At 51.2% G+C, this 226,094-nt stretch overlaps 3 protein-coding genes across 16 annotated transcripts; 2 read left to right on the top strand and 1 right to left on the bottom strand.

The window, feature by feature from the left end:
• The first annotated feature begins 413 nt into the window (after positions 1-413).
• Positions 414-58,070, top strand: wdr54 (WD repeat domain 54). Of its 7 annotated transcripts, none has more exons than XM_038793089.1 (10): positions 414-545; positions 8,869-9,094; positions 14,355-14,417; positions 16,483-16,549; positions 23,536-23,592; positions 34,290-34,417; positions 35,607-35,707; positions 45,026-45,188; positions 45,321-45,395; positions 56,600-58,070. In XM_038793089.1, exons 2-10 carry the CDS (start codon positions 8,870-8,872, stop codon positions 56,729-56,731), a joined length of 1,011 nt encoding a protein of 336 aa, XP_038649017.1. In that variant the 5' UTR covers positions 414-545; position 8,869; the 3' UTR covers positions 56,732-58,070. The 7 variants fall into 7 exon arrangements, with proteins under 7 accessions (XP_038649017.1, XP_038649018.1, XP_038649023.1 ...); XM_038793090.1 differs by having other exon boundaries at positions 23,539-23,592; XM_038793095.1 differs by having other exon boundaries at positions 8,869-9,001.
• A 19,649-nt stretch (positions 58,071-77,719) lies between these two features.
• LOC119963800 (interferon-induced very large GTPase 1-like) lies at positions 77,720-150,059 on the bottom strand. 2 transcript variants are annotated; one of them, XM_038793098.1, is made up of 2 exons: positions 149,905-150,059; positions 77,720-85,910 (listed from the first exon to the last, which is right to left on the bottom strand). In XM_038793098.1, exon 2 carries the CDS (start codon positions 84,775-84,777, stop codon positions 77,908-77,910), a length of 6,870 nt encoding a protein of 2,289 aa, XP_038649026.1. In that variant the 5' UTR covers positions 84,778-85,910; positions 149,905-150,059; the 3' UTR covers positions 77,720-77,907. The 2 variants fall into 2 exon arrangements, with proteins under 2 accessions (XP_038649026.1, XP_038649025.1); XM_038793097.1 differs by lacking the exon at positions 149,905-150,059 and adding an exon at positions 106,385-106,435.
• A 107-nt stretch (positions 150,060-150,166) lies between these two features.
• LOC119963801 (apolipoprotein L2-like) lies at positions 150,167-216,699 on the top strand. Of its 7 annotated transcripts, none has more exons than XR_005460173.1 (4): positions 150,175-150,408; positions 151,931-152,000; positions 154,591-154,618; positions 169,447-171,079. XR_005460173.1 is itself a non-coding variant. In XM_038793099.1 (4 exons), the coding sequence occupies exons 2-4, from the start codon at positions 151,970-151,972 to the stop codon at positions 169,718-169,720; spliced, it is 333 nt and encodes a 110-aa protein (XP_038649027.1). In that variant the 5' UTR covers positions 150,177-150,202; positions 151,931-151,969; the 3' UTR covers positions 169,721-171,079. The 7 variants fall into 7 exon arrangements, 2 of the variants coding, with proteins under 2 accessions (XP_038649027.1, XP_038649028.1); XM_038793099.1 differs by having other exon boundaries at positions 150,177-150,202; XM_038793100.1 differs by lacking the exon at positions 150,175-150,408 and adding an exon at positions 150,790-150,824.
• Positions 216,700-226,094: the final 9,395 nt, after the last annotated feature.

Raw genomic sequence — 226,094 nt, forward strand, 5'->3', positions numbered from 1 at the left:
TTTTCCCCTGCCCCTCTTTCCCCCTCCCCCTGCCCCTCTTTCCCCCTCCCCCCCTGCCCCTCTTTCCCCCTCCCCCCCATGCCCCTCTTTCCCCCTCCCCCCCCATGCCCCTCTTTCCCCCTCCCCCCCATGCCCCTCTTTCCCCCTCCCCCCTGCCCCTCTTTCCCCCTCCCCTCCCCTCCCCCCCTGCCCGTCTTTCCCCCTCCCTCCCCCCTGCCCCTCTTTCCCCCTCCTGCTGCTCTTGCCCGCTCCCCGGATTTACCCTCGATCCGGGTCTTCTCCTCCGGCGTCTCTCCCGTATCCCAGCAACAGGCCCCGCCCCCTGTCCGCCCCGCCCACAGCCACAGCCCCGCCTCCCCAGCCCCTCCCCGGACCCGACCCTGCTCCTGCGCCGCCCCCTTCCCGCCCCCAGCCCCGCCCCCGCTCCATGTGACCGCACACTGGTTGTGCGGTGTCTCCATGGTTACCGCGGCCTAGAACTCACAGAGAAGCCTGAGAGAGAAGCCGGCCCGGAGCGGAGAGAGAGAGAGACAGCACCGCAACAGGTCAGAGAGACGGAGAGAGAGTCAGTCAGGGACAGGCAGAGAGATGGCAGGAAATCCACAATCACACCCCAACCGAAATGGCGGCTGTATATTTTATTTAACTCTTCAATGCACCCAAACCCAGCAGGTGGTGTCTGGGATTGAAACCAATGGAAGGTGCCCCTGAGGCCAGCCCATGGCTGCTGTATTACACCTGCGGGAACAGCTCTGCCCAATACAGACCCAGGCACAAAAGCAGATTCTGGCTGGAAGAGATTTACCAGGATGTTGCCTGGTATGGAGGGCATTAGCTATGAGGAGCGGTTGAATAAACTCGGTTTGTTCTCACTGGGACGGAGGTTGAGGGGCGACCTGATAGAGGTCTACAAAATTATGAGGGGTGTAGACAGAGTGGATAGTCAGAGACTGTTTCCCAGGGTAGAGGGGTCAATTACTAGGGGGCGAGGGGCAAGGTTTAGAGTAGATACGAGGCAAGTTTTTTTTACACCCACTATGGGTGCCTGGAACTCGCTGCCGGAGGAGGTGGAGGAAGCAGGGACGATAGTGACATTTAATGTGAGGTTATCCATTTTGGTAGGAATAACAGCAAACGGGATTATTATTTAAACGATAAAATATTAAAGCATGCCGCTGTTCAGAGTGACCTGGGTGTGCTAGTGCATGAGTCACAGAAGGTTGGTTTACAAGTGCAACAGGTGATTAAGAAGGCAAATGGAATTTTGTCCTTCATTGCTAGAGGGATGGAGTTTAAGACTAGGGAGGTTATGTTGCAATTGTATAAGGTGTTAGTGCGGCCACACCTGGAGTATTGTGTTCAGTTGTGGTCTCCTTACTTGAGAAAGGACGTACTGGCGCTGGAGGGTGTGCAGAGGAGATTCACTAGGTTAATCCCAGAGCTGAAGGGTTGGATTATGAGGAGAGGTTGAGTAGACTGGGACTGTACTCGTTGGAGTTTAGAAGGATGAGGGGGGATCTTATAGAAACATTTAAAATTATGAAGGGAATAGATAGGATAGATGCGGGCAGGTTGTTTCCTCTGGCGGGTGACAGCAGAACTAGGGGACATAGCCTCAAAATAAGGGGAAGTAGATTTAGGACTGAGTTTAGGAGGAACTTCTTCACCCAAAGGGTTGTGAATCTATGGAATTCCTTGCCCAGTGAAGCAGTTGAGGCTCCTTCATTACATGTTTTTAAGGTAAAGATAGATAGTTTTTTGAAGAATAAAGGGATTAAGGGTTATGGTGTTCGGGCCAGAAAGTGGAGCTGAGTCCACAAAAGATCAGCCATGATCTAATTGAATGGCGGAGCAGGCTCGAGGGGCCAGATGACCTACTCCTGCTCCTAGTTCTTATGTTCTTGTGTTCTTAAGGGGCATCTTGACAAATACATGAATAGGATGGGAATAGAGGGATTCGGACCCCGGAAGTGGAGAAGATTTTAGTTTAGACGGGCAGCATGGTCGGCGAGGGCTGAAGGGCCTGATCCTGTGCTGTACGTTTCTTTGTTCTTTATAAAACTCAATTCAAAGCCTTTCCTGCATTAAAGTCAAGCCTCAAGTTATCTGCAGTTTCTCACAACTGAGCTGGGTTGGGCATTTAAAAAAATCTGTCAAGCAGTTACACAGAGACACAGACAGATAGAGAGACACACACACCCACAGATAGAGACACACACACAGATAGAGACGCACACAGATAGAGACGCACACAGATAGAGACGCACACAGATAGAGACGCACACAGATAGAGACGCACACGCACAGCTAGAGACATACACACGCACACAGATAGAGACACACATGCACACAGATAGAGAGACACACACAGATAGAGAGACACACACAGATAGAGAGACACACACAGATAGAGAGACACACACAGATAGAGAGACACACACACATAGAGACACACACAGATAGAGACGCAGACAGATAGAGACACACGCAGAGAGATAGAGACACACACACACAGATAGAGACGCACACACAGATAGAGACACACACACACAGATAGAGACACACGCACACAGAGACACGCACACAGATAGAGACACACAGACAGATAGACACACATGCACACAGATAGACACACACACAGACACGCACACAGATAGAGACACACACACACACAGATAGAGACACACAGATAGACACACACACACAGGTAGACACACACACAGACAGATAGACACACACATACACAGATAGAGACACACAGATAAACACACACACACAGATAGACACAGACACACACACACACAGACAGATACACACACAGATACACACACGCAGACAGATACACACACACACACAGACAGATAGGCACACACACAGACAAATACACACACAGACAGATAGACACACAGACAGATAGACACACAGACAGATAGACACACACACACAGAGATACACACACACAGATACACACACACAGACAAATACACACACACAGACATATACAAACACACACACAGACAGATACACACACACACACAGACAGATACACACACACACACAGACAGATAGGCACACACACAGATAGACACAGACACACAGACAGATAGACACACACACACAGACAGATAGACACACGCACACAGACAGACACACACACACACAGACAGATAGACACACACACACAGACAGACACACACACAGACAGATAGACACACACAGACAGATAGACACACACACAGATAGACACACGCACACAGTGATAGAGACACACACTCACACAGAGATAGTGACACACACTCACACAGAGATAGAGACACACACACAGATAGAGATACACACACACAGGCACACCGAGATAGAGACACACACAAAGACACAGATAGAGACACACACAAAGACACAGATAGACACACACACAGATAGACACACACACAGATAGAGACACACACACACAGATAGAAACACACACACACAGATAGAGAGAGACACACACACACAGGCACACAGATAGATAGACACACACAGACAGATAGAGACACACACACAGATAGAGACACACACACGCACACAGATAGAGACACACACAGATAGAGACACACACGCAGACACAGACAGATACACACACAGACAAATACACACAGACAAATACACACACACACACACACACACACAGACACACACATAGACACACACACAGATAAACACACACACAGACAGATACACACACAGACAGATACACACATACACAGACAGACACACACACACACATAGACATACACACAGACAGATACACACACAGACAGATAGACACACACACAGACAGATAGACACACACAGATAGACACACACACAGACACAGACACACACAGGCACACACTAGGACAGATACACACACACACAGTCATATACACACACACAAACAGATACACACACACACAGACAGATACACACACACACACACACACAGATAGATACACACACAGACATACACACACACACACAGACAGATAGACACACACACAGACATATACACACACAGACAGATAGACACACACAGATAGACACACACACAGACACAGACACACACTAGGACAGATACACACACACAAATAGACACACACACAGACAGATAGACACACACACAGATAGACACACACACACAGACAGATAGACACACATACACAGATAGAGACACACACACAGACACACACAGACACACATAGACACACACAGATACACACACACACACAGATACACACACAGACAAATACACACACACAGACAGATACGCACACACACAGACAGACAGATAGACACACACAGACAGATAGACACGCACACAGTGATAGAGACACACACTCTCACACAGAGATAGTGACACACTCACACAGAGATAGAGACACACACACAGATAGACACACACACAGATAGAGATACACACACAGGCACACCGAGATAGAGACACACATACAGATAGACACAGACACAAAGACACAGAGACACACACACGCAGATAGACACACACACAGATAGAGACACACACACACGGATAGAAACACACACACAGATAGGGAGAGACACACACACACAGGCACACAGATAGATAGAGACACACACACACACACACAGATAGACACGCACACACACAGATAGACACACACACACACAGATAGAGACACACACACGCACACAGATAGAGACACACACACAGATAGAGACACACACACAGATAGAGACACACACACAGACAGATACACACACACACAGACAGATACACACACACACACAGACAGATAGACACACACACAGACAGACGCACACACACAGATAAACACACACGCACACAGACAGATACACACACACACAGACAGATACACACACACACACAGACAGATAGACACACACACAGACAGATAGACACACACATACACAGATAGAGACACACACACAGACACACACACACACACACAGATACACACACAGACAAATACACACACACAGACAGATACACACACACACACAGACAGATAGACACACACACAGATAGACACACACACAGACAGATAGACACACACACAGACAGATAGACACACACACAGAGATAGACACACACACAGACAGATAGACACACGCACAGACAGATTGACACACGCACACAGACAGATAGACACACACACAGACACAGATAGAGACACACACACGCAGATTGATAGACACACAGATAGAGACACACACACAGATAGAAACACACACACAGATAGAGAGAGACACACACACACAGGCACACAGATAGATAGAGACACACACACACACAGATAGACACACACAGATATAGAGACACACACACACACAGATAGAGACACACAGACAGACAGATAGACACACACATGCACACGGATAGAGACACACACAGATAGAGACACACACACACACACAGATAGGCACACACACACAGATAGAGACACACACACAGATAGAGACGCACACACACAGATAGAGACACACACACAAATAGAGACACACACACTCACACAGAGACACACACACACAGACACACACACACAGATGGAGACACACACACACAGATAGACACACACACAGACAGACACACACACAGACACACACACAGACAGATAGACACACAGACATATAAACACACACACACACACACACAGATACGCACACAGACAAATACACACACACAGACAGATACACACAGACAGATACACACAAACACAGACAGATAGACACACACACACAGATAGACACACACACAGACAGATAGACACACACACAGACAGATTGACACACGCACACAGGCAGATAGACACACGCACACAGACAGACACACACGCAGACACAGAGACACACACACGCAGATTGATAGACACACAGATAGAGACACACACACAGATAGAAACACACACACAGATAGAGAGAGACACACACACACAGGCACACAGATAGATAGAGACACACACACACACAGATAGACACACACAGATATAGAGACACACACACACACAGATAGAGACACACAGACAGGCAGATAGACACACACATGCACACGGATAGAGACACACACAGATAGACACACACACACACACAGATAGGCACACACACACAGATAGAGACACACACACAGATAGAGACGCACACACACAGATAGAGACACACACACAAATAGAGACACACACACTCACACAGAGACACACACACACAGATAGACACACACACACAGATGGAGACACACACACACAGATAGACACACACACAGACAGACACACACACAGACAGACACACACAGACAGATAGACACACAGACATATAAACACACACACACACACACACAGATACGCACACAGACAAATACACACACACAGACAGATACACACAGACAGATACACACAAACACAGACAGATAGACACACACACACACACACACAGATAGACACACACACAGACAGATAGACACACACACAGACAGATTGACACACGCACACAGACAGATAGACACACGCACACAGACAGATAGACACACGCACACAGACAGACACGCACACAGACAGATAGACGCACACACACACACAGACAGACAGATAGACACACACAGACAGATAGACACACACACGCAGATAGAGATACACACACACAGGCACACCGAGATAGAGAGACACACACAGATAGAGACACAGACACAGATAGAGGCACACACACGCAGATTGATAGACACACAGATAGAGACACACACACAGATAGAAACACACACACAGATAGAGAGAGAGACACACACACAGGCACACAGATAGATAGAGACACACACACACACAGATAGACACACACAGATAGAGAGACAGACACACACAGATAGAGAGACACACACACACACAGATAGAGACACACGCACACAGATAGAGACACACAGACAGACAGATAGACACACACATGCACACGGATAGAGATACACACAGATAGAGACACACACACACAGATAGGCACACACACACAGATAGAGACACGCACACAGATAGAGACGCACACACACAGATAGAGACACACACACAAATAGAGACACACACACTCACACAGATAGAGACACACACACACAGATAGACACACACACACAGATGGAGACACTCACACATATAGACACACACACAGATAGACACACACACAGACAGACACACACACAGACACGCACACAGACAGATAGACACACAGACATATAAACACATACACACACACAGATACACACACACACAGATACACACACACACACACACACACACAGATACACACACACACACACACACACAGACAGATACACACACAGACAGATAGTCACACACACACACAGATAGACACACACACACAGACAGATAGACACACACACACAGATAAACACACACACAGACAGATACACACACACACACACACACACACAGACAGATAGATACAGACAGATAGACGCACACACACACACACACAGACAGACAGATAGACACACACACACAGACAGATAGACACACACACAGACAGAGAGACACACACACACACACACACACAGATAGGGACACACACACCGATAGAGACACACACACACACACACACACACAGATAGAGACACACACACCGATAGAGACACACACACCGATAGAGACACACACACACAGATAGAGACACACACACAGATAGAGACACACACACACACGGATAGAGACACACACACACACACACACACGGATAGAGACACACACACACACACGGATAGAGACACACACACACACACGGATAGAGACACACACACACACACCGATAGAGACACACACACACACACCGATAGAGACACACACACACACCGATAGAGACACACACACACACACAGAGACACACACACAGATAGAGACACAGACACACACACACAGATAGAGACACACACACAGATAGAGACACACACACAGATAGAGACACACACACACACACACACACACACAGATAGAGACACACACACACACACACACACAGATAGAGACACACACACAGATAGAGACACACACACAGATAGAGACACACACACACACACACACACACACAGATAGAGACACACACACACACACAGATAGAGACACACACACAGATAGAGACACACACACAGATAGAGACACACACACAGATAGAGACACACACACACAAGTCATCGTGAAGGGCAAGAGCAGCAAAATGCATATTTTTCTCAGCACTGAATATTCCTGGGAGATGTTATTCCCGAATGCTGACAGCCTCCACACCGGGTAGGATGACCCCACACAGCCTCATTTATTTTCATTTCAAATACGGGAGTGGTCGAGATTCTCAGACTAAAGTCGGTAACAGCCGTTGGGCATGTCTCCCATGATTGGGACCACCACAAGAATGGTGTGACTGATTGCTCTGCGACTGTCCCGACACCTGTCCACGACCTATCCACAGGTCGCGGCCCGTACTTTGAAAAACATTGGGCTTGCTCACTGGGACATCATCTCAAAATCCATGCCTGGCTGCTCGGGACAGACCAGTTGCACCATAGAATGTGTGCAGAAGGGGCCATTTGGCCTGTCGTCCAGGATTGAGCAAGCTATCTATCTCTACACATGTATACTCATTAAAAGCAGTAGGTGCTAACTTAAATTGATGACTACAAATATTTTCCAAGGGTAATTATGGATATGGAAGGATATGGATCATAGAACAGCATATTGTTACTTCATAGACCGACAGGTTCAAGGTGGCGAAATGGTTTTTATGAGAAGTTGAACCTATCGGCCTCCTTGTCTAATTTAAACCTCTGCAAGTATATTTTTCCTGAAGGAAGATTGTTTGTTGTTGCAGGATGTACAAGAGGGAGAAGAGCATTCAGATTAAGAGCAGTGCTTCTGCCTTCTACAACAACCTGAGCACCCTGCCCATCACTGATAAAAACCTCACATACTTTGCTGTCATCCATGGCAGTTTGGTGAACATGGTTAGTGCTTCCACCGATGGCCTTAACCTCTCTCATCGGCAGCTGCAGTCCAAGGAGGGAGGCATGGTGCATGGCACTTCCTTAATCATGCAGGTATTGACAGGCTCCTTACATCCTCTCTCCTCCCAGCCGTTCACTGGGCTGTGGGTTAATGAAGGTTCTCACAGGGGCAGCCTGATGATGTGAACTCCTTCCACGCATCTCAGCACCAGCCTAGATGGGGCACAGTGCGTCCTTCACCCTTGGTCTTGACACTTTTGTCATTTAAAAAGGAAGCCAAAATACAAAGCCAAAATATTCCCCTTAAAGTGAAGGGTGGTACCAGCAAGTCCAGAGAACCCTGGATTTCAAGCGATATACAGCATTGGATAAGGAAAAAACAGGGGGCTTATAGCAGATTCGGAGGGGGGGGGGGGGGGGGGGCTCAAAACATGGATGCCCTGGAGGAGTATAGAAAGCGTGTGTGTGTGCGGGGTGGGGGGGGGGGGGGGGGGGGGGGGATTTCAAAATAAGCCAGTCGAGCAAAGAGGAGGCATGAGAAAAAACCAGCGGGCAAAATGAAGGAAAACCCCAAGGTATTGTACTAGTATATTATGGGCAAGAGGCTAACCAGGGAAAGAATAATAATTGCTTATTGTCACAAGTAGGCTTCAATGAAGTTATTGTGAAAAGCCCCTGGTCGCCACATTCCGGCGCCTGTTCGGGGAGGCCAGTACGGGAATTGAACCGTGCTGCTGGCCTTCTTCTGCATTACAAGCCAGCTGTTTAGCCCACTGTGCTAAACCAGCATCATTGGAACCATTGGGGGGCCACAGTGACAACCTTTGTGTGGCCACGTAGGTGAGGTATCAAATGAGTATTTAGCATCTGTGTTCACTATGGAGAAGGACGATGTAGATATGGAAAACAGTGAGGGGGGCTGTGATATAATTGTGCAGATTAGCATTGAGAGGGAAGAGGTGTTAGCAGTTCTACCGGGATGTATGAATCCCCCAGGCTCAGATGAGATGAATCTCTGGCTGCTGTGTCAAACCATGGAGGAGATTGCAGGAGCTCAATGGCTAATTTTCAAATCCTCTCTGGGAGATGCTGGAGGACAGCTAACGTGGTTTCAATATTCAAGAACGAAAGTAAGGAAAAAAGCAGGTAATTATAGAACAGTGAGTCTAACATCAGTGGTAGGGAAGTGATTGAAAAAAATTCCTAGAAACAGAATTAGTCTGGACTTGGAGAGGCAAAGATTATTCAAGAATAGTCAGCATGGCTTTGTTTGACGAGATCATGTCTTACAAATTTGGTTGAATTTTTCGAACAGGTCACTAGGTGTGGAGATGAGGGCAGTGCAGTTACATAGAACATAGAACGGTACAGCACAGAACAGGCCCTTCGATCCTCGATGTTGTGCCGAGCATTGTCCGAAACCAAGATCAAGCTATCCCACTCCCTGTCATTCTGGTGTGCTCCATGTGCCTGTCCAATAACCGCTTGAAAGTTCCTAAAGTGTCCGACTCCACTATCACTGCAGGCAGTCCATTCCACACCCTAACCACTCTCTGAGTAAAGAACCTACCTCGGATATCCCTCCTATGTCTCCCACCTTGAATCTTATTGTTATGTTCCCTTGTAACAGCTACATCCACCCGAAGAAATAGTCTCTGAACGTCCACTCTATCTATCCCCCTCGTCATCTTATAAACCTCTATTAAGTCGCCTCTCATCCTCCTCCGCTCCAAAGAGAAAAGCCCTAGCTCCCTCAACCTTTCCTCATAAGACCTATCCTGCAAACCAGGCAGCACCCTGGTAAATCTCCTTTGCACCCTTTCCAATGCTTCCACATCCTTCCTGTAATGAGGTGACCAGAACTGCACACAATACTCCAAATGTGGTCTCACCAGGGTCATGTACAGTTGCAGCATAACCTCGCGGCTCTTAAACACAGGCCCCCTGTTAATAAACGCTAACACACTATTAGCCTTCTTCACAGCTCTATCCACTTGAGTGGCAACCTTCAGAGATCTGTGGACATGAACCCCAAGATCTCTCTGTTCCTCCACATTCCTGCCGTTGACCCTGTAAACCGCATTCAAATGTTTTCTACCAAAATGAATCACCTCGCACTTGTCAGGGTTAAACTCCAGAAATTATGGGAGTATGCATGGACTTCAGTAAGACTTTTGACGAGGCCCTGCACAGGAGATTAACCAAGAAGGTTAGAGCTCGTAGGATTCAGGGAAATTTGGCAAATTGGATCCAAAATTTGCTTCGTAGCAGGAAGAAGAGCGTGATGGCTGTTGGTTGGTTTTGTGACTGTCCAATTATGTTCCACAGGTATCGGTGCTGGGTCCATTATTGTTTGAAGTGTGCATTAATGATCTAGATGTGAATGTAGGGGGGTATGATCAGTAAGTTCACAGATGACACAAAAATTGAGCGTGTGGTAAATAGTGAGGAGGAAAGCCTTAGATTATAGGATGATATAGACGGGCTGGACAGATGGGCAGAACAGTGGCAAATTTAACCCTGAAAAGTGTGAGTTGTTGCACTTAGGGAGGACTAACAAGGCAAAGGAATGCACAATGAATGGCTGTACCGAGGACCAGAGAGACCTTGATGTGCTTGTCCACAGATCCCTGAGGGCAGCATGATAGGTAGATATGGTGTTTTTTAAAAAAAAATCATTATTACAGGATGTGGGCATCGCTGGTTAGGCCAGCATTTATTTCCCATCCCTAGTTGCCCTTCCAAAGGCGCTGGTGAGCTGCCATCTTGAACCGCTGCAGTCCTTGAGGTGTAAAAGCAAATTACTGCGGATGCTGGAATCTGAAACGAAAGAGAAAATGCTGGAAAATCTCAGCAAGTCTGGCAGCATCTGTAGGGAGAGAAAAGATCTAACGTCACAAGTCCGACAACTGTTTGTCAAAGCTAACAGACAGAGAAAGTGGGAAATATTTATACTGTGGAGTGAGAATGAAAGATGAGTCATAGCCACAGAAACCCAGGGAAACTGAGGTAGCTACACACACAGTGCTGTTAGGGAGGGAGTTCCAGGATGTTGCCCCAGCGACAGTGAAGGAACGGCCAATATATTTCCAAGTCAGGATGGTGAGTGTCTTGGAGGGGAACCTCCAGGTGGTGGGGTTCCCAGGTATCTGCTGCTCTTGTCCTTCTAGATGGCAGTGGTCGTGGATTTGGAAGGTGTTAAGAAGGTACATGGGATACTTGCTTTTATTAGCCGAGGCACAGAATATAAGAGCAGAGAGGTCATGATGGGGCTGTACAAAACGCTCATTAAGCCACAGCTATACTATGTGCAGTTCTGGTCACCACACTATAGAGGACCTGATTGAGGTAATAAAATTGTCAGAAAGAGACTTTCCCCCTCAATAGAGGGGCCAATAACTGGGGGCATAGGGTTAAGGTAAGGAGGTTTAGAGGGGATTTGAGGGAAAACCTTTTCACCCAGAGGATGTTGGAAATCTGGTACTCACTGCCTGGTGGAGGCAGGAACCCTCACAATGTTTAAGAAGCATTTAGAAGAGCACTTAACACCACAGCATTCGAGCTGCAGACCAAATGTGGAAAATGGGATTAGAATTGGTAAGTGCTTGATGGCTGGTACTGACACGATGGGCCGAAGGGCCTCTTTCTGTGCTGTAAAATTCTCTGACTCTGTTACTTTATATTAGCATGCTTCTACCACTTGTAATAATGTCTGATGATTGTAATGCCACATGAATCAGGTGGTTCTTGATAATACCAGAAACTAATTTCGTGAAGAATGGTATGAAAGTCAATCTTCATGCACTTTTAGATGCATTTATTTATTGGAGGACACAGTAGAGGGAGTTTTACTCTGTGTCTAACCCTGTGCTGTACCTGTCGTGGGAGTGTTTGATGGTGACAGCATAGAGGGAGCTTTACTATGTATCTAACTTCATGCTGTACCTGCCCTGGGAGTGTTTGATGGGGACAGCATAGAGGGAGCTTTACTATGTATCTAACTTCATGCTGTACCTGTCCTGGGAGTGTTTGATGGGGACAGGAGAGAGGGAGATTTACTCTGTATCTAACCCCGTGCTGTACCTGTCCTGGGAGTGTTTGATGGGACCGCTAGAGGGAGCTTTACTCTGTATCTGTCCTGGGAGTGTTTGATGGGGACAGTGTAGAGTGAGCGTTACTCTGTATCTAACCCCGTGCTGTACCTGTCCCGGGAGTGTTTGATGGGACAGTGTAGAGGGAGCTTTACTCTGTATCTAACCCCGTGCTGTACCTGTCCTGGGAGTGTTTGATGGGGGCAGTGTAGAGGGAGCTTTACTCTGTATCTAACCCTGTTCTGTACCTGCCCTGGGAGTGTTTGATGGGACAGTGTAGAGGGAGCTTTACTCTGTATCTAACCCAGTGCTGTACCTGTTCTGGGAGTGTTTGATGGGGACAGTGTAGAGGGAGCTTTACTCTGCATCTAACCCTGTTCTGTACCTGCCCTGGGAGTGTTTGATGGGGACAGTGTAGAGGGAGCTTTACTCTGTATCTAACCCCGTGCTGTACCTGTCCTGGGAGTGTTTGATGGGGATAGTGTAGAGGGAGCTTTACTCTGTATCTAACCCCATGCTGTACCTGTCCTGGGAGTGTTTGATGGGGACAGTGTAGAGGGAGCTTTACTCTGTATCTAACCCCGTGCTGTCCCTGTCCTGGGAGTGTTTGATGGGGACAGTGTAGAGGGAGCTTTACTCTGTATCTAACCCCGTGCTGTACCTGTCCTGGGAGTGTTTGATGGGGACAGTGTAGAGGGAGCTTTACTCTGTATCTAACCCCGTGCTGTCCCTGTCCTGGGAGTGTTTGATGGGGACAGTGTAGAGGGAGCTTTACTCTGTATCTAACCCCGTGCTGTACCTGTCCTGGGAGTGTTTGATAGGGACAGTGTAGAGGGAGCTTTACTCTGTATCTAACCCCATGCTGTACCTGTCCTGGGAGTGTTTGATGGGGACAGTGTAGAGGGAGCTTTACTCTGTATCTAACCCCGTGCTGTCCCTGTCCTGGGAGTGTTTGATGGGGACAGTGTAGAGGGAGCTTTACTCTGTATCTAACCCCGTGCTGTACCTGTCCTGGGAGTGTTTGATGGGGACAGTGTAGAGGGAGCTTTACTCTGTATCTAACCCCATGCTGTACCTGTCCTGGGAGTGTTTGATGTGGACAGTGTAGAGGGAGCATTACTCGCTATCTAATGAGTGTTGCACCTAAGCAGGGCTGTTTGAGGCAAAAAAACATTTACGCAGCTGTGAAATCTCTCATATTGTAAGAACATTTGCAGAGCTGTGAGCCATTGCTGAACATTTTCCTTTCTGTCTTTGTCCAGGCCTCATGGTGTGTGTTGCCTTCTCGAATTCTCCTGGTACTGGCGTCACAGAAAGGTATTCAGGTAATGGAGGCACAGAACTGGAGTTAGAGTAAACCTGAATGTACGGCCTAGTATCTGTGCAATATATTCTCATTTTAAAATGTTGGCCTTGGGTGACTCTGTGTGGAGTTTGCACGTTCTCCCTGTGTCTGTGTGGGTTTCCTCCCACAGTCAAAAGATGCGCAGGCTAGTTGAGTTAGGCGGATAGGGTGGGTAGTGGACCTTGGGTAGGGTACTCTTTTGGAGGGTCGAAGCAGACCCGATAGGCCGAAGAGCCCCATTCTGCACTGTAGGGATTGTGAGAAATTCTGTGGGTAACCTGTTTAATGTTTCTCCATAAGACAAACTTTTCATCCCAGAAACGAGTCGTGCCAACCTCCTCTGAATGGCTCCTAAAGTGATGATATAGTTTTTAAATATGGAGACCGGAATTGCACAGATCACTCTAGATGTGGTATCACCAAGGTCCTGTACAGCTACAGTGTAACCTCCCCCCTTTTATATTCCAATCGCCTGCAATAAATGCTTCAATGATCTTAAAGTTGCCATCCTGTGTAATGGGTTACTGTTAGTAGCATTATTTTAATCACCGCTGTTATTCCATTTTAAAAATTGGATTCACCTGTCATAATCTACTAGTTAATGAAGTGGATCTGTATGAGATCAGGTTGGGTGGGAGGGTGAGCTGTGAGGAGGATGCAAAGATGCTCAGTGTGATTTGGACAAGTTGAGCGAGTGGGTAAATGAATGGCAGATGCAGTATAATGTGGATAAATGTGAGGTTATCCACTTTGGTTGCAAAAACAAGAAGACAGATTATTATCTGAATCGCTATAGATGGAGAGAATGGGAATGTGTAACGAGACCTGGGTGTCCTTGTACACCAGTCACTGAAGGTAAGCATGCAGGTGCAGCAGGCGGCAAAGAAGGCAAATGGTATGCTGGCCGTCATTGCGAGAGGATTGGAGTACAGGAGCAGGGATGTCTTGCTGCAGTAATGCAGGGCCTTGATGAGGCCACACTTGGAATATTGTGTGCAGTTTTGGTCTCCTTATCTGAGGAAGGATGTCCTTGAGGGAGTGCACAGGTGGGCGGCACAGTAGCACAGTGGTTAGCACTGTTGCTTCACAGCTCCAGGGTCCCAGGTTCGATTCCCGGCTTGAGTCACTGTCTGTGTGGAGTCTGCGTGGATTTCCTCCGGGTGCCCCAGTTTTCCTCCCACAAGTCCTGAAAGATTTGCTGTTAGATAATTTGGACATTCTGAATTCTCCCTCGTTTTGGTGGTGAGTGCCTGGAACGTGTTGCCAGGGGAGGTTGTGGAAGCAGATACATTAATGGCATTCAAAAGGCATCTTAACAAACACATGGATAGGATGGGTATAGAGGGATACGTCACAGGGAAGTGCTGAGGGTTTTGGCCAAAGGTTAGTATCATCACCGGTACAGGCTTGGAGGGCCGAAGGGCCTGTTCCAGTGCTGTATTGTTCTTTGTTTGTACCCAAACAGGCGCCAGAATGTGGCGACTAGGGGCTTTTCACAGTAACTTCATTGCAATGTTAATGTAAGCCTCCTTGTGACAATAAAGATTATTAAAAAAAGGTTTACCAGAGTGATTCCTGGGATGGCGGGACTGACGTAAAGGCGAGATTGAGTCGATTAGGATTATATTTGCTGGAGTTCAGAAGAATAAGGGGGGGATCTCTCCGAAACCTATAAAATTCTAACAGGACTGGACAGGGTAGATGTCCAGAACCGGGGTGTCACAGTCTGAGGATACGGGGTACACCATTTAGAACAGTGATAAGAAGAAATTTCTTCACTCAGAGTGGTGAGCCTGTGGAATTGGTTACCACAGGATGTTGTTGAGGCTAAAACATTACATGTTTAAAGAAGCAGTTAGATTTAGCACTTGGGATAAAGGGATTAAAGCATAAGGGGGGGAAAGTGAGAACAGGTTACTGAGCTAGATGATCAGCGATGATAATATGTGGTGGAGCAGGCTTGAAGGGCCGAATGGCCTCCTGCTCCTGTGTTTCTATGTTCAATGTAATTGTTTCCTGCACACTCACTGTTTGTGTCCTTACAGATGTATGAATCTGATGGTTCTATCATGGTGTACTGGCACGCTTTGGATACCCCAGAAGCATCAACAGGTATCAATGAAAATGTTCTGGTGAAACACTCTGCAAGGTTTTATTGAAAGTTGGTTTACAGGTGCAACAGGTGATTAAGAAGGCAAATGGAGTTTTGTCCTTCATTGCTGGAGGGATGGAGTTTAAGACTAGGGAGGTTATGCTGCAATTGTATAAGGTGTTAGTGAGGCCACACCTGGAGTATTGTGTTCAGTTTTGGTCTCCTTACCTGAGAAAGGATGTACTGGCACTGGAGGGTGTGCAGAGGAGATTCACTAGGTTAATCCCAGAGCTGAAGGGGTTGGATTACGAGGAGAGGTTGAGTAGACTGGGACTGTACGCGTTGGAATTTAGAAGAATGAGGGGGGATCTTATATAAACATAAAATTATGAAGGGAATAGATAGGATAGATGCGGGCAGGTTGTTTCCACTGGCGGGTGAAAGCAGAACTAGGGGGCATAGCCTCAAAATAAGGGGAAGTAGATTTAGGACTGAGTTTAGGAGGAACTTCTTCACCCAAAGGGTTGTGAATCTATGGAATTCCTTGCCCAGTGAAGCAGTTGAGGCTCCTTCATTAAATGTTTTCAAGATAAAGATAGATAGTTTTTTGAAGAATAAAGGGATTAAGGGTTATGGTGTTCGGCGCCGGAAAGTGGAGCTGATCAGCCATGATCTCATTGAATGGCAGAGCAGACTCGAGGGGCCAAATGGGCTACTCCTGCTCCTAGTTCTTATGTTCTTATGACAGTATTGCTGATGCAGGATTGCACTTCTCACAGAGCAATGGAGAAAGCCTTTTGGCCACAACACTCCTTATTTGGGCTATACATAGGACTAGGAGTATGCCATTCAGCCCCTCCAGCCTGTCCCATCATTCAATGTATTTGTATCTCAATGGACTCTCTGGCTTATTTCGTTATGACCCCCTTAAAGCTCTATGACGAAGGGTGGTGCGGGACTGTCAGAATGTGTTTCTCTCCATTCACCTGCAAGAACTTCGAGAATGCTTTACTGATGAAAGGTTTATCGTTATCAGTAACAAGCACCTCCGGGAGACACTACATTAGGGTTAGTTTCTCAATGTTGTTTGGTTAGGTGGTGGATGGCGTCCAGTAAACGTCCATCCATTTTGAGTGGGCATCGACGAGTAGTAAAAGTATTGACCCTAAGAAAGGCCCTGCAAAGTCTGCGTATAACAGCACCTAAGGACTGCCTGGCGACTCCTCGGCTGAAGTGAACACACAGGAAGAGGAGTTGGCCGTTCAGCCCCTCGAGCCTGTCCCACTATTCAGTGGGATCACGGCTGATCTGTGACCTAACCCCATATACCTGCCTTCGGCCCGTATCCCTCAATATCTTTGCTCAACAAAAATCTTATCTCAGATTTAAAATTAATACCTATTTAGCTTCAACTGCTGTTTGTGGGAGAGTGTTCCAAATCTCTACCCCCCCCCCCCCTTTGAGTGAAGAGGTTCTTCCCAGCATCTCTCCTGAACGGCTTAACCCTAATTTTTAGACTGTGAATACTAGTTTTAGAATCTCCAACCAGTGGAAATGGTTGACCTTTATCTACCTGTCTTTTCCTGATATCCAGCGGAGCGTTGACACAAATTAAAACATTCTCCTGTCATTTGAAGGAGTTCTCGTCCTGACAACAGCCATGCTGAAATTGGCGACCCTCTCAATGTGTCAGCTGTAGCCTGGGTGGAACTTTCAACTCGGAGACAGAAGGTTCTGGGTTCAACCCCGGCTGCAGAAACTTGAGCAAATAAACTAGGCTCCAGGTACAGAGCTGAGGGAGAGCTGCCCTGATGGAGGGGGAGTATTGAGGGAGAGCTGTCCTGATGGAGGGGGAGTATTGAGGGAGAGCTGCCCTGATGGAGGGGGAGTATTGAGGGAGAGCTGCCCTGATGGAGGGGGAGTATTGAGGGAGAGCTGCTCTGAGGGAGGGGGGAGTATTGAGGGAGAGCTGCCCTGATGGAGGGGGAGTATTGAGGGAGAGCTGCCCTGATGGAGGGGGAGTATTGAGGGAGAGCTGCCCTGATGCAGGGGAGGTATTGAGGGAGGGCTGCCCTGATGGAGGGGGAGTATTGAGGGAGAGCTGCCCTGATGGGGGAGTATTGAGGGAGAGCTGCCCTGATGGAGGGGGAGTATTGAGGGAGAGCTGCACTGAGGGAGGGAGAGTATTGAGGGAGAGCTGCCCTGATGGAGGGGGAGTATTGAGGGAGAGCTGCCCTGATGGAGGGGGAGTATTGAGGGAGAGCTGCCCTGATGGAGGGGGAGTATTGAGGGAGAGCTGCCCTGATGCAGGGGGAGTATTGAGGGAGAGCTGCCCTGATGGAGGGGGAGTATTGAGGGAGAGCTGCCCTGATGGAGGGGGAGTATTGAGGGAGAGCTGCCCTGATGGAGGGGAGTATTGAGGGAGAGCTGCCCTGAGGGAGGGGGAGTATTGAGGGAGAGCTGCCCTGATGCAGGGGGAGTGTTGAGGGAGAACTGCCCTGATGGAGGGGGGGTATTGAGGGAGAGCGCTCCTGATGGAGGGGAGTATTGAGGGAGAGCTGCCCTGATGGAGGGGGAGTATTGAGGGAGAGCTGCCCTGATGGAGGGGGAGTATTGAGGGAGAGCTGCCCTGATGCAGGGGGAGTATTGAGGGAGAGCTGCCCTGAGGGAGGGGGAGTATTGAGGGAGAGCTGCCCTGAGGGAGGGGGAGTATTGAGGGAGAGCTGCCCTGATGGAGGGGGAGTATTGAGGGAGAGCTGCCCTGATGCAGGGGGAGTATTGAGGGAGAGCTGCCCTGATGCAGGGGGAGTATTGAGGGAGAGCTGCCCTGATGGAGGGAGGGTATTGAGGGAGGGCTGCCCTGATGGAGGTGGAGTATTGAGGGAGAGCTGCCCTGATGGAGGTGGAGTATTGAGGGAGGGCTGCCCTGATGGAGGGGGAGTATTGAGGGAGAGCTGCCCCGATGGAGGAGAGTATTGAGGGAGAGCTGCCCCGATGGAGGGGAGTATTGAGGGAGAGCTGTCCTGATGGAGGGGGAGTATTGAGGGAGAGCTGCCCTGAGGGAGGGGGAGTATTGAGGGAGAGCTGCCCTGATGGAGGGGAGTATTGAGGGAGGGCTGCCCTGATGGAGGGGGAGTATTGAGGGAGAGCTGCCCCGATGGAGGAGAGTATTGAGGGAGAGCTGCCCTGATGGAGGGGGAGTATTGAGGGAGAGCTGTCCTGATGGAGGGGGAGTATTGAGGGAGAGCTGCCCTGAGGGAGGGGGAGTATTGAGGGAAAGCTGCCCTGATGGAGGGGGAGTATTGAGGGAGAACTGCCCTGAGGGAGGGGAGTATTGAAGGAGAGCTGCCCTGATGGAGGGGGAGTATTGAGGGAGAGCTGCCCTGATGCAGGGGGAGTATTGAGGGAGGGCTGCCCTGATGGAGGGGGAGTATTGAGGGAGAGCTGCCCTGATGGAGGGGGAGTATTGAGGGAGAGCTGCCCTGATGGAGGGGGAGTATTGAGGGAGAGCTGCCCTGATGGAGGGGGAGTATTGAGGGAGAGCTGCCCTGATGGAGGGGGAGTATTGAGGGAGAGCTGCCCTGATGGAGGGGGAGTATTGAGGGAGAGCTGCCCTGAGGGAGGGGGAGTATTGAGGGAGAGCTGCCCTGATGGAGGGGGAGTATTGAGGGAGAGCTGCCCTGATGGAGGGGAGTATTGAGGGAGAGCTGCCCTGATGGAGGAGGAGTATTGAGGGAGAGCTGCCCTGATGCAGGGGGAGTATTGAGGGAGAGCTGCCCTGATGGAGGGGGAGTATTGAGGGAGAGCTGCCCTGATGGAGGAGGAGTATTGAGGGAGAGCTGCCCTGATGGAGGAGGAGTATTGAGGGAGAGCTGCCCTGATGGAGGAGGAGTATTGAGGGAGAGCTGCTCTGATGGAGGGGGAGTATTGCATGAAGACTGCACTGTGAATGTGTTGACTCTCAGCTAGATATAAAACATCCTATATTTGAAGAAGTGTGCTGGCTAATGTTTACCCTCAGCCAGGGTCAGAAAAGCAGAAGTTGTCTGTGCCTGAATGTAGCAGGACCTGGGAAACATTCAGGTTTGGGCTATGGAACACAAGTGCCAGGTGATGATTATCTCCAACAATGGAAGATTTAACCAATCCCCTTGACATTCAACATCATTGCCATTGCTGATTCCTCCCTCCCACTATTAACATCCTGGCAGGGGATGAGGTTCCCACAACACTGCCTTCCTGACAGTATACTGCTGCCTCAATAATGCCACTCCAACAGTGCCGCATTGCCTCAATGCTGCCCTTCTGACAGTGCAGCAATCCCTAATACCTCCTTCTGACAGTGCAGTTCTCCCTCAGTGCTGCGCTCTGACAGTGCAGTGCCCCCTCAACACTGCCTCTCTGACAGTGCAGCAATCCCTAATACCTCCCTCTGACAGTGCAGTTCTCCCTCAGTACTGACTCTCTGACAGTGCAGTTCTCCCTCAGTGCTGCGCTCTGACAGTGCGGTGCTCCCTCAATACTGCCTCTCTGACAGTGCAGTGCCCCTCAACACTGCCTCTCTGACAGTGCAGCACTCCCTCAGTACTGACCCTCTGACAGTGCAGCACTCCCTCAGTACTGACCCTCTGACAGTGCAGCACCTCTCCAGTACTAACCCTCTGACAGTGCAGCGTTCCCTCAGTACTGACCCGCTGACAGTGCAGCACTCCCTCAGTACTGACCCGCTGACAGTGCAGCACTCCCTCAGTACTGACCCTCTGACAATGCAGCACTCCCTCAGTACTGACCCGCTGACAGTGCAGCACTCCCTCAGTACTGACCCTCTGACAGTGCAGCACTCCCTCAGTACTGACCCTCTGACAGTGCGGCACTCCCTCAGTACTGACCCGCTGACAGTGCAGCACTCACTCAGTACTGGCCCTCTGACAGTGCAGTGTTCCCTCAACACTGCCTCTCTGACAGTGCAGTGCTACCTCATCACTGCCTCTCTGACAGTGCAGTGCTCCTACACCACTGCATCTGACAGTGCAGTGCTCCCTCATCACTGCATCTGACAGTGCAGTGTTCCCTCAATACTGCCCGTTTGACAGTGCAGTGTTCCCTCAATACTGCCCGTTTGACAGTGCAGTGTTCCCTCGATGCTGCCTCTCTGACAGTGCAGTGTTCCCTCAATACTGCCCGTTTGACAGTGCAGTGTTCCCTTGATGCTGCCTCTCTGACAGTGCAGTGTTCCCTCGATGCTGCCTCTCTGACAGTGCAGTGTTCCCTCAATACTGCCCGTTTGACAGTGCAGTGTTCCCTTGAAGCTGCCTCTCTGACAGTGCAGTGTTCCCTCAATACTACCCGTTTGACAGTGCAGTGTTCCCTCAACACTGCCTCTCTGACAGTGCAGTGTTCCCTCAATACTGCCTCTCTGACAGTGCAGTGTTCCCTTGATGCTGCCTCTCTGACAGTGCAGTGTTCCCTTGATGCTGCCTCTCTGACAGTGCAGTGCTCCCTCAATACTGCCCGTTTGACAGTGCAGTGTTCCCTCGATACTGCCCGTTTGACAGTGCAGTGTTCCCTCAATACTGCCCGTTTGACAGTGCAGTGTTCCCTCAATACTGCCCGTTTGACAGTGCAGTGTTCCCTTGATGCTGCCTCTCTGACAGTGCAGTGTTCCCTCGATGCTGCCTCTCTGACAGTGCAGTGTTCCCTCGATGCTGCCTCTCTGACAGTGCAGTGTTCTCTCAATACTGCCCGTTTGACAGTGCAGTGTTCCCTCGATGCTGCCTCTCTGACAGTGCAGTGTTCCCTCAATACTGCCCGTTTGACAGTGCAGTGTTCCCTCGATGCTGCCTCTCTGACAGTGCAGTGTTCCCTCAATACTGCCCGTTTGACAGTGCAGTGTTCCCTCAATACTGCCCGTTTGACAGTGCAGTGTTCCCTTGATGCTGCCCGTTTGACAGTGCAGTGTTCCCTCGATGCTGCCTCTCTGACAGTGCAGTGTTCCCTCAATACTGCCCGTTTGACAGTGCAGTGTTCCCTCAATACTGCCTCTCTGACAGTGCAGTGTTCCCTCAATACTTCCCGTTTGACAGTGCAGTCAGTGCAGTGTTCCCTCTATACTGCCCGTTTGACAGTGCAGTGTTCCCTCTATACTGCCCGTTTGACAGTGCAGTGTTCCCTCAATACTGCCCGTTTGACAGTGCAGTGTTCCCTCGATGCTGCCTCTCTGACAGTGCAGTGTTCCCTCAACACTGCCTCTCTGACAGTGCAGTGTTCCCTCAATACTGCCTCTCTGACAGTGCAGTGCTCCCTCAACACTGCCTCTCTGACAGTGCAGTGCTCCCTCAACACTGCCTCTCTGACAGTGCAGTGTTCCCTCAATACTGCCCGTTTGACAGTGCAGTGTTCCCTCGATGCTGCCTCTCTGACAGTGCAGTGTTCCCTCAATACTGCCCGTTTGACAGTGCAGTGTTCACTTGATGCTGCCTCTCTGACAGTGCAGTGTTCCCTCAATACTGCCCGTTTGACAGTGCAGTGTTCCCTCGATGCTGCCTCTCTGACAGTGCAGTGTTCCCTCAATACTGCCCGTTTGACAGTGCAGTGTTCCCTCGATGCTGCCTCTCTGACAGTGCAGTGTTCCCTCGATGCTGCCTCTCTGACAGTGCAGTGTTCCCTCAATACTGCCCGTTTGACAGTGCAGTGCTCCCTCAATACTGCCCGTTTGACAGTGCAGTGTTCCCTCAATACTGCCCGTTTGACAGTGCAGTGTTCCCTCGATGCTGCCTCTCTGACGGTGCAGTGTTCCCTCAATACTGCCCCATATCCAGTGAGTGGTGATGTTTGAAGTTCGGGTGAAAAGGTCTTGACCTAGATGAAATGTTTGTATTCATTGAGTAGGTTGGAGATGCAGTGATCCAAATTTGTCAGTTTTGTCAGTCACAGTGACTCATTCGTGCCCCTAGACACTGGTGGGGAAGAATTCCAAACTTTCCCTTTTTTCCCCCTCTCTTCCCAGCAGATGCTGTGTTTGCCCGAGGAATTGGAGCAACCAGGAGTCACTACATCTGTGTGGGTGAGTACTGTTCCCTGATTCCCACCAACATTACAACAATGGAAATGCCGCCAGTGTTCACACAGTAATCCTAATCGGCATGTGTGTGCAGTGGTTGCACTTAACCTCTAACTATGAACCCTTGTTCTAGACCCTCAATCACTGGAAATGGTTTGTTGGCCTTAGTTTCATAGTTTGCCAGTCCCAGGTGTATACCCTGTCACAGTATTGATGAAAATGGAGCACATTAATCTAGCAAATGTCGACAGGTAATTAGTAAATCAGCTCGAACGTTTCTAGTGGGCTCTGCTTCCTCCTTGACCAACTGCATTCTCTCTACCAACCTGTGCAAAATGTTTTATAACCTTTTCCCATCAAACGTTAAGCACCGTTGCTGTTCATTCCTGCAGTATTAGTACCATGAATTGTGTGATTTGTAGTTTTTGCTCAGGAACAGAACCAATTTCCCCACCTCAACCCTGATCTTTGAGAGCTGTTGCCAAATAGGCCAGGTTATATCTGCCTGGGTTTCCAAGCAAGTGCTCAGTTTAAAAACTCTGACTTGACCATCAGTGTTCCGTTCGCTAATATTGTCAGCTGGCATCTTTGAGCTCAGTCAGCTCAACAACCTGTGATTTTTCTAACAAATGAGTTTCCCCCTGCCTGCTTGTTTCATTAGTTACTGTGTCTCATTTATATCTCCGCTATCTTTACCTCTGCTATCTGCTGCATCAATCTTCTTTGACCTTTGCTCTTTGTACTGTCACAATCTCCTGGGCCAATGCACGGTCAATTCCAGCCCCCCCACTTGCCCCGGAGTCACAACACAATTGAAAGGAACTATTCATTTACAAATACCCAAAGTCTTTGGCCAATCCCCTCAGGTTTGTAAATTTAAACACAATCAACTTCTATTGTTAACAATAACTATAATACACAGCAAACAAAACTATTATCTAATTTCTAACCCCCTACCCTCTTTAACTCCCCCCACCCTCCTTTGCAGAGAGATCTGGGGCTCCTTGTTCATGAGTCCCAGAAAACTAGCACGCAGGTACAGCAGTTCTTAGAAGATGTAACAAACAAAGTGGATAATGGAGATCCTAGAGATGTAGTATATCTGGACTTTGAAAGCATTTAATAAGATGCCGCACAGAAGGTTAATTCACAAGGTTACATCACTTGGGGTTTGGGGTAATTTAATAGCTCAGATAGAAGACTGACTGACGGACAGGAGACAGAGAGTGGGGATAAATGGGTCTTTTTCTGGATGGCAAGATGTAACTAGTGGGGTGCCACAAGATTCGATCCTTGGGTCCCAGCTATTTACAATCTACATAAACGACTTGAAATGAAATGAAAATGAAATTTGGATACAGGGATAGGAATTTCTATCGCCAAATTTGCACAAAATAGGTGGGACAGTAAGTTGCAATGAGGAAATAAGAATCTTACAAATGGATATAGAGAGGTTAGGAGAGTTGAGGTCATGCATTTTTGTCGGAAAAATGGGAAGGCAACTTGTCATCTTAATGGGGAAAGACTCTGGGATGCTCCGGTGCAGAGATCTGGGTGTCTGCGTGCATGATTCACAGAAAACTAACAGGCAGGTACAGCAGATAATAAATAAAGCAAATGGATAGTTGTCATTTCTAGCTAAAGGAATAGAATATAAAGGTAAGGAAGTGTTGTTGCAACTGTACGAGGCATTGGTAAGTCCGCACCTGGAGTATTGTGCACAGTTTTGTCCCCTTATTTGAGGTAAGATGTAGTGGGATTGGAGGCAGTTCAGAGGAGGTTCACTCGATTGATTCCAGAGATGAAGGGTTTGTTGTACGAGGACAGATTGAACAGTTTAGGCCGATACTCTCTAGAGTTTAGAAGAATGAGGGGAGATCAAATCGAGGTGTACAAGATGCTAAAAGGTCTGGATAAAGTAGAGTTGGAGCGGATGCTTCCTCTTGTGGGGCAGAGGTCATAGTCTTAGGAGTAACATTTAAAATGGAGTTGAGGAGAAACTACTCGCGAAAGGTTGTGAATCTGTGGAATTCGCTACCTCAGAGTGCGGTACCCCAGGATGCTGGAACAGTGAGTTGATTTACGGAGGAGTTAAACAGATTTTTAATTGGTAATGGGATGAAGGGTTATTGTTCCAACACCCTGGCCAAGTGCGTGGTCATTTCCAGCCCACAGAGCCCAGAGTCCCATCATAATTGAACTAACCAATAATTCATACTTTCTGAAAATCTTTAACCCGTGACTGCTCCAATGGGTTACAGACACCAGATTTGTAATTAAAACATTATCATACTTTATTAATGAAAAGAGGAAAAGGTGAAAATGTAAAGAAATAACAGAACAACAACCTATCAGTCTCGCTAATCTCAAAACCCTGTCCCACCCTCTACCCAAACACACACAAGGCAGACTCAATGTAAGGGTTGTGAGGAATTTAAAAAAAAACAGGGATTAAAGAATAGGTTTGAGATGAGTTCACTGCTGTGGTTGCGGAAAATAAATTTCTCCGAGGCTCAGGTTGACGCAGCTCCGCCCTTCAACCACCAGATGGCGTTTCACCCAGGAATTCCAAATCGGTGCAATTCTGCTCTTTGGCCACTAGGTACGGAATGTTCAGATCTGTAATTCTGGTTGCCGGCCGCCAGATGGTGCTGTCCACAGGATGCTCAGATCAGTGCACGTCTGCCTTTCTGCCACCACTTGGAGCTTTCGCCTCCCTGTGAGGTTAATACCGCTCTGACTCTGGAATTAGCGGTTTATACTTGCCTGATTCCTGTGCAAGACTCTGGCGCTTTTATCACAAATGCTCCCACCTTAAGCTTCAATTGTGAGCTCTTCCCAGCCCCTAGCGCACACAGTTCGAAGGTTACTGACCTTTGGGAAAACGGCTGGCGCTTTCACATTCACGATCTCCAGTTCTGATGGCTTTAAACAAGAAAGTCTTCATAGATTTGGCTAGAATACCTCTTAAAATCATCTGGCAGAGAGAGAGAGAGCCTTTAGGGTCCTTGTTCACTGTCTTGCTTCGCAGAACTAAACAAAAGATGGGATCCTCCAGAAGACCCGCCGCCTTTCCTGAAAGTTTCTGACTGGCTTCACCAATCTCAGGCCACGATAAGAGAAGGCTGAAAATTCCACATCTACCCATTGGCTGCTTGCCAAGCCTATCATATGACATCACAGATTCCGCCACAGAACCTAGATGGGACGTCTGGGTCCGGTCCATTAGGGCAGAGGTGTTCCAGCTCTGCCTAAAATCTGTAGTTTAAACATAAATTCCAAAGGGTGCAGTAATATTGTAGCAGCTAACCAGAAGACTGTAGATCAAAGCAGGTCGCAGGACAGGGATGAAAAGAGGGACACAGGGCAGACAGAAGGTTTTACAGCAATATCTTAACATTACGGAGAATGGGCAGGACGGTGGCGTTAAGGCCAGGATGAGATCAGCCATGATCGAATGGCGGAGCAGACTTGATTGGCCAAATGGCCTAATTCTGCTCCTATATCTTGAAATGAAATGAAATGAAAATCGCTTATTGTCACGAGTAGGCTTCAATGAAGTTACTGTGAAAAGCCCCTAGTCGCCACATTCCGGCGCCTGTCCGGGGAGGCTGGTACGGGAATCGAACCGTGCTGCTGGCCTGCTTGGTCTGCTGTAAAAGCCAGCGATTTAGCCGAGTGTGCTAAACCAGCTAAACCAGTATCTTATGAACTTATGAATACCCTCTATACACACACACAAGATAGACAAATACATAGGGGAAAGAGGGGTGTAAAATAATGCTGAAAGTAAAAGGATAAAAGTCTCTGTTTCAGATTTATGTTTTCCAGTTAGATTGTTCTTCAGTCTCGGCCTCCTTGGATGATGTCTTGACTTTCAGTCTGTAATGGTTCTCATCGTAGACTCATCAGGGTCTCAAGACTTCTCTGCAGACTGCGAACCAGCAGGCAGGAAACATTTAGAGAGAGAGAGAGAGATCAACACAACCTCTTCTCTCAGTGTCCAGGACCTTCCTCTCCTGGGTTCTCTGAAAACACCACCTGACAGGAACCAATTGCTGTCTGTTGCTGGGCAACATCCGGTCCTTTGCCAATCCATTAGCCGCCAGGCAATCAATCAAACTGAACTCCTCCAATCTCTCGTGTGCCAGAAAGACTTGAGTGATTCTGTTCAAAATCGAAATCTTCAAAGCACAGTGAACTATTTTGCAACTTTTAAGTTCCTCAATTCCCTGCTCACCTTAAAGTTATAAGTCCAGTAAAGACCCATGAACTAAAACGATAATGACAAAGTAAAAATAATAGGAAATACGGGAATCAACAGAAAGGGCCCTTCCGCTGCCCTTGGTTTCCTTGTGACTAATGAAAATATTAATAGTCGGCCAATGCTGTTGGGTAAGTAGTTTTTGTTCTTTCATGGACTGTAGATGTTGCAGGCTAGACCAGCATAATTGCCCATTCCTAATTGCCCTTCCAAAGGTGGTGGTGAGTTACCCTATTGAACTGCTACAGTCCATGTGTACACCCACAGTGCTGTTAGGGAGGGAGTTCAACATTTTGACCCAGTGACAGTGAAGAAATGATACAGTACGGTTGGTGTGTGGCTTGGAGGGGAGCTTACAGGTGGTAGTTTTCCATGCATCTCTTGCCCTTGACCTCCTGGGTGGATTTTTCATCGTGGCTGGAGACTTCAACAAGGCCAATCTCAAGAGTGTACTGCCAAATTTCCATCAGCACAGCTGCTGTCCCACCAGGGGGAACAACACTCTTGGCCACTGCTACTCAAAATTCAAGGGCGCCTACCGTTCCATCCCCCCGACTATTAGATGTGCTCCTTCTCCCAGCATACAAGCAGAAACTCAATTGGGAGAATCCAGCTAAGAAGGTCGTGCAGTGCTGGCCCAAGGCAATGGAAGAGCTCCTACGTGACTGCTTGGAGACAGTGGACAGGTCCATATTTAAGAACTCAGCGACCAACTTAAATGAGTATGCCACCACCGTCACAGACTTCATCAGCAAATGTGTGGACGACTGCAGCCACAGAAAGCAGTACATACGTTCCCAACCGGAAATCATGGCTCAATCGCGAGATTGACTCCCTACTGAAGGACAGGCCTGAGGCGGTCAAGTCAGGCAACCCTGACCTGCACAAGAGATTCAGGTACGACCTCTGCAAAGCCATCAGAGATGCCAAGAGAGAATATCAGACCAAGCTACAGTTATAGACTAGCGTTACAGAATCTGAGTGATTGTGGCAAGGCGTAAACAACAAAATGGGCTACAAAGCAAAGACGAGCAGTATCTTCAGCAGAAGTGCATCCCTCCCCGATGAACTCAATGCATTCTATGCTCGGTTCGAGCAGGAAACCATTGATCCACTGTCGAGTGCGCCAGCAGCCCGTAACACACCCATACCCACCATCACAGCTTCCAAAGTCAGATCGACCTTCCTGAAAGTGAAAACTCAGAAGGCGACGGGTCCGGACGGGATCCCTGGTCCTGCACTCAGAGCCTGCGCATACCAGCTAGCAGAGGTGTTCGCGGACATCTTTAACCTGTCCCTACTCCACTCCGAGGTCCCCACCTGCTTCAAGAAAACCACCATCATACCGGTACCAAAGAAGAACCAGGCAATGTGCCTGAACGACTATCGTCCGGTGGCCCTGACATCAGTCGTAATGAAGTGCTTGGAGAGGCTGATCATGAAGCGCATCAACTCCATACTCCCAGAATGCCTTGATCCACAGCAATTCGCATACCGCCACAACTGGTCCACAACAGTCACCATCTCCCTGGCCCTACACTCATCCCTAGAGCATCTTGACAACAAGGACTCCTACATCAGACTCCTATTTATTGACTACAGCTCCGCCTTCAACACCATAATCCCAGCCAAGCTCATATCAAAGCTCCAAAACCTAGGACTTGGCTCCTCACCCTGCAACTGGATCCTCGACTTTCTGACCCACAGACCACAATCAGTAAGAATAAACAACACCTCCTCCACAATAGTCCTCAATACCGGTGCCCCGCAAGGCTGCATACTTAGCCCCCTACTCTACTCCCTGTACACACACGACTGTGTGGCAAAACTTGGTTCCAGCTCCATCTACAAGTTTACTGACGACACAACCATAGTGGGCTGGATCTCGAATAACGATGAGTCAGAATACAGGAGGAGATAGAGAACCTAGCAGAGTGGTGTAATGACAACAATCTATCCCTCAATGCCAGCAAAACTAAAGAGCTGGTCATTGACTTCAGGAAGCAAAATACTGTACACACCCCTGTCAGCATCAACAGGGCCGAGGTGGAGATGGTTAGCAGTTTCAAATTCCTACGGGTACACATCACTAAACTGTCCTGGTCCACCCACATCGACACTACCACCAAGAAAGCACAACAGCGCCTATATTTCCTCAGGAAACTAAGGAAATTCGGTATGTCCACATTAACCCTTACCAACTTTTACAGATGCACTATAGAAAGCATCCTGTCGGGCTGCATCACAGCCTGGTATGGCAACTGCTCAGCCCAGGACCGCAAGGAACTTCAGAGAGTCGTGAATACCGCCCAGTCCATCACACGAACCTGCCTCCCATCCATGGACTCCATCTACACCTCCCACTGCCGGGGGAAAGCGGGCAGCATAATCAAGGATCCCTCCCACCCGGCTTACTCACTTTTCCAACTTCTTCCATCGGGTAGGAGATACAAAAGTCTGAGAACATGCACGAACAGACTCAAAAACAGCTTCTTCCCCACTGTTACCAGACTTCGAAACAACCCTCTTATGGACTGACCTCATTAATACTACACTCCTGCATGCTTTACCCAATGCCGGTGTTATGTATTTACATTGTTTGTGTACCTTGTGTTGCCTTATTATGTATTTTCTTTTTTCTTTTCATGGACTTAATGATCTGTTGAGCTGCTCGCAGAAATATACTTTTCACTGCACTTCGGTACACATGGCACTAAACAAATCCAATCCAATTTGGAAGATGGTGTCGAAGGAGCCTTGGTGAGTTGCTGCAGTGCATCTTGTAGATGGTACCCACGGCTGCCACTGTCCATCGGTTGGGATGGAATGAATATTTAAGGTGGTGGATGTGCTGCCTTTCAAGCCTTCTGCTTTGTTCTGTATGATGTTGAGATCCTTGCAGTGTTGTTGGAGCTGCACTTCTCCAGACAAGTGGACAACATTCGTTAGCACCCCCCAAACCCATAACCGCTTGATGGAAAGAGCAGCAGATACCTGGAAACACCACCACATGGGAAGTTCCCCTCACCATCCTGACTGGAAATATATCATGTCCTGGAATTCCCTCCCTAACAGCACTGTGGGTGTATCTACACCACATGGACTACAGTGGTTCAAGGAGCAGCTGACCGCCACCTTCTCGAGGACGATTAGCGATGGGCGATAAATACAGGAATCGCCTGCGGTTCCCACATCTCCTGAATTATACAGGAATCGCCTGCGGTTCCCACATCTCCTGAATTATACAGGAATCGCCTGCGGTTCCCACATCTCCTGAATTAAATGATTAAAATTACGTACCTGACCTGTGCCTTGTACAAAGAACAAAGAAAAGTACAGCACAAGCCTGAACAGAACATGCTGCCCGTCTAAACTAAAATCTTCTACACTTCCGGCGTCCGTATCCCTCTATTCCCATCCTATTCATGTGTTTGTCAAGATGCCCCTTAAATGTCACTATCGTCCCTGCTTCCACCACCTCCTCCAGCAGCGAGTTCCAGGCACCCACTACCCTCTGTGTGAAAAACTTGCCTCGTACATCTCCTCTAAACCTTGCCCCTCGCACCTTAAACCTATGCCCCCTAGTAATTGACCCCTCCACCCTGGGAAAAAGCCTCGGGCTATCTATTCTGTCTATGCCCCTCACAATTTTGTAGACCTCTCAGGTCGCCCCTCAACCTCCGTTGTTCCAGTGAGAAAAACCAAGTTTATTCAACTGCTCCTCATAGCTAATGCCCTCCATACCAGGCAACATCCTGGCAAATCTCTTCTACATCCCCTCTAAAGCCTCCACATCCTTCTGGTAGTGTGGCGACCAGAATTGAACACTATACTCCAAGTGTGGCCTAACTAAGGTTCTATACAGCTGCAACATGACTTGCCAATTCTTGTACTCAATGCCCCGGCCAATGAAGGCAAGCATGCCGTATGCCTTCTTGACTACCTTCTCCACAAACCTTCTCCACCTGTGTTGCCCCTTTCAGTGATCTGTGGATCTGTACACCAAGATCTCTCTGACTGTCAATACTCTTGAGTGTTCTACCATTCACTGTATATTCCCTACCTGCATTAGACCTTCCAAAATGCATTACCTCACATTTGTCTGGATTAAACTCCATCTGCCATCTCTCCGCCCAAGTCTCCAAATGATCTAAATCCTGCTGTAACCTCTGACAGTCCTCATCGCTATCCGCAATTCCACCAACCTTTGTGTAGTCTGCAAACTTACTAATCAGACCAGTTACATTTTCCTCCAAATCATTTATATATACTACGAACAGCAAAGGTCCCAGCACTGATCCCTGCGGAACACCACTAGTCACAGCCCTCCAATCAGAAAAGCACCCTTCCATTGCTACTCTCTGCCTTCTATGACTTAGCCAGTTCTGTATCCATCTTGCCGGCTCACCCCTGATCCCGTGTGACTTCACGTTTTGTACCAGTCTGCCATGAGGGACCTTGTCAAAGGCCTTACTGAAGTCCATATAGACAACATCCACTGCCCTACCTGCATCAATCATCTTTGTGACCTCCTCGAAAAACTATCAAGTTAGTGAGACACGACCTCCCCTTCACAAGACCATAGATTGTAGACAGGCTTTGTGAAGTCAGGGAGTGAGGTTTTAGCCCCCAAATTCCCAGCCTCCTTCCTGTATAATCATGCTATTTATATGGCTGGTTATGTGCAGTTTCAATGGTAACCCCCAGGATGTTGATGGTGGAGGATTCAGTGACGGTAATGCCATTGACTGTCAGCGGGAGATAGTTAGATCCGCTCTTGTTGGTGCTGGTCATTGCCTGGCACTTGTGTGGTGTGAATGTAACTTGCCACTTGTCAGCCCCAAGCCTGGATATTGTCCAGGTCTTGCTGCATATTGACACAAGCTGCTTCAGTATCTGAGGAATCCCAAATGCTGCTAAACGTTGTGGTATTACAGTTAGGAATTTGTCAGAACCTTCTGCAGTATCCAGTGCCTTTAGCTGATTCTCGATATTGCATGGAGTGAATCAAATTGGCTGAAGACTGACATCTGTGACGATCGGGTGCTCTGGCAAACACCAAAAATGAATCACCTGTGTGGCACTTTAGTTGTCCACCACCATTCAAGACTGGACGGGGGGACTGCATTGCTTTGATCTGATGTGCTGGTTGTTGGATCACTGGGTTCTGTCAATCATGTGCTGCTTCACCATTTCCCACGCACGTAGTTCTTTGTTGTACCTTCACCAGGTATGCCTAGTGTTTCACCTGGCATGCTCTCCTGCCCGCTTCATTGAAGCAGGGTTGATTCCCCGGCTCTGTGGTAATGATAGAGTGGGGAATATGCCAGGCCATGAGGTTACAGATTATGATTGAGTATAATTCTGCTGCTGATTGAGCAGAGTGGCTCACGGGTGCCCAGTTTTGAGCTGCAAAATCTGTTTAAAATCTTTCCCACTTAGCACAGTGATAGTACATAAGAATATAAGAACTAGGAGCAGGAGTAGGCCATCTGGCCCCTCGAGCCTGATCCACCATTCAATGAGATCATGGCTGATCTTTTGTGGACTCAGCTCCACTTTCCGGCCCGAACACCATAACCCTTAATCCCTTTATTCTTCAAAAAAACTATCTATCTTTACCTTAAAAACATTTAATGAAGTACAGCACTGAGATTTTGTCTTCACAAAGACTGTGTGGTGGTCACTCCTACTTTTATTGCTATGGACAGAGAGATCGGTAACAGGTTGATTGGTGGGGAAAAGGTGAAGTAGGTTTCCCTCTTGTTGGTTTCTGAGCTGCTTTTGACGATGGACATTGAAGTTCTCCACCAGAATCTGCTTTGTTCCATAAAACCATAGAATTTACATTGAGAAGGAGGCCATTCGGTCCATTCAGTCTGCACCAGCCCTTGAAAGAGCACCCTACCCAAGCCCACGCCCCCACCCTATCCCCATATCCCAGTCACCCGACCTCAACTTTTTGGACACTAAGGGCAATTTAGCATGGCCAATCCATCTAACCTGCACATCTTTGGACTGTGGGAGGAAACCGGAGCACCCGGAGGAAACCCACGCACACACGGGGAGAATGTTGAAACTCCACGCACAGCCCAGGTCCCTGAGCTGTGAGGCAGCAGTGCTAACCACGGTGCCACCGTGCCGTCCCACCTTACCACCCTCTGTGTTTCTTCCAACTTCTTTCACTGTACTGTGCTCTCTAACCTGAGTCAGATAATGTTGGAATCACTCCAGACAGCATCTGTGGAGAGAAAACAAGTTAATGCTTTGAATGTACAAACTCTGTAGCTAATCTCTCCCCAAACACTGCCTTACCTACTGGTGTGACCTGCATTACTTCAATTTTGCCTCAGTCTGCAACCTGCAGTATTTTGTGCTGTGTTCCCAAACTCCTCCTCTCCCGACGCATCCTGAGTGTGTGTTTCTCTCATTACAGGCTCCTCGACGGGATCCATCCTCGTCTTCAATATCCCCCCAAAAGGGACAAACATCACCCTTTCTGAAATTCTGGAGCAGCACAGGGACCCGATCACTGATATTGCGTGTGACTGTTCTGAGGATAAGGTGACAGGACAATCATCGATGTGAAGTCTTTCGGAACCTTTGGTTTTTGAAGGAAGTTAGGCTGCCCATAGTTTCTGATCCTCCTTCTATACAGGGGTGGTACCAGACGACTGTAAATGGTACATCCTGTTCAGAAAAGGGGGTAAAGATAAAATCACAAACGATCTGTTTAACCTTTGGTGGTAGGCAAGCTTTAAGAAATGATAATTTAGGGTAAAATTAACAGTCACTGCATCAAAATTGTGGAATGTCCTCCCTAACAGCATGATGGATGTACCTGCACCAGATTAATTGTAGAGGTCTTAGAAGGTGGCTAACGACCACCGCCTTCTGAAGGGCAATTAGGGATGGACAACAAATGCTGGTCTTGCTCAAGATGCCAAAGACCTATGAGGGAAGGAATTTAAGAAACACCAAATCTCAATCATTTTGAACACCTCTTACATCTCTCCTCGGCTCGCTAAAATTTAAGGAAAACATGTTCTATCAATGTAACCTATCCTAATATAACCTTCACTCCAATATAATTCTGGCCAATTAGCAGTGCATCCCGTACAAAACCGATATGTGCTTTCTTTTTTAAAAATAAATTTAGAGTACCCAATTCATTTTTTCCAATTAAGGGGCAATTTAGCGTGGCCAATCCACTTACCCTGCACATCTTTGGGTTGTGGGGGTGAAACCCACGCAGACACAGGGAGAATGTGCAAATTGACACGGACAGTGACCCAGAGCCGGGATCGAACCTGGGACCTCAGTGCCGTGAGTCAGCAGGGCTAACCCACTGTGCCGCCCTGCTGCCCCTGATATGTGTTTTCTGAGGTGCATTACCCGGACTGACTGCATGGGGTCTGACCAAAGCTGTGTAAACCTGACGCATAATCTCACTTTTGTTTGTATTCCAATGCTTGTTGAGATAAAGGCCAGCATTCGATTAACCTCGCCAGAAGAGGGAGTAAGTATAGATCCTTGGATGGGTTTTGTGGTAATCTCATGTGTGTTTGTTTTCTGCGGATGTTAAAGGTGCTCCGGTTGCAATTGGTTCTATACATTTCCCATCTGGGAGGTTCAGCAGGGTCCTCTAAGCAGGCCTCATGCTGTATAAGTTCCCATTCAGTGCTCTGCCATATCCCAGCTATTCCTGTACAATGTCGTATTGGGATTGACTGATGCTGGTTTGAATCTATAGGAATGTGTTGCGGATCTGGTCTCAGCTGATGACTCCGGGGTCCTGTGTATCTGGAAATCGGGGGATGATTTTAAATTAATGTACAAGATTGCAGCTTATGGGTAAGTGATTTTCTATTCTTTCTCTCACTCCAATAGTCCGTGTAAAGATAATTATTGATTGTGCTATTACAGAGAGAGACTGTCAATGGTGTTTAGCTAGTAAGCCAGAGTTTGAGAGTTTAATTCCAGTTCAGCAGACTGATAGGGGCTGGTTTAGCACACTGGGCTAAATCGCTGGCTTTGAAAGCAGACCAAGGCAGGCCAGCAGCACGGTTCGATTCCCATACCAGCCTCCCCGAACAGGCGCCGGAATGTGGCAACTAGGGGCTTTTCACAGTAACTTCATTTGAAGCCTACTTGTGACAATAAGCAATTTTCATTTCATTTTCATTCCTGGGATGGTGGGACTGATGTATGAGGGAGATTGAGTTGATTAGGATTTGCTGGAGTTCAATAGAATGAGGGAGGAATCGCATAGGAACCTATGAAATTCTAACAGGACTGGACAGGGTAGATGCAGGAAAGACGTTCCGATGGTGTGGGGGGTGTCCAGAACCACGGCCACAGTCTTGAGGATACGGGGTAAACCATTTAGGAATGAACAAAGAGAAATTTCTTCACCCAGAGAGTGGCCAACCTGTGGAATTCGTTACCACAGAAAAGTGTTGAGGGTGAAAACGTTGCATGTGGGAGGGAGTTCCAGAATTTCAACCCAGCGACAGTGAAGGAACGGCGATGTATTTCCAAGCCGGGCTGGTGAGTGACCTGGAGGGGAACATCCAGGTGGTAGGGGTTCCCAGGTATCTGCTGCTCTTGTCCTGCTTCAGAAGCCTTGAAGAGAGTCAATGCATCCTTGGCGTGTGCCAGACTTAGCTTGATCCAGTTCAAGGTGGTCCACAGGGCCAACATGACGGTAGCCCTGATGAGCAGGTTCTTGAGGAGGTGGAGGACAGAGGTGGGCAGTGTGGGGGTAGCCCAGCCAACCATGTACATATGTTTTGGCATGTCCGAAATTGAGGAGATTCTGGCAGGGATTTGCGGACGTTATGCCAGAGGTCCTGGAAGGGAGGGTAACTCCGAGTCCAGAACTGGCAATATTTGGGGTATTGGAAGATCCGGGGGCCAAGGTGGCGGGGGGGGGAGGGTGGTTGATGCCCTGATCTTCTCCTCCCTGGTGGCCCAGAGACAGATTTTGCCGGGATGGAGGCAGATTTTGCTGGGATGGAGGCAGATTTTTCCGGGATGGAGGCAGATTTTGCCGGGATGGAGGCAGATTTTGCTGGGATGGAGGGACTCGGAGCCCCCAAAGTCAGGTCTGTGGGTCAGCGATATAGCAGGATTCCTCAGCCTGGAAAAAAATCAAGTTCGCCTTGAGAGGATCAACTCAGGGGTTTGCCCGGCAATGGCAGCCATTCACTGACTTCTTCAAAGAAAACTGAAAGTCAGCAGTAAGAGAGGAAGGGGAAAAGTGGGGGAGGAAACCAGGAGGCATGGCAATGTTAGATAAGGACAGGGGACTTCCTGTTGGGGTGATGCGGAGCTAAGCCGCACGTTCGGCAGCTCCCACTATCAAAGGACTTTCGGGGCTGTTTTAGGGCCCCAAACGGCGCTGTTTCGACGACTGTTTGGAGGAACATTCCCTGAAATTTATGGTGCGTACCCGGAGTGGGGCAAAGGAAAAGGCTGCAGCAGCTCCCCAGGAAAAGCGGGGGATGGAGGACAAAATGGCTGCCGGCAGAGCACCCGAGGATTGGTGGAAGTGGGCGCAGGAGCAGCAAGCTGCTCTTCTGCGCTGTTTTGCGGAGCTGAAGGCTGAGTTGCTGGACTCCTTGAATGCGACTACCAACAGGCTGCTTGAGACCCAGGCGGCCCAGGGGGTGGCCATTCAGGAGTTGCAGCAGCAGGCCGCTGATCGGGAGGAGGAGGCCGTGGTCCTCGTGGGGAAGGCGGAGATGCACGAGGCACTTCACAAAAAGTGGCAAAACCGCTTGGAGGAGCTGGACTTTCGCACGAGGCGAAATAATTTGAGGATCCTGGGCCTGGCGGAGGGGCTGGAGGGGTCGGATCTCCCGTCCTATGTGGCCACGATGCTGAATTCGTTGATGGGAGCGGGGTCCTTCCATTTGCCCCTGGAGCTTGAGGGGGCCCACAGAATGCTGGCCAGGAGACCCAAGACGAATGAACCCCCGCGGGCGGTGCTGGTGCGGTTCCATCGATTCAGTGACCGGGAGTGTGTGCTGCGCTGGGCCAAGGAGAGGAGCAGCAAGTGGGAGAACTCGGTAGTGCGAATCTACCAGGACTGGAGTGCGGAGGTGGCTAAGCGGCGGCCGGGTTTAACCGGACGAAGGCGGTGCTGCATGCCAAGCAGGTCAAATTTGGAATGCTGCAGCCTGCGCGTCTGTGGGTGACATATAAGGACCGGCACCATTACTTCGAGTCCCCGGAGGAGGTGTGGGCCTTTGTACAAGTGGAGAAGCTGGACTCGAACTAGGGTCTGGGGGCTGCGGGGTCCTGTGTACTACGGTCGTTGCTGTTTTTGCTGTTGCTGTTTTTGTAATTTTGACATGTGTTTTTTATGCTGGTTCTTTCACTGTTTCCGGGTGGTTCTGTTGGGTATGGTTTTGTGTTATGTGGGGAATGTTGGGGGTTTGTTTTTTCTTCTGTACAGGGCTAGGGGATAGGGTGGAGCTGGAATTTGGGAGCTGCGGCAGAAAGGTGGGGTGGGGCAGCATGAAAGCGCGGGCTTTCCTCTGGTTTCCCACGCTGCGGGGCAGGAGGGATGGAGCTGGCGGTGGGGGAGTGGCCTCTACTGGTTTTTTCCCGCGCTGAAGCGGTGCCAAGGAGGGGGATGACCCCATGTCGGGAGGGGCCGCTCATTGGGCGGCCAATATGTCGATGGTGCGCAAGTGGGTGGTGGATGGGGAGGGGGCAGAATGGAAACAGTTGGAGATGGCGTCCTGTGGAGGCACAAGCCTGGGGGCCCTGGTAACGGCGCCGTTGCCGCTCCCTCCTACGAGGTATACCACGAGTCCGGTGGTGGTGGCTACCCTCAAGATTTGGGGGCAGTGGAGGCGATATAGGGGGGGAAGTGGGGGGCTCGATGGAGGCTCCGCTAAGGGGGAACCATCGGTTCATCCCGGGAAACATTGAGGGGGGGTTCCAGGGTTGGCACAGAGCGGGCATCAGACAGCTGAGGGACCTGTTCATTGATGGGAGGTTTGCGAGCCTGGGGGAGTTGGAGGAGAAATTTGAGCTCCCCTCGGGGAACATGTTCAGGTACCTGTAGGTAAAGGCATTTGCCAGGCGGCAGGTGGAGGGATTCCCTTTGCTTCCCGCGAGGGGGGTGAGTGATAGGGTGCTTTCGGGGGTCTGGGTCGGGGATGGGAAGATATCTGATATCTACAAGGTAATGCAGGAGGTGGAGGAGGCGTCAGTAGAGGAGCTAAAGGCTAAGTGGGAGGGGGAACTGGGGGAACAGATCGAAGATGGGACATGGGCTGATTCCCTGGAAAGGGTTAACTCTTCCTCATGTGCGCGGCTTAGCCTCATCCAATTCAAGGTGCTGCACCGGGCCCACATGTCCGGGTCTAGGATGAGTAGGTTCTTTGGGGGCGAAGACAGGTTTGTCAGGTGCTCGGGGAGTCCAGCGAACCATGCCCATATGTTCTGGGCATGCCCGGCACTGGAGGAGTTCTGGAAGGGGGTGGCGAGGACGGTGTTGAGGGTGGTAGGATCCAGGGTCTAAGCCAGGCTGGGGACTCGTGGTTTTTGGGGTTGCGTTGGAGCCGGGAGTGCAGGAGGCGAAAGAGGCCGGGGTGCTGGCCTTTGCGTCCCTAGTAGCCCGGCGGAGGATCTTGCTACAGTGGAAGGATGCGAGGCCCGCAAGCGTGGAGACCTGGATCAATGACATGGCGGGTTTCATTAAGCTAGAGAAGGTCAAATTCACCCTGAGAGGATCGGTACAAGGGTTCTTTAGGCGGTGGCAACCTTTCCTCGACTTTCTGGCTCAGCGATAGGGTACTGGGACAGTAGCAGCAGCAACCCGGGGGGGGGGGGGGGGGGGGGGTTGACTATGTTTATTTAATTTTAATTTATTTTTAAATTATCTTGTTGTTTACTGGGTTTGGGGGGTTGGTGGGGTGTGATACATGCGTTGCTACGGTCTTGGGGGTGTTTTTTTGTTGCTTACTATTGTTTGTTATATTTTCTGTAAAAAATTTCAATAAAAATTATTTTTTAAAAAAAAGATAAGGACAGAGAATTTAGTATACAGGTAATTAAGGAATAGGGTGGGGCTAGTAAGAGATGTTGTTTTCTGTTTTTTGTTCTTTTAGGTGTTTTGCGTATGTCGGCCCGCGCGGTTGTTTAAGAAATGTTAATGTGTTAAACTGTGAAAATTACAAATGCTTCACTAAAATATTTTCTAAAAATAGAATCATAGAAACCCTGCAGTGCAGAAGGAGGCCATTCGGCCCATCGGGTCTGCACCAGACTTCCAAAAGAGCACCCAACCCAGACCCAAACCCCACACTCACCCCAACCCCACACAGAGACAATTGATCATGGCCAATCCACCTAACCTGCATATCTTTGGACTGTGGGAGGAAACCAGAGCCCCCGGAGGAAAGCCACGCACACACGGGGAGAACGTGCAGACTCTGCACAGTCACCCAAGGCTGGAATTGAACCCGGGTCTCAGAAGCTGTGAGGCAGCAGTGCTAACACCAAACTGTTTCAAAGTGCTTAGCTTGTGATTTATTTGGAGTGCTCTGAATATTGTCGACAGTCATTTTACGAACATGCGAATTAGAAACAGGGGGCGCAATTCTCCCAAAGGGAGACAAACAGCCAACGCCTCGCTCCCTATTCCACCCCCCCCCCCCCCCCAGGGGGCTAGGATCGGCGGCGCGTGAATTTCGCGCGACGGGCCTTGACGCTTGCGTCAAAGCGGCGCGTCCGGAATGATGCGTTCGGCAGCGCCTAAGTGACGTCAGCTGCGCATGCGCGGTTGCCGTCTTCCCCTCCGCTGCCCCGCAAGACATGGTGGCTTGATCTTGCGGGGCGGTGGAGGGAAAAGAGTGCATCTTTTAGAGACGTCGGCCCGACGATCGGTGAGCACCGATCGCGGGCCAGACACCTCCTGAGCACGCCCCTAGTGCTCGATCCTCCCTCCGCCCCCCACATGCCCCACATGCAGCTGTTGCGCGATATTCACGCTGGCAACGACCAGCTGTGGTTGGCACCGGCGTGAACCGGTCGGGTTCGGCAGGCCGCTTGGCCCATCCAGGCTGGAGAATCACCGGTTGCCATTAGAAACGGCGAGCGGCGATTCTCCGAGCGGCCTGTCGCAAGATGCGACACGCCATTTTGGGGGGGTGGGAGAATCATGTGGGGGTGCCAGGGCGGCGTGGCGTGATTCGCCCGACACTCCCGCGATTCTCCCACCCGGTGTGGAGGTCGGAGAATCGCGCCCAGGAGTAGGCCTAGCGGCGTGCAGGGGGGGGGGGGGGGGGGCGACGGTGCGTTGGCCCCGGGCATCCATTGGATGGGGGCATCAGCAGATCTTCCTCAAGGCTCCCCTTCCTCCCGTTCGCTTCTACCCGCAGCGTGTGTGTATGCATGGGGATGACGTCAGCAGCCGCTGATGCTCCCGCGCATACGCGGACTTCCGCCGGCCGGCGAAGTCCCTTCCGCCCCGGCTGGCGTGGCCCCAAAGTCCTTCCACGCTAGCCGGCTTTGTCCTGGATGGTGTCAAGCTACAGACAACGTAACCCGTGCAGAAATGGGCAACATCCCACGTCTTCCTGTGGACGGCTCAGCTTGATTAAAGTAGCACATAGGGCTCACCTGACCAAGGGTAGAATGAATGGTTTCTTTCTGGGAGTATTCCTGGGAACTGGCCATCCACATCCATATCTTCTGGTCGTGTCCCAAACTGGTAAGCTTTTCAGTCTCCTTCTTTCGCACCTTGTCAGCAATTCCTAACGTTGATTTCGAACCTTAACCATTGGTGGCCATTTGCAGGATGGCGTAGTTGCTGGGGCTGCAATTAGGGTGAAGGCAGATGTCCTCACCATTGCCTCGTTCGTGCCTGGAGGCGAGTTCTCCTGGGCTGGAGATCTCCTACTCTGCCCAGCATCTTGGTCTGGTTGGGTGACCTAATGGATTTTTTTTCATCTGAAGAAGGTCTAGTACATGGTTCGGGGGTGGGTTCTACCTTCTTTAAGGAGTGAGTCAGCGCTAGGTTCTGTGAGGGGGGGGGGGGGGGGGGGGGGGGGGGGGGTTGTAGTTTATGGGTAGGGATAGCGTTTTTTTCTTTTTGTGTGAGTTTTATATTATTTTGTGTTTTACCCATGATAGTTTTGGTTTAAATTTATTATAAATAAAAAATCGTCAATAAAAATATTTTTAAAAATATCAAAATGCGGACCTCCTAAAACTACAGGTTATCTTCCAAAACATATGAATTAGATAGTCACAGCAGTAGGATAGCAAGTTGTGAGGGGGACACAGCACAGAGTCTATAAAGGGATATAGACAGATTAAATGAATAGGCAAAAATGTCAGGTGGAGTATAATGTAGGAAATTGTCCACTTTGGGAATAATAAGGAAGCAGATTATTATTTAAATGAACAGGCAGCTCAGTGGCGCAGTGGGTTAGCCCTGCTGCCTCACAGTGCCGAGGTCCCAGGTTCGATCCCGGCTCTGGGTCACTGTCTGTGTGGAGTTTGCACATTCTCACTGTGTTTGCGTGTGTTTCGCCCTCATAACCCAAAGATGTGCAGGGTAGGTAGATCGGCCACGCTAAATTGCCCCTTAATTGAAAAAATGAATTGGGTACTCTAAATTTATAAAAAGACTACTGTGTACAGTTTTGCTCTCTTTTCGAGGGAGGATATACTTGCATTGGAGGTTCACACGGGTTGATTTCTGGGATGAGGGGTTTGTCTTGAGAGGAAAGGTTGTGCAAGTTGAGCCTGTACGTATTGGAGTGTAACGGAAAGAGAAGTGATATTATTATAACAGGTTTCTGAGGGGGCTTGACAGGGTAGATGTTGAGAGGATGTTTCCCCTGGATCGGGAATTTAGAAATCGGTGGGCACAGTTTCAAAATGAGGGGGCCTCTCATTTAAGATCGAAATGAGGATAATATTTTTGTTGCAGGTTGTTTATCTTTGAAATTCTTTTACACAGAGACCAGTGGAGGCTTGGTCCTTGAGTAGGTTCAAGGCTGACTCAGACAACTTTTTGACAGACATTGGAGTCGAGGGTTATGGAGAGCACAGCAGCATAGTGAATTTAAGGCCACAATCAGATTAACCATCAATTTCTAGAACAACGAAGATGGCTGGATTGGGAAAATAGCCTACTCCTATTTCTTACATATGTTATGTGTTGGGTGGCACGGTAGCATGGTGGTTAACACTGTTGCTTCACAGCACCAGGGACACGGGTTTGATTCCCGGCTTGGGTCAGTGTCTGTGCGGAGCTTGCACATTCTCCCCGTGTCGGTGTGGGTTTCCTCCCACAAGTTCCAAAAGATGTGTTTGTTGGTGAATTGGACATTCTGAATCCTCCCTCTGTGTACCCGAACAGGTGCCAGAGTGTGGAAACTAGGGGATTTTCACAGTAACTTCATTGCAGTGTTAAATGTAAGCCTACTTGTGACAGTAATAAAGATTTTTATTATTATATTTTCACTGAAACTGACACAAATTTGTACTGGATAATAGTGATACCCAGAAATTGCTCTCATTTGGTTCTATGCACCTCTGAGGGTGCATTGTTGAGGTTCCCCAGAATACACTCCCAAAGCAATCAGTGGATCGTTGTCAGCATCCACTTTTATGCTGTTAGTCTTGTGTTGGGTGTAATCCACTCAGGCTCTAATTGCCATACTAAGTTGATAATTACTTCCAAATGTTCTCTCTGGCCCTGAAGGCTAATTTATATTTGTGAAATATCAAATTTCTGATCAAAATTTTGTCAAGCTTACAATAATGTAGGTCCTTTCTTCACCTGATCAATCATTTATTAAAATTGAAAGTGAAGTTTACACAGTGCCAAGTTTGACGTTATGAGAGGCTTTCTGATTATCATTCATGGGATATGGGCATGGCTGGCAAGACCACTGCTGCCTCACAGCATCAGGGACCTGGGTTCGATTTTGGCCTTGGGTCACTGTCTTTGTGAAGTTTGCACATCCTCCCTGTGTCTGCGTGGATTTCCTCTGAGTGCTCCAGTTTCCTCCCACAGTCCAAAGATCTGCAAATTTGGTGGATTGGCAACGCTAAATTGCCCCTTAATGTCCAAAGGTTAGGTGGGGTTATGGGGATGGGGTGAGGGAGTGTGCCTGGATAGGGTGCTCTTTCAGAGTGTTGGTGCAGATGGCAAATTGATTTTGTGCAGTTATCCATGTCACAAGGAAACACGTTTGCTGGTGTAACTGCCTGAAGGATTTTGCTGTCCCTTGGCCCCACTGAGTAGGCCACTCGGCCCCTCGAGTCTGCTCCACCAGTCAATAAGATCACGGCTGATGTGATTGTGACCTCAACCCCACATTCCTGCTTAACCCCCAATTAACCTTTTAACCCACCTTGTTAATCAAGAATCTATCGAGGTCTGCCTTAGAAATAGTCAAAGATTCTGCTTCCACTGCCGTTTTGGGAAGAGAGTTCCAGAGACTCCTGACTCTCTGAGAGAAATCATTTCCATTCATCTCCGTCCTAAATGAGTGACCCTTATTTTTAAACAGTGACCCCTAGTTCTCGATTCTCCCACAAGAGGAAACATCCTCTCCACATAGAATCATAGAATTTACAGTGCAGAAGGAGGCTATTTGGCCCATCGAGTCTGCACCGGCCCTTGGAAAGAGCACCCCATTTAAGCCCACACCTCCAACTTATTCCTGTACCCCAGTAACTCCACCTAACCTTTTTGGATCCACCCTGTCAATACCCCTCAGGATCTTAAAAGGGTTCAATCAAGTCACCTCTTATTCTTCTAAATTCGAGTGGATGTAAGCCTAACCACTCCAATCTTCCCTCATGCGAAATTAGAACTATCCCTGGTATTAATCCAGTAAACCATCTGTGAACTGCTAACTCATTTACATCTTTCCTTAAATAATCTACATTATACTCCAGATGTGCTCTTACCAATGAACCGTACAACTGAAGCAGAACTTCCCTATTTTTGTACTTTACACCAGCAGAGTTGTACAAACAGTTGATTACTCAGTTATGCTGCTTTTTGGGGCTGTTTAGAGGGGAGGATATTGGTCCAAACACTGGCGTAGTTGCCTGATTCCCTTCTAGTACCAGGGGCCTGCAACCCACTGTTGAACCATCAGAACTAACCAGCTGACTGTTCCCCAGCGGCACTTGCTCATCTGTGAAGATGTGGAGTGGGATCATCGCAGCCGGATACGGGAGTGGCCAGATCCTGATTTATGATGCAGCAGCCGGGACAGTGAACGTGGTTGTGAACGCTCACGCACGCTGGATCTGCACACTCGACGTCGCATCAATAAGCGGCAAGGTATACTCGAGCTGCTTTCTATTGCTGCCTTTCCTCTCTGACACTGACGGTCTGCCTTCTCTGTCTCATTGCTCTGTGGCTTCTTTAAGCAGTTGTATTATTCACATCATTGACACTCCTGTCTCCACACAGCTGCTGTCGGGGGGTGAGGATTCTTTTCTCAGGATCTGGAGAATCTATCGCAACCCAGAGACTAACAGCATAGAGGTGAGTACGGCTTAGTGTTGCTCAGTGCCCCAAGAATCATTTCCACTGTACTCAGTGCTCAAGTTATAATTTGACATCAGAAGCTCCAATTTAAAATGAATTTGACATTAAATTTGATAGCGTTTTCAAAGCTGTAATGTGCACCCCGACCTGTCTCCCACGTGCTCCGCCCCGCCCTCCGACCCACCCGGCCCGCCCTCCGACCCACCCGGCCCGCCCTCCGACCCACCCGCCCGCCCTCCGACGCACCCGCACCCCCCTCCGACCCACCCGCCCCGCCCTCCGACCCACCCGGCCTGCCCTCCGACCCACCCGCCCCGCCCTCCGACCCACCCGCCCCGCCCTCCGACCCACCCGGCCCGCCCTCCGACCCACCCGCCCTGCCCTCTGAGCCACCCGACCTGCCCTCCGACCGACCCGCTCTGCCCTCTGACCCAGCTGCCCCGCCCTCCGGCCCACCCTCCGACCCACCCGGCCCACCCTCCGACCCACCCGGCCCACACTCCGACCCACCCGACCCACTTGCCCCGCCCTCCGACCCACCCGGCCCGCCCTCCGACCCACCTGCCCCACCCTCTGACCCACCCGCTCTGCCCTCTGACCCACCCGGCCTGCTCTCTGACCCACCCGGCCTGTCCTCCGACCCACCCGGCCCGCCCTCTGACCCACCCGCCCCACCCACCGACCCACCTTCCCCAACCCACCCGGCCCGCCCTCCGACCCACCCGGCCTGCCCTCCGACCCACCCGCCCCATCCTCTGACCCACCCGGCCCGCCCTCCGACCCACCCGGCCTGCCCTCCGACCCACCCGCCCCGCCCTCCGACCCACCCGGCCCGCCCTCCGACCCACCCGCCCCGCCCTCCGACCCACCCGCCCCGCCCTCCGACCCACCTGCCCCGCCCTCCGACCCACCCGGCCCGCCCTCCGACCCACCCGCCCTGCCCTCCGACCCACCCGGCCCGCCCTCCGACCCACCTGCCCCGCCCTCCGACCCACCCGGCCTGCCCTCCGACCCACCCGGCCCGCCCTCCGACCCACCCGCCCCACCCTCCGACCCACCCGGCCTGCCCTCCGACCCACCTGCCCCGCCCTCCGACCCACCCGGCCTGCCCTCCGACCCACCTGCCCCGCCCTCCGACCCACCCGGCCTGCCCTCCGACCTACCCGCCCCGCCCTCCGTCCCACCCGCCCTGCCCTCCGACCCACCCGCCCCGCCCTCCGACCCACCCGGCCCACCCTCCGACCCACCCGCCCCGCCCTCCGACCCACCCGGCCCGCCCTCCGACCCACCCGGCCCCGCCCTCCGACCCACCCGCCCTGCTCTCCGACCCACCCGCCCCGCCCTCCGACCCACCCGGCCCGCCCTCCGACCCACCCGCCCTGCTCTCCGACCCACCCGCCCCGCCCTCCGACCCACCCGGCCCGCCCTCCGACCCACCCGGCCCGCCCTCCGACCCACCCGCCCTGCTCTCCGACCCACCCGCCCGCCCTCCGACCCACCCGCCCCGCCCTCCGACCCACCCCGCCCTGCCCTCCGACCCACCCGGCCCGCCCTCCGACCCACCCGCCCCCCCCCTCCGACCCACCCGCCCCGCCCGCCCACCACCCGGCTGCCCTCCGACCCACCCCCCTGCCCTCCGACCCACCCGCCCTGCTCTCCGACCCACCCGGCCCGCCCTCCGACCCACCCGCCCTGCCCTCTGAGCCACCCGACCTGCCCTCCGACCGACCCGCTCTGCCCTCTGACCCACCTGCCCCGCCCTCCGACCCACCTGCCCCACCCTCTGACCCACCCGGCCCGCCCTCCGACCCCCCGGCCCGCCCTCCGACCCACCCGCCTCCCCCTCCGACCCACCCGCCTCCCCCTCCGACCCACCCGGCCTGCCCTCCGACCCACCCGCCCCGCCCTCCGACCCACCCGGCCTGCCCTCCGACCCACCCGCCCCGCCCTCCGACCCACCCGGCCCGCCCTCCGACCCACCCGCCCTGCCCTCCCACCCACCTGCCCTGCCCTCCGACCCACCCGGCCTGCCCTCCGACCCACCCTCCCTGCTCTCCGACCCACCCGGCCCGCCCACTGACCCACCTGCCCTGCCCCCGACCCACCTTCCCCGCCCTCCGACCCACCTGCCCTGCCCTCTGAGCCACCCGGCCTGCTCTCTGACCCACCCGGCCTGTCCTCCGACCCACCCGGCCCGCCCTCCGACCCTCCTGCCCCACCCTCTGACCCACCCGGCCCGCCCTCCGACCCACCCGGCCCGCCCTCAGCCCCACCCGTCCCGCCCTCAGCCACCTGCCCCGCCCTCCGACCCACCTGCCCGCCCTCCGACCCACCCGGCCCGCCCTCCGACCCACCTGCCCCACCCTCTGACCCACCCGCTCTGCCCTCTGACCCACCGGCCTGCTCTGACCACCCGGCCTGTCCTCCGACCCACCCGGCCCGCCCTCTGACCCACCCGGCCTGCCCACTGACCCACCTTCCCCAACCCACCCGGCCCGCCCCGACCCACCCGGCCTGCCCTCCGACCCACCCGCCCCATCCTCTGACCCACCCGGCCCGCCCTCCGACCCACCGGCCGCCCTCCGACCCACCCGGCCCGCCCTCGACCACCCGGCCAGCCTCCGACCCACCCGGCCCGCCCTCCGACCCACCCGGCCCGCCCCCCGACCCACCCGGCCCGCCCTCCGACCCACCGGCCCTGCCCTCCGACCCACCTGCCCTGCCCTCCGACCCACCTGCCCTGCCCTCCGACCACCCGGCCTGCCTACGACCCACCCGGCCGCCCTCCGACCACCTGCCCTGCCCCGACCCACCTGCCTGCCCTCCGACCCACCTGCCTGCTCTCTGACCCACCCGGCCCGCCCCGACCACCCGGCCCGCCCTCCGACCCACCCGCCCGCCCTCCGACCCACCCGCCCACCCTCCGACCCACCCGGCCTGCCCTCCGACCCACCCCCCGCCCGCCCTCGACCACCGGCCTGCCCTCCGACCCACCCGGCCGCCCTCGACCCACCGGCCCGACCTCCGACCCACCCGGCCCGACCTCCGACCCACCCGGCCTGCCTACGACCCATCCGGCCTTCCCTCCGACCACCCGCCCCGCCCTCCGACCCACCTGCCACGCCCTCCGACCCACTGCCCCCCCTCCGACCCACCCGCCCTGCTCTCCGACCCACCTGCCCTGCCCTCCGACCCACCGGCCTGCCCTCGACCCACTGCCTGCCCTCCGACCCACCTGCCCGCCCTCCGACCCACCTGCCCCGCCCTCCGACCCACCCGGCCTGCCCTCCGACCCACCTGCCCCGCCCTCCGACCCACCCGGCCCGCCCTCCGACCCACCTTCCCCGCCCTCCGACCCACCGGCCTGCCCTCCGACCACCCGGCCGCCCTCCGACCCACCCGCCCTGCCCTCAGACCCACCCGGCCCACCCTCCGACCCACCCTCCGACCCACCGGCCCACCCTCCGACCCACCCGCCCTGCCCTCTGACCCACCCGGCCTGCCCTCCGACCCACCCGCCCCGCCCTCCAACCCACCCGCCCTGCCCTCCGACCAACCCGGCCCGCCCTCCGACCCACCCGGCCCGCCCTCCGACCCACCCGGCCTGCCCTCCGACCCACCCGGCCCGCCCTCCGACCCCACCCGCCCTGCCCTCCGACCCACCCGCCCCGCCCTCCGACCCACCCGCCCCACCCTCCGACCCACCCGGCCTGCCCTCCGACCCACCCGCCCCGCCCGCCCTCCGACCCACCCGGCCTGCCCTCCGACCCACCCGGCCCGCCCTCCGACCCACCCGGCCCGACCTCCGACCCACCCGGCCCGCCCTCCGACCCACCCGGCCTGCCCTACGACCCATCCGGCCTTCCCTCCGACCCACCCGCCCCGCCCTCCGACCCACCTGCCCCGCCCTCCGACCCACCTGCCCCGCCCTCCGACCCACCCGCCCTGCTCTCCGACCCACCTGCCCTGCCCTCCGACCCACCCGGCCTGCCCTCCGACCCACCTGCCCTGCCCTCCGACCCACCTGCCCCGCCCTCCGACCCACCTGCCCCGCCCTCCGACCCACCCGGCCTGCCTTCCGACCCACCTGCCCCGCCCTCCGACCCACCCGGCCCGCCCTCCGACCCACCTTCCCCGCCCTCCGACCCACCCGGCCTGCCCTCCGACCCACCCGGCCCGCTCTCCGACCCACCCGCCCTGCCCTCAGACCCACCCGGCCCGCCCTCCGACCCACCCTCCGACCCACCCGGCCCACCCTCCGACCCACCCGCCCTGCCTCTGACCCACCCGGCCTCTCGACCCACCGCCCCGCCCTCCAACCCACCCGCCTGCCCTCCGACCAACCCGGCCCGCCCTCCGACCCACCGGCCCGCCCTCCGACCCACCCGGCCTGCCCTCCGACCCACCCGGCCCGCCCTCCGACCCACCCGCCCTGCCCTCCGACCCACCCGGCCCGCCCTCCGACCCACCCGGCCAGCCCTCTGACCCACCTGCCCGCCCTCCGACCCACCCGGCCTGCCCTCCGACCCACCCGGCCCGCCCTCCGACCACCCGGCCCGCCCTCCGACCCACCCGGCCCGCCCTCCGACCCACCCGCCCCCCCCCCCGACCCACCCGCCCCGCCCTCCGACCCACCCGGCCTGCCCTCCGACCCACCCGGCCCGCCCTCCGACCCACCCGGCCCGCCCTCCGACCCACCCGCCCTGCCCTCCGACCCACCCGCCCTGCTCTCCGACCCACCGGCCCGCCCTCCGACCCACCGCCCCCCCTCGACCACCGCCCAGCCCTCCGACCCACCCGGCCTGCCCTCCGACCCACCACCCCGCCCTCCGACCCACCCGGCCCGCCCTCCGACCCACCCGGCCCGCCCTCCGACCCACCACCCTGCCCTCTGAGCCACCCGACCTGCCCTCCGACCGACCCGCTCTGCCCTCTGACCCAGCTGCCCGCCCTCCGACCCACCCGACCCACCCGGCCCACCCTCCGACCCACCCGGCCCACCCTCCGACCCACCCGCCCCACCTGCCCTGCCCTCTGACCCACCCGGCCTGCCCTCCGACCCACCCGCCCCGCCCTCCAACCCACCCGCCCTGCCCTCCGACCCACCCGGCCCGCCCTCCGACCCACCCGCCCTGCCCTCCGACCCACCCGCCCCACCCTCCGACCCACCCGGCCTGCCCTCCGACCCACCCGGCCTGCTCTCTGACCCACCCGGCCCGCCCTCCGACCCACCCTCCGACCCACCCGGCCCACCCTCCGACCCACCCGGCCCACCCTCCGACCCACCCGCCGGCCCTCGACCACCCGGCCCGCCCTCCGACCCACCGGCCTGCCTCCGACCCACCCGGCCCGCCCTCCGACCCCCGCCCTGCCTCGACCCACCCGGCCCGCCCTCCGACCCACCCGGCCAGCCCTCTGACCCACCTGCCCCGCCCTCCTACCCACCCGGCCTGCCCTCCGACCCACCCGGCCTGCCCTCCGACCCACCCGGCCCGCCCTCCGACCCACCCGCCCCCCCCTCCGACCCACCCACCCCCCCTCCGACACCCCCCCCCGCCCTCCGACCCACCCTGCCGCCCTCCGACCCACCCGCTCCGACCCACCGGCCCGCCCTCCGACCCACCCCGCCCTGCCCCCTCCGACCCACCCGCCCTGTCTCTCCGGACCCACCCGGGCCCGCCCTCCTGACCCACCCGCCCCCCCCTCCGACCCACCCGCCCCCGCCCTCCGACCCACCCGGCCTGCCCTCCGAAACCCACCAGTTACCCCACCCTTCCGACCACACCACCTGCCCTCTGAGCCACCCGACTGCCCTCCGACCGACCAGTCTGCCTCTGACCCAGCGCCCCGCCATCCGACCAACCTCCGAACCACCCAGGCCACCCTCCGACCCCCCCGACCCACCCAGGCACCACCCTCCGACCCACCAGCCCACTGCCCTGCCCTCTGACCCACCCGGCCTGTCCTCCGACCCACCCGCCCCCGCCCTCAACCCACCCGCCCTTGCCCTCCGACCCACCCGGCCCGCCCTCCGACCCACTCCGGCCCGCCTCCGACCCAACCGGCCCGCCCTCCGGACCCCCCGCCCTGCCCTCCGACCACCGGCCTCGCACTCGACCCACCCGGCCCGCCCTCCGACCCACCGCCCCTGCCCTCCCCACCGGCCCGCCCTCCGACCCACCCGGCCAGCCCTCTGACCCACCTGCCCCGCCCTCCGACCCACCCGGCCTGCCCTAGACCCACCCGGCCCGCCCTCCGACCCACGCGCCCCGCCTCCGACCCACCGGCCTGCCCTCCGACCCACCGCCCGCCCTCCGACCCCCCGGCCGCCCCTCCGACCCACCCGCCCTGCCCTCCGACCCACCCGCCCTGCTCTCCGACCCACCCGACCCGCCCTCCGACCCACCCTCCCCCCCCTCCGACCCACCCGCCCCGCCCTCCGACCCACCCGGCCTGCCCTCCGACCCACCCGGCCTGCCCTCCGACCACCCGCCCCGCCCTCCGACCCACCCGGCCCGCCCTCCGACCCACCCGCCCTGCCCTCTGAGCCACCCGACCTGCCCTCTGAGCCACCCGACCTGCCCTCCGACCGACCCGCTCTGCCCTCTGACCCAGCTGCCCCGCCTCCGACCCACCCTCCGACCCACCCGGCCCGCCCTCCGACCCACCCGCCCTGCCCTCTGAGCCACCACGACCCTGCCTCCGCCCCTGACCGAACCCCGCTCTGCCCATCTGACCCCGCTTGCCCCGCCCTCGCTCCCACCCTCCGACCCACCCGGCCTGCCCTCCGACCCACCCGCGCCGCCCTCCGACCCACCCGCCCCGCCTCTCCGACCCACCCGGGCCCGGCCATCGACCCCAACCCGCCCTGCCCTCTGAGCCACCCGACCTGCCCTCCGACCGACCCGCTCTGCCCTCTGACCCAGCTGTCCCGCCCTCTGACCCACCTTCCCCGCCCTCTGACCCACCTTCCCCGCCGTCCGCCCCACCTGCCCTGCCCTCCGACCCACCCGGCCTGCTCTCTGACCCACCCGGCCTGCCCTCCGACCCACCCGGCCTGCCCTCCGACCCACCCGCCCCCACACCTACGACCCACCCGGCCTGCCCTCCGACCCCCCCGGCCTGCCCTCCGACCCACTCCGGGCCTGCTCTCTGACCCACCCGGCCCCGCCCTCCGACCCACCCGGCCCACCCTCCGACCCACCCGGCCCGCCCTCTGACCCACCCGGCCCGCCCTCCGACCCACCCGCCCCACCTGCCCTGCCCTCTGACCCACCCGGCCTGCCGTCCGACCCACCCGCCCCGCCCTCCAACCACCCGCCTGCCCTCCGACCACCCGCCTGCCCCCCGACCCACCGCCCTGCCCTCAGACCCACCGTCCCGCCCTCGACCCACCTGCCCCGCCCTCCGACCCACCCGGCCTGCCCTCCGACCCACCCGGCCCCCCCTCCGACCCACCCGGCCCGCCCTCCCCACCCGCCCCCCCTCCGCCGACCCACCGCCCCCCCTCCGACCCACCCGCCCTGCCCTCCGACCCACCTGCCCTGCCCTCCGACCCACCGGCCTGCCCTCCGACCCACCCTCCCTGCTCTCCGACCCACCCGGCCTGCCCACTGACCCACCTGCCCTGCCCCCGACCCACCTTACCCGCCCTCCGACCCACCTTCCCCGTCCTCCGACCCACCTGCCCTGCCCTCTGAGCCACCCGACCTGCCCTCCGACCGACCCGCTCTGCCCTCCGACCCATCCGCTCTGCCCTCTGACCCACCCGGCCTGCTCCCTGACCCACCGGCCTGTCCTCCGACCCACCCGCCCCGCCCTCCGACCCACCTGCCCCACCCTCTGACCCACCCGGCCCGCCCTCCGACCCACCCGGCCCGCCCTCTGACCCACCTGTCCCGCCCTCAGCCCACCTGCCCCGCCCTCCGACCCACCTGCCCTGCCCTCCGACCCACCCGGCCCGCCCTCCGACCCACCGGCCCGCCCTCCGACCCACCTGCCCCACCCTCTGACCCACCCGCTCTGCCCTCTGACCCACCCGGCCTGTTCTCTGACCCACCCGGCCTGTCCTCCGACCCACCCGGCCCGTCCTCCGACCCACCCGGCCTGCTCTCTGACCCACCTGTCCCGCCCTCGGCCCCACCTGTCCCGCCCTCCGCCCCACCTGTCCCGCCCTCCGCCCCACCTGCCCCGCCCTCTGAACCACCCGCCATGCCCTCTGACCCACCCTCCCCGCCCTCGGGCCCACCTTCCCTACCCACCCCCACCCACCTGCCGCGCCCTCCGTCCACCTGTCCCGCCCTCCGACCCACCTGCCCCGCCCTCCATCCCACCTCCCCCGCCCTCCGTCCCACCTGCCCCGCCCTCTGACCCACCCTCCCGCCCTCTTACCCACATCCTCCCTCCGACCCACGTCCGCCCTCCGTCCCACCTGCCCCGCCCTCCGTCCCACCTGCCCCGCCCTCCGACCCACCTGCCCCGCCCTCCGTCCCACCCTCCCGCCCTCTGACCCACATCCTCCCTCCGACCCAAGTCCGCCCTCCGACCCACCTTCCCCGCCCCCCACCCACCTTTGCCGCCGTCCTACCTACGCCTCCCGCCCTCTGCCTTACCCCCGCCCTCCGACCTGCCCCCTTCCCCCGACCCACCTTCCCCGCTCACCTGCCCCCAACCCACCTTCCCCGCCCCCTGACCCACCTTCCCCTCCTCCGACCCACCCTCCCCAAACTCCGACTCACCCCCGCCCTCTGACCCACCCCAGCCCTCCGACCCTCTTCCTCGCCATCCGACCCCACCCTCCCGCCTTCTGACCCATCTCCACCCTCCGCCCCACCCTCTTCGCCCTCTGACCCTCCTCCGCCGTCCGACCCACCTTGCCCGCACTTCGACCCATCTTCCAGGCCTCTGATCCACCCCCGCCCTCTGGCCCACCCCCGCCCTCTGGCCCACCCCCGCCCCTCTGGCCCACCCCCGCCCTCTGGCCCACCCCCCGCCCTCTGGCCCACCCCCGCCCTTGGACACACCCCGCCCCCTCTGACCCACCCCCCGCCCTCTGGCCACACCCGCCCTCTGGCCCACCCCCGCCCTCTGGCCCACCCCCGCCCCTCTGACCCACCTCCGCCCTCTGGCCCTCCCCCGCCCTCGTCCTCGCCGTCCGACCTACCCTCCCCGCCCTCTGACCCACCTCCGCCCTCTGGCCCACCCCTGCCCTCCTCCTCGCCGTCCGACCTACCCTCCCCGCCCTCTGACCCACCTCCGCCCTCCGCCCCACCCTCCTCGCCCTCTGACCCTCCTCCGCCGTCCGACCTTCCTTCCTCGCCCTCCGACCCATCCACCCTGTCCTCGGCCCTGTCCTCCGGCCCGCCCACCCCGCCCTCCGACCCCCCCCCCCTGCCTGAGGGGTTTTGTGACGGGATGAGTGATGTGGTGTGAGGGAGGGAGAGTAAATTTTGGGTGGAAGCGTGGAGTAGGGTGAAATGAGACCCGACATACTGCATACATCATTCGCTGTACAGGTAGCCACGTATTGTTGGGATCACTTCAGGGCGGCAATTAATGATAATGATGTGAGTTGATCAGTATCATTTGACATCTGAAGTATGGTTCTGAGTGGAAATAAAATAGAATGATAGCTTCTGAATCGAAGTGGTATCAAATAGTACCAGAAAGATTGCTATTGAGTGTAGTTGATGTCAAATTAAAACTGTTAAAAGCAAATCAAGTCAAATGATCTGAGACATTTGGTGCAAGGATCAACGACATACAACAGATTCATCAATGTTTAAAACAAGTTTACATTCAGTAACTCATCCCTACCGTATAGACTCCATGTTGCAAAGTGTTCCACCGGTCAGGGCTAGATAAACCACTCACATAATCCCAGAAGTGTGAAAAGAAGGGCTCTGAAGATGCCTGAGCTGGGCTACAGTCTGTCATTGAGAGGCCTGAAAGGAGAGGCCTGAGTTCTGATTAATTCAGAATGGAGAGGCCCGGGCTCCGCTTGAGGCCCAGAATGGAGAGGCCCAGGCTCCGTTTGAGGCCCACACTGGAGAGGCCCGGGCTCTGGTTGAAGCCCAGAATGGAGAGGCCCGGGCTCTGGTTGAGGCCCGGGCTCTGGTTGAGGCCCGGGCTCTGGTTGAGGCCCGGAATGGGGAGGCCTGGGCTCTGGTTGAGGCCAGGCTCTGGTTGAGGCCCGGAATGGAAAGGCCCGGGCTCTGGTTGAGGCCCAGCCTGCCAGGACGGTGAGGCCCGGGCTCTGGTTGAGGCCAGGTCTGCCAGGACATTGAAGCCAGGTCTGCCAGAACATTGAAGCCAGGTCTGCCAGGACGGCAAGGCCCGGTCTCCCAGGACAGCGAGGCCCGGCCTCCCAGGACAGCGAGGCCCGGTCTCCCAGGACAGCGAGGCCCGGTCTGCCAGGACGCTGAGGGCCGGTCGCCCAGGACGACGAGGCCCGGTCGCCCAGGACGACGAGGCCCGGTCGCCCAGGACGACGAGGCCCGGTCTGCCAGGACGGCGAGGCCCGGTCTGCCAGGACGGCGAGGCCCGGTCTGCCAGGACGCTGAGGGCCAGTCGCCCAGGACAGCGAGGCCCGGTCTGCCAGGACAGCGAGGCCCGGCCTTCCAGGACGGCAAGGCCCGGTCTGCCAGGACGCCGGGGCCCGGTCGCCCAGGACAGCGAGGCCCGGCCTCCCAGGACGGCGAGGCCCGGTCTGCCAGGACGCTGAGGGCCGGTCGCCCAGGACAGCGAGGCCCGGTCTGCCAGGACAGCGAGGCCCGGCCTTCCAGGACGGCAAGGCCCGGTCTGCCAGGACGCCGGGGCCCGGTCGCCCAGGACAGCGAGGCCCGGTCTCCCAGGACAGCGAGGCCCGGTCTGCCAGGACGCTGAGGGCCGGTCGCCCAGGACGACGAGGCCCGGCCTGCCAGCTTGACGAGGCCCGGTCTCCCAGGACGGCGAGGCCCGGTCTCCCAGGACGGCGAGGCCCGGTCTGCCAGGACGCCGGGGCCCAGTCGCCCAGGACGGCGAGGCCCGGTCTCCCAGGACGGCGAGGCCCGGTCTGCCAGGACGCCGGGGCCCGGTCGCCCAGGACAGCGAGGCCTAACTATAACAAGATGTTGTAGATGTGAACTGAGGGCCATGAAATATGAAGTCAAAAGCTGAGCAGAATTATTCAAAGGATATAATGGGATATCTTTTCTTGTCAGGTGGAGCACGAGCACACAGAATGTGTAACCGATGTTCAGATCTGTGGAGCCAAGTTCTGTGACCCCGAAGGAACTGCCTTTGCTGTGACAGGATATGACCTGAGTGAGATTATTCGTTATGTCCAGGTGTAAGTGCAAAGTCCAGGTGCTGAGAGACACTACAGGAGAACACACTCAGAGGCTGGGGAAGGGCACCAGCTTCCTCTGAACAGAATTACACGCAAGGCACCCGTTTCCACCTGTGTCATTTGGTTCCTGGTCGCAGGTTTTGTTAACTGTGAAATTATTTGTTTTCTTTCCTTATTTGTTGCTTCCGCACTGTGGAAATACATATTTATTACAGTCTCCCTAATAGAAACCGATTCTCACCGTGAATTACCATTGATCCTCGTGTTAGCCAAATGGTAATATAGTGGTTGTGTTATTGAGCGAGTAACAGGTGAGTTGAAATCCCACCACAATGTCCCGGGACTGAGATGGTTGAACTCCAATAACCACAGCCATCTTCCTTGGTGCTCAATATGACTCCAACCAGTGGAGAGTTTGAAGCCAGAACCCATTGATTTCAATTTTACTAAACTTCCTGATGCCACACTCAGCCAAACGCTGCCTTGATATCCAGGGCACCCACTCTCAGCACGTTTATCCACGTTTGAGCCAAGACTGTAATGAAACCTGGAGCCAAGTGGCCCTGACAGAAACCAAACTTAGTATCTGTGAGGAGGTTATTGCTCTGTAAGTGCTGCTTGATAGCACTGTTGTCAATGCTTTCCATCCCTTTGCTGATGATCTCGAGTAGACTGATGGGTGATTAGACTGCGTTGTCCTGATATACCTGTGCAATTTTCCACTTTATCAGGTAGATGTTAGTGTTGTTGCAGTTTGGATTGTAAATAAAAAGCTAGTCTCACTAAAGTGATCGTGAAACTGTCCAGTTGTTATTTAAAAATAAGGCTTCTCGAAATGTCCTTTGGGATCTTGCTGCTCTTACTCGCTCTGGCCGACAGTCACTCCTGACCCCACCAACGTGACTCTTAACTGCCCTCAGAAGTAACCTAAAGTTTCTCCAAACTGTTAACAATGATTCAAAACGCAGGTGCCACCACCTTGGCAACTGGGCATGAGCAAATACTACCAACCTTGCCAGTAACACCCACATCAGAATAGAAAAAAGGAAGGTCCCATCAAAAGCTCTGTTTAAAATTGTAAAAATGTTCTCCAGTTTTCATATTTGTTGTAGATATTCAGTTTGATTTTATTATTATATTTCCTTGGTCGTTATTAAAGAAAATATTTGCTCATTTATTTTTGATTGCTGTTGTGGACAAGAATAAGTAGGTGATCTTGTTGATCTGACAATGTAAAATCAGCATATAGAAGTTATCTGATTTTAATATTTATAACCTGTCTTGGCCTGAGGAAATTGCCAATCATATGGATGTTGCAAAATTGTTTTAAAATATGAAATATATCCCAAACAGTGTATCAGTGAGAGGGTTTATTTACGTCCTTTAGGATGTACCATCTCAGATTGTTGGGTTTAAAAGCAACTGTTTTGGAAAACTGCAGCCAAAATAAAATGAGTTGCTGGGTCATTACACAAATAGACTTCGGAATTAATCATCTACAGCCAGTCGTCATGAGTGGATCATCCATCTCTGCATCTTCCTGAGCTCCCCAGAATCACAGATTCCAATCTTCAGCTATTTGATTTATCACACACAATATCAAGAACTGTGAATATGGGCCACATGTTGTAACATGTTGCTTCAGCAAAGGTACTGTCATTGAATGTAAATGGAGAGCTTGTTGCAGATGGACACTGTCTGACACTACTTTGGCATCAATATTACTTACCACTTATCAGCAACATTGACTCTGGGCCCCATGAAATTTCATCGCATCAGGTCAGACATGGGATTACTATTTACCACCCACCTTTAGCTGATGAATCAGTACTCCATGTTGCAACTTGGAGGAAGCACGGAGGTTGGTATGGCCACAAAATGAACTCTGGGGAGGGGGATTTCAATATCCACCACCGAGGGTGGCTCAGTAAGGCCACCACCCACCAAGCTGTCAGGGTCCTAAAGGATATAGCTGCTCGACTGGATCTGTGGCAGGTGCTGAGCGAACCAACAAGAGGGGAAAGGCTGCTTGACCTTGTTTCGCCAATGCACCTGTTCTTGACATCAGGGAAATGGTGCCATTGTGGCAATGTTGCTGGACTAGTAATCCAGCCAAACCATATAAATACTGTGACTACAAAAACAGGTCAGAGACTGAGAATTCTGGGGCAAGTAACTCCCTTTGTGACACCAAAGGTCTGTCCACTATCTACAAGATACAAGTCAGTAGTGTAATGGAATACTCAGTGCAGCTCCAACAACACTCAATAAACTCAACACCATCCAGGACAAAGCAGCCCCGCTTGATTGACTGCCGCATCCGCCACCTCCAACATTCACTCCCTCCACAACTGACCAACAGTGGCAGAAGTGTGTACGGTAAAGTTGCTATAGTCCCAGATGACCATAGGGGGTTTAACCTCAGGCGAGGGGCAAGGTTGAGAATGCAGGCCTTCATATATAAGATACACTGCATCAACCCACCAAGGCTCCTCAGGCAGCACCTTCAAAACCACAACCATCTCGAAGGACAAGGGCAGCAGACACCTGGGAACCCCACCACCTGGAGATTGCCCTTCAAGTCACTCACCCCCCTGACTTGGAAATATATTGGTCGTTCCTTCACTCGCTGGGGCAAAATCCTGGAACTCCCTCCCTAACTGCACTGTGGGTGTACCTGCATGAGAGGGACTGCAGCGGTTCAAGAAGAAAGCTCATCACCACCAACTTCTCAAGGGAAATGAAATGAAATGAAAATCGCTTATTGTCACGAGTAGGCTTCAATGAAGTTACTGTGAAAAGCCCCTAGCAATGGGCAAAAAATGCTAGTCAAACCAGCAACACCTAAATCTAATGTATGAATTAATCGAAAAGAAAAAGCCTATTGTAACTTGACAAGATAGACGTACCGGTTTTGAATACTTAATAGCCTTTACTTCAAAAATATAAAGGATGGTACAGCATGTACACCCAAGTTGGCAGCAGTGTTGAAATAGTCATTCAACTCCACCCTTGCACTACAACAGCAACATAAATGCTCTTGATTGATGTATTTAGTTGACATATTTAGTGTACACGCTAATTTCACTCCTTTAATTTCAATCACCATTTTAATTTGGTTTTCCATTCAAGCATTAACGCACAATGACACGTATCAACTGTACTGCGATCACCATAGACACTGGTGAGCCTTGTGTCAATGGAGCCTGGCTTGTGGGCGCAGGAGTGGGTCAAGTATCTGCGAATGATTGTCTCTCACCCATTCCTGGAGCAGAGACCACTGGATGTCCCTGTTTTCAGGCAGCATTTCCTGCTGGATTTCCACAATAGAATTCCCTTCTGCTGTGTGGTCTGGAAACCTGGTTGTTTCCGAGTCTTGCTGCTGACGAGCCTGATCCTGGTGCTTGCGGAGGACTCTTCCATCAGTTAGTTTCCCCGCGAAGGAGACTGGACCACTTTGGTTGAGAATGACTGGAGAGGGCAGCACGGCGGCGCAGTGGTTAGCACTGCAGCCTCACGGCGCCAAGGTCCCAGGTTCAATCCCGGCTCTGGGCCACTGTCTGGGTGGACTTTGCACATTCTCCCTGTGTCTGCGTGGGTTTCGCCCCCATAACCCAAAGATGTGCAGGGTAGATGGATTGGCCACACTAAATTGCCCCTTAATTGGAAAAAATGAATTGGGTCCTCTAAATTTAAAAAAAAAGAGAATGACTGGAGGCAGGCAGCATTGGTCACTGCCGAAATCTCTCACACGGACAGTCATTTGGATTAAATGGTGGTCATGTCTCTCCATTTGGCTGGTTTAGCTCAGTGGGCTAGATAGCTGGTTTGTGATGCAGAACAAGGCGGGTTCAATTCCCGTACCAGCTTACCCGAACAGGTGCCGGAATGTGGCGACTAGGGGCTTTTCACAGTAACTGCATACTTGTGACAATAAAAAAAGTTATAGGTCCTGCACTTCCTGACGAATTGCCACTCTCGCTTTGACAACTGGATGCAGCAGATCCAGGTGAGATTTTGGCTTCCTGCCCATCAGCATTTCAGCCAGTGAGAGCCCCGTCATTGTTTGTGGTGTTATAAGACCATAAGACATGGGAGCAGTGTTCACACCAAAGAGTTGAGTCAATTCAATTTATTGGCAAAAGCTTTTGGGAGAAAGCCAGGCACTCGGCAGTGCTCGTGGGCACCTTGTCAACTGTACAATGGCAGTTAGCCTCTTTTAGACATGTACATGGGTTAGTTCCTAATTAGCTTGGGGAGTTACATACACGACCAATTAGGCTCCCCTAGCAACAATTAGCTTCCAATCACATTCCTCTGAAACCATTCGTTATCTAATGCTCGCAGCTCCTTGTCCTCAATTACAAGGATAACAGGTGTCTCAATAGTTAACGGTCAGTTTGTCAGCGACAGAATGACTCAGCAATTAATCGGAACGTGGCAGATGTCAGTGGGTGACTGAGAGAATGACTCGCCAGTAACCGCATTCTTATCAGGTCAGTGCAGAATTAGATTGTTATGGTAAGTAAGCTAGTATAGAATGACACCGCAGTCCACACTGTTGCAGACATAAGCTAATAAACAAAATAAAATGATTCCTAATGAATAATTTCCCTTAACAGCAGAATTAGGCCACTCGGCCCATCGAGTCTGCTCTGACATTCAATCATGGCTGATATTTTTCTCATCCCCATTTTCCTGCCTTTATCCATAACCCCTGATCCCCTTATTAATCAAGAACCTATCTATCTCTGTCTTAAAGTTACTCAGTGATTTGGCCTCCACAGACTTTTGGGCAAAGAGATTCACCACCCTCTGGCTGAAGAAATTCCTCCTCATCTCTGATTTAAAGAATTGTCCCTTTAGTCTGAGATGGTGTCCTCTGGTTCTCGTTTTTCCTGCAAGTGGAAACATCCTCTCCGCATCCACTCTATCCAGGCCTCACTCTATCCAGGCCTCGCAGTATCCTGTAAGTTTCAATAAGATCCCCTCCTCAACCTTCTAAACTCCAATGAGTACAGACCCAGAGTCCTCAAACGTTCCTCATACGACAAGTTCTTCATTCCAGGGATCATTCTTGTGAACCTCCTCTGGACCCTTTCCAAGGCCAGCACATCCTTCCTTAGATACGGAGCCCAAAACTGCTCACAATACTCCAAATGGGGTCTGACCAGAGCCTTACACAGACTCAGAAGTACATCCCTGCTCTTGTATTCCAGCCCTCTCAACATGAATGCTAACACTGCATTTGCCTTCCTAACTGTCGACTGAACCTGTACGTTAACCTTAAGAGAATCGTGAGCAAGGACTCCCAAGTCCCTTTGTGCTCCTGCTTTCCGAAGCATTTCCCCATTTAGAAAATAGTCAATGCCTAGATTCCTCCTTCCTAAGTGCATAATCTCACACTGTTCCACATTGTATTCCATCTGCCACTTCATTGCCCACTCTCCTAGCTTGTCCAAATCCTTCTGCAGCCCCCCTGCTTCCTCAATACTACCTGCCCCTCTACGGATCTTTGTATCATCTGCAAACTTAGCAACAGTGCCTTCAGTTACTCCAGATCATTAATGTATATCAGGTTTGACGCCAGTTTAGCGCCGATTTTGGATTTTCCGGACCCCTCCCAACTTGATGAAATCGTGGCACCCGCCGTGCGGCCCGGAAGTGCAGTACACATCTCACTAACTGCCCTGGCCACCGATTCTCTGGGGCGTCAGCCATTCTGCGTCCCGGATGGGCTGATTTCCCGACGGCGTGGTTCTAACCACCGATTAAAAACCGTGGTACCGGCGTGTTGGCTCAGGCGGCTGTGAGAGGTAGCGTGGGGGGGGGACTGCGGGCTCCCGTAACAGACACCGGCCGTGCTTTCTGCAGGGGGGGGGGAAACAGGCCGAGCAGCCGGGAAGCCCCCGACATGACAGGGTGGCGCCCATGCACTAAGCCCCATTTGAGGGCAGGTCATCCTATTGGCAACCCACCCCGGCCCCTGGGCGAACGCAATGTTACCGGCTGTATGGGTGGGTGTTGCCCCACTTCCCTGGCCGTCCGACGACACCCACCGGGGGGGAACACCCACGGCCACACTGACGGCAGACCCCAGTGACGGCAGTGCCATGAAACGGTGGCTCTGGCAGCAGAGATAGGCGCCAGGAGTGGTGGCATTGACGGGGTGGGGAGCATGCATGGCGGGGCGCTCGGTGCCAAACATGGTACCTGGTTGTGCACGGATGTATGCCCATGATAACATTTTCTCCCCTCACCCCCTGCAGATGTTGGCCGCTGTGATGCGGGCCGCTGCCCTGCATGCAGCCCTGTGGCAGCGTTAGCGGGGGGCCTCAGAGAGGAGGTGGCAGCCGCTCAGGCTGCAGGGCCGCCCGCCCGACAGGACAAGGGGGAGGAACAAGGCTAGGAGGAGGAGGAGGAGGAACAGGACGAAGAGGAGGTGGTGGTGCCAAGGAGGTGCCGAATGAGGCCCTGCATGTACCGGTGCCAGATGTCCCTTGAGGAACTCCCAGACCGGGCATGCAGGAGGAGACTGCGGATGAGCCGGGAGACTGTCCAACACATCTGCCATATGATGGCACACCTGGCACCACGTGGGAGTGGGGTAGGACACCCGCTACCAGTGGCCGTCAAGGTGATGGTCGTGCTGAACCTTTATGCGACGGGGTCGTTCCAATTGCCGAGTGGGGACCGGTCCGGCTTCTCCCAGGCATTGGTGCACAGGTGCAATCGCGCCGTGACTGACACCCTGTTTGCCCAGGCGGAACGGTACATCCAGTTCCCCGTGGTCCACTCCCACCAGGATGCCCGGGCAGTGGGGCTTGCTGCCATGGCCGGGATTACTCGGGTCGAGGGCGTAATCGATGGGGTGCTCGTTGCCCTACGGCCACCGGTGGATAACAGGCCGCTGTTCACCAACAGGACGGGGTACCACTCCATGAACTGTGTGGTCTGTGACCATCAGATACGGATCCTGCACATCTGCGCCCAATTCCCGGGCAGTGTGTGTGACCCGTTCATACTGGCACAATCTCTGATCCCCAGCATGTTCGAGGGACGCCACCCTATCTGCGGGGCTGGTTACTGGGCAACAGGGGGTACCCGTTGCGGTCGTGGCTGATGACGCTTATACACCACATACATCGATGACATTTTTTTCCTTTGGACCCACGGCGAAGAATCACTGAAACGACAACATGATGACATCAGTAAGTTCCATCCCACCATCAGACTCACCATGGACTACTCTCCAAATTCAGTTGCATTCTTGGACACACTCATCTCCATCAAGGACAGTCACCTCAGCACTTCGCTTTACCGCAAGCCCACGGATAACCTCACGATGCTCCACTTCTCCGGCTTCCACCCTAAACACATTAAAGAAGCCATCCCCCATGGACAAGCCCCCCATATACACAGGATCTGCTCAGATGAGGAGGAGCTTAACAGATGCTGAAAGATGCCCTCGTATGAATGGGTTATGGCACTCGACCCATCGATCGACACTTCCAAAGCGCCACAGCAAAACAACGCACCAACCTCCTCCTTCGTCGTTCAGTACTTCCACGGAGCGGAAAAGCTATGACATCTTCTTCGCAGCCTTCAACACGTCATCGATGAAGATGAACATCTTGCCAAGGTCATCTCCACACACCCACTACTTGTCTTCAAACAACCGCGCAACCTCAAATGAAATGAAAATTGCTTATTGTCACGAGTAGGGTCCCCAACTATGCGGACAAAGCCCGCCCACTAATCAAAGCCACCATCTTCCCACTGGCAACTGAGGCCCGCCAGGCCTTCGGCTGCGTCAAGGCGGACATCGCCAAAGCCGCAATGCGCGCGGTGGACGAGTCCGTCCCCTTCCAGGTGGAGAGCGACGCATCAGAGGCCGTTCTCGCCGCTACCCTCAAGCCGGCAGACCGGTAGCGGTTTTTTCGCGCACCCTCACCACCTCCGAAATTCGGCACTCCTCAGTCGAAAAGGAGGCCCAAGCCATCATGGAAGCCGTATGGCACTGGAGGCACTACCTCGCTGGTAGGAGGTTTACCCTCGGCACCGACCAACGATCGGTAGCCTTCAGGTTCGACAATACGCAGCAGGGAAAGGTCAAGAAGAATAAGATCTTGAGGTATCAGCCTCCCCGAACAGGCGCCGGAATGTGGCGACTAGGGGCTTTTCACAGTAACTTCATTTGAAGCCTACTTGTGATAAAAAGCGATTTTCATTTGCATGTCATTATTTTCAGTCAGGTGGAGGATCGAACTCTCCACCTTTTAATTATGATATAGTTTATCGTCCTGGGAAGCTCAACGAGCTCCCAGATGCCCTATCCCGCGGCACACGTCAGCGCGCAAGATGCCCTACTACGGGCTATCCACGATGACCTCTGCCACCCGGGGGTCACCCGGCTTATCCACTATATCAAGGCCCACAACCTGCCCTACTCCACCGAGGAGGTCAGAGCCATGACCAGGGACTGCCAGATCTGTGCGAAGTGTAAACCGCACTTCTATCGACCAGATAAGGCCCACCTGGTAAAGGCACCCAGCCCTTTGAGCGCCTCAGTATCGATTTCAAAGGGCCTCTCCCCTCCAATAACCACAATACATATTTCCTCAATATTATTGATGAGTTCTCCTGCTTCACCTTTGCAATCCCTTGCCCCGACATGACCACGTCCTCCGTCATTAAAGCCCTACATTGTGTCTTCACCCTGTTTGGTTTCCCCAATTATGTCCACAGTGACCATGGCTCGTTGTTCATGAGCGACGAACAGCGTCAGTACCTGCTCAGTAAGGGCATTGCCTCGAGCAGGACTACCAGTTATAACCCCAGGGGAAACGGGCAGGTGGAGAGGGAGAATACGACGGTCTGGAAGACCGTCCTACTGACACTGCGATCATGGAATCTCCCAGTTTCTCACTGGCAGGAGGTTACAGCTGGGCACTGGCTTCAGTCCTGGCTGAAGACATCGTGGCCAGTCCTACTCAGAAAACACGTCAGGAGCCATAAGTCCGATCCTCTGGTCGAGAGGGTCCAGCTCCCACACTCCAACCTACGCTTGTATCGAACACCCTGATGGCCGACAGGAGACGGTCTCCCTCCAGGACCTGGCGCCCGCCGGCTCCACCACCACCAACGCCCCTCCACCATATCCCGCCCAACCTACCATGACCAGCGCCCCCGCCCCTATATGGCTCCCGGGCCCCCTCCCGCCATCCCCCTTCACCGATCCACAGGAATGAAGCTCCAGAAGAGACACTCCCGGAGTCCACGTCTGTACCCGCACCGGCGCCCTCACTACCGATGCCAGCACGGACAAGCTCGACACCCGGGCCAGCAACAACGCCAGAGCTTCGGCGATCACAGCGCAAAATCCGTGCGCCGGACTGGCTGAACCCGTCACTCCTGCCGGACTTCATTTTTTTAACATGGGATGAATGTGGTGAATGTATTATACCAATAAACCACCATTGTATTTGTTTCTGTGCTGTTGTGCTTGTATTTGTATCTGTGCTGTGATGTTGCACCTGTGGGCTCCTCCTATGGGCCATTGTATGGCATTATCCATAGGGGAACATGTTGGGGCCCGTATGGGCTCCGCCCATGGCTCCTCCCCTTGAAGGGAAGTATAAAGAGCTGTCGACATGTAGGCGGTTCTCAGTATTAGTTCAGTCGCAGGCAGGCACTGTTCTAGTTGATTAAAGCTACAGTTTATTTCTACTCTTGTCTCGAGTGAATTGATGGTCGCATCAATTTTATCAACTACAATGCAACTATGGAATCGGCCCTCAAACCTGACCGACTGGAACCCGATCTGCAGGCCGCGGAGGCAAAATACATTTTTTTACACTGGCTCGAACGCTTCAAGGCCTATCTCGCAGCCGCCTCCGAAGAACAGAAGCTGAGCCTCCTCCACGCACGGGTGGATCATCGAATCTCTGTTCACCTCAACGAGCCCACCACCTACGCAGACGCCCTCGCGATGCTCGAACGCCTCTATGTACGGCCCGTGAACGAGGTCTACGCGCGACACATCCTCACCACTCACCGTCTGCGTCCCGGGGAATCGCTAGAAGACTACCTACGTGACCTCAAAGTCTTCGCACGTAGCTGCAACTACCAGGCCGTTATGGCCACTCAACATATGGAACTCGCCGTCCGAGACGTCTACGTGGCGAGAGTCCGGTCCAACAATGTGAGGCAGCGCCTACTCGAAAAGGGAGCCCTGGACCTGGATCAGACGGTAAAGTTAGCCTCCTCTCTGGAAGTAGGGTTCCAGAGCCTGAACGCGTTCCCGGCTGACCACGCGACCCCCTCGTGGACCCCCGATCAAAGACTACCCCAGGCCTGTGCCGCGCAGCCGCCCGCCCATCATGGGGGGCTACTCTGCTATTTCTGCGGCCAGTCCCAACACCGGCAGCACTGCCCACCTGTAACGCGAACTGCAGCAGCTGCGGGAGGAAAAGACATTTAGCTAAAGTTTGCCTGGCCAGGTCCAAGAACTCTAACTCACAGGCCCGATCCTCAGATTCACAGGCCCGCAGACCCCGCAGTGTGGCAGCGTGTCTGCCGACTCAGCCCCCTGCAGACACGTCATCAGCCTCGTGCTATCCGTGGGGGCAGCCATCTTCCAGCCCTCACAGCACGTGCGACTCACGGGAGCCACCACCTTGGCTATCCCCCCCCCCCACGCGGCCGGCCACGTGCGATCCATGGGGGCCGCCATCTTGGACGCCATCTTCCTCACCGGCCGCCACTTTCGAACAACGAGGGCCACCATCTTGACCACCATCTGCTAAGCTGCTCGACGCGTACGATCAACAAGGGCAGCCATCGCGGAACCACCCAGCACCTCCGACCACGCCGGCTACCCGCAACTCAGCGCGGTCACCCTGGACCTACCCAAGCACCTCCGGAGCTCCACGATGACCGTCTGGGTAAACGGGCACGAGACGCCTTGCCTTTTCGACTCCGGGAGCACAGAGAGCTTCTTTCACCCGGACATGGTAAGACGCTGCTTGCTTCCAATTTTCCCAGCGCATCAAACCATTTCCCTCGCCTCCGGGTCACACTCGGTGCAAATCCGAGGGTGCACTACATGTTCCCCAACATGTTCCCCTATGGATAATGCCATACAATGGCCCATAGGAGGAGCCCACAGGTGCAACAGCATAGCACAGATACAAATACAATGGTGGATTATTGGCATAATACATTCACCACATTCACGCAACCCTAGCAATACAGGGCACCGAGTACGCAAATTTTAAATCATATGTGCTCCCAGGCCTCTGCGCTCCTCCTATTCGGACTAGATTTCCAATGCAACCTCAGGAGCCTAACCCTGAAGTTCGGGGGGGGCCCTACCCCCACTCACCATATGCAGCCGGTTCCACCACCACCAATGCCCCTCCACCATACCCCGTTCAACCTAACATGACCAGCGGCCCCGCCCTTATGTGGCTCCCGCGCTCCCTCCCGCCATCCCCGTCCACCGATCCACAGGAATGAAGCTCCAGAAGAGACACTCCCAGAGTCAACGTCTGTACCCGCACCGGCGTCCTCACTACCGATGCCAGCATGGACAAGCTCGACACCCGGGCCAGCAACAACGCCAGAGCTTCGGCGATCACAGCGCAAAATCCGTGCGCCGGACCGGATGAACTTATGAACCCGTCACCCCTGCCGGACTTCATTTTTTTAACAGGGGGTGAATGTGGTGAATGTATTATGCCAATAATCCACCATTGTATTTGTTTCTGTGCTGTTGCCCTTGTATTTGTATCTGTGCTATGCTGTTGCACCTGTGGGCTCCTCCTATGGGCCATTGTAAGGCATTATCCATAGGGGAACATGTTGGGGCTCGTATGGGCTCCGCCCATGGCTCCTCCCCTTGAAGGGAGGTATAAAGAGCTGTCGATCTGTAGGCGGTTCTCAGTATTGGATCAGTCGCAGGCAGGCACTGTTCTAGTTGATCAAAGCCACAGTTTATTTCTACTCTTGTCTCGAGTGAATTGATGGTCGCATCAGCTAGGCAATAAACCCACATGCTACATGGGACGCCTAACCCCGGCGATCCACTTGGGATGTGTGAAGTGATCACAAAGTTACGATTGCCAATTCCCTGTTATCAATAGCCTTCAGCCGCACGGCCAGAGGCCTCTGCAGTCATTGGAGGTCATGCGTGGTCGGTGAGGCAGAGATGCAGGGTTTCGCCCAGGTACATACGATCCAGGGGCGGCATGGAGGACTCACGCATGGTGTCCCCCCCCCCCCCCCCCCCAGCAGAGGGACTGCCCACCTCCCCTCCCTAGGTCCAATACTCCTGGACACCCCCGCTTGCCCTCCACACCCTCCGAGCACATGGACAGCAAGACCTGTGCCCTTGGGCTTTCCGTCTGTGAGCGAACATGGCTACTCACCTCCTCGGGTCCCTGAAGCAGCCCTTCCGTCAGGTTCACATTTTTCAAAAGGAGTACTAATTGGCGCCCACATCATCACTCGAAATGGGAAATGGGGTGGCCCCCGTTAATTGTATGGAAATCGGTCTTAAGTGGTGAATATTGGTTTCTCGCCACGCTACGGTGGGATCCCAATATCGCCAATGGGGGCGAGCCGGTTAGATCACCAACAGTTTGCCGGCTGGCCTGGATCTCATTGTTGGCCTCTCCCGCTATTCACCATCCTCGTCTCACTCGATCGAGCGAGAGCGCAACAAGGCCATTGAATCTCGCCCTACACTTTTGGGTTTCTTTCTTAAACAACATGTCAGAGATACTTAGCGTCGAACTGAAACCTTGTCCGTTGGTGGCCATTTTCAGGGGGGCAGACAGGCCATTGCTCTAGACGGGCATGATGGTGAATGTCCTCACCTTTGCCCTGTTAATAGCCCAGAGGCGAGTCCTGCTGAGGTAGAGGTCTTCTACTTCCAGTGTCTCGACCTGATTGGATGACCTCATGGAATTGTTACATCTGGAGGTCAGGTCCACCATTAGGGGCTCGGTCGAGGGGCTGTACCTGAGAGGGCAGCCATTCATTTCCTTTTTCAAAGAGTTAGTCACCGTCAGTTGTTAGGGGAATTTAGATTATTTTTGGTGGTTAGGTTTTGATGTGTTCTTTACTGTTGACTGTGTTCCTCTTATGTTGCAGTTTGAAGCATCCAATTTATATTATATTGCTATAAATGAAAAAGTTTTCAATTAAAACATTCTTTAAAAAGTTAGAATTCCATTAACTACAGAAATGCATGTATAAATGTTTATCCAATTTACCCCCCCCCCCCCCCCCCCCCCCGCCCCGCTCCCTCCTTTTCTCTACATGGTTCTTGAAATGTGTCTTTAGATATGACATGTTCTCACTGAGCTATTCCAAGATGGGGAGTTCTTGCATTCAGTAATTAGCAGAGGACACAAAATAGAGCTGGATCTTGAACTAAACACTTGTGGCAGCACGGTCCATGGTGGTTAGCACAATTGCTTCACAGCTCCAGGGTCCCACGTTCGATTCCTGGCTTGGTTCACTGTGTGCGGGGTCTGCACGTTCTCCCAGTGTGTGCGTGGGTTTCCTCCGGGTGCTCCGGTTTCTTCCCACAGTCCAAAGATGCGCAGGTTAGATGGATTGGACATGATAAATTGCCCTTAGTGTCCAAAATTGCCCTTCGTGTTGGGTCAGGTTATTGGGTTGTGGGGATCGGGTGGAGGTGTGGAATTGGGTAGGGTGTTCTTTCAAAAAGCCGGTGCAGACTCGATGAGCCGAATGGCCTCCTTCTCCACTGTAAATTCTATGAACCACACAAAATTATAATTATAGGGATTGCTCTTTCATAATTTGAATTAATAAATGGACTGGCCACATTTTCCCCGTCTGCATTGGTTTCGCCCCCACAACCCAAAAATGTGCAGAGTAGGTTGATTGGCCACACTAAATTGCCCCTTAATTGGAAAAAATAATTGGGTGATCTAAATTTATAAAAGATAAATAAAAATAAATGGACTGGCTGGATATGTGACCTGCCAATTTCTAGAGTTTCTGATAGGGGAATCAGTAATTGCCTGGTTCAGATCTCTTGTTCACCAGTTAACACTATGTTGATTGTAGTATATATTCTTCTATATGAAGGTAAAAACTCAAATGGCCTTCGACAAGGGAAACTGTGTTTAACTAATTTATTAGAGTTCCTTGAACATGTGATAGGTAATGTGGATGAAGGGGAATCTGACAATGTGCTGCTGTAGTTGCATTTCCAAAAAGCATTTGCTGAGGTGCCACATCAAAGGCTACTACAAAATAAGAGCTCATGGTGTAAGGGATAATATATGAACATTGTAGAAGGCTTGTTATCAAACAGGAAGCAGTGGGTAAGGATAAATGATTATTTTTCCGGTTGGCAAGCTGAAATGAAATGAAATGAAAATTGCTTATTGTCACGAGTAGGCTTCAAATGAAGTTACTGTGAAAAGCCCCTAGTCGCCACATTCCGGCACCTGTTTGGGAGGCTGGTACGGGAATTTAACCCGCGTTGATGGCCTGCCTTGGTCTGCTTTAAAAGCCAGCTATTTAGCCCTGTGCTAAACCAGCCCCTAGTTATAACTAGTGGAATGACACAAGAATCAGTGCTGGGTCTCAACGATCTACAATCGAGATCAATGATGTGGATGAAGATGACCCAATGAATGGTAGCTAAATTTGCCAATGATACCAAGGTGAGTAAGTTGGCAAGAGGTAGTAAAGACTCTACAAAGGGATATGAACAGGTTATGTGAGTGGGAAACAATTAGCAGGCGGATATAATGTGGGAAAATATGAACTTGTCCACTTTGGCAACGAGAATTGAAAAACAGAATTTAATTTAAATGGGGTAAGTTTACATAAGAACTAGGAGTAGGCGATCTGGCTCCTCGAGCCTGCTCCGCCATTCAATGAGATCATGGCTGATCTTTTGTGGACTCAGCTCCACTTTCTGGCCCGAATTACTGATTCCCCTATCAGAAACCCGAGAAATTGCTAGGTCACATATCCAGCAAGTCCATTTATTTTTATTTATTTTTTATAAATTTAGATCACCCAATTATTTTTTACCATAACCCTTAATCCCTTTATTCTTCAAAAAACTATCTATCTTTATCTTAAAAATATTTCATGAAGGAGCCTCAACTGCTTCACTGGGCAAGGAATTCCATAGATTCACAAGCTTTTGGGTGAAAAAGTTCCTCCTAAACTCAGTCCTAAATCTACTTCCCCTTATTCTGAGGCTATGCCCCCTAGTTCTGCTTTCATCCGCCAGTGGAAACAACCTGCCCGCATCGATCCTATCTATTCCCTTCATAATTTTATATGTTTCTATAAGATACTCCTTCATCCTTCTGAATTCCAATGAGTACAGTCCCAGTCTACTCAACCTCTCCTCATAATCCAACCTCTTCTGCTCTGGGATTAACCTCGTGAATCTCCTCTGCACACCCTCCAGTGCCAGTACGTCCTTTCTCAGGTAAGGAGACCAAAACTGAACACAATACTCCAGGTGTGGCCGCACTAACACCTTATACAATTGCAGCATAACCTCCCTAGTCTTAAACTCCATCCCTCTAGCAATGAAGGACAAAATTCCATTTGCCTTCTTAATCACCTGTTGCACCTGTAAACCAATGTTCTGCGACTCATGCACTAGCACACCAAGGTCTCTCTGCACAGCAGCAATTTTAAATATTTTATCATTTAAATAATAATCCCTTTTGCTGTTATTCCTCCCAAAATGGATAACCTCACATTTGTCAACATTGTATTCCATCTGCCAGACTTCTGGTATCCTCTGCACTTTTCGCTTTACCACTCATCTTGGTGTCATCTGCAAACTTGGACACATTGCCCTTGGTCCCCAACTCCAAATCATCTATGTAAGTTGTGAACAATTGTGGGCCCAACACTGATCCACGAGGGACACACCTAGCTACTGATTGCCAACCAGAGAAACACCCATTAATTCCCACTCTGCTTTCTATTAATTAACCAATCCTCTATCCATGCTACTACTTTACCCTTAATGCCATGCATCTTTATCTTATGCAGCAACCTTTTGTGTGGCACCTTGTCAAAGGCTTTCTGGAAATCGAGATATACCACATCCATTGGCTCCCCATTATCTACCGCACTGGTAATGGCCTCAAAAGATTCCACTAGTTAGGCACGACCTGCCCTTTATGAACCCATGCTGCGTCTGGCTAATGGGACAATTTCCATCCAGTTGCCTCGCTATTTCTTCCTTGATGATGGATTCCAGCATCTTCCCTGCTTCCGAAGTTAAGCTAACTGGCCTATAATTACCCGCTTTCTGCCTACCTCCTTTTTTAAACAGTGGTGTCACGTTTGCTAATTTCCAATCCACCGGGTCAATTTTGGTAAATTATCACAAGTGCATTTGCAATTTCCCTAGCCATCTCTTTTAGCACTCTGGGATGCATTCCATCAGGGCCAGGAGACTTGTCTACCTTTAGCCCCATTAGCTTGCCCATCACTATCTCCTTAGTGATAACAATCCTCTCAAAGTCCTCACCTGTCATAGCCTCATTTCCATCACTGGCATGTTATTTGTGTCTTCCACTGTGAAGACCGACCCAAAAAACCTGTTCAGTTCCTCAGCCATTTCCTCAGTTTGTTGATCTCGGTGGCACAGAGAGGTCTAGGTGTCCTAGTACATTGATCTCAGAAAGCTGGTGTGTCGGTACAGCAAGTAATTAGGGTGGCAAATGGATGTTGGTGTTTATTGCAGGAGGAATGGAATATAAAAGTAGGGATGTTTTCCTGTATCTGTGCAGGGTCTTGGTGAGACCACATCTGAATTATTGTGTCTGGTTTCGGTCTCTTTATTGTTACTCCACCCTGGGCTAGTGCACGGTCAATTCCAGCCCTACAGACCCCGGAGTCACAACGCAAGTGAATTAACCAATAATTCTGATAAAAATAACAAAAGTCTTTGGCCTTTGGCTACCCAATAATTACAGTCACTAGGTTTGTAAATTTAAACACAATTACTTTTTATTAATAACAAGAACTACAATGAAAATGCAGCAAATACAACTGGTTTACTATTACCTATTTCCTAATTCCCCACTTTAACTTGCCCCCACCCTCTATATACACACACAAGGCAAGGCAAAACAGAAAGGAAGGGGTAAAAAATCATAAGTAAAAGGGAAAAAGATTATTTCATAGAATCCCTATTGTACAGAAAGAGGCCATTCAGCCCACCCTCTCAATGAGCACCCTACATCGACCCACTCCCCAGCCCTATCCCTGTAACCCCACCTTACCATGTGACACTAAGGGACAAGCTAGAATGACCAATCACCCAACCGGCACATCTTTGGACTGTGGGAGGAAACCGGAGCACCCGGATTGAACCCACATAGACACGGGGAGAACGTGTAAACTCCACACACAGAGTCACCCAATGTTGGAATTGAACCCGGGTCTCTGGTGCTATGAAGCAACAGTGCTAACCACTATGCCACAAGTTTCAGATGGTGGATTTTGTCATTGTGAGGGGCAGGGCCTGAAGATGCCGGCATTGTTTAAAGGGATGACTGGCATCTACCCCCACTGAAGGATCCCTGGCATCGAGGCTGTCCCATTCGGTTTTGCTCAGGCACCGTCCCATTCAGACACCGCCCCCTTCAGGCTCTGCCAGTTGGCAGTGGCAGGGTGCCGTAGCACTGCCCTGCCCTGCCCCGACCAGCTGGGGGCTACACTGGCCTCCGAGCCTCCGGAATGGTCTCTGTTTTTGGAGACCAGTTGTGATTCCTGCTGGCGTGGGAATATCTGACTTTCTCGGTAGATTCGGTGTTAAGCCGATTTTGAATGTTTGAATATATTAAAATGTATGGAGGGTGTGAACCTGATTACGTTGCCAGTGGGAGGGCAGAAAAGGCCTCATTCTGAGATCTTCCCATTACACATCCTGTTATAGCACTCTCTCTCCCGAGCGTTTCCGGCCATTCGGGATTTGTGCCGGGGGCGTAACAAGGCCAGAAAATTACCCCCGTCACCTGTTTCACAACAGATGCTGCCAGACCCGTTGATATTATCCAGCATTTTCTGGTTTTATTTCCAATGTGCATTGATGTCTTTCTAATTGTCATTTCCATTCTCAACAGATTTTGATTTGGTTCTTTTGGAAAGTAACCCTGAATAACTCACTAGCTCTGGAGTTATCCATGATCGTCTGATAAAACTATGGAAAGGTTTGGAATTGTCTTAAATTATTTCATCAACCTTAAAAGTTTTCCAGTGATTTTTGCTGAACTCTGCGAGACCCACATTTGCCCCTTTATTGTGTTGTTTGGTCTTTGGTGATTTACTGCTTGCAAACTCATCCAGCTTTAATTCAGGTCGACATTCCCACAACATCGGACCACACAGGAAGAATTGATACACAATTACAGCAGAGGAGAAGGCTATCGAGCATTTCTAACTGGCACAGGTTCTTTATCTGAAATGATCTACTCTGATAGTGTGGTGTGTGAGAGGCCAGCCCACATTGCATTGTGTTACTGAGAGGCCATCCCACATTGCACTGTGTTACTGAGAGGCCAGCCCACATTGCACTGTGTTACTGAGAGGCCATCCCACATTGTACTGTGTTACTGAGAGGCCAGCCCACATTGCACTGTGTTACTGAGACCCCAGCCCACATTGCACTGTGTTACTGAGACCCCAGCCCACATTGCACTGTGTTACTGAGACCCCAGCCCACATTGCACTGTCACAGTGTTACTGAGAGGCCAGCCCACATTGCACTGTCAGTGTTACTGAGAGACCAACCCACATTGCACTGTCAGTGTTACTGAGAGGCCAGCCCACATTGCACTGTCAGTGTTACTGAGAGGCCAGCCCACATTGCACTGTGTTACTGAGAGGCGAGCCCACATTGAACTGTCAGGGTTACTGAGACCCCAGCCCACATTGCACTGTCACAGTGTTACTGAGAGGCCAGCCCACATTGCACTGTCAGTGTTACTGAGAGGCCAGCCCACATTGCACTGTCACAGTGTTACTGAGAGGCCAGCCCACATTGCACTGACACAGTGTTACTGAGAGGCCAGCCCACATTGCACTGTCAGTGTTACTGAGAGGCCAGCCCACATTGCACTGTCAGTGTTACTGAGAGGCCAGCCCACATTGCACTGTCAGTGTTACTGAGAGGCCAGCCCACATTGCACTCAGTGTTACTGAGAGGCCAGCCCACATTGCACTGACACAGTGTTACTGAGAGGCCAGCCCACATTGCACTGTCAGTGTTACTGAGACCCCAGCCCACATTGCACTGTCAGTGTTACTGAGAGGCCAGCCCACATTGCACTGTCACAGTGTTACTGAGAGGCCAGCCCACATTGCACTGTCAGTGTTACTGAGAGGCCAGCCCACATTGCACTGACACAGTGTTACTGAGAGGCCAGCCCACATTGCACTGTCAGTGTTACTGAGAAGCCAGCCCACATTGCACTGTCAGTGTTACTGAGAGGCCAGCCCACATTGCACTGTCAGTGTTACTGAGAGGCCAGCCCACATTGCACTGTCAGTGTTACTGAGACCCCAGCCCACATTGCACTGACACAGTGTTACTGAGAGGCCAGCCCACATTGCACTGACACAGTGTTACTGAGACCCCAGCCCACATTGCACTGACACAGTGTTACTGAGAGGCCAGCCCACATTGCACTGTCAGTGTTACTGAGAGGCCAGCCCACATTGCACTGACACAGTGTTACTGAGAGGCCAGCCCACATTGCACTGTCAGTGTTACTGAGAGGCCAGCCCACATTGCACTGACACAGTGTTACTGAGAGGCCAGCCCACGTTTCACTGTCACAGTGTTACTGCATCAGTTGTTGGGCCACAGGTTGAATATTGATGAGCCTTCCAAATATAAAATTATTAAACGGCTTGTGAACCACAGTGAACATTTCTGTCCCTCAGAGTCTGGAACTAATAACATCAACAAATATTTTATTTAAGGATATTACTACAGGCAGCAAAGCCTATATGGACTTTCTTTGATAGGGATCCTTATGCATCTGCAGGCTAGTTAATTCAGCGTCAGTCAATGTGAAACTGAAAAGTGAAAGAATGGGAAGTTGATCAGGAGTCAGATTCACTGCCCTCCGCCTAAGAATACAGATAAGATTATTGGGCATCAAAATCGAACCTTTCAAATAATCCAACCAACCCACACTCTTACCATAACGCTCAGTCCCTCTCACTCTATCCCTCAATCTCTCCTCACTATATCTTTCAATCTTTCACCATATCCCTCAATCTCTCCTCACTATATCCCTCAATCCGTTTTCTCCATATCCCTCAATCTCTCCTCACTATGTCCCTCAATCCGTTTTCTCCATATCCCTCAATCTGTTTTCTCCATATCCCTCAATCTCTCCTCACCATATCCCTCAATCTCTCCTCACTATATCCCTCAATCCGTTTTCTCCATATCCCTCAATCTCTCCTCATGAAACTCTCTCACCAGGTACATGCCTGACCCTTTCTTGGTCTAATTTATCATGGGCTGGATTCCCCGCTGTCGGGATTCCCCGCTGTCGGGATTCTCCGCTGTCGGGATTCTCCGCTGTCGGGATTCTCCGCTGTTGGGATTCTCCGCTGTCGGGATTCTCCGCTGTCGGGATTCTCCGCTGTCGGGATTCTCCGCTGTCGGGATTCCCCGCTGTCGGGATTCCCCGCTGTCGGGATTCTCCGCTGTCGGGATTCCCCGCTGTCGGGATTCCCCGCTGTCGGGATTCTCCGCTGTCGGGATTCTCCACTGTTGGGATTCTCCGTTGCGCCGGCAGCCTGGGGATTTCCTGATGGTGTGGGGCTGCCCGCAATGGGAAACCCCATTGGCGGCTGGCGAGACGGAGAATCCCAGGGGCGTGCCGCACCGGAAATCTGGTGCAGTGGGACGGAGATTCCCGCCCAATGTCTCTTCTCTTTCTTTCCCCAGTAACATTCCTCAATTTAATTATTTCTGAGTTAAAACATTTCTCCTAATCTTTAATTTAGCATCATGGTATTTGACGTTTTACTCTAATAAAATCTTTGCTCGGTTTGCACATACACCATGTAGTTTCCAATTGGTTGAAGATGTTTGTATTTTCTCACTTGGCGTCATTGAAAAAGATCCTACAGAGACTGAATGTTTAAGTTATATGTTTTGTTCAAATCTTCCTTCACTTTATCCCATCCAATGTCCCAGGCATTGCCAATCTCTGCGGGTTTCGCTCCGAATCTGTCAGCAAACTCCTTATTGAAAGTGTGGAAAACCTTTTTCCAATAGGATGCTGCCTCTGCAGATGGATCCCGTTGGATATTCCAGGATTTGTAGTAATCATTGACTGTTTGGTAATCCTTGTAGGATATCCACGTCTGATTTGTGTCACTATTTTGGAATCTTGCATTGCCCGCTACTAAAGCTGTACAGATATCCATTGCAAGACGCTGAGTCTCACTCCATCGATACCTGTTGAGTCCTTCGGGCCTGTGCTGTTTGCTGAAATGTTGCTCGTGCACAATGGTCTCTGATTCACAATAAGTTCCACAGAAAGGACATTTCTTTGTGCAACAGAATAGCCCTTTAAATAGTTCCTCATTCGGTTTCACAGATAAATCTTTAATCTTTGTTTCAACATTCCAGCCTGTTATCTCATTGAGGAGAAGCTTCTCTATCTCTGCAATGGACGGTAGAACTGCTTCTGCAAATTTCTTGGCATCGCTGTCAGCCAGGGTCAGACCGATTTTCAACTCATCTTTGGACATTGTGATTCTTGTTGTTAACTTTTCAACAAACAAATCAAGGAAACTTTTAGCATTTCCAGAAATATTCTGGGTCACTGCATCTCGAACAACCTTCTTAGCTTCACCAGTGATCTCTGTGAGGATTTCTTTAGCTAGATGTGTAAACTTGATCTTGCCTCCAGATTGTTCTTTGCAATGTGCAATGACCTGATCATGGAGCCAGTCCTTTGAAAAACTCTCAAAGTCAGTGAGAAATCTGTAATATTCTTCAAAGCTGTTCTTCTGTTTTAAATGAACCAAAAGTTCCACAATGAAGTTATTGCGAAGTTTGTACTTTCCCTTAGGGTCGGTCTTTCTCATATCATCCACAATTTTATCGCTGAGACTCTTCAGCACGGCATCTCTGACAGCTGGCTCGAAGCAAGATTCTGCAAATCGCTCTGCTTGTCTCTGATTCTGATCCTGCTCTTTGTAAATATCCATGAAAAGTCCAAAGTATTGATCTTTTTTGCTTTCCAGTCTCTTCCGTGGATTGTGTTTGTTGATAAATTTGGTCTGCATTTCCCTGAACCTTGGTGCAGCAAATCCACACATGTGAAGTTTAAACTCAGCCCTAAAAATCTCACTCATTTTAAACTTTGAATCGGAAATCTTGTTGATTTCTTCCTCCGTACAGTTCAAAATTTCAATGCAATATTTATTATCATAATCCATGTCCATTTTTGTAATGTTATCAATATGCTGCCTACATTCAGCCTCGAGTGACTTTGATATTAGAAATGCTCGATCAAGATCGGATTGTTTGACAGACCAGGCAAATCTCCTCATCTGGGTTGTTATAAATAGATCAATGTGTCTCTCCACAACCCGAAACCACTTGGTCCCGAGCTTCGAGAGGCTTTTACTTTTCAGGCTTTCATTAATCACTCTCCCTTGTGCTTTTGTGTCCTCTCTCAGAAGATTTTCAATCTCCACTTCAATGTTTCTTTCTGTGCAAGGCTGATAGTTCAGTTTGAAGAGGGTATCACGCCACATCCCTTCAAAGGCAGTTTTCAGTTCCTCGTCATCTAACACTTGCTGAACTTCTTTACAGTTTTGTAAAAGTTTCTTGACTTGTTCTTCAACCTGCTTATTAAACTCATCCCAAATAGCATCCACTCTCTGTAATCCCGCACGTCTATTGAGAGTATCCCGACATTTCTGTATTGAATTATCCTGAAGCTGGATACACAATGTGGAAATGCTGAGTTTAAATTGCTCCTTGTATCTCTCCATCAGCTGCACATTATCAGCCCCACTTTCAAACAGCACTTTTAGCTTGTCAAGAGTCTCAAGCCTTTTATCCTCTATCTCTTTCCTGATTTCCAATTGCAGTTCTGAGAGCAGTGTGTTTACTTCACTTGCATTGTTTATTCTGTTCTCAGCTCCAGTTGCCCAGGTGTGTGCAAATTTGCGGAGTTCCCATTCCCAATCTTTGTACTTCATGGAGAGTTGGTTGTAGGCCTCAGCAACCAGACTATTCTGAAAACTGAAAATGAAATTCTCATTTTTCACCTGCTCCCAAAGTCCAGACATCCATTTGATGAAGTCTGGAATTGTTAAAGCTCTTTCAGATTTGCTCCTTTCTAATAAAGAATGAATTAGACATTTCTTCAGATCAAAGACATGTTCACTGTAACCAGTATTGACTGCAGCCATAGGGGGGGTGCCATGCCACAGACCCGGGATGTACCAATTGCTCTTATCAGGGTCATACTCCATCACATCAGAGAATTTAACTTGGTCTAATTTCTCCAGTTTCGCTGCCGCCTCTGTCATCTGATCCAATTGTTCCAGCAGTTTCTGACGACCCCTCAGGTTCTGATCATGAGCACACACATCTCCAACATTCTGGTGGACAAACTGGCAGATTGGCCCTTTTCCTGTCTGCTTCATGCGGATTAAGGAATGAACGACAATCTGCAAAACATCTTTCATCTCGGTGGGATTTTCCATCCCCATATTTACTAAAGTTAAATTGCTTAACCCAATTACAAACGTTGCCAGTTCATTATCGTGCTCATAACTGTCTGTAAGAGTTGCAAGTTCTGGAGCTTTCAGCCCCTCAGTGTCAATTATCAGGATGAAATCACAGCCCAGATCTTCAGCCATGCTCCCGCTGACTTTGATAAACTGCATGAAGGCTCCTCGTGTACATCTGCCACTACTCACAGCAAACTGCAAACCAAACATTGTATTTAGTAGGGTGGACTTCCCTGTACTTTGGACCCCAATCACTGTCACCACAAACAACCGGGACCTAGTTCGCACCTTCTTGGCCACTTTATTCATTACAGCAGTGACCCACTGAACAGGAATATTGGAAACATCTCCGTCAATAAGTTCCAGAGGGAACCCATCCAGCAATAGTTCAGCCGCAACATCCGGTAACCTCAAGATATTTGAGTCTACTTCTCTCTTTCCTCTGGTATTATGTGTCGTCACTGAAACCTCATAAACCTGGCCAAGTTCCCTCATAAAGTGCTCGAGTCCAAGAGAACTATCAGACATCTGCTGATCCAACCTCTTCAGCTCATGTGCTTTCTGCTTTGAGACTTTGGACAGCTCTTTATAATCACTACGTAATTTTGACATTAATTCTCTTGATTTATTGTCCAAATTCAACCTCAGCCATTGTAGGAAAAAAGCTCTCTGATCTCCACTAGTTGACGTCAATACTCTAATGAATTCCCTCAGCTCTTCCGACAGCTCCTTCTTGCCCTGAGCTTCTCGAATTCTTTCCTTCTTTTGGTCCAGTTCATATTTATAGTCCTCAGTGCTCTTGTCCCCACGGAGTTTCATGCGGGACTTCTCTTTCTCAGCTTGAGACCATTCTTGCCAAGGCTGACCATGGAAGGGTAAAACTCTCTCTTTGTATTGATGAATGGGAATGATTCCATGGTTAAGTCCTCCCAATATACCAGAGGCTAGTTGTTTGCCTTGTTGTATTTTAGGATGATCTTCATCGACGTGAATCCCACTTTCCCTCGCGATATTAGCCATTTGCTCCAAGTTCAGGAAGGTCGGGTTTCCTTCATGAGTTTGAATCATAGGTTTTATTTTGGAACAAATATTTTCCACAAGTTTTGCATCATTTATATTTGTCCGAATAATGCATTGCTGAGGTTTTAGCTTTAGATCGTTGAAAAGTTTCTTTGTCTGTTCTCGGGTTATGTTCTGCTGATTGCTATTGGAGTTTATTATGAGAAAGAATTTAGCTGGTGATTGTGCGAGAGAGGTGAGGAATTGTTTTTCCTTCTCGCCAATTACATCAATGAAAATAAAGAGAGCAGTAGAGACTTTAGCAAGAAACTGAGTGTTTCTTTGATACGTTTCAGCATTGCCTCGGAGGTTAATGAATGCAGCAGCCTCAGGGAATATATCCAAGTTTCTTTTCCCTGAAGGAAGATACCAGCTGATCTCAGCCAGTCCGTCGGATATTTCACGGGGAACATTCCCACACACCATCTCCGAATGCAGGAAGATATTCTGCTGCAGCTGTGTCTGGCTCAAGGTAAGGTTGAGAATTCTGGACTTGGAGATCGTGCATCGTCCAAGTCTGATGAAGGAAATGGTTGGCATGGCTGCGGTTACGATGGGCGTCTCCTTGAAGCCGTTGCTGCTTCTGAGGGATTCTGGGCACCATTTTTTAACAATAGACCGCATGGCCCAGTGGGAAAGAGTGGCACCAGATCCATCTGTGGTATCATTCTTTTCTGCAGTATTCCCTACTGGCTGAAGAAAAGGTAAAGCAAACTGACACAGGGACATCTTCAACATCAGCTCCTGCTGCAGAAAGTAATCCGCACAGAGGAAAACGGCAGCAGTGATATCTAGAGGATTCATCCCAGAAATCTCAGTTTCCATTTCTTCAAAGAAATCACTGATATCTTCTTCAGTATCAGTCTGACCTTCTGATGGTTGTGCAGGTGGCCATTCAGGATTCCTCGCTATCGAATTTGCAGAAAGGATTCTTTGGAGAAAATGCCACGGGACATCTATCAGCTGAGTTGGCTTCTTGTCCTTCAGTTTATCCCAGCAAATCTCCCGCATGAAATTCAGGGATAATTTGTGAGGATAATAACGTTGTAATCCCAAGTCATGAACAATTTGGGGCGGCCTATCATTGTGAGAATTGTTTAATCGCTCAGTGCAATCGCTGGGAGAATCTGAGTGTTTTTTGATGATGTTCTCGGTTTGATCACTGTGTGTAGATCTCACCAAAGATTCACCATCTACAGATGGGGCTTTTTCTTCCTGTGAATCTTTGTCCTCTGATAGATTCAGTAATGTTACTTTTAGATGTTCCGTGTTTGATAAAAAGGTTCCACTCGGGGTCATCACTGCCTCACGCACTCGCGGTGTCATCTCTTGCTCCATTTCTGCACACATTGTCTGCAATACCATTCTGGGATCTTTATTTTGTGTCTCAGTGACTCTGGCAGTTAGTGCTTTGTAGAACAGGAAGGCTTGGCATTGTGTCACCTCCATTGTCTTCATCTTGCTTCTGTAGGTTTCTATTTGATTTAACTGAGAGATCAGATATTTACGGTGGTTGTCTGTTAAAGGCAGATTCAGTATTCCACTGGCTTCATAGGACACTGGGTGCAGAAGTGCCGTCAAGAGGATAGATGTGTATTTATCTCCACTTTGTTTGTACAGCGACTGCAGGTGAAACAATGCCTTTCCCAGATCATTGCAGATTTTTGTTTGGAATTCATTCCCAACCTCCAGGCTCTCCAATCTTCTCTCCAGTTTCTTGATATGTTCTTTTGCTTCTTCAACAGTGGAGAAACTTAACTCTTCCTTATTGTTGGGAATGTCGCTCAGCTGCTTCAAAACGGATGGAAGGCTTGGAAAATCCAGACTCCGTATTATTCCTTGAGGTTGGAGCAGATCTGATAGACAAACTTTCAGATACACTTTATCTACATCTTCAAGGTCTTTCCCTGCGACACACTGTAAAACTTTATTGATGAATATCTGAATGGAGTTTTTGCAAATAAATTCATGGTACCACAATCTGTCCGTGTCGATTTTAAAATGCTTCCTCAGAGAGGATTTAATTTCTAAACACTGGGAAATGTTCTTCACACAGTTTGTGAGAAAATCTAATTCGGAAACTGTAATCCATTTGTTTACTTCCTGTACCAGATCCTGAACACTGGTATTAACATCTATCACTTCTGAAGTTTCTGCATCTTCAGACTTTAGCCCAGTCTTCCTCTCCCAGCATCTCTGCAAGTTTTCGGTTAATAACTGATGATCTTCAAAGTCGCTTCTGTGGTTGTTTAATATTACTTTCCAGACAGGAACTAGGTTGTCAACAGAGCCACGGTCAATGACTCTCCATGTGCTGTTTTGGACCTGTAATCCTGCCTTCCAATCTGCTAGTGATGATGCTTCAACAGGTCCACCAATCTTAGTTATAGAAACACGTATTTTTTCCAACAGAGAGTTATTGCAGGTATAATTAATGTTAGATTTAAAGTGAGAAGCAGAGGTCGAAACACTGGCATTGACAGATCCCAAACCACCGATGTGTAAATCTGTGTTTATCAGTGTTTTCATGACTTCTTCACAACCTTCTCTCTCTTTATGTTTCAGTTTATCGCTTGCTGCTTCTGTTAAATAAATACCCCCAAGCTGAATATTGCTGCAGCTTACATGTGACCCATAGCGTTCAAGGAACTGCTGACAAGAAGCATCTTTGGTATCCTCTGACTCCTGATAGCGCAGATTAGATTCAACGTCTTTCAGAGAATTGACAGCAGATTCTGACAGTGTCAGATCCTTAATATTCAACTCAGCACTGGCCATAGGTACAATCACCGTCTTACACAAGGAGACATATTTGCTATCTGTGCTGGTAGATGACGAGTTACTGCTGGAGGTGCTATACTCTCCCTTAACATCAAGTTTAAAGCCGCAGAATCCAATTTCGAGAGAGTTTCTCATACTGAGACCCAGCTGTTCCATGCACTGTTTAGAACTTACAGCATGAGTATGCGACACAAAACTGTCAGTCTGTTCTCTCGGAGACATGGATGCTCCCAGTAGAGAGCAGGACTCTGGCACTTTCAACAGCCTTTCCCGTTCCTTTAACATATCATTCATATCTTTACTGATAAAGATTCCTTTGAGTGCAAGCCCTCCAGATGCCCTTTCCAACAGCTCAGTTTGGGACCAATTATATCCATCTTGTAAAGACCCTGCCATTTCCTTAAGGGTGTGTGAAAATTTCCAGTGATTTGTAGAGCTGAATTCCAAGAAAGCCGGTGTTCCTGTCCTGTGATTTATCGAGGGTTTGCGTTCCTGTGATTTATCGAGGGTTTGTGTTCCTGTCCTGTGATTTACTCAGGGTCTGTGTTCCTGTCCTGTGATTTACTGAGGGTCCATGTTCCTGTCCTGTGATTTACCGAGGGTCCGTGGTCCAGTCCTGTGATTTATCGAGGGTTCGTGTTCCTTTCCTGTGATTTATCGAGGGTTCGCGTTCCTGTGATTTATCGAGGGTCCCTGTTTCTGTTCTGTGATTTATCGTGGGTCCGTGTTCCTGTCCTGTGATTTATCGAGGGTCCGTGTTCCTGTCCTGTGATTTACTGAGGGTCCGTGTTCCTGTCCTGTGATTTATCGAGGGTTCGTGTTCCTGTGATTTATCGAGGGTCCGTGTTCCAGTCCTGTGATTTATCGTGGGTCCGTGTTCCTGTCCTGTGATTTATCGAGGGTTCGTGTTCCTGTGATTTATCGAGGGTCCGTGTTCCTGTCCTGTGATTTACCGAGGGTCCGTGGTCCAGTCCTGTGATTTATCGAGGGTTCGTGTTCCTGTGATTTATCGAGGGTCCGTGTTCCTGTCCTGTGATTTACCGAGGGTCCGTGGTCCAGTCCTGTGATTTATCGAGGGTTCGTGTTCCTGTGATTTATCGAGGGTCCGTGTTCCTGTCCTGTGATTTATCGAGGGTCCGTGTTCCAGTCCTGTGATTTATCGTGGGTCCGTGTTCCTGTCCTGTGATTTATCGAGGGTTCGTGTTCCTGTGATTTATCGAGGGTTATTTTCCTGCCCTGTGATTTATCGAGGGTTTGTTTTCCTGCCCTGTGATTTATCGAGGGTTTGTTTTCCTGCCCTGTGATTTATCGATATCCCGTGTTCCTGTCCTGTGATTTATCGAGGGTTTCTTTTCCTGTCCTCTGATTTATCGAGATCCCGTGTTCCTGTCCTGTGATTTAATGGAAAGCCAGGCAACTGTTTAAATTTGTTCGCAACTCTGAGGTTCCTCTTTTTGTCCCTTTGCAGACCAATCCTGTCGTCTCACCATGTGGATTGACAGCGATCGCTGTTCTGTGCATGGGAATAGCTGTGGACATATAAAAACAATGTTATCAGGTTGAAGGAAATTACTGCTGACGCTGGAATCTGAAACAAAAACATAAAATACTGGACAATCTCAGCAGATCTGATAGCATCTGTGCAGAGTCATCCAAACTCAAAACGCTAACTCCCTTCGCTCTCCGCAGATGCTGTCAGACCTGCTGAGATTGTTTCTGTTATCAGATTTAGTCAGGATAGAAGATTGGCTAATAACAGGAAACGGAGAATTGGCATAAATGGGTCTTTTTCTGATTGTCAAGATGTGAGGAATGGTGTGCCACAGGGTTTAGTGCTGGGGCCTCAACGTTTTACAATTTATTTTAATGTATTGGATGAGGGGATTGAAGATATGTTTGTGAAATTTGCTGAAGATGCAAAAATGGGAGGGAAAGTGAATTGTGAAGAGGACATAAAGAGGCTCCAAAGGGGCATGAATAGTGTAAATGAGTGGGCAAAGATCTGGCAAATAGAGTACATTGTGGGAAAATGTGAAATTGTCCATTTTGGCAGGAAGAATAAAAAAGAAGCTAATGATCTAAACAATGAGAGATTGCAGAGCCCTGAGGTGTAGAGGGATCTGGGTGTCCTTGTGCATGAATCACAGAAGGTTGGTATACAGGTACAGCAAGTCATCAGGAATGTTAATAGAATGTTACTGTCTACTGTGAGAGGGAATTGATTACAAAAGTAGGAAGGTTATGCTTCAGTTGTACAGGATATTGGTGAGGCCACATCTGGAATATTTCTTATTAAAGGAAAGAAGCAGTTTACTGGACTAATACCAAGAATGGGTGGGTTATCTTATGAGGAAGGGTTGGAGAGGTTAGATTTGTATCCACTGGAGTTTAGAAGATTAAGATGTGACTTGATCAAAATCTTTAAGGTCCTGATGGGTATTGACAGGGTGGATATGGAGAGGATGTTTCCTCTTGTGGGAGAATCTAGAACTAGGGCTCACTGTTTAACAATAAATATGGAGAGGCAGTGGTGCAGTGGGATTGTCACTGGCCTGGTAATCCAGAGACCCACGGTAATGCTCTGGGGAGAGGGTTCAAATCCCCATTGGACTGGTAATCCAGAGACCCACGGTAATGCTCTGGGGAGAGGGTTCAAATCCCCATTGGACTGGTAATCCAGAGACCCACGGTAATGCTCTGGGGAGTGGGTTCGAATCCCCACTGGACTGGTAATCCAGAGGCCCACGGTAATGCTCTTGGGAGAGGGTTCGAATCCCCACTGGACTGGTAATCCAGAGACCCACGGTAATGCTCTGGGGAGAGGGTTCGAATCCCCACTGGACTGGTAATCCAGAGGCCCACGGTAATGCTCTGGGGAGAGGGTTCGAATCCCCACTGGACTGGTAATCCAGAGACCCACGGTAATGCTCTGGGGAGAGGGTTCGAATCCCCACTGGACTGGTAATCCAGAGGCCCACGGTAATGCTCTGGGGAGTGGGTTTGAATCCCCACTGGACTGGTAATCCAGAGGCCCACGGTAATGCTCTGGGGAGAGGGTTCGAATCCCCACTGGACTGGTAATCCAGAGGCCCACGGTAATGCTCTGGGAAGAGGGTTCGAATCCCACCAAGGCAGATGGTGAAATTTGAATTCAATTTAAAAAAAATCTGGATTTAAAAGTCTGACGATGATCATGAATCGATTGTCGTGAAAACATTTGGGTTCCTTAAGGAAGGAAATCTGATCATCAAATTCCTGATTCCGCCTTTCCCCCATATCCCTTGATCGCTTCAGCCTCAACATCTATATCTAATTACTATTTCAAATTACACAACTCTTTGGCCTCAACTACTTTCTGTGGTAGTGAATTCCACAGATTCACTATCTCTGGGTAAAGACATTTCTCCTCGCCTCTGTCCTAAAAGGTTCCTTATCCTCAAACTATGACCCCTAGTTCTGGACTCCCCCACCACCGGGGACATTCTTTCTGAATCTAGCCTGAATAATGCTGTTGGAATTTTGTAAGTTTCTATGAGATCCCCTCTCACTCTTTAAACTCCAATGTATATAATCGAAACCGACTTAGTCTCTCCTCTGTGACAGTCCCGCCATCCCAGGAATCAGCCTGGTAAACATCCACTGCACTCCCTTCTATAATAGGGTGACCAGAACTGTGCATAGTACTCCCAAGTGTGGCCTTACTAATGTCTTGTATAACTTCAGCAAGATGTCCCAACTCCTGTATTCAATGTTCTGACCAATGAAACCAATACGCCGAATGCCTTCTTCACCACCATGTCCGCCTGCGACTCCACCTTCAAGGGGCTATGAACCTGTACTCCTAGATCTCTTTGTCCTGTAACTCTCCCCAACTCCCTACCATTAACTGAGTAGGTCCTGCCCCGATTCGATCATTCAAAATATATCACCTCACATTTATCTAAATTAAACTCCACCTGCCATTCATCGGCCCATTGGCCCAATTGATCAAGATCCCGTTGCAATGCTAGATAGCCTTCTTCACTGTCCATTCTGCCACCAATCTTGGCGTCACCTGCAAACTTACTAGCCATGTCTCCTATACTCTCATCCAAATCATTTATATAAATAACAAATAACAGTGGGCCCAGCACTGATCCCTGACGCACACCGCTGGTCACGGGCCTCCAGTTTGAAAAACAACCCTCCCCACCGCTTCCCTTTGAGTTCTGCTCTTATCTTTGTATCAAAGCTGCAATGCGGTCAGCAGCTGAGTGGTATCATGGTGGCAGATTGAAAGCAGAATGACATTTGAAAGCCTTCTTTGCCCAAGTGTTGAATCAAGGGGTCCTAGAAAAACTGGAGTCAATGGGAATCATTAACTGGTTGGAGTCATACCAGGCCACCATTGCAAGAGTTTCTCAGGGTGGTTTTCTAGACCCAACCATCTTCATTTCCTTGATTCAAGGGCTAATTGCTACCTCCTAAACTGCTGCAGTCCATGTGGTGTAGGAGGAGATTTTGACGCAGTGACAGTGAGTATAATCCCAAGTTAGGATGGTGAGGGTTTGGGACCTTTGTTCCTGACACACTGGCCAGATGCTGCCTTGATATCAAGGGTTGTTACTCTCATCTCGCCTTTTTTTAAATTCAGGGCATTGAATAGTTTGCTAGGCCATTTAAGGCCATTTTCTGTGGATCTGGAGTCAAATGTAGGCCAGACCAGGCAAGGATGGCAGATTTCCTTCCTTAAAGGATATCAGTGAACCAGATGGGTTCTTAGGACAATAAATCATTAGTCTTTGAATTCCAGATTCTTATTGAATTCAAATTTCACCATCTGCAGTGGTGGCATTCGAACTGGGTTCCCCAGAACATTACTCTGGGTCGCTGGTTTCCTGTCCATGCCAATACCACTAAGCCACCGCTTCCCTTTGAGTTCTGCTCTTATCTTTGTATCAAAGCTGCAATGATGTCAGGAGCTGAGTGGTGTCATGGTGGAAGATTGAATAATGACATTTGAAAGGAAACTGGACTATTTTGGGGGGGGGCGGGGGGTCAGTCCTCACCCTAAAATGACTGAAACCATCGCTAACCATGACTGAAACAAAAGGAATGGTCTGGAATTCGGAGAAACTGACAGCTCATTATCTCTACAGATGCGGCAATGATCCCATGACTGCAGAGATCAAATCGAAGGGAACTGTACAAAGGCCATTACATTTTTAAGGTCAAGCCCGTTAAACAGAGACTGATAGGACAAAGAATCCTGAAACGTCTTTTGAAATGCTTCATGATTGCAATGTTAAATCTCATGAATTGAGACAAAGGAACATACATCCTTTGTTCAAGTTAACGTGGAGAAGTGGGTGTCATATCAAATGACCCTCCCAAACTGAGAACACCAGTTACACTGCCTTATGGAGCAGCAAAGCAGACAGCCATCCTCCATCAACCATGCAGCATCTCAGAACAAGAGCTCGATCCAGGTGAAGGCCTGGCTCCCATCTACACTGTTACTCTTAGAACCGCTGAACACCCGGACCTGTGCCTACAAGACTAATTTGTCTTTACATGACAAGCCTATCATGGAAGTAATCGCGACTGGAAAAGTAAATTATCCAGCATCATTCTTCAACCTGCAGACTATGTGAAAGATTACAACATTGGACTTTCATTCTGGACTCACATGAAACAATAACTCTTATTTGCTCTGTGCACCTCTTCCTTTTTATCTTCCTTGACCGTGATTTCACACCTACAGTTGTACACAGGGCCCTCAACAGCGTGCGGTCTATCTCCCTCGCCCCCCCTCCCTCCCAGAACAAAGGAGAGAGTCCCCCTCGTTCTCACATTTCATCCCACCAGCCTCCGTATGCAAAACATAATCATCCGCCATTTTCACCAACTCCAGCGTGATGCCACCACCAAACACATCTTCCCTTCACTCCCTCTGTCAGCATTCCGTAGAGACCGTTCCCTCTGAGATAATCTAGTCCACTCCTCCACCATACCCAGTACCTCTCCCATCACTCATGGCACTTTCCCATGCAATCGCAGAAGGTGTAACACCTGCCCCTTTACCTCTTCCATGCTTAACATCCCAGGCCCAAAACACTCATTCCAGGTAACGCAGCGTTTCACTTGCATCTCTTCCAATTTGTTCTACTGCATTCGCTGCTCCCAATGTGGTCTCCTCTATATCGGAGAGACCAAACGCAGACTGGGTGATCGCTTTGCTGAGCATCTTCGGTCTGTGCGCATTCAGGACCCTGACTTTCCCGTTGCTTGCCATTTTAACATTACATCGAGGGACGAGGCAACGGTGCCCCCTCGCCCGCTTATTGTTTGCTCTAGCTATAGAGCCACTGGCCATAGCTTCGAGGAACCGGCAGTGGCTGGTTGGGGGGGGAGCTGGGTGGGGTGGATCACCGGGTCTCGCTCTACGCGGACAATTTGCTTTTGTACGTTTCGGACCCGTTGGGAGGGGATCGGGGAGGTTATGTGCATCTTGGGGGAATTTGGCAGTTTTTCAGGGTAGAAATTGAACATGGGGAAGAGTGAGATGTTCGTGATTCAGGCTAGAGGGCAGGAGGAGAGACTGGGTGATCTGCCGCTTAGAAAGATGGGGAAGAGCTTTCGCTATCTGGGAATCCAGGTGGCTCCGTAATGGGAGGCACTGCATAAGTTTCATCAATCCCGGTTGGTCGAGCAAATGGAAGGGGACTTTAAGAGATGGGACATGCTCCTGTTATCACTGGCGATAGGGTACAGACCCTGGAAATGACGGTCCTCCCCAGATTTCTGTTTGTCTTTCGGTGCCTCCCCATCTTCATCCCTAAGGCCTATTTCAAGCAGGTGAACAAGATCACTTTGGGCTTTGTGTGGGCGATTAAAACCTCGCGGGTGGAGAAAATATTGTTGGAGCGTAGTCGGGGGGGGGGGGGGGGGGTTGGCGCTGGCGAACTTCTGCAACTAGTACTGGGCAGCTAATATAGCTATGATTAGGAAGTGGGTAATGGGGGAGGGGTCGGCATGGGAGCGGTTGGAGGCGACTTCATGCAAGCAAACCAGTCTGGGGGCATTGGTAACTGCGCCTCTGCCGTTCCCGCCAGCACGGTAATCCACCAGCCCCGTGGTGGTGGCGGCCCTGAGAGTCTGGGGCAATGGAGGAGATATGTGAGATCAGAGGGAGCATCGGCCTGGTCCCCAATCTGTAATAATCACCAGTTTGCCCCGGGAAGTATGGATGGGGGGTTCTGGATATGGCGGAGAGCAGGGATTGAGAGGATGGGGGATATGGAGGGGAGCTTTCCGAGTATGAGGGCGCCGGAGGAGAAGTTTGGGTTGGCGAGGGGAAACAAATTCAGGTATCTGCAGGTGCAGGACTTCCTACGTAAACAGGTGTCAACCTTCCCGCTCTTACCGCTAAGGGGGATTCAGGACAGGGTAGTTTCCAGAGGGTGGGTAGGAGAAGGGAGCATCTCAGACATTTACAAGGAACTTATGGGGTCGGAGGAGATCATGTAAAGGCACCAGTCTGGGAGCACTGGTAAAGGCACCTCTGCCATTCTCGCCGGCCCGTTACTCAACAAGTCCAGTGGTAGTGGCGGCACTGAGAATCTGGGGGCAACGGAGGAGGTATAAGAAGGGTGGAGGGTGCGTCGGTCTGGATCCCGATTTGTAATAACCACAGGTTTGTACCAGGCAGGCTGGATGGTACATTCCAGAGCTGGTAGAGGGCACACATTAGAAGGATGGGGGATTTGTTTATATATGGGAGCTTTCCCAGCTTGAAGAACAAAGAACAAAGAAAAATTAGAGCACAGGAACAGGCCGTTTGGCCCTCCAAGCCTGCGCTGATCCAGATCCTCTATCTAAAAGTGTAGAGGAAGGCGCTGGAGGATAAATTTAAACTGCCGCCAGGGAATTGTTTTAGGTATTTGCAAGTGAGAGACTTCCTGAGGAAACAGGTGCCGGCCTTTCTGCTGCTGCTGCCAAGGGGGATACAGGATAGAGTACATAGAACATAGAACAGTACAGCACAGAACAGGCCCTTCGGCCCTCAATGTTGTGCCGAGCCATGATCACCCTACTCAAACCCACATATCCACCCTATACCCGTCACCCAACAACCCCCCCCCCCCCATTAACCTTACTTTTTTTAGGACACTACGGGCAATTTAGCATGGCCAATCCACCTAACCCGCACATCTTTGGACTGTGGGAGGAAACCGGAGCACCCGGAGGAAACCCACGCACACAGGGGGAGGACGTGCAGACTCCACACAGACAGTGACCCAGCCGGGAATCGAACCTGGGACCCTGGAGCTGTGAAGCATTTATGCTAACCACCATGCTACCCTGCTGCCCCTAGGAGATATGTGAGAGCAGAGGGAGCATCGGCCTGGTCCCCAATCTGTAATAATCACCAGTTTGCCCCGGGAAGTATGGATGGGGGGTTCTGGATATGGCGGAGAGCAGGGATTGAGAGGATGGGGGATATGTTTATACAGGGGAGCTGGTAGGGGGTACAGGGGAGCAAGGTAGTTTCTGGTACCTGGGTGGGGGAGGGGGAGGTGTTGGATATCTACCAGGAACTGTTGGAGGTGGAGGAAACCTTGGTGGAGGAGCTCAAGGGCAAGTGGGAGGACGAGCTAGGAGGAACGTTAGAGGCGGGTCTATGGGCGGACGACCTAAGCAGGGTCAATTCCTCCTCATCATGCGCCAGGCATAGCCTAATACAATTGAAGATGGTCTACCAGGCACACATGAGGGGCCAAGGATGAGAAAGTTTTTTGGGGTAGAAGATAGATGTGTGAGGTGCACGGGAATCCCAGCAAACCATGTCCACATGTTTTGGGCATGCCCGAGCTCAGAGGGTTTCGGCAGGGGTTTGCGAAGGAAATGTCCGTGGTGCTAGAAACACGAGTGCCGAGTCCGGAGGTAGCGATCTTTGCACTGTCGGAAGATCCGGGAGTTCAGGGGGCAAAAGAGGCCGATGTGCAAGAGACCCTAGGTGTTCAAATGAAGGCAAGCATCCAACAGAGGGCAGTAGAGCGGAGCTGCTGATTGGCTGTTGCGGGAGAAATTTGCATACGTGCATTGAGATGCGGAGTAAATTTTTAAAAAAATTACTGTTGGGAGTTTCCAGCTGAATCCGGTCGGAGTGAGGACAGAGTGACTGCTGGGTAAGTAGTAAAGATTTAAATTGTTTGCGCAGGCCCATAACAGCTGATTGCTGTTCTCGTGTGGGGCGCAGTGGTTGCTGGTTAAGTGTTTTATTTTTTATCTGTATTTAAGCTGGGCAGTTTCTAAACCCGAGAAACTAAACTTGTAGTGTCCCTCACCCTTCCACCTCCTCTAACCTAAGGGGTAGAGTGAATAACAGGTCAGCCCTTACTTTCTTTTTCTTTTTTTTTATCTAGAGGGATGGCAGGGAAGGCAGTGCAATGTTCCTCCTGCAGAATGTTTGAGGTGAGGGACGCCGTCTGTGTCCCTGTTGATTTCATCTGTGGGAAGTACACCCATCTCCAGCTCCTCAGAAACCGTGTTAGGGAACTGAAGCTGGATGAACTTTGGATCATTCGGGAGGCAGAGGTGGTCATAGATAGAAGCTTCAGGGATGTAGTTATGCCGAAGAATAAAGATAGATGGGTGACAGTGAGAGGGACTGGGAAGAAGCAGTCAGTACAGGGACCCCCTGTGGTCATTCCCCTTAGTAACAAGTATACCGCTTTGGATACTGTTGGGGGGGGGGGGGCGACTTACCAGGGGTCAGCCATGGGGCACAGGTCTCTGGCACAGAGTCTGTCCTTGTTGCTCAGAAGGGAAGGGGGGTGAGGAGTAGAACATTAGTCATTGGAGACTCCATAGTTAGGGGGATAGATAGGAGATTCTGTGGGAACGAGAGAGACTCACGGTTGGTGTGTTGCCAGGGTCCGTGATGTCTCGGATCGTGTTTTCAGGATCCTTAAGGGGGAGGAGGAGCAGCCCCAAGTCGTGGTCTACATAGATGCCAACGACATAGGTAAGAAAAGGGATAGGGATGTAAGGCAGGAAGTCAGGGAGCTATGGTGGAAACTTAGATCTAGGACAGAGGTATTATCTCTGAGTTGTTACCCGTGCCACGTGCTAGCGAGACGAGGAATAGGGAGAGAGAGCAGTTGAACACGTGGCTACAGGGATGGTGCAGGAGGGAGGGTTTCAGATTCCTGGATAATTGGGGCTCATTCTGGGGTAAGTGGGACCTCTACAAACGGGATGGTCTACATGGACCAGAGGGGTACCACTATCCTGGGGGGGGAAATCAGCTAATGCTCTTCGGGAGGGTTCAAACTAGTTCAGCAGGGGATTGGGAACCTGAATTGTAGCTCCAGTATACAGGAGGTTGAGAGTAGTGACGTCATGAGTAAGGTTTCAAAGTTGCAGGAGTGTACCGGCAGGCAGGAAGGTGGTTTAAAGTGTGTCTTCTTCAATGTCTGGAGCGTCCTGAATAAGGTGGGTGAACTTGCGGTATTGTGTGAAGCAAATAATGGCATGATGGGAAAACTAGTCAAGTCTTCTTGGTACAATTGAATTTAACCTAAGACACAGATACAAAATACACAGATACAGCCGAGGTCAACATGACCTGAGAACTGGGTGACTCTGAAATTCTAAGATAAGGCTTGTTCGTCATGAACCTAGAAGCAGTCTCAATAAATACCAAGCTGAAAAGCTGTCTCTTCCTGTTCGTAAACAAATTTGTCCCTTTCTTAAAACAAAGACAAGATAATGATATGAAACTCCATTCCCCTAAAGGTCAGCAAGGTGACGCCATTGTAACGATTATTACTTATGTTTTACTTTTGATTAAATTCCTGGCCAAGTTGTATTCATGTTATCTGATCCTATAGTGTATAAAAATCGCCTTATTCTTCTGTAATATCGCAGACTTGGGACGGACTCAGCAGTTTGTAATTGACTGCCTTCCGACTTCAAGTTTCAGCCATACTGCTAGCAGTCAGTTCTAATTCGGAAATAAAGTTCAGTTTTGCTTACTTAATGAATCATGTTTGTATTTCTCTATCACAGTCAAGAAGCGGGGAAAATATTGAATACGACATCCTGAATAAGGTGGGTGAACTTGCGGCATGGGTTGGTACCTGGGACTTCGCTGTTGTGGCCATTTCGGAGACATGGATAGAGCAGGGACAGGAATGGTTTTTGCAGGTGCCTCGGTTTAGATATTTCAGTAAGCTCAGGGAAGGTGGTAAGAGAGGAGGAGGGGTGGCATTGTTAGTCAAGGACAGTATTACGGTGGCTGAGAGGACATTTGATGAGGACTCGTCTACTGAGGTAGTATGGGCTGAGGTTAGAAAGATAAAGGAGAGGTCACCCTGTTAGGGGTTTTCTATAGGCCTCCGAAAAGTTCCAGAGATGTAGAGGAAAGGATTGCAAAGATGATTCTGGATGGGAGCAAAAGCAACAGGGTAGTTGTTATGGGGGGCTTTAACTTTCCAAATATTGACTGGAAACGCTATAGTTTGAGTACTTTAGATGGGTCCATTTTTGTCCAATGTGTGCAGGAGAATGTCCTGACACAGTATGTAGATAGGCCAATGAGAGGCAAAGCCATATTGGATTTGGTACTGGGTAATGAACCAGGACAGCTGTTAGATTTGGAGGTAGGTGAGCACTTTGGTGATAGTGACCACAATTCGATTACGTTTACTTTAGTGATGGAAAGGGATAGGTATATACTGCAGGGCAAGAATAATATCTGGGGGAAAGGCAATTATGATGCGATGAGGCAAGACTTAGGATGCATGGGATGGAGAGGAAAACTGCAGGGGATGGGCACAATGGAAATGTGGAGCTTGTTCAGGGAACAGCTACTGCGTGTCCTTGATAAGTATGTACCTGTAAGGCAGGGAGGAAGTGGTTGAGTGAGGGAACCGTGGTTTACTAAAGTAGTTGAATCACTTGTCAAGAGGAAGAGGAGGCTTATGTAAAGATGAGACGTGAAGTTTCAGTTAGGGGGCTCGAGAGTTACAAGTTAGCTAGGAAGGACCTAAAGAGAGAGCTAAGAAGAGCCAGGAGGGGACATGAGAAGTCTTTGGCAGGTAGGATCAAGGATAACCCTAAAGCTTTCTATAGATATGTAAGGAGTAAAGGAATGACTAGGGTAAGAGTAGGGCCAGTCAAGGACAGTAGTGGGAAGTTGTGCATGGAGTCCGAGGAGATAGGAGAGGTGCTAAATGAATAATTTTTGTCAGTATTCACACAGGAAAAAGACAAAGTTGTCGAGGAGAATACTGAGATACAGGCTACTAGACTAGACAGGATTGAGGTTCATAAGGAGGAGGTGTTAACAATTCTGGAAAGGGTGAAAATAGATAAGTCCCCTGGGCCAGATGAGATTTATCCCAGGATTCTCTGGGAAGCTAGGGAGGAGATTGTTGAGCCTTTGGCTTTGATCTTTCAGTCATCTTTGTCTACAGGAATAGTGTCAGAAGACTGGAGGATAGCAAATATTGTCCCCTTGTTCAAGAAGGGGCCGTTTTAGCTCACTGGGCTAAATTGCTGGCTTTTAAAGCAGACCAAACAGGCAAGTAGCACGGTTCGATTCCCGTACCAGCCTCCCTGGACAGGCACCGGAATGTGGCGACTAGGGGCTTTTCACAGTAGCTTCATTGAAGCCTACTCGTGACAATAAGCGATTTTCAATTTCAGAAGGGGAGTAGAGACAACCCCGGTAACTATAGACCAGTGAGCCTTACTTCTATTGTGGGCAGTCTTGCAAAAGGTTTATAAGAGATATTATGTATAATCATCTGGAAAGGAATAATTTGATTAGACGTAGTCAACACGGTTTTGTGAAAGTTAGGCCGTGCCTCACAAACCTCATTGAGTTCGTCAAGAAGGTGACCAAACAGGTGGATGAGGGTAAAGCAGTTGATGTGGTGTATATGGATTTCAGTAAAGCGTTTGATAAGGTTCCCCACGGTAGGCTCTTGCAGAAAATACGGAGGCATGGGATTCAGGGTGATTTAGCAGTTTGGATCAGACATTGGCTAGCTGATAGAAGACAAAGAGTGGTGGTTGATGGGAAATGCTCCGACTGGTGTCCAGTTACTAGTGGTGTACCACAAGGATCTGTTTTGGGGCCACTGCTGTTTGTCATTTTTATAAATGACCTGGAGGAGGGCGTAGAAGCATGGGTGAGTAAATCTGCAGATGACACTAAAGTCAGTGGAGTTGTGGACAGTGCGGAAGGATGTTACAATTTACAGATGGACATAGATAAGCTGCAGCGCTGGACTGAGAGGTGGCAAATGGAGTTCAATGCAGAAAAGTGTGAGGTGATTCATTTTGGAAGGAATAACAGGAAGGCAGAGTACTGGGCTAATGGTAAGATTCTTGGTAGTGTGGATGAGCAGAGAGATCTCGGTATCCATGTACATAGATCCCTGAAAGTTGCCACCCAGGTTGAGAGGGTTGTTAAGAAGGTGTATGGTGTGTTAGCTTTTATTGGCAGAGGATTGAGTTTCGGAGCCATGAGGTCATGTTGCAGCTGTACAAAACTGGTGCGACCGCATTTGGAGTATTGCGTGCAATTCTGGTCGCTGCATTACAGGAAGGATGAGGAAGAATTGGGAAAGGGTGCAGAGGAGATTTACCAGAATGTTGCCTGGTATGGAGGGAAGATCTTATGAGGGAAAGCTGAGGGACTTGAGGCTGTTTTCGTTAGAGAGAAGAAGGTTAAGAGGTGACTTAATTGAGGCATACAAAATGATCAGAGGATTAGATAGGGTGGACAGTGAGAGCCTTTTTCCTCGGATGGTGATGTCCAGCATGAGGGGACATAGCTTTAAATTGAGGGGAGATAGATATAGGACAGATGTCAGAGGTAGGTTCTTTACTCAGAGAGTAGTACGGGTGTGGAATGCCCTACCTGCAACAGTAGTGGACTCGCCAACATTAAGGGCATTTAAATGGTCATTGGATAGGCATATGGACGATAAGGGAATAGTGTAGAGGGACTTTAAAGGGGTTTCACAGGTCGGCCTAACATCGAGGGTCGAAGGGCCTGTACTGCGCTGTAATGTTCTATGTTTTGGCCTTTGCCTCCCTGGTAGCCTGGAGACGGATCATTTTAATGTGGAGGGACTCAAAGCCCCGACATGGCTGGGTTTCTCAGTCTTGAGAAAATAAAGTTTTCCTTAAGAGGGTCAATGTTGGGGTTCTCCTGGAGGTGGCAGCCGTTCGTTAACTTTCTCGGGGGGAAATGAAAATGTCAGCAGAAGCAGCATTCTGAAGGGGGGGGACGGATAGATGTTAGATGGTTGAGGTGTGTGAAGATTGGGTTGGGTGGGGAAATGCTTATTTTACCATGTTAATGTTATTGTTTTTGTTATTATTATAAAAATGTTTGCAAATACCTTAATAAAAACATTTTTAAAATATGTTACCTGGACTCTTTGAATGCTGAAAATTGTAACAAGGTTACGGAATTTGAAAGTTCCACAAGTTTCCGGTTTGGGGATAATAATATTCTGAAGCCGCTGAAAAGAGTGGTGCTCCCTTGCCGGAGTGAATCATTTCATTAGCACGGATGTTGTATCAAGTGAGATACCTTTGCTTCTGAGCAGACCGTCGATGAAGAAAGCACACATGAAACTGGATATGGAACAGGATAAGGCAACAGTTTTTGGAAAGACGGTGGACTTACAATTTACACAGTTGGGACACTATTGTATTCCATTATTGACAAATAATAATTCAAGGACAGTTGTTGAGGATGTGTTAATGGCAGTTGGAAATGGGACTTTAGCTGATAAAAACCTTGTTGTATTAAAACTGCAGGGACAATTTGCGCATCCGTCTCCTCGGTGGCTGAAAACGTTTATTAAAGGATGCAGGGGTAAGGGATGAAGACTATACTAAACTGATAGAACAGGTTAGTGATCACTGTGAAGTTTGTCGGAAGTACAGAAGGACACCATTATGACCGATAGTAACCCTACCTTTGGCCAGGGATTTTAACGTAATTGTGGCCATGGACCTTAAGATCTGGGATAAAACTAACAATATATTTATTTTGCATTTTGTAGATTTAGCAACCAGATTTAGTCAATCAACTGTTGTACGAAGTAAAGAAAAGAGTATTTCTGGATCAAATCATGGAACATGGATAGGGACAAGAATGGGCCCACCGGCAAAATTCCTTACGGACAATGGGGGAGAGTTTGCTAACGATGAGTGTGAAAACGTTAATATCACAGTTACGAATATGGCTGCAGAAATCCCATTTAGTAATGGTGTGTGTGAAAGAAACCATGCCGTAGTAGATGCACGCTCCGGAGAATTTTGGCAGATAGACCAAACTGCAAGTTAAATTCAGCTTTAGCATGGGCGGTACATGCAAAGAATTCATTGCAGATGGTTGGGGCTGTAGTCCCTATCAATTAGTGTTTGGCAGAAATCCTAAAATTCCGTCCATTTTGGATGACCAGCCTCCAGCTTGGGAAGGGACTACAATTAGCTCTGCCTTTGCTGAGCATTTAAATATATTACATAGCAGTAGAAAAGTTCTTTTGGAAGCAGAAGTCTCTGAAAGAATTCGCAGAGCTTTAAGGTATAATGTACGGTCATCAAATACCGTTTTTCAGTAAGGAGACATGGTATATTATAAGAGAGTCAATTTTAATGAATGTAAAGGCCCAGGAAAGATCATAGGCATAAATGGCAAAACAATTATTTTGCAACATGGCAATCAAATTATTAGGGTACATTCATCAATGATAATGGGTGCAGATTACAAATTTTCAAATTTAGACCGAGCAGACATGACAAACCAGGGTCACCTGGTACGCACGTGTTACAGAAATATGAGGACCAGTTGACCAGTTAACTGATATAGCCAGGGTTTCTGTGGAGGAACACAATACTTCCGATGAATTAGAACAGGCCATTTCTCCGAAAGGACAACTGCCAAAAGTTGGTATAAAAGTGACATACTTGCCTGAAAGGACTAGTCAATGGAAGGATGCAACTGTTATTAGTAGAGCAGGGAAGGCCACTGGAAAGTATGAACATTGGTTGAATGTACCGCATTCAGGGGAGGATGTCAAGACAATGGATTGGAAACATGACGTTGAAAAATGGAGGGCCAGAAACGCAGTGCCACTTTAGATAGTACATCAGATAGTGAACAGGTTTCCAGGAATTGGTCGAGAACTATTGAAAGGACATCCCATAGCAGAATGGAAAGATCAAGCAGTAGTGGTACAGAACGAGATACCAGGCTGGATAGGGGACTTAGATTATCAAGGTCTCGGAACATGGGTAAGACTATAAAGGCAACTGGGAGTAGAAGCCCACATGCATGTGAAATTTTGGTGGCTTCCAATAAGTTAGATGAAAAAGTTGTAAAAGATGTCAAACAGCAAGAACTGCATAGTTGGAGTGAATTTGGGGTATACACGAAGTTCCGGATGGGGGGCAAAGAACTCTATCCCACATGGATTTGCACAGAAAAGGTTCTACCAGATGGAACTTATAAGGCAAAGGCCAGGCTTGTGGCGAGGGGATTTAAAGAAAACTTAGAAGATCAGGATTTAAGGGTAGATTCACCCGGGCAGGAAAGGTTATTTTAAAGATCTTCTTGGTTCTATTAGCCACAAAGGCATGGGAATTCAAATCTATAGATATAAAAGCTGCCTTTTTGCAGGGGCATCAGCTCCAGAGAGACATTTTTCTCCATCCTCCGAAAGAGGCAACTAACACAGAAGGGGTACTCTGGAAGTTGAACAAATGTGTATATGGATTAAATGATGCGTCTAGAGCAGGGGTGGGCAAACTTTTCCGTGCAAGGGCCACATTCAGAAATTCACAATTCACAAAGGGCCGCATAGTATATTAAGTAAAATAATTACTTCACCCGGTTATGATTCTGGGCGCCTCATATAGAACATAGAACAGTACAGCACAGAACAGGCCCTTCGGCCCTCGATGTTGTGCCGAGCAATGATCACCCTACTCAAGTCAACGTATCCACCCTATACCAGTAAGTAACCCCCCCCCATTAACCGTAGTTTGCCCACCCCTGGTCTAGAGTCTGGTATTTTTCGGTAAGGTCAGTTTTGTTAAAGTTAGGCTGTTGCCAGTTGAAAGCAGATCCAGCAATGTTTTACTGGCACTATAAAGGAAATCTTTCTGGCATCTTTATGATGCATGTCGATGATTTTTTGTGGGGTGGGACTAGTGATTTGAAGCTATTGTAATCTCTGGTTTGAGGAAAGGAGTCAGGATTGGAAGTCAGGCCTCCAGCGCATTTAAATATTTTGGAGTCGAAATCGGACAGACTAAGTTAGGGGCAACTTTACATCAGCAATCTTATTTGGAGAGCATCAGCCCATTAGCAATTAGTCATGGTCAGGTTTCACAAAAAGATGCAGTGGTTTCAAAGATGGAAAAAGAGCAAGTTTAATTGGGCAACTGAATTGGTTAGGTAGACAGACTAGACCGGATGTTAGTTTTGATGTCTTAGAGTTGAGTACAAAAATGAATGATCCCAAAGTGGAAGACATAATAAGAGCAAATAAAGTGTTGGTCAAACTAAAAATGCAGGAGTGTTTTTTGAGGTTCCCGGTTTTAGGTGACCTTAGGCATTTGAAACTCATAGTTCATAGTGATGCGTCCTATGCAAATATGTGATGGAGTTTCAAACGCAGGAGGTTTTATAATTTTCCTTTTGGGGAACAATGGTAAATGTTGCCCTCTTGTGTGGGAAACAAAGAAAATAAGGAGAGTGGTCAAAAGCACTTTGGCTGCTAGAATGTTAAGCCTTGTAGAGGCGGTGGATATGGCATTTTATATATCTCAGATATTGGCAGAAATTTTGGGATTAGGGGCCTTGGGTAACATAACCATTGACTGTCATATTGACAATAAATCCCTGTGGGAAAATGTGCACTCTACAAAAAGTGTGAATGAGAAAAGGTTAAGGATGGACATCGCAAGTTTGAATTGGATGTTGGACAGAGGGGAGATAGCAAAATTTGAATGGATCGACAGTAGCTATCAATTGTCCGACTGTTTAACAAAAAGAGGGGCTAGTTCACAGAAACATTTGGATATTGTTAATCCAATAATTGGATATTGTTATTGTTAAAGGGCAGCAGGGTAGCATGGTGGTTAGCATAAATGCTTCACAGCTCCAGGGACCCAGGTTCAATTCCCGGCTGGGTCACTGTCTGTGTGGAGTCTGCACGTCCTCCCCCTGTGTGCGTGGGTTTCCTCCGGGTGCTCAGGTTTCCTCCCACAGTCCAAAGATGTGCGGGTTAGGTGGATTGGCCATGCTAAATTGCCCGTAGTGTCCTAATTAAAGTAAGGTTAAGGGGGGGGGGGGGTTGTTGGGTTACGGGTATAGGGGTTTGAGTAGGGTGATCATGGCTCGGCACAACATTGAGGGCCGAAGGGCCTGTTCTGTGCTGTACTGTTCTATGTTCTATGAAGGCCAGTTTGTCACTGTTTCTGTGACTTTGCTTTTTTTCCTTCCAAAACTAAAAAAAAGGGGGTAAATTGTGTGTGTTTTTGAGTCTCTTGTAATTTTGTTTTCACCAAATTATTTTTTTTTCTCCAAGGAAGGGGAGACTGTTGAGGAATGGATTAAGAGGCATTCTAATTAAATGTCTCATTTATGTTAAGTATCCAGTAATGCCTTTGCGGAATGTGATGTGATGATAGAGTTTTTGTAGAGTTGTGTTAATGGAAAATAAAGGTGTTTGTGAGAAGGAGTAGAACTTTTGACTTTTCCAACAGCAGCTAAGCAGCTAAGAGTGTTGGGCAAGTTAATGTGGCTAAAGATACATAAGTCTCCTGGCCCTCATTGAATGCATCCCAGGGTACTAAAAGAGTGGGGGAAATAGCTAAATTGCTTGGTGTAATTTACCGAACTTTGTTGGCCTCTGGGGCGGTTCCGGCAGATTGGAAAACTGCAAATGTGATGTCACTGTTTAAAAAAGGAGGTAGATAAAAGGCAGGTGAGCTTAACTTCTGTGCTGGGGAAAATGCTTGAATCTATCATTAAGGAAGAAATAGCGAGACATCTGGATAGAAATTGTAACATTGGACAGATGCAGCATGGGTTCGTGAAAGGCAGATCATGTTTGACTAATTTATTGGACTTCTTTGAGGACATTATGAGCGGGGTGGACAAAGGGGAACCGGTGGATGTGATGTATCTGGATTCCCAGAAGGTATTCGAAAAAGTGCCGCACAAAAGGCTGCTGCATATGATAAGGGTGCATGGCATTACAAGTAATGTATTAGCATGGATGGAGGATTGGTTAACTGGCAGAAAACAAAGAGTAGGGATAAATGGATGTTTTTCTGGTTGGTGATCTGTGGTTTGTGGTGTCCCTCAGGGATTAGTGTTGGGTCCACAATTTACATAGATGATCTGGAGTTGGGGACTAAGTTAATGTGTCAAAGTTCCCAGATGACACTAAGAAACGTGATAGAGCCAAGTGTGCAGAGAGCACCGAAAGTCTGCAGAGGGATATAGATAGTTTAAGTGAGTGGGCAAGATCTGGCAGATAGAGTTCAATGTTGGTAAATGTGAGGTCATCCATTTTGGCAGGAATAACAACAAATGGATGATTATTTAAATGGTGAAAAATTGCAGCATGCTGCTGTGCAGAGGGACCTGGGTGGCCTTGTGCATGAATCACAAATAGTTGGTTTGCAGGTGCAGCAGGTAATTAAGAAGGCAAATGGAATTTTGTTCTTCATTGCTGGAGGGATGGAGTTTAAAAGCAGGGAGGTTATGTTGCAGCTGTATAGGGTGTTAGTGAGGCCACACCTGGAGTACTGTGTACAGTTTTGATCTCCTTACCATAAGACCATAAGACATAGGAGCGGAAGTAAGGCCATTCGGCCCATCGAGTCCACTCCACCATTCAATCATGGTTGATTTCAACTCCATTTACCCGCTCTCTCCCCATAGCCCTTAATTCCTTGAGAAATCAAGAATTTATCAATTTCTGTCTTAAAGACACTCAACGTCCCGGCCTCCACCGCCCTCTGTGGCAATGAATTCCACAGACCTACCACTCTCTGGCTGAAGAAATTTCTCCTCATCTCTGTTCTAAAGTGACTCCCTTTTATTCTAAGGCTGTGCCCCCGCATCCTAGTCTCCCCTGCTAATGGAAACAACTTCCCTACGTCCATCCTATCCAAGCCATTCATTATCTTGTAAGTTTCTATTAGATCTCCCCTCAACCTCCTACACTCCAATGAATATAATCCCACGATCCTCAGACGGTCATCGTATGTTAGGCCTACCATTCCTGGGATCATCCGTGTGAATCTCCGCTGGACCCGCTCCAGTGCCAGTATGTCCTTCCTGAGGTGTGGGGCCCAAAATTGCACACAGTATTCTAAATGGGGCCTAACTAGTGCTTTATAAAGCCTCAAAAGTACATCCCTGCTTTTATATTCCAAGCCTCTTGAGATAAATGACAACATTACATTTGCTTTCTTAATTACGGACTCAACCTGCAAGTTTACCTTTAGAGAATCCTGGACTAGGACTCCCAAGTCCCTTTGCACTTTAGCATTATGAATTTTGTCACCGTTTAGAAAATAGTCCATGCCTCTATTCTTTTTTCCAAATTGCAAGACCTCGCACTTGCCCACGTTGAATTTCATCAGCCACTTCTTGGACCATTCTCCTAAACTGTCTAAATCTTTCTGCAGCCTCCCCACCTCCTCAATACTACCTGCCCCTCCACCTATCTTTGTATCATCGGCAAACTTGGCCAGAATGCCCCCAGTCCCGTCATCTAGATCGTTAATATATAAAGAGAACAGCTGTGGCCCCAACACTGAACCCTGCGGGACACCACTTGTCACCGGTTGCCATTCCGAAAAAGAACCTTTTATCCCAACTCTCTGCCTTCTGTCTGACAGCCAATCGTCAATCCATGTCAGTACCTTGCCTCGAATACCATGGGCCCTTATTTTACTCAGCAGTCTCCCGTGAGGCACCTTGTCAAAGGCCTTTTGGAAGTCAAGATAGATAACATCCATTGGCTCTCCTTGGTCTAACCTATTTGTTATCTCTTCAAAGAACTCTAACAGGTTTGTCAGGCACGACCTCCCCTTACCTGAGAAAGGATGTTCTGGCTCTGGAGGGGGTGCAGAGGAGATTCACCAGATTGATTCTGGAGTTGAGAGGATTAGTTTATGAGCAGAGACTAAGTAGTCTGGGGCTATACTCATTGGAATTTAGAAGAATGAGGGGAATCTCATAAAAACATATAAAATTATGAAGGGAATAGGTAGGATAGAAGCAGGCAGGTTGCTTCCACTGGCGGGTGAAACTAGAACTAGGGGGCATAGCCTTAAAATAAGGGGGAGCAGATTTAGGATGGAGTTGAGCAGGAACGTTTTCAGCTAAAATTTCATGAATCTGTGGAATTCCCTGCCCAGTGAAGCAGTTGAGGCGACCTCGTTGAATGTTTTTAAGGCAAAGATAGATAGATTTTTGAACAGTAAAGGAATAAAAGGTTATGGTGAGCGGGTGGGAAAGTGGAGCTGAGTCCACAAGAAGATCAGCCATGATCTCATTGAATGGTGGAGCAGGGTCGAGGGGCCAAATGGCCTACTCCTGCTCCTAGTTCTTATGTTCTCTTATTTGCGCTACTCAACTTTGACCCACTTGCCAGATTTAGAAAGTCTGGATTGGTCTGCTGGAGAATTATGTTGATGCACAAATTGCAGATCAGAGGCACCACACAAAGGAATGTGACACTGAGTGATACACCCAATGCAAGATGAGAGAGAGAGGCCGAGCCAGCAACAAACACTGAGACAGACGGAAGTAAATTAGAATAAAAAACATCAGGCACTGTACAGCGCACTCAGAGAGAGAGAGAAAAACACAGAGAGAGATGAGACGAGGGAGAACTAAAACACTCAGCAATGAGTGGAGAGTCAGCAATTCAGTGCAATTAACAAAACACACAATTACCTGGTGACCGGTTGTGGTCTTCAGTGAACAGGGTGGATGTCTAAATGAAATGTTTCAGTCCTGGGTCTGTGGTTTATATTGCAAAAACAGATCACTTTCAGTTTCAATCTGATTTTACATTTCCAAGAAAGCACACGCTTGGTAATAATCTACTGTTGAAAATAACTCTGCATGGGCAGTAAATACTGACCTAGCCAGCGACACCCATGTCACACAAATTATTTTTAAAAAATTAAGTTATACAAAAATGATATGGCAAGAAAAGCGGGTCAAAGGGTAGGAATTATGCAGCGAATAACTCACCTCTGACCCCCCCAAAGCCTGTTCACTATCTGCAAGGCACAAGGCAGGAGTGGAACAGAATATTCTCCACTTGCCTGGATAAGTGAAGCTCCAACACTCAAGAAGCTCGACCCCATCCAGGACAAAGCAGCCCCCTGGATTCTGGAACTCCCTCCACAAACATTCAGTGTGTGATTTAATGAGAAAAGTGTCTAAGTGTGGTAACGAGGGGGAACCTCCGGGTATTTTCCGACAGCTAACCCGGCGAGGCAGACAACGGTATCTAACGTTAATTAGGGCGGTAATGATGCCCCACGGGCTTCACGCTGCAAATGACGTCCTGCTGGCTGATTCGCTGGCACTGGGCCCGGCAGCTCCCCACTATAATAATCACTTATTGTCACAAGTAGGCTTCAGTGAAGTTACTGTGAAAAGGCCTTAGTCGCCACATTCCGGCGCCTGTTCGGGGAGGCTTGAACAGGAATTGAACCCGCGCTGCTGGTCTTGTTCTGCATTACAAGCCAGCTGTCTTAGCCCACTGTGCTAAACCAGCCCCACTAACGAGGCGGAGAAGCACATCAACTGATCCCGCTGAGCAAACCCCAGGCAGCACGCAGCCATGCTACAGCACATACCAGCTCCATGATTCGGGATGCTGACCTGGCCAGAATGATGGACATGGTGGAGTCCACGTGGGATATCCTGTTCCCTGAGGGGCTTGGAGGGTCAGCCACAGGGCAGCCAGTGCCGCCTGCAAGGCAGTGGCAGGGGCCGTCAGCTCGGGGAGTGTGACCAGGAGGACCTCCACCCAGTGCTGCAAGAAGCCCAACACACTCCACCTGACTGTATGGGTGAGTTGGCACCGGCCCCCTGGCACCAGTCCTGCCTGCCATCCCCAGACGCACCCACCAAACAGCTCCTCAGAAACAGCTCCCAGGTGAGACTGAAACTGTCGGCCCATTAGCATGTGGATGGCCCATCTCCGGGAACAAAGGAAGGTACTTAAGTAACCGATCTGGCCCCAGACCTCGCGGTTCCCCAAACCGAAAGCAGAAAACAAAGCAGGCCAACGGCCACCTAGGACACGCCCAACCATCAGGATACCCACCCCTTTATTGGTCAGGATCAATGCTAATGATCAAGAAATGGCCCCATTGATTGGGGCCAAGTTCAAGGCCCGCCCAAAAGCGCGCGAAGCCTCCTTTGGGTATAAGAAGAAGCCCCCGAGAGAGAATCACACTCTTGGAATCAGCTCTGAAAGCGGAGAGACCCGTCCACCAGCTACACCAGAAGCAGTAAGTCCAAGGTCAACGCTCGCTACCAGACGGACGACATTAGCTGTTCCCCTCTACCACTTCGACCCCAGCAGCCTCAGAACCGAACAATGGCCATTGTTCCTCTGACTGAGTGGGGGCCCGAAGCTAAGTATAGGTTTTAGCAGTAGTGATAGTTTAGTCTGTAGTATTTTGTGCATGAGTAGATATTGCTGTGTGTGTAAATAAATAGTATTGACTTTGAACTAACCGACTCTTTAATCAGTATTCGGGTTTGAACCTTGTGGCGGTATCGGAAGATACCTGGCGACTCTAAAGCAAACGTAATTAGAATTAAGGAAGGCAACCGTATTGACCGCCATATTTAGAACCAAAGAGAGCAACAATGGTTTAACTTCTGACACTTTAAACAGCGTTTACCAAAAGCAGGGCAGTTTCCCTTTAACTGGACGTAGCCACACCTGTGACACGTAATCACATTGTCATCATGACCTATTTGTGAAGTACGCGCTTTTGCAGATTTCTTCTTCGATATCTCGCATTTTTGTGCATAGTGCGCACGTGCAGAGCTTGAAAATGCTTGTGAAGGATCGCTTCCGTTCCTCACAGACTTCTGCTTTGTCTGCAACACCATTTGATTTTCTCTGCCACGTGGTAGAGATTCGCACTTTTTTCCTTGGGATGAAATCTAAATACTGACTTTTTTTTCTGTTCCACGGATATACATTTGTCGATTTGTAAAGTTAAATCATTTTGACGAATTAGTGCTTCTCTGACAGACTCATCAAGCATGCCATACACAATCTGGTCTCTAGCAAGTGAATCATGTAGATCTGATAGTTACACGTTTTGGCTAAGAGTTTGAGATCTGTGATGAAATTATTCACCGGTTCACCAACTTTTTGAACTCTTCTGTGAAATTTTAGTCGTTCTAAAATCTCATTGGTCTGCATTTTACAATGTTCACCGAACCTCGCCATAACTCGATCAAATTTTGTTTTATCTTCACCAGCATTAAAATGAAATGAATTGAAGATTTTGATTGCTTGCTGTCCTGTCAGGGACTGAAGTAAAGCAATTCTTCCAGCTTCTGGTGCTGCACTTAAATCACCAGCTTCTAAATAGAGTTGAAACTGTTGTTTGAACAATTTCCAATTCAAACTTAAATTTCCAGTGGTCTTGAGATGTCTTGGTGCATGAACCTGGTCCATTGAAAAGTTGTTTTTGTCAAAGTTTTTGATGTAGCGATGATCTCTGTCGTCGAATAGTTGATTCCGATTTTCTTTTATTAAAAATTTTTTTGTTGCTTCTAAATCTTCACTTGTATTTCTTAAAAGCTTTAATCATATCATAACATATCATGTTATGTTACCTTTATACTCCTGGTAACATGTCATATTACTTTACGTAACATATATGAAAAATGAAAGTGAAAATCGCTTATTGTCACGAGTAGGCTTCAATGAAGTCACTGTGAAAAGCCCCTAGTCGCCACATTCCGGCACCTGTCCGGGGAGGCTGGTACGGGAATTGAACCATGCTGCTGGCCTGCTTTAAAAGCCAGCGATTTAGCCCAGTGAGCTAAACCAGCCCCTATAGTACTCTTTGAACCAGCCGAGTTGATATAATGACCAATAGTCTTCTTGTAAAAGATTAACTATTAATGAGTAATATAAAGAATAATAGTGAGTCATTTGTACTCAATATTCAATTAGTAAAATAAATAACATACAATACAGATAACTAACTAACTATACAATGCAATTATGAAATAACTTATAACTTCTCTTTCTCTAGCTATTCTATGTCTTGTCTGTTCACTATCCTAGAGCACACTCTCTGCGAAAGAGCGGGAAAGTCGTTCTTATACCTTCTGATAGTGAGACATCTAGTGTTGTAATGACTGTACTACATTTACATACATTGATCATGTATATTGATATACAGAGATCACTACAGATGGGACTGTGTCGGCAGTGTCAGCAGGGCACGGTCGACGGCAGGGGGTGGTGATAAGCCACAGAGAGCTGGTACTCCTCAATCTATGCCATAGGCTGACCCCTGCCTGCCTGCTGCTGAGTGCTCGCTCACACCCATCACCTGCATGTGTTGGCTGGAGGGGGGGGGGGTCCTGGGAGTCCAGGACCTCCATGACCGGGGAGCTGGGACATGGGATTGGTGCTTGGCCCGCATTGTAGAAGAAAGTGCCAGAGATATCATATTGATCGAGGTGAACAAATTTTAATGGTTTACATAAGTGTCCCCAATTGACCCACTCACCCAGTGGTGCCGTCCCACTCTCCCCCGCCCCTCCCAGATCCTCCCCCCACCCTTTCCCCTGCACCCCTCCCCTTACCCCCCCCTTACCCCATTGCCCCGTGCCCTCTCAGCCATCCTCTTATGTTCTTAGCTTTCCGTGTTCTAACCGCTGCGTCTAGGTGTGTGCCCAGGATGCACTTCTGAGGTGGAGGCAGCCAGCTGTTTATTGCATCCCGTAACTCTTGATGCTCCTGGTGGGTGGCCTCTGGCTGCTCTTGGGCCGGACCGCCCCGGCGCATTTGCCGACGGTACATGCCCGGGTACTGTACCGGGTATTGACTGCAACATGCCGTTGTCAGTGGGGTGGAACTCGGGGAAGCGTCCCCTCCTCTTGGTCGGTACCTAGAGGGCCCTGGGGTTTACCTCGGGATGGAGGGGCAGCAGGATTGAGGCTCGGGCTGCCCCTGCGTCATCTGGCTCTGCCAACTCTGGCAGCTCCCCAATGTCTGCACCATAGTGTCGACGCTCTCGGCAATGCCCCTCAGTGACAGGGGCATGCTCTGCAGTGCCTCGGCAATGCCCCTCAGTGACAGGGGCATTCTCTGCAATGCCCCTCAGTGACAGGGGCATGCTCTGCAATGCCCCTCAGTGACAGGGGCATGCTCTGCAGTGCCTCGGCAATGCCCCTCAGTGACAGGGGCATGCCCTGCAGTGCCTCGGCAATGCCCCTCAGTGACAGGGGCATGCCCTGCAGTGCCTTGGCAATGCCCCTCAGTGGCAGGGGCATGCTCGGAATACCCCTCAGTGATAGGGGCACGCTCTGCAGTGCCTCGGCAATGCCCCTCAGTGACAGGGGCATGCTCTGCAGTGCCTCTGCAATGCCCCTCAGTGACAGGGGCACGCTCTGCAATGCCTCGGCAATGCCCCTCAGTGACAGGGGCATGCCCTGCAGTGCCCCTCAGTGACAGGGGCACGCTCTGCAATGCCTCGGCAATGCCCCTCAGTGACAGGGGCATGCTCTGCAATGCCTCGGCAATGCCCCTCAGTGACGGGCATGCTCTGCAATGCCCCTCAGTGCCAGGGGCACGCTCTGCAATGCCTCGGCAATGCCCCTCAGTGCCAGGGGCATGCTCTGCAATGCCCCTCAGTGCCAGGGGCACGCTCTGCAATGCCTCGGCAATGCCTATCTGAGACTGGGTCACGTACCCCAGCAACTGGGATATTCTGCCGAGGCCTTCAGCCACGGCCGTCACCAACTGAGCCCCACCTTGGACACCTCCACTCCCGCTGCTGACGTTGTGCACCAGGCTCTCCACTGTGGTCACCACCCTAGCAGTGTTGTCCTCAGTGCCACGGATTGCCGGCACCATCTCCTGTCCCCGTAGCCTCTGGGACTCCTCCAATCGGCTATGGACGCGCTGGAGGGTCGCTGACATCCCCCTCTGAATCTCACAGGCATTCCCTATAGGCTCTATCAGCTCCGGGATAACCTGGTCCAGAGGCTCAGCATCTGACTGGGACCCAGCTGGGACCTGGGATCCAGCAGACCTCCGACTGCTGTCTCACCCGGAGGTTACTGCTGCCACCTGATGTACATCTACAGCTGTGTGGTGCTCACCAGTAAGTGCCCCAGGGGCCTGTCCACTACTTTTGCCCACCGAGGTGTGTGTCTCTGAGCTGGTGGATGCCACGACTATGATGGCATCCTTGGAGCTCTCCTCCGAGGTGTTCTCCTGAGAGGCGGGGGAGGGTCCACTCCGGGTGGGCTGCAGGATAATGGACATGTGCTCAGTGGGAGAGATGGGTCAGTCTGTATGGAATGAACAACTCACATACAGGGGCTGGATTAGCACAGGGCTAAATCGCTGGATTTTAAAGCAGACCGAAGTCAGGCCAGCAGCACGGTTCAGTTCCCGTACCAGCCTCTGGTCCCCTCACTAAGGGAAGGATGTCGGTGCTGGGCAGATTCACCAGGATTGTGCCTGGGATGGAACATTTGAGCTTTTCACAGTAACTTCATTTGAAGCCAACTTGTGACAATAAGCCATTTTCACTTTCACATTTGACAGGTCGGCTGTGTGGGGGGTCAGTGGATCGTCATCTCTGCCGTGCGGTGACCGATACGGTGGTCACTGCCCCCTGTCCTCGGCCATCCCGCAACATCCAGAGCCTATTGCAGGGCATAGTCAGCTGCACACATGGCGGTTGGAGGAGGGAGCCTGGGGAGATGGGCCATCTGGGGGGGTGGCGCGTGTGAGGGGAGCATAGGCAGTATTAGGGGGAGTAACCGGGGGATGGTTAGTATGGGGAGGATGATCAGTATTGGGGGGAATATGGGGGGATGGGCAGTATGGGGGAGAGTATGGGGGGATGGGCAGTATGGGGGAGAGTATGGGGGGCAGTATGGAGGGGATGGGCAGTATGGGGGGGATGGGCAGTATGGGGGGATGGGCAGTATGGGGGGGATGGGCAGTATGGGGGGGATGGGCAGTATGGGGGGGATGGGCAGTATGGGGGGATGGGCAGTATGGGGGGGATGGGCAGTATGGGGGGGATGGGCAGTATGGGGGGATGGGCAGTATGGGGGGGATGGGCAGTATGGGGGGATGGGGCAGTATGGGGGGATGGGCAGTATGGGGGGGATGGGCAGTATGGGGGGGATGGGCAGTATGGGGGGATGGGCAGTATGGGGGGAATTTACAGTATGGGGGGGAGTATGGGGGGTGGGCAGTATGGGGGGATGGGCAGTGTGGGGGGGATGGGGCAGTGTGGGGGGGATGGGAAGTATGGGGGAGAGTATGGGGGGATGGGCAGTATGGGGGGATGGGCAGTATGGGGGGGATGGGCAGTATGGGGGTATGGGCAGTATGGGGGTATGGGCAGTATGGGGGGATGGGCAGTATGGGGGATGGGCAGTATGGGGGATGGGCAGTATGGGGGGATGGGCAGTATGGGGGGATGGGCAGTATGGGGGGATGGGCAGTATGGGGGGATGGGCAGTATGGGGGGGATGGGCAGTATGGGGGGGAGTATGGGGGGATGGGCAGTATGGGGGGATGGGCAGTATGGGGGATGGGCAGTATGGGGGGATGGGCAGTATGGGGGGATGGGCAGTATGGGGGGATGGGCAGTATGGGGGGGATGGGCAGTATGGGGGGGATGGGCAGTATGGGGGGGATGGGCAGTATGGGGGGATGGGCAGTATGGGGGGATGGGCAGTGTGGGGGGATGGGCAGTATGGGGGGGATGGGCAGTATGGGGGGGATGGGCAGTATGGGGGGGATGGACAGTATGGGGGGATGGGCAGTATGGGGGGGATGGGCAGTATGGGGGGGATGGGCAGTATGGGGGGGATGGGCAGTATGGCGGGGGGAGTATGGGGGGATGGGCAGTATGGGGGGAATTTGCAGTATGCGGGGGAGTATGGGGGGTGGGCAGTATGGGGGGATGGGCAGTATGGGGGGGATGGGCAGTATGGGGGGATGGGCAGTGTGGGGGGGATGGGCAGTGTGGGGGGGATGGGAAGTATGGGGGAGAGTATGGGGGGATGGGCAGTATGGGGGGATGGGCAGTATGGGGGGGTGGGCAGAATGGGGGGATGGCAGTATGGGGGTATGGGCAGTATGGGGGTATGGGCAGTAGGGGGGTATGGGCAGTATGGGGGTATGGGCAGTATGGGGGGATGGGCAGTATGGGGGATGGGCAGTATGGGGGGGATGGGCAGTATGGGGGGAGTATGGGGGGATGGGCAGTATGGGGGGATGGGCAGTATGGGGGGATGGGCAGTATGGGGGGGATGGGCAGTATGGGGGGATGGGCAGTATGGGGGGGGATGGGCAGTATGGGGGGATGGGCAGTATGGGGGGGGGATGGGCAGTATGGGGGGGATGGGCAGTATGGGGGGGATGGGCAGTATGCGGGGGGTGGGCAGTATGGGGGGAATGGGCAGTAGGGGGGATGGGCAGTATGGGGGGATGGGCAGTATGGGGGGATGGGCAGTATGGGGGGGATGGGCAGTATGGGGGGGATGGGCAGTATGGGGGGGGGTGGGCAGTATGGGGGGACGGGCAGTATGGGGGGATGGGCAGTATGGGGGGGATGGGCAGTATGGGGGGGATGGGCAGTATGGGGGGGATGGGCAGTATGGGGGGGATGGGCAGTATGGCGCGGGGAGTAGGGGGGGAGGGCAGTATTGGGGGGAATTTGCAGTATGCGGGGAGTATGGGGGGGTGGGCAGTATGGGGGATGGGCAGTATGGGGGGGATGGGCAGTATGGGGGGATGGGCAGTGTGGGGGGGATGGGCAGTGTGGGGGGGATGGGAAGTATGGGGGGAGAGTATGGGGGGATGGGCAGTATGGGGGGGATGGGCAGTATGGGGGGGGGTGGGCAGAATGGGGGGATGGGCAGTATGGGGGTATGGGCAGTATGGGGGGTATGGGCAGTATGGGGGTATGGCAGTATGGGGGGTAGGGGCACAGTAGGGGGGATGGGCAGTATGGGGGGATGGGCAGTATGGGAGGGATGAGCAGTATGGGGGGGAGTATGGGGGGATGGGCAGTATGGGGGATGGCAGTATGGGGGGATGGGCAGTATGGGGGGATGGGCAGTATGGTGGGATGGGCAGTATGGGGGGGATGGGCAGTAATGGGGGGGGGTGGGCAGTAATGGGGGGGATGGGCAGTAATGGGGGGGATGGGCAGTAATGGGGGGGATGGGCAGTATGGGGGGGGATGGGCAGTATGCGGGGGGTGGGCAGTATGGGGGGGATTGGGCAGTATGGGGGGGGATGGGCAGTATGGGGGGGGATGGGCTGTATGGGGGGGATGGGCAGTATGGGGGATGGGCAGTATGGGGGGGATGGTGGCAGTATGGGGGGATGGGGCAGTTATGGGGGGGGATGGGCAGTATGGGGGATGGGCAGTATGGGGGGGATGGGCGTAGGGGGGATGGGCAGTATGGGGGGGATGGGCAGTAGTGGGGGATGGGCAGTATGGGGGGGATGGGCAGTATGGGGGGGAAGGGCAATATGGGGGGGGGCAGTATGGGGGATGGGCAGTATGGGGGATGGGCAGTATGGGGGGATGGGCAGTATGGGGTGGGGGGAGTATGGGGGGGATGGGCAGTATGGGGGGGAGTATGGGGGGATGGGCAGTATGGGGGGGATGGGCAGTATGGGGGGGATGGGCAGTGTGGGGGATGGGCAGTATGGGGGGATGGGCAGTATGGGGGGGATGGCAGTATGGGGGGGATGGGCAGTATGGGGGGGATGGGCAGTATGGGGGATGGGCAGTATGGGGGGATGGGCAGTATGGGGGAGAGTATGGGGAGAATGGGCAGTATGGGGGGGGTGGGCAGTATGGGGGGGTGGGCAGTATGGGGGGATGGGCAGTATGGGGGGGTGGGCAGTATGGGGGGGATGGGCAGTATGGGGGGGATGGGCAGTATGGGGGGATGGGCAGTGTGGGGGGATGGGGCAGTATGGGGGATGGGCAGTATGGGGGAGAGTATGGGGGGATGGGCAGTATGGGGGGATGGGCAGTGTGGGGGGATGGGCAGTATGGGGGATGGGCAGTATGGGGGAGAGTATGGGGGAATGGGCAGTATGGGGGGATGGGCAGTATGGGGGGATGGGCAGTGTGGGGGGGGATGGGCAGTGTGGGGGATGGGCAGTATGGGGGAGAGTATGGGGGGGATGGGCAGTATGGGGAGGATGGGCAGTATGGGGGGGATGGGCCAGTATGGGGGAGAGTATTGGGTGGATGGCAGTATGGGGGGATGGGCAGTATGGGGAGAGTATGGGGGGATGGGCAGTATGGGGGGATGGGGCAGTATGTGGGAGAGTATGGGGGGATGGCAGTATGGGGGGATGGGCAGTATGGGGGGATGGGCAGTATGGGGGGATGGGCAGTATGGGGGGATGGGGCAGTGTGGGGGAGAGTATGGGGGGATGGGCAGTATGGGGGGATGGGGCAGTATGGGGGTGATGGGCAGTATGGGGAGAGTATGGGGGGATGGGCAGTATGGGGGGGATGGGCAGTATGGGGGGGGATGGGCAGTATGGGGGGTGGGCAGTATGGGGGGATGGGTCAGTAGGGGGGGGATGGGGCAGTGTGGGGAGAGTATGGGGGGATGGGCAGTATGGGGGGGATGGGCAGTATGTGGGGGATGGCAGTATGGGGGATGGGCAGTTATGGGGGGGGGATGGGCAGTATGGGGGGGGGATGGGCAGTATGGGGGGGGAGGGATGGCAGCATGGGGGATGGGCCAGTATGGGGGGATGGGCAGTATGGGGGGGATGGGCAGTATGGGGGGATGGGCAGTATGGGGGGATGGCAGTATGGGGGATTGGGCAGTATGGGGCGGGGGGGATGGCGAGTATGGTGGGGATGGGCAGTATGGGGGGGGATGGGGCAGTAGTGGGGGGATGGGCAGTATGGGGGGATGGGCAGTATGGGCGATGGCAGTATGGGGGGGGGATGGGCAGTATGGGGGGATGGGCAGTATGGGGGGATGGGCAGTATGGGGGTTTGGGCAGTATGGGGGTTTGGGCAGTATGGGGGAGAGTATGGGGGGGGGGGGCAGTATGGGGGGATGGGCCGTATGGGGGATGGGCAGTATGTGGGGGGAGTATGGGGGGATGGGCAGTATGGGGGGATGGGCAGTATGGGGGATGGGCAGTATGGCGGGGGGAGTATAGGGGGATGGGCAGTATGGGGGGGATGGGCAGTATGGGGGGATGGGCAGTATGGGGGGGATGGGCAGTATGGGGGGATGGGCAGTATGGGGGGATGGGCAGTGTGGGGGGGATGGGCAGTATGGGGGGGATGGGCAGTATGGGGGCAGAATAGGGGGGATGGGCAGTGTGGGGGGATGGGCAGTATGGGGGGGGATGGGCAGTGTGGGGGGGATGGGCAGTATGGGGGGGATGGGGCAGTATGGGGGGATGGGCAGTAGGGGGATGGGCAGTGTGGGGGATGGGCAGTATGGGGGGATGGGCAGTATGGGGGGCAGTATGGGGGGATGGGCAGTGTGGGGGGCAGTATGGGGGGGATGGGAAGTATGGGGGGGAGGGGCAGTATGGGGGGATGGGCAGTATGGGGGGGATGGGCAGTATGGGGGGATGGGCAGTATGGGGGGATGGGCAGTATGGGGGGATGGGCAGTATGGGGGGATGGGCAGTATGGGGGGATGGGCAGTATGGGGGGATGGGCAGTATGGGGGAGAGTATGGGGGGATGGGCAGTATGGGGGATGGGCAGTATGGGGGGGGATGGGCAGTATGGGGGGATGGGCAGTATGGGGGGGATGGGCAGTGTGGGGGGGATGGGCAGTATGGGGGGGATGGGCAGTGTGGGGGGATGGGCAGTAGGGGGATGGGCAGTATGGGGGCAGAATGGGGGGATGGGCAGTATGGGGGGCAGTATGGGGGGATGGGCAGTATGGGGGGCAGTAGGGGGGATGGGAAGTATGGGGGGGATGGGCAGTATGGGGGGATGGGCAGTATGGGGGAGAGTATGGGGGGGATGGGCAGTATGGGGGGATGGGCAGTATGGGGGGGATGGGCAGTATGGGGGGATGGGCAGTATGGGGGGGGGTGGGCAGTATGGGGGGGATGGGCAGTGTGGGGGGGATGGGCAGTATGGGGGGATGGGCAGTATGGGGGGGATGGGCAGTATGGGTGGGATGGGCAGTATGGGGGGATGGGCAGATTGGGGATGGGCAGTGTGGGGGATGGGCAGTATGGGGGGCAGTATGGGGGGATGGGCAGTATGGGGGGCAGTATGGGGGGTGGGCAGTATGGGGGGCAGTATGGGGGGATGGGCAGTATGGGGGGGATGGGCAGTATGGGGGGATGGGCAGTATGGGGGAGAGTATGGGGGGATGGGCAGTATGGGGGGATGGGCAGTATGGGGGGGGATGGGCAGTATGGGGGGGATGGGCAGTCTGGGGGGAGGGCAGTGTGGGGGAGAGTATGGGGGGATGGGCAGTATGGGGGGATGGGCAGTATGGGGGGATGGGCAGTATGGGGGGATGGGCAGTATGGGGGGGATGGGCAGTATGGGGGGGATGGGCAGTATGGGCAGATGGGCAGTATGGGGGGATGGGCAGTATGGGGGAGAGTATGGGGGGATGGGCAGTGTGGGGGGATGGGCAGTTTGGGGGGGATGGGCAGTATTGGGGGATGGGCAGTATGGGGGGATGGGCAGTATGGGGGGGATGGGCAGTGTGGGGGGATGGGCAGTATGGGGGGATGGGCAGTATGGGGGATGGGCAGTATGGGGGGGATGGGCAGTATGGGGGGATGGGCAGTATGGGGGGATGGGCAGTATGGGGGGATGGGCAGTAGTGGGGGATGGGCAGTATGGGGGGATGGGCAGTATGGGGGGATGGGCCAGTATGGGGGGATGGGCAGTATGGGGGGATGGGCAGTATGGGGGGGATGGGCAGTATGGGGAGAGTATGGGGGGATGGGCAGTAGGGGGGGAGGGCAGTATGGGGGGATGGGCAGTATGGGGGGGATGGGCAGTATGGGGGGATGGGCAGTATGGGGGGGATGGGCAGTAGGGGGGATGGGCAGTATGGGGGAGAGTATGGAGGATGGGCAGTATGGGGGGGATGGGCAGTATGGGGGGATGGGTAGTATGGGGGGGATGGGCAGTATGGGGGAGAGGGGGGGGATGGGCAGTGTGGGGGAGAGTATGGGGGATGGGCAGTATGGCGGGGGAGTATGGGTATGGGGGATGGGCAGTGTGGGGAGAGTATGGGTTAGCTATCAATTGTCCGACTGTTTAACAAAAAGAGGGGCTAGTTCACAGAAACATTTGAATATTGTTAATGAAGGCCAGTTTGTCACTGTTTCTGTGACTTTGCTTTTTTTCCTTCCAAAACTAAAAAAAGGGGGTAAATTGTGTGTGTTTTTGAGTCTCTTGTAATTTTGTTTTCACCAAATTATTTTTTTTTCTCCAAGGAAGGGGAGACTGTTGAGGAATGGATTAAGAGGCATTCTAATTAAATGTCTCATTTATGTTAAGTATCCAGTAATGCCTTTGCGGAATGTGATGTGATGATAGAGTTTTTGTAGAGTTGTGTTAATGGAAAATAAAGGTGTTTGTGAGAAGGAGTAGAACTTTTGACTTTTCCAACAGCAGCTAAGCAGCTAAGAGTGTTGGGCAAGTTAATGTGGCTAAAGATACATAAGTCTCCTGGCCCTCATTGAATGCATCCCAGGGTACTAAAAGAGTGGGGGAAATAGCTAAATTGCTTGGTGTAATTTACCGAACTTTGTTGGCCTCTGGGGCGGTTCCGGCAGATTGGAAAACTGCAAATGTGATGTCACTGTTTAAAAAGGAGGTAGATAAAAGGCAGGTGAGCTTAACTTCTGTGCTGGGGAAAATGCTTGAATCTATCATTAAGGAAGAAATAGCGAGACATCTGGATAGAAATTGTAACATTGGACAGATGCAGCATGGGTTCGTGAAAGGCAGATCATGTTTGACTAATTTATTGGACTTCTTTGAGGACATTATGAGCGGGGTGGACAAAGGGGAACCGGTGGATGTGATGTATCTGGATTCCCAGAAGGTATTCGAAAAAGTGCCGCACAAAAGGCTGCTGCATATGATAAGGGTGCATGGCATTACAAGTAATGTATTAGCATGGATGGAGGATTGGTAACTGGCAGAAAACAAAGAGTAGGGATAAATGGATGTTTTCTGGTTGGTGATCTGTGGTTTGGGTGTCCCTCAGGGCTTAGTGTTGGGTCCACAATTTACATAGATGATCTGGAGTTGGGGACTAAGTTAATGTGTCCAAAGTTCCCAGATGACACTAAGAAACGTGATAGAGCCAAGTGTGCAGAGTAGCACCGAAGTCCGTGCAGATGGATATAGATAGTTTAAGTGAGTGGGCAAGATCTGGCAGATAGAGTTCAATGTTGGTAAATGTGAGGTCATCCATTTTGGGCAGGAATAACAACAAATGGATGATATTTAAATGGTGAAAAATTGCAGCATGCTGCTGTGCAGAGGGACCTGGGTGGCCTTGTGCATGAATCATTCAAATAGTTGGTTTGCAGGTGCAGCAGGTAATTAAGAAGGCAAATGGAATTTTGTTCTTCATTGCTGGGGGATGGAGTTTAAAAGCAGGGAGGTTATGTTGCAGCTGTATAGGGTGTTAGTGAGGCCACACCTGGAGTACTGTGTACTGTTTTGATCTCCTTACCATAAGACCATAAGACATAGGAGCGGAAGTAAGGCCATTCGGCCCATCGAGTCCACTCCACCATTCAATCATGGTTGATTTCAACTCCATTTACCCGCTCTCTCCCCATAGCCCTTAATTCCTTGAGAAATCAAGAATTTATCAATTTCTGTCTTAAAGACACTCAACGTCCCGGCCTCCACCGCCCTCTGTGGCAATGAATTCCACAGACCTACCACTCTCTGGCTGAAGAAATTTCTCCTCATCTCTGTTCTAAAGTGACTCCCTTTTATTCTAAGGCTGTGCCCCGCATCCTAGTCTCCCCTGCTAATGGAAACAACTTCCCTACGTCCATCCTATCCAAGCCATTCATTATCTTGTAAGTTTCTATTAGATCTCCCCTCAACCTCCTACACTCCAATGAATATAATCCCACGATCCTCAGACGGTCATCGTATGTTAGGCCTACCATTCCTGGGATCATCCGTGTGAATCTCCGCTGGACCCGCTCCAGTGCCAGTATGTCCTTCCTGAGGTGTGGGGCCCAAAATTGCTCACAGTATTCTAAATGGGGCCTAACTAGTGCTTTATAAAGCCTCAAAAGTACATCCCTGCTTTTATATTCCAAGCCTCTTGAGATAAATGACAACATTACATTTGCTTTCTTAATTACGGACTCAACCTGCAAGTTTACCTTTAGAGAATCCTGGACTAGGACTCCCAAGTCCCTTTGCACTTTAGCATTATGAATTTTGTCACCGTTTAGAAAATAGTCCATGCCTCTATTCTTTTTTCCAAAGTGCAAGACCTCGCACTTGCCCACGTTGAATTTCATCAGCCACTTCTTGGAACATTCTCCTAAACTGTCTAAATCTTTCTGCAGCCTCCACCTCCTCAATCTACCTGCCCCTCCCCCTATCTTTGTATATCGGCAAACTTGGCCAGAATGCCCCCAAGTCCCGTCATCTAGAGCGTTAATATATAAAGAGAACAGCTGGGCCCCAACACTGAACCCTGGCGGACACCACTTGTCACCGTTGCCATTCCGAACAAGAACTCTTTATCCCAACTCTCTGCCTTCTGTCTGACAGCCAATCGTCAATCCATGTCAGTACCTTGCCTCGAATACCATGGGCCCTATTTACTCAGCAGTCTCCCGTGAGGCACCTGTCACAGGCCTTTTGGAAGTCAAGATAGATAACATCCATTGGCTCTCCTTGGTCTAACCTATTGTTATCTCTTCAAAGAACTCTAACAGGTTTGTCAGGCACCGACCTCCCCTTACCTGAGAAAGGATGTTCTGGCTCTGAGGGGGTGCAGAGGAGATTCACCAGAATTGATTCTGGAGTTGAGAGGATAGTTTATGAGCAGAGACTAAGTAGTCTGGGGCTTATACTCATTGGAATTTAGAAGAATGAGGGAATCTCATAAAAACATATAAAAATTATGAAGGGAATAGGTAGGATAGAAGCAGGCAGGTTGCTTCCACTGGCGGGTGAAACTAGAACTAGGGGGCATAGCCTTAAAATAAGGGGGGAGCAGATTTAGGATGGAGTTGAGCAGGAACGTTTTCAGTCTAAAAATTTCATGAATCTGTGGAATTCCCTGCCCAGTGAAGCCGTGAGGCGACTCGGTGTTGAATGTTTTAAGGCAAAGATAGATAGATTTTTGAACAGTAAAGGAATAAAAGGTTATGGTGAGACGGGTGGGAAAGTGGAGCTGAGTCCACAAGAAGATCAGCCATGATCTATTGAATGGTGGAGCAGGGTCGAGGGGCCAAATGGCCTACTCCTGCTCCTAGTTCTTATGTTCTTTATTTGCGCTACTCAACTTTGACCCACTTGCCAGATTTAGAAAGTCTGGATTGGTCTGCTGGAGAAGAATTATGTGATGCACAAATTGCAGATCAGAGGCACCACACAAAGGAATGCTGACACTGAGTGATACACCCAATGCAAGATGAGAGAGAGAGGCCGAGCCCAGCACACAAACACTGAGGACAGACGGAAGTAAATTAGAATAAAAACATCAGGCACTGTACAGCGCACTCAGAGAGAGAGAGAAAAACCACAGAGAGAGATGAGACGAGGGAGAACTAAAACACTCAGCAATGAGTGGAGAGTCAGCAATTCAGTGCAATTAACAAAACACACAATTACCTGGTGACCGGGTTGTGGTCTTCAGTGAACAGGGTGGATGTCTAAATGAAATCGTTTCAGTCCTGGGTCTGTGGTTTTATATTGCAAAAACAGATCACTTTCAGTTTCAATCTGATTTTACATTTCCAAGAAAGCACAGCGTGGTATAATCTACTGTTGAAAATAACTCTGCATGGGCAAGTAAATACGACCTAGCCAGCGACACCCATGTCACACAAATTATTTTAAAAAATAAGTTATACAAAATGATATGGCAAGAAAAAGCGGGTCAAAAGGGGTAGGAATTATGCAGCGAATAACTCACCTCGGACCCCCCCCAAGCCTGTTCACTATCTGCAAGGCACAAGGCAGGAGTGGAACAGAATATTCTCCACTTGCCTTGGATAAGTGAAGCTCCAACACTCAAGAAGCTCGACCCCATCCAGGACAAAGCAGCCCCCTGGATGTCTGGAACTCCCTCCACAACATTCAGTGTGTGATTTAATGAGAAAAGTGTCTAAGTGTGGTAACGAGGGGGAACCTCCGGGTATTTTCCCGACAGCTAACCCGGCGAGGCAGACAACGGTATTCTAACGTTAATTAGGGCGGTAATGATGCCCCACGGGCTTCACGCTGCAAATGACGTCCTGCTGGCTGATTCGCTGGCCACTGGGCCCGGCAGCTCCCCACTATAATAATCACTTATTGTCACAAGTAGGCTTCAGTTAAGTTACTGTGAAAAGGCCTTAGTCGCCACATTCCGGCGCCTGTTCGGGGAGGCTTGAACAGGAATTGAACCCGCGCTGCTGGTCTTGTTCTGCATTACAAGCCAGCTGTCTTAGCCCACTGTGCTAAACCAGCCCCACTAACGAGGCGGAGAGAAGCACATCAACTGATCCCGCTGAGCAAACCCCAGGCAGCAACGCAGCCATGCTACAGCACATACCAGCTCCCATGATTCGGGATGCTGACCTGGCCAGAATGATGGACATGGTGGAGTCACGTGGGATATCTGTTCCCTGAGGGGCTTGGAGGGTCAGCCACAGGGCAGCCAGTGCCGCCTGCAAGGCAGTGGCAGGGGCCGTCAGCTCGGGGAGTGTGACCAGGAGGACCTCCACCCAGTGCTGCAAGAAGCCCAACACACTCCACCTGACTGTATGGGTGAGTTGGCACCGGCCCCGCTGGCACCAGTCCTGCCTGCCATCCCCAGACGCACCCACCAAACAGCTCCTCAGAAACAGCTCCCAGGTGAGACTGAAACTGTCGGCCCATTAAGCATGTGGATGGCCCCATCTCCGGGAACAAAGGAAGGTACTTAAGTAACCGATCTGGCCCCAGACCTCGCGGTTCCCCAAACCGAAAGCAGAAAACAAAGCACAGGCCAACGGCCACCTAGGACACGCCCAACCATCAGGATACCCACCCCTTATTGGTCAGGATCATGCTAATGATCAAGAAATGGCCCCATTGATTGGGGCCAAGTTCAAGGCCCGCCCAAAAGCGCGCGAAGCCTCCTTTGGTATAAGAAGAAGCCCCGAGAGAGAATCACACTCTTGAATCAGCTCTGAAAGCGGAGAGACCCGTCCACCAGCTACACCAGAAGCAGTAAGTCCAAGGTCAACGCTCGCTACCAGACGGACGACATTAGCTGTTCCCCTCTACCACTTCGACCCCAGCAGCCTCAGAACCGAACAATGGCCATTGTTCCTCTGACTGAGTGGGGGCCCGAAGCTAAGTATAGGTTTTAGCAGTAGTGATAGTTTAGTCTGTAGTATTTTGTGCATGAGTAGATATGCTGTGTGTGTAAATAAATAGTATTGACTTTGAACTAACCGGACTCTTTAATCAGTATTCGGGTTTGAACCTTGTGGCGGTATCGGAAGATACCTGGCGACTCTAAAGCAAACGTAATTAGAATTAAGGAAGGCAACCGTATTGACCGCCATATTTAGAACCAAAGAGAGCAACAATGGTTTAACTTCTGACACTTTAAACAGCGTTTACCAAAAGCAGGGCAGTTTCCCTTTAACTGGACGTAGCCACACCTGTGACACGTAATCACATTGTCATCATGACCTATTTGTGAAGTACGCGCTTTTGCAGATTTCTTCTTCGATATCTCGCATTTTTGTGCATAGTGCGCACGTGCAGAGCTTGAAAATGCTTGTGAAGGATCGCTTCCGTTCCTCACAGACTTCTGCTTTGTCTGCAACACCATTTTGATTTTCTCTGCCACGTGGTAGAGATTCGCACTTTTTTCCTTGGGATGAAATCTAAATACTGACTTTTTTTCTGTTCCACGGATATACATTTGTCGATTTGTAAAGTTAAATCATTTTGACGAATTAGTGCTTCTCTGACAGACTCATCAAGCATGCCATACACAATCTGGTCTCTAGCAAGTGAATCATGTAGATCTGATAGTTACACGTTTTGGCTAAGAGTTTGAGATCTGTGATGAAATTATTCACCGGTTCACCAACTTTTTGAACTCTTCTGTGAAATTTTAGTCGTTCTAAAATCTCATTGGTCTGCATTTTACAATGTTCACCGAACCTCGCCATAACTCGATCAAATTTTGTTTTATCTTCACCAGCATTAAAATGAAATGAATTGAAGATTTTGATTGCTTGCTGTCCTGTCAGGGACTGAAGTAAAGCAATTCTTCCAGCTTCTGGTGCTGCACTTAAATCACCAGCTTCTAAATAGAGTTGAAACTGTTGTTTGAACAATTTCCAATTCAAACTTAAATTTCCAGTGGTCTTGAGATGTCTTGGTGCATGAACCTGGTCCATTGAAAGTTGTTTTTGTCAAAGTTTTTGATGTAGCGATGATCTCTGTCGTCGAATAGTTGATTCCGATTTTCTTTTATTAAAAATTTTTTTGTTGCTTCTAAATCTTCACTTGTATTTCTTAAAAGCTTTAATCATATCATAACATATCATGTTATGTTACCTTTATACTCCTGGTAACATGTCATATTACTTTACGTAACATATATGAAAAATGAAAGTGAAAATCGCTTATTGTCACGAGTAGGCTTCAATGAAGTCACTGTGAAAAGCCCCTAGTCGCCACATTCCGGCACCTGTCCGGGGAGGCTGGTACGGGAATTGAACCATGCTGCTGGCCTGCTTTAAAAGCCAGCGATTTAGCCCAGTGAGCTAAACCAGCCCCTATAGTACTCTTTGAACCAGCCGAGTTGATATAATGACCAATAGTCTTCTTGTAAAAGATTAACTATTTAATGAGTAATATAAAGAATAATAGTGAGTCATTTGTACTCAATATTCAATTAGTAAAATAAATAACATACAATACAGATAACTAACTAACTATACAATGCAATTATGAAATAACTTATAACTTCTCTTTCTCTAGCTATTCTATGTCTTGTCTGTTCACTATCCTAGAGCACACTCTCTGCGAAAGAGCGGGAAAGTCGTTCTTATACCTTCTGATAGTGAGACATCTAGTGTTGTAATGACTGTACTACATTTACATACATTGATCATGTATATTGATATACAGAGATCACTACAGATGGGACTGTGTCGGCAGTGTCAGCAGGGCACGGTCGACGGCAGGGGGTGGTGATAAGCCACAGAGAGCTGGTACTCCTCAATCTATGCCATAGGCTGACCCCTGCCTGCCTGCTGCTGAGTGCTCGCTCACACCCATCACCTGCATGTGTTGGCTGGAGGGGGGGGGGGGTCCTGGGAGTCCAGGACCTCCATGACCGGGGAGCTGGGACATGGGATTGGTGCTTGGCCCGCATTGTAGAAGAAAGTGCCAGAGATATCATATTGATCGAGGTGAACAAATTTTAATGGTTTACATAAGTGTCCCCAATTGACCCACTCACCCAGTGGTGCCGTCCCACTCTCCCCCGCCCCTCCCAGATCCTCCCCCCACCCTTTCCCCTGCACCCCTCCCCTTACCCCCCCCTTACCCCCATTGCCCCGTGCCCTCTCAGCCATCCTCTTATGTTCTTAGCTTTCCGTGTTCTACCGCTGCGTCTAGGTGTGTGCCCAGGATGCACTTCTGAGGTGGAGGCAGCCAGCTGTTTATTGCATCCCGTAACTCTTGATGCTCCTGGTGGGTGGCCTCTGGCTGCTCTTGGGCCGGACCGCCCCGGCGCATTTGCCGACGGTACATGCCCCGGGTACTGTACCGGGTATTGACTGCAACATGCCGTTGTCAGTGGGGTGGAACTCGGGGAAGCGTCCCCTCCTCTTGGTCGGTACCTAGAGGGCCCTGGGGTTTACCTCGGGATGGAGGGGCAGCAGGATTGAGGCTCGGCTGCCCCTGCGTCATCTGGCTCTGCCAACTCTGGCAGCTCCCCAATGTCTGCACCATAGTGTCGACGCTCTCGGCAATGCCCCTCAGTGACAGGGGCATGCTCTGCAGTGCCTCGGCAATGCCCCTCAGTGACAGGGGCATTCTCTGCAATGCCCCTCAGTGACAGGGGCATGCTCTGCAATGCCCCTCAGTGACAGGGGCATGCTCTGCAGTGCCTCGGCAATGCCCCTCAGTGACAGGGGCATGCCCTGCAGTGCCTCGGCAATGCCCCTCAGTGACAGGGGCATGCCCTGCAGTGCCTTGGCAATGCCCCTCAGTGGCAGGGGCATGCTCGGAATACCCCTCAGTGATAGGGGCACGCTCTGCAGTGCCTCGGCAATGCCCCTCAGTGACAGGGGCATGCTCTGCAGTGCCTCTGCAATGCCCCTCAGTGACAGGGGCACGCTCTGCAATGCCTCGGCAATGCCCCTCAGTGACAGGGGCATGCCCTGCAGTGCCCCTCAGTGACAGGGGCACGCTCTGCAATGCCTCGGCAATGCCCCTCAGTGACAGGGGCATGCTCTGCAATGCCTCGGCAATGCCCCTCAGTGACGGGCATGCTCTGCAATGCCCCTCAGTGCCAGGGGCACGCTCTGCAATGCCTCGGCAATGCCCCTCAGTGCCAGGGGCATGCTCTGCAATGCCCCTCAGTGCCAGGGGCACGCTCTGCAATGCCTCGGCAATGCCTATCTGAGACTGGGTCACGTACCCCAGCAACTGGGATATTCTGCCGAGGCCTTCAGCCACGGCCGTCACCAACTGAGCCCCACCTTGGACACCTCCACTCCCGCTGCTGACGTTGTGCACCAGGCTCTCCACTGTGGTCACCACCCTAGCAGTGTTGTCCTCAGTGCCACGGATTGCCGGCACCATCTCCTGTCCCCGTAGCCTCTGGGACTCCTCCAATCGGCTATGGACGCGCTGGAGGGTCGCTGACATCCCCCTCTGAATCTCACAGGCATTCCCTATAGGCTCTATCAGCTCCGGGATAACCTGGTCCAGAGGCTCAGCATCTGACTGGGACCCAGCTGGGACCTGGGATCCAGCAGACCTCCGACTGCTGTCTCACCCGGAGGTTACTGCTGCCACCTGATGTACATCTACAGCTGTGTGGTGCTCACCAGTAAGTGCCCCAGGGGCCTGTCCACTACTTTTGCCCACCGAGGTGTGTGTCTCTGAGCTGGTGGATGCCACGACTATGATGGCATCCTTGGAGCTCTCCTCCGAGGTGTTCTCCTGAGAGGCGGGGGAGGGTCCACTCCGGGTGGGCTGCAGGATAATGGACATGTGCTCAGTGGGAGAGATGGGTCAGTCTGTATGGAATGAACAACTCACATACAGGGGCTGGATTAGCACAGGGCTAAATCGCTGGATTTTAAAGCAGACCGAAGTCAGGCCAGCAGCACGGTTCAGTTCCCGTACCAGCCTCTGGTCCCCTCACTAAGGGAAGGATGTCGGTGCTGGGCAGATTCACCAGGATTGTGCCTGGGATGGAACATTTGAGCTTTTCACAGTAACTTCATTTGAAGCCAACTTGTGACAATAAGCCATTTTCACTTTCACATTTGACAGGTCGGCTGTGTGGGGGTCAGTGGATCGTCATCTCTGCCGTGCGGTGACCGATACGGTGGTCACTGCCCCCTGTCCTCGGCCATCCCGCAACATCCAGAGCCTATTGCAGGGCATAGTCAGCTGCACACATGGCGGTTGGAGGAGGGAGCCTGGGGAGATGGGCCATCTGGGGGGGTGGCGCGTGTGAGGGGAGCATAGGCAGTATTAGGGGGAGTAACCGGGGGATGGTTAGTATGGGGAGGATGATCAGTATTGGGGGGGAATATGGGGGGATGGGCAGTATGGGGGAGAGTATGGGGGATGGGCAGTATGGGGGAGAGTATGGGGGGCAGTATGGAGGGGATGGGCAGTATGGGGGGGATGGGCAGTATGGGGGGATGGGCAGTATGGGGGGGATGGGCAGTATGGGGGGGATGGGCAGTATGGGGGGGATGGGCAGTATGGGGGGATGGGCAGTATGGGGGGGATGGGCAGTATGGGGGGGATGGGCAGTATGGGGGATGGGCAGTATGGGGGGGATGGGCAGTATGGGGGGATGGGCAGTATGGGGGGATGGGCAGTATGGGGGGGATGGGCAGTATGGGGGGGATGGGCAGTATGGGGGGATGGGCAGTATGGGGGGAATTTACAGTATGGGGGGGAGTATGGGGGGGGGGGCAGTATGGGGGGGATGGGCAGTGTGGGGGGGATGGGCAGTGTGGGGGGGATGGGAAGTATGGGGGAGAGTATGGGGGGATGGGCAGTATGGGGGGATGGGCAGTATGGGGGGGATGGGCAGTATGGGGGTATGGGCAGTATGGGGGTATGGGCAGTATGGGGGGATGGGCAGTATGGGGGATGGGCAGTATGGGGATGGGCAGTATGGGGGGATGGGCAGTATGGGGGGATGGGCAGTATGGGGGGGATGGGCAGTATGGGGGGATGGGCAGTATGGGGGGGATGGGCAGTATGGGGGGGGGAGTAGGGGGGATGGGCAGTATGGGGGGATGGGCAGTATGGGGGATGGGCAGTATGGGGGGATGGGCAGTATGGGGGGATGGGCAGTATGGGGGGGATGGGCAGTATGGGGGGGATGGGCAGTATGGGGGGGATGGGCAGTATGGGGGGGGATGGGCAGTATGGGGGGATGGGCAGTATGGGGGGATGGGCAGTGTGGGGGGATGGGCAGTATGGGGGGGGATGGGCAGTATGGGGGGGATGGGCAGTATGGGGGGGATGGGCAGTATGGGGGGATGGGCAGTATGGGGGGATGGGCAGTATGGGGGGGATGGGCAGTATGGGGGGGATGGGCAGTATGGCGGGGGGAGTATGGGGGGATGGGCAGTATGGGGGGAATTTGCAGTATGCGGGGAGTATGGGGGGTGGGCAGTATGGGGGGATGGGCAGTATGGGGGGGATGGGCAGTATGGGGGGGATGGGCAGTGTGGGGGGGATGGGCAGTGTGGGGGGATGGGAAGTATGGGGGAGGAGTATGGGGGGATGGGCAGTATGGGGGGGATGGGCAGTATGGGGGGTTGGGGCAGAATGGGGGGATGGGCAGTATGGGGGTATGGGCAGTATGGGGGTATGGGCAGTATGGGGGTATGGGCAGTATGGGGTATGGGCAGTATGGGGGGATGGGCAGTATGGGGGGATGGGCAGTATGGGGGGGATGGGCAGTATGGGGGGAGTATGGGGGATGGGCAGTATGGGGGGATGGGCAGTATGGGGGGAATGGGCAGTATGGGGGGATGGGCAGTATGGGGGGATGGGCAGTATGGGGGGGATGGGCAGTATGGGGGGATGGGCAGTATGGGGGGGATGGGCAGTATGGGGGGGATGGGCAGTATGGGGGGGATGGGCAGTATGCGGGGGGTGGGCAGTATGGGGGAATGGGCAGTATGGGGGGGATGGGCAGTATGGGGGGATGGGCAGTATGGGGGGATGGGCAGTATGGGGGGGATGGGCAGGTATGGGGGGGATGGGCAGTATGGGGGGGGTGGGCAGTATGGGGGACGGGCAGTATGGGGGGATGGGCAGTATGGGGGGGATGGGCAGTATGGGGGGGATGGGCAGTATGGGGGGGATGGGCAGTATGGGGGGGATGGGCAGTATGGCGGGGGAGTATGGGGGGATGGGCAGTATGGGGGGAATTTGCAGTATGCGGGGGAGTATGGGGGGGTGGGCAGTATGGGGGGATGGGCAGTATGGGGGGGATGGGCAGTATGGGGGATGGGCAGTGTGGGGGGGATGGGCAGTGTGGGGGGGATGGGAAGTATGGGGGAGAGTATGGGGGGATGGGCAGTATGGGGGGGATGGGCAGTATGGGGGGGTGGGCAGAATGGGGGGATGGGCAGTATGGGGGTATGGGCAGTATGGGGGTATGGGCAGTATGGGGGTATGGGCAGTATGGGGTATGGGCAGTATGGGGGGATGGGCAGTATGGGGGGATGGGCAGTATGGGAGGGATGAGCAGTATGGGGGGGAGTATGGGGGGTGGGCAGTATGGGGGGATGGGCAGTATGGGGGGATGGGCAGTATGGGGGGATGGGCAGTATGGTGGGATGGGCAGTATGGGGGGGGATGGGCAGTATGGGGGGGGTGGGCAGTATGGGGGGGATGGGCAGTATGGGGGGGATGGGCAGTATGGGGGGGATGGGCAGTATGGGGGGATGGGCAGTATGCGGGGGGTGGGCAGTATGGGGGGATGGGCAGTATGGGGGGGATGGGCAGTATGGGGGGATGGGCTGTATGGGGGGGATGGGCAGTATGGGGGGGGCATGGGTCAGTATGGGGGGGATGGGCCAGTATGGGGGATGGGCAGTATGGGGGGGATGGGCAGTATGGGGGATGGGCAGTATGGGGGGGATGGGCAGTATGGGGGGATGGGCAGTATGGGGGGGATGGGCAGTATGGGGGATGGGCAGTATGGGGGGATGGGCAGTATGGGGGGAAGGGCAATATGGGGGGTGGGCAGTATGGGGGGATGGGCAGTATGGGGGGATGGGCAGTATGGGGGGATGGGCAGTATGGGGGGGGGAGTATGGGGGGGATGGGCAGTATGGGGGGGGAGTATGGGGGGGATGGGCAGTATGGGGGGATGGGCAGTATGGGGGGGATGGGCAGTGTGGGGGATGGGCAGTATGGGGGATGGGCAGTATGGGGGGGATGGGCAGTATGGGGGGGATGGGCAGTATGGGGGGGATGGGCAGTATGGGGGATGGGCAGTATGGGGGGGATGGGCAGTATGGGGGAGAGTATGGGGAGAATGGGCAGTATGGGGGGGGTGGGCAGTATGGGGGGGTGGGCAGTATGGGGGGATGGGCAGTATGGGGGGGTGGGCAGTATGGGGGGATGGGCAGTATGGGGGGGATGGGCAGTATGGGGGGATGGGCAGTGTGGGGGGATGGGCAGTATGGGGGGATGGGCAGTATGGGGGAGAGTATGGGGGGATGGGCAGTATGGGGGATGGGCAGTGTGGGGGGATGGGCAGTATGGGGGGATGGGCAGTATGGGGGAGAGTATGGGGGAATGGGCAGTATGGGGGATGGGCAGTATGGGGGGATGGGCAGTGTGGGGGGGATGGGCAGTGTGGGGGATGGGCAGTATGGGGGAGAGTATGGGGGGATGGGCAGTATGGGGGATGGGCAGTATGGGGGGGATGGGCAGTATGGGGGAGAGTATGGGTGGATGGGCAGTATGGGGGGATGGGCAGTATGGGGGAGAGTATGGGGGATGGGCAGTATGGGGGGATGGGCAGTATGGGGGAGAGTATGGGGGGATGGGCAGTATGGGGGATGGGCAGTATGGGGGGATGGGCAGTATGGGGGGGATGGGCAGTATGGGGGGATGGGCAGTGTGGGGGAGAGTATGGGGGGATGGGCAGTATGGGGGGATGGGCAGTATGGGGGTGATGGGCAGTATGGGGGAGAGTATGGGGGGATGGGCAGTATGGGGGGGATGGGCAGTATGGGGGGGATGGGCAGTATGGGGGGTGGGCAGTATGGGGGGATGGGCAGTATGGGGGGGATGGGCAGTGTGGGGGAGAGTATGGGGGGATGGGCAGTATGGGGGGGATGGGCAGTATGGGGGGGATGGGCAGTATGGGGGGATGGGCAGTATGGGGGGGGGATGGGCAGTATGGGGGGGGGGATGGGCAGTATGGGGGGGAGGGATGGGCAGCATGGGGGATGGGCAGTATGGGGGGATGGGCAGTATGGGGGGGATGGGCAGTATGGGGGGATGGGCAGTATGGGGGATGGGCAGTATGGGGGGATGGGCAGTATGGGGGGGATGGGCAGTATGGGGGGATGGGCAGTATGGGGGGGATGGGCAGTATGGGGGGATGGGCAGTATGGGGGATGGGCAGTATGGGCGATGGGCAGTATGGGGGGGGGATGGGCAGTATGGGGGGATGGGCAGTATGGGGGGATGGGCAGTATGGGGGTTTGGGCAGTATGGGGGTTTGGGCAGTATGGGGGAGAGTATGGGGGGATGGGCAGTATGGGGGGATGGGCAGTATGGGGGATGGGCAGTATGGTGGGGGGAGTATGGGGGGATGGGCAGTATGGGGGGATGGGCAGTATGGGGGATGGGCAGTATGGCGGGGGGAGTATAGGGGGATGGGCAGTATGGGGGGATGGGCAGTATGGGGGGATGGGCAGTATGGGGGGGATGGGCAGTATGGGGGGATGGGCAGTATGGGGGGATGGGCAGTGTGGGGGGGATGGGCAGTATGGGGGGGATGGGCAGTATGGGCAGAATAGGGGGGATGGGCAGTGTGGGGGGGATGGGCAGTATGGGGGGGGATGGGCAGTGTGGGGGGGATGGGCAGTATGGGGGGGATGGGCAGTATGGGGGATGGGCAGTATGGGGGATGGGCAGTGTGGGGGGATGGGCAGTATGGGGGGATGGGCAGTATGGGGGGCAGTATGGGGGGATGGGCAGTGTGGGGGGCAGTATGGGGGGATGGGAAGTATGGGGGGGATGGGCAGTATGGGGGGATGGGCAGTATGGGGGGGATGGGCAGTATGGGGGGGATGGGCAGTATGGGGGGATGGGCAGTATGGGGGGAATGGGCAGTATGGGGGGATGGGCAGTATGGGGGGATGGGCAGTATGGGGGGATGGGCAGTATGGGGGAGAGTATGGGGGGATGGGCAGTATGGGGGATGGGCAGTATGGGGGGGTATGGGCAGTATGGGGGGATGGGCAGTATGGGGGGGGATGGGCAGTGTGGGGGGGATGGGCAGTATGGGGGGGATGGGCAGTGTGGGGGGATGGGCAGTATGGGGGATGGGCAGTATGGGGGCAGAATGGGGGGATGGGCAGTATGGGGGGCAGTATGGGGGGATGGGCAGTATGGGGGGCAGTATGGGGGGATGGGAAGTATGGGGGGATGGGCAGTATGGGGGATGGGCAGTATGGGGGAGAGTATGGGGGGGATGGGCAGTATGGGGGGATGGGCAGTATGGGGGGGATGGGCAGTATGGGGGGATGGGCAGTATGGGGGGGGGGTGGGCAGTATGGGGGGATGGGCAGTGTGGGGGGGATGGGCAGTATGGGGGGATGGGCAGTATGGGGGGGATGGGCAGTATGGGTGGGATGGGCAGTATGGGGGGATGGGCAGATTGGGGATGGGCAGTGTGGGGGATGGGCAGTATGGGGGGCAGTATGGGGGGATGGGCAGTATGGGGGGCAGTATGGGGGGATGGGCAGTATGGGGGGCAGTATGGGGGGATGGGCAGTATGGGGGGGATGGGCAGTATGGGGGGATGGGCAGTATGGGGGAGAGTATGGGGGGATGGGCAGTATGGGGGGATGGGCAGTATGGGGGGGATGGGCAGTATGGGGGGGATGGGCAGTCTGGGGGGATGGGCAGTGTGGGGGAGAGTATGGGGGGATGGGCAGTATGGGGGGATGGGCAGTATGGGGGGATGGGCAGTATGGGGGGATGGGCAGTATGGGGGGATGGGCAGTATGGGGGGGATGGGCAGTATGGGCAGATGGGCAGTATGGGGGGATGGGCAGTATGGGGGAGAGTATGGGGGGATGGGCAGTGTGGGGGGATGGGCAGTTTGGGGGGGATGGGCAGTATTGGGGGATGGGCAGTATGGGGGGATGGGCAGTATGGGGGGGATGGGCAGTGTGGGGGGATGGGCAGTATGGGGGGATGGGCAGTATGGGGGATGGGCAGTATGGGGGGGATGGGCAGTATGGGGGGATGGGCAGTATGGGGGGATGGGCAGTATGGGGGGATGGGCAGTATCGGGGGATGGGCAGTATGGGGGGATGGGCAGTATGGGGGGATGGGCAGTATGGGGGGATGGGCAGTATGGGGGGATGGGCAGTATGGGGGGGATGGGCAGTATGGGGGAGAGTATGGGGGGATGGGCAGTATGGGGGGGATGGGCAGTATGGGGGATGGGCAGTATGGGGGGGATGGGCAGTATGGGGGGATGGGCAGTATGGGGGGGATGGGCAGTATGGGGGGATGGGCAGTATGGGGGAGAGTATGGAGGGATGGGCAGTATGGGGGGGATGGGCAGTATGGGGGGATGGGTAGTATGGGGGGGATGGGCAGTATGGGGGAGAGTCTGGGGGGATGGGCAGTGTGGGGGAGAGTATGGGGGATGGGCAGTATGGCGGGGGGAGTATGGGGGGATGGGCAGTGTGGGGAGAGTATGGGTTAGCTATCAATTGTCCGACTGTTTAACAAAAAGAGGGGCTAGTTCACAGAAACATTTGAATATTGTTAATGAAGGCCAGTTTGTCACTGTTTCTGTGACTTTGCTTTTTTTCCTTCCAAAACTAAAAAAAGGGGGGTAAATTGTGTGTGTTTTTGAGTCTCTTGTAATTTTGTTTTCACCAAATTATTTTTTTTTCTCCAAGGAAGGGGAGACTGTTGAGGAATGGATTAAGAGGCATTTCAATTAAATGTCTCATTTATGTTAAGTATCCAGTAATGCCTTTGCGGAATGTGATGTGATGATAGAGTTTTTGTAGAGTTGTGTTAATGGAAAATAAAGGTGTTTGTGAGAAGGAGTAGAACTTTTGACTTATCCAACAGCAGCTAAGCAGCTAAGAGTGTTGGGCAAGTTAATGTGGCTAAAGATACATAAGTCTCCTGGCCCTCATTGAATGCATCCCAGGGTACTAAAAGAGTGGGGGAAATAGCTAAATTGCTTGGGGTAATTTACCAAACTTTGTTGGCCTCTGGGGCGGTTCCGGCAGATTGGAAAACTGCAAATGTGATGTCACTGTTTAAAAAAGGAGGTAGATAAAAGGCAGGTGAGCTTAACTTCTGTGCTGGGGAAAATGCTTGAATCTATCATTGAGGAAGAAATAGCGAGACATCTGGATAGAAATTGTAACATTGGACAGATGCAGCATGGGTTCGTGAAAGGCAGATCATGTTTGACTAATTTATTGGACTTCTTTGAGGACATTATGAGCGGGGTGGACAAAGGGGAACCGGTGGATGTGATGTATCTGGATTCCCAGAAGGTATTCGAAAAAGTGCCGCACAAAAGGCTGCTGCATATGATAAGGGTGCATGGCATTACAAGTAATGTATTAGCATGGATGGAGGATTGGTTAACTGGCAGAAAACAAAGAGTAGGGATAAATGGATGTTTTTCTGGTTGGTGATCTGTGGTTTGTGGTGTCCCTCAGGGATTAGTGTTGGGTCCACAATTTACATAGATGATCTGGAGTTGGGGACCAAGTTAATGTGTCAAAGTTCCCAGATGACACTAAGAAACGTGATAGAGCCAAGTGTGCAGAGAGCACCGAAAGTCTGCAGAGGGATATAGATAGTTTAAGTGAGTGGGCAAGATCTGGCAGATAGAGTTCAATGTTGGTAAATGTGAGGTCATCCATTTTGGCAGGAATAACAACAAATGGATGATTATGTAAATGGTGAAAAATTGCAGCATGCTGCTGTGCAGAGGGACCTGGGTGGCCTTGTGCATGAATCACAAATAGTTGGTTTGCAGGTGCAGCAGGTAATTAAGAAGGCAAATGGAATTTTGTTCTTCATTGCTGGAGGGATGGAGTTTAAAAGCAGGGAGGTTATGTTGCAGCTGTATAGGGTGTTAGTGAGGCCACACCTGGAGTACTGTGTACAGTTTTGATCTCCTTACCATAAGACCATAAGACATAGGAGCGGAAGTAAGGCCATTCGGCCCATCGAGTCCACTCCACCATTCAATCATGGTTGATTTCAACTCCATTTACCCGCTCTCTCCCCATAGCCCTTAATTCCTTGAGAAATCAAGAATTTATCAATTTCTGTCTTAAAGACACTCAACGTCCCGGCCTCCACCGCCCTCTGTGGCAATGAATTCCACAGACCTACCACTCTCTGGCTGAAGAAATTTCTCCTCATCTCTGTTCTAAAGTGACTCCCTTTTATTCTAAGGCTGTGCCCCCGCATCCTAGTCTCCCCTGCTAATGGAAACAACTTCCCTACGTCCATCCTATCCAAGCCATTCATTATCTTGTAAGTTTCTATTAGATCTCCCCTCAACCTCCTACACTCCAATGAATATAATCCCACGATCCTCAGACGTTCATCGTATGTTAGGCCTACCATTCCTGGGATCATCCGTGTGAATCTCCGCTGGACCCGCTCCAGTGCCAGTATGTCCTTCCTGAGGTGTGGGGCCCAAAATTGCTCACAGTATTCTAAATGGGGCCTAACTAGTGCTTTATAAAGCCTCAGAAGTACATCCCTGCTTTTATATTCCAAGCCTCTTGAGATAAATGACAACATTACATTTGCTTTCTTAATTACGGACTCAACCTGCAAGTTTACCTTTAGAGAATCCTGGACTAGGACTCCCAAGTCCCTTTGCACTTTAGCATTATGAATTTTGTCACCGTTTAGAAAATAGTCCATGCCTCTATTCTTTTTTCCAAAGTGCAAGACCTCGCACTTGCCCACGTTGAATTTCATCAGCCACTTCTTGGACCATTCTCCTAAACTGTCTAAATCTTTCTGCAGCCTCCCCACCTCCTCAATACTACCTGCCCCTCCACCTATCTTTGTATCATTGGCAAACTTGGCCAGAATGCCCCCAGTCCCGTCATCTAGATCGTTAATATATAAAGAGAACAGCTGTGGCCCCAACACTGAACCCTGCGGGACACCACTTGTCACCAGTTGCCATTCCAAAAAAGAACCTTTTATCCCAACTCTCTGCCTTCTGTCTGACAGCCAATCGTCAATCCATGTTAGTACCTTGCCTCGAATACCATGGGCCCTTATTTTACTCAGCAGTCTCCCGTGAGGCACCTTGTCAAAGGCCTTTTGGAAGTCAAGATAGATAACATACATTGGCTCTCCTTGGTCTAACCTATTTGTTATCTCTTCAAAGAACTCTAACAGGTTTGTCAGGCACGACCTCCCCTTACCTGAGAAAGGATGTTCTGGCTCTGGAGGGGGTGCAGAGGAGATTCACCAGATTGATTCTGGAGTTGAGAGGATTAGTTTATGAGCAGAGACTAAGTAGGCTGGGGCTATACTCATTGGAATTTAGAAGAATGAGGGGAATCTCATAAAAACATATAAAATTATGAAGGGAATAGGTAGGATAGAAGCAGGCAGGTTGCTTCCACAGGCGGGTGAAACTAGAACTAGGAGGCATAGCCTTAAAATAAGGGGGAGCAGATTTAGGACTGAGTTGAGCAGGAACGTTTTCAGCTAAAATTTCATGAATCTGTGGAATCCCCTCCTAGTGAAGCAGTTGAGGCGACCTCGTTGAATGTTTTTAAGGCAAATATAGATAGATTTTTGAACAGTAAAGGAATAAAAGGTTATGGTGAGCGGGTGGGAAAGTGGAGCTGAGTCCACAAGAAGATCAGCCATGATCTCATTGAATGGTGGAGCAGGGTCGAGGGGCCAAATGGCCTACTCCTGCTCCTAGTTCTTATGTTCTCTTATTTGCGCTACTCAACTTTGACCCACTTGCCAGATTTAGAAAGTCTGGATTGGTCTGCTGGAGAATTATGTTGATGCACAAATTGCAGATCAGAGGCACCACACAAAGGAATGTGACACTGAGTGATACACCCAATGCAAGATGAGAGAGAGAGGCCGAGCCAGCAACAAACACTGAGACAGACGGAAGTAAATTAGAATAAAAAACATCAGGCACTGTACAGCGCACTCAGAGAGAGAGAGAAAAACACAGAGAGAGATGAGACGAGGGAGAACTAAAACACTCAGCAATGAGTGGAGAGTCAGCAATTCAGTGCAATTAACAAAACACACAATTACCTGGTGACCGGTTGTGGTCTTCAGTGAACAGGGTGGATGTCTAAATGAAATGTTTCAGTCCTGGGTCTGTGGTTTTATATTGCAAAAACAGATCACTTTCAGTTTCAATCTGATTTTACATTTCCAAGAAAGCACACGCTTGGTAATAATCTACTGTTGAAAATAACTCTGCATGGGCAGTAAATACTGACCTAGCCAGCGACACCCATGTCACACAAATTATTTTTAAAAATTAAGTTATACAAAAATGATATGGCAAGAAAAGCGGGTCAAAGGGTAGGAATTATGCAGCGAATAACTCACCTCTGACCCCCCCAAAGCCTGTTCACTATCTGCAAGGCACAAGGCAGGAGTGGAACAGAATATTCTCCACTTGCCTGGATAAGTGAAGCTCCAACACTCAAGAAGCTCGACCCCATCCAGGACAAAGCAGCCCCCTGGATTCTGGAACTCCCTCCACAAACATTCAGTGTGTGATTTAATGAGAAAAGTGTCTAAGTGTGGTAACGAGGGGGAACCTCCGGGTATTTTCCGACAGCTAACCCGGCGAGGCAGACAACGGTATCTAACGTTAATTAGGGCGGTAATGATGCCCCACGGGCTTCACGCTGCAAATGACGTCCCGCTGGCTGATTCGCTGGCACTGGGCCCGGCAGCTCCCCACTATAATAATCACTTATTGTCACAAGTAGGCTTCAGTGAAGTTACTGTGAAAAGGCCTTAGTCGCCACATTCCGGTGCCTGTTCGGGGAGGCTTGAACAGGAATTGAACCAGCGCTGCTGGTCTTGTTCTGCATTACAAGCCAGCTGTCTTAGCCCACTGTGCTAAACCAGCCCCACTAACGAGGCGGAGAAGCACATCAACTGATCCCGCTGAGCAAACCCCAGGCAGCACGCAGCCATGCTACAGCACATACCAGCTCCATGATTCGGGATGCTGACCTGGCCAGAATGATGGACACGGTGGAGTCCACGTGGGATATCCTGTTCCCTGAGGGGCTTGGAGGGTCAGCCACAGGGCAGCCAGTGCCGCCTGCAAGGCAGTGGCAGGGGCCGTCAGCTCGGGGAGTGTGACCAGGAGGACCTCCACCCAGTGCTGCAAGAAGCCCAACACCCTCCACCTGGTTGTATGGGTGCGTTGGCACGGCCCCCTGGCACCGGTCCTGTCTGCCATCCCCAGACGCACCCGCCAATTACCTGGAACCGCCCCCCCCCCGCCCCCTCATCCCAGCACAACACCACGCCTGTTCCCCAGCACACCCTGGCATCCACCAGCATGTCCAGCAGTGTTGTCCACGCCTGTCACCCGCCATGAAGAGTTACGCTCACAATGCCCCCTCTATGTCCCACAGGAGAAGGGAGCCCATAACAGAAGAGGGCCCAGACAGACAGCGGGTGTTGACCTCAGTTTCCTCACCCTGTACAAGGCACGGACCCTGGAGGTTGTGGGGATGGCCAAGCACAGATCTATCACCAAGATTCCCGTACCAGCCTCCCCGAACAGGCACCGTTGGGTGGGGGTGGGTGGGTGGGCCGTGTGGGGGGGTGGGCCGCGTGGGGGGGGTGGGTGGGTGGGCCGCATGGGGGGTGGGGTGGGTGGGTGGGCCACGTGGGGGGGTTGGGTGGGTGGGCCACGTGAGGGGGTGTGGGTGGGTGGGCCGCGTGGGGGGGTGTGGGTGGGCCGCGGGGGGGGGGGGTCGGTGGGTGGGTGGGCCGCGTGGGGGGGTGGGTGGGTGGGCCGCGTGGGGGGGGTGGGTGGGTGGGCCGCGTGGGGGGGGTGGGTGGGTGGGCCGCGTGGGGGTGGGTGGGTGGGTGGTTGGGCCGCGTGGGGGGGGGTGGGTGGGCCGCGTGGGGGGGGGGTGGGCCGCGTGGGGGGGGTGGGGCTGCGTGGGGGGGCGGGCAGTTTGGGGGGCGGGCAGTTTGGGGGGCGGGCAGTTTGGGGGGCGGGCAGTATGGGGGGCGGGCAGTATGGGGGGTGGGCAGTATGGGGGTTGGGCAGTATGGGGGGCGGGCAGTATGGGGGGCGGGCAGTATGGGGGTTGGGCAGTATGGGGGGTGGGCAGTATGGGGGGTGGGAAGTATGGGGGGTGGGCAGCGTGGGCTTGGGCGTGAGCGGAGTGGGGTTAGTTGTGAGCGGAGTGGGGTTGGGTGTGAGCTGTGGAATTGGTTGTGAGCGGAGTGGGGTTGGGTGTGAGCGGAGTGGGGTTGGGTGTGAGCGGAGTGGAGTTGGGTGTGAGCTGAGTGGGGTTGGGTGTGAGCTGAGTGGGGTTGGGTGTGAGCGCAGTGGGGTTGGGTGTGAGCGGAGTGGGGTTGGGTGTGAGCTGAGTGGAGTTGGGTGTGAGCTGAGTGGGGTTGGGTGTGAGCGCAGTGGGGTTGGGTGTGAGCGGAGTGGGGTTGGGTGTGAGCTGAGTGGAGTTGGGTGTGAGCTGAGTGGGGTTGGGGTGAGCGCAGTGGGGTTGGGTGTGAGCGAAGTGGGGTTGGGTGTGAGCGGAATGGGGTTGGGTGTGAGCTGAGTGGGGTTGGGTGTGAGCTGAGTGGGGTTGGGTGTGAGCTGAGTGGGGTTGGGTGTGAGCGCAGTGGGGTTGGGTGTGAGCGCAGTGGGGTTGGGTGTGAGCTGAGTGGGGTTGGGTGTGAGCTGAGTGGGGTTGGGTGTGAGCTGAGTGGGGTTGGGTGTGAGCGGAGTGGGGCTGGGTGTTAGTGGAGTGGGGTTGGGTGTGAGCGGAGTGGGGTTGGGTGTGAGGTGAGTGGGGTTGGGTGTGAGGTGAGTGGGGTTGGGTGTGAGGTGAGTGGGGTTGGGTGTGAGGTGAGTGGGGTTGGGTGTGAGCTGAGTGGGGTTGGGTGTGAGGTGAGTGGGGTTGGGTGTGAGCTGAGTGGGGTTGGGTGTGAGGTGAGTGGGGTTGGGTGTGAGGTGAGTGGGGTTGGGTGTGAGGTGAGTGGGGTTGGGTGTGAGCCGAGTGGGGTTGGGTGTGGGCTGAGTGGGGTTGGGTGTGAGCAGAGTGGGGTTGGGTGTGAGCAGAGTGGGGTTGGGTGTGAGCTGAGTGGGGTTGGGTGTGAGCTGAGTGGGGTTGGGTGTGAGCTGAGTGGGGTTGCGTGTGAGCGGAGTGGGGTTGGGTGTGAGGTGAGTGGGGTTGGGTGTGAGGTGAGTGGGGTTGGGTGTGAGCGGAGTGGGGCTGGGTGTTAGTGGAGTGGGGTTGGGTGTGAGCGGAGTGGAGTTGGGTGTGAGCTGAGTGGGGTTGGGTGTGAGCTGAGTGGGGTTGGGTGTGAGCTGAGTGGGGTTGGGTGTGAGGTGAGTGGGGTTGGGTGTGAGGTGAGTGGGGTTGGGTGTGAGCTCAGTGGGGTTGGCAGGATCGGTTTAAGTGCTGCTCTCCCTTGCCAGCGGGGGGGCTGGTGAGCGGAGTGAAGTTGCCGAATGAATCAGCCGGTGGGACCATGATTTGTGGCGAGAAGCCCGTGGGGTAACGTTAAGTGGACCAATTAATGTTTCATAACAGTGACGGCTGGCCGGGCGGAGAGCCAGGAAGGTCACGGCAGCTCCTGCTCACTACCACACTGAGAAAGTTTTAGGTTAAATTTTTCCCAATATACCTGTGAAACACCCACCCAATTCAACTGAGTTATCTGTAAAACACACCCACTGAATTTAACTAATACATTTCTCAACCACTGGTTCAGCTTGAATTACATGATTTATCAGAATGAATTGAGTAGAGGGTGAAAATGAAACTTATTTTTTATAGTAAGTTAAACAGCATCATAGAAAAGGATCATTTCGAATTTGTGGACAACTCAGTCCACTGAAAAAGATAACTGGTCAATCAGATCATTGTGTTTTTTCTTATTTACACTGACTTGCCTACTCTCCACTTCCTGAGGTCACTTTGTATTTTTTAGATCTCCCTCTGTCTCTCCCTTCATTCCTCCCTCTTTTTAATCTCCCTGGGCGCGATTCTCCGCACTCACGACGGTGCGGAGAATAGCGTGGCTCGTAAAATTTTACGGCTACTCTGTTCCGACGCCCTCCTGCTATTCTCCCCCCCCCCCCCACGCCCGACTCCCGATACGAATCGCTGCCGCCGTTTTTTTACGGCCAGCAGCGATTCTCAGCTGATCGATGGGCCGAGTTCCCAGCCCTTTACGGCTGTTTTCACGAACGGCAAACACACCTGGTCTGGCCGTTCGTAAAAACGGCCGTAAACTCTCGATTTTTAAAACCATGGCACCGATTGGCACGGCAGTACCACGGCCGTGCCAAGGGTGCCATGGGCCCGCGATCGGTGGGCACCGATCGCGGGCAGCGGGCCCGATGCCCGCGCACTCTTTGTCCCTCCGCCGCCCCGCTGTATCACTTCGCGGGGCGGCTGAGGGGCATCCCGGCCCGCGCATGCGCGGGTTTCGCGCAAATGCGCGATGATGTCATCTGCGCATGCGCGGGTTGGAGTCTTCCAATCCGCGCATGCGCGGCTGACGTCATATGACGCGTCAGCCGGTGCTAACTCTGGCAAGCGGGCTTAACGAAATTCGTTAAGCCCGCGATGCCGGAGTTTACGGCGTCGGCATGCTAGCCCCGACCGGGGACCAGAATCGGTTCCCGGTCGGGAAGGGGGGGGGGGGGGGGGGGGCTGGCGTCAAACCCGCCCGGATTTGACGCCAGCCTTACGATTTCTCCCCATATGGGAGAATCGCGCCCCCTGTGTTTGTTTCCCTTTTCTGTATTGGGGCACAATTCTCCCCAAAAGGTTAGATGTTTTTTCAGTGACTTCCCCATCGCTGTTCAAAGTCGCTCAGTCAGTTTTTGGGCCCTGGACAGTTTCTCACCGGTTTAGCCCACACTGAGAACTTTTCTGAGCACTGGGAAGCTGAACTCAGATCGCGTCCCCATTTTGAAAGGATGCCCAATCTATAAGTGGGGGTGTGGATTCCCCCCCCCATGAGCAAAGTCAGCCCCAAAACACATGGACACTACCCCACATCCCCCAAGTGAGGACAAACTGCTATGGGGTCTCTTGGGGTCTCTGGGGGGGTCACCACCCCCCCTCCCCCAAGCCCCCTTACAGCAGCCCCTCCCCTCTAGGACTCCCACTCATCATCCTCCCAGAGGCCCCTACTTACCTGCCCTGCACTCCCCCCGCCCATCCTCATTTCATGGGCCCAACCTCATTTCCCCCCTTTCCCCCTGGTCCTTGGTCATGCCACCTTGGCACTCGGGCACCCTTGCACTAGCACCCAGGCAGTGCTCCTGTCAGCTTGGCATGCCATCCGGGCACCTTGGCAGTGTCAGGACGGCAGCTGGGCAGTGCCAAGGGGCCCACATTCCAGGGGGAGGACCAGGGAGCCACCCTGCACTTATCCTGGCCACCCTGGGGTCTCCAGTGGTCCCAGAGACCCCCGGGTGCTGATCCATCTGGTCCACGTTTGTGTGGACCAGAACTGATCACTGCCCGGCTGCAGCCTCCCTGGGAAGGCTGAGGAATCGAGGGAGGATGGTTTCCATGAGTGTCATTCAGGCCGGACTTCCGACTCTGGCATCTCGCAGGACTTTGAAGAAACCCGGGAGACTCGGAAACCCGGGAGGCTCACTGCAGGTTTTTCCTGGCATTCTCCAGTCACGCTGCACTCAAGCGAGAGCACAATGCGGCTGTAGAATCGCGCCCTTGCATTTGCAGTCTTTGTGCTTTTGACACTTGCTCTCTGGACGTGGTTTTATGGCCAAGCTGCAAAATTCAGTGCACCGCAACCTGGCCAATAGAAGCCGGGAGGCCCCATTCCATCCCTGATTCGCACGATCTTCCTCACTGCTGGCCCGCCAGCAATTGACTGCCTTTCTCACCGTACTCATTCATAACTGACCTCCCCCTCCCATGCTCTCCTCAACTGCCAAGCAGCTCACCCCATGGACAGGAGATCAAACTCTGCCTGCAACCCCTTCCTCCTCACCAAAAGTCCTGGCTCCGGATCCTCCACCTTCAATATCTCCTCCATCAGCAGCTACCACTCCTCCCACACCTTCCTATCCACATTCGCCTTGAATTAAATGACCTCACCCTTCACTACCGCCTTCAATGCCTCCCAAACCTGACGAGGAGACCTCCCCATTTCGGTTAAACTCCACATACTCCTCAATCACCTTCGCCATCTTAATGCAGAGATTCAGGTCTGCCAACAAACACACATCTAGTCTCCACGCCGGCCTCTGGGCCGGACCCTTCTCCAAGACCACATCCACCCATGGTCCGATGAATACTCTGCCTTCTTCATCCCAGCTAGCAGTGCCTTCCCCAGCACAAGTACACCTTATGCACCAGTGATAAGAACAAATTCTCACTATCCTGCTGATGCAAAAACTTCCACGTGTCCACCCCTCACAGCTCCTTCATGTGCCCGGCCAACACCTTTACCCCTCCCTGAAGGGACCAGCAAGGGGTCCACCTTCGGGTCCAACACCATATTCCAATCTCCCCCAATATCAACTGGTGAGCATCCAGGTCTGGTATGGCCGCCAACATCTTCCTCACAAACTAATAATAATTAATAATAATAATGATCTTTATTGTCACAAGTAGGCTTACATTATCACTGCAATGAAATTACTGTGAAAAGCCCTAGTTGCCACACTCCAGTGCCTGTTCACCTAACAGCATTTCTTTCGGGGCTTGTGGGAGGAAACCCGAGCATCCGGAGGAAACCCACACAGACACAGGGAGAACGTGCAAACTCCCCACAGATAGTGACTCAAGCCAGCATTGAACCTGGGACCGTGCTGCTGTGAAGCAATAGTGCTAACCACTGTGGCACCGTGCACAAAATACCTACAGTGCAGATGAGGCCATTTGGCCCATCGAGTCTGCACTGACACTCTGAAAGAGTACCTGGGGATCAGGCCCCACACTATCTCGATAACCCTGTAACCCGATCTAATATTTTCGACACTAATGGGCACGGCCAACCACCCTAACCTGCACATCTTTGGAATGTGGGAGGAAACTGGAGCACCCGGAGGAAACCCACGCAGACACGGGAGAAAGTGCAAACTCCACACAGACGAGAATTGAACCCGGGTCCCTGTGCTGAGGGGCAGCATTGCTAACGACTGTGCCACCGTACGGCTCGTGGGTACAATTTAACGTGAAAAAAAAACAAGGGGTTTGGGCGCATTTGACGGTGTTTTTCTCGGCGCCTGCAGCTACCCCACCATCAAATGGAACTGTTTTTTTACTAACCTCGGCAAGGCCCCAACGTCTTAAATGACTAGTTAGGGAGCCCTTGAGCCCACCCCACAAGGGCAGGGCACACCGTGGCCCTATCCCCGGCATGGGTAACCTGCCACCCAGCACATTGGGACTGCCAGCCTGGCACCCCGCCAGGGTGTCTGGGTGGCAATGACAAGGTGCCAGGGTGATGCCCTTCCCAGAGCCCGACCACACAGGGACCTCCAATGACCATGGTGATTCCATCCAGTGCCATTACGTCGGGTCCATATTTGTGTGGACCAGTGCTAAACGGTGCCATGGCTTCATCACCGGTGTTTGATGCTGGGCCTTGGGAGACTCCAGCACAGACATAGTTCAGTGAGGCCAACTCATCACTTAAACATGTAAATCTGGATTCAGCCCAGTGAGGGCAAGATCCAGGTCACAACGTTTCGGGAGATCTTGTTAGATCTCACGATGTGTCAGGAGGGCCGCAAATCTTGCAAGAGGCCCCGTGGCATCCTTTTAAAGCTTCAAAAACTTTTTAAAAGTTTACTTTAAAACTCTGGTCTGGCCTGGGTAGGTTTATTATCAAAGCTGGTTTGTAACCTAGCTAGAATTTGCCTGTTCTTTGAAAAGGCGAATAGCCTTGTTGGTGAGTTTCGCTAATGAAATACCTAGCCCAAGCATGGTAATCCCAATGCTGGAGCTTGTATGAGTGCCCGTTTCAGAACAAGATAGTTCCTCACCCCATTCCATGTGGTCCAGTGAAGCTCTCCCCCACCGCTCTGTTAGGTTTTGTATGGGCGCTTCCAATTTCGCAAATCAAATTTTGAAACTCCTTCAGCAACTAAATAAACCCAGAACGTGCCCAACTCTTCGTATGTCAGTGTTTTTCAAACTCCCCCCCCCAAGACCCACTTTTGCCAACAGGCCAACCTTCTGGACCCACGCCGGCCGGCCTTTGAAATCCATGTCCCGTTCGTTTCCCCAGTTTTCCCTGAGTCTAGGCCCATAATTGGGACATTAAAGCTTCCTTTCCCCAGAGAAAGAAAATCATCTAGTTTTCCTGCTCTTAATCACTATCTAGTAGCCCCTGGTGAGTTGAACTTATGTCAACATTGAGCAAGGACAGGATAATTGACCCCAACGGACCCCAGAATGCAAAGGACCTGAATTTAAAACAGGCAATACTGAAAATAGTCAGCAAATCAGGCATCACTTGATGGCTGTGATGGAAACCGATTGATCTGAAAAGTTTTGCCATTACTTTTTTATCACTGAACTTGGAAATGCTGCTCAAAGCTAAAATGAAGGGTAAGAGAAAGTAAAGGCATATCCTTATTCAGTCATCAAAGAACAAAGAAAAGTACAGCACAGGAACAGGCTCTTCGGCCCTCCAAGCCTGCGCCGACCATGCTGCCCGTCTAAACTAACAAGAACAAAGAAAAGTACAGCACAGGAACAATCCTGTCTCCGCTTTCTCAGCGACATGGTGTCTTCTATTTTCCAAGTGTTGAAACCGCTGAGAGTTTATGTTAGCTGGCTGAGTTGTGTGGAAGAGACCTGGCTGTGCTCGTGCATGAGTCGCAAAAAGTTGGTTTACAGGTGCAATAGGTGATTAAGAAAGCGAATGTAATTTTGTCCTTCATTGCTAGAGGGATGGAGTTTAAGACTAGGGAGGTTATGCTGCAATTGTAAACGGTGTTAGTGAGGCCACACCTGGAGTATTGTGTTCAGTTTTGGTCTCCTTACCTGAGAAAGGACGTACTGGCGCTGAATGGTGTGCAGAGGAGATTCACTAGGTTAATCCCAGAGCTGAAGGGGTTTGAGCAGGACGGTAGCATTGTGGATAGCACAATTGCTTCACAGCTCCAGGGTCCCAGGTTAGATTCCAGCTTGGGTCACTGTCTGTGTGGAGTCTGCACATCCTCCCCGTGTGTGCGTGGGTTTCCTCCGGGTGCTCCAGTTTCCTCCCACTGTGGTATTGTGTGAAGCAAATAATGGCATGATGGGAAAAGTAGTCAAGTCTTCTTAGTACAATTGAATTTAAATGGATTTTCACATAACCTAAGGCACAGATTCAAAATACACAGATATACACAGCCGAGGTCGACTTGACCGAAGAACCGAGTGACTCTAAAATTCTAAGATAGGGTGTTTTCATCATGAGCCTAAATGTAGTCTCAATACATAACAAGCTGAACAACTGTCTCTTCCTATATGTAAACAAGTTTGTCCAGTTCTTAAAACAAAGACAAGATGATATGAGACTCCAGTCCCCTAAAGGTCAGCAAGGTGACGCCATTGTAACGATTATTACTTATGTTTTACTTTCGATCAAATTCCTGACCAAGTTGTATTCATGTTATCTTGATCCTATAATGTATAAGAATCGCCTTCTTTTCTGTAATATCGCAGACTTGGGACGGACTCAGCAGTTTGTACTGACTGCTTTCCGACTCCAAGTATCAGCCATTTACTGCTAGCAGTCAGTTCTAATTCGGAAATAAAGTTCAGTTTTGCTTACCTAATGAATCATGCTTGTATTTCTCTATCACAGTCAAGACGCGGGGAAAATATAAAATACAACACCACAGTCCAAAGATGTGCAGGTTAGGTGGATTGGCCACGATAAATTGACCTTAGTGTCCAAAATTGCCCTTAGTGTTGGGTGGGGTTACTGGGTTATGGGGATACGGTGGAGGTGTTGACCTTGGGTAGGGTGCTCTTTCCAAAAGCTGGTGCAGACTTGATGGGCCGAATGGCCTCCTTCTGCACTGCAAATTCAATGATATCTATGATGATTACGAGGAGGGATTGTGTCGACTGGAATTGTACTCGTTGGAATTTAGACGGATGCGGGGGGGGGGCAAAATCTTATAGAAACATATAAAAGTATGAAGGGAATAGATAGGATAGATGCAGGCAGGTTGTTTCCACTGGCGGGTGAAAGCAGAACTCGGGGGCATAGCCTCAAAATAAGGGGAAGTAGATTTAGGACTGAGTTTAGGAGGAACTTCTTCACCCAAAAGGTTGTGAATCTATGGAATTCCTTACTCAGTGAAGCAGTTCAGGCTCCTTCATTAAATGTTTTTAAAATGAGGATAGGCTTTTGAAGAATAAAGGGATCAAGGGTTATGGTGTTCGGGCCAGAAAGTGGAGCCGAGTCCACAAAAGATCAGCTATGATCTCACTGAATGGTGGAGCAGGCTCGAGGGGCCAGATGGCCTACTCCTGCTCCTAGTTCTTATGAATACATCTGCCCTCAGAGACACATCAAAACAGCACAAGTGGGCAGGCATCAAATTAAAATAGGAGAGATGGGTATGACAGTTTTTGTGGTCAGTGGAGGGATTGAAAACAAATATGTGCAGAGTCACAAAACAGTCTGATTTCCATTTGCAGATCTTTCTAAAGAGTTCCAATGCTCAATTGTATTCATGATGTGGAGATGCCGGTGTTGGACTGGGGTGAGCGCAGTAAGAAGTCTTCCAACACCAGGTTAAAGTCCAACAGGTTTGTTTCAAACACGAGGTTTCGGAGCACTGCTCCTTCCTCAGGTGAAAGGTTGATTCACCTGAGGAAGGAGCAGTGCTCCGAAAGCTCGTGTTTGAAACAAACCTGTTGGACTTTAACCTGGTGTTGGAAGACCTCTTACAATTGTATTCAGCAGTTCGAACAGAATTTGGGATAGGACCATATAAATCTGCCTCGGAGCCAATGAGCAGTTTCACCTCGATCGGGTGTGGCGGGTATGACTCCAATCAGCGGAGAGTTTTCCCCCTGATTCCCATTGACTCCAGTTTAGCTGGGGCTCCTTGATGCCGCATTCAGTCTAATGCTGACCTTCCCTCTGTCATTCAGCTCTGTCCATGTTTGAACCAAGGTTGCAATCAGCATAACTCATGACAGAATAGTAAACTTGTCAGACTTTAACTTCAGCTCTGAGAGCCTCCCTTTATAACGGCAGGAGGAGCTGTACTCCATTGAAGGTAAATGTTTACCTGTTCTCGGGAAGAGGGAACGGCGCTCTCCCGAAGCCGCGCCTCGGCGCCAAATCGCATGCGCAGCTCCGCCCACACTCAGGCAGGCGTCAACCGCGCCTGCGCAGCTTCATCCCGGATCCCACCACACACACACGATCCGCCCTCACCGGGGCGGGGAGAGGCAACCACGGCTGCGCGGCCTGGCCTGGCCTGGCCTCGAGGGGAGGAGGCTGCGCCTGCGCGGCCTGGCCTGGCCGCGAGGGGAAGTGGTTGCGCCTGCGCGGCTTCGCCTGGCCTCGAGGGGAAGCGGTTGGGTGTGAGTGGCCTGGTCGCGAGGGCAGGCGGTTGCGCCTGCGCGGCCTATGCGCGCCAACGTGTCGCCGCGGCTTCAGCTCCGTCCCACATGCCCACCCCTTAACCCGGGCTTTCCATCGCATTCCCGGCACGACTGTGAAGAAAGCCCCAAACTGTCATAGACCAATTTCCGTGTGTGCTTCTCTCATCCCGATCACAGACTACAGGGTAGGGTTTATGGTCTGGCCGATGACAATTGCCACCAACCAAATCCCAAAGTAAAACTTGGCCGACTGATCACACTTCTTGTTTTTCTTGTATTTTGACCACGAGAAGGGAATTCAGGCCGGGTAGCTGATTTAAAAATGATTTCTGTAAACTATATACTTCAACTTTTCTCTCCCTCCCCCCCCCCCCCCCCCCCCCCCCAACAACACCCCAGGAAATCTCACATGGCCACTCCCAACACAGCTCACATCTCCTCAAGTATTTTATTTGTCACCTTTTTGATTCAAGGGGGAGTAGTGTAGTAGTATTGTCATTGGACTAGTAATCCAGAGACCCAGGGTAATACTCTGGAGACCCAGGTTTAAATCCCACCATGGCAGATGGTGAAATGTGAATTCAATAACAATCTGGAATTGGTAAGAAGTCTAACAACACCAGGTTCAAGTCCAACAGGTTCATTTGGAATCCGGGTGAGTGTTTCACTCACCTGGTGAAGGAGCTACTCTCCGAAAGCTCGTGATTCCAAATGAACCTGTTGGACTTTAACCTGGTGTTGTACTGTGCCCACCCCAGTCCCAACAGCAGCATTGCCACAATCTGGAATTAAAAGTCTAATGATGACCATGACGCCATTCTCGACTGTTGTAAAAACCCATCTGTTGCACTAATAATAATAATCGCTTATTGTCACAAGTTGGCTTCAATGAAGTTTCAAAGTTACTGTGAAAAGCCCCGAATCGTCACTAATGTCCTTTGGGGAAGGAAATCTGCCGTCCTTACCTGGTCTGGCCTACATGTAGCAGCAATGTGGTTCACTCTTCCCTCAGGGATGGGTAATACATGCCAGCGATGCCCACATCCCATAAACAAATACAAAAAAAAATTGGGTCCTCTTTTGGGTCAAATAAAATTCAATGACATTAGAGGGCAGCACGGTGGCACAGTGGGTTAGCCCTGCTGCCTCATGGCGCCAAGGTCCCAGGTTCGATCCCGGCTCTGGGTCACTGTCCGTGTGGAGTTTGCACATTCTCCCCGTGTTTGCGTGGGTTTCGCCCCCACAACCCAAAGATGTGAAGGGTAGGTAGATTGGCCGTGCTAAATTGCCCCTTAATTGGAAAAAATGAATTGGGTACTCTAAATTTATATTAAAAAATAATGACATTACATTGCCTCATTACCTTTGCAGACTGTAAACCCTTTTCACTTCCCTTTAACTGGAAACAATCCCTCCTTTTCTACTCATGCACATTGCTATTCGCTGATATTTACTAAGAGAAAATTGAACTAGGTCATATTTGCTTCAACTGCAAGTTTTTCATACCAACACTTCCTCTGATGTCTTAATCCTGACAGGCAAACAGTCTTCAATTTAATGCAATTTTTTTTTAAATTTAAAAATTAAGGTAAAAATAAAAAATGGGTCAAATCCTTGGATTCCAATGTGAAGCAAATGGGCTTTAAACTAGGCTATGCTTTTTCCAACACGAATAACTATATATTTTTAATATTTGTTAACTTTCAGCATTTCCGATCAATCAGTTGAATATTATCCAAGAGCTGGATGCACAAAATGTCTAAATCTCCAAACACAGGTAAAGGATATTTACTTTTTCGTAGAGAAATGCAAACATGTTGATTGTGCTCGCAAACTATATCAACTTTGTTACAAAGTGACTTATCAATATTTTTGTGGCATTTGATTATACTGTCAGGATAGTCAATAACAGAGGAGTCAGTGTCAAGTTTTGTCTGTAAATGAAGAGTCAGTGTCAGTATATCTTCTCCAATGAGCTGAGTTAACCAAATATAAAAGCATTCTTTGTTTAATAGAGCTCAGTCACCATGTCAGTAAGCCAGCAAAAGTACAGAAGTGGTCAAAGTCCGCAACAACAGACCATGTATTCAATTCAGATTAAATACCCCCAAAGCACACCCAACTCATTCCGATCAAATACCCCCAAAACACACCTAACGGTAGCATAGTGGGGGCAGCACAGTAGCATAGCGGTTATCACGGTCGCTTCACAACTCCAGGATCCCAGGTTCCATTCCCGGCTTGGGTCACTGTCTGTGCGGAGTCTGCATGTTCTCCCCGTGTCTGCGTGGGTTTCCTCCGGGTGCTCCGGTTTCCTCCCACGATCCAAAGGTGCGTGGGTTGGGAGCATTGGCCATGCTAAATTGCCCTTAACGTTCAAAAATGTTACGGTGGGTTACGGGGATGGCCTGGAGGTGTGGGCCTGAGTAGGATGCTCTTTCCAAGAGCCGGTACAGACTCAATGGGCCGAATGGCCTCCTCCACTGTAAATTGTATGCTTCTATGAACTCATTCAGATCAAATACCAATGTTCTATGTTCTAATACCCCTCAAAACACACCCAACTCAATCAGATCAAATACCCCTTGAAGATATTGAGTTCTTTCTGCCCTCAGTCTGGTTCTCAGTCAAACCCTGAGTCAGATTGTAGGTATTGATTATCATTTATTTCAAACAGCTTGCAAGCCCCACTCACTCTGATAAAAAGGCAGGAGACTACATGTCTCTTGAAATTTCCAGAACGAGTGAGGACAAAGGGACAAAGCATCTCATTTCATATACATTGATGTAGCATCAAGTTTCACATACACACGACCAAATAAGGTAATGGTAACGAATGCAAAGCTCCCATAGGCTTTCCCCACATTCCTTAAAATGGCCTGAAGCCCTTTTTCCCAGTAACCCCTACAACAAAGAAATGGTCCTAGTGGCTGCCCATCCCCTCTTCATGCTTTGGGAAATCCCAGTTACAGGCAATTAGACTTAGCCATTTTCTCCAGCCTAAGCTAGAGATGTTTAAAAGTCCGCTAACCTAAATTATTCTACTGGAGTAAGATTTACTCCTAACTTGGCATAACTACCCATCATACCTTTCTGTTCATTTCCTCACCCTCAAAACACACCCAACTCATTCAGATCAAATACCCCCCAAAACACACCCAACTCATTCAGATCAAATACCCCCAAAACACACCCAACTCATTCAGATCAAATACCCCCCAAAACACACCCAACTCATTCCGATCAAATACCCCCCAAAACACACCCAACTCATTCCGATCAAATACCCCCCAAAACACACCCAACTCATTCCGATCAAATACCCCCCAAAACACACCCAACTCATTCCGATCAAATACCCCCCAAAACACACCCAACTCATTCAGATCAAATACCACCCAAAACACACCCAACTCATTCAGATCAAATACACAAAACACACCCAACTCATTCAGATCAAATACACAAAACACACCCAACTCATTCAGATCAAATACCCCCCAAAACACACCCAACTCATTCCGATCAAATACCCCAAAACACACCCAACTCATTCAGATCAAATAACCCCCAAAACACACCCAACTCATTCAGATCAAATACCCCCAAAACACACCCAACTCATTCAGATCAAATACCCCAAAACACACCCAACTCATTCAGATCAAATACCCCCCAAAACACACCCAACTCATTCAGATCAAATACCCCCCAAAACACATCCAACACATTCAGATCAAATACCCCAAAACACACCCAACTCATTCAGATCAAATACCCCCCAAAACACACCCAACTCATTCAGATCAAATACACAAAACACACCCAACTCATTCAGATCAAATACCCCCCAAAACACACCCAACTCATTCAGATCAAATACCCCCCAAAACACACCCAACTCATTCAGATCAAATACACAAAACACACCCAACTCATTCAGATCAAATACCCCCCAAAACACACCCAACTCATTCAGATCAAATACCCCAAAACACACCCAACTCATTCAGATCAAATACCCCCCAAAACACACCCAACTCATTCAGATCAAATACCCCCCAAACGCACCCAACTCATTCAGATCAAATAACCCCCAAAACACACCCAACTCATTCAGATCAAATAACCCCCAAAACACACCCAACTCATTCAGATCAAATAACCCCCAAAACACACCCAACTCATTCAGATCAAATACCCCAAAACACACCCAACTCATTCAGATCAAATAACCCCCAAAACACACCCAACTCATTCAGATCAAATAACCCCCAAAACACACCCAACTCATTCAGATCAAATACCCCCAAAACACACCCAACTCATTCAGATCAAATGAATATTCTATGTTGTTTCATTAACAGAGAAAGTACCCGATGCCGAAGATTTAAGGTACGCTCAGATGAGTATAATGCAGTTTGATAATTAATTTCTCTTTTGATGTTTTACCCATTCTTCTGGTTGAACATTCTCCTAGCCACCCTGGCATCTGCCATTGCCTCACTTCCCCAGCCCCCACACACTGCTCACAGGATGGCCAGGCAGGATCTCAAGATAATCTCTGGTCGAGAAATGTGGTCAGAAAGTGCCCGTCTTGTGGCTCGAACAGAGCCTCCAATATGGTGGGCAGGAAGTCCATGCTTATGAGATGGTAGTGCATCATCCCACTTATTATTAAGAGACAAAGTATTTGTCTGAAGTGTCCACGCCTGATCCAACAACAACTACGCACAGGACAACAAGGTCCACATTCTACCTAACACATGGCCTTTTACCTGAACATGTAGCCAGATTATTTTATAAAGTAAACTATGCTTGTTGTTAACAGAATCTCCAGAATTATTACAATTTTGTAGTGCCGTTAGCCTTCTGCGATATCAGAGTTATTAACGTCTGCTTGGGGGTAACTATGCTGCTGTATAGATTCATCCTCCATGCTGATAGCTTGATGCAGATTAGTTGGCATAAATCTTACTTTCTTTTATCTTGGGGAACTTTTACATCTAAATGCGATTCTCAAAACTGCTGGTATTTGGAATGACACTAACCTCTCTCTGAGAGATGATACCTACTGTCTCTCCATTATCTTCCCAACTAGCTACCTCCTCAAAATCTCTAATAAATTTGTTGAACAAACCACGTTGACTTTGCCTCGCAATATGATGACTTTCTAAGTCTATTGTTAAGACGTCCATAATAATAGATTCCAACATTTTCTTGACCATTGATATGAGGCTAATTGACCTGTGGTTTTCTGTTTTCTCTCTCCCTGATTTCTTAAATACCAGTGTCACATTGCTAGCACCCAATTAGTTGGGATCATTTTAGAATCCAGGGAATTTTGGAAAGTCCAAAACAGAGTAGTCATTATTATCGCAGATATCTCTTTTAAAACTCAACGGTATAGGCTATTAAAAATAAAAACAGAAAATGCTGGAAATGCCCAGCAAGTCGGGAGTATCTGTGAAGAGAAGCAGAGTTAACAGCTGAAACTTTGCAGCAAGATCTTCCCGCTCCACCTGGCGGCAGTGGGTGTGGGGCAAAGTCCTGTCGATATTGACAGTTCCGGAAGGTCCCGTCCCTCCGGTTAATGGTGCGGGGGAGGGGGCCAGAAACCACCCCTCTCCACCCTCCCAACGTTTGATCAGAACTGAAGAAAGAGCAAAATGGAATGTATTCTGAATGGATGGAGGAGGCAGGGAGAACAAACTGAAAGGTCCATAATAAGGTGGATGGCAGGAGAGCTGAATCAGGAATCTCGAGTCCAGACATTTCCCGGCAGACCTCTCTCAGTAGAAAGTGTCTTGTCAGACCTAATTTTCACTCCAGAGAGGCGGAGAAGGGATAGTGCCCTGTCTGCCATCCCCAGAGAGGCAGGGAAGGGATAGTGCCCTGTCTGCCATCCCCAGAGAGGCGGGGAAGGGATAGTGCCCTGTCTGCCATCCCCAGAGAGGCGGGGAAGGGATAGTGCCCTGTCTGCCATCCCCAGAGAGGCGGGGAAGGGATAGTGCCCTGTCTGCCATCCCCAGAGAGGCGGGGAAGGGATAGTGCCCTGTCTGCCATCCCCAGAGAGGCGGGGAAGGGATAGTGCCCTGTCTGCCATCCCCAGAGAGGCGGGGAAGGGATAGTGCCCTGTCTGCCATCCCCAGAGAGGCGGGAAAGGGATAGTGCCCTGTCTGCCATCCCCAGAGAGGCGGGGAAGGGATAGTGCCCTGTCTGCCATCCCCAGAGAGGTGGGGAAGGGATAGTGCCCTGTCTGCCATCCCCAGAGAGGCGGGGAAGGGATAGTGCCCTGTCTGCCATCCCCAGAGAGGCGGGGAAGGGATAGTGCCCTGTCTGCCATCCCCAGAGAGGCGGGGAAGGGATAGTGCCCTGTCTGCCATCCCCAGAGAGGCGGGGAAGGGATAGTGCCCTGTCTGCCATCCCCAGAGAGGCGGGGAAGGGATAGTGCCCTGTCTGCCATCCCCAGAGAGGCGGGGAAGGGATAGTGCCCTGTCTGCCATCCCCAGAGAGGCGGGGAAGGGATAGTGCCCTGTCTGCCATCCCCAGAGAGGCGGGGAAGGGATAGTGCCCTGTCTGCCATCCCCAGAGAGGCGGGGAAGGGATAGTGCCCTGTCTGCCATCCCCAGAGAGGCGGGGAAGGGATAGTGCCCTGTCTGCCATCCCCAGAGAGGCGGGGAAGGGATAGTGCCCTGTCTGCCATCCCCAGAGAGGCGGGGAAGGGATAGTGCCCTGTCTGCCATTCCCAGAGAGGTGGGGAAGGGATAGTGCCCTGTCTGCCATCCCCAGAGAGGCGGGGAAGGGATAGTGCCCTGTCTGCCATCCCCAGAGAGGCGGGGAAGGGATAGTGCCCTGTCTGCCATCCCCAGAGAGGCGGGGAAGGGATAGTGCCCTGTCTGCCATCCCCAGAGAGGCGGGGAAGGGATAGTGCCCTGTCTGCCATCCCCAGAGAGGCGGGGAAGGGATAGTGCCCTGTCTGCCATCCCCAGAGAGGCGGGGAAGGGATAGTGCCCTGTCTGCCATCCCCAGAAGAAGTCCAGTCACTGGAATGGTCATATTCCGAGGTACGCTGATTAAAAGGTCCACCTCAGTTCTCTGGAACTTTGTTCCAGTTGATGGCTTATATTTTAAGCCAACTAGTCCTTACACCCAGTGAAGCTTAACGTAAACTGGAGGAACGTCTCAACTTCCGGTTAGGCACGCTACAGCCTTCCAGCCTGAATATCAAATTCAACAACTTCAGATGATTAGCTCTACCCCACCTCGACCCATTTGTTTTCATCCCATTTCATTTTAACTGTCTTTTACCATTTCTTTCTTTCTGAATATATATTTAATTTCCCTCCCCCAATCTTATCCACCTTTCCTTCACCTTTTTCCTCTTTCCTACGCCCTTCCCCTCCCCCCACATCTGCAGTTCATCCTCTGATGTTAGTTTCTCTGCTGTTTGACCTGTCACATTTTTTATTCTCTCTGGGGACTGCCATTAACACTCTTTCCCCTTGGTTTCTATGGCCATTCGCACCCAGTTTCCCTGGGTTTCTGTGGCTATGACTCATCTTTCATTCTCACTCCACAATATAAATATTTCCCACTTTCTCTGTGTCATAATATACACATAAGTATATGATGGTGCAGAGACGCACACTGACTGACACACTGCAAGACCAATCAACACACACAACACAGCAGCCAATCACCAGTTAGGGCACTGTCACTATAAAGCCAGAGGGCACTAGTTTTCCCGCTCATTCGGGATGCAGCCTCTGAGACAGACAGAGCCCACAGTCAGTAGCACAAACATCTACTATGTGCTAGCAGTATAGGCTGGTCAGGTTAGGCATAGGTCTCCAGTCAATCTAACATAGTGTCGACCCACAGTGCAAGTATGTTTAACAGCTCATAGTTAAATAAAATAGAGTTATACTTCTACAAGTGTTGGTAGCCTGTCTATGTTACTGCTAGGTTATACGCAGTCTTCACAGATCCAGAGTACCCAACACATCACTCTGCCTGTTAGCTTTGATGTGGAGATGCTGGCGTTGGACTGGGGTGAGCACAGTACAAAGTCTTGCGAGACTTCGTACTGTTAGCTTTGACAAAGAGTCATCTGGACTCGCAACGTTAGCTCTTTCCCCTCCCTATAGATGCTGCCAGAGCTGCTGAGATTTTCCAGCATATTCTCTTTTGTAGCCTTTACACCCCATCAATCTCTCCCCATGTCATCCTCATGCCAATCTGAAAAACACCCATTCACCACGATTCACTGATTTCTGTCCTTAAGCCAATTTAAGGCAGGCAACCACAAAGATAGCAGCTTGTCACTGAATGCAGCTCAAGAAACGTGATGGGGCGGAAATCGGTTTTGACTCAGAAATCGTGGCCGGCGCCAGTTTCACACCAAATCGCAATTGTCCAGTGCCCCATCAGCGCTGTCGATGTTTTCCAATCGGCAAGTACAGTAAACGCCATTGGTGTATCATTTGCAGGCCTGACCCAGTGTTCTCCCCTCCACCGGAGGGAATTCCCGACAGCGCCGTTCACTTGTGCTTTCAAAATTCGTGACAGGCGCCGTGGCTGCTGAGGGAAAGAGAGGAGGTACGCAAAGTGTCCAACATTGCCATAGTTTGCTGACAGTTGTGCTGCTGGCCGGGGGGGGGGGGGGGGGGGGGGGGGGGGCTTCGTCCAGGGCTGGGGGAGAAGCGGGAGGTGGCCAGGAGGTGGGTATGGGATTGGGGTGAACTGGCACGGAACACTAATGCCGCAGCTGGCAAAGCCGGATTCGGGATTGACACTAAGGAGGCTGACAAGCTGCAGCCGCATACAAACACTGCACTCCCCACACACACCATTCCAGACAACAAGATGGCAACAAGTAGAGCGACCTCAATGTTCAAGAACGCTGGGCTTGAGAGGCTGCTGAATGGCGTGGAGAAGAGGGAGGCGACCCTGGACCCCGACCCGGGAAAGAGGCTGCCAGCCACTGCCATTCGCCGTGACTGGGCGCAGCAGAGGCGGTCAGCACTGCAAACAATACCATTGCGACCGGCCAGCATTGTCAGAAGAAACTACCTGACCTCCTCAGGGGGGGCCAGGGTGGGTAGCCAGCGCAGTGCCCCTGGCACTAACCCCGCCCACCACACACCCATAACCCGACTCTCCCCCCCCACCCCCCATCCCCAACCCGGAGGGTGGCTGAACTCCAACCCTGCATCACATGTCGACACCAAACCAGCCACCATGGCCGGGGTGCCCTGGCCACTGAAGCCACCAGCTACCCACCCCCTGGGCTATATGAGTCGGACAGTCGGACACTGTACGTCTTCTGTTCCCCCACCCAGGAGAAGGCTGCCCATAAATCCTGGGAGCGGGAAAAGACTGGACATGGTCGATAGGCCCGAGCAAAAGGGTAGTCGCCAGGGTGGAGATTGGCGTTGGGCCAGAAATTGAGACCCAGCTGAGTTGTGGTTCCCCGTGATGTGTGTGTCAAACACCCCCTCAACACCACTCTCACCCCCGCACCACCCTCACACCATCCCACCCCAGGCCCATAGTTCAAGCATGCATCTTGTCTGGTGCGTAGCATGTCCTGCTGGTGATGGGGTGGGTCCATCTGGTGTTCTCCGCCTAGAGCCAGGTAATGGGCAGAGCAGAGTATGATACCGACATGGACACGAGCCTACAGCCCGAGACCCAGGACACCCCGGAGCTCAAGTCCAGTGATGACACTGACTTCCCGTCACAGCTGTCTCCAACACCTTCCACCAAGCCAGAGACACTCACCTCGATGAAGAGGCTCCTGACAGGATCAATGTTAGGGTTTGTTCGGAGGTGGCAACCGTTTATCGACATCTGCAAAGAAAATTAAACTGTCAGGAGATTCAATAGGGGAGGGGGGTAGGGGGGAGTTAAGACTATTTTGGTCTAGCTCAGGCAGGAATTATGGGAGGTGGAGGGGTGTGTTGTGCGCTGAACTATGGTTACATCTGTACTTGTGTGTTTTGTTATAAATGCCTGAATAAAATATTTGTTTAAAAAAAGAAGAGGCTCCTGGGACACTATGTGATGCGCACCACACAAATGCTCACCTGGAGATTGAGACGGAGCTCCTCAGCGTGGCCCAGTCACAGCTGGGAATGTCGGCAGTATTACCCAGGCGATGGCCGACATGGCACAAACACAGAGGGACACGGTGCAATCACTGGGTTATGTGGCACAGTCCCAGACGGAGGTGGACCACTCCCTATGCTCCCTGGCTGCAAGCATACAGACCCTGGCTGTGATGAGTGTTGCATGCAGGACTGGCAGCGCCAGGTGGCGAGGGATCCTCAGGGCATTGCTCCGCTTGCACCCCTGTCCCACGGAGTAGCCCGAGGACCATTCGGCACCCCGAGGGAGGAAGAGGTGATGGGGCCCATGCCGGTGACTCCCACAGGAGGTGCCGGAACTCCCCCCACCCACCCCCAATCCTCCCTGGCGCAACTGTTGGGCAGCAGGCAGAACAGGGCGGTACCACGCCAGGCCCGGTCGCCCCAGAAGATGGCCGCCAAAGCGGACCACCCTGGTCACCGGGCGGGAATCACAGCAGGCCACCTCCACTCCTGAAGTACCATCTGGCGATCCACCAAGACGTAGCGTTAGGGCCCGTAAGGCCAGTGGATGCCAGTTAAGTTGGCAGGAGTGAAGGGCACAATTCAGTGATTGGTGCTAGGGCACATACTTGGATGTTTTCACATTAAACACCTGTTCACAATGCTACAACCTGCCATGGTGCTGTGTCCGATGGATGCGAGGGGTGGGCTGGCTGCAGAGGGGTGTAGATGGGGTGGGGGGAATAGTGGACATTGGGGGTGGTCCTGGCTCAGGGATGGCACTTCAGCCAGCGCTCACCGCTCCGGCGTCCCACTGCCCCCACCCCAGGGATCCAAGGGCACCATGTGATGGGATGGCCAGCTCGCATGCAGAGTTCACCCAGGTGGCCGGTGGAAAGTGCTATCGTGGGCAGGAGTCAGACGTTGTCATATGATGCGGAGCACTGGAGCTCATCACAGAGCAGGTTGTCATCATTCTCCATCCCGTGAACAGTGCCGCTGATACTGTCACCCCAAGGCCCACACCCCATAGTGCAGCAGGTATGTATCAGGAGGGAGTTCCAGGTCGGTGGTGGTGTGGGGGTGGGATGCAATGTCAGTCCCCCGCCCCCTGCCCCTCCACACAGTCGGTGAACCCGGAGGTGATCAGGGTATCCCATGCATGTTGGATCTGGCGCACACGATGTGCGGCCTGCCTGGGCTCCATGTCCTGCCCATTTTCGCCTTCCCCCGCATCCTCCTCGTCGGACGAGGACTGGCGTTCATCCTCTGCTGCGCGATGTTGTGGAGGATGCAGCAGGCCACCACGATGTGGGTGACCCTCCCTGCGCCATACCGGAGTGCCCCTCCAGAGAGCACTGCCTTGAAGGGTGGCAGAGGCAGACTCCCCTCAACTGATTGAAAAGGTGTCTGGATAGGCACTTCAAGTTTCACAACCTTGAAAGACCATGGATCAATGCTGGAAAGTGGGATACAGATGGAGGGTTTGTTTTTCAGCTGACACAGACATGGTGGGCCAAGTGGCCTTTACGTTCTATGATTTATTTGATTCAACTCATCCAGAGGCCCTTAAAAGGACTCCTGGAGACACCACTGAATATTTAATTTGTAAAAGAGTCTAATATAGCGGCAGGAGTTTTCCTCTACAACCATTGCCTACCAGAGTTTGCCCCTTCTCATTGCTTCCCCTTCCCACCAGTGACCTTGACTTGTGCCCAGGCAGTTAATTGCTCTCTCGCCCCCTCAAACTTGCAAGCTGTCTCTGAGACCATGGCTGGTGTCCACAGCTCCTTGGTTATGTAATAATCAGACCAGCAGGACTTCCGGTGGCGGCCATGGAGTGAGTGGTAGCTCCCGCTTGTGGTGGACCTTTTGAATCTTTTCCCCCAATTTATGGTAGATTTGATTGTCAAAACAGGAGACTGGTGAAGTAGAGGAGAAGGATTTCCCACCAGTGTATGGATTCGTGGACCAGAGTGGTCTGAAAAGGAGAAATTGTTGGCCAAATATGGCGGAGGGTCAGGAACCGAAACTGCCGGCCCAGTGGTCAACGGAGCAGCTGGTGGACTTTCTTCAGGAGAAATTTGCTCAGCAAAGAATGGAATACCTGGATCCGATTAAGACGGGGATTGATCATGAGGAGTAGAGACTGGAAGCCCAAGGCCAGGCGATCCAGAAGGTGGAAGAGGCCGGTCAAGAGGGCTCTCGTCTTCGCGCGGTTGAAGAGCTTAAAGGCGGACATGGCAATGTTACAGGAGACACACCTGAGGGTAGTGGATTAGACTAGGCTGAGCAAGGGGTGGGTTGGCAGGTATTTCGGGGCTCGACTCTAAAACTAGGGGGAATAGCAATTTTGATCAATAAGCGGGCGTCATTTCAGGTAGGAAGCATAGTGGCAGACTCGGGGGGGGGGGATGTTATGGTGAGTGGAAAGTTGGAGGGGATGCCGGTGGTATTAGTGAATATTTACGCACAAAACTGGGATGACGTGGATTTTATGAGGCGGGTATTGGGGAAGAACCCGGACCTGGACTTACCTAGTCTGATCATGGGGGAGGGGGACTTTAATACGGTTATTGATCCGAAGTTGGATCGTTCAAGGACAGGGAGGTTGCCAGCCGCGGCGAAGGATCTAAAAGGTTTATGGAGCAGATAGGAGGGGCAGATTCGTGGAGGTTTAGACGGCCAAGATCGAAGGAGTTTTCTTTTTTCTCCCATGTATACAAAGCATACCCCCGGATCGATTTGTTTCGTTTTGGACAGGGCTTTGCTGGCGGGGGTGGTGGATGCCGAGTATTCGGCGATTGTTGTGTCAGGTCACACCCCACACTGGGTTAATTTACGGGTGAGCAAGGAGGGGGGCCAGCACCCGCATTGGAGATTGGATGTAGGACTGTTAGAGGATGAGCTGCTGTGCGGGTGGGTGAGGGAGGCCATCCAGAATTATTTGGAGATAAATGACACCAGGGAGGTTTCGGCAGCAATGGTATGGGAGGCACTGAAGGCAGTAGTTAGGGGGGGAGCTGATTTTGATACGGGCTCATAGGGAGAAGGTGGAGCGGGCAGAAATCGATACGTTGGTTATGGATAGAAGCCACTAGGAAGCCCCGGAGGCGGGACTGTTGAAGGAGCGGCAGAAGCTGCAGGTGGAGTTTGGTCTGATATCCACAGGAAAGGCGGTCGGGCAGTTGAGGAAGGCGAGAGGGGCCGTGTATGAGTATGGGGAGAAGGCCAGTATGATGTTAGTGCACCAGTTCAGGAAGCGGGAGGCGGCCAGGGAGATGGGAGAAGTGAAGGATAGAGGGGGAAACACAGTCTTGGACCCAGTGGGGGTGAACAGGATGTTCAAGGAATTTCACAGTTGGCTGTATGAGTTGGAGCCCCCAGTTGGGGTGATGTAGATGAGGCAATTCTTGGAAGGTTTAGTTTCCAAAGGTGGAGGAAGGGTTGGTGGAGGGGCTGGGGACCTCGATTGGGATTGTGGAAGTAGTAAAGGGATTGGAGCCAATCGGCCAAGGCCCCGGGACCGGACAGATAACCAGTGACATTTTATAAGAAGTTTACTGGGTGCTGGGTCCGCTGCTGGTGAGGGCATTTAATGAGGCTAGGGAACTGGGGGCTTTTCTCCCCCGACAATGTCACAGGCCTAGATTTCATTGATCCTGAAGCGGGAAAAGGATCCAGAACAATGAGGGTAACACAGACCAATCTCCCTACAAAATGTAGGCGCCAAATTGCTGGCCAAGATTTTGGCCTCGAGAATAGAGGATTGTGTTCCGGGGGTGATAGGGGAGGACCAGACAGGATTTCTCAAAGGTAGGCAGTTAACAGCCAACGTTAGAAAGCTCTTGAATGTCATCATGATGCCCTCCGAGGGGAGAGGGGTGGAGGTGGTGGTTGCTATGAACGCGGGGAAGGCCTTCGATTGGGTGGAGTGGAAGTATTTGTGGGAGCTCCTGGTGCAGTTTGGGTGTGGGAGGGTTTTGTAGATTGGGTCCGGTTGCTGTATCAGGCACAGGTGGCAGTTGTGCGGACGAACAGAGTGAGCTCTGACTATTTTAGACTGAGCCGGGGGACGAGGCAGGGATGTCCACTCTCCCCACTGTTGTTTGCTTTGGCTATGGAGCCATTGGCGATGGCGCCGAGAGCATCAAAGGACTGGAAGGGGCTAGTCCGGGGGGTGGTTGGAATACAGGGTCTCGTTGTATGCGGACAACCTATTCCTGTATATTTCTGACCCGTTAGGGGGATGGGAGAGATTATGCCGATCTTAGGGGAATTGGGCCGACTCTCGGGGTATATATTGAACAGGGGTAAGAGTGAGGTTTTTGTGATCTAGACGAGGGGGCAGGAGAGGAGGCTGGGGGAGCTGCTGTTTAAAAGTGGTAGGAGGAGTTTCCGATACTTGGGAATTCAGGTGGCACGGGAATGGGAGCAGTTACCTAATTAAATCTGGCCCAGTCAGTTGTGCAAATGAAGGAGGAGTTCCGAAGGTGGGACATGCTCCGGTTGTCATTAGCGGGGAGGGCACAGACCGTAAAGATGACGGTTGGGGCTGGTTTAGCTCACAAGGTGTGCTCACAACCGGGTGCTCCGGTTTCCTCCCACAGTCCAAAGATGTGCGGGTTAGGTGGATTGGCCATGCTAAATTGCCCGTAGTGTCCTAAAAAGTAAGGTTAAGGGGGGGGGGGTTGTTGGGTTGCGGGTATAGGGTGGATACGTGGGTTTGAGTAGGGTGATTATTGCTCAGCACAACATCGAGGGCCGAAGGGCCTGTTCTGTGCTGTACTGTTCTATGTTCTATGTCTCTCTATTTTTATCTCAAAAGCCATTTCTAAGCGGGTTAATGTGAGTGAGGAAAGTGCTGTTGGAGCAGAGCTGAGGGGTGGGGATCTGGACCTACCGAACTTCAGGAACTATTACTGGGTGGCAAATATAGCCATGATTGGGAAGTGGGTAGTGGCGGAGGGGTCAGTGTGGGAGCAGGTGGAGTCGGCATCATGTAGGGGCACAAGTTTAGGAGCACTGACATCGGCAAATCCCTGCCAGAATCCTCTAAGCTTCGGACATATCCGAAGCTTAGGGGATTCTGGCAGGGATTTGCCGATGTCATATCCACGGTGCTAAAAACCAAGTTCAGAGGTGGTAATCTTTGGAGTGTTAGATGACCTGGGAGTCCAGGGGACGAGAGAGGCTAATGTTTTGGCCTTTGCCTCCTTGGTAGCCCAGAGACGGATCCTATTATCCTGGAGAGACTCGGAGCCCCCAAAATCGGGGGTATGGGTAAATGATACTTGGGAATTTCCTGGGGGGGAGATTTGTTAGTGCTCTTTGGGGGGGTTTAAACTAATTCAGCAGGGGCATGGGAACCTGGATTGTAGTTTTGGTGTACGGGAGATTGAGAGTATGGAGGTCAGGAGCACAGATTTGACTTCGCAGGAGGGTGCCAGTGTTCAGGTAGGTGGTTTGAAGTGTGTCTACTTCAATGCCAGGAGTATACGAAATAAGGTAGGGGAACTGGCAGCATGGGTTGGTACCTGGGACTTCGACGTTGTGGCCATTTCAGAGACATGGATAGAGCAGGGACAGGAATGGTTGTTGCAGGTTCCGGGGTTTAGGTGTTTTTGTAAGCTCAGAGAAGGGGGCAAAAGAGGGGGAGGTGTGGCGCTGCTAGTCAAGGACAGTATTACGGTGGCGGAAAGGATGCTAGATGGGGACTCTTCTTCTGAGGTAGTATGGGCTGAGGCTAGAAACAGGAAAGGAGAGGTCACCCTGTTGGGAGTTTTCTATAGGCCACCTAATAGTTCTAGGGATGTAGAGGAAAGGATGGCGAAGATGATTCTGGAAAAGAGCGAAAGTAACAGGGTAGTTGTTATGGGAGACTTTAACTTTCCAAATATTGACTGGAAAAGATATAGTTCGAGTACATTAGATGGGTCGTTCTTTGTACAATGTGTGCAGGAGGGTTTCCTGACACAATATGTTGACAGGCCAACAAGAGGCGAGGCCACATTGGATTTGGTTTTGGGTAATGAACCAGGCCAGGTGTTAGATCTGGAGGTAGGTGAGCACTTTGGAAACAGTGACCACAATTCGGTGACCTTTACGTTAGTGATGGAAAGGGATAAGTATACCCCGCAGGGCAAGAGTTATAGCTGGGGGAAGGGCAATTATGATGCCATTAGACATGACTTAGGATGTGTTGGTTGGAGAAGTAGGCTGCAAGGGTTGGGCACACTGGATATGTGGAGCTTGTTCAAGGAACAGCTATTGCATGTTCTTGATAAGTACGTACCAGTCAGGCAGGGAGGAAGGGGTCGAGCGAGGGAACCGTGGTTTACCAAAGAAGTGGAATCTCTTGTTAAGAGGAAGAAGGAGGCCTATGTGAAGATGAGGCATGAAGTTTCAGTTGGGGCGCTTGATAGTTACAAGGAAGCGAGGAAGGATCTAAAGAGAGAGCTGAGACGAGCAAGGAGGGGACATGAGAAGTCTTTGGCAGGTAGGATCAAGGAAAACCCAAAAGCTTTCTTTCGGTATGTCAGGAATAAAAGAATGACTAGGGTAAGAGTAGGGCCAGTCAAGGACAGTGGTGGGAAGTTGTGTGTGGAGGCTGAGGAGATAAGCGAGATACTAAATGAATACTTTTCGTCAGTATTCACTCAAGAAAAAGATAATATTGTGGAGGAGAATGCTGAGACCCAGGCTATTAGAATAGATGGCATTGAGGTGTGTAGGGAAGAAGTGTTGGCAATTCTGGACAAGGTGAAAATAGATAAGTCCCTGGGGCCGGATGGGATTTATCCTAGGATTCTCTGGGAAGCCAGGGAAGAGATTGCTGAGCCTTTGGCTTTGATTTTTAGGTCATCATTGGCTACAGGAATAGTGCCAGAGGACTGGAGGATAGCAAATGTGGTCCCTTTGTTCAAGAAGGGGAGTAGAGATAACCCCGGTAACTATAGGCCGGTGAGCCTAACGTCTGTGGTGGGTAAGGTCTTGGAGAGGATTATAAAAGATACGATTTATAATCATCTAGATAGGAATAATATGATTAGGGATAGTCAGCATGGTTTTGTGAAGGGTAGGTCATGCCTCACAAACCTTATCGAGTTCTTTGAGAAGGTGACTGAACAGGTAGACGAGGGTAGAGCAGTTGATGTGGTGTATATGGATTTCAGTAAAGCGTTTGATAAGGTTCCCCACGGTCGGCTATTGCAGAAAATACGGATGCTGGGGATTGAGGGTGATTTAGAGATGTGGATCAGAAATTGGCTAGTTGAAAGAAGACAGAGAGTGGTAGTTGATGGGAAATGTTCAGATTGGAGTTCAGTTACGAGTGGCGTACCACAAGGTTCTGTTCTGGGGCCGTTGCTGTTTGTCATTTTTATAAATGACCGAGAGGAGGGCGCAGAAGGATGGGTGAGTAAATTTGCAGACGACACTAAAGTCGGTGGAGTTGTAGACAGTGCGGAAGGATGTTGCAGGTTACAGAGGGACATAGATAAGCTGCAGAGCTGGGCTGAGAGGTGGCAAATGGAGTTTAATGTGGAGAAGTGTGAGGTGATTCACTTTGGAAAGAATAACAGGAATGCGGAATATTTGGCTAATGGTAAAATTCTTGGTAGTGTGGATGAGCAGAGGGATCTCGGTGTCCATGTACATAGATCCCTGAAAGTTGCCACCCAGGTTGATAGGGTTGTGAAGAAGGCCTATGGTGTGTTGGCCTTTATTGGTAGAGGGATTGAGTTCCGGAGCCATGAGGTCATGTTGCAGTTGTACAAAACTCTAGTACGGCCACATTTGGAGTATTGCGTACAGTTCTGGTCGCCTCATTATAGGAAGGACGTGGAAGCTTTGGAAAGGGTGCAGAGGAGATTTACCAGGATGTTGCCTGGTATGGAGGGAAAATCTTATGAGGAAAGGCTGATGGACTTGAGGTTGTTTTCGTTAGAGAGAAGAAGGTTAAGAGGTGACTTAATAGAGGCACACAAAATGATCAGAGGGTTAGATAGGGTGGACAGCGAGAGCCTTCTCCCGCGGATGGAGGTGGCTAGCACGAGGGGACATAGCCTTAAATTGAGGGGTAATAGATATAGGACAGAGGTCAGAGGTGGGTTTTTTACGCAAAGAGTGGTGAGGCCGTGGAATGCCCTACCTGCAACAGTAGTGAACTCGCCAACATTGAGGGCATTTAAAAATTTATTGGATAAGCATATGGATGATAAGGGCATAGTGTAGGTTAGATGGCCTTTAGTTTTTTTTTCCATGTCGGTGCAACATCGAGGGCCGAAGGGCCTGTACTGCGCTGTATCGTTCTATGTTCTATGACACGGCGGGGTTTCTCAGGCTTGAGAAAATTAAGTTCACCCTAAGAGGATCAATGTTAGGGTTCGATCGGAGGTGGCATCCCTTTATTGACTTCTTTGGGGGAACCAAAATTGTTAGCAGATACGATAGGAGGGGCCAGGATCAGGGGATGGGGGGGTAGTTTAGTTCAGGTGGGATCAGCGAGAGGAGGTGGAGGGACTGGGGAATTGTGTATATAAGCGGGGTATGGTTGTTGGCTGGGGGTTTGTACTGAATTATGTTTACATTTGCCCCCGATGGGCCAAGTCCCCGACGCCGCCGTTCGCATGTGCTGACACCATTCGGGGACCTCGCGTGGCGGCTGCGGACTGTGTCCAGTGCTGCCAAAGTCCGGGGGGGGGGGGGGCTTCGGCAGGGGCTGGGGGCCTGGTGGGGGGGTGGTCCGGGGTTGGCGAGGGGGGGGGTTACAGGGTGGCACTATCTGGTAGGCTGGGTTTGCGTGCGGCCGCCGTGTGTATGCGCGGCCACGGACCCAGCCATTCTGCGGCTGCTTTTGGCGCGGGAGCCGGGAGTTCTACCCAGTGCGGCTGCTAGCCCCTCATCGATCCTGGAATCAGAGAGGGTTTGGTGCCAATTTTGGGAAAACGCCACAGTTCCCACGCTGGCGTCGGCACTTAACCGCAAAATTGGAGAATCCAGCCCCATGAATTTTCCACTTAGTTTTTATGCATTTATAGCGTGGTAAAGATTTGTTTCTGTTACTTCAAAAGCAAGTGATGACACTGTAAAAATGAGTGAAATATTTATTTTTTTCAATCCTACCAGGGATCAAATTGGATTAGAAAAGATAACCCAGTCTGTGCAGGACTTTGTCAAAAGGTTTCCTGGGTGGAAAAGTCAGATAGACGGACGTATCCGTGAACTACAGGAGATTGCAAAGTCCATTGACACGTTTCACAGAGGCTCAACAATTGCAAATGTCACAGGATCTTCTATGAGTGTTGTGGGAGGTGTGCTAACCATAGTAGGAATAATTGCTGCACCTTTCACAGCAGGTACGTCCTTGGTGCTCACTGCAACCTACAATCCGACTTTGTAATTTTACTGAGATCAGACTGAGGGCAAAAGGCGACCCTGACCTATACAAGAAATCCAGGTACGACATCCACAAAGCCATCAGGGATGCCAAGAGACAATGCCAGACTAAGCTAGAGTCACAGACCAACGACATTGATTCTTGTCAGTTGTGGCAAGGCTTAAACAACATAACTGCCAAAGAAGAATCAGGCAACGTGCCTCAACGACTATCGTCCGGTGGCCTTGACTTCGATCATTATGAAGTGCTTCGAGAGATTGGTCATGAGACGCATCAACTCCATTCTCCCAGAATGCTTTGATCCACAGCAATTCGTATAATTTCCACTGCAAGTTGTAGCAAACTCATCAAAGGACCACAATTAACTGGACATGTTGGAACAGGACATTCCATTTTACATGGACAGATTGCTGTGCAAACCATGTCTGCAGGCAGACAACTGAATCAAGACAAACAGGCCATGAGTCATGAAACAGCCCAATCTCATTCAAGATGGGGCAGTTGAAATGCAAATCACTTATTGCCCTGGCCAGATGGAAGCACAATACCTTGAAAATGAAATGAAAATCGCTTATTGTCACGAGTAAGCTTCAATGAAGTTACTGTGAAAAGCCCCTAGTTGACACATTCCGGCGCCAGTCCGGGGAGGCTGGTACGGGAATCGAACCGTGCAGCTGGCCTGCTTGGTCTGCTTTAAAAGCCAGCGATTTAGCCCAGTGAGCTAAACCAGCCCCTTGATGAGATAACGATTAAAGTTGTCTCCAGCGATCATTGTCAAGAGACCAGCAGTAACCAGAGACATTGCAAGCTTTTTGTAAGGGCATTGATTAAAATCAAATTACACTGACACCTTTTGATTGGGGAACGATCACTTCCATTCTGTCAACAATCAGAAAGGCTTCCTTTGTCCTGGAACTCACCTGTGGGAGGGTCAGTATTTGACCCATTCAGAGTTTTGCCCTTAAAAAGTCAAGTCTGAGGAACTGTTGGAAGAACTCTACTCTCCTGGGAGAAACTCTACTCTTGCCTGACACACGCTTTGCCTTGCTGAAAACTGACCACGGGAACCGGAGGAACAACAGCCACAAGAACCGGCCAGCTTGGAAGAAGATCTAAAGAAATCTGTGTCAACGTTTTTTTAACTATCCTGTCCCTGGAGCGGTGAGTATATTCCTCCAGCTCACAGAAAACTCCCAATTAGTATAGCTAGTTGAGGTTTTGGGGCGGGTGAGTGAATATATCTGTGTATCTGTGCGTCGCTAAAGTAAATCTATGTAAGCTGTAAGAATTTTCGATGTGCCGTTTAGTCTCTTGTTTTACACATAATATTTCATAATCGGTGTGTGTGTGTGGGTTAATCTGAGTTGCAGAAGACTTTATTTCTCTTGAATAAATCAATTATTTTAAAACTACCGTTATTGTGGTCTCACCTTCCTTTCACTGTCCGCTTTGGTCAAGTACAATAATTGCCAGGACATAATCCCGTAAGTGAAGGACCAGAAAAGGGAATCTGAGCGCTTCGAACACGCTCACTCAGGAGAGGCTACTGGTCAGGAATAAACAGTGGTCCCTCTTTCTCTCTCTCTTGTGAAGTTGCACGAGTGGGGCACTTCTGGGTGACATTTCACCATCACAGGAGAGAGACTCACACAGGCGTAGGTGATAGTCAAGGTAACTGGTGTGGCATAAGGGCAACCTCACTGATTAGGTATAAACAGTGACACTTGTCCCCTGTGCGACACTTCTGGGTCATGGTTTCAACACCTGCAAGAGAGGGACACCCACAGTTACCTGTGACACCCAATACCAGCCTGTTGCGGAGTAAAGGAAACCTTTTTTCGTTACACCACAACCGGTCCATAGCAGACGCCATCTCCCTGGCCCTACACTCATCCCTGGAGCATCTCGACAACAAGGACTCCTACATCAGAGTCGTATTCATTGACTACAGCTAGGCCTTCAACATCAATAATCCCAGCCAAATTCATATCAAAACCCACGCAGACACAGGGAGAACGTAGAGACTCTGCACAGACAGTGACCCAAGCCGGGAATCGAACCTGGGACCCTGAACAGTTGAGCTCTAATAACAAAGATTTTGACTGTTAACTATCCTAACACTAATCAAATATAATTCGGCATTGATGGATAGATTTTAGTTTAGCTTGACCATTCTCAGAACATTTTTACATTGTATCCACTGTGAAAGGGTTAAAAGTCATACAGGTTTAAATACAACCTAACAGGCTCACACACTGCTGCTTACTAGCTGGTGAATTGCCACAGACAGAAACAAGTGATGAGAAACTAATTGCTTCAGCTCAGAGTCGACAGATACAAATCCAAGGACCTTTATGTGATCGTAGGTAGACTATCATCTGCTTATAATATGAGTAGTTCATCATCATCGGCATGTGTATTACAAGTCATATGTTTTACTGTTGTAGTTCTAGCATCTGGCCAGCAGGTGGGGCGTGTGTGCATTCCCAGGACCCGGATGCACCATGAGCTAGATTCTCCGAGACATCACGGCGAAAACGCGATCGGCCAGAGAATCTCGTCTGACGCCAAAATCAGGTTTGTCGCCAGTTTTGCGCCAACTTGGAATTCTCCGGACCCCCCCAACTCGCAGATATTGCGGCGCCCGCCGTGCGGCCCGGAAGTACAGTATGCATCTCATTATCTGCCTTGACGACTGATTCTCCGGGCTCTCAGCCATTCTACGGCCCGGATGGGCCGATTTCCCAACGCTTGTTTCTAACCACCGATACAAAATCGTGAGGCTGGCATGTTGCCGGAGGCGGCTGCAAGAAGAGGTGGGAGTTGGCATGGGGGGGACTGCGGGCTCCCGGATCAGACATCAACCGTGCTTCCTGTTGGGGGGGGGGGGACAGGCTGAGCGGCCGGGCAGCCCTGACATGACAGGGCAGTGGCCACGCACCGAGTCCCATTACGGCGGGCACCTTGCTGGCCACTGTGGTGAATGTAATATAGATGTATATATGTTAATTCACACTGTCTTTGCAAGCGCAGTAGCGCTATCCTACCACTAGGGGGAGTAGCGCTGGGAGCACTCAGGAACTTGTACTGGGCTCCACCCTTGGCTCCGCCCACGACTCCTCCCCCTAGTGCAGCTGTATAAATACCCGTGTCCAGAGTCAGCCTGAGTTCACTACGAGTTCATTGACAGGTAACAGGCTGGCTCTGAAGTAAGTCGATTAAAGCCTAGATTCACATCGGAAACACGTGTCTGGTGAATTGATGGTTCCATCAGCCCACCGCCCCGATCTCTGCACTCAACCAGCGACACTCACCGTGGGACCACCCAGGCCCACACCGACGGCAGCCCCCAGCGAGGGCAATGCCATCAAATAGTGGCCCTGGCAGTAGGGACGGGCGCCAGGAGTGGGGCACCGACGGGGCGGGGCAAACATGGCTGGGGCACACAGTGCCAACCGGGGCCACCATTTAATAATAACAATAATAATTGCTTATTGTCACAAGTAGGCTTCAATTAAGTTACTGTGAAAAGGCCCTAGCCCATGGTACCTGGTTGTGCACGGGTCCATGCGCCATCATAACATTTTCTCCCCTCACCCCCTACAGATTATCATTTTGGTCACCAACCAGCAATGTTGGCCGCCGTGGCGAGGGCCGCTGCTCTGCATGCAGCCTTGTGGCAGCATCAGCAGGGCTCTCAGAGAGGAGGCAGAGGCTGCAGCAAAGGAGGGCGGCCGCAGAGGGGCAGGTGCCAGCCGCTCAGGCTTGGGGGCTGCCCGCCTAACAGGCCGAGGAGGAGGAACAGGGCGAGGAGGCGGAGGTGCTGGTGCCAAGGAGATGAGGCCCTGCATGTACTGGCGCCGCATGTCATTCCAGGAACTCCCGGACCGGGCATGCAGGAGGAGACTGCGGATTAGCCGGGAGACTGTCCGACACATCTGCCACATGATGACACACCTGGCACCATGTGGGAGTGGGGGAGGACACCTGCTACCAGTGGCCGTCAAGGTGACGGTCACGCTGAACCTTTCTGTGATGGGGTCGTTCCAGTTACCGACTGGGGACCTGTCCGGCATCTCCCAGGTGTCGGCGCACAGATGCATCTCTGCAGTGAGTGACACCCTGTATGGCGTGGTGGAACGGTACATCCAGTTCCCCGTGGACCGCGCCCACCAGGATGCCCGGGCAGCGGGGTTTGCTGCCGTGGACGCGACACCCTGCGTCCAGGGGGTAATCGATGGGCTGCACGTTGCCCTACGGCCACCGGTGGATAACAGCCGCTGTTCACCAACAGGACGGGGTACCACACCATGAACATTCAGGTGGTCTGTGACCATCAGGTACGGATCCTGGACATCTGCGCCCAATTCCCGGGCAGTGTGTGTGACCCGTTCATACTGGCACAATCTCTGATCAGCATGTTCGAGGGACGCCGCCCCCCCCCTTTGCGGGGCTGGTTACTGGGCAACAGGGGGTACCCGTTGCAGTTATGGCTGATGACGCCTATACACCAGATACATCAATGACATTTTTTTCCTTTGGACCCACGGCAAAGAAGCACTGAAATGACTACACGATGACATCGATAAATTCCATCCCGCCATCAGACTCACCATGGACTACTTGCTTCAATGAAGTTACTGTGAAAAGCCCCTAGTCGCCACATTCCGGCGCCTGTCCGGGGAGGCTGGTACGGGAATTGAACCGTGCTGCTGGCCTGCTTTAAAAGCCAGCGATTTAGCCAAGTGAGCTAAACCAGATGAGTGGTAAAGCGAAAAGTGTAGAGGATACTGGAAGTCTGCAGAGGGATTTGGATAGGTTAAGTGAATGGGCTAGGGTCTGGCAGATGGAATACAATGTTGACAAATGTGAAGTTATCCATTTTGGTAGGAATAACAGCAAACGGGATTATTATTTAAATGATAAAATATTAAAGCATGCTGCTGTGCAGAGAGACCTGGGTGTGCTGGTGCATGAGTCGCAAAAAGTTGGTTTACAGGTGCAACAGGTGATTAGCAAGGCAAATGGAATTTTGTCCTTCATTGCTAGGGGGATGGAGTTTAAGACTAGGGAGGTTATGTTGCAATTGTATAGGTGTTAGTGAGGCCACACCTGGAGTATTGCGTTCAGGTTTAGGAACTGGTTTTAGGGGCTGGTTTAGCACGCTGGGCTAAATTGCTGGCTTTTAAAGCAGACCAAGCAGGCCAGCAGCATGGTTCGAATCCCATACCAGCCTCCCCGGACAGGCGCCGGAATGTGACGACTGGGGGCTTTTCACAGTAACTTCATTTGAAGTCTACTCGTGACAATAAGCAATTTCGTTTCATCTGGCTGTATCACAGCCTGGTATGGCAACTGCTCGGCGCAAGACCGCAAGAAACTTCAGAGTGTCGTAGACACTGCCCAGTCCATCACACAAACCTGAGTCCCATCCATTGACTCAATCTACACCTCCCGCTGCCCGGGGAAAGCGGACAGCATAATCAAAGAGCCCTCCCACCCGGCTTACTCACTCTTCCAACTTCTTCCATTGGGCAGGAGATACAAAAGTCTGAGAACACGCACAAACTGACTCAAACACAGCTTCTTCCCGGCTGTTACTAGACTCCTAAACGACCATCTCATGGACTGACCTGATTAATATGACATTCCTGTATCCTTTGCCCGATGCTGGTGTCTATGTATTTACATTGTGGACCTTGTGTTGCCCTATTATGTATTTTCTTTATATTTTATTTTATTTTCATAAGACCATAAGACACAGGAGCAGGATTAGGCCACTTGGCTCATCGAGTCTGCTCCGCCATTCAATCATGGCTGATATTTACTCATCCCCATTCTCCTGCCTTCTCCCCATAACCCCTGATCCCCTTATTAATCAAGAACCTATCTATCTCTGTCTTAAAGACACTCAGTGATTTGGCCTCCACAGCCTTCTGCGGCAAAGAGTTCCACAGATTCGCCACCCTCTGGCTGAAGAAATTCCTCCTCATCTCTGTTTTAAAGGATCATCCCTTTAGTCTGAGATGGTGTCCTCTGGTTCTAGTTTTTCCTACAAGTGGAAACATCCTCTCCACGTCCACTCTATCCAGGCCTCGTAGTATCCTGTGAGTTTCAATACTTTCATTCTTCTAAACTCCAACGAGTACAGACTCAGTTGTCTCAAACGTTCCTCATTCAACAAGTTCTTCATTCCAGGGATCATTCTTGTGAACCTCCTCTGGGCCCTTTCCAAGGCCAGCACATCCTTCCTTAGATACGGGGCTCACAAAACTGCTCACAATACTCCAAATGGGGTCTGACCAGAGCCTTATGCAGCCTCAGAAGTACATCCCTGGTCTTGTATTCCAGCCTTCTTGACATGAATGCTGACTGCCGACTGAACCTGCACATTAACCTGAAGAGAATCGTGAACAAGGACTCCCAAGTCCCTTTGTACTTCTGATTTCCTCAGCATTTCCCCATTTAGAAAATAGTCTATGCCTGGATTCCTCCTTCCAAAGTGCATAACCTCACACTTTTCCACATTGTATTTAATTTGCCACTTCATTGCCCACTCTCCTAGCTTGTCCAAGTTCTTCTACAGCCCCCTTGCTTCCTCAATACTACCTGTCCCTCTACAGATATTTGTATTATCTGCAAACTTAGCAACAGTGCCTTCAGTACCTTCTTCCAGATCATTAATGTATATTGTAAAAAGTTGTGGTTCCAGCACAGACCCCTGAGGCACACCACTAGTCACCGGCTGCCATCCTGAAAAAGACGCCTTTATCCCCACTCTCTGCCTTCTGCCAGCCAGCCAATCCTCTATCCATGCCAGGATCTTACCCTTAATACCATGGGCTCTTAACTTATTGAACAGTCTCCTATGCGGCACCTTGTCAAAGGCCTTCTGGAAATCTAAATAAATCACGTCCACTGGTTCTCCTTTGACTAACTTATTGTTGCCCCCTCAACAAACTCTAACAGATTTGTCAGACACAACCTCCCTTTGACAAAGCAGTGCTGACACACTCCTATTTTACCATGCACTTTCAAGTGCTTCGCGATCTCATCTTTAATAACAGACTCTAAAATCTTACCAACGACCGAAGTCAGGCTAACCGGCCAATAATGTCCCATCTTCTGCCTCCCTCTCTTCTTAAACAGTGATGTTACATTAGCAACCTTCCAGTCCTCTGGGACCCTGCCTGCCTTCAGTGATTCCTGAAAGATCATCACCAATGTCTCCACAATCTCCTCAGTTATCTCTTTTAGGACCCTGGGGTGTAGTCCATCCGGTCCAGGTGACTTATCCACCTTCAGACCTTTCAGTTTCCCCAGAAACTTCTCCTTAGTAATGGTACTTAATGATCTGTTTGAGCTGCTCGCAGAAAAATACTTTTCATTGTTCTTCGGTACATGTGATAATAAACAATCCAATCCAATCCAACATCTTTTTGAGATCCTTGCGAAGTTTGCTTTGGGGAAAATGTTCATATCTTGGGTAACTGTATAGGGCCTCCATGGCTACTGTCTGTACTAATGCCCTGAGCTTGGGGTATTGTTTGTTGAGTAAGGGAATGAGACAGGGATGTCCAATGCCTCCGCTTCTATTCTCTTTAGCGATTGGCCATGGCATTGAGATCTTCCAATAGGTGGAAGGAGATAAGTAGGGGAGGGGAGGGAACATAAGGTGTCCTTGTACGCGGATGATCTGCTTCTTTATATTATGGATCCAGTCTCCGCTACTATGGATGAGATAATGAAGTTCCTTGGGAGTTTTGATTCCTTCTCTGGGTGTAAGTTGAATTTGGATAAGAGTGAATATTTCCCGGTCAATCCCACGGGGGGTGGAGCCAATCTGGGGATGTTGCCTTTTTGCCTGGTCAGATCTATCTTTCAGTTTCTGGGTCTCCGGGAGGCTCACATTTGGGCCTCGCTCCATAAATTAAGTTGTGCTGGTCTGGTGAATGGGGTGAAATCTGACTTGGAGAAGTGAGATAATCTCCTGCTGTCCTTGGTGGGCAGGGTTCAGACTATTCAAATGCATGTTCTCCCGAGGCTTTTAGTTATTTTCCAGTGTCTCCCCATTTTCCTCCCTAAATCCTTTTTTTGTCAGAATTAATAAATTGTGTCCTCTTTTATTTGAGCGGACTCCAAGGATCCGTAGGACGTTTCTCCAGAGGGATAGACAGTCGGTCGTTTAGCTTTAACCAATTTGTAATTTTATTAAAATTATTTGATTTGATTTATTATTGTCACATGTATTAGTGTACAGTGAAAAGTATTGTTTCTTGCATGCTGTACAAGCAATGCATACCGTACATAGGGAAGGAAGGAGAGACTGCAGAATATAATGTTACAGTCAGAGCAAAGTGTAGAGAAAAGATCAACTTAATATGAGGTAGGTCCATTCAAAAGTCTAATGGCAGCAGGGAAGAAGCTGTTCGTGAGTCGGTTGGTACGTGACCTTTTGTATATTTGTTCATGACGGATGAAGGTGGAAGAGAGTATGTCTGCGGTGCGTGTGGTCTTTAATTATACTGGCTGCCTTTCTGAGGCAGCGGGAATTGTAGATAAAGGCAAATTATTGTGAATGCTGGAATCTGAAACAAAAACATTAAATGCTGGACAATTTCAGCAGGTCTGACAGCATCCGTGGAGAGAGAAGGGAGCTAAAGTTTCGAGTCTGGATGACTCTTTGTCAAAGCTTTGTCAAACCCTTTGTCAAAGTCATCCAGACTCTAAACGTTAGCTCCCTTCTCCACAGATGCTGTCAGACCTGCTGAGATTGTCCAGCATTTTCTGTTTCTGGTATTTTATCAGTGGGCTGCCAATATTGAGAAAGTGCTGGGGTGGCTTAGTGATCAGAGTTCTGGATGGGGACAAATGGAGGCATGTTCTAGTAGGGGATCTAGTTCAGGTATTTTCGTAACTGCCTCACTTTCATTCTGTCCTGCGAGGCTTTCTTCGAATGCGGTGGTGGTGTCCACCCTGAGGACCTGGAAGCAGTTCAGACAACATTTCAAATTTATTTCTATGTCATTGTTGGGACTCTGTCTGTGGTAATCATCTCTCTGTGCCGGCGGGCTTAGACTCAAAATATAGCTCGTGGGAGGGGAAGGATCTGGAAAGGTTTGGGCACTTGTTTGTGGAGGAAGGTTTGCCAGTTTTGAGGAGCTGTCGGTAAAGTTTCAAATCACTGGGAACAATTTGTTTTGTTATTTCCAGATTTGTGACTTTTTGCAGGAAGCTTTTCCTTAATTTCCCTACAGTCACTGTCCTCCTTGTTCAGGAGGATTTTATCTTTGGCCGTGTCAGGTGGGGGGAGTATTCCGCATATGAATGGGGGAGTATTTCGGGTATGAATGGCTCCGGGGGGGAAGTATTCCGGATATGAATGAGGGAGTATTCCGGATATGAATAGGTCCGGTGGGGGGAGAATTCCGGGTATGAATGGCTCTGGTGGGGGAGTATTCCAGGTATGAATGGGGGAGTATTCTGGGTATGAATGGGTCTGGTGGGGGGAGTATTCTGGGTATGAATGGGTCTGGTCGGGTGAGTATTCCGGGTATGAATGGACCCGGTCGGGGGAGTATTCCGGGTATGAATGTGTCTGATGGGGGGAGTATACCGGGTATGAATGGGTCTGGTGGGGGGAGTATTCTGGGTATGAATGGGTCTGTTGGGGGGAGTATTCTGGGTATGAATGGGTCTGGTGGGGGGTGTATTCTGGGTATGAATGGGTCTGGTGGGGGGAGTATTCTGGGTATGAATGGGTCTGGTGGGGGGAGTATTCTGGGTATGAATGGGTCTGGTGGGGGGTGTATTCTGGGTATGAATGTGTCTGGTGGGGGGAGTATTCTGGGTATGAATGGACCCGGTGGGGGGAGTATTCCGGGTATGAATGGGTCCGGGGGGGGGGGGGGGGGGGGGGGAGTATACCGGGTATGAATGGGTCTGGTGGGGGGAGTATACCGGGTATGAATGTGTCTGATGGGGGGTGTATTCCGGGTATGAATGGGTCTCATGGGGGGAGTATTCTGGGTATGAATGGACCCGGTGGGGGGGAGTATTCTGGGTATGAATGGGTCTGGTGGGGGGAGTATTCTGGGTATGAATGCGTCTGGTGGGGGGAGTATTCTGGGTATGACTGGACCCGGTGGGGGGAGTATTCTGGGTATGAATGGGTCTGGTGGGGGGAGTATTCTGGGTATGAATGGGTCTGGTGGGGGGAGTATTCTGGGTATGAATGGACCCGGTGGGGGGAGTATTCTGGGTATGAATGGGTCTGGTGGGGGGAGTATTCTGGGTATGAATGGGTCTGGTGGGGGGAGTATTCTGGGTATGAATGGGTCTGGTGGGGGGAGTATTCTGGGTATGAATGGGTCTGGTGGGGGTGTATTCTGGGTATGAATGGGTCTGGTGGGGGGAGTATTCTGGGTATGAATGGACCCGGTGGGGGGAGTATTCTGGGTATGAATGGGTCTGGTGGGGGGAGTATTCTGGGTATGAATGGACCCGGTGGGGGGAGTATTCTGGGTATGAATGGGTCTGGTGGGGGGAGTATTCTGGGTATGAATGGTCCGATCCTATCAGCAGAGTCGGCCCCAGTGGACGAGGTGAAGACAAAGTGGGCTGGTGTATCGGGTCCTGTTCTGGATGAGGAGGTGTGGAGTTTGGCTCTTTGATCCAGTTCAAGGCTTATCTGACCAAGGCAAGGATGAGTGAATTTTTTTCTGAGGCGGATGACAAGTGTGAGTGGTGATCTGGGGGGGGGGGGGGGGGGGGGGGGGCTAATCATATTCGTACGTTCTGGTCGTGTCCAAGTTGTTAAGGATATGATCCAATGAAAACGTTTCTAAGTGTGGGAGTGAGCGGAAACTGGCGCGAGCTTCCTGGCACTTCGCCCGGCGAGGCCATCACCACAATCCAACATTCGTTGGTCCACTTAAGGAGACCTCAGAAGCTTCACGCTGCAAATCATGGCTTTCCAGCCAATTCAGCGGAACCGTGCTCGCCATCCCCCCGCTAACAAGGGAGAGCAGCACTTAAACTGCTCTTACACAGCCAACCCCTCCACTCGCAGCCATGGCACCGAGACGGCCAGCCCCATGATTCGGAGATGCAGACCCGGGGAGGCACCTAGAGGTGATCGTGGCCAGGAGGGATGTCCTGTTCGCCAAGGGTCCCGGAGGGTCAGCCACAGGGCAGCCAGTGCCGCCTGGCAGGAAGTAGCAGCAGTCGTCAGCTCAGGCAGCGTGACCAGGAGCACCGACACCCAGTGCCACAAGAAGGTCAACGACCTACACCGGGCCGCATAGGTGAGTTGTCACTGGATTCCCCCCCTCACCCAGAGGAATGCGCCTGGCACCGCCCCCACCCAGCAACGTGCCGTGACCTGGCTCACCCATTCTGCCCACTCCCCATCCACCCCACTGAAACCTTCTCACCCCCACAATAACCAACCCCCACCCGAAGACCCTCCCCAGGGTGTGACTTTCGATGCCTTCTCTGTGTCCCACAACTGCCGAGAGAGGGCCTGGTCTGGCAGCAGGGTGCCAGACTTCTGAATCCTCGCCACTTCAAGGAATGGACCCTGGAGGTTGCAGGGGTGGCTGAGGACAGCCCGGTCGCCGACGTGGAGGTCGGCGCACGTCACAGAGGTGAGGATCCACCGGGCCCCACCCAGATGGACTGTCAAGCGTGAGGTGTTAATGCCACACTGACTGACCCCTCCAATGACCATGTGTTCATTTTCCCTCAGGACGGGCACTCAACGGCGCCGAGCCATCCGGGGTGGTCACCTCCCCGGCCTCTCATGAGAACAACTTGGAGGAGAGCTCTGAGGGTGCTACTGTCTATGCGTGGTGGCTGTCATCCCCACCCACCACCAGCTCAGAGACCTACACCTTGGTGGGCGAAAGTAGTGAACAGGTTTCTGGGGCACATTCTGGTGAGCACCACACAGCTGTAGATGTACATCAGGTGGCAGCAATAACCTCTGGGTGAGACAGCAGTCGGAGGTCTGCTGGATCCCAGGACCCAGCTGGGTCCCAGTCAGATGCTGAGCCTCTGGAACAGGTTTACCCGGAGCTGGTGCATTCGATAGGGAATAGTCAAGGCGCTGCGGAGCTTGTCACAAGAGGGCATTGCCGGGGTGCTGTAAGGCATGGCCCAATCGCTAAGGAGCGTCGCCCAGGGCATCGACACCATGATGCAGCGATTGGGGAACCACCAGGGCTGGCAGAGGCGGATTACGCAGGGACAACCAGGGCTCAAACTACCTGTCCCTCCGTTCCGAGGTGAACCCCAGGGCCCGACGGGCACTGACCGTGAGGAGGGGTGCTGGGTGCCAACCCGGATCCATCCTATAGAGTTGTGATGGTGGCCACTAGCTCCCCCGAGTTCCACCCATCAGATGAGGCCATGTCTTGCAGTCAACACCTGGAACAGGGTGACACAGCTGTGCAAGTGGCGCAGGCAAGTGTCCCATGACTACAATTGCCAATTGCCTGTTAGTGATAGCTTTCAGCCACACGGCCAGAGGCCTCTGCGGTCAGTGCGGGTTATGTGTGGTCGGTGGGGCAGAGATGCAGCGACAAGGGTTGCCCCCAGTCCAAGTACATACGATCCAGGGTCAGCATTGTTTTCTCCCTCCCCCCAGCAGATGGACCAGCTCCGATACTCCTGGACACTCTCCCCCCCGGTTCCGCTCCACCCCTTCCAAGCACATGGGCAGCAAGTCCAGTGCCCCTGGGCTTTCTGCCTGTGAGTAAACATGGCTACTCACTTCCCGGGTCCCTGAAGCAGCCAATCCGCCAGGTTCACCTTTTTACAATGGAGTACTAATCAGCGTCCGAGTCACCACTTGATGGGGAGGCTGTTGGATCACGGGAGGCCGTTGGATATGGGGTGTGATGTAGGAACGGTTTCAAGACCTGTGTATTGAGTCAGCTTCCATGTGGGGATATTCCCTGTGGCTCAGCTCAGTAGAGAGAGGAACAAAACACCACAACCTGAACAAGATGGCTGATTTAGTCAAGCTTGTTACGTGTACACAGAGAACAGACTGGATATCGGCCAAGACCTGTTCTGCCGAACTCAAACCCAAACACAGTAGTTATACAACGTTCAAAAATCAATATCCCCACCCAGTTGGACGCAATCCAATCCCTGAAGGTGCTACTTTTAAACTTATCCAATAGAATTGCAAGCAGTGTCGAAACTTCACCCAGCGCATGATTGATCCTCATCCTGACAGCTGCGTACAATCTCAGCTGCTTGTACTGACTGCTTGTGAGAAACAGAACAACAGAACCAGCACTCTTAATTGTTTCACAAAGACAAGGGGCGGAATTCTCTGCTCCCCACGCGGCGTGGGAGAATCGCGGGAGGGCCCCCCGACATTTCTCCCCCCCCCCCCCCCCCCGCCCGGAAGAATCACAGCTTGCCGCTTCTCACGCCGAACGGCGATTCGCCGACCCCAATGGGCCAAACGGCCGGCCGTTCACGACCGTTTCATGACGGCGGCAAACACACCTGGTCGCTACCATCGTGAAATGGGCGGCAGATGCCGGTTTGGGGCTTCTAGGGGGCCGTTTGGGGCAAGAGTACCACGACTGTGCTCGGGAGCGGACAGGCCCGCGATCGGTGTTCACCGATCGTCGGGCCAGCGTCCAAATCGGACGCACTATTTCCCCTCCGCTGCCCCGCAAGATCAAGCCGCCACGTCTTGCGGGGCGGCTGAGGGGACAGACGGCCACCGCGCATGCGCGGCTTCGTGCCGCCTGCGTGATGACATCATCCGCTCATGGGTGGGTTGGAGTCGGCCAACCTGCACATGCACGGCTGGTGTCATATAGGCAGCACCGCCGAGAAGTACGGCGCCCCGCTCCTAGCCCCCCCCGGGTGGGGGTGAATTCGGCAGCGGACTCCGATGCCGTCGTGAAACTCGGCCGCTTTCACGACGGCCTGCGTGATTCTCTGTGGGAGCGGAGAACCGCGCCCAAGGGGTGGGATTCTCCGACCCCCCACCGGGCCATAGAATCGCCGAGGGGGGGTGGCATGAATCCCGCCCTGACGCTGGCTCCAGGATTCTGCGGCGCCAGTTTTTCGGTGGGTCGGGAATCGCGCTGCACCGTTCGGGGGCCGTTCGCTGCGGCCCTCCCAGCGATTCTCCGGCCTGCAATGAGCCGAGTGGCCGCCCGTTTACGGCGCGTCCCGCCGACGTAAAATGCACCAGGTCCGTACCAGCGGGACCTGGCTCTGCAGGCGGCCAGCAGAGTCCTCGGTGGGGCGCGGGGGGATCTGGCCCGGGGGGACCCTCATGGTGGCCTGGCCCGCGATCGGGGCCCACCAATCCGCGGGCGGGCCTGTTTCGTGGGGGCACTCTTTTCCTCCGCGCCGACCGGTGTAATGGTCCATCATGGCCGTGTAGCCACCTAAGATGGACACTGGGCTACCAAAATGGAGAACTGCTAAGGCTGCAGGGAGAAAACAGTCTTAGTAAGGACAAGCAGTTTGCAGAAGGCTAATTAGCATTCTGCACGTACAAAAACCAGTTTATGGCCAGGTGCAGAATCTCAGCTAAAGGTGTAAATGGCAACAACGATTTGCATAGTAATGAGGTGATCCAGATCTGGGCCCACACAATAGAAACATTTGGGTTTGAATGGATACTTTGAGTGGACGCCCAGACGCAACGGCACCAGAAGTATCCATCACAAAGAACCCTAGAGACCGCCCCACCCATCGAGAAGAGACCCTCAGATTGGGGGGTTTGGAAAATATCGATTGGGAGAAGACCCAATCGATATACAGCAGGTAGAGACCGCCCCGAAGAGGCACGGACTTTGGGGGGGGGGACCTATAAAAGTAGACCCCGCACATGGTCCGTTCTGTTTTGCTCCGGCTCTGTTGTTTGGCTCCGACTCTCTGCTGTCTTCATCGCTTTGCTGATACATCGCATCCTGACTCCAGTTCCATCACCAGCCGTTGAGCACCAGCCATCGTTCAGTAAGTGCCAAAACAACGCTCGCTACGTGACCCAGGCATTGCTTATACTCTAGCCGACTATTAGTGAACAGAAGGTGCAGTCCAGAAAGGAACAAAGGCCTTGTCCCCTGACCTTGCTGGTTCCTACTTAGATAAGTATTTAGTCGTTTAATAGTAGAAATAAGTATTAGTCTTTAGCGTATGCATGCGTATTTATTATATTGGTTATAATAAATATCAATCGTTTGAACTTACTAATCGGTGTACAGTTTTATTACTTTGAACCTGACCTTGATATACTTGTGAGGTGTCTAAATACGGCACCTGGCGACTCCGAGCAGAATTACATACACAGAGCTGTAGTAGTGTTAAGCACACGGCCTTTAAACGGAGGCGTGTTAATACACTCCAATAAACGCGTAATACACTCAAGTAAAACGTGCAACATTTAGTGGCGACATCCTGACGGGACGCGGTTACAAGTGGCACCCCCACTCCGTCGAGGACCCTGAAATTTGAATTAGAAATCTGAGTAAAGAAAAAGAAAAGAAATCACAAGTAATCAAGGTGTTCAAACGAATAAACGTAATTCGGAAGTGTGTTTAGTGCATGCGTACTAACAGGGTTGTAAGGAAAACCTGAAAGCGTTTTTGTTGCGACAAACTTTCGGGAGTTTTGTGAACGGAACATAGCGTAAGCCTTACCCGTTTCGTGAGACATAACCTCAACACCCCCTGTTCCAAATTTAAGTGAGTCAGAGAAAATGGCCATGCAGGCAATGGAATGCCTCATGAACCCAGAACGGTTTGTGGTCGCAGCGACCAGCAGTAGCCGAGTAGGTCAGTGTCCCGTGTGGGAGCTGGAACTCCGCAAGTATCTGCAAGGAAAGGGATGGCCCCTTTGGAAAGAGTTCTGTATGAATGAGGAGACAGGTCCCGGAAGTATAGGACATACTTGGTGGGAGAATCTCTCTCAAATTCATAAGAAAAACCTTAGTAAAGCACGCAAGCCGATGGCAATCGTGTCCTGTTTGGCACAATTGCGAGGCACAGAGGAGGTCGTTCAGACGCTCCGGGCAGAATTAGAAGAGAGAAATAGGATGAGTAAAGTGGATGTCAGGGACATCGAGAAAGAGAATATGGAACTTAGAGGGAAGCTGGCAGAGAAAGGTAGAGAGGTGGATGATGCCAAGAGGGCACATCAGTCTTGTCTAGCCCATCTCAGCAGTCCCCAGACCCAGTACGAAAAGGCCTATCAGGACGTGCAACGTGCCGTCCTGATAAGAGAAGAATCAGAGAAGCAGATAGAGGCTTTGCAGAGGCGATGCTCTGACCTAAAGGCAGCTTTAAGAGCACTCCATGCTGCCACCACAGAACAAAGACAGAGTACAGTAGACCATGCAAAATGCAGGAAGCAGATTGCGGAGCTGCAATCGCTGCTTTCAGTGCAAAATGGGTTCCAAAGCACCTTTGGAACGCAGTTAGATGAGGAGAATGCCCCAGACTGGGAGGAATTAAGCGAGACAGCGCAGCGTTATGTTCAGGGAACATGTGCGCCAGCAGCGCAGCAGAAAAGACAAGCACCCCAACCCCCCACAGATCAGATAGTTACCGCACCAATGAATCCAGTCACCACCCAAAGGAAAGCGACCACAGAAGGCGCACCCGATATCACCTACACCACCCCCTTAACTGTAACCCAACTCAGGGACGCGTGTGAGAAGATCACTCCGTTTCTCCCCACCGCAGACCCCCACCAATTTTTCACGAAAGTGAAACAGCAGGCAACCATGTACGGCCTGGACGAGAGAGAGCAGGTTAAGCTCACGGTTCTGAGCTTAGACCAATCGGTTGTAGCAGCCCTCCCCGACCCACAGAACGTTGGCGGAGGCACCCTAGAGGAAATGCACACCTCCATTTAAGATGCCATAGGGTATAATCGAGGTGACCCAGTAGAAGGACTTAACAAGTGCCGACAAAAGAAAACAGAGCACCCCACAGCATTTGCAGGAAGGCTGTGGATCCATTTTAACGCAGTTTTCGGCGATTTAAATAGAGCCCATTTGAACCGTGAAAACATGGTTAAATGGACGCGCACCATAATTTCCCATGCCACAGATGCAGGACAGAGTGCTTGCAACAGTTATGACCCCTCAGAAGAGGCCCACAATGAGAAATGGGCCCTGAAAAGATTGTCCCGCGCTTGGGAGCAATCAGTTCAGGGCAGAGGCAAAGTAAAGTCCCCAGAAGAAGCTCAGGCTGCAGCGGACATTCAGGCAGTGAGAGCGCACCAAAACTCCGCATGGGTAAATGAAGGGAAGAACAGCCCTCCACAGAAGTCGCTTGAATGCTACAACTGTGGCCAGTTAGGACATTGGGCTAAGGAATGTAATGCACCCCAGAGATCACAGAGAGGCCAGCAGACAGGCACTCTGAATAGAAACAAAGCAAAGCCGATCCATAGCATAGGGATACAGTCAGGACAGACCAATGTGGACGGGACGGACTGACGGTGTTCGGGCTCCCCCACTTGGGTCTGTGACACTCTTTGGGATCAATCCGGAAGACCGGTAGTCACAGCTAAGGTTAGAGGGAAGCCCATAGAGTTACTTTGGGACACAGGAGGGTCCCGCACCACGATTAATTCCACCACCACGGCACAGGCAGACACGTGGCCGACCACCTCCACCATCACACTTAGCGGTTTCACAGGACACTCGCAGCAGGGACACATTACAGCACCCGTAGCAATCCAGCTAGGGAACATTTCCACCAAACACCCCGTCGTTCTAGTAAATCTTCCCCGTTCAGCAGAACACATACTGGGGATAGATTTTATGAATGCCCATAGCCTGTCGTTCGACCCAGTTAACCAGTGTGTCTGGCGAATGGCGAGATCAGACAGAGCACCCGCTACTCTCACAGTAGGAGAGTACGCTAATCGGATTAGCGCAGTAGGCGACTATTCATTTGACCTGACTACACTAAACACAGACAGACAAGTAAAGGCAGTATTACACAAACACAGGACAGCATTTGCCAGTCACCGGCACGACTGCGGCAGAATGACTGGACAAATTCACGTTACCGGACCTGACCCCCGACCACAGAAACAATACAGATTTCCCCTAGAAGCAGAGGGAGAAATAGAGAAGGTAATAGGTAGCTTATTGGAGCAAGGGGTACTTAGAACAGTAGCCTCCACCAATAATGCCCCTATTTGGCCAGTGAGAAAGCCCGACGGATCATGGCGTCTGACCATCGATTATCGGGACCTCAATAAAGTAACCCCAGCAGTAGCCCCCACGGTAGCAACAAGTCCCGAGACCATGCTCAAACAGGGATTCAACTCCAAATTCTTCACGGTATTGGACATTAGCAATGGCTTCTGGTCAATCCCATTGGCAAAGGCGTGCCAGTACAAATTTGCCTTCACTTTCAAAGCACAACAGTACACATGGACATGCCTCCCACAAGGATTCCACAATTCCCCCTCCATTTTCCACCGACAGCTGGCGAATGGTTTAGAAAAATTTTCCCGCCCCGAATGTCTGGTACAGTATGTGGACGACCTCCTACTGCAGACAGACACAAAGGCAGAGCACATTACGCTTCTGGCCGAGCTCCTGGAACTTTTAACCGAGATTGGATGTAAAGTTAACCCAAGAAAGGCCCAGATTTTGGAAAATAAAGTGATGTATTTGGGTACAGTCATCACACACGGCAAATGCGAGATCGAATTCAAAAGAATTGATTCGATTGTCAAATTGCCACTTCCCCAGAATGTTTCAGCCCTCCGGTCGTTCTTAGGACTGGTTGGTTATTGTCGGAACCACATCGACGGATTCGCGACAAAGGCAGCCCCACTCTCAGACCTCCTTAAGAAAGGAGCCCCCTGGGAATGGCTTCCGCAGCATACAGAGACTGTGGAGGAGTTAAAGAAAGCCCTTAGCGCAGCACCCGCACTGCAAGTCCCAGACCAACTTTCCCCCTATGCAATAGAGGTAGCGAGCACAGATCTGACCCTCTCGGCCGTGTTACTTCAGGAACGGCACGAGCAGCTAAGACCAGTGGCTTATGCCTCCCGACTTTTACACGCAGTGGAACAAGGATTTTCAGCCTGCGAGAGGCACCTCCTTGCAGTTTTCTGGGCAGTGTAATACTTCTCCTACATCACCGGACTCAACCCCATCACCATTTTGACCGAGCACACCCCCACACAGTTACTCCTAGACGGTCGACTGAAGGACGGTTCAGTTAGCCAGATTAGGGCAGCTAGGTGGACACTACTTCTACAAGGACGTGACATTACGGTAAAACGGACCCGGACACACACATTTTTAGCCGACAACCTCCAATACCCAGGACAGCCCCATGAATGTGAAATTGTAGCACCCCTACACAACACAGGACCCTTCATAGCGAAGACACCCCCCAGGAAGATAGGGAACCCAAGACAAAGCCACCAACACACAGACACGTGTGGCCCACTAAGGATATACGTGGACGGTTCATCCACGGTTTTAGATGGTGAGCGTATCACTGAATGCGGCATCTATGTCGAGGACGCGCAGGGTCGCGCACTCGAAGAAATAGCTTTAAAATTGCCAGGTCACTTAGGCGCGCAGGCAGCAGAGCTCGCGGCCATAGCTTATATAGTGGACCACCCCGATTCTTTCCCCAGCCCGGCGGACATATATTCGGACAGTCTATATGTCTGCAACAGTCTAACAGATTTTCTACCCCTGTGGAGGACACGAGGTTTTGTCTCCGCAGACGGGAAACCCCTTCCATCAGCCCCTTTACTCTGCCACATCCTAGACAAAGCAAAGGATAGGACTTTTGGCATTATAAAAGTTAGAAGCCACCATAGGTCATCTCCCCCTGGGAATGTAAAAGCCGACGCACTGGCTAAGGCAGGTTCCAGGCGAGGACACTTGTGGACACCCCCAGCTAGCGCACCAGCTAGCGCCCCTGTGAGCGCAGTTCAAGTCTCACAGACTGACATTAAGGATTTAGCAGAAGCACAGAAACAGGATGAGGATCTCAGGGAGATTTTTAAAGGCAACTTTGTGCCTCAGTTTGATAAGTTTAGACACGCTCTGACCACACATGAGGGTGTGATCATCAAGGACCAGCTTTATATGGTCCCGCAGCAGGACAGAAACCAAATGATTGCCTTGTTCCATGACGGACACGGACATCAAGGAATCGACACGACCACGAGGCACCTCAGGCAGCTCTGTTGGTGGCCTAACCTAAGGACCGATGTAACCCATTACATTGAGAATTGCCTTATTTGCGCCCAGAATAACCCGGAGAGGTATTCCAAAAAGGCACAGCTTCGGCATACTCGACCAGTTAATGGCCCCTGGACAAACCTCCAGATCGACTTTATGGGACCATTGCCCCCTTGTAGGAATGGCTATAAATACGTGCTGGTAGTAATTGATACCTTTACCAAATGGGTAGAGGCATTCCCCTCAAGAACGAATACAGCTAAGACAGCTGCAAAGATCCTGACCCACCACATCTTCACGAGATGGGGTTTACCTAGAAGTATTGATTCGGACTAGGGATCTCACTTCACAGGACGTGTCATGAAGAACGTCCTGACCATATTCGGCATCAAACAAAATTTTCATATTGCGTATCACCCACAGTCCAGCGGGATTGTAGAGCGCATGAATCGGACACTAAAATCGACCCTTAGGAAAATGGTTCAATAGAACAATTCTACATGGGATTCAGTACTCCCATTTGCACTCATGTTCATCCGAAATACGGTTTCCACATCTACAGGTTTCATCCCACACACACTCATGACCGGACGCCCTATGAAAGGTACAGAATTCCTTTTAGGACTGGACATGACTAGCCCCGAAGTGACGGCCCTCACCCATGAGAAAGCTGTTAAAGACCTAGTTGAGACTGTGAGGTCTGCACAGATCGCAGCCGCAGTTCAACTAGGGAAACGGCGCAGACAGAGCACAGCCTGCTTTAACAAGAACGTACACCCCACAGAATTCCAGGTTGGGCAACAGGTAATGCTATCTGTATATAACCCCAGCAGTTTTTTGGCACCAAAATATTCCGGCCCGTATTCAATTTCGGACAAAATTAGCCCCTCAGTTTACAGGATCAAATACCCCAATGGAAAGACCGCGTGGTTCCATATTAACCAGCTAAAGGCATATGGAACACAGTCTAACCATGCACACCATGTCCTGCTAGACGCAGCAGAACACCTCGCCCCGCCCACTAGAGACACGTTTCCACCATCCCCCTCACAGACCAGTTCTTCATCGGACTCGCCCACGACTCCGCCCACTGACCACAACAGACCACGCCCCGAAACGCCCACAAGCTGCCGCAGCAGAGACAGCGATACTGACACTGACTCTGAGGACAGCCACATCACACAACCCTACAGCCCACACTGCAGCGACTATGACCCCGACTCCAGTGACCCCATGGAAGTCACCTATATCAAATATCCAGACCCACCACCCGACCCCGACTACCCCGACAATGCCCATTCAAGTTTAGACCCAACACTTTGGCACAGGGACAATTCATACAGACTTGTCCGTAATGACGAAAGTGACCCCCGGTCACACAATTACAAAATTGCATGCCTAATCCACACAAGGGTGTGGGATCCGGGAGAACAGGACGACACGGTGTCTGAATCCCGATACGGCAACCCCTTTGTGACCCTGTTCACAGAGGCAGAGGAAAAGTGAGGTGTCCAGATGATGTAAAATAGGAACCGCTTGAGAGAAGCGATGTCCTTTCTGATGGAACCTGCACGTATGTTTGTTTGTGAGTTTATGTTTGTTTCCTTGTTAATATGTTAAGGGTTTGATTGCAGATCTTTTCAGCTGAAAAGATTGTGACCAGCTCACCTTATCGGCTAAACTATCTGAAGCCCAGCTCAACTTTCAAAAGGAGCATCTTGGCTCCTCCCCTGTTTTTAGGTGCCCCTCTATTCGGTGAATAGAGGCTGCAAACCCACGGTAAACACATTCTTGCCCGTTTAATCCAGGTTACTCAGGCAGTGGACAAACGGCACTGAGGACCCGCCCTGTCTGAGAACCCACTTTGGTCAGCCAAGCTCGGGTACGGCACAGCACGCCTTACCCGGGGATCCCATTCAAATCTTACCCGTAGCGGCCCATACGCAACCCATTCGACCTTTTGTTTCAAATTTGTTTTCATTTTTCGTTAGGTAGCCCTTAGGCCGCCATCCCACATGCTATTTACATCCAGGAACATTCGGATGGTAAATTAGCAAAGCCTGCGAGACGGCTCGCAGGAGGAAAGTTGTTAGGTGTATTCTGTTCCTAAAATTCGCTTTTGAAAAAAAAAATGAGGGGAGTCACAGGGTGTGACTTGGCCAGTCATTTTAATGGGTCAATTGGAATTGGAGGACAGATACACTAACAAGTACGGATATTAAACTGTGTATTGACAGATACTGTGCTTGATCCCATAGCTTTCGAAGGACGAAAGAGGGTTCACAGCAAGGATCGACCATACAGGAGGAAGAGAAAGAGAACGAAGAGAAGACCATGATGGAAGCCTACCTATTACTGTTAAATGTTGTATTTCTATGTGTGGAAGCAAGGCACGTTTTCCCCACAACCCCCGCCGTCAATGTTTCCCTCACACCAACTCCCCCGTGCTCAGCTCTGATCAGTGAAGTTCAGACCTGGTGCACAAAATTTATGACATGGTACTCCATGTCATACCTGATTGAATCACTGCTAGTGATTGCAATCCTCTGCATAATCATACAGACCCTCAGGTTGAGGAAATGGAAAAGGAGAGCCTCCCGTTCCTGCCCCTCAACCATCTATGAAATGAAATGAAATATGAAAATCGCTTATTGTCACGAGTAGGCTTCAATGAAGTTACTGTGAAAAGCCCCTAGTCGCCACATTCCGGCGCCTGTCCGGGGAGGCTGATACAGGAATCGAACCGTGCTGCTGGCCTGCTTGGTCTGCTTTAAAAGCCAGCGATTTAGCCCAGTGAGCTAAATCAGCCCCTAGTTCAATCCCCTATTTTCGGTTTCCACCAATCCCCCCAGCCCCTCAATGAATAAAGCACTATGTTAATAAAGGATACCCATGTATTATATTGTCCTGAAGTCGACTGCCGAGTCAGGAAGTGATATGTAATGTGGTGTGAATGGATAAGGTTTTTAGACTGTAATAAAATGTTTAAAGTAAGGATAAGGATAATAGTTGTGATAGGTAGAGGTTCCCGGTTTTGGTAATGCATGTCCCCTTTGACATAGCGCCAAGTAGAAATGTCAGATAAAATTTTTCTTCCCATAGTCAAGGACAGAGTAGACGCCCAGGAACTTGCTGAGGTCAGGGAACCCAAAGAGGGCACCCAGAAGCACTCGAAGCAACGTGCATAGGTGATCCTTCACAATTTTATTGTGAGGATCACAAGGAGGGAATGTAGCCACCTAAGATGGACACTGGGCTACCAAAATGGAGAACTGCTAAGGCTGCAGGGAGAAAACAGTCTTAGTAAGGACAAGCAGTTTGCAGAAGGCTAATTAGCATTCTGCACGTACAAACACCAGTTTATGGCCAGGTGCAGGATCTCAGCTTAAGGTGTAAATGGCAACAACGATTTGCATAGTAATGAGGTGATCCAGATCTGGGCCCACACAATAGAAACATTTGGGTTTGAATGGATACTTTGAGTGGACGCCCAGACGAAACGGCACCAGAAGTATCCATCACAAAGAACCCTAGAGACCGCCCCACCCATCGAGAAGAGACCCTCAGATTGGGGGGTTTGGAAAATATCGATTGGGAGAAGACCCAATCGATATACAGCAGGTAGAGACCGCCCCGAAGAGGCACGGACTTTGGGGGGGGGGACCTATAAAAGTAGACCCCGCACATGGTCCGTTCTGTTTTGCTCCGGCTCTGTTGTTTGGCTCCGACTCTCTGCTGTCTTCATCGCTTTGCTGATACATCGCATCCTGACTCCAGTTCCATCACCAGCCGTTGAGCACCAGCCATCGTTCAGTAAGTGCCAAAACAACGCTCGCTACGTGACCCAGGCATTGCTTATACTCTAGCCGACTATTAGTGAACAGAAGGTGCAGTCCAGAAAGGAACAAAGGCCTTGTCCCCTGACCTTGCTGGTTCCTACTTAGATAAGTATTTAGTCGTTTAATAGTAGAAATAAGTATTAGTCTTTAGCGTATGCATGCGTATTTATTATATTGGTTATAATAAATATCAATCGTTTGAACTTACTAATCGGTGTACAGTTTTATTACTTTGAACCTGACCTTGATATACTTGTGAGGTGTCTAAATACGGCACCTGGCGACTCCGAGCAGAATTACATACACAGAGCTGTAGTAGTGTTAAGCACACGGCCTTTAAACGGAGGCGTGTTAATACACTCCAATAAACGCGTAATACACTCAAGTAAAACGTGCAACAGCCGGCGCAGAGAAGAACACCCCTGCGCATGCGCTGGGATGATGCTGGCACTCCCGCGCATGCACTCCCTCGTGCCGGCTGTCGGAGGCCCTTTGGCGCCGGTTGGCTTGGCGCCAAGCCCTTTGATGCCAGCTGGCGCGCCGCCAACCCCGCTGGCGCTGGCCTAGCCCCTGAAGGTGTGGAGGATTCTGCACCTTCCGCCCGATGCTGGGCTTTTAACTGGGCAAAGGTGAGGACATTCACCATCACGCCACTCCTCGGCGCCGGTACGGCTTGCCCCGCCGGGTAGGGGAGGATCCCGCCCAAGATGTCAGAAGTAATGTCCTTTTGATCAAGTTAGCTATCCTGAATCCTGTTTGATTACTTATTACTGCTTATGTCCAAAAAAAAACATGTTTAATGGTTAATAATGATTACTCAGTCCTATAATTCATCTCAATCCTTAATAAAATAACTTTTGTAAAACTACTCCAGTGGCATGCAAACGATTCAGTTTTATGAAGTATCATCACTGAACCCCCCCCCCCCCCCCCCCCTTTCAGGGTGGCCCCCGTTAATTGTATGGAAATCGGTTTTAAGTGGTGAATATTGGTTTCTCGCCACGCTACGGTGGGATCCCAATATCGCCAATGGGGGCGAGCCGGTTAGATCACCAACAGTTTGCCGGCTGGCCTGGATCTCATTGTTGGCCTCTCCCGCTATTCACCATCCTCGTCTCACTCGATCGAGCGAGAGCGCAACAAGGCCATTGAATCTCGCCCTACACTTTTGGGTTTCTTTCTTAAACAGCATGTCAGAGATACTTAGCGTCGAACTGAAACCTTGTCCGTTGGTGGCCATTTTCAGGGGGGCAGACAGGCCATTGCTCTAGACGGGCTTGATGGCGAATGTCCTCACCTTTGCCCTGTTAATAGCCCAGAGGCGAGTCCTGCTGAGGTAGAGGTCTTCTACTTCCAGTGTCTCGACCTGATTGGATGACCTCATGGAATTGTTACATCTGGAGGTCAGGTCCACCATTAGGGGCTCGGTCGAGGGGCTGTACCTGAGAGGGCAGCCATTCATTTCCTTTTTCAAAGAGTTAGTCACCGTCAGTTGTTAGGAGAATTTAGATTATTTTTGGGGGTTAGGTTTGGATGTGTTCTTTACTGTTGACTGTGTTCCTCTTATGTTGCAGTTTGAAGCATCCAATTTATATTATATTGCTATAAATTAAAAAGTTTTCAAGCAAATGCACATATTAGTGAGAGGCAGCATGGTTTTGTGAAGGGAAGGTCGTGTCTCACTAACTTGATAGAGTTTTTCGAAGAGGTCACAAAGATAATTGATGCAGGTAGGGCAGTGGATGTTGCCTATATGGACTTCAGTAAGGCCTTTGACAAGGTAGACTGGTACAAAAGGTGAAGTCACACGGGATCAGGGGTTAGCTGGCATGGTGGATACAGAACTGGCTAAGCGATAGAAGGCAGAGAGTAGCAATGGAAGGGTGCTTTTCTAATTGGAGGGCTGTGATTAGTGGTGTTCCACATGGATCAGTGCTGGGACCTTTGCTGTTCGTAGTATATATAAATGATTTGGAGGAAAATGTAACTGGTCTGATTAGGAAGTTTGCAGATGGTGGAATTGCGGATAGCGATGAGGACTGTCAGAAGATACAGCAGGATTTAAATCGTTTGGAGACTTGGGCGGAGAGATGGCAGATGGAGTTTAATCTGGACAAATGTGAGGTATTGCATTTTGGAAGGTCTAAGGCAGGTAGGGAATATACAGTGAAAGGTAGAACCCTCAAGAGTATTGAAAGTCAGAGAGATCCAGGTGTACAGGTCCACAGGTCACTGAAAGGGGCAACACAGGTGGAGAAGGTAGTCAAGAAGGCATACGGCATGATTGCCTTCATTGGCCGGGGGATTGAGTATAAGAATTGGCAAGTCATGTTGCAGCTGTACAGAACGTTAGTTAGGCCAGACTTGGAGAAAATTGTTCAATTCTGGTCGCCACACTACCAGAAGGATGTGGAGGCTTTAAGAGAGGGTGCAGAAGAGATTTACCAGGATGTTGCCTGGTATGGAGGCCTTTAGCTATGAGGAGCAGTTGAATAAACTCGGTTTGTTCTCACTGGAACGACGGAGGTTGAGGGGTGACCTGATAAGAGTTCTACAAAATTATGAGGGGCATAGACAGGGTGGATAGTCAGAGACTTTTTCCCAGGGTAGTGGGGTCAATTACTAGGGGACATAGGTTTAAGGTGCGAGGGGCAAGGTTTAGAGGAGATGTACAAGGCAAGGTTTTTTTTACACAGAGGGTAGTGGATGCCTGGAATTCGCTGCCGGAGGAGGTGGTGGAAGCAGGGACGATAGTGACATTTAAGGGGCATCGTGACAAATACATGAATAGGATGGCAATAGAGGTATACGGACCAAGGAAGTGTATAAGATTGTAGTGTAGTTGGGCAGCATGGTCGGCACGGGCTTGGAGGGCCGAAGGACCTGTTCCTGTGCTGTACTTTTCTTTGTTCTTTGTTCTCTTTGTATGCAGGTAATGTGGATGAAGGGGAATCTGACAATGTGCTCCTGTAGTTGCATTTCCAAAAAGCATTTGTTGAGGTGCCACATCAAAGGCTACTACAAAATAAGAGCTCATGGTGTAAGGGATAATATGAAATTAAAATGAATGAAATGAAAATCCCTTATTGTTTATTGCTTATTATCAATGAAGTTACTGTGAGACGAGGGAGAACTAAAACACTCAGCAATGAGTGGAGAGTCAGCAATTCAGTGCAATTAACAAAACACACAATTACCTGGTGACCGGTTGTGGTCTTCAGTGAACAGGGTGGATGTCTAAATGAAATGTTTCAGTCCTGGGTCTGTGGCTTTATATTGCAAAAACAGATCACTTTCAGTTTCAATCTGATTTTACATTTCCAAGAAAGCACACGATTGGTAATAATCTACTGTTGAAAATAACTCTGCATGGGCAGTAAATACTGACCTAGCCAGCGACACCCATGTCACACAAATTATTTTTTAAAAATTAAGTTATACAAAAATGATATGGCAAGAAAAGCGGGTCAAAGTGTAGGAATTATGCAGCGAATAACTCACCTCTGACCCCCCCAAAGCCTGTTCACTATCTGCAAGGCACAAGGCAGGAGTGGAACGGGATATTCTCCACTTGCCTGGATAAGTGAAGCTCCAACGCTCAAGAAGCTCGACCCCATCCAGGACAAAGCAGCCCCCTGGATTCTGGAACTCCCTCCACAAACATTCAGTGTGTGATTTAATGAGAAAAGTGTCTAAGTGTGGTAACGAGGGGGAACCTCCGGGTATTTTCCGACAGCTAACCCGGCGAGGCAGACAACGGTATCTAACGTTAATTAGGGCGGTAATGATGCCCCACGGGCTTCACGCTGCAAATGACGTCCTGCTGGCTGATTCGCTGGCACTGGGCCCGGCAGCTCCCCACTATAATAATCACTTATTGTCACAAGTAGGCTTCAGTGAAGTTACTGTGAAAAGGCCTTAGTCGCCACATTCCGGTGCCTGTTCGGGGAGGCTTGAACGGGAATTGAACCCCTGCTGAACCCAGCAACTGGGATATTCTGCCGAGGCTTTCAGCCACGGCCGTCACCAACTGAGCCCCACCTTGGACACCTCCACTCCCGCTGCTGACGTTGTGCACCAGGCTCTCCACTGTGGTCACCACCCTAGCAGTGTTGTCCTCAGTGCCACGGATTGCCGGCCCCATCTCCTGTCCCCGTAGCCTCTGGGACTCCTCCAATCGGCTATGGACGCGCTGGAGGGTCGCTGACATCCCCCTCTGAATCTCACAGGCATTCCCTATAGACTGTATCAGCTCCGGGATAACCTGGTCCAGAGGCTCAGCATCTGACTGGGACCCAGCTGGGACCTGGGATCCAGCAGACCTCCGACTGCTGTCTCACCCGGAGGTTACTGCTGCCACCTGATGTACATCTACAGCTGTGTGGTGCTCACCAGTAAGTGCCCCAGGGGCCTGTCCACTACTTTTGCCCACCGAGGTGTGTGTCTCTGAGCTGGTGGATGCCGCGACTATGATGGCATCCTTGGAGCTCTCCTCCGAGGTGTTCTCCTGAGAGGCGGGGGAGGGTCCACTCCGGGTGGGCTGCAGGATAATGGACATGTGCTCAGTGGGAGAGATGGGTCAGTCTGTATGGCATGAACAACTCACATACAGGGGCTGGTTTAGCACAGGGCTAAATCGCTGGATTTTAAAGCAGACCAAAGTCAGGCCAGCAGCACGGTTCAGTTCCCGTACCAGCCTCTGGTCCCCTCACTAAGGGAAGGATGTCGGTGCTGGGCAGATTCACCAGGATTGTGCCTGGGATGGAACATCTGAGCTTTTCACAGTAACTTCATTTGAAGCCTACTTGTGACAATAAGCCATTTTCACTTTCACATTTGACAGGTCGGCTGTGTGGGGGTCAGTGGATCGTCACCTCTGCCGTGCGGTGACCGATACGGTGGTCACTGCCCCCTGTCCTCGGCCATCCCGCAACATCCAGAGCCTATTGCAGGGCATAGTCAGCTGCACACATGGCGGTTGGGGGAGGGAACTTGGGGAGATGGGCCATCTGGGGGGGTGGAGCGCGTGAGGGGAGGATAGGCAGTATTTGGGGGAGAATTTGGGGGGCATGGGCAGTATGGGTGGGGGGGAGGGTTTGCGGGGGATGGTTAGTATGGGGAGGATGATCAGTATTGGGGGGGAATATGGGGGGATGGGCAGTATGGGGGAGAGTATGGGGGGATGGGCAGTATGGGGGAGAGTATGGGGGGATGGGCAGTATGGGGGAGAGTATGGAGGGATGGACAGTATGGGGGGATGGGCAGTATGGGGGAGAGTATGGGGGGATGGGCAGTATGGGGGAGAGTATGGGGTGATGGGCAGTATGGGGGGATGGGCAGTATGGAGGGATGGGCAGTATGGGGGGATGGGCAGTATGGGGGGATGGGCAGTATGGGGGAGAGTATGGGGTGATGGGCAGTATGGGGGGATGGGCAGTATGGAGGGATGGGCAGTATGGGGGGATGGGCAGTATGGCGGGGGGAGTATGGGGGGATGGGCAGTATGGCGGGGGGAGAATGGGGGGATGGGCAGCATGGCGGGGGGGAGAATGGGGGGATAGGCAGTAAATGGGGGGAGTATGGGGGGATGGGCAATATGGGGGAGAGTATGGGGGGATGGGCAGTATGGGGGGGATGGGCAGTATGGGGGGATGGGCAGTATGGGGGATGGGCAGTATGGGGGGATGGGCAGTATGGGGGATGGGCAGTATGGGGGGGATGGGCAGTATGGGGGGATGGGCAGTATGGGGGGGATGGGCAGTATGGGGGGATGGGCAGTATGGGGGGATGGGCAGTATGGGGGATGGGCAGTATGGGGGGATGGGCAGTATGGGGGGGATGGGCAATATGGGGGGATGGGCAGTATGGGGGGATGGCAGTATGGGGGGATGGGCAGTATGGGGGGATGGGCAGTATGGGGGGATGGGCAGTATGGGGGGATGGGCAGTATGGGGGGATGGGCAGTATGGGGGGATGGGCAGTATGGGGGGATGGGCAGTATGGGGGGTGGGCAGTATAGGGGGATGGGCAGTATGGGGGGATGGGCAGTATGGGGGGATGGGCAGTATGGGGGGGATGGGCAGTATGGGGGGATGGGCAGTATGGGGGGATGGCAGTATGGGGGGGATGGGCAGTATGGGGGGATGGGCAGTATGGGGGGGATGGGCAGTATGGGGGATGGGCAGTATGGGGGGATGGGCAGTATGGGGGGATGGGCAGTATGGGGGGATGGGCAGTATGGGGGGATGGGCAGTATGGGGGGATGGGCAGTATGGGGGAGAGTTTGGGGGGATGGGCAGTGTGGGGGAGAGTATGGGGGGATGGGCAGTATGGGGGGATGGGCAGTATGGGGGGATGGGCAGTATGGGGGAGAGTATGGGTTAGCTATCAATTGTCCGACTGTTTAACAAAAAGAGGGGCTAGTTCACAGAAACATTTGGATATTGTTAATGAAGGGTGCCTGTTTCTGTGACTTTGTTTTTTTTCCTTCCAAAACTAAAAAAAAAGGGGGTAAATTGTGTGTGTTTTTGAGTTTCTTGTAATTTTGACTTCACCAAATTATTTTTTTTTCTCCAAGGAAGGGGAGACTGTTGAGGAATGGATTAAGAGGCATTCCAATTAAATGTCTCATTTATGTTAAGGATCCAGTAATGCCTTTGCGGAATGTGATGTGATGATAGAGTTTTTGTAGAGTTGTGTTAATGGAAAATAAAGGTGTTTGTGAGAAGGAGTAGAACTTTTGACTTTTCCAACAGCAGCTAAGCAGCTAAGAGTGTTGGGCAATTTAATGTGGCTAAAGATACATATGTCTCCTGGCCCTGATGGAATGCATCCCAGAGTACTAAAAGAGTGGGGGAAATAGCAAAAGTGCTTGGGGTAATTTACCGAACTTTGTTGGCCTCTGGGGCGGTTCCGGCAGATTGGAAAACTGCAAATGTGATGTCACTGTTTTAAAAAGGAGGTAGATAAAAGGCAGGTGAGCTTAAGTTCTGTGCTGGGGAAAATGCTTGAATCTATCATTAAGGAAGAAATAGCGAGACATCTGGATAGAAATTGTAACATTGGACAGACGCAGCATGGGTTCGTGAAAGGCAGATCATGTTTGACTAATTTATTGGACTTCTTTGAGGACATTATGAGCGGGGTGGACAAAGGGGAACCGGTGGATGTGATGTATCTGGATTCCCAGAAGGCATTCGAAAAAGTGCCGCACAAAAGGCTGCTGCATATGATAAGGGTGCATGGCATTACAAGTAATGTATTAGCATGGATGGAGGATTGGTTAACTGGCAGAAAACAAAGAGTAGGGATAAATGGATGTTTTTCTGTTTGGTGATCTGTGGTTTGTGGTGTCCCTCAGGGATTAGTGTTGGGTCCACAATTTACATAGATGATCTGGAGTTGGGGACCAAGTTAATGTGTCAAAGTTCCCAGATGACACTAAGAAACGTGATAGAGCCAAGTGTGCAGAGGGCACCGAAAGTCTGCAGAGGGATATAGATAGTTTAAGTGAGTGGGCAAGATCTGGCAGATAGAGTTCAATGTTGGTAAATGTGAGGTCATCCATTTTGGCAGGAATAACAACAAATGGATGATTATTTAAATGGTGAAAAATTGCAGCCTGCTGCTGTGCAGAGGGACCTGGGTGGCCTTGTGCATGAATCACAAAAAGTTGGTTTACAGGTGCAGCAGGTGATTAAGGAGGCAAATGGAATTTTGTCCTTCATTGCTGGAGGGATGGAGTTTAAAAGCAGGGAGGTTATGTTGCAGCTGTATAGGGTGCTGGTGAGGCCATACCTGGAGTACTGTGTACAGTTTTGATCTCCTTACCTGAGAAAGGATGTACTGGCTCTGGAGGGGGTGCAGAGGAGATTCACCAGATTGATTCTGGAGTTGAGAGGATTAGTTTATGAGCAGAGACTAAGTAGGCTGGGGCTATACTCATTGGAATTTAGAAGAATGAGGGGAATCTCATAAAAACATATAAAATTATGAAGGGAATAGGTAGGATAGAAGCAGGCAGGTTGCTTCCACTGGCGGGTGAAACTAGAACTAGGGGGCATAGCCTTAAAATAAGGGGGAGCAGATTTAGGATGGAGTTGAGCAGGAACGTTTTCAGCTAAAAGTCCATGAATCTGTGGAATTCCCCTCCTAGTGAAGCAGTTGAGGCGACCTCGTTGAATGTTTTTAAGGCAAAGATAGATAGATTTTTGAACAGTAAAGGATTAAAAGGTTATGGTGAGCGGGTGGGAAAGTGGAGCTGAGTCCACAAAAGATCAGCCATGATCTCACTGAATGGTGGAGCAGGGTCGAGGGGCCAGATGGCCTACTCCTGCTCCTAGTTCTTATGTTCTCTGTTTTGCGCTACTCAACTTTCACCCACTTGCCAGATTTAGAAAGTCTGGATTGGTCTGCTGGAGAATTATGTCGATGCACAAATTGCAGATCAGACAATGGGAGACCGGCACCACACAAAGGAATGTGACACTGAGTGATACACCCAATGCAAGATGAGAGAGAGAGGCCGAGCCAGCAACAAACACTGAGACAGACGGAAGTAAATTAGAACAAAAAACATCAGGCACTGTACAGCGCACTCAGAGAGAGAGAAAAACACAGAGAGAGATGAGACGAGGGAGAACTAAAACACTCAGCAATGAGTGGGATTGGGTGTGAGGTGAGGGGTTGGGTGTGAGCTGAGTGGGGTTGGGTGTGAGCTGAGTGGGGTTGGGTGTGAGGTGAGTGGGGTTGGGTGTGAGCTGAGTGGGTTTGGGTGTGAGCGAAGTGGGGTTGGGTGTGAGTGGAGTCGGGATGGGTGTGAGTGGAGTGGGGTTGTGTGTGAGCTGAGTGGTGTTGGGTGAGAGCGGAGTGGGGTTCGGTGTGAGGTGAGTGGGGTTGGGTGTGAGCTGAGTGGGGTTGGGTGTGAGCTGAGTGGGGTTGGGTGTGAGCTGAGTGGGTTTGTGTGTGAGCGGAGTGGGGTTGGGTGTGAGCGGAGTGGGCTTGGGTGTGAGCGGAGTGGGGTCGGGTGTGAGCTGAGTGGGGTTGGGTGTGAGCTGAGTGGGGTTGGGTGTGAGCTGAGTGGGTTTGTGTGTGAGCGGAGTGGGTTTGTGTGTGAGCGGAGTGGGCTTGGGTGTGAGCGGAGTGGGGTCGGGTGTGAGCTGAGTGGGGTTGGGTGTGAGCTGAGTGGGGTTGGGTGTGAGCTGTGTGGGGTTGGGTGTGAGCTGAGTGGGGTTGGGTGTGAGCTGAGTGGGGTTGGGTGTGAGGTGAGTGTGGTTGGGTGTGAGCTGAGTGGGGTTGGGTGTGAGCGGAGTGGGGTTGGGTGTGAGCTGAGTGGGGTTGGGTGTGAGCTGAGTGGGGTTGGGTGTGAGATCAGTGGGGTTGGGTGTGAGGTCAGTGGGGTTGGGTGTGAGTTCAGTGGGGTCGGTTGTGAGCGGAGTGTGGTTGGGTGTGAGCTGAGTGGGGTTGGGTGTGAGCGGAGTGGGGTTCGGTGTGAGCTGAGTGGGGTTCGGTGTGAGGTGAGTGGGGTTGGGTGTGAGCGGAGTGGGGTTGGGTGTGAGCTGAGTGGGTTTGTGTGTGAGCGGAGTGGGGTTGGGTGTGAGCTCAGTGCGGTTGGGTGTGAGCTGAGTGGGGTTGGGTGTGAGGTCAGTGGGGTCGGTTGTGAGCGGAGTGGGGTTGGGTGTGAGCTGAGCGGGGTTGGGTGTGAGCTGAGTGGGGTTGGGTGTGAGCGGAGTGGGGTTGGGTGTGAGCTGAGTGGGGTTGGGTGTGAGCTGAGTGGGGTTGGGTGTGAGCTGAGTGGGGTTGGGTGTGAGTGGAGTGGGGTTGGGTGTGAGCGGAGTGGGTTTGGGTGTGAGCTGAGTGGGGTTGGGTGTGAGCTCAGTGGGGTTGGGTGTGAGGTAAGTGAGGTTGGGTGTGAGGTGAGTGGGGTTGAGCGTGAGCTGAGTGGGGTTGGGTGTGAGGTGAGTGGGGTTGGGTGTGAGCTGAGTGGGGATGGGTGTGAGCTGAGTGGGGTTGGGTGTGAGCTGAGTGGGGTTGGGTGTGAGGTGAGTGAGGTTGGGTGTGAGCTGAGTGGGGTTGGGTGTGAGCTGAGTGGGGTTGCGTGTGAGCTGAGTGGGGATGGGTGTGAGCTGAGTGGGGTTGGGTGTGAGCTGAGTGGAGATGGGTGTGAGCTGAGTGGGGATGGGTGTGAGCGGAGTGGGGTTGGGTGTGAGGTGAGTGGGGTTGCGTGTGAGCTGAGTGGGGATGGGTGTGAGGTGCGTGGGGTTGGGTGTGAGGTGAGTGAGGTTGGGTGTGAACTGAGTGTGGTTGGGTGTGAGCTGAGTGGGGTTGGGTGTGAGCGGAGTGGGGTTGGGTGTGAGGTGAGTGGGGCTGGGTGTTAGTGGAGTGGGGTTGGGTGTGAGCGGAGTGGGGATGGGTGTGAGGTGAGTGGGGTTGGGTGTGAGGTGAGTGGGGTTGGGTGTGAGGTGAGTGGGGTTGGGTGTGAGGTGAGTGGGGTTGGGTGTGAGGTGAGTGGGGTTGGGGTGAGCGGAGTGGGGCTGGGTGTTAGTGGAGTGGGGATGGGTGTGAGCGGAGTGGGGTTGGGTGTGAGGTGAGTGGGGTTGGGTGTGAGCTGAGTGGGGTTGGGTGTGAGCTGAGTGGGGATGGGTGTGAGGTGAGTGGGGTTGGGTGTGAGCTGAGTGGGGATGGGTGTGAGGTGAGTGGGGTTGGGTGTGAGTGGGGTTGGGTGTGAGGTGAGTGGGGTTGGGTGTGAGGTGAGTGGGGTTGGGTGTGAGCTGAGTGGGGTTGGGTGTGAGGTGAGTGGGGTTGGGTGTGAGGTGAGTGGGGTTGGGTGTGAGCTCAGTGGGGTTGGCAGGATCGGTTTAAGTGCTGCTCTCCCTTGCCAGCGGGGGGGCTGGTGAGCGGAGTGAAGTTGCCGAATGAATCAGCCGGTGGGACCATGATTTGTGGCGAGAAGCCCGTGGGGTAACGTTAAGTGGACCAATGAATGTTTCATAACAGTGACGGCTGGCCGGGCGGAGAGCCAGGAAGGTCACGGCAGCTCCTGCTCACTACACTGAGAAAGTTTTAGGTTAAATTTTTCCCAATATACCTGTGAAACACCCACCCAATTCAACTGAGTTATCTGTAAAACACACCCACTGAATTTAACTAATACATTTCTCAACCACTGGTTCAGCTTGAATCACATGATTTATCAGAATGAATTGAGTAGAGGGTGAAAATGAAACTTATTTTTTATAGTAAGTTAAACAGCATCATAGAAAAGGATCATTTCGAATTTGTGGACAACTCAGTCCACTGAAAAAGATAACTGGTCAATCAGATCATTGTGTTTTTTCTTATTTACACTGACTTGCCTACTCTCCACTTCCTGAGGTCACTTTGTATTTTTTAGATCTCCCTCTGTCTCTCCCTTCATTCCTCCCTCTTTTCAATCTCCCTGTGTTTGTTTCCCTTTTCTGTATTGGGGCACGATTCTCCCCAAAAGGTTAGATGTTAATTTGTGGCGGGTTTTTTCAGGGACTTCCCCATCGCTGTTCAAAGTCGCTCAGTCAGTTTTTGGGCCCTGGACAGTTTCTCACCGGTTTAGCCCACACTGAGAACTTTTCTGAGCACTGGGAAGCTGAACTCAGATCGCGTCCCCATTTTGAAAGGATGCCCAATCTATAAGTGGGGGTGTGGATCTCCCCACCTCCCCCCCCCCCCATGAGCAAAGTCACCCCCAACACACATGGACACTACCCCACATCCCCCAAGTGAGGACACACTGCTATGGGGTCTGTGGGGGTCCCCCCAAGCCCCTTTACAGCAGCCCCTCCCCTCTAGGACTCCCACTCATCATCCTCCCAGAGGCCCCTACTTACCTGCCCTGCACTCCCCCCGCCCACCCACCCTCATTTCATGGGCCACCCTCATTTCCCTCCTTGCCCCCTGGACCTTGGTCGTGCTACCTTGGCACTCGGGCACCCTTGCCCTGGCACCCAGTCAGTGCTCCTGTCAGCTTCTCCTGTCCACCTACCCTTCACATCTTTGGGTTGTTCACCCCCACAACCCAAAGATGTGCAGGGTAAGTGGATTGGCCACACTAAATTGCCCCTTAATTGGAAAAAAATAATTGGGTACTCTAAATTTATACTAAAAAATAATGACATTACATTGCCTGATCGTGTTTTCGGGATCCTTAAGGGGGAGGGGGAGCAGCCCCAAGTCGTGGCCCACATAGGTACCAACGACATAGGTAGGAAAAGGGATAGGGATGTAAGGCTGGAATTCAGGGAGCTAGGGTGGAAACTTAGAGCTAGAACAAACAGAGTTATTATCTCTGGTCTGTTACCCGTGCCACGTGCTAGCGAGTCGAGGAATAGGGAGAGAGAGCAATTGAACACGTGGCTGCAGGGATGGTGCAGGAGGGAGGGTTTCAGATTCCTGGACAATTGGGGCTCATTCTGGGGTAGGTGGGACCTCTACAAACGGGATGGTCTACACCTGGACCAGAGAGGTACTAATATCCTCGGGGGGAGGTTTGCTAATGCTCTTCGGGAGGGTTTAAACTAGTTCAGCAGGGGATTGGGAACCTGAATTGTAGCTCCAGTACACAAGAAGCTGAGAGTAGTGAGGTCATGAGTAAGGTTTCAAAGTTGCAGGAGTGTATCGGCAGGAAGGAAGGTGGTTTAAAGTGCGTCTACTTCAATGCCAGGAGCATCCGGAATAAGGTGGGTGAGCTTGCGGCATGGGTTAGTACCTGGGACTTCGATGTTGTGGCCATTTCGGAGACATGGATAGAGCAGGGACAGGAATGGTTGTTGCAGTTGCTGGGGTTTAGATATTTTAGTAAGCTTAGGGAAGGTGGTAAGAGAGGGGGAGGGGTGGCATTGTTAGTCAAGGACAGTATTACGGTGGCTGAGAGGACATTTGATGAGGACTCGAACACTGAGGTAGTATGGGCTGAGTTAAGAAACAGGAAAGGAGAGGTCACCCTGTTAGGGCTTTTCTATTGGCCTCCGAAAAGTTGCAGAGATGTAGAGGAAAGGATTGCAAAGATGATTCTGGATAGGAGCGAAAATAACAGGGTAGTTGTTATGGGGGACTTTAACTTTCCAAATATTGACTGGAAACACTATAGTTCGAGTACTTTAGATGGATCCGTTTTTGTCCAATGTGTGCAGGAGGGTTTCCTGATGCAGTATGTAGATAGGCCAACGAGAGGCGAGGCCGCATTGGATTTGGTACTGGATAATGAACCAGGACAGGTGTTAGATTTGGAGGTAGGTGAGCATTTTGGTGATAGTGACCACAATTCGATTACGTTTACTTTAGCGATGGAAAGAGATAGGTATATACCACAGGGCAAGAGTTATTGCTGGGGGAAAGGCAATTATGATGCGATGAGGCAAGACTTAGGATGTATCGCCTGGAGAGGAAAACTGCAGGGGATGGACACAATGGAAATGTGGAGCATGTTCAAGGAACAGCTACTGCGTGTCCTTGATAAGTATGTACCTGTTAGGCAGGGAGGAAGTGGTCGAGTGAGGGAACCATGGGTTACTAAAGCAGTTGAATCACTTGTCAAGAGGAAGAAGGAGGCTTATGTGAAGATGAGACGTGATGGTTCAGTTGGGTCGCTTAAGAGTTACAAGTTAGCTAGGAAGGCTCTAAAGAGAGAGCTGAGAAGAGCCAAGCGAGGACATGAGAAGTCTTTGGCAGGTAGGATCAAGGATAACCCTAAAGCTTTCTATAGATATGTCAGGAATAAAAGAATGACTAAGGTAAGAGTAGGGCCAGTCAAGGACAGTAGTGGGAAGTTGTGCGTAGAGTCCGAGGAGATAGGAGAGGTGCTAAATGAGTATTTTTCGTCAGTATTCACACAGGAAAAAGACAAAGTTGTCGAGGAGAATACTGAGATTCGGGCTACTACACTAGAAGGGCTTGAGGTTCATAAGGAGGAGGTGTTAGCGATTCTGGAAAGTGTGAAAATAGATAAGTCTCCTGGGCCAGATGGGATTTATCCGAGGATTCTCTGGGAAGCTAGGGAGGAGATTGCTGAGCCTTTGGCTTTGATCTTTAAGTCATATTTGTCTACAGGAATAGTGCCAGAGGACTGGAGGGATTGGTTGTGAGCGGAGTGGGGTTGGGTGTGAGCTGAGTGGGGTTGGGTGTGAGCGGAGTGGGGTTGGGTGTGAGCTGAGTGAGGTTGGGTGTGAGGTGAGTGGGGTTGGGTGTGAGCTGAGTGGGGTTGGGTGTGAGCGGAGTGGGGTTGGGTGTGAGCGGAGTGGGGTTGGGTGTGAGCTGAGTGAGGTTGGGTGTGAGGTCAGTGGGGTTGGGTGTGAGCTGAGTGGGGTTGGGTGTGAGCGGAGTGGGGTTGGGTGTGAGCTGAGTGGGGTTGGGTGTGAGCGGAGTGGGGTTGGGTGTGAGCGGAGTGGGATTGGGTGTGAGCGGAGTGGGGTTGGGTGTGAGCGGAGTGGGGTTGGGTGTGAGCGGAGTGGGGTTGGGTGTGAGCTGAGTGGGGTTGGGTGTGAGCTGAGTGGGGTTGGCTGTGAGCGGAGTGGGGTTGGGTGTGAACGGAGTGGGTTTGGGTGTGAGCGTTGCGGGGTTGGGTGTGAGCGGAGTGGGGTTGGGTGTGAGCGGAGTGGGGTTGAGTGTGAGCTGAGTGGGGTTGGCTGTGAGCGGAGTGGGGTTGGGTGTGAGCGGAGTGGGGTTGGGTGTGAGCGGAGTGGGTTTGGGTGTGAGCGTTGCGGGGTTGGGTGTGAGCGGAGTGGGGTTGGGTGTGAGCTGAGTTGGGTTGGGTGTGAGCGGAGTGGGTTTGGGTGTGAGCGTTGCGGGGTTGGGTGTGAGCGGAGTGGGGTTGGGTGTGAGCTGAGTGGGGTTGGGTGTGAGGTGAGTGAGGTTGGGTGTGAGCTCAGTGGGGTTGGGTGTGAGCTGTGTGGGGTTGGGTGTGAGCGGAGTGGGGTTGGGTGTGAGCTGAGTGGGGTTGGGTGTGAGCTGAGTGGGTTTGTGTGTGAGCGGAGTGGGGTTGGGTGAGAGCTGAGTGGGGTTGGGTGTGAGCGGAGTGGGGTTGGGTGTGAGGTGAGTGGGGTTGGGTGTGAGCGGAGTGGGGTTGGGTGTGAGCGGAGTGGGCTTGGGTGTGAGCGGAGTGGGGTTGGGTGTGAGCTGAGTGGGGTTGGGTGTGAGCTGAGTGGGGTTGGGTGTGAGCTGAGTGGGGTTGGGTGTGAGCTGAGTGGGGTTGGGTGTGAGCGGAGTGGGGTTGGGTGTGATGTGAGTGCGGTTGGGTGTGAGCTGAGTGGGGTTGGGTGTGAGGTCAGTGGGGTTGGGTGTGAGTTCAGTGGGGTCGGTTGTGAGCGGAGTGGGGTTGGGTGTGAGCGGAGTGGGTTTGGGAGTGAGCGGAGTGGGGTTGGGTGTGAGCGGAGTGGGGTTGGGTGTGAGCTGAGTGGGGTTGGGTGTGAGCGGAGTGGGGTTGGGTGTGAGCGGAGTGGGGTTGGGTGTGAGCGGAGTGGGTTTGGGTATGAGCGGAGTGGGGTTGGGTGTGAGCGGAGTGGGGTTGGGTGTGAGGTGAGTGGGGTTGGGTGTGAGCTGAGTGGGGTTGGGTGTGAGGTGAGTGGGGTTGGGTGTGAGCTGAGTGGGGCTGGGTGTGAGCGGAGTGGGGTTGGGTGTGAGGTGAGTGGGGTTGGGTGTGAGCGGAGTGGGGTTGGGTGTGAGCTCAGTGGGGTTGGGTGTGAGCGGAGTGGGGTTGGGTGTGAGCGGAGTGGGGTTGGGTGTGAGCGGAGTGGGGTTGGGTGTGAGCTCAGTGGGGTTGGGTGTGAGCGGAGTGGGGTTGGGTGTGAGCGGAGTGGGGTTGCGTGTGAGCGGAGTGGGGTTGGGTGTGAGCGGAGTGGGGTTGGCTGTGAGCGGAGTGGGGTTGGGTGTGAGCTGAGTGGGGCTGGGTGTGAGCGGAGTGGGGTTGGGTGTGAGCTGAGTGGGGTTGGGTGTGAGCTGAGTGGGGTTGGGTGTGAGCGGAGTGGGGTTGGGTGTGAGCGGAGTGGGGTTGGGTGTGAGCGGAGTGGGTTTGGGTGTGAGCGTTGCGGGGTTGGGTGTGAGCGGAGTGGGGTTGGGTGAGTGGAGTGGGGTTGGGTGTGAGCTGAGTGGGGTTGGGTGTGAGGTGGGTGGGGTTGGGTGTGAGTTGAGTGGGGTTGGGTGTGAGCTCAGCGGGTTTGGGTGTGAGCGGAGTGGGGTTGGGTGTGAGCCGAGTGGGGTTGGGTGTGAGGTCAGTGGGGTTGGGTGTGAGGTGAGTGGGGTTGGGTGTGAGGTGAGTGGGGTTGGGTGTGAGGTGAGTGGGGTTGGGTGTGAGCGGAGTGGGGTTGGGTGTGAGCGGAGTGGGGTTGGGTGTGAGCTGAGTGGGGTTGGGTGTGAGCTGAGTGGGGTTGGGTGTGAGCGGAGTGGGGTTGGGTGTGAGGTGAGTGGGGTAGGGTGTGAGGTGAGTGGGGTTGGGTGTGAGGTGAGTGGGGTTGGGTGTGAGGTGAGTGGGGTTGGGTGTGAGGTGAGTGGGGTTGGGTGTGAGGTGAGTGGGGTTGAGCGTGAGCTGAGTGGGGTTGGGTGTGAGGTGAGTGGGGTTGGGTGTGAGGTGAGTGGGGTTGGGTGTGAGGTGAGTGGGGTTGGGTGTGAGGTCAGTGCGGTTGGGTGTGAGTTCAGTGGGGTCGGTTGTGAGCGGAGTGGGGTTGGGTGTGAGCTGAGTGGGGTTGGGTGTGAGCTGAGTGGGGTTGGGTGTGAGCGGAGTGGGGTTGGGTGTGAGCTGAGTGGGGTTGGGTGTGAGCTGAGTGGGGTTGGGTGTGCGCTGAGTGGGGTTGGGTGTGAGCTGAGTGGGGTTGGGTGTGAGTGGAGTGGGGTTGGGTGTGAGCGGAGTGGGGTTCGGTGTGAGCTGAGTGGGGTTGGGTGTGAGCTGAGTGGGGTTGGGTGTGAGGTAAGTGAGGTTGGGTGTGAGGTGAGTGGGGTTGAGCGTGAGGTGAGTGGGGTTGGGTGTGAGCGGAGTGGGGTTGGGTGTGAGGTGAGTGGGGTTGGGTGTGAGGTGAGTGGGGTTGGGTGTGAGCTGAGTGAGGTTGGGTGTGAGCTCAGTGGGGTTGGTGTGAGCTGAGTGGGGTTGGGTGTGAGCGGAGTGGGGTTGAGTGTGAGCTGAGTGGGGTTGGGTGTGAGTGGAGTGGGGTTGGGTGTGAGGTGAGTGGGGTTGGGTGTGAGGTGAGTGGGGTTGGGTGTGAGGTGAGTGGGGTTGGGTGTGAGGTGAGTGGGGTTGGGTGTGAGCTGAGTGAGGTTGGGTGTGAGGTGAGTGGGGTTGGGTGTGAGGTGAGTGGGGTTGGGTGTGAGCTGAGTGGGGATGGGTGTGAGGTGAGTGGGGTTGGGTGTGAGCTGAGTGGGGATGGGTGTGAGGTGAGTGGGGTTGGGTGTGAGCGGAGTGGGGTTGGGTGTGAGGTGAGTGGGGTTGGGTGTGAGGTGAGTGGGGTTGGGCGTGAGGTGAGTGGGGTTGGGTGTGAGGTGAGTGGGGTTGGGTGTGAGCTGAGTGGGGATGGGTGTGAGCGGAGTGGGGTTGGGTGTGAGCGGAGTGGAGTTGGGTGTGAGCTGAGTGGGGTTGGGTGTGAGGTGAGTGGGGTTGGGTGTGAGCGGAGTGGGGTTGGGTGTGAGCGGAGTGGGGTTGGGTGTGAGGTGAGTGGGGTTGGGTGTGAGCTCAGTGGTGTTGGGTGTGAGGTGAGTGGGGTTGGGTGTGAGGTGAGTGGGGTTGGGTGTGAGGTGAGTGGGGTTGGGTGTGAGCTGAGTGGGGTTGGGTGTGAGCGGAGTGGGGTTGGGTGTGAGGTGAGTGGGGTTGGGTGTGAGCTCAGTGGGGTTGGCAGGATCGGTTTAAGTGCTGCTCTCCCTTGCCAGCGGGGGGGCTGGTGAGCGGAGTGAAGTTGCCGAATGAATCAGCCGGTGGGACCATGATTTGTGGCGAGAAGCCCGTGGGGTAACGTTAAGTGGACCAATTAATGTTTCATAACAGTGACGGCTGGCCGGGCGGAGAGCCAGGAAGGTCACGGCAGCTCCTGCTCACTACCACACTGAGAAAGTTTTAGGTTAAATTTTTCCCAATATACCTGTGAAACACCCACCCAATTCAACTGAGTTATCTGTAAAACACACCCACTGAATTTAACTAATACATTTCTCAACCACTGGTTCAGCTTGAATCACATGATTTATCAGAATGAATTGAGTAGATGGTGAAAGTGAAACTTATTTTTTATAGTAAGTTAAACAGCATCATAGAAAAGGATCATTTCGAATTTGTGGACAACTCAGTCCACTGAAAAAGAATCAGGTAATTGTGTTTTTTGTTATTTACACTGACTTGCCTACTCTCCACTTCCTGAGGTCACTTTGTATTTTTTAGATCTCCCTCTGTCTCTCCCTTCATTCCTCCCTCTTTTCAATCTCCCTGTGTTTGTTTCCCTTTTCTGTATTGGGGCACGATTCTCCCCAAAAGGTTAGATGTTAATTTGTGGCGGGTTTTTTCAGGGACTTCCCCATCGCTGTTCAAAGTCGCTCAGTCAGTTTTTGGGCCCTGGACAGTTTCTCACCGGTTTAGCCCACACTGAGAACTTTTCTGAGCACTGGGAAGCTGAACTCAGATCGCGTCCCCATTTTGAAAGGATGCCCAATCTATAAGTGGGGGTGTGGATCTCCCCCCCCCCCCCCCCTGAGCAAAGTCACCCCCAACACACATGGACACTACCCCACATCCCCCAAGTGAGGACACACTGCTATGGGGTCTGTGGGGGTCCCCCCAAGCCCCTTTACAGCAGCCCCTCCCCTCTAGGACTCCCACTCATCATCCTCCCAGAGGCCCCTACTTACCTGCCCTGCACTCCCCCCGCCCACCCACCCTCATTTCATGGGCCACCCTCATTTCCCTCCTTGCCCCCTGGACCTTGGTCGTGCTACCTTGGCACTCGGGCACCCTTGCCCTGGCACCCAGTCAGTGCTCCTGTCAGCTTCTCCTGTCCACCTACCCTTCACATCTTTGGGTTGTTCACCCCCACAACCCAAAGATGTGCAGGGTAAGTGGATTGGCCACACTAAATTGCCCCTTAATTGGAAAAAATTAATTGGGTACTCTAAATTTATACTAAAAAATAATGACATTACATTGCCTGATCGTGTTTTTGGGATCCTTAAGGGGGATGGGGAGCAGCCCCAAGTCGTGGTCCACATAGGTACCAACGACATAGGTAGGAAAAGGGATAGGGATGTAAGGCTGGAATTCAGGGAGCTAGGGTGGAAACTTAGAGCTAGAACAAACAGAGTTATTATCTCTGGGCTGTTACCCGTGCCACGTGCTAGCGAGATGAGGAATAGGGAGAGAGAGCAGTTGAACACGTGGCTGCAGGGATGGTGCAGGAGGGAGGGTTTCAGTTTCCTGGACAATTGGGGCTCATTCTGGGGTAGGTGGGACCTCTACAAACGGGATGGTCTACACCTGGACCAGAGAGGTACTAATATCCTCGGGGGGAGGTTTGCTAATGCTCTTCGGGAGGGTTTAAACTAGTTCAGCAGGGGATTGGGAACCTGAATTGTAGCTCCAGTACACAAGAAGCTGAGAGTAGTGAGGTCATGAGTAAGGTTTCAAAGTTGCAGGAGTGTATCGGCAGGAAGGAAGGTGGTTCAAAGTGCGTCTACTTCAATGCCAGGAGCATCCGGAATAAGGTGGGTGAGCTTGCGGCATGGGTTAGTACCTGGGACTTCGATGTTGTGGCCATTTCGGAGACATGGATAGAGCAGGGACAGGAATGGTTGTTGCAGTTGCTGGGGTTTAGATATTTTAGTAAGCTTAGGGAAGGTGGTAAGAGAGGGGGAGGGGTGGCATTGTTAGTCAAGGACAGTATTACGGTGGCTGAGAGGACATTTGATGAGGACTCGAACACTGAGGTAGTATGGGCTGAGTTAAGAAACAGGAAAGGAGAGGTCACCCTGTTAGGGCTTTTCTATAGGCCTCCGAAAAGTTGCAGAGATGTAGAGGAAAGGATTGCAAAGATGATTCTGGATAGGAGCGAAAATAACAGGGTAGTTGTTATGGGGGACTTTAACTTTCCAAATATTGACTGGAAACGCTATAGTTCGAGTCCTTTAGAGGGGTCCGTTTTTGTCCAATGTGTGCAGGAGGGTTTCCTGATGCAGTATGTAGATAGGCCAACAAGAGGCGAGGCCGTATTGGATTTGGTACTGGGTAATGAACCAGGACAGGTTTCAAATTTGGAGGTAGGTGAGCATTTTGGTGATAGTGACCACAATTCGGTTACGTTTACTTTAGCGATGGAAAGGGATAGGTATATACCGCAGGGCAAGAGTTATTGCTGGGGAAAAGGCAATTATGATGCGATGAGGCAAGACTTAGGATGTATCGCCTGGAGAGGAAAACTGCAGGGGATGGACACAATGGAAATGTGGAGCATGTTCAAGGAACAGCTACTGCGTGTCCTTGATAAGTATGTACCTGTTAGGCAGGGAGGAAGTGGTCGAGTGAGGGAACCATGGGTTACTAAAGCAGTTGAATCACTTGTCAAGAGGAAGAAGGAAGCTTATGTGAAGATGAGACGTGATGGTTCAGTTGGGTCGCTTGAGAGTTACAAGTTAGCTAGGAAGGCTCTAAAGAGAGAGCTAAGAAGAGCCAAGCGAGGACATGAGAAGTCTTTGGCAGGTAGGATCAAGGATAACCCTAAAGCTTTCTATAGGTATGTCAGGAATAAAAGAATGACTAAGGTAAGAGTAGGGCCAGTCAAGGACAGTAGTGGGAAGTTGTGCGTAGAGTCCGAGGAGATAGGAGAGGTGCTAAATGAGTATTTTTCGTCAGTATTCACACAGGAAAAAGACAAAGTTGTCGAGGAGAATACTGAGATTCGGGCTACTAGACTAGAAGGGCTTGAGGTTCATAAGGAGGAGGTGTTAGCGATTCTGGAAAGTGTGAAAATAGATAAGTCCCCTGGGCCAGATGGGATTTATCCTAGGATTCTCTGGGAAGCTAGGGAGGAGATTGCTGAGCCTTTGGCTTTGATCTTTAAGTCATATTTGTCTACAGGAATAGTGCCAGAGGACTGGAGGATAGCAAATGTTGTCCCCTTGTACAAGAAGGGGAGTAGAGATAACCCCGGTAACTATAGGCCAGTGAGCCTTACTTCTGTTATGGGAAAAGTCTTGGAAAGGTTTATAAGCGATAGGATGTATAATCATCTGGAAAGGAATAATTTGATTAGAGATAGTCAACATGGTTTTGTGAAGGGTAGGTCGTGCCTCACAAACCTCATTGAGTTCTTCGAGAAGGTGACCAAACAGGTGGATGAGGGTAAAGCAGTTGATGTGGTGTATATGGATTTCAGTAAAGCGTTTGATAAGGTTCCCCACGGTAGGCTATTGCAGAAAATACAGAGGCATGGGATTCAGGGTGATTTAGCAGTTTGGATCAGAAATTGGCTAGCTGATAGAAGACAAAGAGTGGTGGTTGATGGGAAATGCTCTGACTGGTGTCCAGTTACTAGTGGTGTGCCACAAGGATCTGTTTTGGGGCCGTTGCTGTTTGTCATTTTTATAAATGACCTGGAGGAGGGCGTAGAAGGATGGGTGAGTAAATTTGCAGATGACACTAAAGTCGGTGGAGTTGTGGACAGTGCAGAAGGATGTTACAAGTTACAGAGGGACATAGATAAGCTGCAGAGCTGGGCTGACAGGTGGCAAATGGAGTTTAATGCAGAAAAGTGTGAGGTGATTCATTTTGGAAGGAATAACAGAAAGGCAGAGTACTGGGCTAATGGTAAGATTCTTGGTAGTGTGGACGAGCAGAGAGATCTCGGTGTCCATGTCCACAGATCCCTGAAAGTTGGCACCCAGGTTGAGAGGGTTGTTAAGAAGGCCTATGGTGTGTTTGCTTTTATTGGTAGAGGAATTGAGTTTCGGAGCCATGAGGTCATGTTGCAGTTGTACAAAACTCTGGTGCGGCCGCATTTGGTGTATTGTGTGCAGTTCTGGTCGCCACATTATAGGAAGGATGTGGAAGCATTGGAAAGGGTACAGAGGAGATTTACCAGGATGTTGCCTGGTATGGAGGGAAGATCATATGAGGAAAGGCTGAAGGACATGAGGCTGTTTTCGTTAGAGAGAAGAAGGTTAAGAGGTGACTTAATTGAGGCATACAAGATGATCAGAGGATTAGATAGGGTGGACAGTGAGAGCCTTTTTCCTCGGATGGTGATGTCCAGCACGAGGGGACATAGTTTTAAATTGAGGGGAGATAGATATAGGACAGATGTCAGAGGTAGGTTCTTTACTCAGAGAGTAGTAAGGACGTGGAATGCCCTGTCTGCAACAGTAGTGGACTCGCCAACACTAAACGCATTCAAATGGGCATTGGATAGGCATATGGACGATAAGGGAATAGTGTAGAGGGACTTTAGAGGGGTTTCACAGGACGGCGCAACATCGAGGGCCGAAGGGCCTGTACTGCGCTGTAATGTTCTATGTTCTATGTTCTACCTTTGAAACCTTTGCAGGCTGTAAACCCTTTTCACTTCCCTTTGACAGTTAACTGGAAACAATCCCTCCTTTTCTCCTCATGTAAGTTGCTATTCACTGATATTTACTGAGAGAAAATTGAACTAGGTCATATTTTTAACACCAACACTTCCTCTGATGTCTTAATCCTGACAGGCAAACAGTCTTCAATGAAATGCAATTGTTTTTTTAACTTAAATATTAAGTTAAGAATTAAAAATGGGTCAAATCCTTGGATTCCAATGTGAAGCAAATGGGCTTTAAACTAGGCTATGCTTTTTCCAGCACGAATAACTATATATTTTTAATATTTGTTAACTTTCAGCATTTCCGATCAATCAGTTGAATATTATCCAAGAGCTGGATGCACAAAATGTCTAAATCTCCAAACACAGGTAAAGGATATTTACATTTTCGTAGAGAAATGCAAACATGTTGATTGTGCTCGCAAACTATATCAACTTTGTTACAAAGTGACTTATCAATATTTTTGTGGCATTTGATTATACTGTCAGGATAGTCAATAACGGAGGAGTCAGTGTCAAGTTTTGTCTGTAAATGAAGAGTCAGTGTCAGTATATCTTCTCCAATGAGCTGAGTTAACCAAAAATAAAAGAATTTTTTGTTTAATAGAGCTCAGTCACCATGTCAGTAAGCCAGCAAAAGTACAGAAGTGGTCAAAGTCCGCAACAACAGACCATGTATTCAATTCAGATTAAATACCCCCAAAACACACCCAACTCATTCAGATCAAATACCCCAAAACACACCCAACTCATTCAGATCAAATACCCCCCAAAACACACCCAACTCATTCAGATCAAATACCCCCCAAAACACACCCAACTCATTCAGATCAAATACCCCAAAACACACCCAACTCATTCAGATCAAATACCCCCCAAAACACACCCAACTCATTCAGATCAAATACCCCAAAACCCACCCAACTCATTCAGATAAAATACCCCAAAACACACCCAACTCATTCAGATCAAATACACAAAACACACCCAACTCATTCAGATCAAATACACAAAACACACCCAACTCATTCAGATCAAATACCCCCAAAACACACCCAACTCATTCAGATCAAATACCCCCAAAACACACCCAACTCAATCAGATCAAATACCCCCCAAAACACACCCAACTCATTCAGATCAAATACACAAAACACACCCAACTCATTCAGATCAAATACCCCCCAAAACACACCCAACTCATTCAGATCAAATACCCCCAAAACACACCCAACTCATTCAGATCAAATACACCCAAAACACACCCAACTCAATCAGATCAAATACCCCAAAACACACCCAACTCATTCAGATCAAATACCCCCCAAAGCACACCCAACTCATTCCGATCAAATACCCCAAAACACACCCAACTCATTCAGATCAAATACCCCCAAAACACACCCAACTCATTCAGATCAAATACCCCAAAACACACCCAACTCATTCAGATAAAATACCCCCAAAACACACCCAACTCATTCAGATCAAATACACAAAACACACCCAACTCATTCAGATCAAATACACAAAACACACCCAACTCATTCAGATCAAATACCCCCCAAAACACACCCAACTCATTCAGATCAAATACCCCCAAAACACACCCAACTCAATCAGATCAAATACCCCCCAAAACACACCCAACTCATTCAGATCAAATACACAAAACACACCCAACTCATTCAGATCAAATACCCCCCAAAACACACCCAACTCATTCAGATCAAATACCCCCAAAACACACCCAACTCATTCAGATCAAATACACCCCAAAACACACCCAACTCAATCAGATCAAATACCCCAAAACACACCCAACTCATTCAGATCAAATACCCCTCAAAACACACCCAACTCATTCAGATCAAATACCCCAAAACACACCCAACTCATTCAGATCAAATACCCTCAAAACACACCCAACTCATTCAGATCAAATACCCCAAAACACACCCAACTCATTCAGATCAAATACCCCCCAAAACACACCCAACTCATTCAGATCAAATACCCCCCAAAACACACCCAACTCATTCAGATCAAATACCCCCAAAACACACCCAACTCATTCAGATCAAATACCCCAAAACACACCCAACTCATTCAGATCAAATACACCCCAAAACACACCCAACTCATTCAGATCAAATACCCCCCAAAACACACCCAACTCATTCAGATCAAATACCCCAAAACACACCCAACTCATTCAGATCAAATACACCCCAAAACACACCCAACACATTCAGATCAAATACCCCCAAAACACACCCAACTCATTCAGATCAAATACCCCAAAACACACCCAACTCATTCAGATCAAATACACCCCAAAACACACCCAACTCATTGAGATCAAATACCCCAAAACACACCCAACTCATTCAGATCATATACACCCCAAAACACACCCAACTCATTCAGATCAAATACACCCCAAAACACACCCAACTCATTCAGATCAAATATCCCTCAAAACACACCCAACTCATTCAGATCAAATACCCCTCAAAACACACCCAACTCATTCAGATCAAATACCCCCAAAACACACCCAACTCATTCAGATCAAATATCCCCCAAAACACACCCAACTCATTCAGATCAAATACACCCCAAAACACACCCAACTCATTCAGATCAAATACACCCCAAAACACACCCAACTCATTCAGATCAAATACCCCCCAAAACACACCCAACTCATTCAGATCAAATACACAAAACACACCCAACTCATTCAGATCAAATATCCCCCAAAACACACCCAACTCATTCAGATCAAATACCCCAAAACACACCCAACTCATTCAGATCAAATACCCCCCAAAACACACCCAACTCATTCAGATCAAATACCCCTCAAAACACACCCAACTCATTCAGATCGAATATCCCCCAAAACACACCCAACTCATTCAGATCAAATATCCCCCAAAACACACCCAACTCATTCAGATCAAATACCCCAAAACACACCCAACTCATTCAGATCAAATACCCCAAAACACACCCAACTCATTCAGATCAAATACCCCCCAAAACACACCCAACTCATTCAGATCAAATACCCCCAAAACACACCCAACTCATTCAGATCAAATACCCCCAAAACACACCCAACTCATTCAGATCAAATACCCCTCAAAACACACCCAACTCATTCAGATCAAATACACCCCAAAACACACCCAACTCATTCAGATCAAATACCCCTCAAAACACACCCAACTCATTCAGATCAAATACCCCTCAAAACACACCCAACTCATTCAGATCAAATACCCCTCAAAACACACCCAACTCAATCAGATCAAATACCCCAAAACACACCCAACTCATTCAGATCAAATACCCCTCAAAACACACCCAACTCATTCAGATCAAATACCCCTCAAAACACACCCAACTCATTCAGATCAAATACCCCCAAAACACACCCAACTCATTCAGATCAAATAGCCCCCAAAACACACCCAACTCATTCAGATTAAATACCCCCAAAACACACCCAACTCATTCAGATCAAATACCCCCAAAACACACCCAACTCATTCAGATCAAATACCCGCAAAACACACCCAACTCATTCAGATCAAATGCACAAAACACACCCAACTCAATCAGATCAAATACCCCCAAAACACGCCAAACTCATTCAGATCAAATACACAAAACACACCCAACTCATTCAGATCAAATACCCCCAAAACACACCCAACTCATTCAGATCAAATACACAAAACACACCCAACTCATTCAGATCAAATACACCCAAAACACACCCAACTCATTCAGATCAAATACACAAAACACACCCAACTCATTCAGATCAAATACACCCCAAAACACACCCAACTCATTCAGATCAAATACCCCCAAACACACCTAACTCAATCAGATCAAATACCCCCAAAACACACCCAACTCATTCAGATCAAATACACCCCAAAACACACCCAACTCATTCAGATCAAATACCCCCAAAACACACCCAACTCATTCAGATCAAATACACCCCAAAACACACCCAACTCATTCAGATCAAATACCCCCAAAACACACCCAACTCATTCAGATCAAATACCCCAAAACACACCCAACTCATTCAGATCATATACCCCTAAAACACACCCAACTCATTGAGATCAAATACCCATAAACACACCCAACTCATTCAGATCATATACCCCAAAACACACCCAACACATTCAGATCAAATACCCCAAAACACACCCAACTCATTCAGATCAAATACCCCTCAAAACACACCCAACTCATTCAGATCAAATACACCCCAAAACACACCCAACTCATTCAGATCAAATACCCTCAAAACACACCCAACTCATTCAGATCGAATATCCCTCAAAACACACCCAACTCATTCAGATCAAATACCCCCAAAACACACCCAACTCATTCAGATCAAATACACCCAAAACACGCCAAACTCATTCAGATCAAATACACAAAACACACCCAACTCATTCAGATCAAATACCCCCCAAAACACACCCAACTCATTCAGATCAAATACCCCCCAAAACACACCCAACTCATTCAGATCAAATACACCCAAAACACACCCAACTCATTCGGATCAAATACCCCTCAAAACACACCTAACTCAATCAGATCAAATACCCCAAAACACACCCAACTCATTGAGATCAAATACCCCAAAACACACCCAACTCATTCAGATCAAATACCCCCAAAACACACCCAACTCATTCAGATCACATACACCCCAAAACACACCCAACTCATTCAGATCAAATACACCCCAAAACACACCCAACTCATTCAGATCAAATAGCCCCCAAAACACACCCAACTCATTCAGATCAAATACCCCCAAAACACACCCAACTCATTCAGATCAAATACCCCCAAAACACACCCAACTCATTCAGATCAAATACCCCCCAAACACACCCAACTCATTCAGATCAAATACCCCAAAACACACCCAACTCATTCAGATCAAATACACCCCAAAACACACCCAACTCATTCAGATCAAATACCCCCAAAACACACCCAACTCATTCAGATCAAATACCCCCAAAACACAACCCAACTCATTCAGATCAAATACCCCAAAACACACCCAACTCATTCAGATCAAATACCCCAAAACACACCCAACTCATTCAGATCAAATACCCCCAAAACACACCCAACTCATTCAGATCAAATACCCCCAAAACACACCCAACTCATTCAGATCAAATACCCCCAAAACACACCCAACTCATTCAGATCAAATACCCCAAAACACACCCAACTCATTCAGATCAAATACCCCCAAAACACACCCAACTCATTCAGATCAAATACACAAAACACACCCAACTCATTCAGATCAAATACCCCCCAAAACACACCCAACTCATTCAGATCAAATACCCCCCAAACACACCAACTCATTCAGATCAAATACCCCAAAACACACCCAACTCATTCAGATCAAATACACAAAACTCACCCAACTCATTCAGATCAAATACCCCCAAAACACACCCAACTCATTCAGATCAAATACCCCAAAACACACCCAACTCATTCAGATCAAATACCCCCAAAACACACCCAACTCATTCAGATCAAATACCCCAAAACACACCCAACTCATTCAGATCAAATACCCCAAAACACACCCAACTGATTCAGATCAAATACCCCCAAAACACACCCAACTCATTCAAATAAAATATCCCCAAAACACACCCAACTCATTCAGATCAAATACCCCCCAAAACACACCCAACTCATTCAGATCAAATACACCCAAAACACGCCAAACTCATTCAGATCAAATACACAAAACACACCCAACTCATTCAGATCAAATACACCCAAAACACACCAAACTCATTCAGATCAAATACACAAAACACACCCAACTCATTCAGATCAAATACACCCCAAAACACACCCAACTCATTCAGATCAAATACCCCCAAAACACACCCAACTCATTCAGATCAAATACCCCCAAAACACACCCAACTCATTCAGATCAAATACACCCCAAAACACACCCAACTCATTGAGATCAAATACCCCAAAACACACCCAACTCATTCAGATCAATATACCCTAAAACACACCCAACTCATTGAGATCAAATACCCCATAAACACACCCAACTCATTCAGATCAAATACCCCAAAACACACCCAACTCATTCAGATCAAATACCCCCAAAACACACCCAACTCATTCAGATCGAATATCCCTCAAAACACACCCAACTCATTCAGATCAAATACACCCCAAAACACACCCAACTCATTCAGATCAAATACCCCCCAAAACACACCCAACTCATTCAGATCAAATACCCCCAAAACACACCCAACTCATTCAGATCAAATACCCCTCAAAACACACCCAACTCATTCAGATCGAATATCCCTCAAAACACACCCAACTCATTCAGATCAAATACCCCCAAAACACACCCAACTCATTCAGATCAAATACACAAAACACACCCAACTCATTCAGATCAAATACACAAAACACACCCAACTGATTCAGATCAAATACCCCCCAAAACACACCCAACTCATTCAAATAAAATATCCCCAAAACACACCCAACTCATTCAGATCAAATACCCCCCAAAACACACCCAACTCATTCAGATCAAATACACCCAAAACACGCCAAACTCATTCAGATCAAATACACAAAACACACCCAACTCATTCAGATCAAATACACCCAAAACACGCCAAACTCATTCAGATCAAATACACAAAACACACCCAACTCATTCAGATCAAATACACCCCAAAACACACCCAACTCATTCAGATCAAATACCCCCCAAAACACACCCAACTCATTCAGATCAAATACCCCCAAAACACACCCAACTCATTCAGATCAAATACACCCCAAAACACACCCAACTCATTGAGATCAAATACCCCAAAACACACCCAACTCATTCAGATCATATACCCTAAAACACACCCAACTCATTGAGATCAAATACCCATAAACACACCCAACTCATTCAGATCATATACCCCAAAACACACCCAACACATTCAGATCAAATACCCCCAAAACACACCCAACTCATTCAGATCGAATATCCCTCAAAACACACCCAACTCATTCAGATCAAATACACCCCAAAACACACACAACTCATTCAGATCAAATACCCCCCAAAACACACCCAACTAATTCAGATCAAATACCCCCAAAACACACCCAACTCATTCAGATCAAATACCCCTCAAAACACACCCAACTCATTCAGATCGAATATCCCTCAAAACACACCCAACTCATTCAGATCAAATACCCCCAAAACACACCCAACTCATTCAGATCAAATATCCCCCAAAACACACCCAACTCATTCAGATCAAATACCCCAAAACACACCCAACTCATTCAGATCAAATACCCCCAAAACACACCCAACTCATTCAGATCAAATACCCCAAAACACACCCAACTCATTCAGATCAAATACCCCAAAACACACCCAACTCATTCAGATCAAATGCCCCTCAAAACACACCCAACTCATTCAGATCAAATACCCCAGAACACACCCAACTCATTCAGATCAAATACCCCCAAAACACACCCAACTCATTCAGATCAAATACCCCTCAAAACACACCCAACTCATTCAGATCAAATACCCCCCAAAACACACCCAATTCATTCAGATCAAATACCCCCAAAACACACCCAACTCATCCAGATCAAATACCCCCCAAAACACACCCAACTCATTCAGATCAAATACACAAAACACACCCAACTCATTCCGATCAAATACACCCCAAAAAACACCCAACTCATTCAGATCAAATACCCCTCAAAACACACCCAACTCATTCAGATCAAATACCCCCCAAAACACACCCAACTCATTCAGATCAAATACACCCCAAAACGCACCCAACTCAGTCAGATCAAATACCCCTCAAAACACACCCAACTCATTCAGATCAAATACCCCTCAAAACACACCCAACCCATTCAGATCAAATACACCCCAAAACAAACCCAACTCATTCAGATCAAATACCCCTCAAAACACACCCAACTCATTCAGATCAAATACCCCTCAAAACACACCCAACTCATTCAGATCAAATACCCCTCAAAACATACCCAACTCATTCAGATCAAATACCCCTCAAAACACACCCAACTCATTCAGATCAAATACCCCAAAACACACCCAACTCAATCAGATCAAATACACAAAACACACCCAACTCATTCAGATCAAATACCCCAAAACACACCCAACTCATTCAGATAAAATACCCCAAAACTCACCCAACTCAATCAGATCAAATACCCCTCAAAACACACCCAACTCATTCAGATCGAATATCCCTCAAAACACACCCAACTCATTCAGATCAAATACACCCCAAAACACACCCAACTCATTCAGATCAAATACCCCCCAAAACACACCCAACTCATTCAGATCAAATACCCCCAAAACACACCCAACTCATTCAGATCAAATACCCCCAAAACACACCCAACTCATTCAGATCAAATACCCCTCAAAACACACCCAACTCATTCAGATCAAATACCCCCAAAACACACCCAACTCATTCATTCAAATACCCCTCAAAACACACCCAACTCATTCAGATCAAATACCCCAAAACACACCCAACTCATTCAGATCAAATACCCCAAAACACACCCAACTCATTCAGATCAAATACCCCAAAACACACCCAACTCATTCAGACCAAATACCCCCCAAAACACACCCAACTCATTCAGATCAAATACCCCCAAAACACACCCAAGTCATTCAGATCAAATACCCCTCAAAACACACCCAACTCATTCAGATCAAATACCCCTCAAAACACACCCAACTCATTCAGATCAAATACCCCCAAAACACACCCAACTCATTCAGATCAAATAACCCCCAAAACACACCCAACTCATTCAGATCAAATACCCCCCAAAACACACCCAACTCATTCAGATCAAATACACAAAACACACCCAACTCATTCAGATCAAATACCCCCCAAAACACACCCAACTCATTCAGATCAAATACCCCAAAACACACCCAACTCATTCAGATCAAATACCCCACAAAACACACCCAACTCATTCAGATCAAATACCCCTCAAAACACACCCAACTCATTCAGATCAAATACCCCCAAAACACACCCAACTCATTCAGATCAAATACCCCAAAACACACCCAACTCATTCAGATCAAATACCCCTCAAAACACACCCAACTCATTCAGATCAAATACCCCAAAACACACCCAACTCATTCAGATCAAATACCCCCAAAACACACCCAACTCATTCAGATCAAATACCCCCAAAACACACCCAACTCATTCAGATCAAATACCCCCAAAACACACCCAACTCATTCAGATCAAATACCCCAAAACACACCCAACTCATTCAGATCAAATACCCCAAAACACACCCAACTCATTCAGATCAAATACCCCAAAACACACCCAACTCATTCAGATCAAATACCCCCCAAAACACACCCAACTCATTCAGATCAAATACACCCAAAACACACCCAACTCATTCAGATCAAATACCCCCAAAACACACCCAACTCATTCAGATCAAATACCCCAAAACACACCCAACTCATTCAGATCAAATACCCCCCAAAACACACCCAACTCATTCAGATCAAATACACAAAACACACCCAACTCATTCAGATCAAATACCCC

This window comes from Scyliorhinus canicula, chromosome 3 (genome assembly GCF_902713615.1).
Source record: "Scyliorhinus canicula chromosome 3, sScyCan1.1, whole genome shotgun sequence".
Lineage (NCBI taxonomy): Eukaryota > Metazoa > Chordata > Chondrichthyes > Carcharhiniformes > Scyliorhinidae > Scyliorhinus > Scyliorhinus canicula.

What these genes read in the sequence shown, in the direction of transcription:
- LOC119963801 (XM_038793099.1), top strand. Translation starts at nt 151,970, where the DNA reads ATGCACAAAATGTCTAAATCTCCAAACACAG. An exon ending in GTCTAAATCTCCAAACACAG is followed by an intron (nt 152,001 to 154,590) that starts GTAAAGGATATT and finishes TTTCATTAACAG; the next exon opens with AGAAAGTACCCGATGCCGAA. An exon ending in CCCGATGCCGAAGATTTAAG is followed by an intron (nt 154,619 to 169,446) that starts GTACGCTCAGAT and finishes CAATCCTACCAG; the next exon opens with GGATCAAATTGGATTAGAAA.
- LOC119963800 (XM_038793098.1), bottom strand. Translation starts at nt 84,777, where the DNA reads ATGGCAGGGTCTTTACAAGATGGATATAATTGGTCCCAAACTGAGCTG.
- wdr54 (XM_038793089.1), top strand. Translation starts at nt 8,870, where the DNA reads ATGTACAAGAGGGAGAAGAGCATTCAGATTAAGAGCAGTGCTTCTGCC. An exon ending in CGTCACAGAAAGGTATTCAG is followed by an intron (nt 14,418 to 16,482) that starts GTAATGGAGGCA and finishes GTGTCCTTACAG; the next exon opens with ATGTATGAATCTGATGGTTC. An exon ending in GAGTCACTACATCTGTGTGG is followed by an intron (nt 23,593 to 34,289) that starts GTGAGTACTGTT and finishes CTCTCATTACAG; the next exon opens with GCTCCTCGACGGGATCCATC.